Source organism: Homarus americanus, unplaced genomic scaffold (assembly GCF_018991925.1).
Source record: "Homarus americanus isolate GMGI-L3 unplaced genomic scaffold, GMGI_Hamer_2.0 scaffold8392, whole genome shotgun sequence".
Taxonomy (NCBI): Eukaryota; Metazoa; Arthropoda; class Malacostraca; order Decapoda; family Nephropidae; genus Homarus; species Homarus americanus.
The window spans coordinates 1,295,001-1,535,000 of record NW_024740655.1 but is presented as its reverse complement, the minus strand read 5'-3'; the positions used below and the strand labels follow the sequence as shown (position 1 = coordinate 1,535,000).

At 44.5% G+C, this 240,000-nt stretch overlaps 1 protein-coding gene across 5 annotated transcripts; it reads right to left on the bottom strand.

Moving 5' to 3' along the window:
* Nucleotides 1-22,206: 22,206 nt before the first annotated feature.
* LOC121875493 (latrophilin Cirl-like) lies at nucleotides 22,207-214,267 on the bottom strand. Of its 5 annotated transcripts, none has more exons than XM_042380059.1 (11): nucleotides 213,919-214,267; nucleotides 147,826-147,951; nucleotides 109,391-109,471; nucleotides 43,282-43,471; nucleotides 35,944-36,050; nucleotides 31,942-33,687; nucleotides 31,475-31,793; nucleotides 31,068-31,112; nucleotides 25,857-26,025; nucleotides 25,364-25,537; nucleotides 22,207-24,613 (listed from the first exon to the last, which is right to left on the bottom strand). In XM_042380059.1, exons 1-11 carry the CDS (start codon nucleotides 213,923-213,925, stop codon nucleotides 23,429-23,431), a joined length of 4,149 nt encoding a protein of 1,382 aa, XP_042235993.1. In that variant the 5' UTR covers nucleotides 213,926-214,267; the 3' UTR covers nucleotides 22,207-23,428. The 5 variants fall into 5 exon arrangements, with proteins under 5 accessions (XP_042235993.1, XP_042235995.1, XP_042235994.1 ...); XM_042380063.1 differs by having other exon boundaries at nucleotides 24,232-24,613; nucleotides 25,102-25,537; XM_042380061.1 differs by lacking the exon at nucleotides 25,364-25,537.
* Nucleotides 214,268-240,000: the final 25,733 nt, after the last annotated feature.

Below are 240,000 nucleotides of genomic sequence, written 5' to 3'. Positions count from 1 at the left end.
AAGAAACAACACAAATATAAAACACTGATAAAATATACAACATTCAACTCATGTTACATCAATAAGTTAAATTGTCAAAAACTGACGTCAACTGAGAACTGAAACTTTCTATCTAATTCACAACAACAAATAAATCAACTAAATGGTACTAGCACACATAAAGCGTCAAGTTACGTAATTTTTGTACCGTATGTACTGTACAAGTGAACCACTTTCCACAACACTCCTAATACAGCAGAAGTTCACTGCCAACTCAAAGTCTGTAAATAATAATGATATTACCACAGTAGTCAAAATAATTGCTATGGGCTCAATGTAAGAATGCACAAAATAAAAATTACACTGGTATACAATTACAACTTGCCTGAAATCTCAAAAAAGAATAAAAAAAATATATGTTAGGTAGGTTAATTAAAAAAAATGCATTTCCTAACTCTTGTGATCAAAAAATTTATCAACTTCACATTTTGGGGGGGGGGGGGCGAGTAAACTGAAGCAACTGTTAATTCCTACCAAACTCTTAAAAAAAATATTTGCACTTTCAAATACAGTATACTGAAACAACAACTTCCTTAGATACTAAATACCGAAAACAAAGACCCCCTTGGATATTAAATACCGAAAACAACGACCCCTTGTATGAGGAGAAAACTTGACCACTTCTCCAACCTAACCGAGGACGCACGCACGCACACGCGCGCGCGCACACACACACACACACACACACACACACACACACACACTCAAAGAAAAAGGGGAAGTGCGGTTGACGACAAAAAGGTATTATGAGAGGAAAGGAATAAGACTAGCTGTCGTGCTCATCTCTACTCAGCCAAGGTCGATCCCCCTCCATCCACACTGCCATATTTAAATTACATTAGATTATTATAATATTTTACACTTCCGCTAAATGTTAACAGAATCAATACAGCAGTCAATACACAGACATCGTTTATGGTTTATGGAAATTATAGTGCAAGATGGACGCCACGATAAGCTTTAATAACCCCGTATCACGAAAATCAAAAGGCAAGGTTCCACCAATTATGATTTGATCTAAATTCGGTGCAGCAGCATCCAACGTTTGAACTGTTGTAAAGTGAATAAGATGGAAGACAGACAGACAGACAACCTGCCTCCACGTAAAAATTTAGAGCAGCTAAATGAATGATTGGGATAAAAACTAAATTGGCTGACATTAAAAAAAACTATTGCATTTATACACACAGTAACAACAAAAAGATTCGGACAAAGAACCAAACTGGAAAGGAAACAAACTTGCAGTCACGAAAATGAGACGAAAAAAAACCTTGTGTAGCAAAAAGCCTGTGGGAGGCAGGAAGGCAGGCAGACAGTACATACAAAAGCTGACGTAATGGTCGTGGAGGCGCCCATCCATCAACCCCCGCGACCAACACAATTCTCACCCCACCCCCGGATACCATCTATATCTTTAAACTCAATAACAGATGTCCTTATACCCAAAACCACTCACTGTCTATTAAATATTTTAGACCAAGTCCCGGGGGTCGTTTAACTTCTGGGGATGTCTATTTTAGAGTACTTTTGAGGGGCACGAGGACCACTCATCAGGGCTGTAAGCTACACCATGATTACCGAGGGGTCAGGCTGGGTCCATACACCCTGGCACAGGAGTTGTGGGGCCTCGTAAAATGTGTAATGGACCGATCCTTCGATACAGATAAGGGTTATTGTCGCCGGTTATATGGAGACAGTAGAGGAGGGCGGGGCAACAAAGTGCTCCAAGATACTGTACATCAGCTCTCCCAAAACTGAGGCCTTAAACGTCAACTCGCCCTTACAGACGACGCCCCTTGACCTTGTGTATTGCGACGCTCGGGCTCGTCAAGATGAATCGATCGTTATTTGTGGAGGTATGTGTCAGTTGAAGCCTCCAGTGATGAAAGCTTGTTCCACCGCCTCCGGGTGCCAGCTGTTACTCTCAGAAAAGTTTTGACCCCGACAATACTCAGTAAACACTAGTGTACATCTTATGGGCAAAGTATTTATGAATGGCGAGAAGAATGTGTGAAAATAAAACATGGAAGAGGACGTAGGCCCTGATGTGGACGGTGTTTAAGACTTTACTTTTAGGGTGGCGTGGGCAATGGAACAGTCTTCGGTCTCATACACCACTCATTATGACACTGTTATTGCATGTTTTTTCCCCAAATTACTCCACGGCGAAACTGGTTACCTGAACTTGGAACTTTTAATAACATGAGCCCTGTAATCATCGTGAGCAAACAATTACAGCAAGATTGCACTGCCATGTCGGCCCCACCCACACCCGGGCAGCACAGCGTCGCTCCCCGTGTTTACAAGTCCGCCAACATGCCAAGTGGCTACTGGACTGGCGGTAATTTCAAGCTTGGCAGAGCATCGTTCCTGACCACTCTCGGTGTATCTAACTTCATTTATTTCTGTGTCAACTGTACATTTTACAGCAACGTAATTAAATATAGCTGCCACTTGGCCAGTCGCCTATTAACTTATCGGGAAGAAAAAAAATAATAGTACAATCGCTTTTCATTAACAAATAAGTGACGTGGACGAACCTCTTCCCTTTATATTTACTAGTTGGCACACCTGAAGTCAGTTTTCCATGCGGGACACAGGTGACGCTGGTGATGATATTCATCCCAATCAGAGAGGAGTTTTGTAATAATATTTTCAAGTTTGTGCAATCACATAAGCCCTATCTAATTGGAGTAGAGTTTTTTCTACTGTCGTCCACTGAACATCATAAATACTAAAGCCATAATTAACTAGGATTAGACTTAAGTTTTGGGGCATCGTACACAAGACAGCTGAGCCGAGACGACATTATCACATGTTTATTATACACATGTAATATTGTATCCTGGACAGGCAACATCAAACCTGTTACTAATGCAGCTGCATCCTAAACTTGTTACTGTTACAACTGTATCTCGACTGACATAACACCTAAGTATAGTTCTATCCCAAATTGACAATATCACACGTTACTAGTAAACCTATACCCAAGATGGACATCACACGTGTTACTAGTACAGCTGTAACGAAAATAACATTACAAGTCATTAGTACAGCTGTACCCTTAAATAAAATCACACCCATTGCCAGTACAGTTGTAGTGTAGTGAGAGTATCACAGCTATTGCAAATACGGCTGTATTCTAATACGTAAAAAAATACCTCGTCTACTCCTGCCACTGCTGAACCACACTGATAACACACGTGTTACTAATACAGCTGTACACTAATAACATCACAAGTTACCAGTGCAGCTGTATCTTATTGAGAACATTACACCTGTTATTGGTGACAACATCACACCTATTTGGAAACACAACTTTACCACGACTGTCATGAATAATAAATATTTTAACCCAAGAAATTCTACAAAATCATTTCGCTAGACATGTCTTTGAATGAATTAAAAAGACAAGGGATACAAAATAAAGCCACTAAATTTACTACTGCATGTTTTACTTGAGCTGCTGAGAGAACACATCACACATAACTCGTATACATCTGGATATGCAGAATAGTATATTTCTGCTTTTTCCTTAAGTTCTTCTTTCTTTCCCTCTCCCTCCTGTACACCCATACCTCCCCCCCCCCTTCCATCATCATACAATAAACCCTTCCATCCTCCTCCTTCTCTCTCTCACACTTTCAACTACCCCTAATTTTCCTCTTCCTCCCTCACACCACATTTCCTCTCCCCTTTTATAAAGGGGTAATAAAAATAATAATAACAATAATGACGATGATGACACTTTAACAATAAAAAAAATAATTAGGTAATTTTTCACTCCAATGTTTCACCTCCCAATATCATTCATCAGGTGCATTAAAATATAATACAATTACAGAGTTATCATATGGAATGCCATCAAGGATCCATCACCGCAGTTTACCTCAACATCAACCCATGAACACTTTAAGTTAACTCGATCTAATTGAGAGGAAGTAAGTACTTTGCAGGTAGTTAATAAAGTTGTTAGTTACGCTGGGTGACGATGCTGGCGCGGGTCGTTGCATGAGCCACGCCCCATGTAAAATGCTTCTATCAGGCAAGCTTACAGCCACGTGTTAAATCATTATAAAGTTGTGTAGTTTTGCTGCGACTTTTCTCTCTCCACAAAGTACCTTGACCTGACTGGGTTAACGCACACTGTACCTTACTGAAACCTATTACAAAAAATGTTTTAGTTATCGCGACCAACATTATTTAAATACTTTACAGTAGCGTATTTTTTGTGGGGGGGGGTTAATGTCTCAACAAGAAACTTGAAGCTGTACCGTACTGTAACATGTTATATAGGTTAATATGATTAGTTACAGCATCACCTACAATACTCTAACCAGTACCGCACTCAACCAATCATAAGAGAAAATTTTATGCACTATATATCCCAAGAGGACGTGTACGCAGGCTATCATAGGAGGCGCTGAGCAGGAGGTAACTAACGGGTTCATCTTGCTAATCACTCTGGCGAAATCCTTAACCCAGTGAAGACCGAACTTACACATACAGATTTCATTACATTTTTTAAATACGTAAACAAAAAATACATACACAGATTGGTTTATATTCAGTGTAAACTACTGTATGTTTATTTCTGTACACATTAATAAACTTTTACATTATTATTACATAATCAATATACTTCTATAGACTGAAATGAAGGGATGGTTAAGCATATAGCTACTGTATGTATACTCTTCTAAACTATTTGAGGCAGTCATGTAAACGAGCTCGGGAGTGGTAATGCTGCATAATTATTTATTATATTTATACCTGTGCAAACATACACGCTGTTAACTTCATTTATGTACTTGCAACATACAGTAGAATTAATACTACAGTACGTGCGACATATTCTAAACTCGACAAACTTACGTACATGCAACATGTCCTACACTTGACAGTACTTAAATACGTGCAGCATACCCTAAATTTGACACGACTTAAGAACGTGCAACATATCACAAATGGGAACTGACGATCATAACTCCACACCCTTCCAACCCCCGACCTCTCATCCCCCAACACTCACCGACATTTAAAGTTAACGCAGGAGGCTCTTTGTTCTTAAAGGTCGGTACGTATAAATCGATATATTTTTCCTTTACTTTTCAACATATTTTTTTTAGGGAGCTGTTAAAAGGTGGGGGTTTATCTTCCAGTGAATCGCCTCGTGATTCATGGACTGAGACTAAGATATATATATATATATATATATATATATATATATATATATATATATATATTGATACAAAATCGAGTTCTATTTGGATGTCATCATTTACTTAGGCTTTGAGATATGGTTTATCGTCATGCTCATTGCCTCAGCAAGGAAAGGCAGAAACGACAACTGGGAGGAACGTGTGATAAGAAGGGGCGTGGTAGGGAGGCGTTAACATATTTTGCACTAGGGCGCCGGATATTCTGGGTATACTACGGGTGCGTTGGAGACTGCACACGATCGCCTTTACTTCCTAAATTGTAAAGTTATGTACCCTTTCACAGCTGGGTGGAGAGGGCGGGGAGCCCTAGGCGCTGGGGCAGAGACGAATGCTGTATCCACTAAGCCACCGTAACCAATATAGAAGAGGAAGAAAACAAGATTTTTATGCTTCTCAAAACCTTTTGTGTTGTTATTGTTGAAAGGTGGCGAGGGTTTATCCAGTCCCCACAAATCGCATCAGGAATTACGGATGAGCACAAAAAAGGCGCTATTTTGTACCAAAGGAAAAAATTTTAATCATAATACTAATTAAAAAAAATTGCCGTTAAAAGGTAAAGGTTTATCATCCAGCAAATCGCCTCTGGAGCTACGGCTGGCTAGTGAAGATAAACACATTTTCTGACACATTTAGTTTCACCTGCGTGGAAAACAAAGGGTCTAACCTTCACTTCCTATAGAGCGCATCTCTTCGCCTCTTCACAGGCATAATACAGTAACGGCATATATTATAAAAACCCGATGTAACACCTCCACCTACTTACACTTATCACCACCTACACCTCCCAACACCTACATCTGCGCCCCAAGAATTATTACCTGCATCATCCGACAGCTAGTAATGAAATTTGGCAGCCAGGTGGGGTGAGAAAGTGTAAATGACATTAATTGACTGTAGTAAGGCAGCCCAAAGTTTACCTCCCATGGGATTAAACTTCCATCCCCAAAAGGTTTATTTATCGTCCTCATGCGATTAAATCATTATTTTTTAAGGTGTTACATTATCGTCCTGTTGAACACTCATCTTCAAACGGGCTACTGTAATAGCTCAAAATTAAGACAACCTTCCCAAATTACTGTGTGATTTAGCATATGCAAATGTATCACAAGAGTGGAAAGACCCCAGAAAAAAATGGCTCCCTAGTAAAATTGCGACGCACGGTTAGAAACAAAGATGAATAAAAGAATGTTGTTGCCCCCCACAAATTTCCTTTCATTTGAGAATGTTATCTGATTTTGATGCTCCAAAGAAGATTACATTGATTTGTAAATTATGGGAACTACATGATGTATTTTGTTCGAGTTTTTTTCCTTTAGGTTTTACCACTGGGACACATAGCCTAAGCCCAGTGCTACGAAAACAAAGTTCTTGTGAAAAACTATACCGAAGATATGCTAGATTCTACAGTTACCCATCGTATTTACCGACAAACACATTTATTCCATTCGGGCCAGCAGTAGCTATATAACTCTGTGTGAACAAACAAAACATACAAGCAACACGGAAAATCCTAATCAGACTCAATAAAAAAAACATCTGATGGCAAGATAGTGAAGACACAAGCGAAAAATGCACAACATCCGGCCCAGTGGGTTGTGGGAGAGGTGTAGTAGCCGCCCTATAAGGCAAGTCGAGGCCGGCGCCACTTGTACATTTTGTTTACATACATCAGTGAGCACCCGCCCAAGTAGCATCACACTATTTCACATACAAAAGAACTCGGTCATTAACTAATTCTCCTTGATGAGAAGGCTCTTAATTTTAATTGTTATAATATCAATTGTTCTAGGTGACAAAAACTGTATATATAAATATTAAAAGGATTTTCACTGGAGGTGGGTGAGGGAGATGGTGCGGCGGGTACACAGTGTCAAGGGGTATTACCTGGCCAGAACAATGCCCAGCCTAGTTTGGTGCGCCTCGCTTGGTCTCACCAGTTTCACTTCCTTCATGGCCATTGTCGCTCTGACTTATAAAGTTCATAAAATTCAGCGAGGCCAATGCAAGGTTAATATCCGAGGATTCAACGTTAGGTGTTCACGAGATATTACAGGACAACTAAGATGTGAAATAATGAGATACAAAACCGCCAAGCCTATCTGTCAGGTGATACCGCGAAATAAAACTGAACTCAATGTTATTCTTATCCTAAATTCAATATACAGTAAGCGCTGTATTACACTCCAAATACATAATTATACTAAATAGAGTGGGCCAGATGCACCAAGCCAATATGAGAACACTACCCTGGCTGACACTGCAGACGATAAAGGTGAAGAGGAGTACTGTGATTTAAAATTTACTTCGTATCATATTTGTTCTTTTGCTGTCTACTGGTGAGGGTAGAGAAGGTTCCTCAAGAGAGTTAATGTAATTCCTCGTGGGTATATCATTCACACACATAAGGTCACAGAAGTCTTTTGTTTCTACAGTTATCTGGACAAAATATAACGCACAATGTAGCTTAATACACAGTGAAAAAGTGTGAAAAGAAAGAGGAAAAATTAAACGCGAAGAAAACGTTATACAGCGAAAAGACAAATTTGTACGAATAAAAGCAAAGAAATATTTCTAATAATCACTTGCCATTAAGCTTGTGTTCGGCACTACATGTATTTAATGATAGTCATAGAAACGGAATATAATCATCCATACTGAGATGATTCAATAAATAGTATTTTTTCTGAGGCGAATTAAATTTTTTTTCGCTGCCCATACATGCATAACGCCGCTAATTGACAATTATATGAATCTGAGATGGCAACGAGACAACACGCACTATACTTACCGAACACCAAAAAGTTTTCTCCCATAGAGTTCTCACTGGGGCCAAGTTATCTGCAAATCTGCACTGTAATGTTTACTATCTCACATCTGCACGTGGAGTCAGCAACCCAAGCCTCATGATCAGGCTATAACGGAATTATGAGCATTATGAACAGGTTTCTGAATTTACCACAGTGGTGGCGGCCGCTTCACCTTCGACACCTATTAAAAGATAAATTGGCTGCCCAAACATATTTTTAGTGACCCCATAATAGGTGGGGAAGCCCTCGGACGCCACACACCAATGGAGATGAATAATCGGCGAGAGATTTTAGTCTGCCGAAAGCTTCTTTGTTTCCCGGGTGGGGGTGGGGGTGCTGATGACCCTGGTGTGTCACGAGGGAGGTCAACTCGAGGGGTTAGGTCACGCCCCGCAACACTTATTTCATCCTGAGGGATAACGGGGGACTACGGGGCTACCGTTATTATTAAATGAGGCTACTTTTATGAAATGTTGGATGGGATTAAGTAGTTATTATCATTATTAAGAGGTTGAAAGGATACTTCTGGGCTTCGTAATACTAGATGTCTGAAAGGGTTACAGGGTTAGTTATCATCAAGTAATGGAAGGGCTACGAGTCTACTGTTATCGGGTCAGCTAGGGCTGGGTTTGTTGGATTTACTCTCATATAACTAAGGTTCGTAACTGCTTTGGGGACAGTTTGTCCTGGATGACTGACTGATCGAGAGAGACTTTTGGACTCCAACCTTCCCCTGGTATTTGAGCAGCTCGAGGTCATCTTATAATAATCATATTCCTATTATTTTAACAGGAGGATTTATGGTGTTCGGAGTTATACAAGCCTATATTCCCTCACAAGAGTACTAACCGGTAGTAATTATTATCCATATTAGGTCCTTCCAAATTTAAACTTATAAAATGAATAAATAAATAAAACAAATTAATTAACCTAAAAGTTTATGTTGCCTACCAACTTGACACAGTTTATTTTGACATAAAAATCGTATTCAATCTTTTAGGTCCGTCAACAACGTAGTTAAAAGTTGTTAGAATATTTCATAGAAACACGGAGGCTAAAAAATTTATATTTCATAAACAGGGTGTCTCAAAAGTTAACCTAATGTTTCATACACAGGATGACTCGTACGTCACACGGTGGCTCAGTAGTCAACTCGACCTTTGCTACACAAGGCAGCAGTGGCCCAGCAGGCGGCCTCACTCACAGCAGTGTTTGGCCTCTTATATTTAGTCTGTGTGGCAACTTTCAAATGAGAAATCTCGGGATGCTGCAGGAAACTGCAGCGTCTCCCGATTTCTGCAATCCTCATAATGCAGACTCCCGCCACGAAGCAATCTGGAGAAGAGCCCGCGTGCACCAGACCACTCCACCCTCCCTTCCCGACTCTCACTCCCCTGCCCCGCCTGCCCACAAAAAAGGTCTCTATAACAGGAGGTCGCGATACCCAACAACCTTCAGCTGTCCTGTTTTGCTAACGATTCCACATGTTTAAGACCTTAATTATTGTAACCTTACGCAATTTCCATGTCTTTATTGAATCATATAACTGAAGGGACACGTCTCTTACTGTTACACTGTGGTCTGTTATTTACATATATTACAACAACAATAATAATAACAATAACAATGACTATAATAACAAAAGAAGCAGTATCTTGTAGTCATGATTTTCAAAATGGGTCATAATTTCTAAGTCGCAACACCTAACTCATCACCAATTGCAGAACGAGACACGAATTTATCACCTTTACATGATCTATATACTGTACTGTATGAAAGACAACGCATTACGGAAAATAAAGCATAAACGGACCTCGGATCCACTGTTGAAACTTTTAATCCTGAACATTTTAAATTGCGAGTCGAATGTGTAGCTTTTCTGAAGAGGTCGAGGACTTGCGACAAAGACTTACAATAATGAAGATGGGTCGCCCACCTCGCCAACATTTTAATTTTCCATTTATGTGGATTTTAATCTCAAGTCATTCTGGAAATGGAATTTGTCACTCACTTTTCACATTATTTCCTTTAATTATAACAGATGATTTCAATTAAAACATTTTCTCTCTTACGTCTCTGCAAATAATTATGTTGATAATTGGATACAGGAAAACATTAAAGTGATATAAATAATCACCAATAATCAATTATAACAGAGAGAGAGAGAGAGACGGTATATGCAATAATAATTTTCATCGAGTCTCTAAATTCTGAAAACAGAAAACATTTCTCTCGAGCAGATGGGCGCGACGCGTGGGACGTCCCATCTGTCTTGTAAGATAACCTTTGGAAGATTAATTTCTGCGTCGAGTAATGATGTTTTGAGCAAGAATAATGTGTCATGACCTCTGTTGCTTTTTCTTTGTTGTTAGCCATATTAACTATTGTACATTTTACTTTAGAAAATGGCAATTTTCATAAAACTATCCAATAGATATTACACAAAATTTTCTACATCCCAAGATCACACGATATAATATAATCAACTGTACCGGTATAAAAAAATGATCATGTGACTATTTTGATACTATTACTACTGCTATTACGATGTTGAAATGCTATGTACAGTAGGATCTTCACTAGCATACGGGCCAAACAAGTACAGTACAATGAGTACAGCACAGCAGCACAGGCATTTTCAGCCACCGCCAGGTTAGACGTCATTTCAAGTGTAGAGCTTCAGTTGAATGCTAAATTATACCGGCAGCAAAAAGAATGAAGGTTGTGAAGGCACTGATATAGAGAAGTTATAGAGGTAAAAAAAAACAAGTCATGGGGGTATTATCACGCAAAATTAGTCACTATACTCATCAGATGAAAGCCTTTAATTATCGGGTGTCACTCGGTAAAATCGTGTGAGTTGGCAGCTGTGATTGTGCCATGAGAAGTTAGTGGCTCACTGGTTCAGCCGGCCTCAGCGTATTTCAGTCCAACATAAGGAGCCAGTGTCGGTTGTACAAAACTACTTCCTAGCCAAGGTGTGCTTTGTGGAGTTCTTCGAGCTGTTTGACAGTAATCGTGAGGTACAATTTCAGACTGATTATTATTTAATTTTGGTTTATCTAAAACTAAACCAGAGGGCAACATATTAGTTCATAAACAACAGTGTGTTATTACCTAAAACGCAAAAAGGAAAGAACCTGTATTGCTCAGCTATCTTACTGGATCATTATCGAACTAAACATATGGAGAGAGAACTTGCATCACTAACATCAATACGTTTAAAATACAGTGGAAAAAACCGGCTGTATACCAAATAATTACTTCCCCAGTGAAAAAAATAAATGCACTGTTTAATTATACCCGAGTAAATAAATAGACAAAGTAGAAAATTATACCATGATTTTTTTTCTTCTCTAGACGCCTTCCTCTCCAAACCATAAATTTAGTTAGGTGCAAATTGATTTTACTCCAGGGACGCTTGCTTATTTATTACATACAATTTGGTTCCTGCAGTGACCATTAACACTACTTAATTCCCCCTGAAAATTTTTAGTGAATTTGTGTACTAGCAAGAGGAATTAATGACTTTGTAATCTTAAAATGGTGTTAAGTTATTGTATCTCATATATCTACAGTTACAAATGAATCCTAGTAACAATCCAACTCTGTGCAACCGTAAAAGCTATAACAGTACATGCTGTGTAGTAGCTTATACTCCATGATGTACTGTAAAAACTAAATAAACCGTGTCTTAACAGGTTTTCTTTCAAGAGAGCTATAGCTCTTGGAAGACTCATATCAGTATTATTAAACCAGTATAACTACGTTTATTGTTAGCACATTTTCAATAAGGCCTAAGCATAATTACGTCATTGAAACGAAATCCAGGGTCATTTTTGTTCCATAAGAGAGAAGTGCATGTTATTTTGTGAAAGTAAAGTTAGAGGGGCAATTTTAAAAAGCTCTGTGATCGAAGACAAAGAAACTGATAATGACAAAAGACGATCGCTTATATGAACAGAGTTTTCTGTACGGAAATCTGAGTTGAAAACTAGTTTGATTAAAAGGATACTGTGGATACGTCACCGAAAAAATGTCCCCAGGGATCAATTATTTTTTACATATCTGCATAATTAAAATTCCATATAAAAAACTATTTTTACACGGTCAAACATGTCCACTTCTGCTTTGTTATGAGTAAGTGATTACTGGTGACAGTGGACCAGACATTTTAAAACTATTCTGTTGATGAATGTAGTTTGATATCAAATAGTGAACGCAAAGGAAAACTAATGAAAGTGTCAACTAAAAAAATTCGAGTAGTAACATTGTCTAGCTCAGTGGTGTCAAACTCAAGACCTTTCGAGGGCCAATTCTTATTTTAGTTACCCTCTTCAGGGCCAACACAAGTGCTATACCTGTATCACATATTTGCAGGATTGAAGTTTACAGCTTCACACATTGCCTTACCTGGCTTACCAGGAATACCTCATTTGGGTTTGTCTGATTATATCTATTTCTTTCATAATTTTACGGGATGAAAAATTTTACCGTCACCCCACAGGCCACACCTGACCATCCCAAGGGCCACATTTGGCCCGCGGGCCATGAGTTTGACACCCCTGGCCTAGCTGGTGTTAACTTGTTTGAATAAAGCGGAAAATAAAGAAAGCATCAACATTTTTGTATATATTCCGGATTACAAATCAATACCGAAAACCATTAAAATGTTACCTATTCTGTAATAATATAACAATACATAATCTTCTTATAAGTAACATGTTCCCTCTTGTGTTGGGGGATGACTATAGGATTATGCTCCTACATTACGAACTGCCCTACAGTTTATGAGAAATAGCACTTAAATGCTTCCTTTATGTTGCAAAATATTAGTAACCAAAAAGTTTGTCTCGTTCCTCCCGAATCTCTAGTAAATATAATTATCGTCCCTTACCAAATAAACCACCAGAACAGTACATTATATCGTACCCTTATACAGTATTATGAAACCTCGGTAAACATATAGCCATTGAAACATCAGTAAAAAAAATAATAATTAACTACTATGAAGGGAAAAGGCAGTAAAATCGCATCTCTTTCATTACTACTGTACTACAGGTACTTGCATAATAAAAATGCTCACCAGAAACTTTTACCCCAGGGGCCACCTGAACAACCACCCACCTGCTTTTCACCTCCCCCTGTCTATTTTTCTTTCTCATGTTTTTGCCGTACTGCATGTTTAATTCTGAACCAACATCCTCGTTATTATCCTGTTTCACTCTCAAGTGGGTTGCTGGTTTTAACTGACAGTATTCAGAGGTGAGGTGTACAAGATGAAAAGTGAGGTGTACAGGGTGAAAGATGGGGTGTACAGGGTGAGTTGGGGTGTACAAGGTGAAAGAAGGGGTGTACAAGGTGAAAGATGGGATGTACAAGGTGAAAGAAGGGTGTACAAGGTGAAAGATGGGGTGTAAAAGGCGAAGGTGAGGTTTACATGGTGAAAGGTGAGGTGTACATGGTGAAAGGTGAGGTGTACAAGGTGAAAGGTGAGGTGTATACTGTAATGTGAAAGGTGAGGTGTGAAAGGTTAAGTGTACAAGGTGAAAGGTTAGGTGTACAAGGTGAGAGGTGAGGTGTATAAAGTGAAAAGGGAGGTGTACAAAGTGAAAGAAGGGGTGTACAAGGTGAAAGGTGAGGTGTACAAGATGTGAGGAGAAATGTACAATGTCAAAACTAAGATGAACAACTCTGTATACTGTACTGTAGTATGATATGGGAACACTTATTAAAGTCTACCTTTAAATAAAGAACAAAAATCCCAAAATCTTTTAGCTCCTGCTCACTTCAATAATGGTTACTCCTTGTGTACGAGGATGGCCGGTCTTAGGGCCACCGAGGCGTGAATGTGTTTAAGGTTGCCCCTACTCACTTTTTGAGAGGAACCTCTGAATGAATTCCTACTTTAGAGCAGACAACCGAGAGAGCGAGAGCATTTTTGTACACATTCATCAAAATCAGCTCACTATGCTTGTATAATCATGACAAATATAATTTCTATTGCTGCTGTTTTGCTACTGCTAACACTATGGTACTCCTACTACTACAACAGTACTGCTGCTCATCATATTAAGCTACTCCTACTACTGTGGCCTGTAGGAAAGTCGATATTTCTGCTGTAGCATAATAGCAAACTTTGCACATGCAAAAAAAGGACCTGAAACACAATATAAAGGTTGCATCGGAATTGACAGGCATTTATGCTACAATTGTTGTATAAGAGCAACTTAAACATCATTCTAGCTGGCATCTTTTGTGCATTTGTTTTAGCAGTTAGGGTGAACCTTATGTACTGTATTAACTTGAGTATCTGTGCTAAAGGTATTAACTCACTTTATTTATTACCTATCTTACTAACATGTGTTAATTGGTGGTGTCATGCCTAAGCTGTTGATGTCAAGTGTTACCTGGTGTTTTCTTGTGTTACCTACCATTATCATTTTAATTGGCAGTGTTGCACGTATCCTGACATTGGCATATGTTTCTTGGAGGTGTGGTAAGTTACATGAAATCGTCAAGTGTAACCTGAATTTGCCATGTGTTATCTCACCTAATAGGTTACAACAAATTTACAGACAGTCATTCAGCTTCCAGAACTATTACTACAATTGTTAATACAACACAGTTACGGACCTCAAGATGAGTCTTCAAAAGGTTGGAAATGAAACTTTGCATATTATATTCCTGGGTTAACTTCCCCGATCTGGTTTACATTTTTAATGATAACAGAAGTGACCTTGATAAGTGATAAACATTTTAGACAACTCTTTCTGTAGCGTAGATGCCACATTGGAACTCTTCTAAAGCTATTGATACTGTAATGCACTTTGATCCAATTATACCTAGTAGCAACTATAAATAAGCTTTGGGCCTGTCAACATCTTAAGATGATATTTAATGTCCCAAAGTGGAGAAGAATTTCACTGATTTTCAAAGTTAACAATGTGAAATGTATGAATGTTCTAAGGAGGCACTCAATGTTCACCTTAATGAAAAAGATGAAGTGCAATGATTTTTGCACTAAGGCAAAGTGATATATTGTTCACCATGATTTATAAAGTGGCACCGCAATTGCCATATACCCTAATGACAAATAGTTGTTGTATTTTTCACCATGTGTGGCCTGTTATCCCCAAAGGCGAACCGGTATCGGAGTTCTCAAATGTGATTACAGGAACAGTACAGTACAGGGTATTTGTAATTACCACCGCATTAGAATCTGCTCCCTTCCTGATGTTTGTTTGCTGTTGTAAATGGAGTTAATTCCAAAAATTAAGTTATTATTAGTATTATTATCACAGTAATAGTAACAGTAGTGTTACATTATTTCTATTATGAAAGTAACTGGTTTACATTTCCTTGTTGAAAAGCGTGGGGTTATATTACAATTTTAAGACACCGGAAAAAAAATTGGCACGATTTTAAATAGAGATTGTAGTGACAAACGAATAAAACCATGAAACAATAAAATTCAGTTAAACCAGGCGTGAATCTAATTAAGTTTTGATTGGTCTGTAGGTTTGTACCCAACAAACTCTACCTACCCTAACCTAGTCTATTTGGCAATACTAATTTCCATGCTATATTTTGAATGTTGTTTTATTACCAACTGCAGAGCAGATCCTGTTTTAATCTGGAATTTTTGGTGCAATTTTGAACAACAAAGTAAACTTCATCTAGTGGTTTGCATGAGTTCACATGCATCAGTTGATCTACTGGAGTATACTGTACAATGTTTACAGAAAACAATTTTCTCCTACACACATTTAGTTTTCAGGGCTTTGCATTCACCTATGAACCATTTTTCTGCAAATTACAAATGTGAATAGTACAAGGGAATGGTGTTTGAGTGAACTTTTATTTACGAAGTATAAATTGAGTACAGTACATTACCTTAAGGTAACATGGGTTTTGTATACAGTAGTGAAAAAGTGGTGTAAGAATAGAATATTTAAGTACTGTATAAGCAAATATTTAGAGGGAGAATGTTCGTTTAGCGAGGGATACTTGTATTATTATTACAGTACAGTATTATTATTAATATTATTCAAACTTGGAATAATGTAGCTTGATCTTCAAACTTTTTCCACTGTAGGAGCCTAAGCTTAAAACCTACTTTCTTAAATGATTTTTTAAAAAGATACCGTATATTTTTACGAGGTTATGTCTATTCGTTTTCTTGTACCGTGTCAAAAAAAAAAAAAAAAAAAATGTTTTTGAATGTAAGATTTTCATGTTGATTAAAAAAATGTGACCTAACCTAAGTTAGGTTACTTATCTTTTAAAAATCATTACTCAAAATTTATTTATACATTTGGGATCAGCAGGAAAATCTACATTCTAAAACACATTATACAATATATATATATATATATATATATATATATATATATATATATATATATATATATATATATATATATATATATATATATATATATATATATATATATATATATATATATATATATATATTCCCTTAAGTACTGTAAGCATATAACTATCTTTTACTGCGAAATAATCAATGTGTTGCTTTGACAAATTACCCCTAGATATCTAAAGTTTCATGTTAATACTCTGGTGTTATTGCACAATTTCATGTAAGGTGCAATGGAATTAATGTGTTAGCCACTCCACAGCCACTCAGCAATGCCACCGTCACAGAAGAAAAAAGAAATTTAACACTGAGTGGGACATCCTTTTCTAATAATAGAATCCTCGACTAAACCAACCAACCTACCTACCAATCTTGAGCTTCAGCTAAACACTATTTATATTATTTGGGTGAGGAAAGGTTAGATTCAAGAAAAAAAAAGTAAAAATGATAATACGCAAAAAATACGCCTCATCCATAAACTCTGGTATGGGGAATCACGAGAGGCTGGATTTTGGGCTCAGTTGATGTGTTCCCTTACCATATTTACATCTGCTTCGGACTACCTTACCCTAAGCTAATGAACAATAAGGTTAACTCGACAAAAGGGAATTATTATTATGATTAGTCAAATTCTATTGGTAAAAATTACTATTTTTCCCTTCTGCTATAAATAAGTACAAATCTGACTACAACAACTTTCCTGAATGTCAAGATCAGGGGTGCCACTGAACTAGCTAAATTTGGGATTTTTTTTATATAACATTTGTTATTTGACTAGTTTAAGCTCATAGATCAGAAGTCCGAGCTGGGCAATAGTTCACTTGATGGCTGCAGCTGTGAAAAAAAAAAGAGTCCATGGGCACCAAACTAACCTTTTAAAACCTTACCTAACATTACCTATCCTATAAAAATCTTAAAACGGCAGTGAATATGTTGCCATGACCGGCTAAGTTCCTACTACGGCTATTTTACTGCGAGTGCGCTCTGATTGGTTAATCATCCATTATCAGCCAACAACACGAGAACTATATTTGACTATGACGGCATTTGGCATTTATTTCACCATTGTGTAGCTATAAACATACCTAACCATATTTCTGTTGTGCATGGAAACATTATAAAAGAGGTAACATTTACTAGAACCTAATAGGACCTGAACTAACCAACCAATGAAACCTACCTAACATTACCTAACTTCCTAACCAGGGGGCTCCGACCCAGCCATATTAAACAGAAAGTACCGTACTTAGCCAATCACAGTGCTCTCAAGGTAAAATTGCGTTAGTAGGAACTTAGCCGGTCACGGCAAAATATCCATTGTGAAAACTATAAAGCACTTTTTTTAGTTTTAGGATTTTTGTAGGTTAGGTAAGGTTTTGAAAGGTTTGTTTGGTATTCATGGACTCTGTTTTTCGCAGCTGCGGCCATCAACTGAAGTATTACCCCGAGCTACAATAAACCAATGTATGGTGCAATGTATGGTGTGCCCTTCATGTCGAATCAACTAATATAACAACAATCACGACTGAACTATTTCTAATGTTAGTAAGGACAGACTGGTTAGTTCGTGCCCAATGTTCGCTGTCACTCACGTTTTGGTTCAGACTGAGCTAGATCATTTGGATGTGGAATGGTACCAGTAACATCTTGCTCAGAGCAAAGGGTCAGCTGGATTAACTATAAACAAGAACTCTTCCTCAACACACAAACTGGTACCAACTTTGAAGAACCTGACCTATGAAGAAAGAATAAGGAAGCTGAAATTACCCATGCTAGCCTACAGATGAGCAAACGGAGACATGATAGAAACATACAAGATTCTGTGTGGTGTGCGCGACCCGAAAGTGTCAGGATATTTTTATATTGCGACAGGACCAGACAACTAGAGGACATCACAAGAAAATATTTAAGGGTAGATCACGACTAAACAAGAGAAACAACTCGTTTTGTAAATGAGTAATAAATAATTGGAATGTGTTACCCCAGTATGTAATTGGATCTAAGTCAGTCTCAACTTTTGAAAAAAATTTGGACAAGGCTTAATTACAAAGCTAAAATTCAGTTAAATAAAATTATTTCGACCGCCACCACCACATACTAAGCTGTAAGTTTAGAGCTGGATACACAGACGTAGCAGCTTCTTCAATAAGGTCATCTGTATATGTAACAACCCCAAAGCAACAAGGAGGTTCTCTTACCTTCAGCTTCAGCATGTTCCGATTGGGATTCATGATGTTTACAGTCTTCATAGAATTCTTCACGTTCCTGTACATTAAAGTACCATGACACTCACACAATATATCCTCAGTGGTACATAAAGTCTTGGACCGACTGACTCACGCCGTACATGTAAACATTGCCGCCGGGGATTTAAACAGTGTTGCCATATGTAAACATTGCCGCCGGGGATTTAAACAGTGTTGCCATTTGCCAAATAGTACCCGCTAGACTAGTCTCCTAAAAGCGCTAGATTGAGGCCCAATCCCGCTTGATTTTTTCTTTTGAACGTTACTACAAACAATGATATTATTAACTTTGAATTACTACGATATAGATATGATACATATCCAAAATATTGTTTAAATGAATTACATACACATGCCATTACATGTATATATGTAAGCCATCCCACTAGAAAAGCGCTATACAAATCTCCAGTCTTACTAATTAAGATTCCTGCTAGCCCTTAGATCCAATTTTCTCCCACTAGAATAATCTAGATTAAAAACAAAATATTTTCGGGAACCACTTATGAACTCTTCGATTCAATGTAACAAACAAGTCTCCCAGTTTTCTGCTCAAAGTTCGAATAAGCAGTGTTGTACCACACAAACGTTGCCAACTCGGCGTATTCTATGGGATTTAATACCTTTTTTTAAGCACGATACCACTTTGTAAACACTGTAATGTACGGTAGTTATTACTGTTCTCTTCATTATTCCGATCTGAGACTGGTATCATATGTTTAAAAACATATTGGGGTGCATATTTAGATTTACAATGATGAATATCATCCAGGGTCCACTACTCCTTGTTGATCATTTGCGTCTCTTGAGTAACATCAAACGCATCCTTATGTTAGTTTTCTACAAGATTTTGTTTGTCTTTATTCTTTTTAGCTTTTGTCACAATGAAAGATAAATTACAGTATGACAGGGACAGTATTTTCCGGTTTAAGTGACTGAAGCACAATAGAAAATGTATAATTTTCCTCTGCTTGAAAACCGTATAATTCTTTTATTGGATAACAAGAATGGAAACATACGAATATGAATGATTAATGAATGATCACTTCTAAATCTAACTGAATTAAAACTTAAGAAAAATCTACACAACAATTTTGGTAGAGGGTAAAAGTAACTGTTCTTTAACCCTTTGTTAATACTTAATGAATAATTGGCCATAATGTTCTTTAGGAACTTGCTTTAAAAGTTTACTTTGTACGTTCCTTGAATAGTGTACTGTACTTTTACCCAAATCCAGGTCGTAAGTCAAAAATGCTTAAATAATACATAGAAAATCTAAAATGGGTGTCTCTTTTTCTTCTCAGCACTACAAAACTCTCACTTTTAAGCTTGTCAGCCATTTTAAAGTGAATTACAAACGAAAATTTTGTCAGTACACAGCGCAATCACTAACGTTGGGACTTGAAAATACGTAATTCGACAAAATTTTGCTATGACTGAGGCGGTCGTAGGTCAAGGAGTAGCTGTATATAGCATGAGAATACAATAAACACAATAAAAATACCTGCATATAAATAAAGACAAATACAGTATACCTGTAGTTGCTACATCATTGAGTGCAAGTGCTTTGTGATAACTATGAAGAGTGGGTGGTTGCCATACATGTGAGGCAGACACTAACCTCTTCTGATAGGCCAAGCTCTCTTTGTACTACATGTCCTCTGCTCTCATGCATACAAACTCTTAGTCCAGATGTAAAAAAAATAAAAGATGTACAGTGCAGCTACTGTATATCCTACAGTACAGCCTTAAAACCTGGCTCTCCTCTTCAGCAGTGTTCGTTCTATTTGGTATTTTTTTGTTCAATACAATCTAGTATCATCTACATTAAACACCAACTCTGACAAGTAACCTCCTCAATAATGATGTTTGTAATTCTGAAATTTCCCAAGTCGAATGCTCATAAGTTGAGGAGCACCTATATAATAAACATTTTTGTAATAAATATTGAAATTAAATTAAGTCATTATACAGCACTGTACAGCAAACACCCTGTACTGTACTTAAATCTAAACCTTGAGCTGTGCATTATAGGACTTTTAGTACATCACTCAGGGGTCATATCCTCAAGGTCCTTATTTCCCATTAAAGCAGCTCTTGCCAACAGCAGTTTTCCTAATCACAGAAGAATTCTAGAGCATACCACCATGGCTGGTGAGGAGCTACTATATATACTATGTGCAATTTGGATGCAACTTTAATAATTTCACATTAACTTTTGGAAATTAATTAATATTTAATTATTACAGTACAGTACTGTATATAATAATGACATTTACATTGCAAGACATAATACTGTATACTGAATGTTTGTGTTGTCAGTTACTCTATCTATATCTCTTAGTAATATGTTTATAATAGTAAATATAAAAACTTTTTACATGAATACAATTGAATTTTTTTTTAGTAACATTGTAAATACTGTACTTGTCTTGTAAGAGGAATCTCAGAGGCATTTAAATTTTTTTTTTTTTAAATAAATACTTTTACCATTGTTCTCATAAAAACATGCAACGTGTGTTCAGGGTCGGTGTTTAATTTGTAAGCGATAATCATTTGATATACAGTACATGAAAACTTCATTCCTATTACACATCATCACAGCAGACGTACAGTTGCTAAAACAACTACAGTATTTGTGCAGGTGGGGGTCGATATGCTCTGAAATTTTACGTGTGACTAGTGACAGCCCTCGTATACAAAAATTTATCGTCCATGGTTTCGTATTGTTTCCCACAAAGTATGCACAGATAGTTGTTTTAGCTACTGTATATACAGTATTCTGTAATAGCTAATATCTCTTCTACAAAACAATGTTAAAAATCTGCTTTTTATTCTATACTGTACAGTACGATTATATCCCCATGCCAATTATTACTCAAAATTGTGTGATTGTTGGTGTACCATTAATTAACATTATACGATTTATGCTATTTTACATTAGTACTTGGTAATAAATACTGATGTCTCACCTTCAAATATCACAGATCATAAGGTTTTCTACAAGTTTAATTTTTGTCAGTACAGTAGTTAACATTGTTTTCTTGAAACAATGCAATGGCAGTACAGTACTGTACTTTGTATACTGTCCTGTCTTTATGTCAGTACATGTATATCTTTGTGTTTCCAGCAGTGAGATAACCCAATTTTACAGTACCCTGTACATACTCATGTATAGTAGTGTTTATGTTTTTAAGTTTTAATGTACTATCAAATAAACAATTTTACTTTCTGCTATCACCTTGGAAAAAGAGGGGTACAGTACAGTATACAAAAGAGGAAAATAACATGCAACTTTAAAAGAATGTAAAACAGAAATGGGATATAATTAATGGTGAATTTATAGTGCAATATGATTGAGAAGGTAAGATATATCTGATATCAACCAATGTTAAAGGAAAACAAAATTATGCATTAAATTTTGAAAATAAATAAAAAAAGACAAATATGAATAAAAAAATAGTTACTTTTTTAAGAAAACTGAAAAAGAGAAGAAAATATGAATAAAACAATTTTTCCATTAAATCATTTTATTGTCATTTTTTACACTGATTATCTATTCAACGTATCACAGCTCACAAGTTGGAGAAGAGATGGTGGCAGAAGCTAGTCCCGGGGGCCGGCTAAGCTAGTGGCAATTACCTAAAGTCAACAGTGTTTGCTCATCTGGATCTATAATATTCATATATAATCAGTATAGGAGCACCCTAGACAAGACAAAACTGCCTCCTAACACAGTGGCTTCAGCCATGCTGTAATTTAGGAGTTGAGGTGAGATACTGACCTGGATGGCAGTATTTACCATGACGTCAAGAGAGGCACCAACGGGAGGGCCAAGAAGCCCAAGTGAAGTGAGTGAGGCACTGCCTGGCCTGGCACTGCCCAGAGTGGTACCTGCTGACAGCCGGTGGTGGCCCCGGAACTGCTGCCGGTGAAGTATGTAATAGGAAACATATCAGTGTTTCTCTTCCACTAAGCGAAGAAAAGGCCCGTTGGAAATGACTCTCAAAGACTCTTCTACATCTAGAAGCTTTGGCTTTTCATTAAGAAAACGTACATATAAATATATTTATTTACATCATTATATACATCCAAATATTCCTTTATACATGTACACACTCCTCTGACCGAAAAAGGCACTTCCTCTAATAGCCATTCAAGTTTATTGGTGTGATTCTGAAGCGAAGTTTAGAGCATTGTGGCACTGAGGCTTAACCAAATAATGAATAACTAAACACTCAACTCTGGAATGTACCACACTCAACAAAAAGAGAACACTTCTTACATACATAAATCACAAAGGCTTCAACACCAATTTCACAGAGCTACAACAGTTCTGTGGCACATAAACAAATGAGACCAATAAATAAAACGTACATCGACTAGTTATCATAGTTGCTAGTAGTGACGTCCATTCTTGCCACTAACACAACTGTGGGATAATGCTTTGGTAGCAGTCTTTTTCCTGCTTTTATTACACTCAAGCTTCACTTATAATGGCAATTAAGATTCACTGAAGTTTTGAACATAAGATGCAATTATATGATAAAAATGCCTTGCACCACCAAGGATTACACCAGCTGTAGATATCAGCCACACAAAAGGTGACATGGTTCAAGAAGTCACCAGCTGGTAAGAACAAGTGGAAATACAAGTCTAAAAGACACTTGCTAAGTCTGCAGTCTGGCATTAATATCCATTATAAGGATAGTCAAAATTGTTTATTTCAACTCACTAACACTCACTAAACTGCTGGGGTCTGTACTGACTGGGGCGAGACACAACAAGATGTGCAGGATAGCCATTGGTGGCAGGGGCTGCCTGGGACACAACAAGACCACGTCCACTTCCTTCATGTATTACTGGCAGACTCTGAGGAGCCTGTGGATTTGAAGGTGAAGTCAGACGGCACACAACTTGCTCACCATTCAAAACTGCCACTGTCATCAAATTCTCTCGTGAGAATTGCTGCTGCGCTTGCTGCAGCTGCTCCAAGTCTCGGCTCATCTGTGCAGCATTGAAATCCCGTAATCTTTCTTCACTAAGGGCAAACTGCTGGTCTTGTGGACTCCTGGCAAAATGATGACCTTGTGCATGATGATATGGCAGCAAGGGTCGAGCATCACCATAGCTACGTGAGGATTGTCGGCTCATATCACTAGGAGTGCCACGCTTCACATCCTCATCTGAGAGGTCAGATACTTGCATAGTCTCTTGACCTGCTGGAGTCCCAACTACACCTCCAGACCGACCTACCCAACGTTCACGTTCAATCTCCTCATACACAGGGTCAGCTTCAGTCTCAATCTCCATGTATGTATGATTCCATGGAGAATGAGAACGTGCAGTGTTGGCATTTCCTCGAAGCATTGCAGCAACAGCAGGAGGAACAGAAGCTGGAGAGAGCTGCGTTGTATAGCTGTTGGGTACAGTGATAAGCTTGTTTCCACTCTCCATGTTGGGGAATGTGAGCCCACCATCTAGTCCACCTGCGGCATTGATACTATTAAGTTTAGCAAGATAAGCATTCTTGAGGTCTGCTGTCAAGGAGTTGGAATAACGGTGGTGGTGGTTGTTCCATCCAGCACGAGGAGAATCTTCTTGCTCAGATCCACCGTGACCAGAATCGCGAGAGAAGGATTTGTATGAGGCATCTTCATCCACATGATTAAGGGTGGCGTGATGAAGGTTGGTGGTGGTGGCTGTGGTGGTGGTGGTGGTGCGCGGGAGGGTGACTGTGTGGTGGCGAGGCAGTGACTGATGAAGAGTGCCGAGGGGTAGGTGGCCCGTGACCCCCTGGCGTAGAGAGCCCCCAGACCCCATCGTGGACGTGGCCCCGGACAGAAGGGGGCCCACAGGGGGGTGTGTGGTGTCCCCTGACGCCTTCACTCCTCCGAGTTGACACAGCGTTGGAAGATACTGAAAAATAAATTTGAAATAATTAGGAGATGCACTACATAATAAAATACATAAATATTCAGGTAGGAATATAAAACTACTGTTTAGGCTTTGACAGCAATTTAAGTACTAGAGTATTGTATGTGCAATATTCATCATTTACCCAATAAAGAAAAAACTAGCTACATGTACTCATTATATAATATACAGTATATATATAGCAGCATATGTATACATAATGTATATAACAAAGCAAGCAGTAAGACAGAAGACAAATAATAAAGCCAAACTTAAAATATAAGATGTGCAAGAACTGAGCTCAAGCAACTATTGTGCTATATGTGCATTTTAAGGCAGAAAAGAAGCTCCCCACACCATCACCACACACCATCACCACAGGACACATGGCGGGACAAGCAACACTCTTCAGGTAACACCAGCATTAGCACCAGCAGGAAGAGAGGAGGAATAAGCCAGGGCGCCCGGAATCTGACAGGGTTGATGTGTACCTGACGGTGGGTCTGCGGTTGTCATAGGCGCCACGGGGGGGCCAGGGGGACGTGGCGCCACACCTCGGGAATCTCTGGGGTGGTGGTGGTGATGCTTGTGTGGGGGTGGGGGACTTGAGGGATTCAAGGGGGGTAGTCCGCCTTCCACTGGTGTTGGAGGAGAACTTCTGGAGGAGGTGGAGGAACTGGAGGATGAGGTTAAGGATGGGGAGGTGGTGAGGGATGTGGTGGTGGTCGGGTCTCGGCACGAGTTACTACCCACTTGGTTGAGGGCGGGCGAGGCGAGGGCGTGATTGAGGGCGTGAGAGATGGCGGGGTGGGGGTTGGTGTTGTTGTTATTGGGGCTGTAGGTCTGCTTCTCGGCGGAAAAGACTCCCCGCACCACTTGCGGGAGCCAAGCTTCGCGTTCCGCTGCAGACCGACACCATTCCCGCACCTACGCGCAGACAGACAGACACGACGTTACTACAGCACTCACAAGAGCACTCTGCTATGCTACTCACAAACCACATTTATTATCAACATAATTTTAAGCTGAAGCAAAACATAAAAAGCATTAAGCAGCCACACAGCAAACTTATAATAAAAGTGGTAGTCCATGAAACTTTATTATAATCTACCATGCTTTAGCTACAACATAAATGGAAAACAAAATAAAACAATACATTACAAGAAAAAAATATAGTTTGGTGTAAGGACATGGGACGGCAACATAAAACAAAACAAATTTAGCGAGCCTTGGTCACTCGTCTTACCTTCTGGTTTCTGACGCAGTAATAAATGAAGATAAAGATGCCATGTAGAGCGTTGAGCACACAGAAGGCAGCAGCTATGGGAAGAGATGGTTGGTGGAGGAACAGGAGGCCAAGCGTCCAAGTCAGAACCATTAGCAGCAACAGAGTGATAGCACTTCGAAGCCATGCCCTGGGGAGATAATAACATTATTAACTCAAAACACAAATAAGTCACACACCCTGTACTATGCACTTCATAACATTGAAGCTGGGGTTAAGAATTAGCATTTAATCTGAATGTACCAATAGCCAAAAATATTCTTGAGATTATATGAGCCCCGAAAAGAAGATAATAATAAAGTTTATGAGTGACTGAATGTTGAATGCAGTACAAATAAAAATCCTGCCAGTTACCTTGACTGTCTTAAGCCATATAAGGGATGTAATTACATTTAAGACCCCTAGATTAGAACTAGGGTATACGGGGGGGTTACCCTTCCTAACATCTAAGGAATGCAATAAATTGATGGTAAAACTTATCCTAAAATGTTTTAAAAAATTTCTGGTCTAAAATACTTCATGGTGCAAAAACCAGGACGATGAGAATTTAGTGAAATATTGTAGGCCTAAACCACTTAAAATGGCAGATGACACCAACCAACCAAGCCAAATGTAACCTGATTTAACTAAACGATAAATTAAATTTGAGTTGATCAATTAGTTATAATTAATTGGTATGTTTTACCTTCTGTCAAAAATAATTCAAGTTCGATAACTTATTTACAAAATCATTACACATTTTCTTACTTCAATTTTTATCCATATTTTCCACAAGTATTTTTCACCCAATCACCACCAAGACTGTACAGTATTTAAAACTTGATAACTTGATTTTTTTACACAATTATTTTGCAATTAGTAATGTATTTCACAGTGATATCTCTAGGTCTATTATATCATTAAGATTCCTGACTGGGAGGTCATGAAAGTTCATGCATTTACACTGTATAAACGCTATCATTAAATATATACACATTTACTTCCTCAGACCTCCTTACCTACATATACACATATAGTGATGTACTACTTCAGAGCTCCTTAACTACCTACAGTACAAAGACAGCGCTCCACATGGAATTATTTTGTTTGCTAATAAGTAACAATGTAACATTAGCTTTGGTATATATTTTGTGGCTCATTCCATGGCCCCATAATGATCTCTGTTTTGATGCTAAAGATGTTCAAATGTAAATTCTATCAAATGATTCATAAAAGAATATTACTGAGTTCACTAGCAAGTATTCTGAATTAATTTTTTTGGCAAAGTTTGGGTAATTAGGCCTGTGGATTTAAATTTTCTTAGAATCAATGCTGATATTTAATAAAATTTTGAAGATGTTACAGACTTTACATAATTATATAATAGTGTAGCCATAATATTCCATGACAAGGTCAGTTATGAAATTTGTCGCAAGTCAAGTCAAGGTGTATTTGACAATTGGCCTATTCAGAAAACTGGTTCTGATCAGTGCATCACATACTTAAAAAAAAACCAATACAGTGCAAATAAAAAATTTAAAGAAATTTATTCGCAACATAAAAAGCATCCTTTGTTACTTTCCTGAAAATCGTAAATTAAAGTTCAGATTGCACATACAAGCATTGCAATTCAATACATAACCCAAATTCGATCATTTGCAAATGTTAACTTAGGTTAGGTTAGGTAAGATTTAAAATGACCGAATATAGTCATTTACTGTAGTATCAGCGATATATCACTGAGATCAATCAGAACGAATACTGGACAAATAACTTTAGCAAATATACTGTAGGTCCGTGACCTGTCAAATAACAACTGCCTTAATTTTTTTTTTTAATATATTACTTAGTAATAATATAAATAAATATTCACCTCATTTATAAGTAGATGGGCTAAGAGTTTGGAATAAGGGTGATTTACTGTATATACGACGGTATTAATAAAACAAAAAATCGAACGAAAGGTACTGTATATTTAACACAATCTGAAGCCCACATATCTATTTATCACCAACACTAAGAATACGGGGTCACTAGCACATGTCACACTCGCATTAAATTCTTACATTTTCTGCAGCACATCAGCTTGCCGTGAACAATCTTTTGGCGCTGTGAGCATCTTTGTGTTTACGGTATATTAATAACATGGTTTTTAACCTTATGGTCAGATAACAAAGGAAAGAAAAACAAATGAAAGAAAACGAAAAGAAAGCTACCTTTATAGTCCACGGGTAGCAATCAATGTCCTAATTTTGATCAAGCAAGATGTAGCCACTTTACTGTACTAGATTGGAAACATACACTGAAAAGTTAGAGCACTTGCATTATTTTGCAATGTTACTAATTTGTTTAGCCTACCCGACAACTATTACACGCATTTACTTACACTGGTGGCCAGAACATTTTTTAATTATTCACGCTAAAATAGATATGCTGTGTACTAAGTTTAAGAATAAGCGTGGTTGTCTTAAACGTCTAGACTTTTTCAAAAGGAAAATTTCTTTGAAAGATCAGGTGTGATTCTTTAGACGCCGAGGCACGAAGTCCTATATTTGTGTTTATAATTTACAAATAAAAATAGGGTATTAACTAACAAGTTCTATGGATTAAATTAAATGAAAACAGTATATATAAAATGAGAATATTCTAAGCTCCGTTACGAATTTTCAAACAGAATCAGTGCAATTGACTTCATTAATGTATGATAGCTTTAGAACAGGTAACCGGATGGTGGCGTCTTGGAACGCCGAGTGTTCTCGATGGGAGGGTAGCCAAGGGGGCTTTCATTGGTAAGAAACAAAGAGATAATAAGCCGCCAAGACATCATACACAACAAAGCAAAATGATTGGCTATTTTTCTCTAAGTTTTCATTGGTTGGAAACCTGCTCAAGGCAAATCTTCACGAGAAAAGTGACCAACCAAGATTTATATAGAGTATAGAGTGTGTGTGTGTGTGTCTGTGTGGCAAATCAACAGCCAACTCTTTTATTTTGTTTACAAAATACTTCTTACTGGGATTCCACTGTAATGAAAAAATAAATGTTGCAAACTTGGCAGCGATCTCCTGCGGGCAACGGCTAGGCTGCGGGAAGCTAAGTACCCAGCCACTCTTGTTTAACGACGGTAATTATGGGTTATTTTTATCCTGTTACTATGCAAATCGTCCGAGTGAGGTTAATTACGGAGCACGGCTAGCGTGGTCGGCCTGGGACACCCCGGATTTACGACATGCCCAACAAAAATGACACACGTACTGACGGGAAGCAATCTTGGACACTACCCCAGAGCTTTATGGACTACAAGAAGTTCGGCGACGGCTATACAACTACCACTACTACTAATATGAGCACCTTGGCTCCTGAAAATACGTAAGTACCCTACTGCGTATAAACTGTGGGCAGTACAACAGAAGTATGAGTTGACAAAATGTGACAATTATCCATAGCACCGGTTAGCAAAAGCCATTAGGGAGGAGGAACGTTATGCATTCAAGAGTGGAGTTATGTGGGCGAGTGCCTGGAGCAGTACAAACATGCCTGGGATCCGACTACTACTGGTGCTGCTCCCGTGACTTTCCTCCACCACTGTATGACCAGTAATGATGGGAAGGCCGTGGTGGCATTATTTCAAGAGTTTGTGTACTTGCTCTCAAGCACTAATGTTTCCTGTTGCTGCTGACCAGTTAAAACGTCCAATTACACACTTATGTGTAAGAGTGTGCTGTAATTCTTACTACATATTCATTACCTTTACGCCCTTTTGCAATGAATAAAAATGATGTAAAGTTGTTCAGTGTTACTTACAGAAGCACAAGGAGGCTGGTGGGCTCTCCAGTTGAACAACAAGGGCCTCGCTGATGGCCCGGATAACCTTTCTGGTTACTTAATTTACTTGCCGATAGTAAAGTGATAATGTTTCTAGAGATTAATGCTACAAAATAACGAGAGACAAGGAGCATAAAGCAATTAAAAAAGTTTTATGACTTTTGGGATGGTGTCAACACGGTCAACCAACCCCAGTGTTGCCAGTAGATTGGCAGAAGACGGCCGAGTTGAATGTTTATTTAACATAGTCATTAAAAAAAAAGGTAATATTCACAGCCAGTGGCATAAAACTGTACGTGAATGACAGAAAAAAACAAAAGTCTGTTATACTACTAAAAAAAAATATATGCACTGATAATGAGTGAGTTCACGAGCAGCACTTTAAAACGCCTACGGAAAAGAGTGATAACCACTCATTAACGACACCAATACGAGGGTAACCTGTGATTCTTCAACGGACTACACTAATATATCTCATCCCATCATACTCCTGGTAGTTAATAAGCGGGTCCGCGTGACTGTCAATTGAACCCAACGTTACAAATTAATTTAAGGCATAAAACAGTGGATTATACTGTAATGAGGTTCAACAGCTTGTTAAGTCTTGCTTAATGTTGCTGAAAAGTGTGTGTATGTGCGTACAGTAAACTCCCCCCCCCACACACACACATATATATATATATATATATATATATATATATATATATATATATATATATATATATATATATATATATATATATATATATAATGGGAATAACAGAAGCAATCCATAGATCAACCTGATACTGCTGGCAAACTACACAAATAAATAAGTTGTATAAATCGACAATATAAACAATAATAATGCCAATAAATATTCGTGGACCTTCATGAAATATAAATTCATGAGCAGAACACATGTGGTTGCTACACTGGCGGTGATGAATATGAATATGACAAGAATGATGGATGGATGATACATACAGTAGAAGCCAAAACACGCGAGAGGTAAGAACATAACAGAGAATTAATAGCCGTGAGGGAACGAAGTCAACAATGGAGGGTTCAAATATTCGGAGCAGCTGTTTCATAGGAGTGGTAACCTACGAAGCGACAAGCAGAGGCCACAGCACAAAACATTTAACATAATATAAAGCTGAAATACAAATACAAAAACAAATATGAAATCAAGAAAAATAATAAATAGTAAATATCCCCCGAAAAGTAATGAGGTATGTACAGAATAAGGGATACATCCAATTAAAATAGAGTTGTAAAGTTTGGAAGAAAAAAATAGTTTATATCTTGTGAGGGGTGAGCTGCGCTACACAGGACGAGAAACACTTGGTAAAGTCATGCAGAGGTGGAGACCAGTGTGAGGCTTACAGGCGGGAGTAGAGCCGGTGTTGTAGAGCGTTGGTGTACACGCCGCTGCCAGTGAGGGAGAGATGGTAGAGTTAGAGAGAAAGTGAGACACGGCCATCTAGAGTCTCTACAGGAAGAGGGGCGAGTTAGTTAACTTATCTGGGTACATAAAAGTATCTCTGAATAAACAAGACGGAATTTATTCTCTAAAGCAACCAGACGGCATTTAAAGGAAATGTCAAAGTGGTCAGAAGAATCTAAACACAGCAAAATTTTAAACAGTAAGAATTATTATCTTGAACAGAAGACCAACATTCAGGTGATTGGGGACTTGTGCGAGTGACGTGAGAGACTGAGGGGTCATAAAAGGATAGGAGGAGAATCCTCACAAGTGCAGTATGTTGTGAGGGAAACTGTGCAGGACCCACCTTGTGGAGTCGAGGCGGGCCATCTCCTTGGTCTTAAGAGCGTCGTCAGGAGAGAGTCTGCAGGTGTAGATAAGAGCTGCTGCTAGCAGCGCCACGTGAGCGGCCAGCAGCAACAATGCTGGACCCACCAGTGAAAAAACAAAGTAGTTGTCTGTACGAAGCCAGCAGTACTGTGCGGTGCCGTAGCTGAAGGGGTCGATGACGGCGGCAGCGGCTACCACCAGGAGGGGAAGGCCGTAGGCGAGGGTGTAGTGCCACCAGCGCAGCCGCAGAGAGTCGCACTCCACAGCCCGTGCCACGCTCAGATACACATGTACACCTGAACCATCACACCAGGAAGAAGGCATATTACTGTTTGATAACTATGACAAAAAATTATGTTTTCCAATAACAACGTTACGTTGACAGACATTATTATGGTGTTTTCTGACTTATACCGGTGACTGATAATAAATCATATAACTTACCTTCCATGAACATCCAAGCAAAAGCTGAGAGGACTGTGTAGTGGAGGATACCAGCCACGACGCCACATAGGACGGGAGCATCAGTGCGCCAAACACCTATTATGAAGACCAGCTCGGCTGCCGTCAGACATACACACACATGGCGGTGAACAGCTGTGCGCGGGGAAGCAAGTCCGCGGAACACAGAGAACACGAAGAGTGATCCAGCGACACACACTAGGCTCACGACACAACCCACGTAGGCCAGGATGCGTAGCGCCGCCTGAGGATCCTCACCTACACCGCCCGCTGCTTCTTCCATAAGCACTGCAAAGTTCGTCAAGTGGTCACACTGACATGTCACATGGGAACGGTTGTACCGCAACACACGACAACCTTCATCACTCCAGGCAGAGGTAGTGTAGTCCCAGAAGGCACACACTGGGCGTGTTACATTTTCTTGTTTTAGAAGTGCAAAGGTGAGAGTGACAGGCTCCGGCAACTGAATGTGTCGCCCACGACCTAGAGATGCCGAAACTACTCGTGAGTTGACTAAACGTGTGATGTTAGCAGGGCTGTGGCCAAGCGGTTCTGGCCCGGGTGTCAGAAGGTCCTCCAGGTGACGATAAGTGAGAAACACAACCCTTGTGGACCCACCATCACTGTTTTCAAGGATAGCTTCAGGGGGCAGTTTGACGGTGTCAGCGTACACCCAGTTTAGGGCTTGGTCTTCAGCAGATGGGAACTCGACTGAAGAGCCGTCCGCTGTAGCAGATCTTACTGATACTAGAACATGTGGTCTGTAGTGTGCCGCCTGGGTGCCTGAGGGCAATGCATCTGCCAGGAGGAATGAGGCTTCTTCCAGAGCCACCATGAGCAGGGTGACTGCGTGGCGCCTCTCTCGGACGGCCAGGTCTCCCCAGGGTCCTGCCATACCTGCTGCCAGTAATGCAGATCCCGTAGCGAGTGCAGCTTGCAGCATTTCCGTGACAAGGGCTTGCCGCTGTCGTGGGTCTGGGAACTCGCGTACCTGTTCCGCCATGCGAGTGGCCAAAGTGGAGAGAAGTCTGGCTGTGGTGGTGAGGTCACCACCATAGAGTGCCTTACTGGCCGTCACTGTGGCCAGATCAGCGGCCACGCCCAACAATGAGTCATCAGCGTTGGCACGAGTCTTAAGAGTGGCCAGCCAAACACTGCGACATTCACTTAGGTCAGCCGGTCCCGCCCAGTCAGCAGAGCGGCAGGGCCGCCGGGCAAATCCTGAGGCACCACCAGGGCAAGGCTGCACTGCCACTTCACCACCTCGCGTCCAGTTCCAGTACAATCCGCGACCAAACGATGGGGAACACCAGGGAGAATCGTAGTCGCCGTCGAAGTGTGGGGGAGGGACGGGCGGGGCCTGAGTACTGCTGGGCGGAGTAGTGGCGGGAGAGGTGCTGGCACTCGCGGTGGAGGTGGAGGCGGTGGGAGTAGTGGACGAGGCGGGGGACGGGGTGGGGGCCTCAACCCCAGAGAGTGTAGTCAGAACCTCAATTTCTGGTCCGTCTCCTTCCTCCACTATGTGTGGTACTGTGGCAGGTGGCAATGTTGTTGTAGTGGTGGTAGTAGTGGTGGTAGTGGTGCTGGTAGTAGTGGTTGTTGTGGGTGGAGGAGTGGTGGTGGTAGTGGTGTAATTGGTATTGAGGGTGGGCAGGATCCGTATGGCCGGGCGGGTGGCGACGAACCAGGGAGGTCGTGGCCTGGATGTGGTGGTGGTCGTCGACGTGGCTACAGGAGAAATACAAACATCGTTAGTTCACCTGCACACACACACACACACACAACTCGCGTCCCTCTTAACCCACACTACATAAACTACATAACCCAACTGTTCCATACATCATGGCACTTGACTACTACAAAACTGATTAAGTGGTATCACAGTGCCCCATAATGTTACACAATACAATGGAAGTGCCACATGTAATAGACTTATTGCTCAATAACAGTAACAATCATGGAGGCAATAACATATAACACAGAACCACAACATATATAACCTGGGGCATCTAACATATGGCAAACAAAGCTGTGTGTGGCGGCCTGATAGTGTCAGCCACGGACAACACGGAGAGGAGAAGAGGGAGGGGAATGGGGGTGACATAGGAGATGCCTGGGGAGGAGAGGGGGAGTGCTATAGGCCTGGGTTATTAGGTATATTAGGGGGAATAGGAAATAGGTAAGGGGTAGGAGATGGCGAGGCAGGAATAGGCTTTCCCAGGCCTAGGTGCTCTGTGGAAGCAAGGGAGGAGTATCAATATCAGGGGAGGGAGGAAAGGAGGAGTGTCAGTCTCAGGGGATGGGGGTAAGAGGAAGGGAGGGAGGGGGACGGTGCGCGGTGCCATATTAACATGTAAATGGCACTGCGGCCTGCAAAGTTTACGTCGTGGCAGCTCCGTTTTGATGCACTCTTAATGACATTACAGTTTGCCTCTACAGCTAAATGATATAACGGGAATGTTTGAGGGAGAGAGAAACTAACACCACACTGAGACTGAATGGGGGAGGTGGGGGATGAGAGGGGAGGTGGAAGGATGAGAGGGGAGGTGGAGGGATGAGAGGGAGGTGGAAGGATGAGAGGAGGTGGAGGGATATGAGAGGGAGGTGGAAGGATGAGAGGAGGGAGTGGGGGATGAGAGGGAGGTAAAGGGAATGCGAGGGGGGAGGTGGGGGGATGAGAGGGGGAGGCCAGGGAATGCGAGGGGAGGTGGGGGATGAGGAGGGAGGTGGGATGAGAGGGGGGGTGGGGGATGAGAGGGAGGTGGGAATGCGAGGAGGTGGGGATGAGGAGGAGGTGGGGGTGCGAGGGGTGGGGGATGAGAGGGTAAGAGAATGCGAGGAGGTTGGGAGATGTGAGAGGGAGGTGGGGGGATGGGAGGGGAGGTGGGGGGATGAGAGGGAGGTAAAGGGGATGAGAGGGGAGGTAAGGGAATGCGAGGGAAGGTTGGGGGATGAGAGGGGGAGGTGGGGGATGGGAGGGAGGGGGATGAGGAGGGAGGTGGGGGATGAGAGGGGGAGGTGGGGGAATGCGAGGGAGTTTGGGGATGAGGAGGTGGGGAATGCAGGGGGAGGTGGGAGATGAGGAGGGAGGTGGGGAATGTGAGGGGAGGTGCAAGAGATGTGTGAGGAGGTGGGGTAATGTGGGGGAGGTGGGGGGAATGTGAGGGGGAGAGGTGGGGGATGAGAGAGTGGGGATGCGAGGGGAGGTGGGGATGAGAGGGAGGTGGAGGGATACTTGGGGGGAGGTGGAAGGATGAGAGGAGGTGGAAGGATGAGAGGTGGGGGGATGAGAGGGGGGAGGGTGGAGGGATATGAGGGGAGGTGGAAGGGTGGGAGGGGAAGTAGACAGAAAAGAGAGGAAAGGAATGGAAGGAAAGTCGAGGGAGTAGAGAAGTGGGGAGACGGTGGAAAGAGGAGGAGAAGGTGGAAGGAGATGAATGGAAAGTGGAAGGAGGAGAGGGGAAGTGGGGAGGTGGGGGGGAGGAGACGAGGCGGAGGAAGAAGAAATTTTAAAGGACAAGAAGGAGGGAGGGAAAAAAATCAGGAAGGCAAAGTACAAGGAAAGACAGTATGAAATGAAAGGAAAGAATGAAAAGGGAAGATAAAGATAACAGAGAAATATATGACAAAAGAGAAGAACAAACAAGACACGAGGAAGATAGGAGAGAGAAGAAAGGAGGAGCAAGAAGCCAGAGTACCGACTAGTTTATACCAAGTCTCTCCCAAGGTATTTGACGGCCAGTAGACCAATACAACCAATCAAAATAATCCCAAGGTTCATTTCTTATCCCAACTCTCCATGCTAAGTTACTATGATAAATAAATAAATAAACAACAACAAAGGTCCAGTACACAGAGATATATTAAGACCCGCATGCAGGAACAGAACGGAATACAATAATTAAGGCGAGTGTCTCCACCCAACCACAGCGGCAGGCACCACCACCTGTAGCCGCTACAGTATTAGTAAATAACTAGTTTTACCTGTCTTGCACTGGTAGTGGGCCTCCAGGTACTTGTGGGTACCATGGCAGCCGTCGCCAAACCGGGCAGTGTTGGCCTCGATGGTACATGAGGGCTTTCCAGAGCAGCTTGTGAGGGGGGAAGACACACACACCTTCAGATACTATGCTACCATCACCCGGGTTAGTCATGTTAGTTAGATTACGCTACACGTTACTTTGGTTGTTACACCTTGATACTTACCTTATATACGACAGATTCCTTACGGTCATAATTTGTATATCTCGGATTAAACCTAATCACCTCCGACAGGGATACGTATACTAAACGTGGGCGTAAACGTGTAGTGTGAGCGCGGGGCAATGCGGTCGGTAGTATCAACAGACGTGTCAGTCGCAGTAGGTAGAAGTGGTAGCTCGTCGCGTCCCAGGGTCTGGAGTGTAGGATTAAGGACAGCGAAGGATTGATAAGGATGGGGAGAGCGTGATTGTAGCGATAAGGTAGTGTTGGTCGTGGCGGGGAAGGTGCGAGGTCTGAGCTTAACATCGGGCCGGTCCTCTCCCTCATCCCCCACACCAACGTGAATGTCCAGAATTAACCTTTACTACGGCCAGTATATAAATCTGTAATGATATAGTCTCGTAAATTGTCCAGGGGGGCGATAGAGGTGGACGAAACGTTCATCTTAAATAGTGAAGTTTTAATAATGGGCCATCATCCCAGCTGGCGTCCAGGGGGCGGGGCTAGACGGCCCGCCCTGCCAGATGTACGAGACTTGCATGCAACTTAGAGGAAATAAACGGGGGGCTTATTAGATGCTGGGGCCTTGGAGAATATTAAATTAATATATGATAATCCATTATAGTTATTAAAGACTATTTACGACAAGGAACGCGATCATTTGTAGGGATATAGATGTCTAGAGTGAAGTGCTGAATGTTAAGAAAACCGCAGAGAATGAGATAAAAGAGAGAAACAGAGATAGAGATAATGAGAGGGATGGACGAGGGAGGTGAGGAGGGGCCCCATAATGGTGTCGGCTCCACACACCTTTGGCGAGACAATTAACTCGGTGGATCACCTCACGCTCTCTCCAGCCTCCTCTCCTCCTATCCCCTGTGTACTACATACCTCCTCCTCCTCCCCCACATCTTCTTCCTTTTCGCTTTTGATCAGATCAAGATCTTTATCACGATAACGTCTTCCATCACAGTCACACATTTTCCTCACCCGTCCCTGGGCCACTAAACACGCCTCACTAATATACAGCCTTCATTTTTTCTCTCTCCCTCTCCGTTTTCTCCTCCTCCTGCCATTATTATTCTCCATTTTCTCCCCTAATTTTCCTCCTGTACCCCTGTCCTCTTTCTTTTGCCTATTTTCTTATCTCCTGCTCTTCTCAACCTCTTCCATTATTCTTTTTTATTTTTACTACTTCAGCTGTTTTATAATTTCCATTGTTCCTGCTCTTCCTTATCCAGCTTATCCTTTACTTCTGTTTTCCTCAATCTTTCTCTCATCTTTCCTCTCGTTTCTCAATCTCTTCCCTTATCTGTTTCATCATCCTCTCCTGCTCCACCCCTATATGCCCTTCTGGTGGAGGAGGTGGTGGGGTGTGTGGAGGCGTCCCGGGACAATAGGGGAGAGGGCGGAGGCGTCACTATAACATTACTGCAGATTAAACCACGTACAAAACTCATCTCGTCGAAATTTACAACTCTGTAGAAGATCCTCTGGATGGGCGCCTTCATCTCCGTGTTTATGTCCCGATACCTCCACGTCCGTCGGGGGGGATTATGACGCCATAAACTATTTTAAAAGAAGATAATTGTTCGTGTAAAATGTCCAAATACCAGACTATTTTGTCGTAAATCAGCGATAGGATCGAGGGAGGCGCGGCGTCATTGTCGCAAGTCAACTCAACGCACCGTCTTTAGCTGAGAGCAACGCTACCCGCCAAAGAACACAAATAAGGAAGGAAAATAAAGTATAAATAAAGGAACAAACAAAGGGAAATGACTAATAACTAGAAAAGAAGGGGATATTACGGGTTACCAAACAAGTTAAACGGCAGTGTCCTCCATCCAATGTACACTGTATTCGAAATCTTCCGAGGGGACAAACTACTGGCGATCTGACACTGTGACACTCGGGTGATATATTATTCATCGGTGTTCAGTTAGAGGGTTAGTTTGTATCTACGCAGTCACCAGAAGAACCCATTCCATGTTTAGTGAACCCATCGGCTGCGTTAACCGATGGGCTGCTACGCTAGTGAAACAGCTATAAAGTGCTGCGTTAATGAAGCCACAGCCTGGGAATGAATGAGCCAGGGGGTGTGGTGGAGTTTACCTCGGCGACAAGTGACTCAGTACATGAGTTTGAAAGATGGCATTTAAGTCACAGAGCATATCTTATTCTACACCTGAAGTGCCTTTCTCTTTAGTAAACACTTCCTCACACTCTTACTCCCTACTTTAACACTTTGTCGTAACACTTGCTAGCACTGCTCCCCTCTTAGTAAGAACAAAATACACTCATACTTTACCTCTGACGTTTCCCTTGTTTATTTAATTCATAAAACCACTTAATTTTAACTTATGGTAAAAATAAACTCTTAAGCCACTTTGGGTTTAATACAATAATCTAGCATAAAAAATTAAGGTAAATAAGTATTTTTGTTTAAAGAAACTCAGTGTAAAGTAAATCAATAATATTAACTGTACTGTAAAAGGAAAAATTGATAACTGAAATTGACAAAATAATAAGAAAATAGGCCCAAAAAATATGCCATGTAATGAAAAAGAACTTAAACTAAAATATAACCAAGAGTGAATAAAAAAAACAGGACAAGACACAACACATGTACACTGTAAGGTGTGGGAGGAGGAGCAAGACCAATGAAAATCTTCTCATGGTCAGCAACAATAAAAGTCAACTCAGTCAATTTCAATCACATACTCCTAACGTAATGGTGATTCGTGTTAACTAGAAAGGCTCCTTCCATCATCATAACACACACACACACACACACACACACACACTACACGCTAGATGATCACTGACTGTTAATCAAAATATATCCAGCACTGATGAAACATTGACGTAGATAAACTAGACAGATAAAAGTAATATTTCTCGCGGTAAGGTTTGTGTTATTGACTTAAAGGTGTTTCTTATCACAACCAATGATACGCTGTTGTGTTTTGGTCAACTTTGTTTATTTTGTTGTTGCGGTTCAGGGGAGAGATTTTCGACAACATCAGCACATCGACGGTAGTGTCCCCCCCCCTTCCCCATCCCCCACTCTGGCCTTTGGTCAGGTGTTGTGGTCCGTCGTGAGGAAACAGTACCTCCTCCCTCGTTCTCTGGTGTGAACCTTTAACAGACCTTAACTCTCTCCCTAAACGAGCCATGTTAAGACTTTGACGTTGACCTAAATGATTCTGAAAACACCTGGGGATCTTCATCAATAGTAGATCTGACAAGGCTTAAAACGAGTCACTTTAAAAATCCAAAGTTTGGGAAAAATAAAATGTTCGGGGACGTGTGTGTGTGTGTGTGTGTGTGTGACCCGCCAGAACATGGATGTGACCCGCCAGAACATGGATGTGACCCGCGGGACCCACTAGGGACGTACAGGATGATCCAGCAAGGACGTCAGGGGGAGTGGAGAGCCGGTAAGAGGGATATCTACTTTATCTACTTAACGGCTGGGGGCGCCCCTGTGTGTGTGTGTGTGTGTGTGTGTGTGAATATCCCCTCCCTACCCACTCCTTTTACTATTAAGCCATTACCACTACCCTTACTGTACATTTTTTCACCCCGCCAATATCCCTCCACTATCCTCACCACTTCACCGCCCTAATTCCTTCGTATGTAACCATCCACTTTCGTGAAGCTAGATTTCCTCGTCACTGTCATACAACATCTGGCTACTGTCCCTCCAATACTTGCTATCCCGGAAATACCAGGACAGTAACCCTTAAATTCCCATGAAAATACTCAGTTGCTACACCTGTCTACTGTCCGCTGCCCCACTACTACCTACTCCCCCTAATACCCTAAACTGGCTATTATTGCCTTCCAATACTCCAAAACTGTCCGTCAATACCCTCATATCTCCTGCCACTGCCCCCTGCCTAGCTGCCACTACCCACTCACATCCCCTCAATTGCTACCACAGCCCGCCACTGCCCGCCCCGGACACACACCCCTGCGGGCGACAAGCATAATATTACCAATTTGAGGGGGAGTGATCCCGGCGCGTCGTGGCTCTTGCCCGGCCGATGTTTATCGTCAGTGAAGGCTCGGTGTTAACTTGATGGACTATAATTGTGCAAATAAGCATCGACGCACCGCTTCGTCAGAAATTTAAATAATGGACGGGGAAGTGAGGCACGGAAGATCAGGAGGGGGATGGTGTCTGTTCTGCTTGGTGCGCCTGAAACGTTCTCCACCTGATGCGCGGGAACGTTCTTAGCTTGATGCGCCAGGAAGACACTGCTTCGTGGCCCTGGAATGATTTTGCGTTGGATCACCATGAACACAACCCTCATTGTACCAGGAACGTTTTCTCTTTGTTATCTTCTGGACGAGAATTCAAACAATCTGGTCAGTGTTCGGTGCACCTGGACGACCTCGGCCTGGTGCTTCTGGAACACTCTTATCTGGTACACCAAAAAACTTGCTTCCTCTGCATGAGATAAATATAGTGTAGAACTGGAAAACTCTTCCTTTTACATCTAGAAGGACTTCATTTAGCATCTCAGGAACATTAAATCTATATGGTTTGGTTTGATTAAGTTAGGCATGTAGAAGATAATTGCTCCATCTTCATGCTGCATCTGTCACACTGGTGTCCACATTTCCCTTGACCAGTCAGCAACTCGGAACATTGATGCACATTTCCTTGGCTGCCAATAATGTTGTTTTATGTATTTGAAGCAGATTTTCTCGGTGCGTCAGATACACCACCGGGGGTACGTGGAACCATCTTCTTGGCGTGAATGGAACATTTTTCATTGATCAGTACCTAACCCCCACACCATCCCTCTCCTCCTTCGCGGAAAAAAACCCATTACGGCCATCATCCCTGACTGACGGTCGGGGTGTTGGACCAGTGAACACAACAAACCTTGATTTCCTTAATATAATTTGTTTTCGAAGCGCGACCAAGAGAGTGGTGCATGTGTCCCTCCCTCCCTCCCTACCACCTGCCCTCAACACCCTCCAGGAATATATGACGCATCTCGTGTTATACTGTCGACTATTGAACCTCCTCCCTCCTTCCCCCATCTACACTTCCAGGAATAAAATTATCTTTACTTCAATTCCTCCTTCCTTCTCCTCCTTGGTTCTTCTTTCTTTTTTCACTTCTTCCTTAGCCCTCTTCCCCTCCCCCACCTCGCCCAGGGAGCATCGCCCCCTACTGCTCGCCCCCGTGATAATATCCCAAGGCGGCGATAAGCCCTCAGAGCCCCTCCTGATCCTCGACCCACACTTGATCCACTTTCTGATCCACCAGGAGGAATTTATCATAATTCTCTTAAATTATATCAACGATATTGGTGGTAGTGTCTGGTCCATGTTGGTCTTTGATTGTGAGAACGATACTACCAGCTGACGAAGAGGGAGGGAGCGGTGATGGTGACGATGGTGCAACTGGTGGTGGTATAGGTGCAAGTGATGGTGGTGTAGATGGTGTTGGTGCAGGTGGTGCAGGTGTTGGTGTAAGTGGTGATGGTGCAGGTGAGTCCTCTGGGAGATGGACAGTCTCAAGGTATGCATAGGAGAGAGGAGGATGTGGTCAGAGAGGAGGAAGGGAGAGGTGTAGGTGTGTGAGAGGTGGAGACGGGGGGAGGAGAAGGAAGTCGCCACGCATTACTTTCCGGCAACAAGTGGGGGAAGCCTCTCCCTGTGAGGTTGGGAAGAGGAGGAGGAGAAAAGAGAAGGAGAAGAGGAGGAGATAGGGTGGGACGGGAGAAGCTGGACTGGGACGGGGGTGGGGTGCCATTCCCCCGAGGGTCGTGCATCTCCATCACGCCCCCCGCCCACCATAACTCACCCGCGGGAGAAGTAGGGGGGGGGGGAGCAAGGGAGGAGAAGAACTCACCCTCTAGGAGACACTTAGGAGGCTACACACCACTCCTCCGACATCCACCCAACCTCCCCAACACTACTCTGATAAACATTCTCACTCGCCCGGCATCACCACCTCCAGATTAATCTACTTTACCTCTTTTTTTTACGCCTGGAAAACTTTTACAGTCACGAAATCTGAAAAAACCCTCATCTCTTCGCAACGTTTCCATCTAGAAGGAGACTTAAGCAGCACATCCACATCCTGCCTAGTGCTTTAAGAAGCCATCACAATTTGGACGATGGGTCGGGTCTGCCTAGTGGTCCTTAAATCCAATGACGACGCCCCTGAGAGCCATAAGGGAGGCCCACGACCTCCTGACGGGAGCCCTCACGACCCTGAAACCTCCTCCTGCTCTCCCTGCACCTTCCTCCTACTCCACCTATTCTCCCTGAACCTCCCTGTCACTCCTCCTTCTCTCCCTCCATCCTGCTCTGCTTTCTGACCCACAATTCTCACCCACACAGGCAAGTCATTCTTTTAATTCCTTCATCTTATTACATCTTTATTGCAAATACTTTGTCTCACACCCTTAAAGAAAACGCTACACTCGGAATGAAACCTAACCTAACCTAGTTTTATTTCTCCTTACAGCTAAAAAAAATAAACCTACTTTTGTTAATGAATGAGTCCCAGTTGGTTAGTACGTATTTGCTATAAACCAAGTATGTTATTTAATTATTTCATGATATTCAATTATTTCAAAGTAACTTTATTTTGTCAGGTGTTTCTTCATGAGGTACGTCTATTGATAGGTTCAGACACGTTACTATTATCACTATTGCTCAATGACCATGGCTACGTTTCTGGCTAAATAAACAGTCAAAGGTCCAGTAACACTTTGCAATATCTGGCATCAACTTGAGGATCAGACATGTGAATGGTTTATAACTGGTGAAGGCTGATTAACATTATAAATTACGTCAGAATAAAGTTAAAACATTCTGTACAATACTAAGATAAATGTGAGTAACGTGTTAAAATAATACTCCCTCCCTACCTACCTATCTGCTCCTCCAATACATGCCAGATATTGTTAAAAGTGTGGAGCGAATTAAGTCTGCAACTGTACATACATAAAGAAGGCATGACACACATACACACACACACACACACACACACACACACACACACACACACACACACACACAGTATCACAAGAGGATGTGTGTCTTCGTCAGCAACACCTGCAGCAGGCAGATGAACACCCGGCTCACCTCTCAGCCAAGACTCGGTGGGTCCTGGGACTCTGGCAGTTGACAGACCACTCTGTGTTGCCGTGGGCGTTACAGATGGTGATGGAGAAGCGGCCATAGTTGGCCCTGATCACGTTGATCACGTTGCCGGGGGTGCAGTCGATGCTCAGCGTCGTCCCCTCACACGCGTACGCCGTCCTGTACGGCTGACCTGCAAACACAAGACAAGATACGTCACCAACAGTCTTATTTAATTAATCTTAAGAGTATGATTAGTTATTTATTGAACTATACATATATGTGTGTGATAAATTTGTCATTTCTTACACTCAATATTGTTAATGCATTTTTCCTTAATTTTAGAATACTATTAATCATTCCTAACAAGAAGAGCAATGAATTTTATTTCCTTGTGTTGAAAGTATATATATACATACATACATATATATATATATATATATATATATATATATATATATATATATATATATATATATATATATATATATATATATATATATATATATATATATATATACACGTAACAATATACAGTAATCCCCAAACAAAGTTCAGGTAAACAACTTAATATCAAATAAACCTCAGGTAAATTTCCAAGTAAACTCTAGTTAATGGGTGAACTTCGGCTAAACTCCAGGTAAACGCTACTTCACTATACTTAACAACACAGTATCCTGTAAGTAGCGAGCTACTCTTAAAAAGAAAAAATCCAAAAATGAAACTTAAGTAGTTCAGGTAGATGCCAATAACAAACAAGGAAATGAACCAGAAACAGGCAAGATAACTAGTGCCATGTACACACCAACGTTAACATCATCTTTAAACAGTTTTCCTCCTCACAGTGGTCAGTGACGACCTCTACACAGTTAGTCTATAGTTACTGCTGGAGGAACAACAAAACCGTGTTGACTCGGCTGAGCCTATAGCGAGACCTGAGGCACCTGGAAGAATGGAAAGAAACTTTTAAGAGTTGTATAAGTCTGGACGATAAAGAAATGTCCACGGTCTGGAAAGATAGAAATGGAAATACTGGGCCATTCTGGACCACCAGCAACAGTCCGAGAAGATGGAGGCAAAATCCAGAAGAGCTACAAAAGTCTTCAAGAATGACCAAAAAATCGAAACCTATCCTGTAAGATCAACAACATCTAGAAGAAAGGGGTCCCATGAATATTATGAACCCCAGTTTATTTCACAATGATTATACACCCTAACGCTACTCTTGGGGGTCAGCTTAGATAAAATTAGACTAGATTAGATTAGCGTAAGGATGATCAATTCAAAGGTTGAAATACGCTGGGGATTAATCTTCAGGTGATCCAAAGAAAGGTCCGAGGCTGGAAAGAGCTGCAGCAGCAGGCTGGTGGAAAAGCTTATTATAGTAAGGGAGTGAGTGGCAACATGTTGTGATGAATGGTGGCGGAGCTAGACACCATCACTCAGTGCCAGGCCGCCCTCACCACCTGACAAATGATATGGACAAGGAAATTTCAGCCAGCTATCGAAAATATTGCAAGAGACCCTTCATCTACACTGTCAAAGGCCTGGGATAAAAAAAGGAGGAGGTCGGTGTTTAGGATTTACAAGGAGAAATAGTCTTACATATTCAAGAAATTTACCATTGATGGCTAATAATTTGTCCTTGATATTGGTCTAGGGAAAGTAATGGGAAAATGGCACATCAACTAAAACCTAACAGTGTGTAGACTTACCCTGAGAGATGTGTGTGTGTGACGCACCTGCAGGAAGAGGTGGGCAGGGGAACCACACGGACAAATCCCCTTCAATTAACAAGTGGTCAGTGAAACGGGCGAGAGACAATACGTGAACGATGGCGGCGATATGTTAGCGTAATGCCTCCCAGGGGCCGACCGCCGCTACGCCCGGGAGAAGTAAACAATGGGGGACGTAGTGTTAACCCAGGAGGAACACTTAGAAAAACATGACGGGGGCGTGTTAAGGGCCGGACGGACGCTGCTCGGAGGGAGGGGAGGGCGGAGGCAGAGGGGACGATGAAGGAGGTGTGTGTGTGTGTTGGGAGGAGGGGGGGATGGGTAATGGGTAAAAGGAACGATAATGATATGTAGTAATAAAAATAATAACAGTTTGCCGAAAAGTACAGCAGCAAAGGGTGAAAATATTCAATGGATATAAATGACATGTTAGATACAGTGACAGCGGTGTGTGGGGGAGGTACGGGGGAAAGCGAGAGGAAAATATTGAGTGAAGGAATTGAATGAGACAATACTAACTGATTTAAAAGAAAGATAGATATATATATATATATATATATATATATATATATATATATATATATATATATATATATATATATATATATATAGATAGATAGACAGACAGACAGACAGACAGAGAGAGAGGTCAATTGAGGGGGAGGGAGAGAAGTACGATATAAATGGGGTGAGAGAATCGGGGGCAATCTGGTGGGAGCCATTAGCTCAATTACGCTGGTGGTGGGCGTGGGTGAGGAGGGGCAGCCTGAGATAAACCCAGCTGGCCGCTGATCAAAGCCACCAGGCCCATCCCGACCAGGCCCAGCCCCCCCCCAGAGTGTCAACAGTGCAACACTAGCCAATCCCGCTTCGAGGTGGGACTCAATTCCGCAAGCCGGCGTATCGGAAATCAAAGAGGCTTCGGCTGGCGACCGACTCAGCGAGAAAGCGGGAAGGATTAGAGTTTTTTTTTTATTATTATTACCAAGATTTTAGGGGATTTTCCCTGGGAGTTGTGGGGGTGGGAGTCTAGGCTTATTCTGGGTAAAAGGATCTATTTTGCCAATATTCTGATGCCGGCGAGCGATAGCTTAATATATCTTCTTCAACAGGGATACACACACACACACACACACACATATATACATACATACATACATACATACATACATACACAAATATAAACACTAAAAACGCTGGGTGACGGTACAATAACAAGTAGATAAGTACACTCAGGGATTCCGAGCTTGCACTAATGTCTGGTCGTGATTGATTCTAACCCTTTACTAAATTGTTGCCCGAAACACCTGGCACCCTCTACCAGTAGTGGCCCCCAGGCACGCGGGTGGCACTAGCCCCTCAGTGTCACCAAGTGGCTAGGTGGGTGGTCACACACACACACATACACACACACACACACACGACTCCGATAATGTAAACAATATCATTCACTCCTCCCATTCTCAAAGAAAAAAAAAACACATACAAAAGCTTTAAGATACCATCAGCAAAAACAAGGGATAATTATATAAACATCATTTACCCCGAGAACACTTAAAACCACGGCTAGCATCAAGGGGGGTGGGGGCAGGGTCAGGCTCTCAACGAGTAATGACAACATTATCGGGTAAAGGAGACAGGGCTGGTGAGTGCCATGCCGGGGTTGAGGCTGCCAAAACACGACCTCAGCAGCGCTTTGTTCAACACTGGTGGTGGCACTCCCCGGCGGTCAACCACGGATTCCGCAGATTGTCGTCTACTGGAGTGTGTGTGTGGGGTGGGGGGTGGGGGTGGGGTGTCTCAGGTTTGCTCCTCTAACGTGAACTGCTCTCCTTTCTGTTTTGAGATGAGGGTGTGGTGGTTGAAAAGACTGCCCAGTATGGTTGTGTGTTGATTTAGGATTAAGTTAAATTGGTGGTGGTGCTCTAAGGTGTGAGGGAGGTGGTGTATAAAGTGGTGATATGGTTGTGGTGGGGGTTGATTGTATAAGGTGGTGGTGGTGTATATGGGTGGTGGTGGTGGTGGGGGTGTGGTGTGTATAGGGTGTTGGTGGTGGTGGGGAGGTGGTGTATAAGGTGGTGGTAGTGGTGGGGAGGTGGTGTGGGTGGGTGGTGGTGGTGAGGTGGTGTATAAGGTGGTGGCAGTGGTGAAGGGAGGTGGGTGTATAAGGAGGTGGTGGTGGGGAATTGTGGTGTATAAGGAGGTAGTGGTGAAGTGGTGTATAAGGTGGTGGTAGTGATGAGGGAGGTGTGGTGTGCTCAGGTGGTGGTGGTGGGGTGGTGTATAAGGTGTGTGGTGGTGAGTGGGGTGGTGTGTATGGTGGTGGTGGTGAGGTGGTGCCTCAGGTGTGGTGGTAGTAGTGAGGGGAATTGTATGTGGTGTATAAGATTGGTGGTGGTGCAAGTTGAACAACCTCTAAGGTGGTAGTGGTGGTAGTGGGGTGTGGTGTGTACCTTAAATTAGTGATGGTGAGGAAAGTGGTGTATAAGGTGGTGGTAGTGGTGAGGAAAGTGGTGTATAAGGTGGTGGTAGTGGTGAGGGAGGTGGTGTGGGCTCTCCGTGGACTTAAACTTCACCTGCGTCAGCCCGTCCTCTCACCCGGGGGAATTTTATATCATTCCAAGGATCACGCCGGACACACAGCCCATCCTGCATGTGTTATTTCCCCCGGGACATCGCTACGTCTACTTCCTTTCATGTGTCTTCATAAGTAAGCCACAAACGTCTTCTCCCCAGCATGAGATTCCTCGAGAGAGAGAGAGTAGCCCGGTCTATGTTCTATGATAAATAAGTTACGATTTTTATTGGTGCAGTATTATATTAAGGTTCTCAAGGGGTGATGGGGAGCACATATCGTGGAGGTAATTTTCTATGGCATGTTGGGATTACTGTCGTGAGGTGAAGGTAATGACTTCCCCGGCCAGCGCCTCCTGCCTCCCTCCTCCTCACCATCCTCTCCCTGCCCCCCCCACACACACCTGGGATTTATGGCCCAGGTATAGTGTGGCGGGTGGAAGGTGCGGCGGCGCAGGTCTTGACACTAACATCCATAGTGGTGTTAGCAATGTGAAAGTGTAAGGTAAAACGAATATGAAGATAAATTAAGAATACTCGAATGTTGTTGTTTGGGGTATTTATTCATTAACAGTAAAAACTAGTAAAAAAAAACTGGAACAAGATCAGTCTAGTCAACGTAACCATCTATCAACTTTACTTCTCTACAAATTAAATCGGTCAGGCTAGGCACACACCTGACAGTACATTATTACACGATACAGCCTCAGGCGGCCACACCCATACTACTTCACGCTACAACACGGTAGTTAGATGTCTCCGTAGTGGACGGAACATGTCTGTACACTTGTATGTGTACGTACAGTACAGTCACTCATGAGAGTTCGTGGGGGTCCGTGTGTGTGTGTGTGTGTGTGTGTGTGTGTGTGTGTGTGTGTGTGTGGGCCAGTCCAGTCCCTCACCTCTTACTGGACGGCAAGTCTGTGTATAGCGATGTGACACACACACACACACACACACACACACACACACACACACACACACACACACACACACACACACACACACACACACACACACACACACACACACACACCCACGGAGACCCCCACGAACTTTTATGAGTGACTTACATGTCTGTATACTTCCCTGTGTAGACATTATTCTGTTGAAACGACACACAAATCATTCTTATATCAGTTATGTCTTCCTGTGATTAATCACAGGTGAAGTGAAAGTACATTTTGATTATTGTATAAACCTTAACTGATACACACAACGCTATACATTATATACAAACATTGTACACTGACGTACTTTTGATCTCCTCACATACAAACCGAGCTCACATAAAAATGAATCACATTCAAGGTACAAATGTACTTTAATATCTATTCCATAAAACTAACGAGAATAGTAAAGTTTTCAGTAAAAAGAAGGGGAGAAGAACGTCCGCGCTCTCACCATCCACTATAACAACCCCGTCCACAGGTCTTGCAATACTCACGGGCCAGCCATTCTGTCTTTGCAGTATCCGGAAGGAGTACCGACTGGACCGCACCTCAGAGAACAACACTCTTCACGAAAGATCCATGGAGACCACTCATCACAGACGGCCCCGGAGACCACTCATCACAGAAGGCCCCGGAGACCACTCATCACAGAAGGCCCCGGAGACCACTCATCACAGAAGGCCCCGGAGACCACTCATCACAGAAGGCCCCGGAGACCACTCATCACAGAAGGCCCCGGAGATCAAACAAGAGGACTCCAGAGACCAACCTCATCACCCCTACGGGAAACTGAATCTCCTGACTACACATTAATATTTAAATATTCGGTCGCGCGAGGAAGCCACATGTCTACTGTAAATTGAACCGGCGGAGATTGTAATGGTATTAAAATATTCTGTCGGAGACCGTTTCTCTCCCTCCAGATCCTGGGCGGACCTGACGATAAATGGTAGTGGGATATGGCCGTGGGGTGTGGGCGTGGGGTGTTGATGTGCGGTGTGGGCTGCTGGTGTGCGGTATGGGCGTAAGATATGGGGTGTGGGCATGAGATATGAACATGGGATATGGTGACGGCAAATGGGCGTGGCATGTGGGTGTGAAAGATGGGCCTGGGACATGGGCCTGGGATGTGGGCGTGCGTAGGATATGGATCGGGCACACTGGCACGGGATATGGGCGTGGGGTAAGTTTAATACCAAAGGGCGTGGTCGACATGTCAGCGCATAAAGACGTAGCAGGCATTAAGGCTTAGAGGCCCATAAAATAGTGGACCAAGAGAATAGGACTACAGAGGAGGAGGAGGAGGAGGGGGGCTATTTAAAACAGGTGTATACTCAGAGCGAGGGGGGGATAGTGTGTCAGGCGAAGTCGACGATGAGCAGATCAGCAATGTGCTTTTGGGTGGGCAGGGGGCAACTGAGAACGACAGGCAGTGATAGAAATGTGAGGAGAGAGGAAAGTATTGATTCAAAGAATCAAATATTTCTTTTACATTTATTAGACGCACGCACGCATTTTACGGACGCATTAATAACACACACACACACACACAGACACACACACACACACACACACACACACACACGTACGTACGTACGTACGTACGTTCGCTGCCCCGCCTGCCATTCCTCAAGCAAAAATGGTATGTGTACTTTATGAATAATTAAAACAATAGACCGTGTAATTACAGTGGGCGCAGTGAGTGCTTGAGGGCCTCCAGAGCGTCTACCCGCCCACCCACCGCTAAAGGACCACCACTACCCTCCCTCACTCCCTCCCCCTTTTCATACACCAAACCCCTATTTCCCATCCTCTTTTGGTTCCCTGCACCTGGGTGGAGGCGTAGGTGAGATTGTGGGCGGAGTTGTGAGAGAGGTTGTGGGTGATGTATGGGAGATTGTGGGCGGAGTTGTGAGAGAGGTTGTGGGTGAAGGACTGAATTAAGGTGTGGGTGGAAGGGCCCGAAACATGACCATCATATTGTGGTAATCCAAGCGAAACAGGTTCAAGTAATCAATACCCACACTAACAAAATCTATAAATGTGTTTTGAGATACAAGTGTTGACGCTTACAAGAATGAGCACCACACTATGAGAACATCCCTTTATCAATATCCAGCTCAGTGGGTTGGAAATCCTGCCCACTAATTAAGCAGAAATGAGGTACTGTATATGCCAGTGAGTCAGGGATATACGGCACCACTGAGGCTGGGATGTATGGTGAGTTACATTGATGTCCATGAGATAGAGAAAGGAATGTATGATGCGAGACAAGATCATGAGGGAGAAAAGTAAACAACTCAAACAGTGAGATCCACTGAATAGAAGTAGCCAGTCACTTCTTCAGTGCCTCTGGCATGAGGGATGATGTGTCGGGTGTCCTCTCCTACTTTGCTTCATGAGGTACCACAACCTTCACCTCGACACTGTAGAAGGGGACACACAACAAGGCCAGCCAGCGGGGCATTACTCACCACCAGTGGCAGCATTAGTTTCAACGGGCAAGTGTGTTATTACCCTACCTCGCACGGCACCCCGGCGTGGCTCGTTCCACCACCCAACCCTACACTCCCCTCCATAACGGGACGAGGCAGACCTTGCCCTCCTCCTTCCAACACCGGGTTTCTTACAAACTTAACTTTCTTGCCTAATTGCACTACGGGAAGAGGCAGCCCTCGCCTTCCTCCCAGCATTAGTGGCCTTCTGGCTAAATTACACTCTGGAATAATATGTAGTCTCTTCCTCTCTTTCATGCACTCAGCTTTACTGCAAGTTACATTCTTCCTCGATCATCACACTCACCACATTTCCGTCCTTCCTCGACACTCCATCTTCCTCCTACCCCCCACTACACACAGCTTGTCAGCCTGTAGGTCATAATAACATTACTTTATAAAATCTTAAGGGTTCAGGTGAGGGGCCGGCCATCAGCAGCTGAGCACTGGGGCATTTTGACACATTGAGCGCCTTCCGTGGAGCACGCCACTCCCCGCAGCGCCTCCCCGCGGCGTCAGTCAATCAAATTTCTCTCTATTTTTATTTCTTTTTTATTTCCAGCGTAGTGGTGGTGGCTGGGGGTCCTGACGCCCGGGAGCGGGGTGGTGCCCTGTCAGACGCGGCGGCTATCAGCTACCCCTGAGGAAGATATACTGCTGATATCAGGCAACATGCGGGGCCTGCTGCGCCCCCCCCCCCTCTCCCACCCTTCCGCCAACCAACACGCCTCCGCCTATTTGTCCTGACCTCCCCATTGTTACAACACCTATATTACCTTCACAACTTTGATAAAGGATAAATAACGAGTTCAGTGTTGATCTTGAACATCTGAATCGACCGTAGGAAGATGGACAAGAGAGTTGAGACACAGGAGTCAGCCTCCGTGGGGAAGAGTGTGTGGTGTGGGGGAGGCCAGACCAAGGTAGGGAAGGAGGGTCGCCGCTCTTACAACCACATACAAAACTCTGCGTCAAAGATACATGACCACAACTACCCGGTCCCTCGCCTGGGGGGAGTTTGAATATGGCGGACACACTGGATAATGGACCACCACACGGGGGGTAAAGGCGTAAGCGACGGTCCACGACCTGTGTGTCTACCTTCTGCAGGGAGGGCGTCGTGGCGGACCCTGAAGGACGTGGGTCGTGGTGGGTTGTGGGTCCTGCGCCCACTGTTTCATGTGTTGTGAGCCTCACCATCACCTTAAGTGGTCGGCGACATAATTCATAATCGTCTTAGGAGTAACATTAACTGGGGAACAGAAAAGAAATCCTTTCATTTAAAAGTAATCGTAAAATACTGATTTGGAAGCTGGCTCATAAATGTCAGCGAGACGGTAACACCCCTAAATCTCATCCAACTGGCAAAATACTCGTAAATCCTACAATGAAGATAACAAACGAGCATCAACATAAGTAAACACGGAGGACTACCCATAAAGTGGAGGAGAGACGCATCTTGTGCCCTTGTAGTAGGGAGGGTCGCACCGTGCCCAGGTCGTGTCCCAGGCAGCGGCCGCCACATTCACCACACAACCAGGCATCAAGCCCACTAATGATGGATTAACCAAGCCTTCATACAAGGCAGGTGTAATGATAAAATATGAACGCAATACCCCATGCTTAAACTGTGTGGCTACGAGTCTCCCACACGGACCTGTTCTTCTTCAGGGCTTCACACACGCATCTGGTGCCAAAGATTTGCTTGCCAGCACTGTCGACCTTCAGTTGAAATCTGTTAAAGTTTTATTCTCGACGGTTTTACAAGCAAAAGCGAAGACTTGTGAAGAGGTGTCGTACCCTTCAACATGTCTGGTGTTGGCTCACCAGGGTGCAGTCTGGCTTCAATATCGTAATGTCTTCTTCAGTAAAATGTTTTCCTGTGAGCAACAGAACGGGAGCACTAGAGGTGTGTAAATCCGTGTCTGAGATGGTGGGGACTATCAGTGAACCACATAACACCGGATATCATTTTGGATAAACTTGGGGAGGAATGTTAATGGGGGCGATGAGGGCGGCGGGGTTACGGTGCAGGGAAGTTCCAGGGCCGCATACTGCTCCTCTTGCCCTCTGACCCGCCCTTCCCCCTGAAGGGCGACCTTCGACTTGCGGCGCGGCAGGCAGGCATGCATGCATCACTAGCGGCACCAGTGGGAGGGGGGCAACCCAGGAGTACAAGGTGAGGGCGGTAGCGAATGTGTCCCGCGGCCAGGGGAGTGAAGGCCTCACCCACCACGCCGGGGAACAATACCACGCCATTACCCGCTGGTTCACACGCCCTTACAACAACACTCAAAAGCTAGTCAACTCCAAACCATAACCACCTCAATTATTCCCACCGCAAATGCGCCACCGGGCAGGGAAACTAGCGAAGCACCACACACGGATACACCGACGGTATCACAAGCCCTCTGAGCAGGGGAGTACCCCGCACCTAACACGCTGGGATATGACACAGTGTACCTAGGGTGAGGAGAGCTTGAAAGAAAATGTACTATGGGTGAGGGGCCAAAACTACAAGGTAACACTTGGCAAACGCGAATGGAGTAGAAATCGACTAGTGAGGAGAGCAAAGAAGAACCTTTCTCCTTTCTTCGGACAAAGACAGAGCCTTGGTATCGGTGACACAAGGTGACGAGTGTGAGGTAGAGATGGACAGAGTGAGTCTGGTAGGATCTTACACCAGTCTGGTCAACAGAGTTGCACCAGCGCCGCCACATACCAAGAACGACATCACCTTAAATTACAAGCGTCTGCACGCGAGCCAGCGGCCACGCGTAAAATGTCAGCGTTGCAAAGAGAGACGAGATGAACTAATGCATAATATGTTTTTTCTACTTCAAGTAGAAACAATAAATCTGGTAAAACAGGAAAGCCCAAGAGACCAGAGCGCCGCCTGCGGTTGCCACGACTGCGACCCCAAGCTACTTGAGGGAAAATGAGCGAAGAAGTGGATTGTTTGGCAGGGCGATGCGGCTCACCCCACGGCCCCGCGCATTGCCTCGCCTGCGGAAACCTGGCCGGCAACTGTGTGAAAATATGCGACCCACCGGCCATTATATCGGTACACGGAAACCCACCTGCATTGTCAACCGGAGCCGGAGGGCAGCAGGTCGTGCAAACACACACTCACTCACCGTCACCGCCACCACACCTCCCCTATGATAACGGTAACCTGCAGCCATTGTCTCTAACTCCCAATTTTCCTTCGTATCTCCCCGAGTCTAGCACGGAAGTTGTAGACCTGGAGGAGGACACCCAGGCAGCGGCGAGTTCACTAGACACATCGAAAGACTTCACTATTAACGCTTCCTGAAGGGGTGTTGCACCTGCCGCAGCACATATAGTCTGGAGGGGGTGAGCAGCGGCCTTGAGACGTCTCCCGCAGGTAGATGTAGGGTGTGAATGGTGTAGTGTGTACTGGGTGGTGGGTGTAGGAGGCTGGGTGGTGTCGTTTACACTGTAAACTTTACAGTGTGTATGTGTGTGTGTGTGTGTGTGTGTGTGTGGTGGAGGGATAGAAGGTGGTGGTGGTGGTGGATGGTGTATTGTGTTTAGGTTGCCGGGGATAAAGAGTGGTGGAGGGTATGGGGTGAACTACAGAGTGTAGGTGTACACCGTGTGTAGGGCACAGTGGGTGTCGTGTATGTATAGAAGTTCCCAGAAGAGCCGGCGGCCACACCCCCTATACTGTATACAAAGATTTTACCGTATTCAGTTCATCCGTCAATTTATTTGGTTTTATATTGCAAAACCTATCGATTAATTCATATTATATATATATATATATATATATATTAATCTATCTATCTATCAATAAATTATTCTCACTGTCTATCCTTTAGAATATCTCTCAGTGTATCAATTTCCACCTTTGAGAGGAGATATAGGTAATACACCACAAAATTCCAATAATGTTTACTGTCCCCATACAGGGCGGGAATGACGACTACCACCAATAAGTAAATTACAAACTTCTAAACAAATTATTCACTTCTATAATAGGCTATACTTTCCATGAGGACGCGATTATACAACACATTATTTATTATATTTCCTATTTCCAGGTAATGATGATGATACAAGTAAACAGACACTTTCTTTTTCCAACTGAAGGCGATTATACAACACGTAATTATTCTTGACATTTCTCTGTCTATTTTACTGTTTTTATTCCATAGTAACCAATTATACGCCGTTTATCAATTACGTGTAATAACTGACCCTCCAAATAATGGAAGAGAATGACGCCTCACAATACGCCAGACACCATTCCATTAACGTACCTTTTATCAAGACTGAGAAGAGTGGGAGTAAAAAACAAAAAAGGTCCCTAACTGTCCCTTTTATACGCCAAGTCTGTGTCTGTGTGTATTTAATAAGTCTTCATCACGGTGCTTATTAAAGTCATGTTAAACACTCCATCAGTAAACGGTTGCAGTGGATCAGGTGTGTGGATGGTTGCAGTGGATCAGGTGTGTGGATGGTTGACGGTGGAAGATGGCGACGTTGGGTTAGAATAAACAGTGATTGACGCGTGGACAACAGTAGCAGCGGCGACAACAGAAGTAGCCAGAGTAACATCAGCAACAGCAGGTGGGACAATGATAACAGTAGGACTAACAACATCGGAGGCACACCTTGCAAGAGTGACAATGAGTAGTCGCAGCAGCAGCAGACAGACGCACACACACACAGAAAGGGAACAGCGACGGCAGCAGGGAGGTATATGTACAAGCGGCAGCAGTAAAAGTTGGTAGGTGCAGGAGAGACATAAGGAAGAGGAGTGGATGTAAGCAAGGGAGAGGGGGGGAGGGGCGCAGGGCGCTGTGAGGGCCCTCAGGGGAGCACAGCTGTCGCACCCCTGGACGACCTGCCTAGGGGAGGAGGAGGAAGTGGAGGGGAGGGGGAGGAAGAGGAGGAGGTGGAAAGGGAGGAATAGGAGGAGGTGGTAGGGGAGAGGGGGGGACCTGTGAGCCAAAATTCCACTGTAGGAGAGAGCTGCCCCATACGACCATCACATCTAACTGTTCCTAGCTCATAACCTGCCTGTGGGAGGGAGAGCAGTCCCGTGTTTACATCTTGTCTCCTCCATCTCCGGCAGATTGTGGCCGCGATACAAGCTTTTTACGCCAGCCCTTCTGACATGAACTTAATTTCACTCCAAATTGCGTTGTCTGAAGATCTGGGGAAGAGTTATTCCGGTTTCTCTTTTTAGGGGGAAGGTAATCTAATTCCTTGACAATATACCTTATCCCAAACTCACAGAGGTTAATTATCAACTGGATTTATAATTCTAATTGTTTCCTAAATAGCCTTCATTATCCGCTGTCTCGGGGAAGATGGCGACCCCCCCCCTCCCAATGAAAACCAAACTTTATGCGATTCACCTATTTCCCGTGAAGCACCTTTAAGTTTGTTTTTTCTGCAGTAGGCTCGGGAGAACTGACCCTAACGTACATAACGACTCGACGAGGTCAACCCTGGACTCATTTCACACGTCCAGGTCAAAACTGAGGTCAATGGAGGGAGTCACAAAGTGTTGGCCGAGAGGTCAAGCATAAAGGATATTTTGACCCGTTTTAAAGGGTGACGGGTCACTCTGTCTCCACCATCCTGACCAAGTCCCTTGATGTTTGTAGTGTGTGTATAATGTTTATAAAGTCCCTTGATGTTTGTACTGTATAGTGTTTATAAAGTCCCTTGATGTTTGTACTGTATCTATAGTGTTTATAAAGTCCCTTGATGTTTGTACTGTATCTATAGTGTTTATAAAGTCCCTTGATGTTTGTACTGTAACTAGTGTTTATAAAGTCCCTTGATGTTTGTATTTACAGTCCCTGGGAAGAAAATTACACCTCCCAAACATGGCTCCAACCTCTTCTTCATATAATTGTTTTCCTCACCATAAAAGCTGGGAAAGTTTCATTAAGACTTGCAAGTATAACTGTAAAAGAACAACTGCTCACGATGATGAAGAACAGCTAAGAGAAATTAATAATAAAGTGCACATTGAGGTTTTGTAATGTTTAACTTTCTTCAGGAACTCTGCAAATACAAACACCAATACCCCCACCTTTTAAAGTAACTGTAAATATCAAAGGACTTTGTAAACACCCCTTGCGGTTGCTGTCGAGTAAAATAAACCAAGAAAACATTTAATGTATTCTATTTTACCATTGGGAAAAAATAATTAAAACCCCACTTGTATGTCAGTTACATTGGGGATAAAAAATATAATTAAATAATTTATGTAAAGAAATATAAATAATGAAAGTTACATCTCCTTCAGTTGCCAGACATAAGAAATAGCCTAAGATCTTCACACAACTAAACACACACACATAGACACAAAGATATAAACAATGAATTACAAGTAAGATAACAACAGCATAAACCCCTAAGCACCCCCCATTAAACCCAACTGTCGTAATAACATAAATAAAACAAGAAAACGTTATTAAAACAACAGTGGCATTAAGAAATTATAAACAAGCAAAATAATAGTGAGAACTGTATATATTGCCGAAGAGGAAACGTGAGGAAATGAAGGATAGTGATAAAGATGGAGTAAAAAGAAGAGATAAGGAAGAGGAAAAAGGGTGAGCGATAAGAGGCGAGAGGAAAGGAGAGGGAGAAGCAAAAATGTTAACGAAAATGAGAAAGATCTTTAGGGGGGTTGAATCAGGTAAGAGAAAACGATTGTTCAGAAACTTGAGGGTAGACTTATGAAATGAGGATTAGACACGCGAAGCCATGAATAATAATAGTAATAAATCACGTCTAGCCACTATAAATTACGTTAACAAAAACACGCACGTTATCTAAACTTACAAAGCAAAACAAATTAAGACTAAAAAAAAAAATAATCGACGGCAAACAATTAAAAAAAAAATCATCACGCAAATAAAAAGTAATAAAAAAAACCCGGAAAATAGTCGTCATTATTTTTAACCAATTTTTAAACGAATTGGGTTGGAATATTCTGTGAGTGAGTTAATTGATTTATTTAGCTTTTTTTCTTTTTTTAGGGGGTACATTTACAAATTTTTTTTAAAGTTTATAATTTCTTTCTTTCTTTCTTTCTTTCTTTCTCTTTCTTTCTTTCTTTCTTTCTTTCTTGTCTGGTGTATCTGTTCCAGCCTCCGTGATTGGGAGCGGAAGAGGGTTAATAGAACAGAAGAGGAGAGAAGGGAGAGGCGTGTGTGAGGTGAATTCATCTGGAGGGGTGTGATGGGAGGGAGTGAACGGTGATATAGGGAAGGGTGGGGATTGGGAGATGGGGAGGAAGAAGGGGGGGAGGTAAAAGGGGGGAAGTAGAAGGGGAGTGAAATTTGGAAAGGGGGGGAGGGGAGAATTAGGTGGAATGGCGAGGTGGTGGGAGGGGTGTGTGTGTCATCAGTCCCACGAGAGGGAGGGGGTGGGGGAAGAGGATAGTGACTCCCCGCCATGATAATGACCCGTCATCACCACGCCCCACCACCCACCCAATCAAAGCTCGTTACCGGACTAATGATGGGTTCTGATTGGTCATATGGCACCATCGGGATCGTATAAAGCGGGTGACGCCACGGAGGATTTTAACGTAGCTTTTATTAAGAGAAATAAACAAAATATATAACCCTTTCTCTGTGTAAAATTCCAGGTAAGTGAAAAAAAAAGTTGAAAATAACTCTGGCTGTCGAAGCACCCGAAACAACAACAAAAATATCTCAGGTGATATCAGAGTTAGGTTAGGTTAGGTTAGGTTAGGTTAGATTAAGGTTAGGTTAGGCCAGGTTAGGTTAGGTTAGATTAAGGTTAGGTTAGGCCAGGTTAGGTTATATCAAATTAAGGAAAATTTAGGTTAGGTGTAGTTGCGATACAGCGGGTTTTTCTCCTCCTTTTATATACAGATTTTCTCGTTACATAATACATAAATAAATCTCGGCCATCACCACGACAAACTCCAGCCAGCACTGTGACCAACAAGGTCCTGACGAAACTGAATAGACGCTGGGGGCATGAAGACAGATGAACCGTACCGTCAGAGTACACAGGGACGAGTTTCACGAAGGAGAGAGGAAGGGGTGGGAAGGTGACCGCAGGAGGGGTGGTAAGGGGAGTGTCTGGCCGCCTGTCAGAGGTCATCCCTAGAATTTTTCACTGACAATTAGGACAAAATTAAAGGAAAAAGCTGCCTTAATTGTTGGTGGCGGCGCAACAGGGGGTGTCTAGGGGAGGTCCTGTCAGGTATATGGTGGCGGTGTACTGGTAGAAGTGGAGCGGTGTAGTTGTGTGGTGGAGGGGTGTAGTGGTGTGGTAGAGGGGTGTAGTGGTGTGGTAGAGGGGTGTAGTGGTGTGGTAGAGTGTGGGTTTAAGAGCAGTGGTGTGAAGGATCAGGGTGACATAAAAGTATACGCTGACGGAGTGAGAATGTAGCTGGAAGATAAATCACACATTTTCATTTTCGTTTTACACTCGTCTTCAGAGAGTCTTTTGCCCTCCCTCCCTCCCTCCCTCCCTCCCTCCCTCCTGCTCGCCCGTAATGGAGTACAACTTGCATGCTCAGATCTCGTTTATCTCTGTTAGTAGTAGAGACAATATTAAGTATATGTGTCAAGTCTGAATGACCCAGTAAGGAGACCAGACATCACCGGGAATTACGGCCATAGTGGGGGTCGTCGACATGGCTGGACCGAGAGTGAATTAACATCAACCTCCAAGACTTCAACTTTCTGACGAGAAAATTTCCCATTCCAACACGGTTGCTGCGACTAACCCCGTGATTCCAGGGCCATTCCAGGAGCAGCATCCCCATTCAAGGTTGGAATTTTCTTAATAGGAATTCCGAGGGTCGGATAGTGTGAGGCAGGTCTTAATGAAGAGTTGGTGTCAATTAAATATCGGGAAGGGTGGGGGGGGGGGCTTTTACTTAATGCCTTCCAAGACCGACTGTAATACTACAGGTCCGACTGCCCTAGTCTTCCCCCACCACCCACGACTGCTGCAGCTCTACATGAGGATCCTTCAGGTTTACGATGCGCCCACAGCTTCCCAAAACGAACTCCCACAATCTATTAATTCATCAACAAACATCTAGTGGGGTCCATTAAGAGCAATTACCCGGGGTTGGGCGGCGGTGTAGGGAGAACCAGACGCCTCATTAACACCGGGTAAAAGGTACAGACCCCGGAGGAACACTTGTCTCTCACTCTCTCTCGCTCTTTCTTTTTTTCCCCGGCCAACCCAGAGGCCTCTTTTATCCCTCGTCCGCTTTGATACCACAATGAAACTTTTAGAAGCGCTCATCTATTTCTGGCCACGGCGCAGACCGATGAAAGCCAAGGGAAGAGCTGGGAAGGAGTATACAGGGTGAGAGAGAGAAGGTTAGGCACTGGGGAAGGGGGTGTGGAGGGTGAGAGCAGTAGTGAAAGGGAGACGGAGGAAGGGAGTGAGGGTGAAGAGAAGGATGGCGGTGAGAGTAGGAAAGGGTGAATGAATGGGAGAGGGTAAATGAGAGAGAGACAGAGAGAGAGAGGGGAGAGAAAACACGAGAGAGATAATAAAGAGACACGGTGCAGAAGGGTGGGAGAGGGATACAGATGATGATGAGAAAGGGTCAGGCAAGGGAGGGAGAGAAGAGAGACGGTAGACACGAGATAATGACGACAGCACGACCAAGAAGGGAAGAGGATAAAGTGTATGCAGGAGAGCGAGAGAGAGAAAAAAAAAGATGATGTACAAAAACGCCATTTCTCTCGTCCTTTCTGCTAATGGGAGACACGCCCACTTCCACATTACCAGCTGACGGGTCTTACCTCTCCCTCCCCCAACCCTACACTGACCACTTCACATTTTTTACCTCTTCCCTCTCCCCATTCCCTTCTTCCTTCCTTCTCATACACGCTGCTCGCTCCCTCCCTCCCCCTCCTCCCCTACACCCTCTCCCTCATTCACGTTGCCCTCTCTTCCTCCTCCATGCCCCCTCCCCCCTTCACGCCGCCCCCTCTCTCCTCCTCCACGCTGCCCACCCCCTCCCCTCAGGCAAGTACTGATGCACTTCTCAACCGCTCGCAATTAGCAACATCTTGCAATGGTGCAGGGCCGTAAACCTGGAGCACCAGCCACGCACCGTCCCCGGCACAGGTCGTGACCTACACTGCTCACCATTAGACTGAGTGCATTGGCTACGACGCAGTGTACTTGTGCAGGCACACACACACACACCATACTTTCCATCACGTGTTTGTGGTTCTTCTATACAACGTGGCAGAGCTTGCAACCAGACCACTTTTGGCTGGCAACGTAATCAACCAAGATGTTGTTGCTAGCAGTAAGAAGGTCTCAGTGCAGCACAACAGCCGAGTGAATATATGAAGTTCTTGTCAACGCGACACATTCTGTAGCTAAAACCTTTGGGATGATTATATCTAATTTACCAGGCTGCTGCTGTTGTTGGCCACACACACATACACACACGACAATCAGGTTTGACCTGGTCGATACGTTTTTCGATGGTACACGTGACACAGTTATATGTTGCATTCGTAGATAGTTTCTCACTCAGGAAGAGAAGTATTTTTACATGTAGATTACGGAGCAGACTTTTGTATGTTTATTTTGAGTTTCCTTTTTTTTTACGATTATCTTTTGTGTTTACGGTCCAGTGAACAGACAGCGAATACACAAGGAAAAATGCTCGGCTGCACGACAGCGGACTAACTCACCATGCTAGCGGATGTGAGACAATTAAGTCGCAACTTTGATGTGAAAACTGGACAATTTGCCAACACGTTAAATATATTTTTCATGTGTAAACTTTACATTTCCTTTTCATACTGTCTTTCATTTTAGTTTTAAATGGGCAGAGAGAAAGAAATAACAGCGCTGGATAAAGCTGTGGAAAAACATTTTCAAATCTGCTCAAAATCATTTTCGGGAAGCTCGCGAGGAAGCAGCAACCTAGTGATGGAATTCACCAATGTCATATTTTAAGTGTTTTAATACCTTCTATGTTCTGGAGGTTCGCCTGTGATTCCTAGTGGGTGTCCAAGTCAGAAGTGCCCAAAGGCGTATTATACACCAACTAATCTCACTCACAGGACCATCACAGCGCACTAAATAATCGCAGACACACAGCATACTAAAGCTCTCCGTAGTAGCACAAGCAACACACCATCACACTAACGCAATCAACGAGGGATATCATCTTATAAGAGCACGACCAACACAGCATACTAATCACACTGGGATGAACAACGCAGCATACAAACCAACTGCAGCAGGAACACGACCCACGCACGGGCGGTACACAAGACGCTAAACATAGGTCAGTTAACTAATCACAGTAGCATAACAAAAGCCTTGAAATATCACCGTAAAGTAGTACCGTAACCTGAGTAGTAACATTACCTACCCGTGCACGTCAGCCGGAGGTGGTGGAAAATTTCAGAGAGAGAGAGAAAGAAAGAAAGAAAGAAAGGGGGAGAAGGAGAGAGATAGTGACTCCTACGCGGCGGCTGGTGAGAGAGGAGCCACAATTACGGGTACCTCACTATTACCACACATTAGGGTCTGCCTCACCGCTGGCACGGCCAACCTGACATCACTCACAACGACACACACAGTACATAATTAATAGCTCCACACTGCAGCGCCGTGATATCTCAGAGGGTGAAGCGGCTTCCTGACCCCACAGCCTCGTCATTACTAAACCATCCAACCTAATACACCATCTCCATTATGTCCCGGACTCACACACCAAAGAAATTGTAAATTAAAACGTGAGTGCATATTACCCGAGATAAAATAAATTACGATGTTAAAAGAAGGAAAAATGTCAGAAACGGATCCACAAAAAAGGTGAAATATAAAAAAAGCGCCCGTAGAAACTTTTCGAGGCAAGGAATTTAATTCAACGCGAAGTTAAAATATATGAACTGCATACATCAGAAATAAGTACAATATATAAATTAATAAAGTGCGTCGACGCTGCAAATGCCGGAATTTTGCAGTTACAAAATACCTTAAATAAATAATTTCCAAAAGGCATTAATATCCTCCCGGGTGGTGTATGCAAAACAGCTTCCAAATAGGGTTGTGAGTGACGCTGGAATCTTCATCAACAAGACAAAAATAAAGGCCAACACGCTTTAACCACCACGAGAATGAAAACTCCCAGCAGCTAGTTTAATTATTTTTTCTAATATGATTAGCAATAAAAACTTGTAAGTTATAAAATGCTCATCTCTTTCCACTTTTAATTAACCTCAAATTGATCCCCGCCGGAGCTCTCTGTTCTTTAATTTTGTGCTGGCACTCAAGGGGTACTTACCGCCTGAGTCATCACCGGGTGCAGGCAGCCGTGGATGTTTACTTGAGGAACGAGATCTGCCAGTTATGGCCCATGGCCAGGCCACAATTCTATATCCTAAAGTAGATATAACAATAACAAAGAGTTATCGTAGACAAGATTACTCCCTGTACAAATATAATCCGTGTGAAGTGATATTCGCTAAACATAGGCCCGTGGACCTTAAACCTGTACTAATTAGATAGGCTACGGCCCATGTAGAAGATACCTGTTTTAATTAACAATTTACCTGGACTTTAATCTCTTCAGAGGAGCAATGTTGCAACTGACAATTTTCTTAATCCTGGGTTATGATCGATTAGACGTTGCACTATATTAACTAATAATTTTCTTAATGCGAGGCAAAAACCGGGCCATCTGTTTTAGGTTAGCGGCGCCACTCTTGATATAATTATCTTGTAACTGTAAATCACTACTCCGGTAACTAAATAATAATACGATCTCTGCTGATAACTTAGTAGGAACAGCTTCAACGATCTTATTATAAAATCTTATACAAAGATTATGGATTTTATTCTGAATAAATAATTAGAGACTTAGAGAGAGTTCACTACATCCTTTAAGAAATTCGATCATATATTACGTGAACAACTTTGCAATATAACCACAGTAAACTAAACTAGTATAGAAGACGAATTTTGGGTGAGAGAGAGAGGCCCTGGGCTGGTGTGACTGGGTGTAAACAGGGTGTGTGCTGGACCCAGACAGGCCGGGCTAGCCAGAGCGCGAGAAAATGCTAGCCACATTAATAGCCTATTGTGAGGTCATTTTACTGGCTGTGAATTTCAAGAGACACGGTAGTTACTAGTTTCTCGTGAATCTCCGGCGAATAAACTTTACTGCATAAAAGTTAATTCATTTTGGGAACGAAGTAATGGAGCCAGGCTTTGTCATAATGGTTAGAGTATAATACAGTATAATATATTTTTATTATTTGGTTCATTAAATGAATCCAACTTCCATGAGTGTACTGGATGTGTGTATTGGGTTTGTTTGCTGGAATAAATTAGTTTCGCTATATAATTACAAGTAAACCAAATAAATAATGAGTATTTGAATACAGTATCTATAATGAAATGGTTATCACAAAAGAATTTATTTTATGCCACGGTTGAATTCCACAGGCGTATAAATGGTATTTGAGATCCTCGTTGTGTCGACAGTGTTGATGTAGGTACTGACTGGGTAGGGCAGTTTACTTATCCAAAGTTAGCTGTGTCGGTCGTGCCTCGCCTCGGTGACTCGAGGTGACGCCACAGACTGTGTTTACCTAATGCCCAACACCCCACCCCTGCCCACACACCCTACCCACCCACCCACCTCAAACACCCACGCCCACACACCCTACCCACCTACCTCAAACACCCACGCCCACACATCCTACCCACCTACCTCAAACACCCACGCCCATACACCTTGCCCGCCCACTTAAGACACCCAGACGACCTACTCTACCGATTCAAACACCTACACGCTATAAAAAAAAGGTAGACCAGATCAGTGACAAGGTTTCACCGTCCTGTGTTCACTCTATCTCTCTCCCCTCAACTTCCTCCAGCCTGTTCTCCCAACCTGTTTTCCTTGTCTTCGTCCTTCTCTTTCTCTCTCTATTCTCCCCTTTTCTCTCTATCTCTCATTTTCCCCTCCCTTATCTCTCCCGTCCTTCCATCCTTTCCTCCCTCGTAAGTCACCGATCTTAATCTGAGACGCATGAAAATTGTTCAAAATGGCATCGACATAGTGTGTGTGTGTGTGTGTGTGTGTGTGTGTGTGTGTTTGATTGACCCCGTCAGTGACCGCACCAGCCAATGCCTCCCTCACCATTATCATCACCAGCTCACAGCCCGCCTACATCCACCCACCCATCACCATCAACACCGTCATCATCTTCATCAATGGTTCATCCCTAAAGATAATATTTTCTTTGTTTATTTCTTCTTTTGTTCGCTTCTTAATTAATGCTACGATTTATATTTTATTTTGGTCTTTTTTATAGTGGAAAAATAAAAACGCAACAATACTGGTAACTTTATCTTGATTTTTTTTAATATCATCATCATCATCATCATCATCATCATCAAAAGCGACGTACAATACCTTACACACCATACCACCATCACACTCTCCCCCACATTCTCCCTTCCCATAACATTCCCTCTCCTTCCTTCCTTCCTTCCCCGTTTTCCTAACTCTTCCTCCTCGTCTCCTCGTACTTCACTTTCAATACCATAAACCTTCCTCCCTTCCCCCATGCCATCCTCCCCGCACCCCAAAAATACCTCAGGTCCCCCCTCTCTCTATTTCCTGTCTTCTCCCCCCTCCCCTATCCATCCAGTTCTTTACTTCCTCCCGGGGTCTTCCAAACAACAAGTGGAAGGCTGATAATTGGTGAAGGAGGCCGGAGTGGAGGCCGACCCTCCTACAGTGAGAACGCCACTTGGAGACGCCCTGAGGAGGAGAAGGACAGTCCCAGGGACGTCTCAGGGACCTCAGATGACACCCAAAAACAACGCCAAGAGTGTGACCTGGAGGAGGACGTGGCTAGTGGCTTCCTCCGTCTTGCAGAGTTGAGGCGTGGGTTACCGCTAACCTCACTCAATAAATAATTACAGAAATAAACAAATACAAGAAATAGGCAAATAATAACAAACTAAACTAGGAAGAAATAAAAACAATCCATAATAATAAAAGGACGTGTCTGGCCATGAGTATGTCTGTCTGTATGTCTGTGTCTGTTCCAGCCATAGCCCCAAAAAGGAAGTAGTTACAGACGTGAAACTTTGCACACATATTACATGGGGTCCTAAGGTTGTGCAGCTTGGCATTACTAGTGACCACAGACACCCAGGTGGTCCGGGCAAGAACCAAAAAGGTGAGATTAGGTTAGGTTGAGGTGGTGGTTACCCATGTCAGGAAGGACATACTGTGACATTCAAGGTTATACAGTATATACCTAACCCGTGCAAAGCCGAGTAATAAAAGTCCTGAATAAAATAAACAAATGAGGATCACATCAGTTAACTAATTAATCAACACAACGGAAGGAAATCATCATAATTCTACTCATCTAAGAATAATTAAACACCAAAAAACGATCACACGATTATATTACAAAAAGCATAAAAATGACAAGATAAACATTAACCTATAAAGTCCAGATCAATAACAACAACAACGAGTGTGTTGAGGGGGACGAGTGTGTTGTGTGTTGAAGTGTGTGAGAGGGGGCGAGTGTGTTGAGGGGGAGGCGAGTGTGTTGAGGGTGGCAGGTGTGTTGAGGGGTGGGCGAGTGTGTTGAGGGGGGCAGAGTGTGTTGAGGGTGGGCAGAGTGTGTTGAGGGGTGGGCAGTGTGTTGAGTGTGTTGAGGGGGCGAGTGTGTTGGGGCAGGTGTGTTGGGGGACAGAGTGTGCTGGGGACAGAGTGTGTTGAGGACCAGTGTGTTGAGAAACGAGCAAGTCCGTTAAAAAGAGAGGTGCGTCAGAGGAAGGCACCAGGTAAGGCCCCCAACTGTGTGTGGCTTCTGAGGGCAACACAGGGTGGGCGTGAGGCTAGATTTTGGGTGGAGGTGGTGGCGTGCGTGGGGTGTGGGTGTGGGGTAGAAGGGTGGGCGTGGGGTAAGAGGGGTGTAATGGCAGGAAGGTGGATGTGGGACAGGAGGGTGAATGTGGGGCATGAGTGTGGGAGTGGAGTTGGAGGGTGGGCGTCGGGCAGGGGGTGGTGGGAGGCGCCCACGGTGTCAGTGGAAACAATGCACACACTGTAGAGCACTTAAGGGTTACCAACCCCGGGCCACACCGCTTGCTCTTTCCTCGCTGTCTCACCCAGGTCCTGTTTGTTCCCCGTGCGCTGTCATCCTTCTGCTGCTGGAGAGGAGAAAAGGCGACGAAGAAAAAGGTAAGGTAAGAGGAAGGAGAAAAGGTGACAGACTAAGAAGAGAGGTGCTGGAGAAGATAGTTGATAAATTGTGATAATGTTGGTGCCGGCGATAACAACAGTAGTGGTGGGGTGGATAACATCAGTGGTGGTGGTCCAGGCACGAGCCAACTCTCCCTCTCTCCTCACTTACGACATCCTCACATCACTCGAGACTTATAACACTGTCAAACTCCATCATCATTTGCCTCCTTCTTAATCATCCTCAACAGTCAACCAACCAGTCGCTACAACCTGGGGTCACACATAGGTCGCCTCTCGGGGCCTGTCCCTCCCTCCCCCTACAGGTGGGTCTTGAAACTTACCTACACCGTTTATGTTTTAATCAATGATGAGATGCACCTGAGCGGAAAAATTCTTGTACGTGTTGATGTTGGTTGATAGTTTAAGTATTTAGGTGCTTTAATGACCCAGGTACTTCACTACATTATAATTCATATATGGAACAACTTAAGAAATGAAAAATGCTGTACATAACTAAATAGAGAGGAGGACTATGAACTGTGTAATTATATCTGGTACAGTAAGGTATTATGGACTCTCCTAACACCCGGGTCAACACTCATCGTCGTCTAACTCTTAAAGCTGAGACACAATCTTTCTTTTAGTGATCATTACGGCGAGTTATTATCGTCTCTTGTGTTTACCTGTATTAGTGATGTGTAGTTTCCTCGATGGTTTTGACCTTTCCATTGATTCTTGAACCGCCGGTAAATAATGACACGAAGTAATTTGTGCTGTCACTGATGAGAAAAGAGCAAGGGAGAGAGCAGAGTTAACTCGAGGAAGTGGTGGATTTGTGTGGTTCATTGTAACAGTTGGGGATCGATTTATTCTGAGACCGACGACCCATCGCCAGGACTTCCTTGTGGCTCTACGGCCACGTTTGTGAGATACTTTTGCCGAGTTGTGTTTATTACATCAGCGTTTTGTTTCACTCCAAGTGCCTCTTAAATCTTACCCTTAGTGGCCATTAAGGTTCAAGTGCCTGGGCTGTCTCACTGTGCAGGTGGTTACCGAGGACGTTCCAGGAGACATATTTAAGGAATTTGCTTCTTATTTGTCCTCCGGCGTCTTTATTTTTCACACACATTTTCCAACTTCTGTCCTGTTATATCAGAGGCGCCGGGGTCACCAGGAAACACACTCTACCTACATTGTCTTTCTTCCATTCATTCTTACCGTTGTATAATAATAATGTTCTAATCTGGAAATTAAAACTGATATTAAGATAATTATCCGTATTTTTCTCTATTTTCTCTGATTGTTGTATCGCGTCTGTCTGTGGTTGTGTTACGTGTGATGGCACTTTTCTTCTTCTTCACCCGTATCCTCCTCCTCTTCACGGGTCCTGTTGGCCATTAAATCAACATTGCCAGATCCAGCGACCATACGGCGGACTACTGAGGGGGAAGATGAGGATAGGGGAGGGAAGAGGGGAGATGAGGATAGGGGGAGGGGGAAGAGGGGGGGGCTACAACAGGTGTGTGGGACAGAGGGGGGAGGAGGGCCAAAGACGACGAGGAGTAAGAAATAGGGGGAGGGGAGGAGGTGTGTCAACAATTACCTGGTAATGTACACAGTACGTAAACAAAGATGCTCACTTCGGCTGACGACTTTTATCATTACTGGGCAAACACGGTGTCAGCTGGCCTCCTGACGTCATACATGGTGTCAGCTGTTCTCCTGACGTCATATACGGTGTCAACTGGTCTCCTGACGTCATACACGATGTCAGCTGATCTCCTGACGTCATACACGGTGTCAGCTGGCCTTATGACGTCAAAAAAACATTCATAACCGAAGCCCCCTTGACGTCATAAAACAGTCATCACAGAAGCCTCATGGCATCATGATCTCCCCACCAATCCCCAGACAAGCAAGAGGGCGAGACAGGGCGGGCGGGCGAGGCTTCTCCCTCAGAAAGCAGCGGGAAGAAGGATAAAGGCACCCACGACTCCATATCCTCCCGCCTTTTGTTGGACTCCCCGCCATTTTTCCCGGTTCAAATTGGTGTATTATGTCTCGTGTTTACCTAGGAGGCCCTCCACCACCACCTCCACCACTACTGCTGTTATTACCTCCCCCCCTCTCTGTTCCTCCCTCTCACCAGCGATCCCTCTCCTCTCTCAATCTTGTGTTGTGCCCCCCCCCCCTACGGTGCCTCTAACTTCTCCTCTCTTCACTAATCCCTCTTAGTATCCCCCACTCTACCTCCTACTTCAGCTCCCCGTGGGTGCAGGTCGTGAGATATTCTAACCAGGATAATTGTTTCCTGGTAACATGGGGAGGGGGGGGGGGTCATGCTCGGGCCGGGTCAAACAAGGCCAGGTCAGGACGGCTAAGGTGGGCCAAAGAAGGTTAACATACGCTAAGACAGACACAGACAGACAGACAGACAGAGACACGAACTCCACATATCAATAATCTAAATCACTATGTAAAAGCAAAATCACAGATAATAATTAATGTCGAGGTTAGGGTCAAACACGGTGCGGGTAGGTAGGTAGGTAGGTAGGTAGGTAGGCAACGACAGGACGCAGCTGACAAGAGGTACAATAACTATACAGGGACCTCGTGCATGTCAATACCGTAGTGTGGTGAGGCTACGAGCAGGTACAGTCGGGTTGATCCGGTCGTCACCCGGGAAAAGAATGACGGCATGCATACTGAGCCGTGAGGTCGAGGGGGAGGGTCACAGAGCTTGCCAACAGGGAGAAGTAACAGGAGTGAACGATGTCAACAGAGAAGTAACGGGAGTGAACGATATCAACAGTGTTTCACCACCATTCATCAACCATTATTAGTGTCATAATCATCCTATCAACCACTCCTAATACAATCACCACAATCACACGTTAACTATTCACTCCAAAGCAACCACCAATCGCCACAATCAGGTACCCCATTAACTACTCAACCTAATCACGCGTCAACCAGCCAACACAATCACTACTTATTAAACTACCATCTTCAATCACTCGTCGACCATCAACCCAGCGTCAACATCCCTTCCGGCAAGTCCTGGTAGAGGTATCAAAGAGAGGAAGAGGAGGAGGAGGAAGACCGTCCTGATAACACCTTTACAAGAATCTCTGACGGAGGGAACACGGGACGCCCCAAAACACAAGACACGCTGAGACATGGGTGTTGTGGCTCGCTTTGTTCCCGCCCGCTGGAGGAATGTCGGTCCAGGCACACTCTAGGGCACGAGGAAGAGGAGGTGGAAGTGGGAGGAGGATGTAGGAAGAGGAGATGGAGGAGGGAGGATGTAGGAAGAGAAGGTGGAGGAGAGGAGGAAAGGGGGAGAGGAAGAAGGGAGAGGAGGAAAGGGAGAGGAAGAGGAGAGGAGGGAGGAAGGAGGAAGAGAGAGATGACGGAGGAGGAAGAGAAGAAGGAGAAGAAGGGAAGGGGAAGAGGGAGAGTAGGAGGGAGGGGAGATGAACATACTAAAACAGGTTTTTTCGTGGATTCCCAGAGATTCCCAAGTTAAATTCTTCCTTAAGAGTCGTGATTTAATGTATCGTTGTAACTGTCGGTGTTTCTGCGTAACTGGTCATGTGAAATTGTATCTATCTTGTTCACTTCAAGAGCTTTTATTAAATATACTCTCATAACTCCTCATTAAATGTTGAAGTGAGAAAATAAAACCTACTGTAACTGGTCTATTTTAAAGAGTCACCTAACTGGCTCACTTAAACACTGACAAAAAAATCGGTGACTTAAATCATGTGGACACTAACCCTCGAGTCAAGTGGAGTTCTCGTACCTCAATTCAGGGGAAAAGTTTGTGACGTAAGGCTCTTTGAGAATCTGAGCTCAGGTTCGTGGTACCCTCGCTGGGACAGAGGGATGGAAGGGTAGGATGGAGGGAGGGTAGGATGGAGGGAGGGTATGTGGGAGGGAAGAATGGAGATTAGCAGGAAGGAAAGGACGGGAGGGAATTCTGAATACGTGGTTACAATACCAATATGGCCGAAAATGACCCTTATTCTTCATTAAACGAGAGAGGATTTATTACATTCCGATCACAGAGGTAAGATACAATGTGGCCGTGGCCAGAATTACACCACGCAGCACATCCGATCCCAGCCAATGAGGGATTACCTCTCACCCCGCTAATGCAATTAAGGGAATGTTGCGAGCCAGTTTATTGGATTGAGGTTAATGAGGAAGTGAATCACGATAATGTACACAAGAGTAGCCGGGAAGAACCATCTTTTTTCCTCGGTGGCTGATCTTGGCTGTGTCTACCTTGATGCCCCCAACACGACTGGTGTGAGACGAGGGCTACTAACACCTTTCGCCTCTCACCTTCAGTCAACACACCGCCGATATCACTCTACTGACATCCTCACTATGCAATCAAGGTCATCTGAGTCAAAATCAAGGTTACCGTAACCATACCGTGACTCTCATTCAATAACTTGCTACGTAGTTAAGTGAGGGACATTTCCACTTCTGCTCCTCCAGTAGGTGCTACTGCCGCGCCAGGTACCGTCGTCCGCTAGTTTGGAGCCCCTCGGCGACGTCCCTGCGTAGGTCAGTGTTCCGTCACCAGCATGATATGACCCGAAACTTGTAGCAGCTATTCACAGCATTTCCGGCCTATATTATAGGTGTAGGACGGTTCCCTCAGGCCACCGCCGCCATCCTACCCTGGGCACCTGACTACTAGACCCACCGGTTCACCCAAGCTTCAACGTTACACACTCATGCGGTCCACAAAAACTGTTATCTCGGAATGTGATTTTATGATGAACAGAACTGTGCATCCCTGAGTGTGTTACATGGAAACAAGGAGAGTCACACTGGTCAAAATCACAAGCAAACAATTACCCACTGGTATAAATCTTGCCACCAACATGATAAAAATAAACAAAATTCCACAACTCAACACTGCTGACTTGCGAAGGTGGGATTTCGTTCTACAATGTATTACTTGGACAAGACAGATAGTGTCACACCTTCGACAGGATAACGTGCAGAGTCCACAGGGCAAGGGCGAGGCTGGGCCGAGGCTGGGGTGGGCAGGGACCAGCAGCAGCGCCGCCTGCTACAGATCACTATCTGACTCACCTCCGTGCCGCACCGTCCACCTCCCTCACTGACCACACACACACACACACACACTGTCACTCTCTATACTCGGCAGAATGAGAAAGTGTTAAGAGTACAGGGATGTCCCATAGCGACCCAGAATTACATCAAAACTCAAAGTTCAAGTTTGTACAACTGGCGACTCATCCAGCTGATGAACAAGGTGACTACCATAGTGCTGGTCTGTAAACTGAACACTCGGTGACGAAACTCTCTGAACATAGTTTCAAACTTTACCACAAAAAATCGACGTAAAGAGAACTAGAAGTTTATTTACACGTTGATGACACACCAGCTGCAAATAAAACAGACAGTTATGACGAAGCTTCCACTCCCCAAACGATAACACGGAGAAACTAACACCAGATGGCAGTGATACATGGCGTCTCATAATAACCACCTTTACAATACATCCACAGGTAAAGAAAAACGAATCATTTTGTAATTGAAGCTAAAAAAAATAAACAAAAAACAAGACCAATAAATACAAAAATCCCCGACAAATTTTTATATAAAACAATTTTCTCGCATGATTTTCTTTTGCATGACACTGATACCAGATTCATGGCACCTGCTGGCACACGTCTGCTAGCCGTGAGGGGGTAATTAAGGCGAGGTGAGAGCAGGTGGGCGAGGAGCGGTGGGTGGCGGAGGAGGAGGAGGAGGTCACAGTAAAACACAGTAACGTTGCCTCAACCTTATTACTGTGACGACGTCTTCTTTGTTCCTCCGTCTGACCCTCATGACCGTCCCTGGCTCCTCCTCCTCCTGCTGTTGGTAGCGGTGCTGTTCTTCCCCCTCCTCCTACGACGTATTGCTGTTGGTAATACTGCCTCTTTTATGTGGTTGTGGTGGTGGTGGTGGTAAGTGTATAAGAGACGTCTACGTACAACACACTCACGGGGACCAGGTAGGAGAGTGCGTTATTAAACTCTACTGGGATAATTAGGTAGAAAAATGCGTCAAAAACACACTCCATCGGTATAACCAAGGAAAGGAGTGCGTTTTTCCTCACAAACAAACCCTCAAACAAGTACTACCCTCTCTCTCTATTGTCTGTCTGTCTGTCTATCTGTCTCACGATAAATACACGTCTACTCCAATTGCTCTCTTTTTGTTGTATCGCCAAATAAACTTCTTTATGCTTACAATAAACTAATTTCCAGATCTATAATTCTCACACAATCATGGCTTTGTATACACTCCTTCTCCCCCCTCATGCAGTGAATTTCTTAACACTTGCATTTCACAGGGAGGGGAGGGGAGGTAGGTAAGGGATGTGGGGAGGGGAGGGGAGGTGGGGAGGGGAGGTGGAGAGGGGAAGGGAGGTGTGGGAGAGGGGGAGAGAGAAAGATGGTGTGGAAGAGGTATAAGAAGGAAATAGGGTGGAGGAAAACAGAGAGAGGGTGGTGTGTGGGTGGAAGGAGAAGAGGGAGGAAAGGTGGGGGGTGTACCCTCCTGCTACCAATTCTTATCATGTAGTGACACTATCAGGTAACCCGATCTCCCCGCACCGTCTGGCGGGTCAAACCGGGTTGTTAGCGGGTCACATCGGCACTGACACGGGTACAATGCACGTCACTTATCAGGCGCTCCAAGCAGGCAGGTGATGAATCGGATATCGGGTGCATCTGTAGGTTGACGGGCGGGTAGCTAACAGGTCGGGTCTTCGCGGAATCCGACCTGGTGGAGGGGTGGGATGGAGGGGTGATGGGCGGGGAGGGAGGAGAGGGAGGAGGGCAGGTAATGTCTGTAATTTACTACAGTGGCATTGTTGGCCGGACGCACTGAACACGCCCACCTCCTCTCTTGTGTGTGTGTGTGTGTGTGTGTGTGTGTGTGTGTGTGTGTGTGTGTGTGTGTGTGTGTACAGTGTGTACAGAGTGTGTGTGTGTGTGTGTGTGTGTGTGTGTGGCAGTGACACATTCAAGTCATAAGAAAAAAAAACTACCTTTCCATAAACGGGAAGCCACCCCCCAGCCCCGGTCCAAGCCGCCCACATACACACACCCCCGAAGCCATAGTCCAAGCCGCCCACACCAACACCACCCACATACGCACACCCCACCAAGCCATAGTCCAAGCCGCCCACACCAACACCACCCACATACGCACACCCCACCAAGCCATAGTCCAAGCCGCCCACACCAACACCACCCACCAATCCAACCTTACCACCAGGGGAGGCCCCAGCCAGCACTCCTCCCCCACACACACCAGCTAGGAATCTCCTGCCTCACGTTCCTAACATTCTCTCTCTACCATGGCTAAGAAATCCTGACTCCACCCTCCATAAATGGCCCATTTCTCACCCTTACTCTGACAACACCTTAAAATTAACCCTTACCCTGAACAACCCCTTAAAGTTAACCCTTACTCTGACAACCCTCTAAAGTTAACCCTTACTCTGACAACCCCTTAAAGTTAACCCTTACTCTGACAACCCCTTAAAACCCGTACTGACAACCCCCTTCAACCCTTACACTGACAACCCTTTAAACCCTTACTCTAACAACCCCTTACACCCCCCCTTCCTCCACTATAAATTGCCCTAATATATATTTTTTTCTAATTAGCTTTTAAGGTCAGGCAGGAGACGTGGCTGCAACACACACTCCCATAACGTGTTCACTAGGATCTGTTTTCTCTCGTTCGTATTACACCGTGAACACCGCGTCACTGTCCATCACCAAACTGTTATTATGTGGCCAGGAGGATGGTGGCCAGGGGGAGGAGAAGGATGGCCAGGAGGAAGAGGATGGTCAGAAGTAGGAGGTTGGTGGTGGCCAGGAGGAGGAGGATGGTGGCCACATCTGAGAAGGAAGCCAAAAAGATGTCGATTATTTATTTATTAAGGAATGATTAAAATTTATAATACAGGTTGTACGATTATGATCAGCCTTATTATTTCTATTATCATTATTATCATCCTTATCACCATCATCATCACCATCATCATCATCATCATCATTCCAGTACCATTATCACGTTCCCGAGACAGACTGCTTAAAACAAAGGTAAACTAAGTCACTTGATCTAACAATATAATGTGACCAAAAGCAATCAGCGTGTTCTACAGTAGGTTGGGGAGGGGGGTTCAGGATTCGGGAGTCCAGGAAGCCCAACACAACGACACGACGGCAGTGGCGGCATACTAGCGGATATATCAGGTTCGAATCTTCACTCTTGATGTATCGGGTTCGGTTGATCAGTGTGGATCGGGTATCTCGTCATAACCTCAACATATATTGTACGTATCATATTCCAAGTGAATATTGTACAGAGAATATGTCGTTAAATGTGAGAAACTAATAACTTAAATAAAAAAAAATAAGATTAGCGAGCAGAGTAGTACTGACAGGGGCTGAGGCCAGATCTCACATAATCTCATAAGGAGAAACACGATACGCGCGTCACACCGGGAGCAAACAAGCCAGCAAAGCCTTACACTGAGATCTGTGAGTCACTGCCTCCCGGGACACGACGACTGAGCCGGGGTTATTCAGCAGGGAATCCGTGTGTAAACCCCGTAGTAGCTGGAGAACAACCTCTCTCCCTCTCCCTGGGGTCGCCACACGTGTAGAGGCTGCAGGGTGGTCGCGTCCGGGCAGTTCGAGACTTGAGGTTTGAAGCCGTCTCAAATCACAGCTCCTGACCCCATCTGCCTCCCCTTGTGGGGTTTCTAGTGGGGGACGGGGGCGGAAGTGCCCCAGAGTACAATGTGGCTAAGAAAGGCGCAAATCAATAGGACATTACCTTAGTCTCATCATGGTCATAATATATTATTCTCGAAAGTAAAGATAATATCGGCTGTCGTAACCTGAAGGAAACAAAACATCAAGCATCATATATAATTACAACGTCAATGAACTTGTCTCTTCCGGCTGCAAAACTTACGAGACATATGAGGCTCACTTCCTTTATTAAGGTGTCAGCTGTTAAGTGTTCTGCGTCTCAAATGATAAATAGAGGTAACAAAGAACAAGTCTTCAGTGTATCTCTCGACCTGGCCTCTCGCGGTGCTGAGAAAGAGGCGAGCATGTGCACTGTAGATAAGCAGGTAGGCCTACATATCCCCTACCGAGCTGCCTCGGAAAATTTAATATTTGTGTTTACTTTCCGTTTACAACTACCCAGACCCATTACGGGGGTGGAGGGGCGCACGCCCAATCACGCTAACCTTGTTTACTCCACCCCTCCTCCCTAACACCAGCACGCCCAATCACGCTAACCTTGTTTACTCCACCCCTCCTCCCTAACACCAGCCTCCCCTCACACACCTTCTGCTTTACTCACTGAACCTCCTCCTTAAATAATCCTCCCCAAGGTGTGTCCAGCCCGACCATCACAGGTGCACGGGACGACCAATTACCCTCAGATACCTGAGTTTACCTGACAGCCGTAATGTTTTGACACTTGGGCGCGAGCAGTGGAGTATCCTGAAGGTAGGAGGATTGTGGATTAGTTCCTTGGTGAGGAGCAGAGAGAATGTTTCAACGACGAGGCGGAACACAGGTGCGGGACTACCGCTCGTAACTCTTCCGCGATGATTTACGTTCATTAGTTGGGCTAGGTCGCTGTTCGCGGTATTACGATGGCATGAAGAAGATTCTCTCAGCCCTGGGGACCCTCCATCAATATTCTCGTCGTTGGCTGGCTGTAAATCAAGCGTGGGGTGTAATGCATAGCAATGTCGACCGCTCGCTTTTGATAGGAGCCTGGGCGGCGATAACTAACATGCATGTACATCTTTAAACACTAATACATATCTGTACACACCCAGCTGACTATGTTTAGACCCCGGCCAGGTCATATACCCAGCAAGAGTGATGGGTGTGTACGCGTGAGTGGGCCCCAGTTACCCCACGCCTACACCACCACCCCGGGGCTGGTTGGCTACAAGGTTTAAGGTGACAGTTTCACACCGCCTGCGTGTTTTCTCGCCCAGCCATAGGATCTCCCAACTCCCATTTCTGGGGGATCTTCCCAACAAGTCGGCCCAGCCCCCACAGCTTCCCAGAGGCCCTCTGATCTATCGCGTCTCGCAGCTATTTTGACTTTGAGTACCGAGCAAGGATTTGGTGCGGCGAGGCGGTGGTGGCGGCAGTGCTCTTGGGCTAGAAGACCCTCCTCGTTCCTCTTCCTTCACGCCACACTATTTCTGCTTCCAACACTCACCTTACAACTTACCGTCTTTCCTTTTATGTTATCCGGAGAAAAATGTACAACCCAAAAAACTTTATCTAAAGCTTCAGAACTTAAATATAATTTTTTACCAGTTAACACCAATTACGGGAAGATAATGACGGCAAAGGAGTAAAAATATCCGGACAATGGCAGATAATCAATCACTGGCCCGGACGCTCGCCGAGAAACCTGATCCTGGCCCCCCTCCCCCACCACCCCAGGTCTCAGTTCCCGGGGGGTGAGAAGGAAGAAGAGGGGGGGGGTGAAAGGTAAGGAGGGATGGGGAAGAGGGGAAATTGGGGAGGTGGTAGAGGGGAGGGGGGTTAGAGGGGAGGGGGTTTAGAGGGAGGGGTTAATCAACAAAGAATATGGAGTAAGAGGACAAAAGGGGTAACCATTTACGTGTGAATAAAAATGTAAAAAAAATAAATAAATAAATAAATAAAACACCAACAACCTGAAACAATTGTGAGAAGAAAACATTACTACGACTGTGGGAAGGAGCAGAGGTTAGGAAAGGCCAGGAAAACGGAGATAATGTTTAGAATGACCAGTGTGTGTGTAGGAAAGAGGAAGGAGTGGCCAAGGTGAAGAGGAGGGGAAGAAGGGAAAGGTGGGAGGGGGAGGACGAGGAATGAGGAGGAAGAGAGGTGAAGGTTGAAGAATGAATGAGGGGTCGTTTTATGTTTTTTGACCCGCTATACCGACCAGGGTCTTAACTCACCCACCGTTCACAAGTCATGGTTCTTACACTAGAGACCTTTAAAAGACCTTCCTCTAGGCACTTCAACCTGTAGTGTCTTTAAAAACTCGTTCATCTATGGATCACCCTAAAGATTAACCAACCTAACGCTATTTAGGGGGGAGCGAGAGGGCGATGAGGTTAGGTCAGTACTAGTTTGGGGTGGTTAGGTTAGGTTAGGTTAGGTTAGGTTAGGTTAGGTTAGGTTAGGTTAGTACTAGTCTGGGGTGGTTAATCTTTAGGTGAAATAAATTGGGGTGGATATTCGACACCAAACGCCACATAAACACGGAACAAGATTTAATATGTGTCTACTAATGTTATCATATATTATTACTGTGCATAATAACTAAGTCTTCGAGCGCGTGTTCTAGGTTAGTATATAAAGTAAACATCAATAACCACAATGATTTAAGGGAGTAATTCCTTCCTGGTTGAATAAAACACGTCAATAGATCCAAGTCTGTGTTAAAATGTATTACAGCGCTTCAACAACTATGTATTACCTTTAAGTGAATATTCTCGATACATACATACATACATACATACATACTTACATACACTAGTCACCAACAACTAAGATTTATGAAACTCAACACTGTAATCATTGCCATTAAACTTATCATCAGTAATGGTTGAATCAGTAATGGTTAAATCAGAGCAGCAGTGAAGACAAGGGAGGGCACCAGCCACTCAGAACCCAGGGTGACACAACTCACCGGGTGGCCATCAGAAATTTGATGCTCATGTGGGTCTTGTCTCCTGATTGGCAGCCGATAACCCAGAAAGGGTTCAGGGGCAAGGGGTAAAGGGTCTTAAATAGGACTAAAAAAGGGGGGAGTTAAAAGGAACAGGAACTGGACGTAACATAAGCTCAGGAACATAGTACAAATGCGGGTTACTTGGGTCCCTCCTGCACGGACATACTAGACTCTTGTCGTTAACCAGAGATATGAATGTCCACGTAAATCATTAATGTAAGTAATAATTAAATAATAAACTTGACAACGATAATTTAGATGTTTATGATAAATATTTCATAACATACAACTGAGTGTGTCAATAAGCTATTCATTGAAATAATTTCGATCTTACATAAAATAGACAAAGTTTGGGGAGTTCTTAAACCAGATATTTTTATATTTTTTTACTAATTTTTTTTGGGGGTACTAGGGAATTATGACAAAATGGTACCACTAACTATACACCTGCTACCACCATGAGTAACCATATACCACCATTATCATTACTATACATCATTATCACCACCACAAGAAACCATACACCACCATTATTACCACCAAACACCATCATCATCATCACCATACACCAGAGGGCACACTATACGTCACAAGCACCACACACACACCATATACCTCACTGGGCCAACCGTCTCACGAGAACAAGTTAGGTAGAACAGAAGATTAACCAGGACGGTACTGGTCTATCATTCAATACCAAACCACTACCAACCTCCTCCACCAGTCGAGCTAATAACACCTAGCTGGAGTGAATGGCGGAGGAGGAGCAAGAGGAGGAGGAGGAGATGGAAGGAGCGTCAAAAGACCGATAACGATACCACATAATACCCAGGGCAATAATGGTATCACTCCGGGTATCTGGCACGACTCACTCTCCTCCTCTGAAAAGGTCGCACAAAGGGGGAGATCTGATATCAAAATACCACAACCTCGACCATTACCAAAACCCGTAATCACTCTTCTTTTATACACACACACACACACACACATGACGTGAACCTCTCTCCTGGGGCAAGGCGAGGCGTAGTTTTAGTCCAGCAGGTTACTAACACACTGAGAGTCCCAGGGTTATGAAACGCCCCAAGTCGTATGTCTGAAACATCCTTGAATCCAATATCCGAAACCATTGAACGCTGAAACTGAACACTCACTTCCCCCCATCACGGTTCCTGTATTTGACAAACCCAATACTGTATCCGAAGCCCCCTAAATCCCGTAAATGAAACCAGTGAAAGTTGTCCTGAAAATATTGGATCGTGTGTTTGATATCCTTGATTCCTTGAACGAGTGACTTCAGGATCAACTCTCTACATTGAAAAAAAAAAAGTACATGACAGCGGACTTTACATATAACCAAAGAAGAAAATATACGTAATTTAGTAAGATGAAAGACTCTCTGTTGTTTTCCCGTGATTGGATTATAGAAAAAAAACAACAAAAACTAAAATTCATCAAATAATCTGCAGAGTAAAAAAAATTAAATAAATAAATAAATAAAAGTACAGTGGTCTCGGAACACGATAAAACGACCGTTCTTTTCTTTTCCTTACTCGAGATATGAGAAAACACTTGGCCGTTTTGTCACTCGTCATCCAGGGACGAGACCTGAAGAATGAGTGAGAAAAAAAAAAGAGGTCCCGTCACCCTTCACCCACGGACTCAAGAGCGGAGAAAAATACCTTTGTAGAGACGACCCGGACAATTATAGCAGGTCCCCGGAGGCTGCCACTCGGGCCAGGACACACAAAACCCAGTGAACAACGCCTCCAGACTGGCCCTTTGATTCCTCTTTCTCCCACGTTACCCTCGACGCCACGGCCGCAGGTGAATACAGAACGCACAGGTGTTATTGATAGTTGGCTGGGAAATATATCGGCCCAGACGTGATGGGTGAGAGGAGATATGATGACCGCTGACGGGTCCTGATCTATCACCCAACTCGTTTACATTACAAATAAGCATTCTCCTTTACACTATAATATATTCCGCTATATTCATTATTTCTCGGGTAAAAAAAATCCTTTTGGTGATCTATCTACGCCACACCCACTCCCCTGTGACGTGTTTTGTGATAAGGCCGAACTGTATTCTTGTAATGATCCAAACGTCAGATGAGTGAAACTGAACAAACCCGTGAAAAAATATATTTCTCTTTAATCGGAATATGTATTGAGTACCAGAGTATCGGAAAATTTGGGATAGCATATTTGTGTAAATATAAGTGGAAAAGTTTGGTCGTTATGAAGCCCATACATCGCCCCACCAGACCCGATGGTAAAGCGAATAATTTATGACCCAGCGCCCTACCTGACGCCCCTCTTGTTTACGACGATCCGTATGATCTATCCGTGTGCCGACCTGTCCTCCTCCCTTACTCTCAAGGCTCCCCTCAACCCTCCACCTCGACGCTGGCCGAAATAACAAAAACAGGTGGCATAACAGAATCATTAGTGTTATGACTGATAACAGAGACAGTGACGGGAGAATACTGGAGGAGCCGTGAGGTCAGGTAACGCGAGGTGGGGCAATAACAAAAACAACAATAACCCGGGCTGAGCTGAATGGCGCGGTCGCTGGTACAAGTGTTTTCTCCCCCCAGCCGCCGGGATATTGTCAATTACCTGGCCGAGTTCATGCTTGCGTGAGGTTCTTTCGGATGCAGGTAATTCGGAATAATTAGCATTGTGATCCTGAATGTCAGCAACAGATCTCCCAACAATTGTGGAACTCAACGCCATGTTCGGGAAAAATTAGACAGGCCATCTGACAGCTCATTTCAGGTCGTACCTACCACCAGGCGCATAATTTCAATTCATGATTATTCATTTCTCGTCCGTATTTTTCTTTTACTATTGGGTGGAAAAAAAGACAGGACGGAAAAATACTACTACAAACAACTGTTTTGTTTGATTTTCACAATATAGAAAACGTAGACTAAGCTAGGAGAGACTGGTGCAGGAGAGCAGATACTGACGGAGGGCATAGAGAATACCTGGTGACTACATGTTTTACGAAAGAAGCCTACTGAAGGAGGATATACTGAAGTAGACTTATGTACTTACCTATTGACACTGCTACACATTACACTCCCATATTCCGGACTGACACACACACACACACACGTACCTGAAGGAGATAAACAAACAATGTTATTATTATGAGTATTAATCAAACTCCATCAACGACATAATCACAATAAAACAATTTTAAAATCAACTAATTCCAAAACCAAACTTACACATCAAATTCAAAATCAACTCTTAGAAATAAAAATAACACAAGGCAAATTTACATAATTAAAATCAAGAAGGAGTCATAAAAAAAAATCAAAATCAAAACAAAATTAATAAATAATTATGAAAAAAACCCTTCGCCTATATTGGGTCGTAATCCAGACTGAGACTTCCTTCACGTGTATCAGAGTACCACAGAACTTAGACTAAATATGAATTAAAAAAGAAAAACAAAAATATGCTTACAGAAATACAAATAAAGTAAAATGACCCTATATCATCGTTTTTAATCGGCTAAGAAAAACTTGATCCCGAACAAAAATAATTCAGACGAGTTAAATGATGAGTTTAATTGCCATCACTAAAATCAAGTGAGTTTGTTGAAGCTTCACAGAATGATGAGGCGAGAGGAGTGGTGACGGAACCTGGCGGAGTGTAACGACGAACTCAAAATGATCACCGAATGGAGTTTATTAACCTCACAATCACCAAAATTAACTACGGTACATTCTTGATCTTCACTTACTGATAAACTGAGACATCTGGTGAAGTTATATGGTACCATCATCACGGACGGGCAGACGGAGTGAAGGATGGATAGACATATATACTGTATAAGCTCAGTGGCGAGGAGGGCAGCCGAGCTAAAAACACAATGACAATGATACATATCCAACTACAAGGTATAATATGTATGAGTGGGTCTGATACAGTCCCCAAACACCATGACCATCGTTAAAAAGGTATCACGACCCAGTCTCAATGTTTCATGACAACATGCACCAGTGTGATTTATGTATCGTCGGTAAAATATATTATCTCGGGCAAAAACATATTATATCAGGCAAAAAAAAAATATATATATATATTCCAGATAGAGACATATTAGTTCAATTATAATATACTCGATATCAAGTACCTATCTAGAAGAGTTGAGTGGAAATGGTGGAATTTTAAATATTCTGTAAGGTCTTTTATATGTCTAGTTAAATACACAGCTGATAACTGAATAGAATTTATTGAGAATATTTTGTTTTGTTTTTAAAAGTGTCGATACAAACGTGTACGTCTCGCCAAAAAAAAAAAAATGTTATCATTCCCTACATTATTTAATTAAGTTTCCGCCATAAATAATGTATTACGTCATTCCCTTTTTTCCATAAGCCTATTTTCTATGAGGGTAAAGAAAACACGGGCGTTGGAGGGCCACTATCCCCTCCCCCCTTTGTGTATAAACAACGTTACACTTGGCATACCCCGCCAGTCCTCCACCAATAGGATTACTTTATGATATTTACGTGTCGGAGAGAAATCCTCTTGCGTTAATCCCAGCCTCGGGTTCTGCGCGTTTTACTATGTCTGAAGATTTAAAGCTAAGCTACACCTTTTTTTTCCCACCCCTGTACTTACTTGTGGGAAACTAAATTCAAATCTACAAGAAAACACCTGGTTAAGTAATGTACTAGAGTTAAGAAATAAATTCGAATTTAAAAGAAAACATCCGGTTATGAAAACGCTCAACCACCTTAGAGCCTTGAGTATGCGGGAGGCGTCTGGAACAAAATTCAAAGGAAATTATAGATGTGATGAGTGTCAGGGTGGAGGGAAGGGGGAATCGGAGCCTCTGGGAATGGGATCAGGGACTCAACACATTACGCCGGGCGACGCTCCACCGTAACAGCACATGGGATTCAATCACAGAAGCTCATTTTTAACCAAGACATTACGGGATGAAATGAAGACCTCCCTCTCTAGACCGTGTTCGGAATATATAATGAACCAAACGCCATTCTCGGCTCTTTCTCCCCCTCTCTGTGTTGTGTGGAGGTATAGACAGATCTTAATACCTGAAGAGGGAACTGTGTTTACATCAAAGGTAAACAAAGCCAAGCCTGTATATGTATGGCTGTCTATTTATCCATAATTTACTTGTTTGTAGTACATGTTTTATGGCGGGGGTTGTGAGAAGGGTTGATGGATACGAGAGGAGGAAGAGGGGGGAAGGGGAGGTGGATGGATGGTTGTAGCGGCGAAGACGAGAAGCGACGCGACAAAAAATGTCTTTGTGTCGAAATTTGCATACTAATTGCCCTCATTAAGGTAGAGAGGCCGTAATTGATTGGTTGAAGAGGGTGGTTGGGGGTCTAAGCTGTGGCCAAGATGAAGGGGACACCAGTACCCAGATGTGTCCGTCAACACCCCCACCCCCCATACAAGTTACTCGACAGCAAAATGGCTCGTCTCCTTCCTACAATTACGAACGAACATTTGCATACTGTTTCTGCTCGTTTACAACCTCATCTTGTGGTCGCCTAAACACCGGGACAGATGGTGAGTGAGGATAGTCAACACACTGCCACAGCTTCCGACTAGTGAGGCTGAGAGAGAGAGAGAGAGAGAGAGAGAGAGAGAGAGAGAGAGAGAGAGAGAGAGAGAGAGAGAGAGAGAGAGAGAGAGAGAGAGAGAGAGAGAGAGAGAGAGAGAGAGAGAGAGAGAGAGAGAGAGAGAGAAAGAGAGAGTCTGTACTTAATTGTGTGTTGTCATATCATCCATATGTCTCACTTCTCTCTTGTTAGTTAAAGACGTCACATTTGTGGTCCTGTCCTCACATTTCACTTCCCAACAAGAGTGTGTGTTCGGTACTCGTGACAGCTCCCTATCTCCACCCAGTCCGTCTCTGCCACTAATAACCATTATCGTTACCACAACTGTAACCACAACCACCACTATAGCCGTTATCACCACCACCACCAAGACTACAATAATCACAGCTACAAAAAGTCCCGTAACTACAATCACAACCAAAATTATAACCACCTCCATCATCACTATAACCACTAGCACATCATAGAGGCGCCTCCACACCCCCCAGCAACACACCACACTTAAGGTAAAACTCGGAGAATTATCACGATACATGAAGTGCGTCACACACGACAAAAGGCCCCGGAAACCACAAGACGACCCTGGACAGAGAACACACCTCCCTCGAACACACTACCAGCAGGAGAAGGTCACGTCGAAGGGATAAAGAGAAAAGGTGTCGACACTTGTGATGAACTTATCGCTTATAAGAGGACAGCAGCGGAGTCGTTCAGCAGCGGGAACACCTCCACACAAGGAAGACCTGGTAGGAGAGTGCTGTGTTGTACATCCTGGCACGGCGGGGCTGCTCCTGGCCAAGCTACAGGCAGGCAGACAGGCAGGTAAGCATGCACACGGACAGGCAGGCAGGCAGGGGAAGGACAGGTACACAGGCAGGCACAGGGGAGGGGGGAAGAGGAGAGGGAGGGACCCGGGTGGGGCTGGTTGGAGAGAGGAGTAGGTAGGTAGGTAGGAAGAGAGGGGGGAGGGGGAGGGGGCTGATGAAAGATAACCCCGGCAGTGATCGAGCCGCCCCTGCAACTGACCGCCACTAGCAAGTAGTAATTGATTATCTTGACCCGCGCCACTAAACGTCCCCCGCCCACGCCCACCACGTCTTCTTCCACACCTCCTACCACCATCCCCTCCTCCTCCTCACCCACGCCACCCACAAGCTCTTTACTCATGGCAAGCGCCTCCTACTCTACGCACCACCTAGCACCACCACCACTTCATCCGTGCACATCCACCACTTCCTCTTCCCCCTCCTCACCAAAATTCATCAACACCACCTCACTCACCCCTCAGCGCCTTCACCCACCCTTACCACTCAGAAGGAATACACATCCACGTTTCAATGTCCCTGTTGACCCAAGGTTAATGTATGTATGTATGTATGTATGTATGTATGTATGTATGTATGTATGTGTCAGCCATATATTCATACAACCGGATTTGGAGTAAAATCTGTACACCAAACGCCCAATTTACTCCTAAACACACAAACGGCCACAAAAAGTAACTTACAAAACAAAGTTGAATCTTTTCTGAACACTTAAGGACTCAGAAATGACCTAAAAACGGACTGACAAATGTTAATGACACACGTGACATTTAAGGATTAAGAAATAGCCATAAAAGGGAGAAACAGGTGTGCAATTAACTCCACATACGCAACACGAGAACACGACAGTCAGGTTAGGTTAGGTCAAGATCGAGGCTATACAAATTTGTCTCCTTAACGCCAACTCCTCCACTTGGACCAAATTTAACCTAACCTAACCTAACCTAACCTAACCTTATTGAACTTGGAAAATGAAAGAGTACGAACACGTCCCTGAAATTAACATGAGGTAAACCGGTACTGATGTTAAAGTTCGAGTTTACACCATTATGACTCTGTGTAAACTACTACCTTGAACAGAGTGTCTGGGAGATGGACGGTCCAAGGCTAAGAGACAAGAGACAGGTGGAGACTAATATACCTGGAGACAAATGCGAACCAAGAGAAGAGAAGAGAAGAGAGATTTTCACCTACAAATCAATTCGAATTACTTTCCCTAATGACTAATGACCTACAGGTAATTAATTAAAAACAAATTTAATCAAAATCTTCCCTGGACTTAGGGATTCAGCTGTTTGACTTTTCTCACGAGGGAGGGGGTGGGAGGGGGATGGGAGAGAAGGGGGGAGGTAGAGGAGGGGGAAGCAGGTGAGAATGAGTGAGGGAGAGGAAAGGAAAGAGGAGGGGAAGGCAGGGGAGGGAAAGGGGGTGGCAGGGGAGATGAAAGAAGTGAGGGCAGAGGAGAGAGGGGGAGAGGAGAGGGGGGGGGAAGAGGAGAGAGGGGAGGGGGGAGGGGAGGGAAGTGGAAGGAAAGGGGAAGAAAAAGGAGAGAGAGGGTCAGGGAGACAGCTTTGAAACAACCAAGGGATTGGAAAAGAAAGAATTTGAAAAAACAAATCTGAATAGGAGGTATACAGCTGTCATCAACGCCTAGCCTACGTTACCTAGAGCAAACAAACGTGACCCAACACTAACACCTACGTCATCTAATAGCAAGCCCACGTCACCTATCACCCCCCTATCACGTCACCCAACACCACACCCCCACGTCACATTACACCACCCTACAACATATTCCACATCACTCATCCTCTTCCTTTCTCCACTTGGCCACGAAGGTAAACCAGGTCACCAGAGTTTAATATTGATTTCAACGAACTCATTAACCCGTCAAGGAAACAAATGACGCGTCAGACAAGTGGAAATTCGGTCTTGGTGGCATGTAAATTATCACCACGCTGAAGATAATGCTGGAGAGTACGATGGCCTTACTGGGTTGGTGGTGGTGGTGGTAGTGGTGGTGAGTTAAGATGCTGGTGGTGGTGGTGGTGCTAATGGTAATAAAGATAGTGACAGAAGTGGTGGTGATGCGAGTGGTGATGATGTGGATGGTGGTGGTAGTGGTGTGGTGATAGGGGTACTGTCACAAAAAACACACTGATGTACAGGGTCAGGGTGCCAGAGAATGTGGGTATAATCAGATCCTGGGTAGGGGAAGGGGGTATGGATAGTGGGGGGGAGGAGGAGGGGGGGAGGTGCAGCGTGAGAGCGGGGGTATCAATCAGAGCTGTGGTGTTGGTGATAGTGGTGCTGGTGGGGTGGTGATAGTGGTGGTGGTGTTGATAGTGGTTATGGTACATGTGGTTGTGGTGGTAGTGGTAGCGGTGGTAGTTGGGTGGACTTCACAGCGGTGCCGTGAACAACAATAACACCGACAGAATTAAAGATACATTGTGGTGAGGGGGAAGGAAGGGGGGAGAGGTGTAGTGGGGGTGAGGGAGGGATGGATGGAGATAAGAGACAGGAGGAGAGGAAGTAAGACCACAGATAGGAGGAGAGGAAGGCTGTATGGTAGGGTGGAGATTTGGAAGACAGGAGGAGGTTGCTCAGGTGACTAGGCCTCGTATATACCTGCGTCAGGAACACCTCACCACCTGGATAACGAGTTCTATAGATGCTCATAGATCCACACATACAATTTTCTACCTTATCTCAGAAAAAAATAAACTCCCTTGATTAATGAGTCCTTGTAGTATCGACGCCGCCAGCTGGGACGCCATCCTTGAAGTGTAGATTGAGAACGAGTCAGTTTGAAGTGCTCTCACATCACCAGTTCTGAAGTGACATCACCTTGCAGACCTTTAGGGAATACCTGGTCTGGTTCATCAGTGGTTCTCAAGGTATGTTTCCCCCGAAGTGGCAAGGACAGAACGCTATATAACAAGGTAAGGGAGGGGGGGGATAGTTAAAAGGTCAGAGACAGGAAGGGAGGGAGGCTGGAAGGGGTAGGGGAGTGTGAGGAGGCCAGAGACAGGAGGGGCAGGTGGTGGTCAGAGACAGGAGGGGCAGGTGGGGGTGAGAGACAGGAGGGGCAGGTGGGGTGAGAGACAGGAGGGGCAGGTGGGGGTGAGAGACAGGAGGGCAGGTGGGGGTGAGGGGAGGGCAGGTGGGGTGAGAGACAGGAGGGACAGGTGGGGGGAGAGACAGGAGGGAGGCAGGTGGGGGGTGTGAGACAGGAGGGACAGGCAGGTGGGGGGTGAGAGACAGGAGGGACAGGCAGGTGGGGGGGGAGACAGGAGGGGCAGGTGGGGGTGAGAGACAGGAGGGGCAGGTGGGGGTGAGAGTGAGGGACAGGTGGGGGTGAGAGACAGGAGGGACAGGCAGGTGGGGGTGAGAGACAGGAGGGGGCAGGTGGGGGGTGGGGTGAGAGACAGGAGGGACAGGCAGGTGGGGGTGGGGGTGGGGGGTGGGGAGAGACAGGAGGGGCAGGTGGGGGTGAGAGTCAGGAGGGGCAGGTGGGGGTGAGAGACAGGAGGGACAGGTGGGGTGAGAGACAGGAGGGGCAGGTGGACAGGCAGGTGGGGGGTGAGAGACAGGAGGGGCAGGCAGGTGGGGGAGAGACAGGAGGGACAGGCAGGTGGGGGTGAGAGACAGGAGGGGCAGGTGGGGGTGAGAGACAGGAGGGGCAGGCAGGTGGGGGGTGAGAGACAGGAGGGGCAGGTGGGGGTGGAGGTGGGGGGTGAGAGACAGGAGGGGCAGGCAGGTGGGGGTGAGAGACAGGAGGGGCAGGCAGGTGGGGTGAGAGACAGGAGGGGCAGGCAGGTGGGGTGAGACAGGAGGGGGGCAGGTGGGGGTGAGAGACAGGAGGGGCAGGTGGGGGTGAGAGACAGGAGGGGCAGGTGGGGGTCAGAGACAGGTCGCCGCCGGGTGGTCGGACATCACACAACAAGCCCAGCTCTGTAAGGTTCTAATGGATATCTCAGGGTGTGATAATCAACTCGGAACTCTGGAGTCAAGAGTCGTGTGCACGTCTCCTCCATCACACGCTGTGCACCTCCTGGCAACGTACATGACTCACGCACTCATGAACTCAGAGCTTGTACATTAGAACGATGACTACAGACAGCATAATGACGCACGCATGCACACGCGCGCACGCACACGCGCGCGCGCACACACACACACACGGAAATTTATCTAGATTCGCACGAGAGAGAGAGAGAGAGAGAGAGAGAGAGAGAGAGAGAGAGAGAGAGAGAGAGAGAGAGAGAGAGAGAGAGAGAGCCTGGGATAGGAGCGTCGCCGGTGTGTGGAGCAGAGCAGGATGTTGCGGTGAGATGCAAGAGCAGTGCCGCCATCCCCCATCCCCTCTTCACGCCACACCCGCCCTTGTGTCCTCCTGCAGGAAGACCGTGATTCCCGTGCCTTGAGGGGGTCCCCGGGCCGGCCATTGAGTAGGAACGATGCGTGGCGTTTCTCTACCCCGCTGGAGGACAAGCTGCAACCTAGAGCAGGAAATCCGAATTCTCGCTGATCCCTGGAGCATCACTAACAGCAAGAAACCAATCAACGCTCTCTCAAGGGTGTTCAGATGTTAAGCTGTGACTAAGCGTAGCTAAAGACTGGTGGGTGGAGGGGCGCGGCGTGCGATACTCCCTCCTGTCTCACTTAAAATCCTCAAGAACTTGCTTTTATCTTTCTCTCTGTTTTCTATTCACAAAGGGATATCGTCTTAAAGTTCCTGCGTCAATCCTGAGCTGTGAAGGGAAACAATGAGTGACCCGAGTGATGTTCGAGTCGATGGGTGTGACGCGAGGTCTGTGGAGACGGACGCCGGGGAGGGGGGGGGACAGGAGGAGCTCCTCGTCAGGTTGTGCATGTCCTGAACGCCTGACGTGGCCCTCCCGCGTGCAAGCTGCGGCAGTGGAGCGGAACTTGTGCCGGAATTCCGTCTCGAACGGGCGAGTGCGGCTTCCGTCCCATCTGTGTCTGCGGCTGCGACGGCGGCAGAGAGGAACGGCCGAGCATCTCTTTGTTCTCTGTAGCTTCTACAAGCTCTAGCTTACCTAAAACCTGATGGATACGTCTTTGTCTCTCCGATAACTTAGAAAACAATCTATAAACAAGTCTCTCCCTTATACAGGTTGACAAACAAGTCTTTATCCTTGCTAATCTCAGCAGCACTTCCTCTATTCTCAGTTAACAAGTCGAATCCCCCCCCCCCAACCACTGGCTAAGAAAAAGTATCCTTACAGCAAAGCTTGTTATTACCTCCTCCCTCAGTAAGGATGGTCTGAGAGCGTCAGGTAGATCTGTACTTTCTTCCTTGAGGGAAATATTGTTGCCTTTGACTTTATAATGGTAAGATGTACAACGAGACCTATGGAGTTTTCAGCATGACATAGTTTAGTGTTCTTGCTAGAGCTGTAGTTAGGGTAATGGATGTGTTATTGTGATGCTGGTGTTGATAATTACTAGTACTGCTAATTCTAGACATAGGTAACTGATGATAATACAGGTAGGGATATGAGAGATTAATTGCCGGAATTGCTACTTCTAATTATGGTGCTGCAGGTGCTACTGCTTATACTGAAGGTGGTGGTTCTTGCTACAGGTGGTGGTGCTGCTGCAGGTGTTGGTGCTGCTGCAGGTGGTGATGCTGCAGGTGGTGGTGGTGATGCTGAAGGTGGTGTAATGCTGCAGGTGGTGGTGATGCTGCAGGTGGTGGTGCAGGTGGTGGTGATGCTGCAGGTGGTGGTGATGCTGCAGATGGTGGTGATGTTGGAGGTGGTGGTGATGCTGGTGGTGATGCTGCCAGGTGGTGGTGGTGGTGGCAAGGAAGAGGACGAAGCTCCCAAGGGCAGGACTATTATGTGGTTCCTGGTGGGTGGCGGGCCGAGACGGAGCTTCTCCTCCAGCAGCGGTTGTCACGGTGAGCAACAGCATTAACACCCCTACTCCACAGTCAGCAGCAGCAGTATACACACCCTTCACCGTCAGCAGCAGTACACACCTTCACCACCGTCAGCAGCAGTATACACACACCGTTACACCCTTTTCACCACCGTCAGCAGCAGTACACACCCTTCACCACCGTCAGCAGCAGACACACCCTTCATCAGCAGCAGTATACACACCTTCACCACCGTCAGCAGCAGTACACACCCTTCACCACCGTCAGCAGCAACACCCTTCACCGTCAGCAGCAGTATACACACCTTCACCGTCAGCAGCAGCATACACACCCTTCACCACCGTCAGCAGCAGTATACACACCCTTCACCACCGTCAGCAGCAGTCAGCAGCAGTATACACACCCTTCACCACCGTCAGCAGCAGCACATCACCACCGTCAGCAGCATACACACCCTTCACCACCGTCAGCAGCAGTATACACACCTTCACCACCGTCAGCAGCAGCACCACCGTCAGCAGTACACCCTTCACCACCGTCAGCAGCAGTATACACCCTTCACCACCGTCAGCAGCAGTATACACACCCTTCACCACCGTCAGCAGCAGTATGCACACCCTTCACCACCGTCAGCAGCAGTATACACACCCTTCACCACCGTCAGCAGCAGTATGCACACCCTTCACCACCGTCAGCAGCAGTATACACACCCTTCGGTCAGGAGTCTATCAATAGGTGCTTTCTCTGTTTACTTTCACTGGGAGGAGGGGGGGGGTCACCTCTCCTCCTCATGTTTACCTAAAGCATTAAGTCCTATACGAGTTTACCGCCGTCACAAACAGATAAATAACATTGTTTACCTCTCGTCACCAACCAGCTGATCAACAACACCCTAAAACAGGAAATTATCTTCGACTTTTATTATGGCCAAAAATCAAGAGCATTAATACCTCCTGATCAGAAGCAGAACTAAAAATAATTACTGGGTAGCGAGAGGCGAGTCACAACAAACTGGTGAATTATATTGTATATATATTAGTTCTTGACGGGATGGAGTTCAAGAATCTCTCTCTCTCGTTGTTAATTGCTTTAGCATTACCACAGCTGCTGACGATAATTACTGTGTACAGAAGGGAATGTAATCATGTACGCCAACACCATAAATCCCACCACCATCATCAATAATCATCATCACTATGGTCGTCACTATCACCATTAACATCATCATCACTATGGTCGTCACTATCACCATTAACATCATCATCATCACCCCTATGGTCGTCATTATCACCATTAACATCATCATCACCCCTATGGTCGTCACTATCACCATTAACATCATCATCATCATCACTATGGTCGTCACTATCACCATTAACATCATCATCATCTATGGTCGTATCACCATTAACATCATCATCATCACCCCATGGTCGTCATTATCACCATTAACATCATCATCATCACTATGGTCGTCACTATCACCATTAACATCATCATCATCACCCCTATGGTCGTCACTATCACCATTAACATCATCATCATCACCACTATGGTCGTCACTATCACCATTAACATCATCATCATCACTATGGTCGTCACTATCACCATTAACATCATCATCATCACCCCTATGGTCGTCACTATCACCATTAACATCATCATCATCATCACTATGGTCGTCACTATCACCATTAACATCATCATCATCACCCCTGGTCGTCACTATCACCATTAACATCATCATCATCATCACTACATCATTCATCATCATATGGTCGTCACTATCACCATTAACATCATCATCATCACCACTATGGTCGTCACCATTAACATCATCATCATTATGGTCGTCACATCACCATTCATCATCACCACTATGGTCGTCACTATCACCATTAATATCATCATCATCACCCCTATGGTCGTCACTATCACCATTAACATCATCATCATCATCACTATGGTCGTCACTATCACCATTAACATCATCATCATCACCCCTATGGTCGTCACTATCACCATTAACATCATCATCATCACTATGGTCGTCACTATCACCATTAACATCATCATCATCACCCCTATGGTCGTCACTATCACCATTAACATCATCATCATCACTATGGTCGTCACTATCACCATTAACATCATCATCATCACCACGCTCCTTAACAACATCATCATCACCACATTCGCAAAGTGATCGAATAACTTTCATCTCGGGAGGAACTTGATACTAATTGGGAGGTATTTAGTAGTAATCAAGAATGTCAGTAGGTGTGGAGGATAGCAGAAGCAGGTATAGTAGCAGCAGCAGTAGTAGTAGGTGCAGCAGGAGCAGTAGGTGCAGCAGGAAACATCAGCAGCGTAACAGCAAAAAATGTATCATGAATAAAAAAAAAGAAATAGCGGCATTAGTAGGAAAATAGATCGTCAGCAGTAAGTCCAGCAGATGCAGGGAGAGCAGTAGAAGCAGGGAGAGCAGTAGGAACAGGGAGAGCAGTAGAAGCAGGGAGAGCAGTAGGAGCAGGGAAAGCAGTAGGAACAGGGAGAGCAGTAGAAGCAGGGAGAGCAGTGGGAGCAGAGAGAGCAGTAGGAGCAGAGATAAACACAGAGATACACCGCCGTGGCCACAGTCATCTGCCACGGTGGGTGACGACAGGGGGCAACAACCAGTGTCCCTCCTCCTCCTCTCTCACGATTTACACCCACTGACTGATGTCTTCACAACACTTAACAACTTTCCTTCAACCTAAAATAACAACACTGAATAGAAAAGAAACTCCCGCCATGAGAGAGAAACAAATTAACTTGTCTTCGAACTATTTTAAATTTAAACTTGAATTTCTTAAAACAAAATATATACTGTTTACTACATCATCTGACTTGGTGGTTTATCAAGTATTAACCTGAGGACCCCTGGAGTACAGAGTTAGGGAGCCAGGTGTCAGTCCGTAGATATCTCTCTCGAATGACTCCACGTATGATAAGTATAAACAACCGATTCAGACTACATCCTTAAGTAAAGTGTTTTAACCTTTATTTGAGATCTTCACAGTGAGTGCGAGGAAAACCGCTCTAAGTCTCGTCTGATAATGGTAAAAGACCAGAGTGAGAAGAGAAATATTAAATCTTACGACTTAGGCCAGCGGGGAAGCTTTTCCAGTAGCGGCCAAAACAGGGGCATTTGTCTTCTTAGTGTCGCTGCTATCAGTCGTTATCAGCAGGTGTCAGCGCCTGTGTGGACCTGAGGCCGGCCCCTGCCTCCACCATCACCAGGTCCTGAGGCCGGCCCCTGCAACCACCATCACCTGAACCTACCCTTACTTACCTCCTCTGCAGCTGACCTCTCACCAGCTGCACCAAGCCTGACCTGACCTGACCTGAACATGAGCTGCTTTTCAGTCCCAAATCTCAACCTATCTCGGCTGAGTATAATCTCTTAATACGAGTTTATTGTAGCAGCTGAAGGGCTGATCGAAGCGAGCAGCCGATAACAAATCACAGCAAAAAATCTAATACCAAATCAAAAGGAAAAACCACGATATCAAATTAGAGTCAAGATAAGATATCAAATCACAGCAAATAAACGGTATCAAATCAACAGTAACCATCCGATATTAAATACCAACGAACACTTGATAATAAATCAAAACAAAGAGGAGATACCACAGCAACACCACATAACTCCAAAACCACACACACACACAGGATTTGGAGTAAACGTATATATATATGTGATCCAAATTTACACTCCCAAATACCGCCCAGGGCCTGAAACACCATCCATTTTCTCCCCAAGACAATCTGCCAATATCAAGGGGAAACTAAAAATCCCACGAGAGTTTTATCTGTAAGTTGAGTGTATGTTTGTGGAGTCGTGCTGGCCATGACCGAGTCTGAACTGGATGCTGGCTGGAGGATACGGACACAGTCGAAGCCAGTCAGACACACACACACAGTCACACAGTCAGGGATCGGTTATATAGAAAGAGAGAGAGAGGGGGTTGGAATGTGGAGGACGCAGCCTGCAAATGGGATTGAGACATAGCCGGATAAGGAGACAACCGGAACAGGATATAGCCGGAAACGGAAAATATGACAGGAGCCGGATACTGTCTTTGTCAGTTGCATACCTCAACTGATACCAGACATAGCACTAAGCTGGAGCTAGACACATCCGGTGCCTGATTTAGTGAAAGCCGGTTAAGTGATGGCAGGTGGCAGACTTCACAACCCGGATCACCAGCCACTACTGTACACCACCATCCTGTACTGATGTTTGATTTCTTTCCGTTTCGTCTCAATTGACCGAAGGATTTGAGAGACTGGTTCATTTAAGTTAAAGCCTCAAGAAAACGTTCAAAATGGCTTCATGGTTACGCTGAGACTCTAGTTGTGATGACTTAAGCTACGGTACCAAAATCCCATTAAGAATATTAAAAAACTAACTTAATTTGGTCTGAGTGTTGAACGAGGCTTTAAATCGAGTCTCAGTGTAACTACGACGCCATGTCTTGTGATTTAACCCAAGTCAACCAAATTAGGAACATTCTTACGGTTAACGAGACATATTCACCATAAGAATGTTTTTAAAGAATCTGGTCCTTGATCCTACAAACAGTAATATTCTCGTAAGGACTCAAGAGAATCCTACATTTGAATATCCCTAATCCTGGCAGACGTCCTACCACCACTTGTACACACACGACTGCCACCCACAACTAGTATAAAAAACAGCTACGTATTTTGTCCTTATAAATAAAAAAACACAAAACATCTAACTTTCTCCAATACTGTCAACTCGGCTCATAACTTTCCAACTCAAAATTTATTCCAAGTTTTTATTTTATTGTTTTTTTCCCAGTTTAGTCGATTGGGATTAGCAAAGTGTGTGTGTACGATCTAATATTTCTTCTCCTCCCTGTCCTCTTACTTCTACCCCTCCTCCTCCTCTTCTTCTTTTGTTCCCCCATTCTTTCCTCTTTCTGCACCTTCTTCTCCTCCTCTTTTACTTCTCCTCCTTGTCCTTTTCTTACTGCCCCCTTTTCCTCTCCCACTCTTTCCTCTTTCAGCACCTCTCCTTCTCCTCTTCCTCCTTTACTTCTCCTTCCTGTCTTCTTCCTCCCCTAAACCAGTTCCTCTTTTGTGTGTATTCCTCCTTCCTCTTCCTTCTCCAGCCGTACCCATTTCCCAGCCTTATCGCGCCTTGTGGGAGACAGCGGTGACAAAATAGCTTGTGGTGGGGGAGGTATAGGAAGATCTGAGGTAAAGATCCACTGGAATGGCTGTTTGCGTATCGGCGTAGCAGTCCTGGCGTAAATCTGCGGCAGCCTCTTCCTCCACAACCTCCCAAAACATCCCTATCTGACCGCTTATCTTTGGTCCCCTCCCTCCCTGCCTCCATCTTTCCTTCCCTCCCTCCCTACCTACCTACCTCTCCCCTCCTTCCTTCCCTACCACCCCCCATCTCTCTTTCCTCCACTACCTCCTTCCTTCCTCCCTTCCTTCCTTCCTTCTCTCTCTCTCTTGTTCCTCTCTTCCACCTTCCTTCCCTCCCTCCCTCCACACCACCTGGGAGTATTAAAGGATACACGGGGAAGCCCACAGACACAAGGATACAGGATGTGGGATGCTAGAATGCTGGATTAGGATTATATATGTCACCGCGCCGTGTGAGGATGTGAGGGATGGAGAGAGGGAGTAGGAGGGGATGAGAAGGATAAAGGATATGTAACTGGGGTATGAGAGAAGACAAGAGACATCAGACACAAGAATAAGAAGTCAGAGAAAAAAAATCGTACAAAAAACAAAACGAAAGAGAATGTGAAAATAGGTAAACAAACAAACAAAAAAACACGTAAATCAAACAGAGAAATGACTAATGCAAAACAACAAGACGATAAAAGAATAAATAATAAACAATAACAACGAGAGAGAAAACAAAGGAGTGGAGACAATGTGTGGAGAAATTAGACAAAAGGATTGAAGGAATGAGACAACGAGGAGATAAGAAAACAATAATAACAGAAGAACAAGACTAACAGAATAGGGAAGCGAGACAGTGAGAGAACAGACGAGATTCAAAGACCAAGTGAACGAACCAGCGAGACCAGGTGAACGAGACAACGAGACAAGGAGCGGAACAACGAGAGACAAACGTGTGGTGGGCTATACAGGGAGACAGAAGCAGGAACACACACACACGCACGCACGCACACACACACACACACACGCACACACGCACACGCACACACCAGCAGGGCCAGGTTAGGCAGGTCGTCTCCATCACGGCAGCAGCAGTTGAGGGCCCGTATGTAAATGGGAGGTGAGAGTACAACCCGGTGCTATTGATCCGGCCCAGTCAATATGTCGGCCCCAGTGTTGTGGCTGCCAGTACTCCTTTTGTAATCTACCCGTGGCCAGGTCATGCTCCAGCTAACCGGGTCATGTTCCAGCTGGCCGGATCATGTTCCAGCTGGCCAGATCATGTTCCAGTTAACCGGGCCATGCTCCAGCAGGCCAGGTTATGCTCCAGCCGGCTGGGTCATGTTCTAGCTGGCCGGATCAAGTTCCTCCTCCTCAAACTACAACAGATCCTCTTTATGCTCCATCTGGTCTCCCTCATGCTCCAGGTGGTGGTGGAGATACAGCTGGTCGCTCCTCCAGCACTAACGTTACTGTCACTATTAATTTCCCGAGAATGAATTGACGTCAACACACCTCCATACTTCACCAGTGGTTAGTTACCTGTTATCTCAATACCTTCCTACTAATTACTGCTCGTTCACTAGTTGTCTTATAACGTTACTAGCTAGTGCTAATTCACCTCCTTTGTCCTAATACATTTCCAGTTAGTGCCGCTCAGCTCACTCTCAACACCTGCCATAATTACATTACAGTCATAAGAGGTTGCAATATTTCCTCTTTACTCAGGATATTTACCCTCGTCACACCTCAGCCGTCTGCATCTCCTCTCAACAGCATCTACCTATGTGTTTCTTCCTAAGCCACGTCCTACAAAGCACCTCGTTGATATTCCCTCCCTGTTCTTTTCTAGGTACCATCTAGTTACTTATTCCAGACCAAACACAGTCCTAATTAACTATTCCTGCATCAGGTCAGCGCCGCGCCAACACCGTATTTTTGTTTCAGCGAGTTTCTCACTTCATTGGTATTCGCACTTAATCTGTAATTTCATGGAACTCCTTTTAAGATTACCATTCCCACTACAAGAGTTTCTTAGATGAAGTCTTGATTATTAAAGTGTTTCTGTGGTATAATTGTGTTGGTTGTATCTTCTAGATCACCGGTGCCGAGGTTAACACATTCCTGGGTAGCCCCTAGATCCGTTTTAATGGTCCTTCATCAGCGTCCATCACGGCTTTCTCCTCCCCTGTCTAGCTGCCGGGTATTCAAATCGAGAGCCCTGCCCCTTCACACCCTCGACTAGACCACCAGCACTATACCCAACCCCATCATCACCCGCCCCCAGGAACAACACTCACATCTACAGGAACAACAACACGCCTCCCCCGTGGAACACACGCCCACAAGTGACACGCACGCCCCACACGGAACTATACGTGGTCAATGGATCACATAAGTTTATTGTAGCAAATACGTGCTGAGTTCAGACCCCCGAAAGTAAAATTAAAAGACACTCAAGTAGGACAAAACTACAGTTCAACACACACGTCGGGAAACAAGTCTCCTGCACAGTAAACACCTCTGTAACCCACAACTCCCGCAGCACCCCGTCATATACACACCAGCGTCCACCCACTCACTAATCTACGGATATCTTGTGTCTCAGGAACAAGAGAATGTCAACCACAGGACTATGATCGGAGGTTGGAAGCCTCGCCCTGCGGAACACCACCACACTACACCATCACCATGACCTTGGTAATTCCTGACGAGGGCAGTGTTGAGGGCCCCCTCCTCCTCCTCCTCCTCTCCTACCCTGCCCGCCGGCGTCCACAACAGTATAAGTAATGTCTATGGCGCTATGGCCAGGTCCGTACGGCGTTAAGGGGGTGTAAACCGGCCTTAACATTGCCCGGGAAGACCGTGGGTAGCACTTTCCTGCCCCGCAAGCCTCACTAACTAATGGCTCCGAACTCGTGCCCAAATGAAAGGGTTGGGTACTTTCCGACACTCGCCTGACTATCATTCTTTTTAAAAAGTTTGTAGCGGTAATAGGACTGAGGAGCCAATATCGTTAATGCGAGGCCCCACAAAGAACCCTCCGACAAATTACATTCAGAGGGATGTATACGGTATGCCAGTGTCGGGGCGGCGTACCTGCAGCCTATCTTGTGGTCCTCAGCGGTTTGGAGGAGTCAGATCGATCCTGGACTAATGTACATTCCAAGTTGGCCCAGTGTTCATGCATATGGAGAACAACTGGAAGTCATCTGTTTGAAAGCACGGACTCCCAACAATATCCGTTAACAAGAATCATGAATCAGAAGCTGAGGCGGGCAAAGAAAAAAAAATATCTGGGTTCTACAGCTGCCGATGATATCTCCGAGGCCGCCCAATATGGCCATCTTGGCGCGTAAATCCCACAGAGTTTATCCTAGTCATGACACATCACCGATACACTCACTCACTCACTCTGTCATTATTCATCATTATTCCATTAAACCACTAATATCACTTATGAAACACTGACGATACTAATGAATTAACATTTTCACAACACAACATTACCTTATTCAGTTATCATTACCAAGATACACAAAATTAAAACAACGATTTATTCCTTTTCTATTTTAAATCAATATTAAAAAATAACAATAAACCGCCCAAACACCAGACGTCTGCCCATTCCAACTAAATTCCCAGTTCCGTGTTTCTGAGGAGAAGGATCCAGCAGTGATTTGGAATTCCAGGTGGTGAGTCGTCTTCCATCCCTGGAGTCTCCCACCTTTATAAGCCTCCCTTCTTCACCTCCCCACCTCTCTAGTTACTGTTTGTCTGCTCCCTAAATCATACACTTCTGTTTTTTATTATTATTATCTTTATTATCTATTTTCATCATTTTATCTTTATTCTCTGTTAATCACTTTACTTTTCTTCACTCAACTTCCTTCTTTGTTTTCTCCCCGATTCATACACTTCTGGCCATTATTAGCTATTCTTGTTATCTGTTTTCTTCACTTTATCTTCATTCTATGTCATTCACTTTTGTTTTCTTTATTCTTCCCTCTTCTTTACACTTGCTATCGGATTTTATCATTGTCTTCATTCTCTTTTCACCTTCCATGTCCTTCCTTCACCATCTTCCATTTCTAAAAATTTTCTTCACTTGTTCTCTTCATCTTTCTTCATTTTTCCTCGTTCATTGTTTCTTCCTCTCCAATATTTCATCGTCTTTACTTATTTTTTCCTCATTTACAGACAATTTTTATTCTAATTTATATACAGGAAGCTAATATATATTTTTACTTATATTACTTTCTTAACAAATAGTAAAAAAAATAACTACCCCTGTTCTGTACTTTAACCCCCAAAATCTGTAATATTCTAAAAAAAAAAAAAAACTAATGGGATCAAATTATTTACCAATTTTTGTATCAACTTATATCACAAATTAAAAAAAAAATAAAATAAAAAAAATCTGTGATATTCTGTATTTTTTCCTTAATATTAACTAAGTAACAAAATGAAATACAGTATACTTCAACGCTAAAAAAATCTACAGTATTAAAATTTTTATCTACAGTATAATGAAAAAAAAATGAAGTTATATACAGTAGTATTAAAAAAAAATCTTACACAAATATTAACGACTATATTATCTAAAATTAACTATAGAGTCATTAAATAAAATAACCAAATATTCTCCATAATTATCAAAATAAACACTACATAGGAATTAACATTTAAAAACAAAAACACCTAAAAAAACATAAGGTACTAAATAAAATCCTACATAAACAAAACAAGAAAAACTGTAGAATAAAGTAAAATAATAAACACAAAACAATAAAATACACATCAATAAAAATTTAAATATATTATTCTTAAAAATTTCTACATCAAAAAAATTCTTACGTTACATAACAAATTTGAGGATAAAATTATGTTCCAGGTATTAAGACAAGGCTTTTAAAACCCATCCCTGTAATATACTGTAATGTTGTACTGTACTGTATTTCTTCTTCCCTCCTCCTTCTCTTCTACCTCCTCTTCTTCGTCCTACACTCCTCCTCCTCCTCCTCGTCTTTCACTACCACCACTATTCCTCTCTCCTTCTCCTCCTTCGCTTTTCCTTCTCTTCCTCCTCAGCTTTCCTTCTTCTCTTCCTTTCCCCTTATTCTTCCTTCTACTTCACATATCTTCCTCCTTTTCTCTCCTTTCACCCATTCTCCTCCTTCACCCTCACTTCCTCTTCCTCCACCACTTTCTCTCCTTCTCCACCACCACTCCCCTCTCTCCTTCACCTCACTATCCTCGCCAGCCTAATATATTCTCCCCCATTTTTTCCTACCTCTTGCATTCTGCCTCTTAACCCATTCTTGTCTCTTTACTTCTCCCAAATCTCTTTTTCATTATACCTTTTTTTTTACATTCGATTTTTTTTCCTTCTTCCTGTGACTTGAGGAATAATTTTTTTTTAGTTCATCTTTCCCTTTTTCTTCCCTTCCGAAAGCGATGAACATGGTGGTAGGAGGAGGAGGGGGAAGGGGAGGGGGAGAAGGAGGGGGAAGGGGAGGGGGAGAAGGAGGGGGAAGGGGAGGGGGAGAAGGAAGGGGAAGAGGGGAAGGATGATGATGATAAGGAGGAGGAGGACTATTGATTATTATTATTCACACCGCTGTTATCTTTTATTTTTAAACCATTCTATTTATTCTATTATGCGAATTATTCTTCTCATACTTTTACATAAATATAATCTGAAGTCATCTCGATTTACAGTATAGACCAGAATGTTTTCTGTTTTCGTTATCTTTACTTTTCGTCAATTTATTCGTATATTTTCGTTTCTAATCAAATTCATATCGTTCAAGGCAACACATAGTCGAGGGAATTATTAATGTTTTTTCTATATATTGTAACTTACTTTTTAATTTAATTTATCTTCGTCTTAATTCATCTCACTTTATCCAGTTCGTCTCTAATCCTGATCAACTTATCTCCCCCATTTACTTTATCAATCTCCCCACTTACCTCCCCACCTTCTTCCCCCATCACCAACTTCTCTATCCTCCCCTCCTCCTCCTCCCTACCTCCCCACTAACCTCCCACTCTAACCTAACAACCTCTCCACCTCTCCCAACTAACCTTCCCACCTCCTCTACTAATCTCCCCACCTCCCCAATCAACCTCCCCACCCGGTCCTCACCCTGACAGTCTTCTTCCGTGTCGTCTGGTCAAACAGGCTATTGGAATTTTTGCCAATTATCTTCAATTCCTCGGTTTGTTACTCTCTCTCTCTCTCTCTCTCTCTCTCTTTCTCTCTCTCTCTCTCTCTCTCTCTCTCTCTAAAGAACTAATTCCTTCACTCCTCCAGTATTGTTTTTTTATCTTCTTTCCCATATCTCTCCCTCTTTCTTTCGTTCATCCCTTCCTCCCCCCTTATCTCTCTGACTACCCCTTTCTTCCCGCTCTCTAACCTCTCGCTATCTCCTTTCCTCTTCTCATTTATCCTCTCGTTACCCACTTTTCTTCCCTCCCTCTCCCTCACCCTGACGTTAAGGGCGGGGTCAGGGGGTCTTTTTTCCGCCCCTCTGGTTTATTTTAGTCCATATTTGTGTTACTTGTGAGGGACGTGAGTGGCCTCCCTGCCTAGTGGTGGAGGCCAGCGTCCACCCACCACTGGTTAAGGATTCAGTCTGTGGCCTCAAAGTGAAAATTGGCCAGGGTTCTTCCAGGCCTCAGGAGTCCTACGACCCCGAGGGATATATATATATATATATGGTGACCAGGGTTCTAACAGGCCTCAGGGGTTCTACGGGCCAGGGTTCTAACAGGCCTCAGGGGTTCTACGGGCCAGGGTTCTAACAGGCCTCAGGGGTTCTACTTTCCTAGTGGTTCTACAGGGGCGAGGGTTCAGCACCGTACGTACAGTGTCGATCTCTGGGAGGTGACGGTAGTGGTTCCAGCCAAGGAGATAATAATGGCGCCAGAATTATCAGTAACGAAACTATTGGCCTCTTAACCATGAAGAACAAATAAATAAATAAAAAAGTATCGAGATAATTTTTTTTTTTGGCGTCACGTTTAGCATTCGAGTTTCCAATATTTTAGTGCATATATATAATGAAAGAAGGATTCTATACTTTGTTTATTTTTCTCCTCATTACGTTCTGCAGTTGTGCATTCGAGTTTAGGTGTATAATGTATTTTTTTTTGTTTTTTCTTTTGCCGTAGGAACGTTTGTATTTTCGTATGAAAAAGTACATGTTTTTTTTTTAGCATAAGTGATTACATTTAAAATATTATTGTCCTTCTTATATTTGTTGCTATTATTATTATTATTATTATTATTATTATTATTATTATTATTATTATTATTATTATTATTATTATTATTATTATTATTATTATCATTATTCCAGTGTCAAAATAAAATCACTTAGTATTACTTTTTATCTCCCGTCGTAATAATTCCCTCAAGATTCAGTGAAGTGAATTTTCTCCCTAAGTCGAGGAGGAAAAAGACAAGTTCCTCCAGGCAGTGGTGAGGGTGTGTGAGTGTCCTGCTTAACATTCCTCCTCCCCGGTTGATCCTTCAATTTATTCCCATCTTCATCTTCTTTACTTATCCCTGCACCGTAATTTCTCGTGAATAATCTTAGCCCCTCTGCCAGTCCCCGAGTAGTGCTGGACGTTTTGACCTTATGGCGGCGCCGTCCTCCTCCTGCTGTCCGTTACCTTCCCTTCTTCTCCCTCCCTCCTACACCGACCTGCCTGCCTGCCTGCTTTGCTTGTCTGCTTGCTTATTTGCCTGTCTGCCTGCTTAACTCTGTACATCTGTTGTTTGTGCCGACCTGCTTCGTCTGTTGATGTTGTTGCCTCCTTCCCCCCCCCCAACACCTGCTGTTCGTCTCGACCTGCCTCCTCGCCACACCTGCTGTCTGTCTTGATCTACCCACAGCAGGTGATTTTCTTAACCTGCTTCCACGCCATAATGGTGTGTCTCAACTCTCGACCTGCCGATATCATGTGCTTGACTACTGTAGACCTACCCATACCATGTGTCTCGACCTACCATCTGTCTCGACCTACCCACGCCAGGTGTCTGTCTCGACCTACCCACGCCAGGTGTCTGTCTCGACCTACCCACAGCAGGTGTTTTATCTCGATCTGCCCAAACCTGCTGCTTGTCTTTCCATACCAGCTACTATCGTCACCTGACCATACCTGATGCCCCCAACGTGTCCACAATAACCATAACCTGTCTGGCTACTCCACTCCCCCCCCACCTACCTACCTACCTAACAACGACCCTTAACAACACGCCACATTTGCCACACGCCCCCTGTCCTAACACGCCCTCTCTACCACACGCCCCCTTCATCACTCGAATATATACTTACGCCTATATATATATATATATATATATATATATATATATATATATATATATATATATATATACCCCCCACCCACCCCAACAAACGCCTATTCACGCCCTGGGGTCCTGTGTGTCCCACGCCAGGCCACAGCCACCTCACGGCCGTCCCTGCCTAAGTGCACCGTCCTGTTCTTCATTAGAGCTTCGTGCGAAATGCTGATTAAATCTCCAAGGTCGCTAGTAGGTGCAGGCGAGTGTAAACCCAGGGAGCGAGGGAGGGAGGGCGAGGGATAGGGCCCCTTCTGTTCCATTGGATAGGAAAGGGTGACACTTCTGTTTTACTGTGGGGTGAGGGGTGCCAGCACATCTTCGAGAGAGAGAGAGAGAGAGAGAGAGATTTCTCCTATTTTTATGATGGACCTATTAAGGGTTAAGTAGCTCTGCACAACGAGCTACGTGTTCCCGGATAAACTAAGGCTATATTTTGTGTCAGTGTATGGGTGGATGGTGCAGCATCGTGCATAGTTCCGGCCGCCCTGCGCTGATGATTTTCGTGGGAATCCTTAGGCAGATAACGAGCGTGGACACAGGAAGTTGCCGAAAACTTGCCCCCATAAACCTCTCCCGGGAGGAGCATCAGCTGGAGCTACACTGATTAACATAACCGAGAACCAGCCCTTATGACGCCCGCTGGGATATTTAGGGTCAAACTTCAACAGTAAATGGGATTATCTTACAGTAGGCTGGCAGTTTAGCGCCAGGCATTACTAAGGGCAGAAGCCCCGGGTTTACCCAGGAGTTAAAGACTCCCAAGTCCTTCTGGGGGAATGTCTCAGCCACAGCACCAGCAGCAGGGGCTTGAAAGTCTCCGAAAACGATATCTTAAGATCTCAAGCAGTGTCTTGGAGGTATACGGTTACAACTTCCTGGATTGCTTGGACACTAACAAGTTAAGTCCTTGTGAAGCAACATCTCGAGCCTCCTGTAGCAATATCTTAACTCTCCTGTAGCATTATCTAGAGTTTCTTAAGAGCAATATAATGAAGGCCTCTTGAAGCAACATCTTCAAATTTCCTGAAGCAGTATCTTGACAGCCTTCAGGAGTAATATCTTTAAGGCCTCTAGAAGCAAGATCTTCAAAGTCATTGGCAGTGAGATCATGAGGTTCTCGAATACCAACATCTTCAAGGTCTCAGGAAGCCTCTCCAAAAACCGCCGGCGCAGATAATACCAATCTTCGCCGGGACTACCTACTGCTCAAGCCTCGGCCTCTCGGCTAATCAGACTGACTGGTGGCCCGCCTGACTGCCTCGGCTAACTGGTTGCAGAAGGAGCCCGACCACATGAGACTGCCGGCCCCATTTATTGATAAGTGTATTAAGTTCGCAGGCGCATGAAATACTGAGATAAATTGAGAAGGATACATTAGCCTTATAGATCAGTACTATGTGTGACCTCAGCTATGATGCCCCGGCGTCCATCGGTCCCCGTGCATGACTCCCCCTCGTCGCTACTATTAATCCATAATCATCGTGATTTCGTCTTATCATCGAGGCTCAGGTGGGTTCAAGTACACGACTAGTAGACAAGACTCTTGGCGAGGGGCTGATGCCGCCGTGGACACCGAGTAGCAGTCCAGCCTCAACCAGGGCCAGGGATTATTAAGACGACGTCTCCTTACCCTGAAGACTCCCTCTTATCTTGGCCCATCTACCAGTTCCAGTCAAAAGCGTGGTGGTCTTGAGACCTGGGCGTGGCCACCACACAACCTGCCCAGAACCTGTCACCTCCCCTCTACTCCCAGGACCTGGTGATCTACAACACTTCCTCACCTGCCGCCAGCCCATTCCTTATAACCCCCCATGATTAATAGACATACCTTCTGCCTCCTGCTCCTCTTATTCCTATTCTGATACCGGTACACGAACCTGCCATCTACCTCCCCATCTCTCCAAGTCTGCCATCCATTTAGCCACACCTTCGCAAGACCCTTCCCACCTCCACGTTACTGTCGGCTACGCAAGCCTCTCTTTCAACACCCTCAGTGAATAGGGGTCGAACATGTAACACTCCCACGCCCACATGCCCACCCTCCCAGACAGCACCTCATGGCCTCAGCACCGCATCAACCCTCCCCGCCCCTACAACCCCCGTCTCACCCTCCCTCTCCCTTCTCTCCATCCCGATAGGTTTACTTTCGTGTTTCACCACCACGCCCATACACCTCTTTATTCACCCCCGCAGCGGCTCTCCCTCTCCCGTCACGCCCGCACCATTCTCCCTATCTGCTGTGGTCATCAACCTGCCCCAGCCTCACCTGCCAAGCGCCGGCCCCGTCCTGCCATGAGTGTTCACTTATTGGATTTGGATTCACCTGGCATTAACCTAACCTAACCTAAGCTTCACTCATGGACGGTGATTCAGTGTGATGCTGCGGGTGTTTTTGTCCAAGTGATATAACGGTGATATAAAACCAACACTTAAACCAAGGTTATTTATGTTATTTCACTATATTCTAAACATCTGTATCACCATTAGTTACACGCCACTGTCACTATTATCACAATTTTAATTTCTTCCCCACCATTTTTGAACGTCAATCTCACCATCATTTTCATTTCACCATTACTAAATAACATAATTATCACCATTGTTACTTTCACTTCACTATTATTGAACGTCATTATCACCATCACCACTATCGTTTTCAATTCACTCTTCTTGAACGTCATTGCCATTTCACCATTTCGTCGCGTCATTATCAGCCTCACCATCAAACAGCGGAGTGGTGATAGCCGAGTGTTGCACCATCCAGCCCCCACAACACCATAACCACCTTTCTATTTACCTGTTGATAAAATCCAGTGAGTCTGTCAATTACCTCCACCCACCAATCATCAATTTCCCCAGGTACCACAGCCACGCACCCACGCCCATGCGACCTCCACGCCCACACGACCTCCACGCCCACACAACCTCTAATGCTCACATGACCTCTACGCTCACACGACCCTATGCTCAAACGAAAAAAATTTCTTGAGTGACCCTCGTTTTATTGACGGATATATTTAACGTGTGGGGTTGTAAGTCTTCAACACAAACATATAATAGAAATATCAATTTAAAAAAAAAACAAACATTACAGTAAACATTGATAAGCATAAGTTATAAGTGACACAAAGATACACGTCAATAAACATAAAATGGTGAATTAAATCACTGTTTAAAATTCGTTTACTCCAACACACAGTAATAAAAACAAACGTCAGAGTTGAGCAAAGCGTAAATGACAATGGAAGTTTAAATCGCTGACAGAGAGAGACGTTTACAGAGCCGGGAATTACAGTTTGTGTGAAAGTTGGATCTGTTTCAACACTCCCCTAAAGGCTCTATCACGGGGCCATAAAGCTCCTCTCCCTCCCACACAACCTCTCATTTTTTTTTCGTCTCATGAACTTTAGAGGACTCCTGACCTGTCAAGCTCCCTGGTCTCCCGACCTGTCAAACTCCTTGGCCTCTTGACCTGTCAAGCTCCCTGATTTCCTGACCTGTCAAATTCCTTGGCCTCCTGACCTGTCAGACTCCTTGGCCTCCTGAGCTGTCAAACTCCTTGGCCTCCTGACCTGTCAAATTCCCTGATCTCCTGACCTGTCAAACTCCTTAGCCTCCTGACATGTCAAGATTCCTGGCCTCTTGGCCTCTTGTCAAGGCCCTGACCTTCTGACCTCGTTCGGTGTCTTTGAGCAAGGAAAGGGGGGGGAGTATTTGTTCCCTCCCAGAGGAGAGGACCTCTCCTCCACCCACACACACACCGCCACCAAAGGCGACTCCTGCCTCGAGTGCGTCACAAGCTCTGGTCGTAGGCTGAGGGGGAGAAGAGGGGGGAGGAGGAGTGAGAAGGAAAGAAATAAGTTGAAGAGGGCAAGGAAAGAGAAGTGACGGAGAAGAGGAAGAGGAAGTGATGGAGGAGGACGAAAAGCACTAGGAACAAGAAACCGAAGAGGAGGAAATGGGAAATGAAAGTATTTTACAAAGGAGGAGGAAGAGAAGGAACCCCCTCCCCCCACACACACACGATATCAAGAATCATACTCACACCATCTGTCCAATGACAATAAAACAAGAGACAAACTTCACCACCACCACCATACCACCACCACCACCACCACCACCACCACCACCATACCAACACCACCACCACCACCACCACCACACCACCACCACACCACAACCACTACCAGACCACAACCACTGCCAGACCACCAAACAACCAACGCCTTAAGAGAGACAACTTACCGTTGCTAACTTTGAAGACCCTAACGTCCCTCACCTTGGATGACAACAAATCAATCTTACAGGTAAAAACATTCTCAGGTGCCATAATTACCTAGGTGTTCAGCAGTGGAGGCGAGACCCATTCCTAGAGAAGATGGTGATAGTGGCTCCACCTGACGTCTCGACAACGTACCTGGAGAAATAAACACAAACACACGTCAGTCTTTACATGTTAAGAAATATACACGTCAGTCCCCAGCACGTCAAAAAACAAGTCAGTCCCCAACACGTCAAAAAACACGTCAGTCCCCTACACGTGTCCCCAACACGTCAAAAAACACGTCAGTCCCCAACACGTACACGTCAGCCCCCTACACGTCAACAACATCAGTCAGTCCCCTACACGTCAGCCCCTACACAGTCAGTCCCCTGCACGTCAGCCCCTACACATCAGTCCCTCACGTCAGTCCCCTGCACGTCAGCCCCTACACATCAGTCCCCTGCACGTCAGCCCCTACACGTCAGCCCCCTACACGTCAGCCCCCTACACGTCAGCCCCCTACACCATCTGCATCGAGGTACTTTGACACAGGTGAGTGATCTCTGTCTAGTATGTATTTATAGTGTGGTAAATCACTTTATGGTAATGTACAATATATGTTGTATAATATGTTGTGATATATCTATAGTATAATATAGCATCATAACAATATATCTATAAAGTAGTATAGCATTGTGACAATATATCCGAAGTATAGTCTTTTGGTAATATATATAAATACAATATAACTCACGGTAAAATATATATAGTGTAACACAGTAATATATCACAGTATAGCATTATAATAAATGATTTTCCTAACTCCAAGATCAAGAAGAAATAACACTAAAGTGATTATTCCGTTCTACTGGTGACTAAAACTTTCCCAACCACTCATTCTAACTGTGACACGGCCCAACTTGGCACGGAAGAAGCACGGAAAGACTCTTGAACCGTGTCGACGTGTCCTGACCTCCAAGACGTACGGAAAGACTCCACCTCCCCCCCCCCCTCCCACTCCTACACATGTACCCCCTCCTCGAGTCAATCGCCGTTTTCTGTTCGTCGTGGTGGTGGGTGATAAAGAGTGGCACAGTTAGTATGAGTTTTATGAAAAGTTCAAAACACACTGGTGCATCATTTTACAAGCGTTGCCAGTACGCATGTGTCTTTGAGTAAGCCAATACAGTTATCAATTTACATCCACGATATATAAATATAAATAAAAGGTAAAGCAAATATAAACACGAAATAACAACGAAAGATAAAAAAATAATCCGTAAATAAAAGGTATGGCAGAAAAAGGTAAAATAAAATAAAATAATAAGTGATATTAACAAAAACAGATTCCTTCAGAGAGAGAGAGAGAGAGAGAGAGAGAGAGAGACCGGATGGTGAGGTGTGACGGCTGGACCAGTGGATGAGAGGCCACGGAGAAGGGAGGGAGGGTAACGGTGTGGTAGCAGGAAGGGAGGGAAGAGGAGTAAGGAGGGAGAGGGATGACTGGAAGGGCAGGAATGAGAGGTGGCAGGTAGGGTAGAAGGGAGTGAAGAAACTGGGAAGGTAGAGCGGAGGAAAGGAGGATGACAGGAAGAGTAGAAAGCAGGGAGGGCGAGAGACACAGAGGGCAGGAGGTAGGGAGGGCAGGAGCCAGGGAGGGCAAGCGGCAGGGAGGAGGGAGGGCAGGAGTAGCCACTCTGGGCAGGCCACCACAGCGTCACGGTCCAGTTAGCAGGTCTGCCAGTACCTGCTCACCACCACGTGATTACCTGCTGAGGAGCCTCCGTCAACAGCAGCAGGAGCAGGACGGTCAGCAGGAGGAGGAGGAGGATAGTGATGATAATGTTTATGAAGGGGATGATGGTTATTATCATGTTCACAAGGATGATGAAAATAATAATAACTAAACGGGGGAATAGTAACAGAAAACAAGAAAGAGATAGTTAAGATGTAAGAGGGAAAAAAGAGAAGAAGTAACCAAAGCAAACAGCAAGAGAAAGACGAATGATAAGAGAAAACAAACACAGGAGTAACTTTCTATAAACACACACACACACACACACACACACACACACACACACACACACACACACACACACACACACACACACACACACACACACACACACACACACACACACACACACACACACACACACGAAAAACGAGATAAATCTGACTACACAAGCAACGAAGGATTAGCCCCGGTGAGTCCAAGGAGATGGAGTGGGGGAAGAAGGAGGGCCTTTGGTGAGGGAGGGAAGGAGGGAAGGTAGGGAGAAGGATGAAGGGGTGGAGAGGGGAAGGGAAGACATTATGGGCGGGGTCGACCCAATAATATCAGGCCTGGATGTTCACCCTCCCAGGACGATGGTTTAACAATTTGGAAGAGAAGGAAACATTATTGAGAAGAAGCCCCTACAGTCATTTGTATTTTGATAACTTATATACAGAACTATTCTTATGTAGTGGAATATAAGAATACAATATAAAAATAATCTTAAAAATAAGTCCTTAAACTCTCAACAATAAGAGACCAAAATACTGAAACAAGATATCCCTTGATCGCGTTTAACTGTGGGAGGAACAAGGTAAGAGGCCGGGCCGCTGGATCTCCTTCAATACAAGTTCCAATCACTTATATCCCCCTCTTTTCTCGCAAGAGAGAATTGGATCCGACAGTGTGTGGGTTCTAATAGCTTCCCCAACCCTCTGCCAAGGGGATCCACACCGGCCTCTCGCCCGTGATAAGAGATTTGTTTCACGTTCATCCTGAGGGAGAAGTAGAGTGGGTGCTTTTTGCAGAGTGCAACACTGCGTCACTATCATATTGCTATCGAAGGGGTAGACGTCAGAGAGGGAAAAGACCCCAGAGCTACGTCTTCAACCCCCCCCCCTCTGCGTCTCCCCGCTCACCACCACCACACGACCTCCCCAGAAAAGATTAACAAGGCATAAAACTCGTTATCCATCACGGCCGAGATTGAAGACGACAAATCTGACTGAGCTTAAGCTCGTCACTCGTCAGGGAATTAATTGTTCCCATCAATCTCCACGACGGACAATAGGGGGGGGTTCCCCCCCTCCTCCCTCCGTCACCCACGTCTCAATTACCATCTTTCTCCACCACAGGTAAACACGCCGCACCACAGTGTTAAGACAATAGGTGTATGAGTGTATGTCGCGGTGGCTAGTATTACCCGCCAGCAGTTGTATACACGCCCGTAGAGCTAAACAAATGTGGGTTACCTGTACAAAGGGTTAAGCTAAAGGGGCTGGGGCAAGATAATGGCAACCGACCTACCCACCTGAGTTGTCGTTGGTTGCCCCTTCACAGGTTAATCGCCAAGATTAACAAAACAAAAACTTAAAACATCAAACAAGACGGAGATGTGACGAGTGATGATGGTAGAAGACGGTGAACGCGAGAGGGTAGCATCAAGCGTCCTGGTTATCAATGGCACTGAACAAGTTCCCTTCTGTCTTTCACGGAGCTCAAGGCTTTCACGCCGGTGGTGGAAGAGGTGGAGAGACTAGGGGGCAGGTAAGGCACGTCTGGAGGAGGACTGTGAGGCCTTTGTTGCCCACCTGCACGCTCCGATTTAATGACTGGCCCAAGCTGAAGGACTACACAGTCTTCAGATGCCCCTACACCCCCGCCCCTCCCACATCATAGTCGTTAGGGTTGATGAGCTGGTAGTTGGTCGACTATTGTTCTCTTAAACCCTTCCTCACCCTCCCCCTTACTCACACTGGCCGTCACACACAACACAACACAACACAACACAACACAACACACAGTTTTGTCTCCTCGCCTGTCAAGTGTTTATCATCGAGCTGATCATCTGTGTCACATCTATACGAACATAAAGTCTTTCTCGTCCAGGGATTTTAAACGACGTCGAAGTCTTCATCAATTAAAACTGCCAAGTGCTAACAAAAAATCCCTTACTTCCCGAGCTGCACAGATTTTTTTTTAACATGACACAGCTTAGTCCAGGAGCAGCGCATGTTAGTATGACTGTGTACACGTCTCCATGACAACCCTTTATTATTCCAACCATCTTTGTTCAACACACTGTACGTCATCTCGTTCCTGTGAAGAGACAAGGAAGGTAGTTGGTGGAGGGAGGGAGGGAGAGAAGGTGGGTGGGAGGGAGGGAGGGAGGGAATGAAGGATAGGAAGGGAAGGAGGGAGGGAGTGTGTGGAGGACACAAGAGGATCAGATAACAGGAGATAAACGAACACCAAGGGGGCTGGACCAAGGGGGGCTACCCAGACGTGTGAGGGCGGGCGGGGCCACCTCCCTGTCTCGCCCCGGACACTTAGCCCCACTCACCACATCTTAAGTGTTTTAAGTGCACTGGTAAGGCGTGGGTGAGCCTTGCTAACTTTCTTGAGAGTCTCTCCTGCTACATGAGTCTTTAACTTCCACCTCAACATGAAATCTCCACCTCGCAAAAAAAGGAGGAGGAGGAGGAAGATGATGCAGAAAAGGAGAAGAAAAGGAAGACAGAGAAGCAGAAAAGGAAGAAGAAAGGAAGGAGAATGCGAAAGGGAAGAAACAAAAGATGGAAAAGATGACAAAGATGAACAACAACAAGAGAATAAAAAGAAGAAAATTAATTAATATATCACGTACTTTAACCCGAAGAAAATACCTCATTCTAGGGTCTTGCTGAGAGCCGGAGAGTTCCAAAACTAAAGTGATCGACGGTGAAGTAAAGTGATCAATGCTTCATTAAAAAACCCCTTTTATGTTTACCACAACTTCTCCACCAGCGAACACAAACATCAAAGCCACTAAATTATGCTGAATAAACTTTGGGTCAGAGTTCTAATTTTTCTCAGGCTAGCTTCCATCTCCCTCTTTCCCTCACTCCTTTCTTTCTTCGTCCCTCCTTCCCTCCTCTATTTACTCCCCGGTTTCCAAGACTTCGTTAAAAAGGAACTTAGCGCCATTAACAGTCTCCGAATTATGGTTCTGAGGAATATACTGGATGGGTTTCTGTATCTCACTTTTACTATTGCAATTCTACATCGGTCACATTAGGATATCTCTCCCCCCTCCCCCCCTCCTTCGCTGTGTCAGAAAACTGTTGAGTCTCTTGTTGCTTCAGATGTCACAAGAGTCTCTTTTGTTCTCGTTGGTGTCAGGAGCGGGGTTTTATGTTTACTGTCTCGCAACTCTGAAACTGATTCTTCTTCAGTGTATCATCGTGTAGACAAAAAACTGTCAGTCACTCGTGTTTTATCCTCTCACTTTTATCTGATCGCGTCTTATGTGTTTTTACATCTGTCAGAGAGAGATAATGGGTGTACTGTTTCCGCCTCTCTCTGTGTTTCTTCTCTTTCAATAATAATTTCCAACAAGTTTTAAAACCAATTGAATCAAATTTGGTACACGTGTTAAGAGCCAAGTAACACGTGTCGATATTGTTGTTGTCCACTTTGTGTTTCTGGCCAAAAAAAAAAAAGGTTTACGTTTTCAATAAGTTTTCTTATGTTCTTTGTTGGCAGAAACTGGAGCTAAAAGGGCGGAGCGAACAAGTCAGTGAGGGTGAAGTTTAAAAGAAAGACCGTGTTAGGATGGCGGCTGACCTGCCCGAGATCAATATGACCTCACCGCCTCCCTCTTTCACCAGGTCACACTACACAAATTTTTATGGGGCCCTTCAAGCGCCGAGGCTGTTGGCCCAGACCCCCGCCACCTCCAACAAGCAGCGAGCGGCAATGTTCTCCTCCTACACACGGAAACTAGACACAGAACGACGCGATACTGTCCTTGTGGTACCTGACGCTCCTGGCCCCGAGATATATTACCTGGCGTTTACCTGGAGTCGGTTCAGAGAGATCTTCTTTACTCCTGAGACTCTTACTGAACAACCAGGCTGTTTCTGTCAGCAGCTCACGAGCACTCTATCCACCGCAGGACGGGACGGGGCCGAGCAGGGTACATTCTGAGGAAACTCGTCAAGTTCTCTTGTGTTGAAACTTAATTATCATCCCATTTCAACTTAACCAGTAGAAGCCTTGCAAAAACCGTTCTTTGTTTTTCTTCAGCTGCCCACAGTTCGCCGCGGGACTAAAAATTAAAACAAAATAACTCGAGAAGTCATCGGAAGAAAGTTCTTCGTCAAACTTGAGAGCCTTTGAAGTGCACAAAGCCTTCAATCTTCGACCAAACTCCTACTTGTTATTTAAGACATCAAAGTGTATGAACTTAAGCAGAATAATAGAACAAACTTGACTTGGGCTTCAGATCATGACCCCCCCCCTTGGGTCCTGGCCCCCTAACCACCCTCTACCTTTAGTTTCTCACCCCTAAGGACCCTCTCCTCTGAGATTCTGACCCACTAAGCATCCTTATATTCTGACCCCTTAAGTACCCCTCCCTTTAGATCCAGTGAACGCCCCCAGGTGTTCTCGTAGGACCAGGACGACCACGTGAGATATACACACAGGTATACGATATCTGTTGTATCTTCCTCGCATGACAGGAACGACACGATACAGAAAATATGCAAAGACTACCAACTCCCGCAGGAACAGAGGAACGAGATGGTGTAGTGTGTGAGTGAGTTAAGGATCACCATCTCCAACAGGTGAATGCTAACATACTATGAGCGTTGTGGCTGCGGTCAGAGAGAGACTAGAATCGTCCGTCCCGGGCGGACGGGCGAGCAGACGGACGGACGAAAGAGACGGGCAACCATCCAGACTCCCCGGGATTCCGTGGGCAGCGGTCCGTGAGCTCCTTGGCGGAGGCAGCGGTGGTGAAGGAGTAGGAAGATGCTGAGGGTTCCGGCAGGAGGTGGACTAGTCCCCTTTCCACATTTGCCTTGGTGTAGACTACCAGGAGTGTGCTACTAGGTGTGTGCTACCTGGTGCAGGCTACCAGGTGTGTGCTACCTGGTATAAGCTACCAGGTGTGTGCTACCTGGTATAGGCTACCAGGTGTGTGCTACCTGGTATAGGCTACCAGGTGTGTGCTACCTGGTATAGGCTACCAGGTGTGTGCTACCTGGTATAGGCTACCAGGTGTGTGCTACCTGGTATAAGCTACCAGGTGTGTGCTACCTGGTATAAGCTACCAGGTGTGTGCTACCTGGTATAGGCCACCAGGTGTGTGCTACCTGGTATAGGCTACCAGGTGTGTGCTACCTGGTATAGGCTACCAGGTGTATGCTACCTGGTGTACGGTACCAGATATGTGCTACCTGGTGTCGGCCACCAAGTATGCTCTATCAGATACAGGCGATTAGATATACGTTATCTGGCTTGTGTTAATATACTGTATACTTTATGCTACATAAAATGGGGTAATACTACGGGTGTATTATTAGGTATATGCTAGCAGTGTGTGTGTGTGTGTGTGTGTGTGTGTGTGTGTGTCCCCCGGCCACGAGACACGTACCGCCACGTACGCACGGTTTATGTCCATAAAAAACACAAGATACCACCACCCCCTCCTCCTCCTCCTTCTCCATCACCACTACTACCACCACCACCACCACCACCACCACCACCACCACACACTCGTCCACTTCTTGTTAACCTCAACTTCCGGGATGAAGAACTAGACGGACGACTCAGGTCACATACCTTCAGCTCTTATCCTCACCACAGCTTCTCAACACTACACCCTGACTCAAGTTCCACCTCAATATACCCCCTCCCCCCTCAACCTCGACCAGTCCTTACTCGACCTCGACAAAACCCTAAACCTCGACCCACGTACTCGTCCTAGACCCGAGCAAACACCAGTACAGTACACACCTCATACTCTACTTATAAAAGAGTATAAGTATACCTGCTAGTCATAATCTACTTATAAAATGCTTAACTGATCCATTGGTCTGCCTGTCTGTGTGTTCATCTTTCTGTCTCTCGTAAGGATGTGTTCCAGCGTAAGGACTCTAGTAGCAGACAATCCTTCTATTTGTTTCACTCCTTCAGCCACACTGGAGGTGATCCTCGAAGATTCTTCATCAAGACTCAAGTGTTAAAGTGTACATCTTAAACAATGAATACTATAATAAGGTTGAGTGATGCTGACCCACCAAGATGAAGATGAAAAAAAAAATTAAGAGTGGCGAATCATCTCCGGAATCTTAATCCAATCAGTGGATGGTCTCCTCAGTGTCTTCCGCTTATCATCTTTATCGGGTTTCATCAGCCCCCCGCGTTCTTCCCTCCGCCCCTCTCCTCCTCCTCCTCCTCCTCCACCGCAAGAGCAGATACCTTAAAAACTGTCCAAATACCAAGGAGTCCGGAGGAGGAGGAGAGGTGGGAGGAGGAAATAGTGAAGATAAAAGAGAGGTGGGTGGGAGATAAGAGATAAAGAGGAGCAATAACAGTCTGGTGGGATGCGGCCGCCACACCACGCTTGGCTAGTCTCGATGAAATATCACAAATAAACGCCCCGACTCTCGCGTCCTCCCGCAATACTCCCTCACTCCCTACCTCTCTCTCCCCTAAAAAAATCAACATAACCCATGGTCTTGTTTGTCTCCCGAGATCAGACATTTAAAGGGCTTTTAAGTTGCCGAGACAACCACATTCCATTTTAAATATATAGGAGGATATTTTAGGTCAGCGATGGGACAAGAGGAGGCAGCGGAGGATGTGGAAGAGTAAGGCGCTGACAGCAGAAACCCTCCAGTCTGTGTGTGTGTATTGGGGCGGTGGTCGGGGCGCCCAGTCAGCCAGCCAGCATCTTGGTGGTCTTTCGGAGCAGCCAGATCTAAAAATCTATTACAGGTGTATTAATCAGGTGGGGTTGGCCAGAGGTGCGGCGAGGGAGGAGGAGGGGAGGGAGTAGGGAAGAACGAACAAGGAGGAGGGTTAAATGAGGAAGAGGAGGGAGGAGGACGGAGGAGGAAGGAGGGGCGAAGGAGGAATGGCACCGGAGATAAAGAGGCTAAAGAATGAGGAGGATATCCTAGCCACAAGGACCTGCCCGTCCTCGTCCTTGTCTTCCTCCTCCACTCCACCAGGTTCCTCCCTCCCTCCCTCCACAGCTGTGGGGGTAGAGAGAGACCTGGCGCCCCTCCAGTCCCGCCTTGATTGGATATCCTCCACGGTGTATCGCAGATATTAAGAGGTTTAATCTTCATTCTGAACACAATTTAGAAGAAAAACCCATAACGAGGTAACTAGCCACTTGACCAAAAAAGGATTACGAGATAAAAAAAAAAACTAGTCCGTCTTCCAGTATTTTTATTTTTTTATTTTTCTTCCCTTTCTCCTTCAGCCGTAGCAGAGAGGCCGAAAGAGACTGAAGGATGAAGATGGATGCTGCGAGGAGGAGAAAAACCTGGCGAAGGGGACACACGGGGATGATGACCGCCACACAGAGATGAAGAGGAGGAGGTAGGGGGGGGGGAAGAAGAGGGGTAAGGAGGGGGTGTCGTGGTGAGGATGTAAGGGTCATGTAGGAATGGAGGAAAGGCTGGTGAAGGAGTGAGAGGGGTCGTCATGCTGGGTCTTCTGTAGGGGTTATGGTGGAGGTCGGGTCGTGCAGGGGTTAAGGTGGTCGTGGTGGAGTTAGGATTTTAAAAAGAGGGAGAGGTCGTAAAGGAGTATCAAGTCGTGATAGAGAGTCGTAGGAGAAGCTGTAATGGAGATCATTTAAAAAAAATAACAATGACTCGTGAGGGTGTAGGACAAAAGGTCGTGCGTGAGGACTAGGAGGAGGGGAAGGGGGTCGTGTCCAGGTGGTGTGTGTCGTGGCGGCGGCGGAGGAGGGGTGTGGTGGGGGGGTCATCAAGGCGACGAGATGCAGCTGCAGGGATGAGGGTTGTCGAGGGAGGCTTGAGGGTCGTATGGGGTTACCACGTCGTCATCGTCGTCAAGAAGTGGGGTTAGAGAGAGAGAGGGGGTTGGTTGGAAAGGTCGCCAAGCATGGGTGAGGGTCGTCAAGGATGGGTTAGGGTCGTCGTAGGAGGGATAGGAATCGTTGCAGGAGGGAAGAGAATATGTCATGTGCGAGCTATGTGGTCGTCATCACCAAGAAGACGTGAGGTGGTGAGGGTCGTCATGGTAAGGATTAAGCACATCAGGGGAGGGGCCAGGAGTTATTCCAAGGGGAGGTCCTGTGAGGGGTTGGGGTCATCATGAGTAAGATACGGGTCATCGTCATGAGCGAGGGAGGTTGGGGGGCAGAGGCCGTGGAGGTGAGGTAGAGGGGGGGGGGCATCTACCTCTCCCCCTGTGTCGTTAACATGGCAGCCAAGTTCACTGGATTCGCCTTGCCCACGCCGCCCAGCCCTCATCACCACACTCTCGCTCACTATCACAATGTATCGCGCCTCATGCCAATTAAACCCCTTGTGGCGGCGAGCGAACGTTTATGGTAATGAGCAGAGTGTAGGGGGTCGACCACACATGAAGATGCGGCGGTGCGAGTCCACTGAGAAGGCCTGAGACAGTTTTACCAAGATAAAGGATTTTGCCGCATTGAAGGATGAAGGATATTTCCCTCCACCCTCCTCCTGCCGATGACGCTGACGGGACTCGACACAGATGCCCTGATAATATTCCATCCATCCCTTTTAGTTAACAATCAATAACCACTATCAACATCACGCCTTCCTACGCTAAGATCTGGGGTCCCTCCTGAGAGTGAAATTGATAAAGGAGGGAAAAAATACAGGTGGTGTTAGCGTTGAGGGACTGGCAACGCTACGGTTCTTCCTCTCCCCTCCCTCCACTCCTTTTTCCTGGTTCTCCCTTCCCTTCCTCTACCACAACACCCCCTACTGACCTACCTCAGCCCTCCCGCCAGCCACCCCCTGTAACCTATGGCTGGTGTACCAATTAGATAGGCCCCAGGTCTTTTTTCTTCACAACACGGCGGCCACTAGAGCTCCCGTGACCTTCTGCAATTAATCCTCATTACTGGACGTTCATAGGTTCCAGGAGGCCTAGGGAAGGAGGGGGAAGGGAAGGGAAGAGAAGGAAGGATGGAAAGGTAAAGACAAAGTGGAAAGAAGGAATAAATGAAGAAAACGAAAGGAATGAATTATATAATGAATGAATGAATGAATGAAGGAAGGAAGGAAAGATCACCGTGCCACCAATAAAGTCAACAATAACCGAAATACAAGCCCGGAGAATCAGTTTGAAATAGCCCGGCAGGAGACGTTCGGGGGATGACAGTGATATATGCACTACAGGTATGGTGAGGCGATATGGAGAACATGACTGATGGTGATGAATGACGGCATGATGATAATGATAATGGGGGAATTAGAAGATGAATCAAGATGATGATGATGATGATGATAGTGATGAAGGTAAATGATCGTGATTAGGGGGAATTAAAACGTAAATGAATGATGATGATGATGATGATGAAATTATAAAGATGATAATGATGATGAACTGAAAAAAATAATGAAGACGGGAAACAGGACGACAATGATGATGATAAGGAGGACCTTAAGATGAAAACTAAGATTAAAAGATGAGGAAGAGAGAGGAGGATAATGATGATGGAGGCACGAAAGAGAGAGCAATAAAGACGGGAAGATAAAGATACGAAAGATAATGAGGGAAATTAACTAGAGATACGAAGACTTGATGGAGAGAGAGAGAGAGAGAGAGAGAGAGAGAGACTGAAGGTAAACCCAGCTAGGGAAGTATACTTAGACAAACAGACAGACAGACAGACAGCAAAGACATCCACGTGCAAACATAACCACACACACACCAACATATGTAATTAACTCAACTTGATATCAACACACACACACACACACACACACACACACACACACACAGAACAAGAGGAAACGGACAATTAGCCATAAGAGGGCAAAAACAAACGAGGTCTCTCCAGCCCCTCCTTCCCTTCTGTGGCTCTCTCTCACCTCTTCCTTCTCTTCTTCCTCTTCCTACTTCCTCCTTCGTGGGTCAAGGCATCTTTAGCATTTACTGTATACTCATTGTGGTTATTTTCATTTACACGTCTTCTCTCTCTCTCTCTCTCTCTCTCTCTCTCTCTCTCTCTCTCAAATAATCTGTAAATTATTATTATTATTATTATTATTATTTTCAGTTTCATCGAGTATTTCCTTTCTTCCTACCTTCCATCTTCATCAAGCATTTCCTCTCTTCTGCCTCTTCTTCTCCCCTTCACCCTACTCTTCCTATAGTCCATCTTCATCAAGGAGACCTTTTCTTCTTCTTCGTTTGAATTTTCTTTCTCTCTACTTTATCATTCTCTTTTCACTCATTACTTCCAGTCGTTTATCTTTAATTATTTCCTCTTTTCTCTTTTGCTTTCTTTCCTCCTTCCTCTTTTCTTGATTCTTCTTCCATTTTCATTCACCTCTTCCCATCTTCATCCACCTCTCCCTATCTTCCTCCTTCATCCCTCCCTTCCTATCTTCCGTCTTCATCAAGTAACCTCTTCTTTTCTCTCTCCTTCCTCTTTCATCACTTGTTTCTCCTTCCCTCTTCCTCTCTTCCATCTTCATCATAATTTTCTTCTTCTTGTTCAGAGTTTCTTGTACGTCGTGTTTTTCTCTCTGGAAGAGTCTGCCCAACCGCCCACCAGCCCTGCCACCCAGCCGCCCATCAGCCACTCACCCCGCTACTGAGCCACCAAGACAAGTAAGCCGTCACGCCAACAAGCCATCCCGCCCAGCCATCCCACCCCACCACCCAGCCATCCTACCCGGCCACCCAGTCATCCCGCCCCGCCCCGCCACCCAGCCATCCCACACGGCCACCCAGCCATCCTACACGGCCACCCAGCCATCCCACCCCGCCACCCCACCTCGCTTAACCTAACCTTAGACAAAAATAATAATGTCTGATGGGACTTCTTAATGGTTTGAAGATAATTGTTTTTCTTCTCACAAGAACGTATTCAACATGTGACGAGGGGAAGGGGACAGTGGGGATGGGGGAGAGAGGGGGGAGAGGAAGGGGGAGAGGAAAGAGGGGAGGGGAGAGAGGAAGGGGGAGGGGGAAAGAAGAGGGAAAGAGAGGGGGAGAGAGGGGGGGGTGTATATTTCTCTCTTATACTGAACACGTCAAGGCATAGTTGATGATTTCGCTTTAGCTGGTCTGAGTGTATGTTAGATGTATGTGTTTATGTCACCAACCTTCCTAGCCACTGTCAATACTTGTGTACCGAGGAGCAGGTCTTTACAATACCTCCCTCGTCTGTGTGTGTGTGTGTGTTTATCAAGAGTCAGTTCCTCCCGAGCCATGAGCAGCAGTCTTATTATCTCTCTCTGTCTCTCATGACAAGAACCTTTAGTTTTTGCCTCTTGTGGTCCTCAGAGTGGAGCATCAACTGCAGTTTGACTCAGCAAGTGTGCTCTGAAGATGCCTACCCCCAAGTCCTTGTTTATTTACCCTCACTGTGGAGCCAACGGGACGTCCGAGCTGAGGTAGTGTTTACCTTGTTGTGTGGTGGTGGTTGGTGATAGTGGTTGATGGTGGTGGGTGATGGTAGGTTGGGGTGGTTGGTGATGGTGGGGAGTGTGGTAGTGAGGGAGCCAGTGTTTCCCTCCGTCCACCGTCGAGGCAACACATCCTAAACAAGGCCCTTCACTGTTTCTCAAGGTTTAAATTATGACATCTCTTTCGCCTGTATGTTCCAGCCAGCTGAGGTTAAGACGTTCCCAATAATTTAGAGCGTGGAAGAGCAGCTGTGGCGGCCAACGATCACGGCACGTCTCCCACCACTGCTATTTAACCTTTTATACGAGGAGGTTAGTTCACAGCACGCGTTAAAAAAAAATCTATTGCTTTTGTTTCCTTTTCCCGGAATGGCTGAAAGGATGTATCCCATTGTGTATCTTGTTATGGAGACATCTGCAGTGTGGGGAGTGCGACGGGTGTGATCACTCACCTCAAACTGCCAACACTAGTTTTCTGGTTTGAGCTGAACAAAAATAAAAAGATATACGAATGTCGACTAAACACGAGGTTCTATAAGGACTTCAGCTTCAGACATCACCCAAGTTCAGAGCTGTTCACTAGAGGGACTGATCACTGTGTCTGCCAAGTGGAGTCCGGGATTTATTCTCTACTGTAATTTTGTATTTTTGTTTCATCTCATTGTTTCACTAAAAAAAATTCACTGTATTTTTTCCACGGGCTGTTCACCTTACTGTGTGTAGTTTGGCCCTCATCCTGTACTCGGGTCACGTCGACCTGTCCTTCACCTTACCCACGCCACGCCAATGACCTACTTGCTGCAGGTTAGCCACTTCTCTCTTAACCCTCACCTATAAGCAGGCCACATTAATGACTCACTTACTGAACCTTGGCCATGTCTCTTTCAGATCTGGCCTACTGCCTCTCCTTGATGCCCTTTTCCGTATCCTGGCCACGTCCCTCTCTATGGCCTACTTGCACCTGGCCTACTGCCTCCTCCCCCCCCCCCTCCTCCTTTGGTTCTCCTCCTGCACCCTGGCCACGTCCTGGGCCGCAGTATCCTGAGCGATAAACTGAGCTACTCCACACCTGAGACGCGACCGACGATCCATCACCTGACTCCAGCGTCCCCCCAACCTACCACCTCCTCCTCCTCCTCAGGTATTTTCCTTTCAAGTTCAACCTGGCGGCGACCTGAAGACGGGGCGGGGCGCTGGAGGATACCCTTGACTTCTTTCCATATATATATTTAAATAGAGGACCGTAGAGAGAGAGAATGGTTACACAGGGAGTTGACGGTCTACTACCTGTAGATGACACAGAGACTATTTCATCGCCAACACAGTGGGGGGGCAAAGGGGGGTAGAGGGGAGTTAGTTAGGATAAAAGAAAAAAAGTCTGCGGCAGATCACATTGATGTCAGGGAGTCTTGTGTCAAACTCATCAAAGCGAGAGATGGATGAGGAGGGAGGCGGCGGCTACATAGAGAAGAGCCATTGGAAGTGGAATGGCAGGGAGATGATGAAGTGGGACACAGTGGTAGGCAAGTGCAGAGGATAGAGGAATAAGGAAGAAAGGAGGAGTAGAGGATAGAGGAATAAGGAATAAAGGAAAAGAAGGAACAGGGGATGGATGGGTCCGAGGGAAGGAGTATAGAAAACAGGTCATTGTGAAGGAAGGGAGGAAATGGAACAAAAAACTTTTTTATTAATGCATAAAGAAGGAGGAGAAGGAGAAGTAAGGAGACTTAGAAGGAGTGGAAGTGGGGAAGTAGGTGTTGAGTGAAGTAGACTTAGAAAGAAGTAGGAACAGGAGGGGGAGGGAGGGAGGGAGGGGGGATCTACCACAATGTGTTCAGTTCAGCGCAAGTAACGCGTCACGACGACCTCCTCCGCCAGCCGCCCATCCTACGTCAGAATCAAGTCCCAAACCGTCCCAGCCTGCTCACTAACGGCCCTTCCTTCAGTCCGTCACTACTCGCACCACCACGGTCACTCACTACGACTTAATACGACTATCTTTGACCCACTCCTTACAGCTCAACCAACTGATGGTAAATAATCTCAATGCATCTTCGGGATCTCCCAGTAAAGCCCAAATGATATCATAAATCTGCAAAATACCAGAAAGATAAAATTAAACTGGAGTGAGTGGGAAGCCTCACCCGGGGAGGAAGGGAGGAGGCAGTGTGAGGTATCGTGAGGGATTCAGGTAGTGGAGCTATTGTTCGCTGAACACAGTGGACAATACCATGAATAATGGCCGGATGGGTCAGCCGAAATCACCAAGTGGTAATGGTGTCCGGAGTGCCAGCGACTCTTGCACTGGTCTTAGTGCCTCGCGCGCCCCTCCTACGGACCCGCCACCACACAATGAGATTAACTAACAATTTCCTCTTTAAAGTTTCTATTCACTTCGTCATTTCCCAGCAAGGTAGGGCGATGTCTTTCTCATAGTACGTGGGGAAGACTGACAGGCGAGGCGGTGTGACCTGCGTCACGAGTCATGTCCCATGTGAAAGGATCCTATAGTGAGCGAAGGGCCCTTGGCGCGAAGAATAATTTACCGGGATGGGCTTTGACGAGGTGGCACCAAGGCTTTGGCAGTGACAGGCATGCAGGATCGCTTAGTACCGGCGTGGCGGGTCGTGGATGGTCGTCTGAGCCGTCTGGGGCGGGCGTCCCTACCGCCTGTCGCACGTCATCGCCGTCAAGCCCCGCGGGAGGTGGCCCAGGAATCCAGCGAGCTCACCACGACTCCCTCCCAGGCCGTGACCCTTCAGCCTGGCTAACACACTGACCTGTACTTGAACATCTGCTACCGTCATCAACACATTCACAATGATCAATCAGACCTTGTTGAGGCACAATGAACTAAATATGACAGTTTAAACCAACTATAGTCAAATCGGCCGGGCCATGACATCTGGCATGCCACCTAGTCTGACAGCGTACACATTGAAACTGCTATGACCACCCCGCCATGACACGAAAAGCTGGATAAAAGTGACCAGGTTCACTCAGCCACCATAAGGCATCTCCAACAATGATCTAGAGACGTTCAGTGTTGATACTAGAAAACACAACACAACCACACGGAGCGTCCTGGTGGTTGAAGGGATCGTCAGAATATTGCGCTGCATTCCTGCCACCACTCCGTCTTCCCTGTTTACAAAATATATCCCGAAATTATAGAGGGAGGCCCCGGGGAGTGTAGGTAAGGTGAGAGGTTTATCAGCGGCGGCGAGCCTTCTGCATCCCTTGGCTCCCGGCCCCGCCACACCCCCACGTAACAGTGGTAGCAGCGACGTGAACATAACCAGCAACCAGAAAACAGTATTCGACGGTGCAGGAAGCAACAAAAGCAACGACATCAACACAACAGTAATAAACAGGAGCGGGAGCAGCAGCCCACTCTGGCAGTACAAGCCCTATTGTTTTCGCACGCTCTAAATCATGAGGCGGGGTACTCGCAGGCATAATCATACAGCAACTTACAGTGATGTGGGGGCTGGTTATCCGCCCGTGGGCAGTGCGGGGCCGACCGTGGTCCCCATACCTGCTGCAGGTGTCCTCCTTCCCACCAGTGACCACGTCCTACCAGACTGCTGGTCTTGCCTTCGTGAGGTTTATATTGAGACGTGCGGCAGGACCTCTTCACCATCACCAATATTAAGTATCATTACAGTGTACTTTCTTACACAACACTTATTTACAACCATAATATAAATTCCTACCAGAGGAATCATTAACTCTGTCGGCTCTCCGTCTTTTTTCTTCGTCTATTATTCTATTCTCAAACCTCCTCCTCCTCCTCCTCCTCCTCCTGTATGTCTCCTTCCTCCTCCCTCACTTCTTCTCTACCATGAACACCCTGGGAGGCTGTCAGACTCTGCGGCGTATTTCTTCATTTCTTACTTTTATGATATTATTAAACGCGGCCGCAGCCTTAATCGAGGCATCTTATCAAGGCGACCCCATGGTGGTTCCTCGCAACAAACGTTTAGCTATTTTCCCAATGATCTTCGTGCCTCCTATCATCAGTTTGGCGTCATCAATTACCGAAGTCTCGACACGGGTACTCGGGGGTGGACGTGGACACAAACAAAAGTCACATACCGAGGACTAACAAACGCCGCCATCCTTGGAGAAACGGGAACAGGTTAAGCGGACATAACCTCTGCTGGAGGCACATAAAATTCAACGCTAGTGCATCTTGGAGTTTCTCTCTGTTGACCATTCTCAGCTCTTCTCGCATGCTTTTGTTTCGTCCATTAGTGCTGTAGGTCTTTTGTTTTCACTCGGAGAGCCGCAGCACTCGACCAGGGGAGGTTAGCCGCGCTCTTCCAGGACGAAGCAAACTTGTAAGGAGTGTACCACAACGAGACGGCCGGGAGCCCCGCTGCGCCGCATGAGTTCCTCGCAGTTGTCTTCTGGACGGGCATTTTCACTCACAAGTTTTGCATTATCGTACGATTTTTTTACGTGGCGCACATGAGAAACTGTTAAACAAGGGAATTGACAGAGTTTAGATTGATGAGGGGACGGCGTGAGAAACTTGGGAGGTGTATAACAAGAAGGCTGTGGTGGCGTCGTGTCCAGGGCGAGTGTGGCAGCCGACAGGGCGAGACCCCTGGTGAGTGGTGAGCGTACTACACCGCCCGTCCCACTCCTAGACGTTTACAGAAATTAATAGCCCATGCGATTCACAAATCATTAAGCGTCCTGTCCTCTCTATCTACCTTTGCACTTTACTAACACGTAGTAGTGAGACTTGCAGGGTATCCCATTGGACGCCCGACAACAAGATATCAGCACTGAGCGTCTCCACTATCGGGTGGTCATCGCAACACTGGCATACAAGCAGGAGGTGAGCCAGCCCAGATGAAAGCCTTCCCTGCTGTTTTATTTTGCCTATTGTAGGATCAGATCCGCTTGGTGTGGGATTCTGACACGTGAGGGATTCTCTGTTGAAGGAAACAATGTTCATTATTTCAACACTGTACAGTATACTGGCCACAACGCCTGTAGAAAAACTGGAGAGATACACTGAACATGGAGGAATACTGAGTTACATAACCTTGGGAATGAAATCAAAGTTGGGAGGAGAATATTAATAAAAAAAATCTCATAGTACACGGGCAGAAAACCCCCATAAAAATCTATAAAGAAAATCAGAAAGCCAGCAAGGAACCTGGCTGCCACCCTGCGCTCCCTAGACAAAAACTGGCCGAGGATCACGAAGTACTAGTGTTTAGCGCTAATGAACGCCACCCCAATATGAGCCTTGTGCGGCCATCATCAAGGAACCCACAGATGAATGGTCAGGGAATGGTATTTTCGTCCTTAACACCGGTGTCTACACGGCCACGGACCACCGGGAGGAGGAGGAGGAGGAGGAGGAGGAGGAGGAGGAGGTAGCAGTACGCACTCACTCCCCCAGCCACGGGTTTGGGGAAGAGGAGGAGGAGGCAGCAGTAGGCATGGTCACTCGTAAGAACAGTAGTAGTTTGAGTGTGTGTGTGTGTGTGTGTGTGTGTGTGTGTGTGTGTTGAACAGCGAGATATATGGTTTGCTAACGCCCTGCTACCCACTTGTCCCTTAACCACACCTGGAGGACGATACTGTACGGTAAGCTGCGGCACCACGCCCGCAACACTCACCTGGACTACACACCTACGACACTACGCCCACACAGACGTCTCCTAAATCTACAGCCCTTGAGGTGAACACGGAGCAAATACAGCCCTTAGCGAGACCAAAGAGCGAGTAGAGCCCTTAGCGAGACCAAAGAGCGAGTAGAGCCCTTAGCGAGACCAAAGAGCGAGTAGAGCCCTTAGCGAGGAGGGCAACACACCCCAACAAGGGCCCCCTATGACGTATCACGTCGCAACAAACTAAAAACAGTAAACGAATAACAAAAACATCGGTCTAGTAAACAAACTCACAATGGCTGCTAGAAACACGACTATTATGAACAAAATAACAAATACCAGACATAACAGAAAACTAAAACAAAAGAAAGAAAAAAAAAATTACATATCTAGTGAGCAGATAAAATATAATTAACATGTATAATGATGGAAAAAAAATTACCTAAATGTTATATACGACTGGTCACTACTAGCCCCTTCAAGTGCACTGGCTTCCTCCTCCTCCTCCCTCCCTTGAAACTACTACTACTACTACTACTACTACTACTACTACTACTACTACTACTACTAATTACAATCTCTAGAGGTATCTTAAGAAGTGAATGTAGGAGAATGTAAATAATCGCCAGCAGCAGGAGGAGGAGGAGGAGGAGAGGGATTAAACGGTGGAAGAAGGAGGAGTCGGGAGGGAGCGGAAGGGTCCAGTGTCACGATAGAAAAACAAGGAAAGGAGTCAGGCTAGAGGGAGTCAGGCTAGAGGGAGTCAGGCTCAAGAGGAGTCAGGCTAGAGGGAGTCAGGCTAGAGGGAGTCAGGCTAGAGGGAGTCAGGCTAGAGGGGTAAAATAATCCCTATAAATAGCATCCTGAGAGAGAGAGAGAGAGAGAGAGAGAGAGAGAGAGAGAGAGAGAGAGAGAGAGAGAGAGAGAGAGAGAGAGTGTGTGTGTTAATGGGACAATCCTGACACTACTAGAGGTCAAGGGGGTCAATGGCAGTAATCAAGAGGAGACGGAAGTAAAGTAGGTGTGGACAGTGACGAGGGAAGTACTGTAAGTATGGGCAGTGACGAGGGAAGTACTGTAAGTGTGGGCAGTGACGAGGGAAGTACTGTAAGTGTGGGCAGTGACGAGGGGAGTACTGAAAGTGCAGTGGAAGTACTGTGTGGTGACGAGGAAGTACTGTAAGTGTGGGCAGTGACGAGGGAAGTACTGTAAGTGCGTGGGCAGTGACGAGTACTGTAGGTGTGGACAGTGACGAGGGAAGTACTGGAAGTGTGGGCAATGACGAGGGAAGTACTGTAAGTGTGGGCAGTGACGAGGGAAGTACTGTAAGTGTGGGCAATGACGAGGGAAGTACTGTAAGTGTGGGCAGTGACGAGGGAAGTACTGTAAGTATGGGCAGTGACGAGGGAAGTACTGTAAGTGTGGGCAATGACGAGGCAGGAATAAATAAGAGAAAAGAATACAGTTAAGAATAGAGGTTTGGACTTGAAGCGATACAAGGGGAGAATTAATGACTCGTGACTGAGACACACACTAGGTGGAGACAACTGACTGAGACACACACTAGGTGGAGACAACTGAGACACACACTAGGTGGAGACAACTGACTGAGACACACACACTAGGTGGAGACAACTGACTGAGACACACACACTGGGTGGAGACAACTGACTGAGACACACACTAGGTGGAGACAACTGACTGAGACACACACACACAGGGTGGAGACAACTGACTGAGACACACACTAGGTGGAGACAACTGAGACAAAAGGGGAAGAGAAGAAGGAAAAGGTAAAGCTCTTATAATGGCCGATTTATTTAATGGCAACAAAATGAGATATGAGGAGGAGGAGGACATACCCCCCAAAGAGAGGCACTTACGTTAAAAGAGGAAACACATGTAGACAGTAGTAGCAACACAAGAGAACTATAAAGGACACACCAGCAGTACAATGAGAAACAGTTCCAACACCATTCACACCATTAAGTAAGTAACTAACTGACTGACTGACTGACTGACTGACAAACAACAGCAGCACCAGGAGAGCAACACAGCCACAGGGAGAACAGAAGGCGGACCACAACCTAAACCCTGGCGACCGTGTATACAAGAGGTCCTCCCTCCAGCTGTTACTCCTCTGTGATGCACTGGTGACCGTCTCGGGAGAATATTGATCCTAGGATTGATGGAATGGTCGCCGATATTGCTATGGGCCACCACAACCCCGCTGATATATAGTCACCACACGGACCAGAAATTTATATATATATTATCAGATTTCAGATGACGAGTGTTGCTTGTGGTGGTGGTGGTGGGTTTGAGGTGCTCTGTAGGAGGAGGAGGAAGAAGTGTTGCCAACCACACACACACACACACACACACACACAAAAAAAACACAAACACAAAATTCACCTGAGGATTTTCAAGCCTTCGTTGCTTCAATCTGACGAACACGACGCCGAAAACGCTTTAAAATCTAACCCACCAAATACGTGTCTCAATTCTCCCGAGTTCACTTAACGCTTTTTAATTCTCTATCCATTAAAAAAAATAAACAATAAGAAAATGGAGAGTTGTGATGAGCGTGTGATCGAAGCCTTCTATACACGGGGGCATGATTCTCTCGGTGATATACCAATATGAAAATATCCAGATGCCTTGACGAACCCTTAGAAACTCGCTGACGGTGAAATCGATCTGAGGTCCTTCTGGTGTTAATTACGACCCCGAGGAGGAGGAGATATCAGGGATTACGGGAAACCAAGAGATGAAGGACGAGGAGGAGGAAAATGGATAATGAGGAGAAGAAGGAGAGGAGAAGGAAGGAAAAGAAGGAGGGGAGGAAAAGGAGGTTGGGAGAGGATGGAATAGGGGTGGGGGGGAGCAGAAGCAGCGTTAGATGAAGAGGTGCAAGAGGAACAATAGGAAACGAAGAAAGGGAAGGTGTTGAAAAAAGAAGGGGGCGACTCAAGAGAGGGAGAAGGAGGAGGAGGAGGAGAAATAGTCGTAGGGAGGAGGAGGAGGAGGAAGAGGAGGAGAAAAGAGACGTAGGGAGAAAGAGGAGGAGGAGGAGGAGAAATAGTAGACGTAGGAGAAAGAGGGAGAAGGAGGAGGAGGAGGAGGAGGAGGAGGAGGAGAAATAGTAGAAGTAGCAGAAGAGGAGGAGGAGGAGAAAGAGGAGGAGGAGGAAGAGGAGGAGAAAGAGGAGGAAGAGGAGGAGGAGGAGACTATAGAGAACGTCCCAAGAAGTTATTTTCAAGTCTTAGAAAATAATTAAGGAACCTGATAGCGCGATCCGGCGGGACGTGTCGGGAGAGGCGGAAGTGGATAGAGGAGGGCTGGAGGGAAGGGGGGATGGAGGGATGTTGGGATGGAGGAAGATATGGTGGGGTGGACGGAGGAATATTGGGATGGATGCTGGGATGCGGGTGGGAGGGATGCTGAGAGGCATGCTGGGATGGAGGACTGAATGTTTGAATATCAATAGAAGATGAATGCTAGGGTACAGGGTTAGATGCGGTAGTTGTGATGGCGGTGGCAGTCGCACTGGTGGTAATGGTGGTAGTAGTAGTTATAATAGTGGTGGGAATGGTGATAGTGATGACCATAGTGGAAGTGGTGTTAATAGCGGTGGTGAAGTCTTCTTCCTCAATGGGATTATTGTTATTAATATTTAACCTGTGGGTTCACCTGAGGGACTGTGAGCTCACCTGAATGACTGTGGGTTCACCTAAATGACCCCTGAAGTATAATGACAGGTCCAGCGACTGAACCTCACCCCCCACAGTGCAATGACTGAACTCTTTCCCTCTGTGGTATTAACTCCAAGAGTACGATGACTCACACCCGAGTTTAATAACGACTTCTCACCTGGAATTTACCTGCATAAAGCATCAAAGGGACTTTTTTTTTAAGTCCTGACTCTGTTTTGTTGTGTGAACTATCCGCTTATGTACGTTAATTTACACCAGAGTACAACAACAATAACTTGAGTACAATTACCTAACTCGTTATGTACGGTGATATGACTTCCCTGTTTACTGTGATTTACACCTTAAGAATATAACATCCCGAGTACGATGACTAAACTCCCTTGCGTGTGATGATGTAAACAGTGGTGTACAATGGTTGGCGTGCGATAAATCATGTCATCGCTCTGGTAAGATTAATGTAAGCACAGCCCGACGCATTTTAAATAATGTTGTCCCGAGTCACTTCAGTAAGACCTATGACATTTTCCTCTCCTCTACACAAGGCGAGTCTGTGTAGCAGCCAACATGTCGTCTTGTCTCTTCTTGTGTCCAACTCGAGAAATTTAAGATTTTAGTTCAGCAACAATGGCTGGTATTGTCGTCGAGTATTACAAAGGCGGTTGAGAGTTCACCAGTAGAAGGTCTTACACCTGGAGTTGGTTTAAGGGGAAACTGGTCTCAACTCTCCCAGTCCTCGGTGAAGTTCTCTAAAAGGCTTGTCTTCATTGTTGTCTGACCAACTGGCTGTTATGAGTTTACAGAGTTTAAAGGGTGTAAACCTGGGAAACTATATTGAAATACACTACACAGACCAGCCAGGTACAACACACTACCCGGGCGGGGTGGCGGTGACCGGCATGGAGCGTCGTATGCGGGACAGGAAATGGAGTTGGCACCTTTGTGTGTGGCTGTCAGTTGTGGGCGAGAGCAACAAGTCTCGCGGCTGTCACACTGCTGCAGTGACGGTGACGTGACACCTGTGACGGGGGGTGTAGGGAGGGGCAGAGGTGACATTGGTGTCCCTGTGTTACCTGTGACGGGTGGGGGGAGGGGGGATGGGGCTGCCTGGATGGCGCCTGAGAGAGAGAGAGAGAGAGAGAGAGAGAGAGAGAGAGAGAGAGAGAGAGAGAGAGAGAGAGAGAGAGAGAGAGAGAGAGAGAGAGAGAGAGAGTGTGTGTGTGTGTGTGTGTGTGTGTGTGTGTGTGTGTGTGTGTGTGTGTGTGTGTGTGTGTGTGTTTTGGGGGTCCTGGCTCTCGTGATTACATCCTCCTGACGAAGCGACACCTGAGAGTAATGTGGTCGCCCCCCACAACCACACATGAACCCCTACTAAGCCTCCGACAGCTTGTAGACGGTGATGGGGGCCACCACCCCTCTGATGTGCAACCGCTGAGACACCACCTTACCTCTAATCCCTTCACCGTCTCCGCCGCCCTGGGGAGGTGGTGTTGCAGGAGGGGGCAGAAGGAACACTATGAGACCGCAGCTCAACAGCTGGTGGGCGTTATATCCCTTACAACCATACGATACCCCCTCACCCCTATCCCAGAACCTGGTTAAGTCAGTAAGACGCCCACAAAGCCGCCCACACCCGACGCCCACGCTCAGAGGATTAGCGGGGAGCGAGCAATGTGACACCGGGTAGGTGAGGGCGGGCCTGGGTGCCCCACACACAGCGGGGACAGGTCAGCCAACACGCCACAAAGGCTTCGTTTACCTATGCATACCGACACTTTCCCCGACATCTGATGCAAAAGCTAGAATAAGATTTATGATCCAGCCTTTTGTGCTGCGCAAACAGGAAAAATGATAAATATAATACTGTCACATCCCGGGCACTAATCCTTACAACGAGCTAAAGAATCGTTTTCATTTTCATATATCAAGAAACTCGAGTCTTGAAGAGACGCACAAGAAAAAAACCCAGCGAAGCAACAGCCAGGAGTCATACGTTGACCCGCATGGTGCTCTTACTGGGTAGTGAGGGCGCTGCTGGGGGGAGGCAGGGAGGGGGCATCAGGTTTCCCGTTCTTTTCAAATCACAATGAACAGGGCGCGTTTTCTTTTGAGACGCCACCAGGGGTAACTTGATCGTTTTCTCAAGTGAATGGGTTTCAGGTGGTCGGTATACATGTCATATGAATTTAATATCTGTCTTGCATCAGAGACCCATTTTTAAGCATGGGATTTTATGTCGTGTCTGGCTCGGGCGGCTGGCGTCAAGATTAAGATGCTCAAAATAAGATAAATGTTTTATTGCCGCTGACACTAAGTTATGTGCCTACCAATACCTGTTTTCTCAGCATATAAAAGACGCGTGATCCTGTGCGATATACGACCCCCCCTTCCTTATCTCGCCTCTTCTACTCCACTACCGTCTCCGAGATGAAGAATAAAACAGCAGCATCATAAAAATGCCATCACACAAACACATCAGATGGTTAGGAATTATATCGATTTTCATATTCTTACTCCCTCGATAATCGCTTCGTAACGACAGCGTCTAATACAGGCGGGAGTGATGGGTCTATTAGCCTAATACTTGGCCGCTGTAGAAACACAATATTGGCCCAGGAGAGGCGCCCCCCCCCCGTCCCATTAAAACCATATTATTCGCTTTACCTCACAATTCGTCAATGCAAATCGTATTAGCTATATGAATTCATATTCCGCCGGTGGTGCCCCCGTGTGGAACAACCTGCAACTGACTGTGGACTATACCTTCACAGTGAGGACGACGCTGGCATCTACGGCTTGCAAGTTACAGACGCCCTAACATAACTTACGTCATACTTTGAGAAACAATAACTAAAACAAATAGAACTGAGACCAAATATATAGTGAAAAACATCAAGGAAAATCAAAGAGGATTTTACGTAACCATTATCAAATTTCCTACACGAAAACAAAAAATCAATACCAAAATAGGATTCGAAATAGGGAGTCCCTGAAGGATGTAAAGTAGCTAGGTGGACCCTATCTGGGGAATATGGGGGCTGCCCACGCCAATTTTTCAATTTAGGGGCGGCGCGGGAAACAAAAGGGCGGGAAGGAGAGATGGGGGAAATGCGTCATGGCGGGCTCTTACGGCTGGGGTCTACTGTGATTTCCGCTGAGCCACGATGATGTGTAGAGCTCCCTGGCCTGGCCTTATGGCGCGACGGTATGTATGTATGTATGTATGTATGTATGTATGTATGCTTAAACGATCATATACGAATCAAATTCAATCCAGAGTGGAGGCTTCTGGCTGATGCAGTTGCGGTACCTCATTTGGGTTACCAGCCGTAGATAGGTGGGAGTAACACACCCACTGTTACTATCACGCCCGTGCCTACAACCTCTTCCTCCGCCTATTCCTTGCTACAACCACGCCCATTGCTCCACCCACATCCACGCGCCCCCTTGTTACACCCACCACCACCATCAAAGTCCGCTACACCCTCGCTTTGGCTATCCTCCTCTACGCTCACCCCTACTCCACGCCCACAAACACGCCCATGACGCGAACAGGCCCGTGTGATAAATCATGTAGGGCCTCGTGCGTACCCACTTTCTATTGCTGTTGACTCAAGTATGCAAATGGAGAAGTCTTCAGTGGAGGGGTCGAGGTGTTGCTGCTAGCTGCTGTTGTGCTGGTTGTCGATGCTGGTTGTTGGGGGTAGTAGTTGTGGTGGATTAATTGTAGTGGGGGTTAGATTTGTTGTCGGACTAGTAGTAGTTGTTGTTGTTGTTGAGGTTGTTGTTGTAGCTGTACTTAACGTGAAGGAGGAGGATGAAGGAGAAGGAGGAAAGAGAAGGAAGAAGGAAGAAGGAGGAGGAAGAGGGAAGGAGAGGGTGGTAGTCATCCTATAACCATCTGTGTTGTCTAAAGCTGGTGTTGATTGTCTTGTGTCACTGTTATCATCAGCGGCGGTGACAGGGACGAGAGTGAGGCAGGACCCAAGGATATAATGCAGCTAATTCGACCACACAAAGAGGTCAGGAGTCGCTAAATGGAGAGACGGATTAAAACTGACATGGGGCGATTTAATTCAGCAATGGGACAAATAACGAGAGAGAGAGAGAGAGAGAGAGAGAGAGAGAGAGAGAGAGAGAGAGAGAGAGAGAGAGAGAGAGAGAGAGAGAGAGAGAGAGAGAGAGAGAGAGAGAGAGATATATTAGTGTTCTCCATCAACCTCCTCTTCTCTTTCTCAACATTTTTCCTTCCTCTCTCTTCTCACCTCCCTTTCCTTACCTCTCTCATTGTTTCCCCTCTCCTCGCACCCCTCCCCCTCCTGCCTCCGTGTCCTAATAGCCAACCAACAACCCGGCTCTTATTCCCATTCCAGGATCCAGGGGGCAGGACCATTGGGAATTTAACAAGTTATGTGGACTCCAAGCGGCTGGGTCATCTCCGGAGTGGTGTGGGTGGGGGAGGAGGAGGAGGAGGAGGTTGGAGAGGAAGAAGAGGAGAGAGAGAGAGAGAGAGAGAGAGAGAGAGAGAGAGAGAGAGAGAGAGAGAGAGAGAGAGAGAGAGAGAGAGAGAGAGAGAGAGAGAGAGAGAGAGAGAGAGAGAGAGAGAGAGAGCTGCTGTCCTTGATCCTGGGTCGAGAGAGGAAGAGGAATACTCGGCCTAGTATGGGAGATGACCACACATAGAGGAGAGGGAAGAGAAGGAGGAGGAGGAGGAGGAAGACCTCGCCTTCCAGAGTGCTCCATCACCTAGCCTGACGGGTGTGCATTCTAAATCATAAAATTATGACGTCAGGTCAGACATAATCCGTAGCGAGGAATTAAACCTTCAAGGGAAATGGTGGTAAGGGGAGGGGGTGGGGTAAGGGAGGGGGGGAGTAAGGAGGAGGGGTGGGGGTAAGGAGAGAGGGGTGGGGGTAAGGGAGATGGGGGTGGTGTAAGAAAGAAGGATGATGGAATAGGGGAGGAAGGGAAAGTTTGAGAAGGAGGAGGAGGGATGGGAAAAGGAGTGGTACTATAGGAGAGCGAGAAAAAACAAAACACACACACACACACACACACACACACACACACACACACACACACACACACACACACACACACACACACTAGTAGCTAGCACTACCAAACACAACACAACAACCACAGAAGAACAAGAAAATCCAGGGCTTAAAACAGCTGGACAACTGTAAACAGACAAGATAATACGCTTAGATGATACACCCCCTCACGCCCCTGGCTGGCCGAGGGTGGGGGGTGAGGGAGGGGGTGAGGGAGGGGGTGGCAGGGGTGGGGAGGGGAGGGAGGGGGTGCAGGGGGCAGGTGGAGTGGGAGGGGTGTGGGGGAGGTGAGGAGGGGGGGTGGCAGGGGTGAGGGGAGGAGGGGGGGGGGGGGGTGAGGGAGGGGGTGGAGGGAGGGGGGGTGGCAGGGGTGAGGGAGGGAGCAGGTGAGGGAGGGAGGGGGGGGTGAGGGGGGGTGAGGGATGGAGGGGGTGGCAGGGGGCAGGTGAGGGAGGGGTGAGGGAGGGGGTGAGGGGGTGAGGGGGCAGGTGATGGAGGGGTGGCAGGGGGGCAGGTGGAGGGGTGAGGGGGGGCAGGTGAGGAGGGGGGGGTGGCAGGGGTGAGGGGAGGGGGGGTGGGGGGTAAGGGAGGGGTGGCAGGGGGTGAGGGGGGGGTGTTGTGTTCCGGCGATTAAAGTTGCACATTTCGAGGACAGTTTAAAGTGTTATAGTTCCAGTAACTTAAATAAGTAACACGATTTAAGAGTGCAGGGAGAAGGTTTATTTATGATTCGTAGACTCAAGTAGCAAAGGAACTTCAAAAAACTAGACGCCCGTGTGTGTGTGTGTGTGTGTGTGTCCCAGAGACTCAAGTAGCAGCAGCCAATCAATCCAGGGAAGACATGACGTATCACTGTTCCTGCCACTGAAGTAACAAGTTCCGGGAAAAGCTCCGTAGCGGTGATTAGTGAATTTCTTGGTAATTTACGGCTCATTCGCCCATGAACAGTCCAATTTGGCGCGCGCTGATACTGATACCAGGCTGTAACAATCTTATTAGGGGGGGGGGGTTAGTGGGGTTGGGAGGGGGTAGAGGGATAGAGTGAAGAGATAAATAAGAAGAAATGACAGGAGAAAGAAGAACATTCGTGTTAAAGGGAGAGGAAAACAGAGAAAGGAACAGAAAGATGGGAGAAGGAAGAATAAGAAAGAGCGAGAAAGAGAATGATTTACTTATCTTACGAATACAGACATACACCAGAACAATAATAATAACAATAACATCAACAATAATAAACAATACTAATAATACCACCACCACTACGATCAAACTTCCCTTCAATCAAACAAATAAAAAAATAAAGTAAATATGAAAAAGATAACCATGACGACGCTTCTTCCAACACACTCCCTTCAACTCATTATCACCATAGGGTCTCTACCTCGCTTCCTCCAAACACCCGTCACTATAATACCCCCCTCCCTCCCCCTCCTCCTACCCCCCTCTCACCCCCCGACGTCTTAAAAACTCGCCTCGGTGCATTTCGTAACAGTTATCGCCGCGGCACTTATCAGGGAGGGCCAGCTGTAGGTGTCGAGCGTTGAGGTGCCACGGGGAGGTTGGTGTCGAGCGTTGAGGCTACTGATGCGTTGTGCGTGAAATAGGCTCAGTGCCGTAGGAGGGGAGGGAGGAGGAGGGGGGAGAAGGATGTAAGGTGTTCTTGGAGGTGTTGCTGGGGAGGGGTATAGGGTGGATATTCTAGGGGGTGTTGCTGGGGAGGGAGGATTTTTCTGAGATGTTGCTGGGGAGGTAGTTGGGGGAAGTGGTTTCCTAGCTGTTTGGGATCTTCCTGGTCTCTAGTGATGTCTTCTCGCTGGTCCCTGTTTAAGAGTCTTCCCGGCCCCAGCTGAAGTCTTCCCGGCCCCTACTGAAGTTTTCCCGGCCCCTACTGAAGTCTTCCCGGTCTCATCCCCCCTCCCCCTTCCCTCCCACTCCTCGCCCTGGCCTGGTCTGTTCCGCTCTCTTACAAGATAGAGTTACCCCTCATCTGATTACCGTCACCCATTTTCTACGGACCGGACGACTGATTAGGCAGTTCTGGAAGCTGGAATTGGGTAACTTTTCTCTTGATTCCATAACATAAGGGGGGGAGGGGGGGGAGTGCCGGCCCCATAAAACCGGCTCTGGCCACGATGAATGACATGATAATCCCTCCCTCCCTCACCCTGGCGGACCGTAGTGGTGGCGGGGTCATCTGGTCAGGGTGAAGGTAGGGGGTGAGGGAAAGGGAGGGAAGATAGAGAAGGGAAGGTGAAAGGGGGAGACGAGGGAAGACGGCGACCCCTCTACCACCCTAACTCATCCCAAGTAATATTTGATTGTCTCTCCTCCTTCCCCTATCTTCTGCGAGTCACTGCTATACGAGGGTATAATTTTAGCCTAATGTTCCTTTTTATTGTTCGTAAATATGTCCGCTGGAGACGTTTCCATCCGGTAGATGTTGGTGTATGAGACAAGGGATATTTCACGAGTCTTCTATCAAGTCGTGTAAATTTTCAAATATCACATTTTCCGTTTACACTTAGGAAATAAACGTAATTTCCGGCCTTCCGAGAACCGTAAAATATGTTTCGCCACCTTCACCGTTTTCTCTCTAAGATATCAATATACAGGTTGAAGAGACAGTAAGAGACTAAACGAAAATAAAACATTTGTTGACGGTAGTGAAGAGAGAATTTTGTATGGGTCAATAGCGTGTGGGTGAGTCGCCTCCCGCTCACTGATCTCCACAAATAGTGGTTATCGGGCGACAGTGGCAACTGGGCTGGACGTGTCACCGTGTTTACACCGACTACGAACATGAAGCTGCACTGAATAATGCAGGGACAAGAGTCGAACACTGGTCCACCAGAGAAAGAGTGGACCTCACGCCGGAACAGTAGAAATATTTTCAAAAAGGGAGGAGAAATCTTAAAGGTGACCCAGAGGCAACCTTCACATACTAGGTAGGAAATGTACAAAGTGCAAAGACGTTTTACAACCTACATAAAGCCTGCTGGAAGGCTGGCAGGAGATATAACCCGTAGATAGTAACACTGGGAGGAGTGGCACCTGAACTACACGCTGTAATAACTCCGGGCTGGAATAAGAGGCACAGTGAAAAATACAAAAGTAACTCCAGTGAGAAGTAAGACGAAGTAATGTTGTGTGTTGACTTGAGGGAGCCAAGACAGACGCTATCGAGACACCAGCGGGTATAACCAAACATTAGACAAGTTTCTCCCAGGCATAGTAAATCAACCAGGTTATAATGACTATGCATGCTTGTGGGCAACACACAGCAACAGCCTGGTTAACCGAAGGCAGTGAAGAGCCTCCGGGATCATTTTCAGGCATATAAAAGATAAAGACAAGGAGACAGACTTTGATCAGTGACGTTTATGCACGGTGACGCTGCTGCCTGAGTAGGACACACCCGCCTCAGAGATGGATGAGAACTACTGTTGGTATTTCAAAAGTTCAACAATTCCTTATTCCTGCTCTCACAGACCTACTTGAGAGACAAAGGTTCAGTATATCTAAATCATCACTTGTGTTCCTGACGCGTAATCTAACAGCACATTTAAAGGTTTTACTTACTGACTGATTCCTTTGTTTAGATGAAGGTGATCCACTCTCCTCCACAGCCTCCTCACCGCCACCCTAAACTACAGAACTCCATAAATCAAACTTATTACCCACAAATTGCATGATTACACGATATTAATCTATAAATATATATATATAATACCGCGTCCTAAAGTGATAAAATAGCGGAGTGAAGATCGTCTTTCAGGGGAATATAATATATAAATGAGGGAAGGTAACCCGACAACCCCTCACTCACCCGACACCCGCGCCTCCTACCCGGGTTAACTCATTTACAAGGAAATAATAAATACACCGTGGATCCCTAGTAACTTAAAGTCTAAATAATTCATAAAGTGGCATACCGGGTGCTCGAGTCGGGCAGAAGCCGGGTACCGACGGACAAAAGCCGGGCATGGCCGGGTTTTCAGAGGCCGCGACCTGAAGGCGGGGTGCTCAGTCAACCTAGTCATTTGCTGACTTAATGTATTGTAATTGGTGGTGGTTAAAAGTGCAGCTGCCAGCCGCTCCTCCTCCCGTCATTACTTCTGCTCCCCATGCTTGTGTCCGGTCTCGTGAGGACACCCCTGGCCGCTGAGTACGGGGAGTGAGGGCACTTCTGGTCACTGAGGACACTTCTGGTCACTGAACGTCTGAGTAGTGAGGACAATGTTGGCCACTAAAGACAACGAGTCGGAAGGAAAATGGCATTAAGGGGTGGTACTCTCTCTCTCTCTCTCTCTCTCTCTCTCTCTCTCTCTCTCTCTCTCTCTCTCTCTCTCTCTCTCTCCACACCTCAGGGAAATCACACAGACTGTAGGGTGAGGTGAGCGATGATTATTTCAAAACGTACAACACCACAGCACCGAGTGAGGTCAGTGGCACGTTAACGCTGAGTAACGATGGGAGTTACACTAAGTAACGATGAGTAATGATGAGTAACCATGAGAGTAACACTGAGGAAGTGAGTAACAGTGAGTGGATATCAAGGTGGGGGAATCTTTCGTTACAGGTGGTCACGTTCTTTCACCTGTGTCACGCGGTAATTAGGGCCCCCGAGGCACACACACACACAAGCATGACATAACGCACCTGTCGTAATTAATAACAGCCCAGGTAGTCATTAATACCAAATAACAACTGATGTGTTGACCTTAACTACTACAACTGACTCCTTTGTAATCCTTCGCTGGTAGGTAATTAAAGCGGTTGGTGGGTGGGTGGGTGTAGTGGTGGGTGGGTGGTTGATGGTACAGGTAGCTAAGGTATTGTGGTGGGTGGCTGGTAGTATGGTAGGTTGATGGATGGAGTAGTGGTAGTGGTGGTGGGTAGTTGATTAATACAAGTAGTTAAGAATTTTGTTGGGAAGGGGGAAGGGGTGGTTGTTAGTTACTGAGTGGTAGATGATGATGGGTGGTTGATGGGGTGGTTGGAGGCTAATTGTGGTTGTTGGTGCTTTTAGTTGTAGGTGGATACTGGTAGTGGCGATGGTGGTTGGCCATAGTAAATAGTTAGAAAATGACGGTGGTTGGAGATGATAGTGGTTAAGGATGATAGTGGTTGAAAATGATAGTGGTTAAAGATGATGGTGAATGGTGGTAGGTACAAGTAGCCCCGTCTCAACCAGCTAACTAACTCCCCTACCTACCAGACCTATGGTAATGCCTGTCAGGTCTCCGTTGTAAGTGTATATTAAACTACTTAACTACCCCCCCCCCTACCCATCTCCCCTCCCCCCTCCTTCCATAATGTACACAGGACCACCCACTTCCCCCTATGTCGGGTGTAGGGGAGGGGGGGGGGTGAAGAGGTGAGGAGGGGTGAGAGATGGGATGATGTGAGAGAGGATGAGGGAAGAAAGAAGAGGAGGAGGGTGGAGGAAGGAAGAGGAATGGAGATAGGGAGAAAGAGGAGACAGGGAGGGGCAGGATATGTATTTCCACTAACTGCGAACAATAAAAACCTTGGTACAATCTCCCTGTATACTCTCTTGGTACACTCCCTTGGTACACTCCCCGTATCCTCCCTTGGTACACTCCCTGTATCCTCTCTTGGTACACTCCCTGTATCCTCCCTTGGTACACTCCCTGTATCCTCCCTTGGTACACTCCCTGTATCCTCCCTTGGTACACTGTCCCTGTATGCTCCCTTGGTACACTCCCTTGGTACACTCCCCGTATTCTCCCTTGGTACACTCCCCGTATTCTTCCTTGGTACACTCCCCGTATCCTCCCTTGGTCCACTCTAGGTCTCATCCCCGTGTAAATGACTATAATGAGGGAGAGAGAGAGTGAGAAAGGAAATGGAACAAGGCGTAATGAATCACCCGGTCCTCACGCACGACTTCAACGTTCAGCCAATGAGAGTTCAGGTGGATGCTTTCGGCCTGTTGGGATTGGTAGAGGACTCCAACTCCTCACAACTCACGTCGTCTCAGTAGTGGTCATGGGGAGCAAAACAATGGTCAACATCACAGCTGATTAGGAACAATACCTGGCAATTATATTATAAATGTTCCAGATTATAATTAAACAACCACTAACCACCCAATTACTTGCAACCCGGTAAGGTAAGAGTGAGAGCGAAACAAAGCAACGTTGAACAAGCAGACGCCGATATTTTCTGCCAATTAACTACGATTTTTCTCAAATTACAATAAATAATAATACTTAGGTAACCCAATTACCTGTGGGCTAATCATCCAGTTTCTTGGGAATGGTAAAGCAGGAGTTCCTACAGGTGAGACGCCAGTGACCAGAGTTCAGACTTACATCATCAAGACATACCTACGGCGGCTAGCAAGGTGAGGTAGAGCGCCATAACAGCTTTACCCGCGTTACTGTTGTGGCAATGTGGGTTCCCAGGCAGCAGACTTATCTTAACTTAGTGACCAACTATGAGTAACATCCTAAGTTATACAAGGAAAACAGAGCCCTTGGTACTTAGTTCGGGCAGGCTACAGATAACTCTACCAGTATGCTAGTAGTCGCTCTCCTCTTCACCTGTAAACCTGTATAAGTCAAAGGTTTCTCAAGTTACCCGCATCGGTCTTCCTTCAGCTCTTCAGTACCTCCTCATCTCAAGAGCATCACAACACTTTAAAAGCCAACAATTTCCCCAAAACTTCTCATCGACCTTCCGTAACCCCATAAGACCTTTCCAGCTCCTCCTAGCACCTCAAGAGGTCCTCAACCTCCAACAACCTCACAATCCTCCACCACCCCCCGACGAGGACCCCAGCCTGGTACATGTGGTGGAGCGCGACGAGCCCATCCTGCCGCCTGGCCCGGGCGTATTACACCCCACCGTCCGTGTTCTATTATGAAAAACACACATAAAGCCTCGGCTACACCCGCGGCCAGCGACAAAACTTTATCAAGGACTCCTCTTCGGGAGCCTCTTAATACCCCCGGACCTTACGTCTTCCCGAGGACCACAACCATTCTCCTAAGACTACCACACCACTTACAGGACCCTCTTACTGTGCCATTCAAGTCCTACATCTTCCCCAAAGAGCCTCATAACTCCCCACGACCACGGGATCTTCCCCTCTTGAGGATCACTACTATTGTCGTCTACTATTCTCCAGGACTTCTGACCTATCCCCAGACCACTCGTTGTTTCCAAACACCCTTCCATCAATCAGAGTCCTATCTTAACCCCTTCAACTCCGTCAAGATCCCCCCCCCCTCCTCCACCAACCACCATCTCCTTCCCCCAGCCAGCGCCTGAGGACCTCTCGGGACAACCACCGTAAGATTATTGATGCAGGATCCTCCCGCCTGGGCCGCCCGCCCATTGAGGAGAACGGCAGTCCATCGTCGTGAATGATGTTTGGATCACCACCCACCCCGTGGCCGTCCTCTGGTGCTGTCCCACACACACACGCGCGCACACACACACACACACACACACATACACCCTGTACTATCTAACCATCTCAGAGACAAGCACAGGCAGACACACGCAGTAAAGCAGGCAGGGACAGATAGCGATGGCAAGCAGTCTGATGCAGAGCGTGATATACAGGCGGGCGAATACAAGACAGAATGACTGACACACACACACACACACAGATATGTCCATCCTTTCCCCTACCTTATCCCCTACACCCCCCCTCAACAACACACACACACATCTACCACCCCCCACACTTACACTTACACAGGAATAACACAATAATAAATCGGGCAAAGCAGTGTAACAAATCTGGGTGTGTGAGGGCGCGCATACATTACTAGATAATACTGAGGTAAATTGGCGGGTGTGTTAAACGAGGGGCAGCCTCTCCCTCGCTCCACACACTCAACAATTTGCATTTTTTTTGGGGGGGGACGACTTCGGACGTAACCCACACCTCCTTCCCTCTCTCTCCTTTCCTTCCTTCTTCACCTTCCCTCTCTCTCTCTCGCCTTTCCTTCCTCATCCTCCTCCTTCTCTCTCTTCCCCTTTATCTTGTCTTCATTCCTTCCTCCTTCTCTTGCCTTCCACTTTTTCTTCTATTTTCTTCCTCCCTTCATCTTCTTACTCTTCCAACTCACTTACTATTATCACTACTTAATCTTCTCCATGTTTACTAATTACCCTTCTCTTCTCCTTTACTCTCTCTCTCTCTCTTATTCTCTCCTTGTCCATCTTCTTCCAGCTGCCTCGTTACCCCCTGTGCCTCTAACCTTCCTCTCCTCCTTCCATTTGTAATTTACATTCGTTCCCATCATTATCATCATCATCATCATCTTACGTCTTCTCTTCACTACTCTTTCTCTCTCTCTCTCTCTCCTTTTCCTGTTCCGTCTGCTATTTCTCTTCTCTATTTTTCCTTGTGTGTCTATTAGGGGTTTTTAATACTGGTTAATGACTCCTCTCCTCCTCCTCTTCTTCTTCTCATCAGCATGAAATAATCATTTTAATTTCAGGTCGTCATTTAAGTAAAGACTTATATTAAGCTTAGTAAACAAACAACAAAGAAAAAAATATAGTTAATGATTCTGTTCAGGTACACGTACACACACACACACACACACACACACACACACACACACACACCGCTAGTTATTACAAAATTGTATATAAGAAGTTGTAAATAAAAAATAACTGTCTTTTCCTACACAATAATATAAATTAAAAAACTGAGAAGAAAATAACGAAGACGAAAATAAGAAAAATTATGATAGTTTTAACTCTCTTAAGATGAGAAGGATATTTACACCCTTTCCACCCACTCACCCACTCACCCACCCATTCACCCACTCATCCACCCATCCACTCGCCCACCCACCCACCCACTCACCCACCCACTCACCCACCCACAGGAGTCACCACCTCACCGCTCACATCAACTCCACACTGAATATTCATCCCTTTTTGTTTTTCTTTTACTACGCACTGGAGTTGTTTGTGTGTGGTTGTGCACGTGTGTTTGTTTGTGGTGTGTGGTTGTATACGTGGTTGTGCACGTGTATTGTTTGTGGTGTGTGGTTGTGCACGTGTGTTTGTTTGTGGTGTGTGGTTGTACACGTGTGTTTGTTTGTGGTGTGTAGTGAGAATCTTGCGGTTGGTTCTGGTTATAGAGTAAAACTTCAGCCCAAGTGGAAGACAAAACAGCCCCGGAGGAAGACAAAAGCCGAGGTGACATGTCGAGTGTTTGTTGTCATCTGGTGGAGGAAGACAAGACTCCTTACTGCTGGATCAACCCAAACAGACTGTACCCACGACCAGCCTCAAGGTTCACCCACACATTAAAGCGGAACAAGGAACAGTGAGGAATGAACCAGAGGAGTGATACAGGGAACTATGGAAATAAACGAAAATAAAAATGAAAAGAAAAAGATGAGAGGAAATAAAAGTCTTTTAAAAGAAATTTCCAGGGATTTTTCTTCGTCTGGATATATATATAGAGTTTCAGTGGAGACATTCCCTGAAGACTGCCGCGGTCAGCTGATCGTATGTAAACATCCTGTCGTGCAATGTAGGTTCCCTTCTATTCATTCTTGAAGAGTATACTGTGAATAGTCTCTCTCTCTCTCTCTCTCTCTACAGGAACGACCCCCCCCCCCTTTAGAGGTTCACACTGTTAACCAAGGCGCGTGGTTCATTTCTTATCTTGGTGGTTCAAGCGCATCAGTTACGCCCCACTGCACATTAGGTCTAACTGGCTAATTACCCCCCCCCCTGGACCTTAAGTTTCAATTTAGCCCGTGTCTAGGGAAGGGAGGAAGGAAGGGGGAGGAAGGGAAGGGGAGAGGTTTGTGGAGGGGAAAGAGAGAGAGCTTGTTCCTTGGGCCATTGTCAGCGGTTTAAGGCTGCAATGAAAGTAACACAGGAGCTTTGTGTCAAGGGTGGGAGAGGAGGGGTGGAGTGATGACAGGGCGGGAGAGGTGTGGGAGATGACAGGGTGGGGAGAGGTGGGGAGATGACAGGGAGAGGAGGGGTGGGAAGATGACAGGGTGGGGAGATAAGGATGTGGGAAGAGGAGGGGTTAGGAGAGGAGGGGTGGGAAGATGACAGGGTGGGGAGATAAGGATGTGGGAAGAGGAGGGGTTGGGAGATGAGGGGTTGGGGATGAGGGTGTGGGGAGATAAAGGGTGGGAATTGGAAGAGTGAGTAGAGGGAGGTGGGAAGTTTATAACAAAGGCGACGTGGGGAAATTGCATAGTTCTCAGTAATGTTCAGTAAGATGGTGAACAACAAAGACAAAATTGTTGAACGTCATGCTTGAGGGTGACACTTGATGATGATCGCCATGAGTCACCCAAGGTAAGACTCCAAGCCTCACTCACCCATGTCTTTAACCCAGGTACAACTAGTGTGTGAGTTTGAAGGTGTTAACTCAAAGGTTTCCATAACAGAGCTAACACATGTAAACACAAACACACGGAACAACAAAATTAATGCCGCCGACAAATAAACATCTTTAATAAGTAAAAATAATACAGTAATAAAAAAAATATTAATCTATGAAATCGTTTGGTAATAATATCATAGTGACACCTGTCGTCTTGTCTGCCCACTCACTGCATAAACCAGTGTGCGTGCGGGTGTGTGTCAGGGGGGGGGGGGTAAATAACCGTGGAAGCGGAAGTGAAAAATAAGAGAAGGTCAAGGCGTGATCTTACCTGCACGGGTTCTGACGGTGGAGATGACCAGCAGGAGGAGCGGCAACAGCAGTAGCAGGTTGGCAGGCCGCCGGCAGCAGGCCCGGGACCCCGCCACCCTGGCTACACCCATCCTGCTCAACACCTCTGTGGGAGAGAAACAAACACCCATTAAAACACAGCCAATCAAACATACACATATTAGAACACATGCAAACACACACAACTATAACATTTAGAGATAACTATTAATTTTCGTCCAGTCTGGGGTCACTGGTCATCATAGGTCACCCCAGGTACCGCCTGTAGGTGTGGGAATCGGGATCATGACTACAGGGACGACATTACAAGATTTACCAAAGCTGCGGAAATATTTACAGCGGCGGAACATTCCCACAATCTGGTTTAATCACAGTACATAGATTAACTCCTAACATCTGACTTATTCCAGGTATGTGGAATATTCCAGGTATGTGGCGTATTGGCGGGCTACAGCAGGTGGGCGGTGAGGGTCGCTCCATTATATAAATGGTTCACATTCAGCTCCACTAAAGACAACCCATCAGGGTGGTACTGATGGGCTGAGACAACCATCAGGGCGTAGCGGGAGGCCAGGGATGGGGAAGGGGACAGGAGGAATGGGACGGGGAAGGATGAGTGAGGGGAAGGGAGAGAGAAAGGAGAGAAACACAAAAACAAATGCTCTCTCTCTCTCTCTCTCTCTCTCTCTCTTTTAACTCATTGTGTGGTGTAGTTACGAAGTGCGACAATTAACCACGCAGGTGCGATAAATGACCACGTAAGTACGATACACAGCGATGACATGGTCACGATATACGGCCTTATAACTATACAATCAGTGTCTAAATACCTTAACCTAACCACGTACCTACGATAAATGGCCACAAATAATAACACGGCAACAATAAATGGCCCAAAATAACCACGCAGGAACGAGTACTTCTAGTAATCATATATCTACGAGTACTCTTCGAAACCACACAGCTAAGAGTACTATTAGTAACCACACATCTACGAGTACTAGTAGAAACCACACAGCTAAGAGTACTATTAGTAACCACACATCTACGAGTACTAGTAGAAACCACACAGCTACGAGTACTCTTCGAAACCACACAGCTAAGAGTACTATTAGTAACCACACATCTACGAGTACTAGTAGAAACCACACAGCTAAGAGTACTATTAGTAACCACACATCTACGAGTACTAGTAGAAACCACACAGCTACGAGTACTAGTAGAAACCACACAGCTAAGAGTACTATTAGTAACCACACATCTAAGAGTACTAGTAGAAACCACACAGCTAAGAGTACTAGTAGAAACCACACAGCTAAGAGTACTAGTAGAAACCACATATCTACGAGTACTAGTAGAAACCACACAGCTAAGAGTACTATTAGTAACCACGCAGGCACGAGTAATGTCCATCAACAACTACGCCATCAGATTCCCAATACTAGAGAGCATACATCGTCAACATGTGAGACACGCATCAACAAATAAAATATACCTTCCTTGCTCTTACATCTACTTAAGGCGACTATAAACGCTAATTACATTAAAGCGGTCTGGGGCGATTTAATTAAGGTCGTATTTAGGATCTTAATGGGTGATTTACCAGGTAATTACCATTGTTGCCAGACAGGGATATTGACCTCGTTAGCTATAGTTGAAGGATAAATATTTCATCAACATTCCCGCGTGTGGTGACGTCACTGAGATGTATGGCGTTAAATGATGACGAAGAGGCAATCAGCTATGGGACCCTAAGTTGATAATACGATAAGGGCTTTTAAGAGTTAATTGTGACAGTCCCGATTTTATTATTATTTCAATGACTGTTTTTAAAATATAAGAATTACTGATGGTTGAAATGAGATATATTTATTGTCCTCAGAGTATATTAAAATCAACAGGTAATTAAACTTGATGGAAGCTAACTGTAACTGAATACCTGGCCTAGGTTACCAATTGATATTTTTGTTGTGTTATTATATATAGACCCCCCAGAGGCCCTCTAGGCGGTCCCTGTCGTGGCTTTATCGTATATCTATGTTACTGCATCAATCTCCCTCTTATTACTATCATTATAATCATTCACTGGCAGAGGAGGTCATTCGTTGTTCATGGTGACACTCCCAGGGGCCTCTCCAACTGTTTGTCTGTTTGTGAATCTATTTACCCTTTTCTACATCTAGAGAGAGAGAGAGAGAGAGAGAGAGTAGGTGTCGCCCCTCAGACAAGGCAGAGACAGGAACATGAATTATCAATGTGCGAGTTTCCTCCTGCAGCCGATGGGGGAGAGGTGATCCGGCTCTCCCACCTTCCCTTCTTTCCTCCATCATCACCATCATCTCCCTTAATCCCTCCTCCTCCTCCTCCTCTCCCCTTTTCTCTCCTTCTTTGTCTCTCCTCTTTGTCCCGTCATCTTGTTTAACGCCTCCTCTGCTAGATAACTTTATCCAAATGACTTAAGCCCGATCATTCTTTGACTTTAACCAGATGACTTTGACCTCTTAACATTCATACAATAGCGGTGACCCGAAAGCGTTGACCAATAGAGTTGACCCGATAGTGTTGACCTGATATCATTAACCCGATAAGCGTTCATTGGACAGCATTAACCCGACAGAATTGACCCGATAGCGTTCGATTTTGCCATTCTGATATCTAATGAGTTTTAGATCGCCAGAGCCACAAGTCACAGTCACCATATATAGCTCTCACCGTCAACCCAACCCGGAACACACCCCTTCCACACCACACGAACCTTGCTAGACCAGTGTGAGGCCAGAGAGAGGTAAATATGAGGAATGAGAGGTAACTGAGAGGCCAGGGTGAGATAAAACATGAAGAATGGGATTAATTGAGAGGCCAAGGTGAGGTAAAACATGAAGAATGAGAGGTAATTGTGAGAGGTCACAGTGGGGTAAAATATGAGGAAAGGGTGAGGTAAATATGAGGCCAGCGTGAGGTAAATGAGGCCAATAAAGGATTTAAGGGGCAGTGAAGGTTGAGTAGGAAAGAGGGGGGGGGGTGGCAAGAGGTAAAGGTTGCAGACTGAGGAGGTCGTGGAGGTCGGAGGTCATGGAGGTCAGAGGGCGCGGATGTAGTAAGGAGAGCAGCGGCGTGGATGTTGGTCTCTTATCATGGACGTCGCCAGTGGGGGGGAGACATTAAGAGCTCATGAACCCAGAGACAGGGGAAGGAAGGAAGGAAGGGGAGGAAGGAAGGAAGGAAGGAAGGAAGGAAGGAAGGAAGGAAGGAAGGAAGGAAGGAAGGAAGGAAGGAAGGAAGGAAGGAAGGAAGGAAGGAAGGAAGGAAGGAAGGAAGGAAGGAAGGAAGGAAGGAAGGAAGGAAGGAAGGAAGGAAGGAAGGGAAGGAAGGAAGGAGGGAAGGAAGGAAGGAAAGTGTGGAGGAGGATAAAGAAAAAGAGGTAAAGAGAAGTCAACATAAGGAGGCCAAAACTAGGAAGAGGAAAAAAAGAGGAGGAAGATAAGGTTAGTAAAAGGAAGAGGGACAAGGAATAAGAAGTAAAGAGGAGGAGGAGGAAGAGTTAGCGTACAAGATGCGTGTAGTGTCATGCCAGCCTAATGTTTCCTGAGCGTGGAAAATGATACGTGGGCGTAAAGAAAACGGCGAGGGCGTGGAGAACACACCATAAAAAAGCGTGCGGGCGTGTAAAATATGGCGGGGGCGTGAACGTGGAAAATTTCTCGAGAGAGGGAGGGGGGAAAAAAGGGGGGAAGGGGGGAAATATAGTCGATGAATGGGGGAAAAATTTTAAGGTGGTACAGCGTCGTGGACAGTGGCGGGGAAACACCTGATTAATGTATCAAATATCTAATCGTACCTAATCCATATATGTATTATGTAATTAGTGTTTAAATATCTAATGGATGTGGTCTATGTATTGTATTATCTTATTGGTGTATTATTAATGTATGAAATATCTATACAAATGATGTACAGATATTGCACTGCTGTACGGACTTTTGCAGCAATGTGTGAAATGTTGCAAAACTGCATGAAAATTGTTTGAGTGGTTTAAATATTGCATAGCTATGAAATATTGCATCACTGTATCAAATGTTGCAAAACAAAAAAATATTGGATACCTGTTACGGAGTGGTATGGCCTCAAACTGGAGGTGTGGTAGGTGTGGTATCGCAGGTGTGTGGGTGCTGAAACGTGTGCTGGGAGGAGGTGTCTGGTGGAGGTAGAAGGGGTTGGTGAACAGGTGTGTGTGTGTGTGTGTGTGTGTGGGCGGGGTGGTAATTAGCAAAGGTAGGACAGGTGTATGGACGTGGGCGGTGTGATGTGGTGGTAATGGGTGGGGTGGTGGTGGTGTATGGGTGGGGGTGGTGATGGGAGTGTGTAGTTGTGGGCGGTGGGATGGGAAAGGTGTGTTGACATAGAGTGGTGTGGTGATGTCGGTAGGGTGGTGGTGGTGGTAGTGGGTTGGTGGTGGTGGTGGTGGGGTTGGAGGCGGGCGGCGGGCCAGAGTGGGTGGGACTGGGCGGGCGTTTATTGCTCACGTTGGCGCTATATAAAGAATACATAGCGGCCAGGCAAGGAATTGTTTAAGTCCTGCGGGGAAACTTGATACTCCCGAAAACTCTGTGAAATGTTTTTGCCTGGAGGTGCGAGGAGGAAACGGGCGGTGGAGGTGAGTGGGTGTGGAACAGTAGATGGGTGGGTGTTGGAGAGGGTAGGTAGGGTGGTGGTGGGGTGGATGGTTGCTTGGTTGGGATATCCAGGAGGGAGGGAAGGAGTGTGAAGGTGGAGGGCAAGAAGTGCAAGAGTGGAGGGAGAATGACCGGAGTTAATGAGTCCCCTTTACACCTCAGACTCCAGGAGAAGTCTCACCTCTTTCACTTCTCACTCTGAGGAGGACGTATGAGAAGGTCCTGGAGGCAAGGGCAACAGAAATATTGACACGTGCAGCCAGCAGACGGCGAGAACTTGTCCCAGATCGCCGTCCAACAAAGCCTCCTGCCCCACGACGTGACTTCGAAAACTATCACAATTTCACGCCTGCGGGGAATTCGCCCTTTTTAATGCCTAATCGTGACTTGAAGCCCGACCGTGAGTCGCTGGTCTCGGCTGCATGGTAGAGTCGGGCTTCATGGTAGGTTGAACACATCTTTGAACCCGAGCACCAGTGTTCAAGATCAAGGCTCAGCTGCGACTCTTGGCGTTAGCACGAGGTGAAAAAACCCACCAGGTTCAAATTTTACATCCAGGGTACATGGTATAAGAGAAATTCGGCTTTGAGTTTCAGGCTTGGATGCATGACAGATAAGGCCTGGTCATGACCGGCGGGTCCTGTCGTCTGACGGGGAGCCGTGACAGGCGGGGCCGGGTCGTCTTACCCGTGAAGGACACTCGGACGGGTCATCAATTGTATACCCGGCAGTAAACGTCTGGGCCCGTCCTGTCGCGGGTCTTGGCCGGGCCGGGTCCGTCCAACCCTCGCCTGCACCACCGTGTTTTTGTACATACGTACGTACGTACACACACACGAGCGACTCCTCACAGCAACAACGCCCACAGCGATATTTACCTCCAGTTTACCTGGGAGAGGTGCCCAGTGTCACCTTCACACCTTGAGCTGTGAGACAAAGCTGCCACGGTGATCACTATCACTATCAACCCAGGCAGCTGCTGCTGCTCCTCGGATATCTTAACAGCACACCACACCACCTCTACTCCTCCAAAATCCACACTCAACCGCCATCACATCGTCCACTTACATCCACATAGAAGCTCCACCTAGATCACATCCACAAACTCCATCCATCCACGTCACCCAACACATTTCTTCCATCAAGTTTAACATTACTGTATATTCAAAGGGAAATTAAGTTACTCAGTACATCAAGTGTGGAAATAATTTATCCTCGGCAGGATATACAACTCTTGGCGCCTCTTTGTATCGGGTCTGGAATATACACCTCCGGCCCACATTCCTGGAATCAGAACTTCCTGGCTTGCTACGATTCCCGATTCCAAATTCCCGCCTCTCTGGAATACTTTAATTTATCGTTTGGGAATAGAATAGTAACAACATTCCTGACGCACCGAGTCACATAGGTGTTGACTGCAGAAGAACCAGAGAAAGGGGAGGCGAAAGAGAAGAGAGAGATAGAAAGAGAAGAGAGAGAAAAAAGAGGAGAAAGATAATAATTGCTCAGCAGCGACAAAGGAAAAAGTCATATTCTTGTTTTATTCATTACAAACAACATGTCCTTTGTGTTTGGCGTTCTTAACATTGACGATGTTTTAGCCCCGAAGAGTTCGTTGTCAGACACAAACAAATGAACCCACAGACAAACAAAAACATACCCAAACGAACTCCAAGGACACACCAAATGTACCCATGGACACCCGGGCCACGTAAATTGGGACCCGAAAATGTCCCCGAGATCAAACGCAAGTTTATAATAAACCAGAAATCATCTCAGATTGCAAATTACAGCTGTTTCCTGCAACTCACGAGAAAATTAGGTCATAGTGTGTGTGTGTGTGTGTGTGTGTGTGTGTAATGAAAGGCGGGGGAACAGAATAGACGGCGCGAGATGGTGATAAACTCTACGACACCATAACAAGGATTAGATGGTAGACGAAATGGACGACGCGACGACAGGAAATTGATGACAAGAGGGCACGAAATAGACGACAAGGTGACAGGAAATAAGACAGGTAAGGAGGTCACAAAATGGACGAAACGACAACAGGAATTAGGTGACACGAAGATGATGAAGGGGCAAAGGAATTAGACGGGCTAGACGACGGTAAACAAAACGACAGGAGGACAAGAAATGGACGACACTTCAGGGAGACGAGGGACATGGATGACAATACGACGCCACGACACAAGGTGGACGACAGGACGGAACGATAAGATGGTATTCTCAAGGTACAGCCGCATGACTCCCCACTAACGTGATTCTCTACGGCTCTCAAGTTCAGTTTATGCAGCTTTGAATCCTTCCCATCCCTCCCTCCCTCCCTCCACTACCCGTCCCACCTCTCTCAGTTCGTACCTCCCTCACCCCCTATCTTTCTCCCCTACTTCTTATCTCCACTCCTCCCCCTTCTATCTTCCATCCCCAATCCTATCCCCCCTCATATTTCACTCCTTCTCCTCTCCTCTCACCTACTATTTTCTTCCCCCTCTTCCCCCTCCCTCCCCCAGCAGGCATTGTTTTCTTCCCAACTTGTGACCCAAATCCCCATCTTCCCCACAAAAAGGTCTTACCTCCCCATGGAACCTTTTTATCACTCTCCTTCCTACTTGCGACTAGTTAAGAGAGAGAGAGAGAGAGAGATTGAACCCCGCCAATAAAGAAACAAATTGGGAGAAAAAAAATAGGGGAGGGAGGAGGGGGGTGGAGAGGGGGGAGGGAGGGGGGAGGGACGGAGGTTACTGGTGAATTTCATAATCTTGATGTTAGATATTGCGGCGGTGTTCAAGACGAGAGATAAATGCCTGGTGACACACACTTATTCCGTCTCATTTAAGCCTTTAACACCGGCCTCATTTCAGCCTTAACACCCCCCTCCTCCTCCTCCTGCACCCCCCTTTGGTTTACAAGTCTTTCATCCAACTTGCATAACCTATTTAAGTATTATTTTTAGCCTTTACAAAACCACTATAAGTCCTTCGCCAACTTCTTTATTCTTTCCTCGCATTATTTTAGCTTCAACAAATCTTTATAAGATCTTCCGCAAAACCAGGAAGAACATACAACTGAGGATTTAAATCATAATAAAGATTCTATGTGAGTTTTGCTTCAGCCATAAAACTTTTCCTCGCTCGATTTAAATCCTTTACCACCTTTTGATATCATTTCTCTACATCAATACACATAAGACGGACGCACACCACACCTCTTCCTTCTTGGTGTGAGAGAGAGAGAGAGAGAGAGAGAGAGAGAGAGAGAGAGAGAGAGGTGTCCCAAAAAACACTACTGTTGCATTCTGGGACGCATTTGGTTCAGTGGCCCGTCGTTATGTGCGGTTCGCCTGGCCTGGTAGATGGTCAGAAAGATCTTGTCGGCTCTCATTGTAGGGGCAAAATGATAACCAGTTTTAACACACGCCATCAGTTCCCAGTCTACCACGGTACACCTCACCCCACTTTATACCTCCCGGCTTGACCCTACCCCCAGCTCCTGCCAGGAACTTAAGATGGCAGTAGGATAGTTATTTCACCCAGGGATTTACGGGTGTTGGCTCAGGAGGTTTTTCGTATACAACCTCCAACCTCGTCCTCCAACTGTTGTAGTCTGAATTAATGAGGCACTTGTAGAACGTCAGCCATATTGTCGATGTTATTTGTTTCTGATTGAATTTTACGTTTGTTTATTCTCTGCTTCTTTATATCTTTCGTTCTCCTTACTGCTGTTGTTCTTCCTCTTCCTCCTCCTTTCTGTCCCCTGCTGCTGTTGTTGGAACACTTTGCAGCAGCTACTTTCCCTGAGGGTCTTAATGACAAAGTGGAGGAGGCGGGCACTAACGGGGCCACGTCCAGAGTTTTGCACGACTGGGTGAAGACGCAAAGAGCACCGATCACCCCTTGTTCCCTCGCACTCACCTGTCGCCTTTGCCTAGGTGGATGCTGGCTGGCTGGGTGTTTGGTGGGTGGGTGGGTGGGTGTTTGGTAGCTGGGTGGGTGTTTGGTAGCCGGGTGGGTGCTGGGTGGTAGGTGGGCTGGTCGAGAGTGAATGGAATGTCGTCTACTACCAGGAAAGACAGGTGGAGAAAAAAGATCACTGATGAATATCCTCCGAAAAAGAAGACAATTCAAGGGTGTCTAATTGAATGAGCAATGATTGAGTATGTCTTTTTGGGTCCCTTTGATGGTGGTGAGTGGTGGTGATGATGGTGGTGAGTGGTGGTGATTGGTGATGGTGAGTGGTGACGATGGTGGTGGTGATGATGGTGGTGAGTGGTGGTGATGATGGTGATGAGTGAGGTGGTGATGAGTGGTGGTGATTGGTGATGGTGAGTGGTGACGATGGTGGTGGTGAGTGATGGTGAGGTGGTGATGGGTGATATGGTAATATGTGACCAAAACAAATAAACGAAATAAAATAATATAGAGGGGGCAGGCGACACACACACACACACACACACACACACACACACACTCTCTTAAACCTCCATATTTAAAAAATAATAATCCTGGACTGAAGATGTAAACAGACCCTTCTTACCTGTCAACCCAAACCAATCCAAGACCAAGACAAAAAAATCTCACGTCGACAAACTGTGTGAGACAACCTGATCCTGATACATGTTCTCATATCTCCAATTGGTGAGAGATAATGCCGTATGAATCTCTTGAGAACTGGTAGGTAGGAGACACCCCCTTACTTCACTAAAGGAGCCGGTCAGATTATCTCAACCTATCTTGTCCGTCTTGTGTGTCCAGCTGAAGGATACTAAAACAGACTCCAGGTAACCCTTTAGGTACTCCCAGGTAACCCTTTAGGTACTCCCAGGTAACCCTTCAGGTACTCCCAGGTAACCCTTCAGGTACTCCCAGGTAACCATTCAGGTACTCCCAGGTAACCATTCAGATACTCCCAGGTAACCCTTCAGGTACTCCCAGCAATCCTAACTAAGCATATTTCAATGTGTCTGATTCTCACCCCCCTTCCCCTCACCCCCCCATTGGTGAGAGGAGGAAGAACAAAGGAGAGGAATACAAATAGAAACAGGTCTGGTTAAGTGAGGCTAATGTAGGTAAATATTATATTATAGATTTTATATAATTTATGTACACATGACTGTTCTTGACACACACACACGCACACACACACACACACACACAGGTGTAAGGCTCACACCGGCACCAGCAGACGCCAGAGTAGACAGATCGCTCTGGGATCCCACATTCAAAACAAAATCTCCAGAAAAATAATCTAATACGTTTTTGCTGATTCCCCGTGGTGCAAGTCCGGGGGTGGAGGGTGAGGGGGGGAGGGAATGGAGGGGAGAGAGAGAGAATGGAGGGAGGAGAGAAGAAAGTGGGAGGATGAGGGAGGAAAGGAAGAAGAGGAGGAGGGAGGAGGAAGAGGGGAGGCAGGATATGGAGGAGGAGGAGGAGCAGGATATGGAGGAGGAGGGAGGAAGGGGAGCGGGATATGGAGGAGGAGGAGGAGGAGGGGGCAGGATATGGAGGAGGAGGAGGAGGAAGGGGAGCCAGGATATGGGAGGGAGGAGGAGGAGGAGGAAGGGGAGCAGGATATGGAGGAGGGAGAAGAGGAAGAGGAGGAGAAAAGAGAAAGAAGGAGAAGGGGTGGAGGTGGAAGACTCCTTAAAGCCTCGCCAGATCCTCCCTGGATCCTGGGGCTCCCATATACGTTCACTTCAAAAGCTTATCGGGGGGGGGGGAGGACTAGAGGAAGGAGGAAATAGGGAGGAAAGAAGGAAGTAGTATGAAGGAAGGAAAGGAGGAAAGAGAATGAAGGAGAAGAAAGTAGTATGAAGGAATCAGGGAGGGAAGAAGGAAAAATGGAAGTATAATGAAGAGAAAAGAAAGGGAAGAGGGAAGAGGGAAAGAAGGAATAGAATGAAGGAAAATGAGAGAAAACAAGAAAAACGATGTAGAATGGAGGGAAGAGGGAAAGCAGCAGAATGAAGGAAAGAAGGGTTGAAGGAAAATATAAGGAAGATAGGAGGGAGGGGGAGGGAGAATAGATAAAAGAATAAAAGTGTAAAACGTAAGAGAAAAAAAACGGGGGAAAAAAGTGAACTAATAAAAATAAGTTTATAAAAAAAATCTGAAAAGTCCAGATTCTAAATTTCCCGGAGAAAATTACCTTAAAAACAAGACCTTTAACCTGAGACTTTACTTCCAGGTGTGTGTGTGTGGTGTGTGTGTGTGTGTGTGTGTGTGTGTTTAAGACCTCAGCAATATGGACCAGGCCTTTCTGAAGTTGGTCTAGGACTAGGTGAATAGACCCCTCCCCCCACGCAGGACCCCACCCTGGCTGCCTCGCCTTCAGGATAACCTAACAGAGTCGCCACACACCTCCCCCAGGTACTGTGGCAACGTACTGGAGGAGGGAGGTGTTGTGAAGGGAGGGATGGGGAGTAGATAGGAGGAGGGAAGATGGAGTGTGTTACTAGGGGAGGGAGTATGTAAAGAGGGAAGGGAGGGGGAGGGAAATTTAGTCACACTTCTGGGAAGGAGGGAAGGGAAATGGGGGGGAGGGAGGGAGGGGGGAGGGCGCTACAGTAGGAGGGAAGAAGCTGATAAAGAAAAGAATAGTAAGAACAGAAAGTAAATGAAAATAGGCGTAGGGAAGAAAATTTAATAACAGAATGAGAGGGTGAAGTTGAGAAGAGGAGTGGAAGAGTGGAAATGGAACGGGCAGAAAGAGAGGGAGGGTGAGGAGAGGAGTGAAAGAGGGGAAACAGAATTATGAAATAGATGGGTATGTGAAGGATGGGAGGAGAGAGAGAGAGAGAGAGAAGTATAGTGTGAAGGGGGAAGGGGGAAAGAGAAAAAAAATGAAGCAAAGAAGGAAAAGAGGGAGGAAGGAAAAGAAAGAGAGTAAGGAAGAAAGGAGAAAGGGTGAGGGAGAGGGAATCGGAGGAAGAACGGCAAGATACAGGGAGTAAAGTAGAAAAGGGAAGGGGAGGGAGGGGGAAGGGGAGGGAGGGAGAGCTGGTACCTACACAACCCATGTACCAGGGCCTGGCCCGCGCACCTCCACCAAGGCGAAAATGAGCCGGGAATAAGAAGAAAAAAAACTCAACCTGATTCACTCAAAACTGGGAATTGTTTCTATGCGTCTTACACTGAACCGTAGTAAGGCAAGGGCGGCGGCGGTGCTTACATACCCCCGCCCGCACCGTCCACACGCCCTCGCCCACCTCTCATAACCCCTTCAGGAGGCTCTAGGGGATCCCAAGGCCCCGTCATCCCAGGAAAGCGTAATATAAGCTCCGCGAAAAAGGCGAGAGGCTGGTAATAATCCTTTGCCTGGCGTCCATTCCTCCAGAGCGAACGATCCTCAGCGAAACAACCGCAGCGAGAGGTTCCCTTAATTCTTCGTTCACTCCACCCGAAAGTCTCTCTCTCTCTCTCTCTCTCTCTCTCTCTCTCTCTCTCAAATAATTATACTTCATCGACGTCTCTCAACATAATACATCTCGAGGTTTAATGTTGGTCGCCCTCAGAGAGCCACCAACACCGGCGCCGTGCTGCTGAGGTAGAGGGAGGCAGACGCACCCACACTCACTCACGGGAAGACCAACGCCACCGCCGCGTACACCTCTTTGGCCACGTGATCTCGAAGTTGTAAGGGACATACCCGAGGTACCGTAGTTGTTTAATTAACAACTGGACAGAAAAGACAATTATTCCACCTAGTCCGGACAAAAACAATTAACTCCATCTGGTCCGGACAAAATACAATTAATTCACCATAGTATAATCGGGACAAAAACGCGTCATCAGGTCACAATAAGAAGACAATAAATCCCCGTTACTTAATATGACAAATTACCTCGTGAATCCTGGGTGATTTATCATGGTACTCCTATGGTGCCTCCTTCCTTCCCTACTTCCAACATCCTCTCTCTCTCTTTCTCTCCATCACTCTCTTCCTTCACCATCAGCCTGCTTCATCACTCCCCCCCCTTCCTCTTCCCTTACCATCTCCTTCCTCCATCACTACCCTTCCTCTTTTCTCCTCCTCCCTCCTATCTCCCGCGTGACCATCCTCCCCTTCTTTTATAGTCTGAGAGAGAGAGAGAGTCTTGTTGTGTATCAAAAGCAGGAGGCAATGGGTACAGCCCCCCAAGAGGTCGGGCTAAGCAAGGGAGGACTATGGGTACTTAATAGTCATTCTGTTTGTGTTGATTAGGTTAGGTCAGGTTGGGTAGGGTAGGGTAGAGAGGGGGTAGGAGTAGGGTGGGGTTAGTGGGTAGGTTAAGGTTGGGGGTAAGGTTGGGTAGGGTAGGGTTGGGTATGGATGGGGTTGGGTTGGGTTGGGTTGGGTTGGGCTAGAGGGTTGGGTTGGGTAGGGTTGGATACTCTTTCGTTTTATAATAGTACATTTATTCTTTTAAAAGGATAGATTTTTAAAAAGAATATGGTCTACACACAACTCCCTCACCAATGGTTCCAATAATACAACAGATCTGGAGAAAAAAAACAACAAAATAAATTGTTCGAATGTTTCCCACAGCTGACACGTATAAAAAATGACCTACTCGAAAGATACAATTCGGTCGTGTTTCGCTAAGATGCAGTCACAGAACCTGCTAGGACGCACCTCAGCTCACGGTCGTCGTCAACACAGAGGGTAACACACAAAACATTGTCACTACGTTCTCGGCAATAAAAATACTCAACCATACAAAATCTGGTGGAAAATTCTACATTCTCAATCAATTTCGACCTCAAATGAAGTTAACAACACGGATTTAGCCACATCTGTCCACCCCCTTCTCCACCTACCGACAAACCCGTATTTTAACTCGCCATAAGGACGATGATCACCCCCCCTCCCGTGACCTGACCTCATTAGGCTTTTGAGTAGCCATTCCGTGTGACCTGACCTGACCCTTAAACTCCCCAATCAAGCAGTCAGTGGGTCATACGCTTAGTCGGGAGGGAGGCTGCAGTGGAAAGTCCCCAAAATATATCAATAAAGTAATAGAAAATGAAAAAACAAAAAAAATAAATATATATATAAACACGTAAATGAAAGTGAAAACAAATAAAATAAATAAAAACATAAAAAATGCCTAAAATATACAGAATAATGTTGTTTGTTCTTATAATACATTCAATATTTCCCGACAAATTTCCCTTGTTGGCCGGTAATAAAGTCACAGGAAAAAAGTAAGTCACAATTTTGGCATAGGAAAAAAAGTCACAATTAATTTATGGTGGCCCTGACTGATTGACATATTAACCTTAAAAAATGTGAGAATTCGATAGTTAAACTTTTTTCCTGTGAACTGAGCTTCCCCCCAACACAGCACAAGGGCAACATCATCTGCGGGAATAAAGTCTGATGGTCAGGGAAAAAAAATAAAACACACACATGATCCATTAAACAACACGACGAGGCAGGAGAGAAGAAAAATCGAAACAGCGTAGAAATACATAAGGAATAAATACTAATACGTAAAAGCCAAAGGATAAATAGAGATAACGTAAAACTAAAGATATATATTTACATAAGACCGGCGCGAGAATTCACTTGTAAGGTATTAAATATATACACAGGTAAAGCTAAATAAACACAATAAACTAAACTGAAAAGATATATAAAACTAAATCCAAAATAATTTCAGGATACTTTACAGTGAAAATAAAAATCATAAAAATTGAAATTTTAATAATGGTAAAAATCATTGTTTATTTTTAACATTAAAAGCCCGGTCCACCAACTATCACCACAAGTATCACCACCACCACTATCACCACAAGTATCACCACCACCACCACCATCACCAACGCCATTATCACCACCACCATCGCTAACACCAAAATCACCTTCCCAATCTATACACAGTTGTTGACACGAATAAGGTAAATAATGCAAGTGGGGAGGGAGTCACAAAACACCTCCACCCTCACCAACCACACACCACCACCACCACCCTCAACAACCACCACCACCAATCACAAACTACCACCCTCAACAATCACAAACCACCACCACCACCACCTATTCTCCCACACACACAAAACATCTTCTGCAACGTCATTAAATCTAGTTATTCCGACACAAACACAAAAAAGTAAAATCTTTTCCGCTGAAATATTCACGAGGGAGTATGGGCCTAACGGGGACATGGTAGGGACACCACTAAACCCTTGGACACGCGGCTACACCCTCGGGCAGGACACGCCAGCACGGTGTAAAGGACACGTACTGGAGTTGAGAGAGAGGGGGAGGAAAAGCCTAATAGGGATGGTGGACAGGTGACAAAAGGATAATAAAGAAGTAGAACAAAGGAAGGCTGAGATAAACGAAAGACACAACGAAGAAAAAAGAGAAGCCAAGACGAGAGGCGAGACAAGAATAAATACAACAACTGGAAAGATTAATTACGTGACAAATACAGGCGGAAAGATAGTAGGGTAGACGTCAGTAAAGGGCTGAACATGGTAGGGGCGGGTAACCTTTACCGATAAGGCCTGTGTCCAGGGCCGACCTTACTTGGCTGTGTCCACCCCCTGCATACCAAATCACTCAGGAGGGGATTAAAACTTTTAAGGGACATTTCTACCCGGACGGGGAGGCTATAACGCAGGATTTTCTCCCCTAAAAAATGGATATATTCAATTACGTGAGGTTCCCTTTTTCTTCCGGCCACACTTTCATGGCCGCATAAAACAAGCAGGGACTCCAGGAAGTCATGAATACAGCTACTAAATTCAGAAAATGAAGAGAGCCGACAGTTTGGCACTGGTCGTTGATCTTACAGAGTGGAGATATGGACCCAAGGGGTGACACTCTTATCGACCGCTGCTGCTTCACGACACACTGAAGCACCACCCGAGCCAATGACGCTCACACTGGAGGTCGATGGCTCTTTCACACACTAATTTGTACTGGAGTTTGAGGAAGCATGTAAGGTGATACCAGGTGACGAGGTGACACCAGGTGACGGGGTGACACCAGGTGACGGGGAGCTCAACTAAAACGACGTGGGAATAGTTGAAAATATTACCACTGGATTTGACGAAATATAAAACATATTTATTTTCAATATTACTCGTATATCTACACCTTAAATTAATCGTTACCATCAGTTGTTAGGCATTATCGTTTATTTTAACACAGATACACTACAACACAACCTCACGTGGCAAACTACATAACCATAAAACAAATACATAAAAAATCGAGCATCAAAGGTTTGGGATTGAGGAAACATCTCTTGGGAATACGGCACAAAAACAGCGGAGGAAGAAGAGAATAAACACAAGCGAGTTTGATCACTTCCTGCCTGGTGTATCAAGGAGCGGGTCCGCTGGGAGGGGGGGGGAGGGACTTACAGACTTACATACAGCAAGTTGCAACAGTCAAGAGCAGTGATTCTTAACATTTTTGGAGCTGCGTCTCCCCATGATCAAACTTGAATCCATGGCGCCCCCCTCCCCCCAACCTGATCCCCAAAGGGCCTAAGAACACGTTTTTTTCAAGTTCTAGTTTCACCGCCTTTGTTGCCTCTCAAGGCCCAAAGAAAAAGACAAGGGTTGATTGACCAAGAGGTTGAATTGGCCGACCACCATATGTATCTGTAGCTCTTCCGGAAGTGTTTAAAATAAATTGCCCCCCCCCCCACTACGTTAACGCTGTCCCAGTTCAGTCAAGCACAACTGAGGCTCTGTCGCTCTGATTGGCGTTCAATCACCGGCCTTGTTTTTGCAACTTGTTTGTCATTTTTATGATAATCTTTCCATCACTTCTTCGTTATTTCTGAAAAAAATCATATTACCCTGGTGGGGGAGCCTTGGTGGGGGAGCCTTGGTGGGGGAGCCTTGGTGGGGGAGCCTTGGTGGGAGAGCCTTGGTGGGGGAGCCCTGGTGGTACAGAGGTGACGTCTGTATCTCTCACCACCATTAGGGTTCCAGTCCTGCTTGGCTCGGACACACGTGACCGGACCAAACATCACAAGTTTCCCGGACTCCAGTTTCCTTTTGTATTAACACTGGACAAATAAAGTCAAGATTCAGATTAATGAATGACAAGTTTCCCTGTCCTACGTTACACCAGTTTTTAAATTAACAATTTATTTCAGTGGGAATATATATACTGAGCCAGAAATATGTTCAATCCTTTGCAACCCGCCCCCCCCCCTGAAAGATGCGCCCCCGGGTTAAGAACCACTGGTCTAGAGTATCAGAAAATATACGTGGGAGATGGAGGCTTCTTCACCCTACAATTACTCTCGGGTTACCAAGAACTGCCTAAACCTTCTGGAGGACGACTACAGGTAGAGGGTCGCTAGCCAGGTGCTGCACCTCTCCCAATATTAGTTAAACCAGTTACCAATCCTCAAGTCAAGGTCCAGGTCAATTTACAGCTGCTGCAAGTGTTAGGAAGAGTAGCCGGCAGACGGTGGTTAGCCTTGCTTCAACTACTGGTATTGGCAGAGATAATTGGTCAATTACCGGACAAGTGTGAGTTGGTGTTCCATACTGGCTATTACCACCATCATAGTGCGGCCCACGACTTAATTATTGAGGCTGAACAGCGCCCTACCAAGACCCTGGCAGCATCATGGAGGAGCACCCGAAGACCCCATGTAACTGTAGTGCTGCTGCCCGGCCGCCAGAGACCAGTGTGTCCAGGTAGACCACACTCCACGATCCACCTTCAAGGAACGTGGCTTTAATTCTCTCTGATGTGTCTAACAAGTGTGTGGTTTACATTGTCTAAATAACAGACTAAAGAATAAAACTATTACTCGATCAAACACTAAGTTACAACCTTCCTCTGAGTGGCTGGGTAAACTATGTGTTGTGTTTATATTCGCCTGACGTAAGGTTTGCACAGCAACTCTGCAGGAAGACGGAGGGGCGCTGCCGCTCCTCCGTCGACGCGGCTCATGTGGTCATTCCAGGGGGCAGTGACTGACCTCTCGGGTCGACCTGTGGTGTGGGAGAGTGACCACCCCTGACACGGTCAACGGGCCACCCTCGGTTACTTCCTAACTAGCGTGACGAAGCCAATTAGCAGCGTGTTCATGTTACAAGACCTACAGGCAAGTTCTCTGACCACCACCATTCCACTACCACCACCACTACCACCACTCCACCACCACCACTCCACTACCACCACTCCACTACCACCACCACCACTCCACCCTAACGGTCACCTCACCACACCATATTAACAACACAACTTAAAAACAACCAGTCTACCACACCTCACTATTTTCAACCACTACCACCAAGAATATTGCTCAAACAAAACAGGAAAAAACCCAAGGACACACACGCTCTAACAATATGGAACACAACCAGGGACACACACACACACACACGCAAGAAAATTCCCACCAAACATGCAACATTCCGTAACAGGCCAATTGATCTTTCAAGCATAACGCCCACTGCCTTATTCCCTCTTCATTCATATTCCTTTTCCATCTTACCTCTTTTATTTTGACTTACACTTTTGTTTGTTCTTCTCATATTTCTCTCTATCTTAATCTTCATTCAATTCCTCATTCAACCTCAATCACCCAACCAACTGTTTATTCCTTCAATCCTTTTTCATTCTCCTTTCCATTGTCATTTTTCCTCTCTTCCACATTTTCTTTTCCCACTGACTCTTCTTTCTTCCTCTTTCTTTACTCTCGTTCCTTACCACTATCGTCTTCTATTCACCAGCTACCCTTCCGCCTCTTCCTTCTCCTCGACAACCTTCTGTGGGAACTTTATTCGTTTACCGGGTCTCCTCCCCTTCCTCACTTCCAAACTTTCTGCGTCTCAGCCTAGAACAGTAGAAGGGGCTCTCTCTCTCTCTCTCTCTCTCTCTCTCTCTCTCTCTCTCTCTCTCTCTCTTGATTGCCCCCCAATAAAGAGGACACAGCTCGTCCTTTCCTCCTTGCATGACTCATGATTCAAACTCAAACACGCGAAAGAAAGGTGTGTGTGTGTGTGTGTGTGTGTGTGTGTGTTTCTAGCTTGCAGCACAGATCGAGTGTCCGGCAAGAGATTACAGTGTGGTCGTGAGCACAGCTATAACCATTTATTACACACACACACACACACACACACACACACTCACTTCGCCCCTCTCTTCTCTCTCCACATATACTAGTTTAAGGGCATTATATATTTTTTGGGGGAGAGAGAGAGGGAGGGGGAGAGAGAGAGGGAGGGGGAGCGACAGAGAGGGAGGGGGGAGACAGAGAGGGAGGGAGGGGAGAGAGGGGGGAGACTACTAAATCACGACACACCTGCTAAAGTTTTCAAGGAGGAAGAGTGAAGAGGGAAGGAAGAGTGAAGGGGGAAGGAAGAGTGTTCAGGAGGAGTGGGGGAGAGGAAGGATAAGAGAAGAGGGGAACAGCTGATGGGTTATGAAGAAGGTGATAGAGAAAGTTGAAGAAGATTCCTCTCAGTTTCCCCTTTTCTTACCTCCCTCTCAACCTCCTTGCTGCTCCTCATCTATCTCCCATCTTCTTCTTTATCCCACTTCCTTAGTTCCTCTCTTACCTTCAATCCCCTTCCCTCCTCTCACCTGCCCCCTCCCATTCCCCTTCTCACCTGCCCCGTCACGTCCCCCTCTCACCTGCCCCCTCCCATTCCCCCTCTCACCTGCACCTTCCACCTGTGCCCCTCCTCCCTAAGAGCCAGGTGAGTCCTACAGGTCATCTGAGGGCCTCATCGTCCCTCCTGCAGTGGCTGATGAAAACTCTTAGAGAACTTGTACTTGGAATTTCCCTGGAGTTAGCTTGTGAGTGGGGATTTTGGCAGAGGTGAGGAGTTGGCTCTCTCTCTCTCTCTCTCTCTCTCTCTCTCTCTCTCTCTCTCTCTCTCCACACCCCAGGGGAATTTGGTTGACACAGGCTGGTGACCGGGAAGACCACCTCGTTGCCGCCACACGAAGAACAACCCAAAGCAGGAAGAGTTTACATGACTCTATGGTGTGGTGTAGTGGCTCGGTATCTACACCACTACATCATACTTCAGGAGCTTTAGTGTTTACAGAGCTTCACCTTCACTGTGGCCGGGGGGGGGTGAGGGAGGTACAGTGCGCTCCTACAGTTTATCTCATTATTTCTGTTCTAGTATTTACCGTTTATAACAGAGCGTTAATGAACCTCGGTCCGTTGCCACGCCAAGAGGGTGTAATAACAAGCAAGCAGCCGTTCATAACAACAGTTCATGGTGGGGGGAGGGGTGGGTGATGGGGGCACCTGGCACTATGATGGCACTAGTGACTCCTCTTACCTTTGACCTTCAGTGTTTAAATCGTGACCTTGGCCCTCACTGTGGCCCAGTGTAAGACTTAAATCACCCGTGATCCCGCTCTCCCCCTCCCCGGAGTTGGTAGCAGTGGTAGTAGTGGTACAGTTAGTGGTGGTAGTGGTGGAGTTAGTGGTGGTAGTGGTGGTGGAGACAGTGGAGTTAGTGGTGGTGGAGACAGTGGTGATGATAATGATCTCTTCTTTAGACAGCCCCCCCCCCCCTCCTCAAAATAATGGATCCCTAAAGTCCCTCTAAATAAAACCCAACGACATATTTTAATCCAGACTCACAAAAGACCTTTAACTTGATGTTTCATATAATCGGTCAGGCAACTTTGACTGTACACGACGTAGGGGTTGTGTGACACGCTCTCCACCGCCACTGGTTGGTTGGTTGGTTTGCTAATCACCACCAGTGTCAATCACCTATACTCCCCCCTTCCATTACCCAAACAAGGAAGGGGGGGAGGAGGGGGGAGGGAAAGACACCGCCGGTACCAACACCAAATTGTCGCTAAGTGGCTCTGATGTACGTGATTCACCGCTGTTGTGTTACCTTCCTAGAGTGGCCGACCCAGCGCAACACAACACAGCACCAACTTTATTGTCTGGGTCAATAACAAAACCAAATATAGCTGTTGTTATATTATTACCTGAAGCCGTTCGACATCACTTAACCTACCTGTGTTTAGTTTTCTTGGATTGTCTTAACATAGCGGTTATTTTCCTTGAAGCGGTTCTCCATAACAGTACCTTAAGTAGTAGTAAGAGGGTGTACTCTAGGGTGATGTACTTGTGCCAGCCGCCGCTATGGTAAGTGGTGCAGGGCCAGAGTTTAGCATATAGACTGAGGGCTGTAACCTGACCCCTGTAGTGATGTATGTACTCAACCTCACCCCTCCTCCCCCACCACCACCCTTCCTCCCTTCAAGGTTCCCCTACCAAACACCTCCTCCCTTATCTTGTTCCTCCGTCTCCCTTAAATTACTACCCAACAAAATCCTCTCACCCTGTCGTCACTGTGTTTCCCTAAATCCCTTACCTAACACAATCCTATTTCACTTGTCTCGTTCCCCCCACCAGGGACGTGTATTGCTCCACTCTCTTTATAACACAAGCAGTAGTCAACATGTACCCGGGTGCAGACGATGCATGGCGACCGCGACATGCAAAAAACCCAATGATGATCTAGAATGTCAATAATTCGGTGGACACAGTTCACCACCTACTAAAGTCCTCATTAGCCATCCTGAAGTACCCAGCTGCGGCCACAATAAGAATAATCTCCTCTTATAATTGACTGTACTCGACTATCTCACACATTCAGCCATTTAATCAAGCAATTTTCCGCCTCTAGATGAGCAAAAAAAGAAAAAACCGTACTGTCATCTCTGGCCAGAGGAGAGTCCGAGCTCGGCGGACCACACCATTGTATGTCTTTACTGATTGCTGGTCAATGTCGCGGTCGCTGCCAGGACCCGCACACACACACTCTGTTTGGCCACCACTAATGCCACCCAGGTGTATATTCATGCTGCAAATGCAAAGGCACAAGGAAGTGTTTCTAATATGGTACGCTGAGGCGACAGTGTGTGTGTGGAGGAGGGTCGTGGCTGGTGGACACCGCCTCCCAATGGTGCTGGCTGCCGCCTCCCACACCCGCTACAACACACATAAATATCATTATCGGCAGGTGCTGAAAGTGGCTCGTCCCACTAGCTTAGCGAGGCTCAGCCACACTGGTAAACAATAGCCACCAGGACTTGAGAAACAGCCCCGAGGAGCACGCCTGGGGCCGCGTGTTCGCTCTCCCAGAGTGAGAAAACTGGGTTTAATAAAGGAAAAACTAGGGTGGAGGTGACAAACGCAGCGTGGTCACGCGAGCAGCGGCCGCCACCCTCCCGTCCGATACTCCGGCTGTTCCATCCAATATGCAAACTGCCCGTCGCCATGTTTATGGCCGGGGACTTTGTGATTATAGGCAGACCCCGCTAGCTCGGGCCCACCTCACCTCAGCCACCACTCTACTCATCTTTGCCGCTATCTCCTTCAATTTTATTAACTGGCGTGATGGTGATGGTGATTGGGAGAGGCTGGTTGTGAGGATGAGGGACGAGAGTCTCCTGCAGGACGCTAAGTGCGCCACACTCACTTTCGCAGGAGATTCGACAAGGCGGCACTGGCACTGGTCCCCCTGTGACAATATTCACAAATTCGAACCTTATTTAACATATAAATAAGAACAAATAAGCCACTATCACCCACGTGGGGGAAGCAGGAGATTTCTTACAACTATAAATATGATTCTCGATAGCAAAAAAGGCACAGCTGATGTTTTATTCCAACCCGGGGAAAGTCGCCCTTACACGGGTGCCACAGAGCTGTGTTCACTGTCAACACGGTGATACCGGCCAGTGGGATATCGAAAATTTGTAAATAGTAAGATAAAGGTGTTAGGTGAATATTTACGGCCTGGGGAAAGCTGGTGGAGGAGGCAGCAGGCGGGTGAAGGGAGGAGGACGACAGCAGGTCACGGCCACCACCACTCACTAACTCACTCGCATACCTGCAGGAAAGAAAGTGTGGGTTAAACACATTATTTACCAACAACGATGCATTATACCTTTAAATATACATAAACAGACGCATATTGCCTCTCTTGGCTACACACACACACGACTACCTGTACCAGAACCTTCCTGTTGTTGCTAAGTCTTACAGTAGAGAATTAATGAAGGAAATATGATAAGAAAAGGATAATTTTTGCCTTTTCATCACCGGTCACACTCTTAACGCAAAATTCACAGCAAAATAAAACTTCAATGTGAACTTACAGGCTATTGAAAGCGAGTGAATAACTAGATTACATTCATATTAGGCCAATCATATTTCACCTTAAGTTAAACTACCCTAACACCCCCCCTCCCCCTACATAGTGTTGAGGTAATCACGAGGTAGAACTAAAAGATAATTGAAATAAATATAAAGACAAAAGTATAATTTTATTTCCCGTCACCTCACAGTCTTACGTGAATAACAAAGGCGAAAAAAAAACATCAATAAGAACTTACGAGTTAGTGAAAGTGATTAAATAAACTTGATTGTATGTTTTATTACCAATACCACATAACTCAAGTCTGGTTCTTTCTGGTCCGGTTCACAAACTTTCAAGCATACACAAAAGGTGATCAAGAGTTGGTCATTGACTGCTGTTAATTCTTGTTATAAAAACTTGAACTCATGGGAGAGAAACCTGATCAGTCATGTCAGGAGGTAAGGTGAGCTGAAGGAGAAGGTTAGTTGCCATTATATTGACGCCTTTGGTGGTGACTTATTTGTGACAAGAATTCTTATTACAGTTAAAGTACAATATAGCGTTAACAGCAGAGGCTCCATACTTTACAGCTTAGTAACAGCAAATACAACACTCATGCGCGCAACAGCAACACACAGCATACAACAGCAACACACAGCATACAACAGCAACACACAGCATACAACAGCAACACACAGCATACAACAGCAACACACAGCATACAACAGCAACACACAGCATACAACAGCAACACACAGCATAGCCCAGCACAACACACAACAGTACCCTCAACTGCTCAACATCAAGTAGTCATTAGTTTGTATTGTACTGTACCTGTATGCAGTTAATCTTGTATTCTTTTCTGTATTCATCAGAGGAAAATAAACAAAAATAAATTAAATTCTGTTTGTAATAAAAAAAGTACAGCGTATAATTTATTCATCGGCCGACTAGATAGGTTTAATTAAATAACATCATACATACAGGTACATCCATGTAACCACCCACATACACCCACACACATACAGGAAAAAAGAAAAATAAGAGACAATCATGAAACCTGACAACTCACCCCCCCCCCAAGATGGCTGGCTGAGGCGACAATCGAACGCAAATCAACAAATTATTAAAAAAAAATCCTACTTGGCATAACAAGACAGTTAAATATTATCAAGTTCACGTAATAAATGAACGAACGTCAACTAGCCTTCCCTTACACTAGCGGGTCGCCTCAGGAAACCAGGCTACTGCGTTCTTAAATATTGCTATTTTGCACCGAGTTCTCTTTTTGCTCGGCTATTTATTCCCCTCCAACATTGAGCCTGAGCGCGCGAGACCTGCTCCCATGTAAACAAGACACTCGTACCCATTACCAAAAATAACGTACTCTAACTCGAGCCAAAACCGAGCGAGTATTACAGCCGCTGGATGTTGAGGGTGTGGTAACAGTAATCGAGAGGTGTCCCAACGGCATGGCGGCATTACTGCACCTCGTCATGCAATCTGTGTGTCCGTCTCTCTCTCTCTCTCTCTCTCACTCACTCCTTTTCCCTGCTCCTCTTCCTCCCTCCTCCACCATCCACCCACCATCACCCCTGCATCCCCTCCCCTGTCGCCCAACACCCACGCACCACCCCCCCGCAGCCTGGGGTACACGCAGACATGTCACACTCCAGGAGGGGTAGTATTAAGGCACTCCTCACCCCTCCACCCCTTCCTCCATACTGTTTTTCCCACCCTCTCTGGCGTGGAGAGTTTAAGTGGGGTATTTACCAATGTCATGCAATCTGGACTCCTTCACCTTACTCTATCCTGAACTATAATGGCGAGAGTCTGGTTGTAATTAAGGGTACAGCGGCGTAGTTACAGGCTCTATGTATGTAAAGGGCTACAGCGTAATGAGTACAGCTTGGCCTGGCTAGTAGACACACGGTGATGGTACAGCTGCCTGACATGTACTGTAACTATGGTACATAATACACTCCTCAGTAACGTCACTTCCTCAGACAAGATGGTACAGAGATGTGGCAGGTACAAAAGGTGTGTGTGTGTGCCAGGTAGAGAAGGCGGGGTTCTACTGCGTACCGTCACCTGCAGGAGGGGGTGAGGGTGCAGGCGGTGGTAGCATGCCGGGCGGCAGTATCAGGAGCGACACCCAGTAATGACAAGGGAACCACAACCCCCCCGCCGCCGCACTTTCCTCAACCTAACCCAAATGTTCCTATTTTCGCAGTGTTACCTTGGACCTCCAGCACTCCCATTACTAATACCACCAGGTACCAATAGCACCACTATTACTACCATCAGTACCACCACCACTATCAATGCCACCACTACGACCATCACCATCAGCAGCTAAGCCTGTACCAATGTTGTCAACTAACAACACACATGTGACCTCTGCTGTTACCAGTATCCCCATGTATAGCAACACTCGTGGTGGGAGTTTACAACACGCAAACACCGGCCTCTGCTATTATTAATATCACCATCTAAACCATCGTGGTGTGAGATTCCAACACGACAAGGTTGGGGCTTCTGTTGTTACCATACAGAAGCAACAGTGTGCTATACTTGACCTAAACTGTGTACTAACACCTGACAACAAAACTGACACTTTGTACCTGGGACTTTAAATACACTCACTAGTAGGGAGATTTACTGGCATATGTATTCAATAATTAAGATTTATCTACATATCGAGTATAAATATAAAGAAAAAACATAAAAACAAACGTGTGGAGTGATGATCAAGACGCCAGTAGTACAGCCAATCACGGTGTTGTGCCAAGATCTGAGTCACCAGGAGGAACTTACAGACACAAACATCAACAAAAGCACCAATTTAAGCTTAAGTGTCGACGGCTGCGGTGTGGACCAACCTAGTGACCCGCATCATAGGGCCGCATCCTCACCGCCACCGCCGCACGCGTCACCACACACTGACCACTACTGCAATCCCCGTGCTGACCACTGTTCTGAGATTACGCTCTGCAAATCACCACAACCCTTCCCCTTCCTCCCCCCCTCCCTAAGCGCCAGGTTGCACACAGTGGACGTAAGGGACTGTCTGGACTGCGGAAGTAGAGCAGGCGGTCACTAGCGGCAGTAGGTGGGCTAGTGGAGCACTGCTGGTCACGGGCGATGATGAGGCCAAGGAGGGAAACACAATATGGGGGAGCAAGGTGACACAGCATGTAGGTATGTGTGGAAGAAGGAAGAAGAAGAAGGAAGAAGAAGGAGGAGGAAGAAGAAGAAGGAAGGGGGAAGGAGGAAGGAGAAGGATATAAATGTCTGCCACGAGTACACACACACGATATATAAAACACTGTGATACTTAATGATACAGATATTATTACATTATCACACACACACACACGAAACCAACATCTGCATGCATCAACTTTCAATAACCTATCGTCCTATTCAATAAGTATCTGTAAGTCACTCCCTCGTATAACTTAACATACAATAACAAAAATAAATAAATCTTACAATAACTTTGATCTTATAGCCAGACTGTAAGACACACGTAAGAGAATTCAACAGTAAAACAAAACCAAGATAAAGATTTGTATTTTCTGTACCGAGGCGAGGGACACTAGAGGTTGTTGTTGTTGTTGGTCTGGTCCCCGACACACAATGGTCTTGGTTGGTGGAGGACTGACTGGCTTCAATCATTGTCTAAATACACAAAACACTGCCTGAGCCTTGTCCTCCTCCTCTCCCCTCCTCCTTCTTCAACACGCAATAACTCAAACATCTTTACTTCATTTTCTTCGTCATTGCGTCATATTACAAACGTTTCTATCTTTTTCATCACGACACACCACAATCGTTCTAATACTATCAGAACTATTATTACACATAAACGTTCCTCTACCACAACCTTCACCACACATTCCACCAAAATACACCACAAACGTTTCACCATCACCAGTAACCACACCACCACCTTCAGACAAACGTTTCTCGTGTCCTAAGTATCGACATGCTGGCCAATACAATATGTAGGAGAGTCTCGGCTAACGATGGCCCCCCAAACCCCCATTACATTCTAACATCATCCACAAATTATTAACACTGAGTACGTAAAGCTTTGTCATCACTCTCTCTCTCTCTCTCTCTCTCTCTCTCTCTCCTAATTATATTACTTTACAATAAGAAACCAAACAACAAGAATAAAACAAAAACAAAAAACAAATACCATCTCACAAACAAACAAACACAGCTGACCTCAAAACATCTCACGACACCAGACAATGATCAAATGGGACTTCTTCTTTCCCCCTATTTACCCATCACCTATTTCCCCTTACCCATCACCTATTTCCCCCATTCCCCAACTCACCCAAGAACATAACCCTTTCCTTTACTGTAACCCTTTGATCAATTACCTCTTTTATTTATTCTGCATTGACAACAGTCTTTTGTTTATCTTTTTTTCAGGGTAGATCTGCAGTGGGTGGGTGGGGGGTTGTTATCAAGGGAAGGGGGTTGTCAAGGGGAAAGGGGATTGTCAAGGGGAAAGGGGGTTGTCAAGGGGAAGAAGGGTGATTGTTAAGGGGATAGGTTATCAGACGCGGATCACCTTGAGATTAACTACCCTAACTCCAAACTATACTCTAAATCACAGGTAGAGTTAGGGGGGTTAATCTCCAGGTGGGATATGCTGGTGATTAGTGTTCAGGTGATCTCTCAGGTGTGCTATGCGGTCAATTCTGGGGGTTCAGAATGCGTAGAGTTTGTTATGTATGTGTGTGTGTGTGTGTGAGAGAGAGAGAGAGAGAGAGAGAGAGAGAGAGAGACTGACTGACTGACTTATGGGAAAACGATATCCTGAGGCTAAAAGCAAAAGAAGAAAAGGTATCTTCTATACTTACCAATGTACAGGAAAAACTAAGACCCAAATATTTTTTTTTGAAAGCCAAATGAAAAAAAAAATCACCTCTATGATAATAACTTAGGCAGACAACAGACGTAACGGAGGTAAAGGATATGATTAAAATTCCCAGAAACCTCGTAAGATAAAAAAAAAATTGTCAATCGTGCAATACAATCGTAATTATATTTAAGTTGACAAGCTAGTGGGAGAAAAAAAATCAGATGGGAAATATATTTGATAATTGTATGCAAATAAACATAGGTAGATAAGTGAACAAAATACAAGATAATCCAGAGTTTTCAGAAAACTAAACTAAATAAAATGAAAAAAAAAAGTTTCTTTCGTTAGTCTTAAGAAAACAGTGAGAGAAGCTCGACAAAGCAAAGCAAGTCAATGGCGCGCGTCGCCACCGTTCCCTCCACGACGCCGGGAATCCAATTGAAGCGGAGGGGAAGAAACCTCAGCAAATGGAGAAATGTTTATTAATCATGGCCAAATGGGCTCCCAGGACCCTGCTCCTCTACGGCACGATTTTCATTTTCTTCGAGGAGTGACTTTTCTCTGGCTGGTGGGACGAGGGGAGAGAAAATGGAAGGATAAAACTTGTAGTTGAGTTTTTAAAGATGTTACTAACTAAATAAATAAAAACTGGGGATACAATTCTTCTTGAACAGGTTACAGTTCCTTTCTGTAATCCTCCTTTGGTTTTTACATCTTGCAACTTTTTAATACATTTTTTTCATTCTTCCTCAGAAATCAGTTTACCTCGAGTGTACTGCCTGTAAACCCATGACTCTACACTGTAAATAAACTTGTATTTAGTTTTGGTTTATCCATCAAGTGATCTGAACACACAGAAAAATCACACCGGACAAGGTACAGAGGGGGAGGAGGAGAGGACGGAGGGGAAGGTGGGGGAGGAGGGGATGGAGGGGAAGGTGGGGGTTGGGAGGGGGAAGGTGGAGGATGGGGGTAGAAGAAAGGAGAGGGAAATGGTTGTGACACTGGACCTTTAAGTCAGCCTCAGGTAAATGAAGCTAACAGGACACAACAAATAAACACAAATATAAAAAAAAGAATAAATACAAGCAAACTTACACAAATAAAACAGACACACACACACACACACACACACACACACACACACACTATTGCCACCTCCGCCACCCATTCCAAAAACGACTCTCTCGCCCCTTTATTTACTCGATACCCCCAAAAAATTTCTCAATTGTGAAAATAGCAGTAAATGTTGAGCAATAAATCAACTACATACTGAGACAAACCAGAGGAGGATGGGTGAGGTGGGTGGGTGAAGGTGGGTGGGTGAGGTGGGTGGGTGAAAGTGGGTGAGTGAGGATGGGGGAGTGAGGAGAGAAAAGAGGAAAGGAAAAGGAGATAGTACAGACAGGATGTGGGTTGTAAATGGTTAAGTGGGAGGGGAGGAGAGGATGTGTGAGGAAATGAGTGAAAATCTTGATAAAATAGAGAAACAAGGGAGAAGGGAGAGATAAACAGGTGAGGAAGACCCACCTACCATAAGCGTCTCTGACCACAGACCTACTGCTGCCTCCCCAACCAAGACCTCCCTTCGACTATAGACATCGCTACAGACGCCATTTTTTATAGTCGTCACCTACCATAAACGAAACCCTCCCCCCTCAACCTCACCACAAGTACACAATGTTCCTCACTATGGGCGGACTTTTCCATAAGCAGTATCGCCTGCAATAGATGTCCCTCACTACATATGTCCCTCACCACAACCCCCCCACCTAGGTAAACATCCAGCTCTGGGGAACACAAGTTAACCATCGCCAACACCTGGGACACCGACACGACAAAAATACTTCGCCGTCTCTCGTCGTCCCTTACAATTTAGCAGATGATGTGAAGACGTGGGGGTGGCGTGGCGGGGCTGGCGATCCTCACTCCTCCAGGTGTGAGAAGCCTGACTGAGTGGAGGTCATCTGGATTATCAGACTGACCCTCGACACCCGTCACCTGATCTCTTCCTACATCCCACTTCTCCTTTTGTCTGCAATTTATTCCACCTTTACTGTGAGCAGAGTTTAAGCCATCGTGTTTTGGTTAAAGTTACCTGGTGAATTTCTTTGTCGATTTTAAAGACTTCTGTTTACAGGTTAACTTGTATTCAGTCTCATGGCTGTTGAGCAAAATAACAGGTAAAGGTAACGGAGACAAACAGACAATCGTCACGATCTCTAGATCTCCAGGTTTGTTTAGCGTCTGGGGAGGCAACACACCTGTTCGTACCAAAGCCTCCTTCCACCTCTTCGATATTAACCAACCTCGCCCGGTACTGAGCCAAGGATCCTCCGACAGATCCATTCGTCTTTACAACAGCGGCGGAAGACACGGGCGATCTACAGGTGTCGACGCTTCCTGCCATAAGATAAGCTTAACCAGTGTAGCAACACCTCGAGATTCAGTGGCAGATGTCACTCGAAATTGAAACAACAAGTCGCTCACGCATGGCCGAGCCTCGTCGGGACAACAAAGCGAGCGTCTCCTGAGGGATGGGAGAGGAACCTCCGGGATCTTGAGTGACCCTAAGACATCTTAATCGTCATAGGGCGGCATCAAAACCTTAGTGCGCCCTGTGTAATGGGCGGGGCTGCCAGGCGCCCTTTGTGAAGGAGGCTCCGGTGACGACGACGCTGGCTATTGTCTTTACTTAATTGCTCGTCATCATGCGGACCTTCTGACAACTCGCAACACTAAACACGCCGAGGAGCTTCAAAGGCCGCGGAGGCCGGGACGGTTGGTACCCCTGAGAGCGCTCAACACAAGCTCTTTTATTTTTTACTCCATCTCGTAAATACAAAAGAGGCAAAAGCGAGGTTTGTTTGATATGAGGGAAACAGTGAAGTGAGGACTCTAGAAAGATGATTGTCTTCAGCGGGTCATACTACCAAAAATTCCTTCATAGTGTTACTAGAGTAGACGGCCCAAAGTAACAGATGTATACAGTACACAGTGTCTCTCACCCGTTGATAAACAATTCATCCTGGAACACAAATATTACGAAGCGGTTGAGGAGTTACAACACACCAGGCCGAGGCAACACGGTCTGAACTGGCCACATTAACCCCAACAAAGCTCTCGTCCACCTGATTAGATATCAATTGTGTACCTTAAACCCTGAGAGAGCGGAGTGTCCTCACAAAAGGTCTTTATTAATATATCACTTGTCTGGTGCAGGCGAGAAGTGGATGACGTGGTGTCAGACGCATTGGGTATAATCCTTCATAAGAGGTGTGACGTCAATGGACACTTAGGTCTATAGAGGCACTCACTACTGCAGACACCGTGTGAATAGCACCAGCAGACTTCTTAACTTAAATCAAAGAGAAGGCTATCAGGTGACTGTCACAAGTGGTGGACACGTGCAGAGGACTCCCGACCCTTGAGGCAGATCAATCCTACTACACACACACACACACTTCATCTGTCTTCACTAAACTATAAATACACCTCCATAATACCCGAGTCTAACCGTATTAAATCTGTCGCGATATTTAAATAAAATATAATAAATAAATAAATAAATAAATAAGTTAAATAATTTACACTTGGGAAGGAACTCTATGATCTGTCAGTAACTAAATAATTAAGAAAAGCCAAACTTGGACCAATTTTAAGACAAACTTTACAAAAAATCTAAACACGAAACATATTCTCACAGCCAAAGAAAAAACTAGTTCCCTTTCGCTATATTATTCTATCAGAGACGAAGAAATAAGTACTACTGATTTTTTTCTCACATTTAACGGCTTAAAATTCCATTGAAACAGATATGCTTCGAGCTGTCAGTCAGTGAGAGTTCCTGAGGAGAAGCTAACTTAAGACGTCTGTTAGGGGCTGTCGTGAAACCCAGCTACACTTTAGTCCACTTTGACCACCTGAAGATTAGACACCCACGCTTCCTTCACCTTGCACATTAAACCTACTAACACTAACCTAATACAACCTAAATTAACTTAACAAAAACTAAACCTAACCTGGACAAAACCTAGTCGCCCCCACCCTCACCGGGCTACTGGACAAAACCTGGTAGCCCCCAAGTCTCGAAGGCCAGAGAGAGGGAGAGGCGAGAGACCCTGGTAAACGGACAACAGGGAAGGAAACTTGTGAAGGAGGGATTAGCGCGCGTCATCCCGGACTGTAAACTTGTCTAGGTGCCCCCCGGCCACGGCGAAGATGGAGAGGAAGAAGGGAGGATAAACGATACTTAAGGAGGACGAGGAAGGAAGGGAGGATAAAGGGTAAATGAGGAAGATGAAGGAAACAAGGATTAAGGATACACAAGGTGGAGGAAGGAAGGGATGATAATGGCAATAGGAGCAGAAACAAGAAGTAAAAATAAACAAGAAAGAGGAAGAAGAGGAGTAAGATAAACAAGAGGTAGCTAAAAGAGAAGAAGAAAACCCTCCAGGGGGGGGGGGGGTTAGGGGAATCAAAACAAAACACCTTCGCCAGTAAACAAAAGACGGATATAATTGACCTCCATAAAACTGCGTCTACAAAAAAGGCCTCAAAAGCCTCACCATCGACGGAATATGAAGGATCCCGACGCCATTGATGCTGTTTTAACATCAATGGCGTCGGGATTACACACCTTTGTTGATGTTCTCAAAGTTTCTTTTTTGAAGGAGGAGCGAGCTATCAGGTACTTCATTAAAAGCTATTTGCTCGCGGTGAAAGGCGGTACAGAGGCAGGTAGACGCCACATATTCATCACCCAAGGAACGGTACCAAGAGGAACCTGGAGCCTTTTCAGGGTCCCAAAGGAAAGACTGACACCTACCCGGCGACCCTTAGGTGAACCACGACACAAGTTAAAAGTTTTTTAAATTAAATAAAAAAAATATAAAATTAAGATATATTTATTCAACAGCTAGAGGTGAGAGTAGTTAAAATAGTAAACATCTTTTTATATATTCATAACGAGATAAACTGGATCTGTGCAATAGAGGTTCAGCGTGAGGGAGAGAGGGAGGGAGAGGACTGAAGAAGGAGTGTGAGGCACGGCAGGAGCGTGCGGGGGGAGGGGTGAGTTCTGGGGAGATTGGGTGGGTGTGGATCGGTGAAGAGATGGGGTGGGTGAGTAGGGTAGGCCTGCGGAGGTTGAGGGGGGGGCAAGAGGAGAAAGGTTTGTCCCCTACACAAAGGCCGCCCCCCACCACCACCACCACCTCCAGCCTGCTCCCTCCCTACTCTGATAACCAGGAATTACCTATTGACCGGCGTGTTGTACCCACCACCACCCAGTTTCACCCCCACACCTCACCACCTGGTACCACGACGGTGAGAGCCCCCAGACCAGAGGCCTAACACATCACCAGTAGGACCTAGCAGATCACCAGGAGGGCCTAACACATCACCAGTAGGACCTAGCAGATCACCAGAGGGCCCTAGCACACCAAAGAAGGCTCCAGCATACATCACCTGGGGGGGGGAGGGGAAGGGGGGGTGGGGAAGCAGTGGTAGGGGCCTGTGGGAGGAGGGGGTTGGGGAGAGATTTGCTGGGGGTGTGGCGGGGGTATTTGTGGGGGGGTTGAAGGAGGAATGATGGGTGGGAGGTAAGGGAGGGGGGGGTTCTCTACGATTCAAGGCAATTGCAAAGCTACAAGGGGAGTCCAAGTACTCAATACACTGATGAAAGACTTTTTGTTCTCCCAAGTTCATTCACTCTAATGTCAGTTATTTGAAGTTGCAGGCCAAGAAGGTACACAGACTGAGATGAGCTGACTGCCATGACTGTTTTAGCTTTGTTTCGCGTTTTTCGGTTCATTTACAGGGCAAGAGATACGGCCACAGATGAAGCGGATCTCAGATTTCAGTTCTAGCCTTGTTATTTCCCTGGCACTGATTATAGAGGGGCTGGAGCCACGGGGTTAACAAGAAGAAATTTCAGTCCCCTCGAAGAAACAAGTGCCTTACAGTCCCCTTCAATACCACAGCTAAAGGCTGAAGCAAGAGTAACAATAAAAAATTTCAGGCACCTCCTAAGACACCATAACAGCAGCCGTCAGCCACCACAACACAGTCATGGACACGGGAGAAGCAGCTAACCTAACCTAACCTAACCGCAGGTACAGTTGGAAAAAAGTTCTCGAACGCTCTAAGTGCCAAACAATATGACAAAACGAACGAGAAATTTTAACATTGCTCTCTCAGGAAGTTTTATTACAAATTAAATTACTTCTTTTCACCTGTAAATACAATAAAGGCGAGCAATATATATAATTACGATATATTGAGTCACTTGTCAACCAGGCATACCAACCATTCTGAGATGACATGAGCCTTAGTGCTTTTCTGAAATATATTGTGTCCAGCTGTTTCAGAACTTTTTTCATTGACTGTACCTCCTACACTAAGACCAACAGGATTAACAACAGCAGACTCGACTTCTATTTAATACTTGGGGCACAGCAGCAATACCAGGTAGGGAGGGAAGGAAGTGGCACTTGGTATCGTAAAACTTGACCACACCTGAAGGGGGAGCCGAGCCTCTGCCCCCCCCCCCTCACACACACACACACAATCGCACTTAATACTTCGACTTTTGTAAGGAAATATAATGTAAAAAGTTCAGAAAAAATAAAGTATATATATATATATATATATATATATATATATATATATATATATATATATATATATATATATATATATATAAACAAAACGCTGCAACGTAAATAAAAAGACAACGATAAAGGAATAAGACAATAATATTGTACTACAGAATAAATTATATCGCACACCAAAAACTAAAGTAACAAAAAAAAACTCATTGGTAATCTCCAGTACTGTAGTAGGAGGTGCGCCTCGTGACGGGTTGGCGGTAGTAGCGTGAGAGAAGGCTAGACGTCCCCCTCCTCCTGAGTTTCATCTTGACGGAGTCTGGAGGATCCTGCCAGATCACAGCTGGGATTACCCGCCCAGAGACCCTTCTAGCGGCCCCTCTTCTACTCCTCCACGACTGATTATTCCATTTAACCGACACTTAGCTCTTCTACCAGGCCCGGCCGAGCAGTTTCTACTGTATCCAGAGGTGATTCTTGTACCAGGATCACGATTCTCCTACCCAAGCCTATGACTGTTTCACCACACTCAAAATCAATTTACAATGTGAATGGTTTATTTATCACGTCCACGACCCTACCAGGGTTCCCTCTGCCTAATTCAGTATTGCTGTATCCGACCCTGAACATTCCTGTCCTTCCTTAAGCACCTTTTATCCGGGTCCAAGTCCCCACGTTCCGGGCCGCACGCGACACCAACGCTCTTGGGGATTGTTGATTACAGCAGGGTCAGAGTGGTCTATTTCCCTGATTAATATCTCCTGGCTACTGTGTTTGTTCCCTCCAACACCGCCATCACCAGGAGAAAGACACCGTCACTACGCTCCACCACCACCAGGAGGTGCCATCACTACACCTTCGCCACAAACAATAAAAATAACCTTAAACATTTCCTTAAAAGGTTCCTGTTAGAGTCATGGTCACCTTTGGAATTTAACGAAAAACTGAAGGTATAAATAAATTGAAGCAGTAGCGTCTTTCTCCTCTTTCCTGCCCAGGTCGACCACCCTCGCCCATTTTCCCTCGATATTTCCCCCTAAATCCCGGGGAAAACTCCCAGAAAACTCGGCCCCCATCGCAGGGTTTTGGCCGGGCTGACGATGGACTTAAAGCGTGGCAGCTTCATCCATTGGGATTAAGGAGGTAATGGAGAAAGATGGTAAAATCGTTAGCGTCGCCATCTCCTCCGCCGCCGCCGAATAGGAGAAGCAGGATCTGCGAACCTTCCCTGGACGACGCCAGCCAGCCTCTGCTGACACCCTGAGGAGACTGCCGACCTGCTGGGGGACTACACCACCTATACTACGGCTCCTAGGTGAGTGTGTGACCTGCTGGGGGAACTACAACATCTTAGTCGAAGAGGAATGGATGTTTTAATACACACACAAACACCCACCCATCCATCCATCCAGAGACACCCTATCTATCCATACCTAAAAATACTCTTTCACCCATACCCACCCACAAATACTAATCCATTCCATACACAACAAGCTCAAAATAAGCACATATCCATCTACCCACATACAAACACCTATCCACACCACCCACACACCCATCCTCACCATAGGCCACCTACCTCCCTCTGTTTCCCCCATGATGGCCAAAGTCCTCGACACTCCTCACCTCCCCCATTCCCCTCGTGTGACAAGAAGGAAAACCCACTGCTTATTCATGGGTGCCCCACGCCAACAGGGACCACACCACCACTCCCCATGAATCTTACATCAGCTGACTCCACAATTTTTACCTTAGAATTTGACACTTAGAAATTGGATTTGATATGGGCACACCGTCGAAGGGGGGACGATAAAGGTGTTTTTCGTCCAGTGATTCGACATTTGAAAGCAATGACGTTGGATATTTTTTTATAAGGAGGGGGACACATTACCATACATTGAGGGGAGGAGGAAAGGAAGAGGGAAGGAAGGGAAAAGGGAAACGAAGAAAAGAGGAGGGAAGGAAGGGAAAGAGGAAAGGAAGAGAAGAAAGGAAAGGAGGGGTGATATATGTGAAAGGGTTGGGGAAAGAAGGAAAAAATGTACAGTGTATCACCTATAAATAGAGAGAAAGACAGAATAGACGCACACACAGACGGATAAAGGAACTAAACTTACGGACGTGCGCATAAACGGACGTATAGATGTACCAAACTTACTTACGGACGCAGAAACGGACGTATAGATGCACCAAACTTACTTACGGACGCAGAAACGGACGTATAGATGCACCAAACTTACTTACGGACGCAGAAACGGACGTATAGATGCACCAAACTTACTTACGGACGTAGAAACGGACGTATAAATAGACTAGACTTTAAGGAATGACCCAAAAACAAGTACTGTACACCTAAATAGCTAAAAGGTCGTTAATTATATGCAGGATTAAATAGGATAAGAAAATAGGATTAAATAGGACAAAAGAGCGAATATTTGTGGAATAAAATAGGATTATAACAACGTATATGAAGGATACATAGGATTAATTAGGAGAATGTGTTGTGTGGGATTAAATAGGATAGAGGCAAGAGAAGACAGGATTGTAAAATATAAGTTGCAAAGGTTTAGGATAAAATACTAAAAAGAAGGGAGTATAAGTAGGATTAAAGGAACTAGCGTAGAGTAAATGTTGGATAAAAATGATAAAGTAAATGGATAAAAATAATAAAGCAGATGGATAAAATAGATGGATAAAAAAGTAGATGGATAAAAATAATAAAGTAGATGGATAAAAATAATAAAGTAGATGGATAAAAATAATAAAGTAGATGGATAAAAATAATAAAGTTGGATAAAAATAATAAAATGGATAAAAATAATAAAGTAGATGGCATAAAATACATGGACAAAAATAATAAAATATATGGATAAAAGTAATAAAGTAGATGGATAAAAATAATAAAGTAGATGGATAAAAATAATAAAGTAAATGGATAAAAATAATAAAGTAGGTGGACAAAAATAATAAAGTTGATGGATAAAATAATAAAGTAGAAGGATAAAAATAATAAAGTAGATGGATAAAAGGATAAAGATGAGCAAAAGCAGAATTAAAGAACACAGAATTAAGTAAATGGAAGAAAGTGTGTGAACATGTTGAGGTCAGGTGTATGAATGAGGGGGCCAGGTGTGTGAACATGTGAGGGCCAGGTGTGTGAATATGTTGAGGCCAGGTGTGTAAATGAGGGGACCAGGTGTATGAACATGTTGAGGCCAGGTGTGTGAATGAGACGGCCAGGTGTATGAACATGTGGAGGGCCAGGTATGTGACTATGTGAGGGCCAGGTATAGCATAGTACAGGTAACCACATCACCCTGTATAACTCAAATGACCTTAAATGACCTTAAATGACTATAGAACAGGTTAAGACACACCCTAGCTTATTTTACCTGATGATTAAACACCCTAGAGCTACCTGTATGGGGGGGGGGTAAGGTACAGTCAGGTGGTCAATCTTAAAAGGTGAAATAAGTTGGGGGTGGTTAATCTTCATGTGATTTGGAGATACGCCATAAGACAGACCAAAGACCTACAGAGAATAAGGAGCGTCCCAGAGCATAGGTAGAGCGTCCGGGAGAGCATAATATAAACAGGGTCTAGAGCATAAACCCCCCCCTGAATAGAGCATTTAGGAGCAGGTAGAGCATTGAGGGGCATCAAGAGGTAGGTAGGTAGGGTGGAGGAGTGCAGCGCGGGGTGTGGATGCCGGTGAGGCGGGCAGGTGTGTGTGTGTGTGTGTGTGTGTTGACAGTGGTACCCAGCTCCACTACCACCACCATCACATACACCCTCCACCACTCCCCCCCGTCACTACCACACTCAAGAGGGGGAGGAGGAAAGGGGGGTGGGGGAGAATAGCACCTGGAGGAGTATAAGCCAGGAGGAACTACGCCCTCAGCACCGGATAAATAAAACTAAAACAAAAATCCCCCAACTGACAACGCGCAGGGGCGGATGAAAACAAGATGGCGGTCGGGTGGGCAGGTTGAGTACTGTCCCACACCGAGAGACCAGGCCACAGCTCAGCGTACATCCAGCCCGGCGAGAGTAATCCACAAGCCTACTGGATGCTGCTGACCTATCTGTCTCACTCTCTCCCTCACACACACAACTTTACATTCCTCAATTATAAACTAATAGACAGACAGACAGAGGAGGGAGGGATAAGGTAGGGGAAGGTTAAACAAATTCAATAAGACGCAACGCAACAGCCAAGTGCGTAGTTGGTTAGTTCCTGAAAGTCGTCGTCGTCTCCTCCACACCCCCTCCCTACTACCGCCTTCATTCATTTTATATCAACACGGAAGACCAACACGACACTACGTCTGGGTCATCAATGAGTATGCGTAGTTTATTATGTATCAGTGATCTTTATACAGGTACTAACACAAAGTTCACATACATATATACACGACGAAATGGATATACCTGAACTACTATAAAGGTAGGTTGTGTGTTTAAGACGAGAAATAATTAATATAAAGTTGTTTTGGGTTGATGTTGGAGATGGAGGTATTTTGACAACAGCTTCATCACCACCACTACTATCACCCTACCCTTACATCTCCACCACTATCTCCGTCACCACCTCCCTCCTCCCCACCATCACTACCCCCCCCTCACCCCCACCAGCAACTCCCCCAACCATCACAAGATTTATCAATTTCATTTTTCCTTCAAATAATCCCTCGTAATACCCTCACCTCTTTCTCCCTCAGTCACTCCCTACACCTCTCTCTCTCTCTCTCTCTCTTACCTGTCCCTACTCCCTCCTCCTCGCCTCAGGGCCACTACCACCACTACCTCCACCTCCACACCCTCCGGCCACCCTCATTTTAACACCTCCTCCCAACTCTTACTAACACCTCTTTTTTATCCCACACGTTTCTATCTCCTCTTATCTCCCTCCTCCTCCTCCTTCGTCTTTCCCTTCCCCCCTTTCTTCCTCTTATCATTCTCTTTCTTACCCCCCCTAGGATCTCTGGAGATTGGCCCCACCATTCCAAAAACCCTTACAGACTGGCCCTACAACCCTAAAACCCCTAAATTGACCATACAACACCCTTAGACTGGCCCTAAAACACCCTTAGACTGGCCCTATACCACCTGGAGACGTGAACTGGCCCAGCACAAAACAGTAATAATGGGAGATGGTCCACATAACACGGTGAGGAGGCTGACCCACGGCCTTGTACAAAACCTCCCAAACATTCACAATTTTTCAACACACAGTGGCTCCTTACGTAACTCTTGTATTTAGTTTTATATCCAAAAATTAAAAGAAGATTAATTAACTTTTGGTGGTATTCTGTGTGTGGTCTAAATTAATGTTACTTAAAGGAGAAAAATATAAAGGTCTGGTTTCTTTATTGTTTCATGGCGATTGATGAAATTTTCTAAGATCAAGTTTTCATACGAATCACCTATACCAAATCAGTGAACTAAATGTTGCCGAATATCTTATTTCCAACGTCTATTGTAATTATTCACTGTATTAATAATCCCCAGACACGATAGTATAATGTGTAGATGAGATTAAACATCAACTGAATTGCCTATTAAGAAGTTACCAGAAATATAATTAAATCACAAAGGAATTATTCAAAAAAATACATAAAAATAAGAAAATAACAATACATGGCAACTGAAGGTAATAATAACCTATGATATGGCCTCTGGGTGTTTAAGTGACGTTGACATAACACGATCACACTATTACCAGGCGACAAGTCTCTCTACCGTACAGAACCCACCCACACGATAACGCCAACCGAACGAACTCTTGACCGATGAAAATGCACGGCGAGGTTGTTTGTTGCATTCTGTTGCAAGTCACCGCTTCACAGTCAACATACCAACCACTGGAGAGAAAATCCCCGCGAAAAACACCTACTCCCCTACAACCAAAGTCATGGCTAGAGTAATCGAACATCACCTCTCTCTCTCTCTCTCGAATTTATGACGTTCGCTGGGCACCTACAGGATATTAGGCCGTGGGCACCCCTTAGTTTATTCCCCATTACACCTTACAAGCCCTGTAGAAAGAAGGGGGAGGGAGGGGGGTCTATGGGGGAAGTGGTCCATTGTCTATAGTCACCTTATAAGGGCGGTGTTTATCTGGTGGCAGCGTCGTATAGGAGGAGGGGGGGGAGGGAGGGGGTTACTCTCGCCCACTGGACTCTATAACCGGGATTTAATTTATCCCTGTCATTTATTATCCACGGGTCGATTTAGTATCATTATTACCATTATTATTACAACTACATCGGGAGGTCGACGCTTGTATTGTCTTGTAGTAATAAGTCTTAAAAGTATAATGAGTCTTAAACTTGTCGTAAGTCTTAAATTCAGGTCTTAAACTAGTAATAAGTCTTTAACACAGCCTTATGAGAAGATTTACGTCCAGTTCTATAATTTCATACCGAGTCTAATAAAAAATAGCAATATATAATCCTATTGAATCTTACATATGCTATATAATTCATAACTAATCCATATAAACTAAATTCCTGAACAGACAAACACACCTACAATTACCATTTATCAGATTTTAATAAACAACAATGGTAAAATGGCGAGCAATAATAAAAACGATAAGAAGACACAATAATTATCTCCTAAACAAAGAAACACAATATATTTCACAAGCAATAAAGATAAAAATAAAACCAAAATAAAATACCCAGAGAAATAAAATAAAATTGAACACACACGATATATATTTTTCCACAATGACTTATAATTAAAACAAACTTCGTCCATCTCTACACCCTCACTCTCTCCCTCCCCTTCCCCTCTAAAACCAAACAAACTAAAGAAATATAAAACTCTAAGCCTCTCCTCACCCCCTCCTCCCCTCACCCACTCCTAAAAAAAAAATGAAGATCAAATTATAACACTAAAATGAACAAATGAGAACAAGAACCAATAAAACCCAACATAACAATATCAAGAAGAACTTAAAAATACGAATAAATTAAAATAAAATACAGGAATCCCACCTTAAAAAATAAAAAAAATCAGAGGTTGTAAAAAAAAAATGCGTTTAAAATAAGGACAGGTCGTTCCCAACTATACGAGGGACGGGCAGACGAGGACACACACACACACACACACACACTCACACACCAGGTAGCGTTAGTACAAGGTTTACACAAGACGTCTTTCCCCGTAACGTGCCAATACTGAAAGACTTTAGGGATGGTCCGAGTTATTAGTGTTAATTAAGATGGTGATGGATAAGGCGGGACAAAGCGCTCATTACGGAGATAAAAACTAAAATCCTTCAAAGTTATCAGATAAAAAAATTATTATTATTATTATCTTTTCCAGAAGACAAAGATCAACAGGTCCTACAGAGAGAGAGAGAGAGAGAGAGAGAGAGAGAGAGAGAGAGAGAGAGAGAGAGAGTTAATTGCCAGCATTAGCTTACCTGAAGGGGCGGACACCTGACCTGAGGGACACTAAGATAACTCCTAATCATTTGTGTCGTAAAGCAGACACATAGACCAAGTAAAAATACATTACTCTATATTAAAGGAGACGAACCATTATGATATACAGTATAAGTAAGGGTGTGTTACGTCAGACAGTTCAGAATTATTTACCAGTTATCTAGGAGAATAAATGATTGTTTTCTACGACATCTCGATAAATACTTCACCATACACAGCTTTCGAGAAGGTATGCCCGTTATGCCCAGGTGTAAATACAACAAAATCTATAAATCTGGGTATTATTTTTCCATGACTGTATGAGTCTTGAATACACTAACAGCGATATACCACTATTACACCAAACAGATCATACAGTAACGATATATAACACAATTATGGAGAAGACTTGATATAGAGACCCTTTGGCTTATACTATTATTATAGGGAGAAACGAAAGTGATTTGTTTTTCTCATTCTTTCGTCCTCAAAACACTATTCTCTCTCTCTCTCTCTCTCCCTCCTCCATGAAAATTCCAAATTTCCATTTTGATTACTTTCATCTACAATTGAAAAAAAGAAAAAAAAGAAAGAAATGGTTTCTCTATGGCGGCAGGTGTTGTCGTCGCCGCCTTAATAAAAAGACGACAAAAAAATAAGGAAGAAATTTCTTCCAGAGACGAAGTTTTCATCAGGTCATAATAAAACCATTGTTTGATTCCCTTCACAGCTGAACCCGGCCGTGCATTGTTAAAGGGGGAGGGGGAGATTGAAGGGAGGGGAAGGGAGGATAGTGATCGTGAAGGAAGGGGGAAGGGGGTGGTAGTGGTCGTGTAGTGAGGGAGGGAGGGTAGGGGGTACTATGGTGGGGGTAACGTGTTAAGAGTCATAAGGAGGGAGGGAGGTGGTACCACGGGCGGCAGAAGGTCGAATAACAGGAGGAAGGGGCGGGGTATAACTGGAGAGACAGAGTATACTGTATAGGGAGGGATGGGGGCCAGTTATAACTGAAGGTGGGGCAGGATATAACCGGTAGGGGGATGAAAACGGTGGGGAAGGGGAGGGGGTATTATCTGGCCTGGCGTGAGTAGGAGGGAAGGTACAACCCAGAATGGCTTTGATCCTGGGGATAAACAAAGTCTCAATGACGTCACGAGTTGTCCAGGTCGTGTCTCTACAGGTGTGTGTGTGTGTGTAGGTGTGTGTGTGTGTGTGTGTGTGTGTGTGTGTGTGAACTGTTATACTTAAAATAGTCAATTCAGGGATTCAAAAAGGTTATACAGTACTAATTTTTCTACCTTATGTGAGAACAAGAACACAGAGGCCATTATATTGGCGCGTCTTCAGGGCAAAAAAAAAATCATATTATATACATACAGTACATGAAACCCAGATGATTTTTATAGCGTTTGAGAGTCACCATAATGGTTTACGGCTGACGTGACACCATTAACGTCTCCGGCACATAAACGAGGGTAAAAAAAAGTATAATGACCCCCATGAACCCCCGAGATGATTTAGTAACAAAACAAGTCGATGACAGTGACTGGTTCTCCCAGGTGCTGTAGGAAGGATTGTAAACATAAGTTATATTCATATCGCGTCGCCCTTAACGTTAGTATGCCACATGTCCTCTAACTGAGTCACACTGAGTGCAAATGTTCATTGAATTTCCTTCAATTGTCGAGAAATTATCGACTGGACATGCACCACAGGACAGACAACGGGAGAAGCCTTCACTATATACATCCCCCGCCATCACTTATAAATTATATATAAATTTAATGCTTATTTTACTTCCCTAAAACAAAACAAAGCAACAAAGTCCTTCGATATTCACACCTCGGTTTTCTCCAAGGTGTGAATATTACGTGCTTAAAATACCAGATAGTTTATGATGCTCTTCTTGTACTTCACATGGCTCTACAGGACGTCTGAATCACAATGACTCTACTCTCACCAAGGGGCGGCTCCAGGAAACTCTCCACAAAACATTAAGGCTTGAAATATTGACTTCATTGCATATATCTTTGGATCGACGTAAATGGTCACATTTCCAATTTTAAATTTCACTTCTGCTGAATTATGAAATTGACACCGATATGCCCCGAGACTTTATTTCTATATCAATACAAGCTTACTGACTGGGTCTTATAAGGCAATTCACTTGTGAATCATTGCGGCATTTTGAATAACTTTTCATGTTTATCGCTGACAGGTAAACGATGTGATCGAACCCATTTTCTCATGTAGATTATCGGAGAAAACGGAGAACCATTCTTCGTTTTCTCACAACATACTTTTTACCAACAGGTTTACTATCGCCTCAATAAACAACGCTGGTGATCACTATAGTAACAACTATCACTACCAGCGTTCACTATAGCGACAAAATACGGAGGCGGCGTTCTTTACTGCGACAGTGAACAAGGCCAACGTTCACTGTCACAACAACAAACAAACCCAACAGCAGAGGGCAGGTAAGCGACCAGAGCTCATGCCAGAGTTATGGTCGAATGTTGCTTGTGGGTCTGTTGCAATGACGCTTTCATGAGTGCCTGAGGATCCCGCAACACCCCTGACCTGGCGGCGTCTCAACACTAGGAGAACTTGCGCAACACTTGATCCACATGTTTGGAACACATGAAAGCTAAAGACACTGGAAAATGAGAAGGTCTTAGGGACTCGGAACCGTTAAAGAGACATGAGTGTATCCTAATTCACGACCATAAACTGGAACACTAAAATAACTCTGAAATGCTGAAGAAAATGTTACCAATGGAGGGAAGTAAGAACTGGAATGGACTTAGACTCAGTAAGCAAATCCTTAAGTTCTGTAAACCGCAATAACGCTGAATGACTTTAGGTGGGTACTGAAACTCTGTTGTCTCTTAAGTAACTACTGAAGGATGCTGGAACACTGAAAGATCCTACGAGAACTGGAAGAAGAAGATTCTGAAGGAAGGATGGATCCCAGAAACATGGAAGGATCCCGGAACACCCTAGATCCATGTAATATTGAAAGTATCCTGGAACGTTAGGATCTTTGGAACACTGGACGATACTGGTACACAAAAGGAACAGTTTGAAGCATCGTCGGTTTCTAGAACGTCTGGGGACCTTGGAACACTGTAGGAACCAGGAGAGCTCAGGTAAACTAGGGGTAATTGGTCTCTGGCTTGGTCCCTACCTGTTCATTATGGCGAGATGCCTTTAATTTCACTTTCACGACTCCTTTATTAATTATGCTTTTGGCGATGGTATTATACGCGAGTTGTGGTGGTGGTTGTGGTGGTGAAGGTGTAACGGGTTGCGGTGGTGGTTGATGACTCGTAGTGGGTGATGATGTATGGTGTTGACCATGGGAAGGGGAGGGTGGTGATGAGGGCGCCTGGTGCTTGTAGATGGAATGGTTCTATTGTTAATGAGTCGAATGGTGAGAACAACATCACAATCAGCATCACCTCCATAATCCACCTTTATCACCACCATCAATGCACTACAACCACCCACAACCACACTCCAATTAGCCACCGACCTTAACAACAAACCAACAAGACAACACAAGTACCCTCTCGACCAGCTCTCCTTCCCTACCCCCAAAAGTAACCAGCTCGTCCAATATAATCAATAAAGACAGAGGGCGCGCCAAAAAAGATTTAATAAGAACATAAACTATGCCTTATCCTGGGTATGGCCTCCTGCCGGGCCTCGCGTGCCGACCCCGTCCTCCCTCCCACCAACCACAGCTAAAAATTTCTTGTTTTCTCCCTATTGATTGTGTGTGTGTGTGTGTGTGTGGCCACCATGCCTCCTGTAAATTAATCCTCGAGAGAGAGAGAGGACAAGGTGAAAGAAAATTGCAGGAAAAGTGGATGGGTGAGAGAGAGAGAGAGAGAGAGAGAGAGAGAATAGCCTGGAGCTGTGGCCAGATCAGTATGACATTTTCCGCTTCCACAAGAGAGACGATGATGTTGACAAAACGGCCGCCTGTAGAAGTGCGACGTTCACAACAGGTTGGAGACGATCGACTTTGAATATTCCTCACATTAAAGTGACCTTGACGAGTGCCTGGTCTATGGCAGAATCAACGAGGAAGTGAACCATTACACACAACACAACTACAGTACATGACACCACCACCACACCATCACCAACACCACTGACAGTACGACCACCATCACCAACCTTTCCCACGCACCAACACCACCACTACTCTCACGCTCATTACCACCATCACCAGCCTCACCATATAGCTACCACCACTACCACACAACTACAGCCTACAACAACAACAACCACCACCACATCAGCGTGACAGGAGAAAAGATTTGGGGTGTACAGTGGCCGTCTCTATATACGTGATTAAGAGACGAAAGAGAGCACGATATCATCCAATCTAAAGTCACTCACTACACCCCCCTCACCCACCACGGCCCTGTCAATCTAGTCATCCTCTCGTCATCCATTGTCAATGTGTTTGTTCCTCTGTCTTTGTTGCTTTTGTTTCTTTTTCCCCTCATTAGTTCCTTGCTCATTCATCTGGCTCTCTTGTTGCTGTGTTCCCCTCGTTTCTCTTGTTCCTTCATATAGCTTTCTTTGTTGCTTGTGTTCCTTGTTCCTTCGTCTGGTTCTCTTGTTACTTCTATTCCTTGTTCTTTCATTTGGTCCTTGGGTTCCCTGTTCCTTCATCTGGCTCTCTTGTTGCTTGCGTTCCTTGTTCCACCACTTGTTCCTTCCTCTGGTCCTCTTTTGTTGTCATCGTCTACTGTCAGAAGTCTGGTCTGGTCTCTCTCTTGTTTGTGACAGTCTTGACAATCCTCCCTCAGTTAACTTCAATGGGGGGGGGGGTGTTTCGTCTCTTTAATGAGGTCAACCAAAGTTTTATATCACAAGTTAAAATAAATCCCTTTTGTTTTATTCATACATGTTAGCTAAGTCTTACGGGTTTAACTTTTCTCTCTTACGTTTTCTCTTTTCCTTTTTTTTCATTTTCTTTGTTCTAATCTTCTTTTCTTTTAATTCCTTTCTCTATTATTTTCTTCACCTTTTTTTTGGGGGGGGGGAAGGGGTCTGTATTCCTTCTCTTCTTTTCCTTCCATCCTTTTTTATTCATTTTTCTTTCCCTTCTTCCTTCCTTTCTTCTCCCCTTCCTTTATTCCCCCATTTCGCCTATTCTCTTACCTTTGTTTCCTCTTCTTCCCAGCCACTTAATTATTTATGTACCTGCTATGGAGAGCTGTACATAAAGGGCACCGAGCCTAGGGCAATGGAGGACTGGAGGAAGAGGAAGAGGAGGAGGAAGAGGAAGAGGAGGAAGAAGGAGAGGAGGAGGAGTGAGATAAAAAGAAGGTCAGGAGTATATGGGATTACGATGGATAGAATAAAGGATAGAACGGAAGAAACATGGAGAAAGAAGAGGAGTGAGGAGAGGAGAAAGATGGAGAGAAGTTCAGCCAAGGTCAACTCAGTCAGGTCAGATATAGAAGCCACGCCAACAAGTCAGGACAGGTCAGCTAGCCAGGTCAATATTAGGGTAGATAACTAAAGATCCCTCTCCTCCCCCCCCCCAGGTCAGACAAACCAAGGACACCCAGGTCAACATAGGTCATTCGGGGTCAACGTAGGTCACCCGGTCTAAAGGGTGTGTGTAAACAAGTCATAAGACACTCGGGGCTAAACACTTGGACCGCCCTGAGGGAAGCTTAAGTTACCTCCCCACTGTAAACAATAAACACATCTGTCTGTCTACCTCCTCCCCTTCTCTCTCCCCATCCCCCCACCCCCTCTTCGGTCAAGGTGTTCGGCCTGGCTCAGTCTTCCTATAATATTAATTTTTCCTTGTCTTTTATTTTCCGTTATTTCTATTTATTATTATATATCAATTTCTTTGTTTGGGTTTATTCCCTTTATGTTTGTTTGTTTTTGTTTTTCTCATTGGTTTGATATTATTGTTCTTATATTTTTTCTTTGTGTCTGTTCCATAATTCTTACTAATTCCCTTATCCTCTCTCTCTCTCTCTCTCTCACCATCACCCTATTCAAGTCGGGCGTCGGTAAGGCCAGGCGCAATAAGTCGGGTGTCGGACGGCGCTTATATCGGGGTTTTGATCCATAATGGTTTATAGCATGAAATTAATAATAATAATAATAATCCACAAAAACAACAACAATAATACAACTAACAACAATAATATGATGAAGGAACAAAATTAAAATAAAAACGAAGAAGAATAAGAAGTGGAGAAGGTGGATGAAGCAAATACAATAAATAAGAGAGAAGAATAATAAAGAAAATACGGAGATCGTAATTATCGTGTATTGAATATTCATATCCACAAGTTGCCTTAGACAAGATAACGTTAAGTAGTGTTCAAGATGGGTTTTTTTTTCAACTCTTAAATTTAAATCCACTAGAATATATATATTACTCTCAAGGCCAAAAAAAAATATGGAGAATTATGACCACCAAGCACATCCACGCAAACATCTGGGCTGACGTTAAATTTTGGTGGTGGTGTTAATAGTTCGAGTTTTTTAAGTAACTAGAAAACTAAAAGTCACAACACATAATATATAAATCTGTCTGTCTCTCTCGCTCTAAGGTCAAGCAAAAATCTGTGAGGACTGAGAAAAGCAAATCATTAGAGGGAGTGGAGGCCGCCAGGGAACACACTGCTGGTAACCCGACCTACAATGCCATCCACGTCCCCGGATTTTCTCCCCAGGATACACAAAAGACGAGGTGAGGACGTCTAACACAAAATAACAACTAACTTTTACTAAATCTGATCTAACAAAAAGAAATCTTGCTAATTAACTCGTATGTGGTAAAGAAAATAAATAAAAGATCATAAATCGTTAAATAAATTCTTAAATAAAGTTAGTATCTGTCATTTAAATACAGGTTGGTCCAGACTACTAGACAAGATCTTCTTCCACCCTGTGAAAAAAAATCTCCAGCTGGTTCGGAACAATAATCTATTATTAACCAAAACAACAAGGTCATTTACTTCACCGGTTGTTAGGAGTTTGAATTTCGGATCACCTGACGATTACTCCCCTACGTTTAACCACCCAAACGCTAACCTAACCCCTTAACTTATTTCACCTAAAGATTAAACTAACCTAACCGAGTATAACCCAAATTAATCCCCTTGTAGCGTTAAGATGTTGAATTATCATGAGAAATAATTTAACTTCAGGTGAGCCAACATTTCACAAGGGCCCATTAGGACTGGACCCCCCCCCCCCCTACCAATCCTACTGGTTAGATAAGACAAGGACTTAGTAGGAACAGGTAAGTGCCCAGATGACGAGTTACCTTCTTAAACAAACTTTATATACCAAACAATAGTAGACTTGGATCACCTGAAGATTAGACACCCAAACGCTATCTGGGGAGGAGCTTAATAATAAATAAAACGACAAAACTATGACTAAAATTACAAATCATTAAAAAAAATATAGTTTTAAAATTCCATCACGAGAAAAAATAATAATTATAAACATACGCGGGAGTAAACAGTCCCCCCTAACACACACACACGTGAGATAAGGACGAGTTTCAACACCTGAGAAGTCGTCTGTCGTCTCAGAACTTGTCTATTCTGTAAATCCTCTGATGGGATCAATTGTCGTGTACTGTTCTGGCTTCCCTTCCTCCTCTTCCTCCCTGAACTTCATTCCCTCCCCCTCTTCCTCCCTGGGTTCCATTCACCCTCCTGTCCTCCCCCTCTGCCAAACTTTTCCTTCCCCTTTACTCTCTTCCTTCTGCTCTTTCTATATACTTCTCTCCCTTCTATTCCATTATCCTAATCCTCACCACACCCTCCCTCCACTCCCGTCCTCCTATCTTGTCCTCTTCTCTCCCTTCTTTATCGTTTGTCCTCTTGCCTCACCTTCCTCCCCCCCCCCCAAGATTGGCTTCGTATATTGAGTCAACAACTGGGGCATCATCAGCCAGCCAGTCGACCATATCCTCAGCTATTTTTCGAATTAGATACAAACCATTACATCGCCTGGGACGCCGTCATTCAAACGACACATGTGACATTTTGCAACCCACGGCTTCCTGCTCCAAACAATGCGAGGAGCGTCCTGGCTGGCGGGGAGGGGAGTGTTTGTTGGGTCATGGGAGCAAAGTGTGGAAGGGTCAACAGAGTGGGGGTAAGGGGGGGAGGGGATGAAGAGGAGGAAGAATAGAGTGAGGAATAGAAGGGAGGGAGAAGTGGAGCGGAGAGGAATGAGAGGTGCAGTGAAGGGGGTAAATTAGGAAAGAGAGAGAGAGAGAGAGATATCAACAAAGTGTAGGGGGAGACTAAAGTAGTAGTACTCAACACTGACTCTCACAATGCAGCGAGTAAAGGGTTCTCTCAGCACCAACTTTTACCCAGCAGAGTGTCCTTCTCAACTAATTTGGGCAGCAACTTTGTGACAGGCCAGAGGTCGAGGGTTGTGCGGTGGGGGAAGGGGGAGGGGTGAAGGGGGGTGAAGGAGGAGGAGGTGGTAGAGCGGGAAGGGGGTTAAATAGGAGGTGGTGGGGAAGGGGTGAAGGAAGAGGTGGAGGGAAAGAGAAGGACAAGTGAATGAGAAAGAAAGGGGGAGAGGGAGGAGGGAAGGAAGTGAAGTGAGTGTGGTAATAAGGAGTGAGGAAGAGGAGGGCCGTGTATGATTGGGCAAGAGTGTGGAGGAGGAGTCGAGAGTGGCTGTGAGACATTTGCTAGGGGCGTGTGTGATGGTAGTAGTGGTGCGGTGTGGTAGGGAGGTGGGGCGTGGTAGTGGTGTGGTAAGAAAGTGTGTGGTAGTGATGAGGTGTGGTTGGGACGTGCGTGGTTGGGGAGAAGAAGGCACTAAGTTGAAGACAATGTTACCAGCAGCACGCGATGGCTAAAGGAACTCAAGAGTCTGAACTTTCACTAACGCTCGACCTGAACTTTCCGAACTTTTAAACCTGATTTTTTTCTCAGGTTTAGCCCCTAAGAAATAAAAACACGAACTTATATATTCTAATTTTAGTTTTTCCCTTAATTCGGTACCTCAACTTTCTCCCGTTCTATATGTAAACTTTCAACCAAAATCTAAACCTTAAAATTCCCCTCAAATAAAAATTGTAAGCTTAAAATTTCCCCCAAAAATCTAAACCCAAAATTTCCAACAAAATCTGAATCTTAAATTTCCAAAAATATCTCAACCTTAAATTTCCCCAAATCTGGAGCCTTTAACTTTCCCTTAATGTGGACCTGAACTTTCCTAACACTGGACCTTAAGTTGGGGCTCTGGGGAGGTTGGGGGTTGGGGGGGGTCAAGAGGCAGCACACGAGAGGGACAACTGAGGCAGGAAGTTTCTCTCTCGTCTTTTTCCTTGTGCAGTGACGTACAGACAATCTAAACTGGTGATCGTCTGGACGAGAGGGGGAGAGAAACAGTGGGTGTGTGTGAGAAGGGGAGATAGTGAGACAAGGGGAGGGGGTGAAGTGAGAGTGTGAGGCGGTGAAGTGAGAGAGTGGGGGAGGGGGTGAAGTGAGAGAGGGGGAGGGGTGAAGTGAGGGGGTGTGGGGGGGGTGAAGGAGGAGCAACTGAGCCAAGGCCCTCCTGGATACAGCTACCAAAGGTGACTGAGAAAGTGTCTCAACGCTTACAGCTCTTCCTCCTCTTAATCCAGACTGGAAAACTTTTTAATTAGTATGCCAGACGATGCTCCAGTCTTGCAATGACAGAGACACAAACATCCCACTCCTGCTGCTGCAATAACAATAACGGAGGCGAGGGAAGGAGCGCGGCAGACTAGAAAACACACCACAGCTCCGACAACACATGGCAGACCTAAATTACAGAATACAGACCTAAAACTTTATGGCAGAACTATCTTACTATACACCAGCTGACAAGATGGCAGACCAATGTCACAGACTCAGCAACGTATGGCAGACCTTACAATACACCCGCTGACATCTGGCAACACATGGCAGACCCAACAGCACATATGGCAGACTCCAGGTCAGAGTGACAGAGGCCAAAACAAGAGCATCCGGTGGCATTATCCTGGGAACAGCGTCTCGCGACCAATGGGACTTCCAGTGGACTTGACAAATAGGCAATTCCCAGCACCTTTGGTCCCGTAAACCCCAGGGCGAGCAGACCGCAAGTCCACAAAGACCCACTCACTCCTGGGGGCTGGCGGCCACAACCCCAGGCCCTTTTCAGCCAACCTAACCTAAGACCACCCCCTCCCCCCACTCCACCCCTCCTCCTCGTCTTCCTATTCTATCCTTTTACCTCCATCCATCCACTCCACTCTTGCTCTTCTTCTCTTATCTTTCTACCCTCCTCTTATTCCCTCTCCATACACCCCTTCCATCCTCTCCCCTTGTTACTCACCACCATTCTCTAGCTTCCGTCCCTCTCCCTCCTGGCCCACCCTGACAGAAACTAAATGGTGGTGTTGGTAGAGCGTGTTTGTGTGTGTTCCCATCAATGACACCAACCACAATACTAACCTCTCCTCCCCCACCACATTGGTCACCCCAACCACCAATCAACCATGTTATTATCAAATCTTAACCACCAATCAACGTTCCAACATTGGTACAAAAACAAAATAAACAAACAAACACAAAACATAAACAAAACAAAAAAAATCTTAAAACACATTAGTTGTGATGGTAAGTCTCCCGTGCACTAGTGCCTTAAGCAACACTGGGAGGACAACACGTGAAGATAAATGGAGGACAAATTTATTGGGCGAGATTTTGGGGAGGTACAAAAGAGTTGAACATATCCTTCCTGGTCTCGTACTGTTGGGTGGGGGTGGTGGAGAGGGGGGGAAGAGGGGGAGAGAGGAGGGGGGATGGGGGGAGGGGGAGAGGAGACGAGGGGTGGGGGTGAAAATGGGTGTATAGAGTCTACTGAAATGGTGGTGTAGATGTGTGGGGGTGTAGGTGGTGTAAGGGGTGTAGGTGTGTAGTGGTGGTAGTAGTTGTGGTGTAGGTATGCGGTAATGAAATAGTTTATTTAGCCAGAATAAAAATTAAAAGTAAACAACAACAACACTAATTACAACTTAATTCAAACAAATAAAATAAATAATCCTAAATGCAAACAATAAAACAAACACACCAACAAACATTCAATAAAAGCAAAGTTCTTACAAATACACTTGTGTCTTCACGTACTACGACTAAACCTCTATTTAGTGAAGAAAAGTGACTGAACAATGGGACAACAGTAGTGGTGGTGGTAGGGTGGGGGGGGGGAGGGGCATATTACCCCCCCCCCTGGCAGTAATATGGTGGGTCCCCTTACCTGTATTACCCACCTTAAAACACACCTGCACCCTCTTGATACGGCAGGTTAACCCTCACCTCTCACTACAACCTACCTACTCCTCCTCCCTTCCTCTGCCACCTGCATCCCTTCCTCCTCTTGTATCTTCTGTTTCTTTATATTCTCTTCCTCTTTTACCTGTCGATTATCCTCCTTCTCCTCCTCAACATGCCTTCCCCACCTTCTTCCATCTCATCCACCTCTCTTCCTCCTTAAGCCTCTCCTGACGGTGTGGATCTCGTGAGCCAGACAAAACAAGGTGGGCCAACATTACATTCACTGATAACAGACCCTACTGCCGTGACCCTTAGAAGGTGAGGCTGAAAACACCGAGGGGGGAATACAAGATCCTCTGGGTAAATAAATCAAGTGGAAAGAAGCGGTGGGGAAAGCAACACAAGCAAGTAAGTAAGTAAATAAGTAGGTAAATAAGCAAAACAGAATGTGTGTGAAATATAAGAATGATGGGAGTTGTGTGGGAAAATGGTGATGAATTATCAAGGTCAATGAGAGAGAGAGCGTGAAAGAAATTTAGAAGATACGATGTAAAATTATGTTCTTTTGTTTGTTTGTTTGTTTGTGTGTGTGTGTGTGTGTGTGTGTGGTGAAGGGTAGGAGGAGGCACCGGGACCTTTGATAGCTCCAGGGCCACCACCATCTGGCACTCACCGTTTACGCTTGTTTACACACTCCTGTTTACAAGGGGCCACTTTGCTCCCTGAAGATGGTCCTCCGCGAGCCAGGTCCTGCACGATAAAGATACGTCCAAGGTACGACCCTGTTTCATTTGATGATGATGATGACGGGAGTCTGGTGTATGTTATTCATTGGATGACGAGGAGGAGGAAAAGAAGGAGAAGAAGGAGGAAGGGAAATAGGTTTTAAAGGACGAAGGAAAATAAGGTTGAGGAGGATGATATACGACAGCATGTTGATGAGCACCTTACTCCTCGTAGCCACCATCAGCAGCCCGGCGCCTCATACATTCCCCCACACGGTCCACCTCCTCCTCCACGACCAAGTGCCCACAACAAATCGCGTCCGTCTACACATTAGTTCCGATGCTATACTCTAAGGGTCCCTCTATTCTTCCTCAAGACTTGTAGCTCACAGAGACGGTCGTCCCCATCTCGCTGGTCTTGTTCACCCTAAGAAGATTACCAAAGGCCTAGGCTGAGTACATACGAAGACAGGACCGCGGGGTGGGGGTGGCAGGGCGGGGTGGGGGTGGCAGGGCAGAGAGGGGACTATACACCTGCTGCTGTACCCACCACTACACGCTTGACTTTATCACGGTTGATGTTAAATTTATAAAACGACACTATACAACACATAAGGTGTGGGCAAGACACACTAGGTGTTGCTGACGTAGGTGGCGATGGGGTACAACGCACGAGCTGGGATCAAACAAGGTAGGCAGACAGCTTTAACTAATCTAAGCTTTAACTCTGGGCTTCGGGGTGAGGATTACAGGCAGTGAAGATCGAAGCTAAGGAGATCTCATTTACAGATACCAGCAAGTTGGTTGTTATGGTGGAGGGCAGGCACGCGGGGCCTGGGGACACACCCTCGCTCTGGTGGGGGTCGTCAACACCACACCACGTCCTGCCGCTCTGTGCTCCTCGGTGGATAACAATGAACACGTGTAGTTCCCGGATGAAGAAATAAACAAAGATGCTTTATATCAACGGTGATGTTCGACTCAACACCTTTCACACCTGAAGGAAAATGAACACGATACAAAGCGTTAAGCCTCAACTAACCAAGATGACGAGCACTTCTCCCCAGGTCCCACACGCTCGTTACCTGTCGTCAGAATGCACCTGTGTCTCTGAGGTAATTCATCAAAATCATTTGAATACAATGAACTAGATCCCCCCTTCATTATCATCATCAAACTCCGGGAGACGGAAGAGTAGAAAAAAAAGGAGAACTGGATTGTAGATAAATCGTGGGGGTAAGAAAGTGATGATGTGTGGTGGTGGAGGGATGGGCCGGCCAGCTCAAGGCCCGGCCTGGGATTAGTGAGAGGGAGGGAGACGGGGGCTGGTCAACATTACATCTGTCACTGTTTGTCGAGACCTGGTCCATAAGCGGGTCCCCCCCCCCCTCACCCTACCATACATACCTCAACCACTCCACCATACATTATTCACTGCTCCCTAGTGCTATACCTTATCAATAATAACTTAAAGGGCTCTAAAGGCACACAGAGCCCTGTATTTACTAACCCTTGTTAAGTTATCCCTAATATAAAATAAATAAGAAAATAACAAATATAATTTAAAATATAACTTTAGCTACAATAAAATCTTATATGGACAATAGACTAATAAATAAACAGTGAAAAATCTGGCTGCATGTATGTATGTATGTATGTGTGTATGTATGTATGTACGGTAGAAACCCAACTGCACCGCCTCGTCTCCACGTTGACAGTTCCACACCCCAAAGAAGCAACGTGTCCTGAACAACATCTTATGAATACAAGGAGAAGAAAAGAGAGATTGAGAAAACTGTTAATCTGTTCACCGCTGTACAACCATGGTGGTCTCCCGGCTTTGTTCTCCGTGTTCTAAGCCCTTATTCAGGAGGGAGGAGGCGGGGGGTTGGGAAGAGGGAGACAGGTGGTTTGGAAGGGGGAGGACGAGGAGTGGATTGGGAGGGAACGGGGGAGTGGTGAAATGAGGGGAGAGGGAGATAAGGAGTGGTTGGGGAGGGGGTGAGGGGAGTGGTTGGGGAGGGTGAGGGGAGTGGTTGGGGAGGGGGTGAGGGGGAGTGGTGGGAACTTGATGACTTTATATAGCTGGTTGAGAGTTATTGTTCTTCACGTGGATCAGATTCAAACATATTACCAGTCAAGTCTCAGGGCAACTTCTACACCATTCCGGTACTTTTTAAGGTGTGAATCAGTTAGAATCGTTTTCAAGTCACTAATTTAGGGGGGTGGTATGGCCCGAGTGTGGGAATAAGCTTAACTAACTCAGCTTGGGTAGATAATTTTGTATGAGGATAGTTAGGTGATAAAATGGGGAGGTTGATGGCTATAAAGTATTATCATCATGTTTAGTAGTAGGAGTGGAGGTTGCGTCTACCGTTGTAGGGTTAACAGTAAGCAACAGGGCGTTCTACATTATATAATCCCGTTTTGAAACAGAAGAAAAAAATAACTTCTCAACCTGAAACTAAATCCTGCCGCCTTGTAGTGGGTAGAGCAAGGTAAATATGTTACTACTACACACAGGCACCTCTTATAATAATAATAATGAATACGATATTACTGTTACTGTACTAATAATAAAAATAGTATTAATACTAAAATTATGGTAACGATATTATCAGCCGAATATAAAAAACAATAAAATAAAAACAATTCATAAATAAAAACACGAGAAAATTTATTTAGAGTAGAAAATTAAACAAATCTGTAGGAAAAACAATAATGGCAATAAAAATTTACAAGACAAAACTCCAAAATGAACCAGAAAAAAAATTAAACCACAAAAACTAGAATAAAACAACACAAAAAACCTAAATAAAGACCCAAAATCAGAAAACAAGAACAGTAATGTCACGAGAAAACACTAATAGAACCGAGCAGCCAAATCACAAATAACTCGTATACGAAAGAAAAGAAAAGAAAAATACACAATAATAAATCACAATTTACACCCTGAAAATGCGGGAGCTCTTGGTGGGTCCAAATTTAGAGGCCAAACTCCTCCCCTGGCGGGCTGAGGCGTGGCAGCTCCTGTGGGCCAGTCAGTGTCTTCCCGGGTACTCTCAGCCGACGCCAACACCACACAGGAGACCTCACACTTACACCCATGTTAAAAAAGATTCAATTGTCTCCTTGGTGGAAGCAAGTGATCTCTCCAGGTATAACTGTAGGTTAGGTTTAATATGTACCGGAACACTTTATATCGCTACTGTAGTATAAAGGTTTATATCAACTGTACATAAAGCTAAATTTAGATAATAAATAAATGATCTGTACTTAAGGTTCTACAGCTAATAGATATACACTGTACAGCTGCACACAGGTCTAGTGCTCCACCCCCCCCCGCGGCCTTTCCGAACATGTGGTCAACAATATATTTTTTCGACAATTGTATTAGAGATTTGTGCGAAGAGATGATAGATGTAATATTTGTAATGACGGTGCGACTATGATTCCAACGAAGCCACATGTTCGGGAAGGTCACCGAGGGGGGAGGAACACTATACCTGTGGGCAGCTGTACATACTGGTTTTATGATACTGGTAAATATGCTCTAATATACAGTAGGCCTATAACATTTTATCTTTAAAGTCAGTTTTATAAATATGTTTTTTTACGTATAGTTTTACACTATGAGAGGAAGAGTCATCGTTATGGAGTTACACACAGGTCCAGTTCTCAGTAACAAAGTTAGACATTTGACGCCCTGGACCTTGTTGAAGACATTTAGAGATCCTACACGTCCAAACTAGAGGTTAGACAATAAAAAGAGTTGAACATTATATAAAGCCAGCGAGCAGTAAGAGTATTTTATGTTTAGTCTCACCAAAGACTCAAAGAGAGCGCCGATCCGCAGGGTACAGCGTTGGGCACTCTGATGTTCTTAACTCTCCTCTTAACGCCGATAAAAACAAAGCTCAACTTCATTAATGGACGAAGTTAAAACTGGTGCGAACTTCTCCTTTACGGAAGACATCAGAAGTCTACAGATATCACTGTATCTTGTGTGGGTCTGGCGTAATAGTCACTGATAAATGTTCCTCGAATTCACCTGAACTAAGAAATGGTGGGAAGACCTTGATACACAAAACACCCCCCAAAAAAAAACTTACCATATAAAGGGAAGCAACGAGAAAAATGTGGGCAGATGACCTTCACTTACGTAACCAGGAAAAAGGTCAAGACGTCAACAACAATGACATACTGGTCCTGAGAACATTATAAAACAAGAAGCATCACGCTGATATGACAAACATTATAAGCCCTTGTACCATCTCAGCTTGACTATCATCTCCTTATAAGGATGGTGGACTACCTGAGCCTGAAACTGTGCAAGGGACTAAATATGCAGCACCGCTTCATGCAAACATTTAAAATACTCGGAGTGTCTGGGGGTAATCCCTGGGCCCGGGAGAGCTGACGGGAGCGATGTGTATGTGGGGAAATGGTGCCGTGAATCTTGCCCGTAATCTGCTAACGAAAATAATTTTACTGAGAGATAATACAGTTTGATAAAAGTAATTCTGATAAATTATAGAAAGATAGAGTGTGCGAATATATAATATGTGTGAATAATACAAACATAAAAATACTCGCATGAATATATTAGACAAAGAAATCTATGGCCACGATGACAACAGGTCGAAACCCGGGGAGGCAGAGGTCAGCACGTAAGCCAGGATTGACGCCAACCCCATATAAATGAACACCACCTCCCGGGTCACTGAATCCTCGCGAGACACAACAACCGTCTCACCTCACATTACGCAAACATTTGGCTGAGAGAAGTAGCGTACACAATAATATTCAGGCTTTGTTTAAGATACACCTGAAGAGCAGAACAAACTAAGGTATATTCTACTGACTAAAGGGGGGAGCTTGTGGTAGAGGGGAGGCACCCATCTCCTCTCCTCATTCCAAATGCATGAAAAATATAATTCTTCTACCCTAGGCACACGAGACGCTAAGGATGCCGAGGGAGAATGGCCGCCTCCCCTGTCCACACTTTTAAGAGTATTCCGTACTCTTACAAGAGGCACCAGAGGGGGAAGTGAACATCAATATTTATCTGATTTTCCAAACACAACGTTTAATTCTCACATAATTTTACAAAGTTGTCGCATTATTTTTGCAGGGGGAAAAATGCGTCGTGTTTTAGCAAGAGGTGGACAGGAGGGGAGGAAAGTGGTGACAGTGGAGAGGACAGAGGGAGGCTGACACACACTAACACCAGATAATGCTGGTGTTGGTGACGGCTGCGTCCTACCACCGCAGACATCGACAAGGAAATCTACTCTCTGAGACAGCCCCAACCTCCCTGCCTATTTTTCCGGGGCCTGAGTAGGGAGACCCCGCTGAATTAATTTTTGAGTTTCGGGTGAATTGTCTACCGTTAGAGAAGACCCAGACAAGGGTGAAGTCTTCCCTGTGCCGGCGTAAAAGACCAAGAAGTTTGTTCACAACACAGCAGGAGGGTGAGCGTGACACTAAGTAACCACAGCGAGCCGGAGGAATGAGTCAACAGCAAGGTGAGGATAAACACGGAGGCGAAGGAAGCTAACGAGTGTGACGGATGCAAATGTTAATGGTTTTCCTATGTAAAGAGTAAGTGTCACTCAGTGGTAGGAGATATGCTTACTGCCCTCCTCCACTCACACCCTTCACATAACACTCAATAATTCACCTCCAACAAAGAACCTTCTTGTGCCTTCGGTTTGTTTAACTATCATCAACACTTCTTCTTCTGGTGTTGCCATAAACTTTGCTCTCTCACACACACAATCCTCTGAGAAGTTTGGCCAGGACACTCCCCCCGCTGCCGTCCGTCTATCTATTTAAAAAGTAGTTAAAATCTGCATTACCACACCAGCTGCACCCCACACTATTGTTATCTGTGTCGGTAATGCATCAAGGCGTACAATTACACATCAATTAACTTTTTGATATAATTAGTAACTTTTTTAACAAGGCCACACAGTGAATAACGATGCTAACAATGTCAACACCTATCACTGGCACGTGTGTGTGTGTGTGTGTGTGTGTGTGTGTGTGTGTGTGTCAATAAGTACAACAACCAACATCAAAAACAATTTATGTCAACAAAGGCTTGATAATTATGCACACAAAAAAACAAAAACTAAATACCAATTAAAACACCCACTTAAAATCAGTTACCATAGTTTAATTTATATACAATTAAAATGTGACATAGATAGGTCTTCATTCGTCTGTTGAGAGAGAGAGAGAGAGAGAGAGAGAGAGAGAGAGAGAGAGAGAGAGAGACGCAATAAAAAGAGAAGAGGAAGGTTAAACAAAATTAATGGACACAAGGGAGTTTAGACCTAACGCGGAGGGAGAGAACCACAAATCACTCGAGCCACCAAGTCACGAGACCTTCCGTAAACTTCACAAAATTATTCATGAAATAACGTTGGAACTCTATACCACTAACCCCCCCCTTCCCTCCCCTCTCCTGGGCACTATAGGGTAAGGGGGGGGAGGTACGTTAAGGGGCAATACAGGAGGCGGGTTTAAATGCCATATTGCCCGGCCGTGTCACCAATCTCACGTGCAGGGTATTAATATGAGAGAGCCACATGAACCAACCTCAGTATTGACCCGTTCCACCACCACCACCAACCTTCCTTCACCTCTAGGCACTACTACTACTACCACCACCACCACTATCCTCCCCCCCCCTTACCTACCTACTGCTACACTACCCTTACAGTCACTGCTTGGCACAGGCTACACTGATACACCTCAATTCTTACTACTACACCTTACAATGGTGATACCCCTATACATACACCGTGTTTGTTCCCTCGCTACCCATAGGTATACATAATACAAGTCTTCTTACCTCGGATTTACCCAGTGTGTTTGTTACTTACACGCCAGAAACTGCTTATTGACATCTTGGTTCTTAACACAGTACACTGCACCATCATTGTTGCCACACAATGTTTCTGAGTTCCATTACAACTGTGTCTCTAACTCCTCCAATACATAGCTCTCTGTTGCTACACCCTGATTTCTGATACACGCAACACCCTGCTTCCAACTACACACAACACTCCTTCTCTTACTACACACACGCGACCCAGACACTACACCCTGATACCTACACCACACCCTGATACCTACACTACCTTACACCCCTACCATATATAAACTGAAGTACAAACAGCATAAATGTTCCTTACACCATCATTAACTTTTCACTCTCTCTCTCTCAGGTGTTCTACAATGGCTATATAGTGGCTACCTGGTGTTCAATACAGTCGATAGGAACCACTTACGTTGACTTCACGCTTGTTTTGACACCCGACACTACCAGCACAAACTCTTACCATATTTCTTGTAAGTTTATAATGGTTTGACAGCCAGAACCACTAACACAAACTACATACTATATTTTTCTTCTTAGTTACGACATTTTGCTATTATTTTTTGGGGGGTCTTTTCAGCGTTCGTTTATTTCATTATTTTTACTGTACTCTTCTACCTGAAGATAAAATTGCTAGAGTTAAGTTAATTATTATACCTATTCAGTGCATCACGGTATTATGAGAATGATAGAGACATAACATTCAACATTAGCATTTGATTATAAACACTAAGAACATTCTACCATAAACACAACATTTCACAATGAATGTATAACATTCTATGAGCGTCAAGACAGAATTCGACGATAAACACATATACAACATTTTATCAAACACCCGAACCGTCAACATTTATAGTTCACGACACACACACACAAAGGCTTTACATTTGAGACAGCAGGAAGGTGGAAGTGGAAGTTGAAGTTTATTGTTATTTTTGTTTATTTTTGAGTGACAGTCTCTTGTATATCTGCTTCATCTGACAGTCTGTTTGATTTGGTTTAGCTGATTGAGTTATTAGTCACCACTCTCCAAGTTTCTATTCAAGCAACTTCAACAGTCAGGGTTAATCTTTACTGTCCCATTAAGTAAAAATTTCTGTCTGCTTCAACTGACAGGTTACAAAGCACTATTCTCATGTATGTATGTGTGTATGTATGTATGTTCACAAGCCCCTAACGACACCTGCTGTATACCAGAACAATACATCATTCATTAACTCATGTCATATGTATACTCTCATGTATCTATATGTATGTATGTATGTATATTCACTAGTCGTGTGTGTCTGTATCATCTGGATAAATAGCATCACTGTGCCTAGGGTCGAATTCTGTTGTCCCTGAATGATCACACAGTCAGGGTAAAGGTTTGTGTGTAATGGTGGTAACTTGGTGGTGGTGTTTCAGGGCTCCAGATACGTTACCATTGACTATTTTGGTGATTTTTTTTTTTAATTTTGCGAATTAGCAATACATCGATGGTAGATTCACGATACCCCAGGTACTGTCTGTGTGTGTGTGTGTGTGTGTGTACGCTAAAAAACACTTCAGGTCAATATTTTCACACTTTGTACACAAACTGTACTGGGAGTGAGACTCGGCCATGGTAACGGTGGAACAAGTTAACAACAATTACATGAATTATTCACTTATGGCTTAACTTTCCAATTTTTTATCAAACTTTACACTATACATAACCCAACTAGACGATTATTTTAGCGCTAATAACAATAGTCCTTATTTCAGATAATTATTATATTTAAAAGAATTATATATAGTCACTTAATATCTGCTGTCTATGAGAACAACTGAAACTGTAGCAGGTATAATACTTATTGTACAGTCAAGAAAAACAAATCCTACGCCCCTGAGTCTGACGACTTTCACAACGATCATATTGAATAACATCGCAAAGGTGGAGAAATTTTTATTGTTGAGTTTACACCAGACACACACCCAACCCAGGAACTTATTGACCAAGAATATATTATGTGGAGGTGAGAACGACTCGAATACATACTGAGCATCTGTGGTGGTCCTCTTGGGGCGACCCTCACTAACAGAATGGTAATGTCATTTGAGGTAACATTAATAATATCAACGTTGGTGGGTGGCCATTAATATGTAACTATTACCTCCAGTGTTTCTTACTTGAGCTACAGTATATTCCATGAACTCCTGGGATCTGTCTCTCGGGTTAAAGCTCACTTATCTCCATACACCAGGTAGGCTCAGGTCCTGTCACCCCAGAAATCTCTCCATTTTTTCTTATTATAAAAAAGACGATTTTCTACAATTTCTTAATTAGTAAACACAAGAGAGACTGCAGCCGGGTAATTCACCTCACTGTTAGGTCATCAGGAAAGAGTTCTTGTTGTAGTGGGGTCCTCTCTCCTTCTCTCTCGTTTTATCTCTCTTTAATTCGTAGAGAACAAGAGACATTACAATTGTCTTTTCATCTCACAGTGTTCTTGGAGCACGGCGGCGCGGCCTCCCCTCCTCACGTGCCTCCCCTAACATCAAACTTTTACATATATTTTGCATGTGCCTCCACCTACCTCTCTCTCTCTCTCTCCTCCGCTACTCTTTAAACCATCACTACTCTCCTCTTTTCCACTCAACGTATATTAGAACTCGTCCAACTTCAGCACTATTCACCGGGTCCACTTACCCAAAGATTTTATAAATATTACAACTTCTTTCGTATTAAAATTATACCTGTCACACGTTTATTAATTTTACCCTAAACTGTTTTGATTAATACTACCATATTTTTTTATTTTATTTATATGGTTATTAATGATCATACAAAATTGCTTTAAACGAAACAAGATTAAAAAAAGTCAAACGGTCAATATATTACACAACAGACGCTCGTTTAAAGCAAGCACTCCCACATATAGTAAACAATATCACTTCAAAATTATCACGACCCAGATCTTCGTTTAATAACAACAAGCGATGAACACCAAATCTGATTAAACTTAAGGACATCGAACCCACAACACGAGAATATATTAGGGCAGGTGTTAGACTAGGGCGACACCAACACCCTGTCCTCCACTCTGAGTCACCTCCCCTGCATGTGTCACACCTCCGCGCCCCTCCTCACCCAAAGTTCATTTCCGATCGCGATTCTAATTTACCGAACTTACTTTTTTTTAAACTGACGGCCAATGTATTTTTGAATGATTTTTATCCATTACTCTCCTCGTCATCAAAGTTCAAATCCAACCACTTGATAAACACACAGACTTCTTTCTCTCGTATTCAAGTTCGACTATGATTACTACTTCTTTAACGTACGAACACTGTGGACATAAACACAACACAACAGGATGAGGAATGATGACCCACGCCAGGCAGTCCCAACTTGAATACAAAACAATATTTTTAAAGCTGTAACCTGACCTGACCTCACTTGGTACACACAACCTGACATTTTGTTCCTGTTCAACCGTGAATGATTATTTACTAGTTGTGGTTTCTCTTATTAACATCGTCGGCTTGAGGCATTCGCAGCATTCATGAAGTCATTATTATTATTTTTCCTTCACCCAGTACAATGTCGGAGGAATTTTGATCGAATGTGGTATACGTATAACGAATATTCCATCGGTATTAGAAACCTCATAACTCTCTCTCTCTTTCTCTTGGCAGTACAACCCCCCCCCCCCTAATTACCACTTGTGTAATCTGTACAACACACATCTAATTTACTCTCACGTTTACACGAATAAATATAACCACGTGTAAATTATGTAATACAAATCTCCAACGGTAAGTATTTTTTTCCAAACTTTTCTCACGATTTTAATATAGTTTCATTAGTCCATCTCTGAAACGGGTGGGCAGTTTGGACACACCTGGGGGCATAAAGTCCGGCTAGTCATTACAAGTAGAGATACAAATATATCCCATTTTTTATATACTGTATTATATATGACGCTGTATCGGTCTATCCTCGATATTTAACCGAAACATTACATGAAGTTCAATGTTACAGGCTGAATCTGATACGACCTCGCTATTCTGAAAGTCATTCATGTACTCGTAAGCCCGATCTGATAAGTCTGAATCACAACTGTTGCCCCGAGACACATACACACGAGTCACCGATACCAAATACCCAGGTAAAACACTAAAGCAGACCTAACACACTTTTCTTCCCTTCACATAGGTCACAGAAATCGAATACAATAGAGACCAATCCTACGCGTGAATGAGATTTTCTGTAACACACAAACACACACTACGCGAGACATCACTCTTAACTACGATTACTTCTATAATGATGAGAACGAAGACCATGATTATTTTCTCCCTGACTTAGAGAGACCGTCTCTTTAAAACTTTCCGTGAGGAGAAGAGTCTCACCAACTTTTTTCTCGTCACTTTAGTGTGTGAGGGAGAACCGTGTCTCTCTCTTGTTAAATGAAGCGAGACATAAATAGCTTCTCTTGCTCGCTATCTCTCTCTCTCTCTCTCTCTCTTTTTCAGCTCGTCCAGAATTGAACTTGTCACTCACCACGGCGCCTTAAAACGAGTCTCTTGACGCACGAGAGATTTGATCTTTACACCGAGATATACTTTAAGGTCACACAGCGTCGTGTCTCAACTTGAAAAAAAATCGGAGAAACACAAAATTATACAACGCGCGAGGTTCTGAACTTACGCCACTATGCGATAATTATTTTAACTTAAATGCACGACGTTTTATATTTATACACTGCGCCTGGAATGAATAAGCGTACACACTGCGGGAATATGTATTTAAAGTGCACCCGGCGAGAACTTCCCACTGCGCGTATTTTAACTCATAGAAATCCGTAAGACTTGAACTTTCAACAGAACACAACATCAGAACTTTAAAACACTAAGCGAGACGTTTGACTTGACACGCAATCTAACCTGCGCTAAGTGTACACACGAATGAATGTAAACTTAACACCGCGCGAGACTTTAACTTTTACAACTGCGCTGCGTTAAGAGTTGGAACTTTACACTGCGCGAGAGTAAGCATGAACTCAGCGTACGGCGGCTGGGTGGTGATGGTGGCAGCCTTACACCAGACCTTGACAACGATCAACACTACAACAAAATGTTAAAAAACATAATCAAACGCACCAGCTGTAGTATTTTAAACCACGCCAAACAACCACAGCAAACCAGCAAAACATCACTCGCTATTTCTCCACTTATAGTTTACATCACTCAGCACCGAGAACCACGATCTCGTATCGAAATTCGATTCGAATGTTATAACAAAATACAAGTGTTATGTGTGGCAGGGAGGTCGAACATCCCGCGAGAGTTGTGAACACCTCACTTAGAATGCAGCGTACTTTTTCCTAAGTTGACGTGTTGTGATCACCACGTGTACTGCTGGAGAAAGTTTAAAGATATATCTGCTTTAAAAGGACACTACTTACCTTTCATTGAAGAGAAGATCTTCACTAGTTACAGTTCCGCAGTAAGAGCCATATATCCATGATCAAACACCACACACTCAATAAAGTTTCCAGAGATCCTGTTTTAGCCCGTGATAACTTTTTTCAAAGTGCTGCTGTTACCTTTTCCATTAACTAAATAAAACTCCTCAACCAGGTCTCGGTCTCACACTTTACTCTTACAGAGAATACACTCGATATATCCCTCAATTTCCTCCGTAATTCACAAAGTTGTCATCCATTTACCAAGTCGATCACACGGTACACGCTGGGATCAGTCAAGTCCCGGGAACCGAGAGAGCGAGGCAAGCACGTCCACCCGTCACCAAGTCTCACTCGACACTGAGCTCCGTGGAACCAGGGTCGCCAGGAATGTTAATGAGTTAGTTCTCCGCGCCGTCACCAGATGGAACCTTTATCGGCGGCGCGGCGTGAGGCAGCAGTGGCGGCCCACACCTGAGAGAGACGTTATCCTAGATTAATTCCTCATGAACCTCCAGCTCGGCAGACTTTAATACGACTGCCTTCATCGCTCAGTGACTGCCGAGCAAGGTCTTGGACTCCCGTGTTTTCGCGACTTAGTGGCCAACTCCCAACTTGTCGATTAAGCTGGATATAACTACGTGAAAACACAAGAAAATCTACTGCAAGACATATTAATAATCCTACTAAGAAAACGTGTGAAGGGTTCACTAAACACAGGTAATTTAAGAACGCGTAAAGACGATTGACACTGCGCGTATGACTTCCCCAACGCGATGTTGAGGACGTCGGGGGAACCACCATCAGTAGTCAGTGTTCTACCTCACCACCGCCCGTCAACATCACCTGTGTGTGTGTGTGTCCAACAAGAGGAACACCGCGCGGAAGATCTTACCTCTGATACACGAGAATTGGAAAGATATTTTTACATCATGTTATAGGAGTTGTTGTTACCTGTACATCTACGTGAATGGGTGGGTAGTGTGTGAACATCCCAGGTGACGTGACAGTATATATATATATATATATATATATATATATATATATATATATATATATATATATATATATATATATATATATATATATATATATTTCAGATTTATCGACTACAGTAAGTGATGATAGTAAATATACATGTATAATTGATCGCTTCAAAGACGAATTAATACTCAAGTCACCGTAATCTAATCTTCAGGTAAGGTCGACAGATATCAATAACTTTCTATATATATATATATATATATATATATATATATATATATATATATATATATATATATATATATATATATATATATATATATATATATATATGAGGGTGTTATTAACACACGACCTTAGTACAGACATTACCACATTTATTCGCTATTAAAAAGGAAAACACAAATAAAATTACATTTAATTACATCAAAATAAACCAACACACACGAGAGCTGCACCAGTACACTACCTGGAGTTTATCACCAAAAATACTAATATTCAAAACTGCAGGTATAAATATGACGCATCTATTTTCCGGAACAGAATTAAATAAAATGAACCATTTACGTAAAGCCATAGCGTTGTTATATAGTTGTCCCCAACACACACATACTGCCACTAACTGCCTGGTCCTGTGGGAGGTGTTAATTACCCATAAGGCAGTACAGCTCGTGTAAGTTTTATTATACTAACATTTATCACACACTATTGTATATAACTCTCGACCACTTATGGAATTATGAGTTAAGTTTTGATTAGGTCAGGTTGTACTAGTTTAGGTTAGTTCGTTTCAGGTTAGGTTTGGTCAGGTTAGGTTGTTTCAGGTTAGGTTAGGTCAGGTTAGAGCCAATTAACGCAGGATATAATGGAAACAATCTCAAATTAATGGCTTCTGACCTTTATCATATTTGACCACATTTACCTCAAGATTATTTTTAACTAAATTAATACAAACATCTAAGTTACTGTATTGTGTGTGGAGTAAACAGTTGTATTATATGAGGGTGAGATGTAGTGAACCTGTGAGAAATTATTTGATAATTTTGGGTAAAGAACAAAACTTATCAAATCACTACATACTCTGTAGACCATCACGGATATCAACATTAATTACTCGTTATAGTTTATAAATAAAATGATATCCGACAAAAAACAAAACATGAATTATTCGTTCCTTTGAAAAATGGAATTATCAATATAAGAAAACAGGCACAATAATCTTCGATAATCCGACTAATCATCTCTAGTGAATTAATTACGATTTAAAACATCAAAATAATACATCTAAAAAACTCCGTCTTGATTCTGAAAACAATTATTTTTTTTATTATTTCTTCGAGTAAATAAAGAAGACTTACTTATGATCCTTCACAAAAGACTAATAACTCTACCCCCGAAAGACAGACAAAACGATAATAAAAAAAAATATATAAAAAACCCGAACTACTGTATTTTACCTTATTAACACACACACACACACACACACACACACGTATATCCATCAACCATCCTTTCTTAATACTGATTTATTGAATAATTTATCTACGTATATTGTGAGATGAAACCCTATGGCGATCCTTTCCTGAATAGGATAAGTTGCCAACCTCCTGTAGCTCGTAGGAGGGAAGGTGAGAGGCAGGAATGTAGGTAGGACTCCCTCGTTGGTTAGGTTAGGTTGAGGTGTTGATATATGAATAATGATAGTAGTAGTAATAACAATAGTAGTACTTGTAGTAGTAATTGTAATGGTAATAATACTAATAATAATAATAATATCGTAATAATGATATATATTAATAACCAGACAATAATAATAATAATAATAATTCGGTAAGGTTACATTCTATATACTGTACTATTATAAACTAATCGATCTTCCTTTACAATATATATATGGTAATGTAGAAACGTTTAACACTCGTAAATTCATCTTTTAGACCAGCCATCCAGACAGCCAGACACTCAGACATATTACCACAAGACATAATATGGCTTTAACTAAATAATATAATAACTATAATCAACTCCAGTGTATAAAAATAACTCAAGTACATACATCATTAACAAAAACAAAAAAATAAAAAAATATATATCTGTATCACATTGCGTCTACTGTAGATGTATTCAAATTTATTTTCAAGTTTATTGCGAAAAAAAAAGAAAAATCAATAAAATTACATTGTCAAAAAGCATTGCCAGATGAATGATATTAAAAAAATAATAATAAAAATACAGACAGAATAGAACAGTGTCTAGTAAATACTGAAAAGAAAATTGTATCAGTACGAAAATAAAAAAATTCGTATAAAAGTAAATCTATAAAATTTATTCAGAAGAAATCTCTCCTTTTAATCAGCTTTATTGCTAGAGTGATTTACACAGTATATTGTATTTTAGTCGCTTTAATTTATTGTGTAATACTATAGGAATAACTTTACATAACAGCGTAAAAGTAAAGTCATTTAAGTAACAGTGTGAAGGAGCGAGATGATTTAAGTAACACTATAAAAGTAAGAATCATTATTAAGTAACATTATTAAAGTCTCAGTCACTCTAAGTAACTATATGAAATTAAGAATCACCATAAGTAAACATGCAACACTGAGATTCGCTAAAGTAACAATATTAAACTGCGACTCGCTTTAAGTAACAACATGAAGCTACGTGTCAGTTTAAGTAATAATACCGAACACAATTAATATACTATAACAAACACTTTAAGTAACAGAAATGCAGTAATACTTCTGTTCTTAAAAAAAAACCATTCCGTTCTTATTATTTGGTTGATTTTAAGTCAATTAAGAAAAATATGCAGAACAAAATAATAATAATAATAATAATAATAATAATAATAATAATAATAATAAAACAAATACAAATAATAATACAAAAATAAAATAATAATAATCAACAACAACAACAATTAACAAATGAAATACAAAACAACAAAATACAGTGGTAGCAATAATAAAAAACTAAACCTGTACAAATTTTAACAGCTGATGTGAGCTCCCAGGGCGGCCCTACATAACACTGTAATGCCCCCGGTGGTCACTCGTCTCTAAATGAACGTTATCTTTTCCCTTTATGTTTCGTTCAGGGGGTCACGGAAATGAGTCGCCTGTCTATAGTATTTACCTGTTTATAGCGTTTACCTTTCTATAATATGTACCTGTCTATTTTTTTACCTGTGTGTGTATTTTATAGCCTGTGTGTATTGTTTACCTGTGTATAGTGTTTACGTGTCTATTGTTTACGCATCTATTGCCACTCCATAGCCTTTAATTGTCTTGTGTTTACCTGTCTATGGCTTAGCTTTTACCTGTCTACAGCTTTTATCTGTCTATTGTTTACCAGTCCATTGTCTTACCTGTCTATTTTACTCGTCTAGTGTTTACCTTTCTACGGCATAGCTTTTATCTGTCTACAGCCTTTTTACCTGTCTATACCCTTTACCTGTCCCCCTTGCCCCTTGACAGAAGTTATTTGAAGCAGGATGTACTGATCTGACGGAAAAAAACCAGTGAAACATACAGGGCGTTCCAGTGAGTGGTAGTTGGCGGTATAAATGAGTTTTGATATAGACAGAGGTTCTATAAAATGGTGTTTCCTGTCTGTAGTGGAGTGGGCTTATCTGTCTATAGTGGAATGGTGTTTATAGTGGAATGATCTTATCTGTCTATAGTAGAATGGTCTTACCTGTCTATAATGAATTCGTCTTACCTGTCTATAGCAAAATTATCTTACCTGTCTATTCGAAAAAATATAATAATTCTATTTTTTTTCCTATTTAACTCATTAACAAATACATATTCCTCTCCTATAGTATCGTATCCTGAGCGTCCGTCTAAACGCCCGTCTAAACGTCCGTCTGTCTATATGCCATCAAGTGAAAGTCCTATTGACAGCCATAAGCTATAGTACTCTAAATAACACCTAACCATCGGAGTATCGGTCAGGTTAAGTGCGTAAATATCGGGAGGGTAAGACTGATAATACTATGAATAAAACGAGGAATATCGGAAGTATTTACTACATATTAAAGCCCATTAACTTATATTATTGTTAAGTAATGATGGTAAGTAAGTTAAGTTAATAAGGTTATTCTTAACACCAGGATATTTAACTTATTATTAATCTGTTAAGTGAAAGTATTGATATGTGACGTCATTGGGAAAATGATATATAAAAATCGATATACAAATTTACAAAGAATTTATATAAAAATCTGAAAAAAAATCAATTGCAGAAATGTTATGAAAAATTAATCTTTCAAAGGAATTATCAAGAATTTTGTTTTGATTTGACTATTAATATAATGATAATTTTACTACAGACTTCGACACCTCTTTCGTGTATGTGAGTTTATCTGAAAAAAATTAACCCAGTATTTCGAAATTCTGATGGAAAGAAAATTAACTAGTAAAATTTGATAAGCGAAAACTATTTACTATATCAAAGTCTACTTCCTGTAAATGTTCTTTTAATTAATAAAGGCTATTTTTTTAATAAATATAACAATCACGGAAGTCGAAATAAAAAGTTTAAAGGAGTAAATTAAAATGTAAATTAAAACAAATATTAAAATTGTCTTATATTACATCCAAAATTTAAAATCACCTTAGTTACTGCAAAAGTTAAAATTGTCTTAAAACAAAACAAAAATATCTAAAATACACTAGTCGTGATTAAAGCAAAACTATTAAAAGAATTCAAATAACAAAGCCACACACAAAAAGAAATTGAAAATGCAACAAAAGTAATATAAAAAAACAAAAAAAAAACAGAAAAATGTAAAAAAAAAAAACACATTTACAAAATACCTTCTTAAGATATTCACAAACACTCAGATAGGTATTGGCCAAATATCTGATCAATGGGTCTACCTAACCTAACCAAACCTAACCTAACCTAACCAAACCAAACCAACTCTCTGGTCCACTGACTAGCAGCTACACTTAACACTATATAATAAACTCACTCCCCCTCTCCTCTCGCCCCCAGCATAACGAACAGTACCGCCCCGCCACCACTCCCAGGAACCATTCTCCCGAAGCCGCCGCCGCCACACCATCACCATCACCACTACCACCACCGCCGATACCGCCACCGATATCGGGAGACAAGAGACTCTCATTCCTTTGAAGTAATTATCGGTAAACGCTTCAATAAAGGCTACATTTAAACCATTGATATTCGAAGTTCTATATCTCGTAAATGTTTCACCACCTTGTACCTACTGGGAATTGTTCTTGAGATTGTCTTTGAGTTTAATGGTTTAATTCTATATGTACTGTGAGGATTTTATTTTTAAATTTTATTGTAGAGTGGAGTAAATATTCCAATTGTACAGGGTGTATCAGAAATAGGCATACACATTGTCAAACTGATTTTTCGTGGTGAGTGACATATAGATTGATAGAACTTAGATGGACAGACAAACAGACTTAAAAGCAAGTGGATGAAAAGACTCTCTCTCTCTCTCTCTCTCTCTCTCTCTCTCTCTCTCTCTCTCTCTCTAAGACTGTAACAGCCTGGTGGAGGTTGGTGGAGGACAGACTGAACCACGATTCATTACATAATCCTAAACTGTAACGCCACCTGTAATCACCATGAGATACAGTCACCGCTACATGTGATGAGGTTTACACCACACTCACTTACACTCATCACCCAATGTCAGAGTGTGAGATCGAGCCAACTAGTAATTTGGCCAAGGTAATTATAATTAGGTTCTTGGCGAGGGTAATTACTCGGGAGACAATGTCTCTATGCCTTCTTTCACAAGCTGTGAGGGTACCATCTATCTATCTATCTATCTATCTAAAATACTGTATATGTATCTAACTGTTTTGCCTTTGTATGTATGTATGTATGTATGTATGTGTCATTAAACAGACTTCACTGCATTGTGTGGATGCAGTTTATAATAACAACAACAATAATAATAATAATAATAATAATACTAATAATAATAATAATAAATTAACAACGGTCAATGCTAACGGGCTACAACGGTCAACTCCCTGTAACGGCTACAACGGTCAACTCCCTGTAACGGCTACAACGGTCAACTCCCTTAACTCAACTCCTGTAACGCATAACGGTCAACTCCCTGTAACGGCTACAACGGTCAACTCCCTGTAACGGCTACAACGGTCAACTCCCTGTAACGGCTACAACGGTCAACTCCCTGTAACGGCTACAACGGTCAACTCCCTGTAACGGCTACAACGGTCACCTCCCTGTAACGGCTTCAACGGTTACCTCCCTGTAACGGCTACCATCCTATACGGCTTATAAACAGTAAATACTATATTTTTTTGTATAATATAATTTTCTGTAATTTCAATTTACTTTATTATCATTTTAAATTATTTGTGTATAATTTTTTTTGTATAATTTCGTAGTTTTCAATAAGTTCATAATATTTTGTGTAATTTTACATATTTTTTTATCATTTCACATAATATTTGTATTTCATATAATTTATTTTTATAATCTCATATAATTCGTTTCCCAAGAGGAGACAATCGGAGCGTCACATCCGCCCTACGAAACGAAACTTTCACCAACACACACACACACACACACACACTACATTATTTCTCTTCCGGGGAAAAATAAACACCAAGATTTTCAGAGCCGCTAACACAGCCAAGGAAGTTGGAGAATACATTATATGTTAAAAATACAACTCCAGAGATATTTTGCATTTCATTTTCATAATACAAGACCAGACGAAAGACTCCCCCCCCCCTTGCCCCTCCCCACAAAAAAAAAATACAGACCAAAAAAATTCCAAGTTGGCATCGCCGAGTTGAGTTTAAGTTGCCATGTCGTGATAATATTTTCTTTTTCTGGATGGTAAAACGCGTTCATAATTAGTTCTTGCGAGGTGACGTTCACAAGGTTACGAGAGTTCACTCAGGTAAGATAAAAAAGAGCCGCTCACGCTCCGTAAATGTAGACTTAATTCTGAGTTAAGAACATCGAGTAGACCTGTGGGTTGAGTTTACGTAGACGTGATAATTAAGACACCTTTAGTTTATTTCACCTGTTGATTAAACATTAACCTAACTTACTTACCCGAAACCTTATTTAATCTAATAACTTCTAAAGTACTTAAAGACTCTATCATACTCGTACTTATGGTAATTTCTGTCGTGCCGAGATGCAGCCAGGCAGGTTAGGTTAGGTTAATAAGTTCCCAGAATGGCCAAACAAGACGAGTATGTCATAGCTCCGTAATGCTCCCAGAGACGTATTAATAACGCATTACACACAACCTTATATTAGGTGTGAGATGAGACATGATAGATTGTACAAAATAATTCCAGTGAGAGACCAGGTGTGGTGATTACTATCAAGGTAACTGTATTATAGTCACACCTGCGTCGTGTAAATATCACCTGATTTAAGTTTATACAGAATTGTCTTTCTTTGTTGTCTTTGTATTCTTATGTGTATGGATGTATTTGTTTGAGATATTATTACTATTATTTGATTTATTAGTATTAATTTCATATGGGGGTCAACTTGGCGCCACAAGATTTCTCAATAACGTCGGTGAGATGATACGAAAGAAACTTCCTATTAAGACCAGCAGCAAATATTTTGAAGAGAGAACTTGACATATTTCCTCTGGGTAAAAATTATGTATCATTAACTAGGTTGTTCCGGATATGGAAGGCGACAGGCTGCAGGACACGACAGACTGCAGGATGCGGCAAGCTGTACGACGCGACAGGCTGCACGACGCGACAGGCTGCACGACGCGACAGGCTGCACGACGCGACAGGTTGTAACTCCGGGAATTCAGGATTTCTCGTTACATGATACAACCTTCAGGATCTTCAGTAACCTCTAGCTGAATCCTACGAGCCTCTGAAGGACCTCTAGTGACGTCTAGGCGAGTCCATGAAGGCCTCTAGCTAGAATCCTACAGTCCCTCAGGTTGAAAGAGAAGAAAAGGAAGAAGAAAAGTTACAACTCTCCTTCACCATCAGAGATATCTCCTCTCCTCTCCTCTCCTCTCCTCTTCTCTCCTCTCCAACCCCCAACCTCAACACTTCCTCAAACTCCTCCCTTCCCCACCTCACCCCCTAAATACCCCCCCAAGCCCCCTACCCCCCTCAGCAACAGGTGCCAATTAAAAACCCCAATTAAAATTTCACTCTTGGTGGCGTATAATCGATTCGTCACAAGGCTTCCTAAGGCTCGTCCATCCCCTATGTCGATCCCCCGTGCCCTGTGTCCGTCTTAAGGTTAGGAAATAAAAAAAAAAAACTCCGGAAATGTAAAAAATAAATAAATATGTAAAAACAATATGGAAAGGGATTATAAAATATCCATCTCCTGCAAACACACACACACATATATACACGCAAACACAGACACACATTCATACATATAAAACACACAAACACACACACATATAAATACATACACAAACACACATACATACTGTACACACATGCATACATTTATTTTTCTCTTGTCAATACTTTATTCACCTCCCTTACATAACAACACACGTCTTTTGCCATTATTTTCAATTTTCTTTTGGTTTCTATGTCTTTCTCTCTGACTTTCTCTTTCTATTTCTCTCCTTCTGTCTCTCTTTCTCCCTCTAGCTCTCTTTCTTCTTTCCTCTTTTATTTTCTTCTCTAATAACAAGTGCACTTAAAATATCACAATATCTCACTATCTCTACCCCCAACAAAACCTTTATATAACGTGAAAATGAAAGAAATGAAAGAAGAAGAAAAAACTTATCCATTACATCATCTGTCTTCAAGAAAATCCTCGGAGTCAATTTTCTTCACTTCATCTCACCCAGCCATCTGCTTCCCTCCCTCATCCTATGGCGGATTATATCTTCGGCTATTCCTTCATTCACTCATCCTTCATTCTCTCTCTCTCAGCTACACTCTCTATCATCCTTCTTCCCACCGTAATCCTCTTTCTGTCTTTCCTCCCTCTTTCCCTTCGTCATTTCCTTTCTCCCTCTATCTCTCCTTCCATTCATCCCTCCCTCATACCTTCCTTTCCTCCCCCTTTCCTTCCCTCACACCTTCCCTCCCTTACACCTTCCCTCCCCGCCCTCACACCTTTCCTCCCCTCCCTTCTTTCCCTACCCAATCTTCCTCCTTCGACTTCCCTCCCTCACCACCCACACCTTCCCTCCCACGTCATACCTTTCCAATTAAGGCGGCCAAAATTTCATGATATTTTCTATTCCTTTACCTTTCTAATCTATCAGCTCCGAGACGCATCACATGGAAAATCACACTTATTGAACAGAGCTTAATAACATACATTTACTATTTCTTTTTTTATTATGTTGCACCTTCCTCCTCCTCCTCTCCCCCCAACCCCCTCTTTCCCCTCCTCCTCCTCCTCCTCTCCCCCCAACCCCCTCTTTCCCCTCCTCCTCCTCCTAACCCCCCTCCCTCCCCCTCTTCCGTGTGCCAATCTCATGTTGAATACCTCCGGCTCAACTAACATGCATATCTTACCTTGCTTTTGGACCAATTTACTCACATTCTTGGTCCAGGGAGCCTCTAGGTACACATACACACACACACACACACACACACACACACACACACACACACACACACACACACACATTTCCCCTCCACGTAACCACTATCACTACTACCACTCCAACGATCACCACCACAACCACCATCCTAATCATCACCACAATCACATTCTCTAACACAACAACAATCAGTCACCGTCACAGCCACCACTCCACCACAATCATAAGACAAAAGACAACGCCACAAACTGCTTTACTAAACTCAACGCAGATTAGAATAGCGTTGAATTCCCAATAACAAAGACCTATTTTTTTCAGTTGGCTTGTACCCACGCGGCTGTATGGTTCCCGTCAGCGCCTTCAGGGACTTCAGACAGCATTTCAGCTTCAGGGAGGCGTTATTACTCTGTGGTAGTCAAGGAGATAAGGTTGGCTGTCAACCACCACGACAAGTTGTCTCCTTTTATGACTAAATGTGTGTCTTCAGTTGACAGGTGGTACCATGACATATAAGTCGTATGCAACTTATTGAATACAATTATTATTATTATTATCACTATTATTATTGCCAGTAATAATAGTAATAATAATAATGGTAGTAGTAGTAGCAGTAGTAAATAATAATAATAATAATAATAATAATAATAATAATAATAATAATAATAATAATAATAATAATAATAATAATAATGCAATGTTCTTATTAGCTATTTTTATTATTAATCATTTTGTCGTCAAATCTACATTTTTCTCTCTACATAACCTAACCTAACCCAACCCAGCACAAGACGTCGTTACCACAGACTAAACAACAAGGCACCACAGTTTCCACCAGTTACCCCAAGCGGTGAAGTGTGATAACAGTTGACAAAATATATCCTCGACTTTTCATCTTTTCAAGGAGGCGACAACACTCCAAAACAACATGGTGCACCGAGGCTTGTGTTGTCAAGATCTTAGAGGAGGAGGAGTGGTGTTGTGGCGATGTTGACAGGTTACCCGGACACCAAGATCCCCTTACAGCTCCCCAGACAATCACCAGGGGGCTACAAAGACCCTTGGTAGGATTCGCATAAAAATTCCTAAAAAATAAATATTCCTCGTAAGTAAATTTAGATAAAATATATACCTGTTTAAGTAGTAAAATGAGTCATATATAGGAAAATATCCTCAATATTACAATGGGAGTCTTTATCTTAACTAGATCTTACCCAAAATATGTATATATTTTTTTTCGAACTCTTGCCAAGGTAGAATCTCAATGGAAGTATATACAATATTGCTTTAATTTACCTCTTACCGTAAATAAAAATGAGAATAAATATAATAAATTAGTTAGTAGTGTAATATTAAACAATCAATTTAATAAACTATTAATCAATGAAAACAAAACAAAAACAAGTAAAAATACTTTGTCCTATCTCGTGAATACTTTTTTTTTGCAAATCATCACTGGGTAGCTAGTCACTCCCCCCCGAGCTAGTTACTCCCCCCTGAGTTAGTTACTTTCCCCCGGGCTGGTCACTTTCCCCCGGGCTGGTCATGCAGTGGTTAGGAAATTCCCACGTATGATTAAGTTAGGGGAGGTGGAGGAGAAGTCATTATTGAGGTCTAAATAACCGCCTTGTGAAATACCTGTCTGGAAGTATGAAATAAACTCCCTATTTATTCCAGGTTAGGTTACAGTTTACACGTGAAAAAATTAACCAATTTCCTGGGACGAAAAGTAGTAGTAGTAGTAGTAGTAGTAGTAGTAGTAGTAGTAATAATAAAGATAATAGTAGTGACATTAATATCATCAATAAATAAAACAAAAAACAAAACGAAGACAATGAAAAAAAAACAAAAACAGTACAAACAACAACAACAACAAAAGGAAAACAAATGAACTAAGAACAAACATACAAACAAAAAAACAAAGAAAGAGAGGAAGAGGAGGAGGAAGACAACCAAACAACAACAACAGGACCGTCACCACGCAACTGTCTCACAATATAATCACCTAACCTAACCTAACCTAACCTAACACAGTAGAGTCTATGGGCGGTATGGTGTTGAGTCAGCGTGGGCGTGAGGTTATTTTTTGGGGGGCGTGTGAATCTAAATGAATCAGAGTGAGCGTAGATTGTTATGGAGTGAATCAAGATGACTCATGTGGGATGATTCACTGACTAGACTTCATTGTTATTAATATTATAACCAACAACCACAACTACTATCAACATTACCGACGCCTTCAGAATGAACAAAAAAAAAACAACAATAATACTATCACCACTACAACTACTACCACCACCAAGAACAAAAACAATAATCACATTAAGACTATAACAATCACTAACACAACCACCACAAATACCATCACCCTCAACCACAACACAACCACCACCACGGGACGACCTTGCGAGCCTCAGGTAATAGAGGGAGTGATGAGGTCGTGTTGATTTCACCAGATTACGATCCACCAGGTGTTAATAAGGTGTTTCTGATCCTCTACCAGGTATTTCCGACGATGTGTAGGGCGTCCGTGGCATGTCCCGAGCCTGGATAATTTATAACTGCTCTGTCCGTGGTATGTCCGTATGTCCGTAGAGAGAGAGAGAGAGAGAGAGAGAGAGAGAGAGAGAGAGAGAGAGATAATAATAATAAACTTCTCAAAACCACCTTCTGTAACACGTGACCCACTGTGACCTATGACCCTTCCACTACACCTGACCCTCCTTGCCTCCTGACCTGTAATCTATGTATATAAGTGATCACCTGCGCCACATAAAAGCTTGACCCCCTAAAATATTACCTCCAGCTTTTCCAGCGCTTAGAAAAATAGACTTTATTTAATCGCTCTGACAATCGAGAACTTTTCCTAAATAACAGCTTAAAAAAATCGCAATTTCAATCATTTACAATAATAAAATAGAATAATAAAATACAATAGTAAAATTTGTATATGTTATCTCAGGGTTAATTTAAGTTAATAATAGTCTACGTGCGTCAATAATAGTCTATTTATTTACATTTCGCACTTAGAAACAAAAGTAGTTCCGGGAGTTGAGAAAATCGTTCATAATTTTCGAACAATCACAAGCAATAAAACAGAGTAATAGCAGTCTTGAATCACCATCATTATCCCTCTTGAGTTCAGGTTTCATTTCAACTTCCAGCTTAAGTGTTTTAGGTGCTTTAAAGTAAGCTGATGATGATTCAATGGCGTGGTGTTCGAACCAGTACAATAGGGGTTCGAAGCGTTGTGTCCGAATCATCAGACCGAAACGCTACGAACACTGAGTCACTTTTTCCGTAACATCAACTCAAATAGCATTAAAGTTGGACACACACACACACACGGATGGATGTATGGATGGATGGATGACATTTTTTTATCACATTTGGGTTGAAGGAACAGGTGGGGAGGGAAATAAGGAAATCATTAACTTCTCTTTGTGGTATTTCCTGCGAAAGCCATAACTCAGTGTGTGTGTGTGTGTGTGTGTGTGTGTGTACATATTCCTCCGTCTTTGAGCCTTAATAACAATAAACAAATAAGGAATAATAATAGTAAAAATAATTGATGATTGATGAATAAGAATATTGATTGATAACGATAATTGATGATGATGATTATGATGATAACTGATGCCTGATGATTGTTATTGTAAACACTACCAACACCAGTGACCAATAACTACTCATAAACCACGTCAGCGCGGGCAGGGTCAATAGAATGTTCTCTCAGTCAGTCAGTCAGTCAGTCAATTTAAAAGTCACTCACTCTCATAGAAACAAACAAACAAACACCACAACTAAAATATTCACACCATTTAATATATATACACAAAAACATGTAAGAACTTCCTCGTATATTCAACTATACCCGCGCCGCCAATTCACCCGCTAAAGTTTTTGGCGCGAGCAAACAGAATAAATTCTCGTCCACACACCGTTTGTCTCTCAGTATTCGCCAATTTTAACTTCCCCACTTCAGCTTAGGCGGCCATTTTCCCCACTTGGCTCTATGTAAACAACTTGGCCCGCGCTATTTTCCTGATTTTCACGAGGGGAGAGAGTATGTGTGAGGTGAGGAGAGGAGTAGGAGGTGAGGGGTGGTGAGGGGAGGGGGATGAGGGGAGAAGATGTTAAGTATAACACACACACACACACACACACACACACACACACACACACACACACACACACACACACACACACACACACACACACACACACACCTCCGGGTATCTGGCTCTGCTTGTGCCTACAAATTCTCTTATTAGAAATGCAATTAAATCTCATGACCTGAGGAGGGGGGGGAGAGGGAGCAAAAGAGAAGAGGAAGGGAGAATTAGGGAAAAGGGGGGAAGAGAAGATGGAGGGAGGAAGAATAAAAGAGGAGGGGTAGGGAATAGGAGAGGGAGGGATAAGAGGGAAGAGGGGAAGGAAGGAAGAGGAAGGAAGGTGAAGAAGAGAAACACAGAGGAGTGAAGCTGGCCAAAGAAGAAAAAAGAGGAGGGAACAGAGGGGAGAAGAGGGAGATGAGATAGAGGTGGAGGGAAACACAGGAGACGAGGGAGAAAGGGGTGGATATGTAAGAGGAAGGAATAGGAAAGAAAGGAGAGGGAGGAATGGAAAGAACAGAGTGAGGATAAGGAGGGTGGCATGGGAGAGGAAGAGAGGAAAGGAAGAGGACTAAGAAGATAATAATAAAAAAATAGGAAACATGGAAAAGGATGAGAAGGAAAAAAATAAGGATAGACGGAAATAAAGTGATGGTAACAGGAAGGAAGGAATGAAGGAAGGAAGGAGGACAGAAGAGAACAAGGGAATATGTAGAGAGAGAGAGAGAGAGAGAGAGAGAGAGAGAGAGAGAGAGAGAGAGAGAGAGAGAGACCCATATTTCTAAAGGGTGACCCAAGGGTTTAATTTCAACCCAGATAATTAATTCGCCATGAAAGCCAGGGGAAACCTAACATGTTTCCCTCCTAGCCCTTAGCTTTTCGGGGGCAAGGGGTTTGGGAGGGGGGAGGGGGATTGGGGCTGTAGGAGGAAGGGGGATGGAAAGGAGGTGGGGTGGGGAAGAAAGGAGGGTTCTTTTTTTTACGTTTATGTATATTTTTTTTCACTTTATCATCAACTTTTTTCATAATTATCTTATTATTTTTTCATATTCCCATCATTTTTTGTTTAATTTTCATTCATTATACAAAAAAAAATCGTCATGTATATTTTTTTTTCAGTCAGTTTGTTCAGATTTTTGTTCTATCGTCAAGATGTTGGGGGAAGTCTAGGAGGAAGAGGAAGAAGAGGAAGAGGAGGAAGAGAGGAAGAAAGGAGGAAGAGGGAAAGAAGAAGAAAGGAAGAACAAAAAAGGAAATATTTGCTCAAGGTGAAAGAGGGGAACAGAGGAAGAGGAAGAAGAACAATAAGAAGAAAAAGAAGACGGAGGAAACATAATAATAATAATAAGTTTAATAAGAATAACAATAAGAAGAAGAAGAAGGGAAAAGAATATACTGCATAAGTAGGTTAGGTCAGGTCAGGTCAGGTCAGGTCAGGTCAGGTATACAACCAAAAGTATAGTTACTGCCACAGGAAGTAATTATGTTTGTTCTGGGACGAAAGAAGGTCATAGACTCAGGTAGGAAAATAACAAACGATTTTCTACCTCCCGGGAACATAAAATATGAAGTGACACCTCGCTTTTCCACCCACCGAGAGAGAGAGAGAAGAAGAGAGAGAGAGAGAGAGAGAGAGAGAGAGAGAGGCCTTATATACAAGACACTATACGGCAATATTCAACCCGGTTTTTGAATCACTAACGAAACAAAAAAATCAAGTTAAAAAAAATTGGGAAGGTTAGTTTGAGAACGAAAAGGGAGATAAACATACAAAGGGAGAATAAAAATGGAAGGGAGAGAGGCGTAGCGGAGGAGGAAATGATGGAGGAAGAGGAAATAGGGAAATGAGTGGGAAATGAGAGACTGGAAAAGCGGCAGGAAATGTGATTACCAGAATGTATGTTGGGGCGAGTCAGGAAGGGGGAGAAGGGAGGAGAGGGGGAAAGAAAGGAGGGGGGAGGGGGAAGGAAGAGAATGAGGAAGCAGGAATAGAGGGAGGAAGGGAAGTGAAGGGAAGGAGGAAAGTAGGAAAGAGGAGAGGAAGAGGAAGGTAAGGAAGAGAAGGGGAGAGGGAGGAAGAAAGGGGAGGGAGAAGAAAGAGGGGAAATAAGGGAAGGAGATGGAGGGGGAGAGAGGGAAAGAAGGAAGGGAAGAGTGAGGGAAGGAAGAAAAGAAGGAGGTGGAAAGAGGAGAGAGGATGAGAGAGGGAAGAAGGCAGGGAGATAGAGTGGAGAGAAAGGAAGAGGAGAAGAAGTAAAAGGAAGGGAGATTGAAGGATGGATAAGGAGGGCGAAGAAGGGAGAAAGGATGAAAATGACGATAAAACGTAACCCATATGAGGAATTCGATTGATAATGATGATGATGATGATGGTGATGATGGTGACGATGATGATGAATGTGATGATGATGATAATGCATACACATCCATAACTTACATCATACAGTCTCTCTCTCTGTAAGCGGATACAACAGAAGAACACGGACGGACGGACATTAGTGAAGGGGAAATACAAATATCATTATTTCCGTAAAATTTTTGTCAAGTTCTGTATTAATTTAAATCATTTGTTTTACATTCCTCTATCTATTCAACAATTTACAACACCTATTTATTTTCTCTATATTTCTTTCCTTACGTTTTTAAACTATTGAAAAAACTCTAACATTACTTTTTTCCTTCACTTCAAATATGTGTGTGTGTGTGTGTGTGTGTGTGTGTGTGTGTGTATGTGTGTGTGTAAAAACTTTTCCTAGTGGATTTTTCTTATGTGGAAACGTTTTCTTCATATAAAATACCCACTAGCTTTTTCAATATGTGTTCACTCTTTCATACTGTTTTTTTTTGTGTGATATTCTAATGTTGAAACGATTGAGATAGATTTTTTACAATACATTTACAGGGTGGCAACGATTGGTATATATTTACAATGTATTTACACGGTGGTTATACGACTGAGGGCAGAGGGAGAGGAATAGGAGGGTGTGGTGGAGAAGAAGGAGGGGGATGAGGAGGAGGACGTAGGAGAGTGTGGAGGAGGAGAGGCTGGAGTTTGTGTTTCCCAGGACGATAGTAGTCATGGTTACCAGAAAGTGAGAGAGAGAGAGAGAGAGAGAGAGAGAGAGAGAGAGAGAGAGAGAGAGAGAGAGAGAGAGAGAGAGAGAGAGAGAGAGAGAGAGAGGGCAAGAGAAGGAGGGAGGGCGTCAGCAGAGAAGAAAGACGATAGTAGCCATGACTACCAGCAGGTGTGGGGGAGAGGGGGGAAGAGGGAAGGGAGGGAGAACAGAGGATGTGGAACCAGGGTAAAGGAAAGCGAGGATAGAAGGGGGGGGGGATATATAAACAATACAACCACATACACCTGAATATATACACCTTAAAGTCTTAATTAAACAGGTGATATTAATTAAGTCAACCTTCAACCTTAATAAAACAAAAAAAACGTAAAATAAATAGATATAAAAAATTAAAATAACTTACAAAGAAAAACAAAAATAACAAAACTGAAAAACATGGACAGGGGAAAAAACATCGCTAATAGGATTGTAAAAATATTGATAAAAACAAAAGAGGAGGAAGAAGAGGATTAGAAAAGTGATTTAATTTTGAGTAATGTACAAAATATTAAAGAATAAAACAGAGCAGGGAATAGATGTATAACGCTAACAAAGACACAAAGACAAAGAATAAAGCTTGGGTGTAAGAAAGACTAAACGTTAACAAACACAGGTATATAAAGATGATAAAATTAATGAGGAATAAGATATATTTTATTGCTTATTTTTTTTTCTTATTTTTTTTGGTATCTCTCTCTCTCTCTCTCTCTCTCTCTCTCTCTCTCTCTCTCTCTCTCTCTCTCTCACTCTCTCACCTTACTTTTCATACGCATAATACGTGTCCCAGTTGCGTACAGTCACTTCCCTATGCCAACTGATCCCCACAAAACTACCGGACAGAGATATGCGTATTTCTACACAATTCAGCGTATTTTAGAAGGGGTTTGACTGTTCCTTAAGCGTATAATCGATTGCGTTATCGACTCTTACTAAAATTACACGAAGCTTTACCTATTTGAAAAGCGTAATGTCCACGTTCATGATATTTATATGATGATGCTAACCTAACGTAACCTAACCTCCCTACTATAATGACCTACCAATACTAGTATAGTGTACTCACTCACTTCTTTAGGTTGGAACACGTGGACGACCTCTAAAACGACGACAATCCTGGGGGAAAAAAATCGCCATCATTAACACTTGAAAACATATTAACACACACACACACACACACACACACACACACACACACACACACACACACACACACACACACACACACGTCATTTACTCCTATGTACTGCAAACATTGCCAGCCATAGTACTTGCAACTTTAATAAGGATGAGAATGAAACAAATTCACCTTTAAGCTCGGTCTTCTTGTCACTTGTGAATCATAACTAAACACCATTTTTAATAAATTTTACGACAGAACTAATTATATCAATATACGTGATTAATATTTTGACTAGATGGAAAGGTAAGAATACTCAATACTTTCTGTGGATAAAATTAGGGATATAAAAAGTTATCCTATACCCCCAGCCAGCTCACGTCCTGGGCTCCTCACTGCACCCCCAGCCAGCGAGATCTTCCACTTGTCGTTATTACAGCTATTGGCCAATTCTTGTTAGTTTGCTTCTCTTTCAACATCCTCCCCTCTTTATTATCACTTCATTCATCCTCTACTTTCAGTGCTATCCTTCCCCTTTCACCTATCACCTTACCTCCCTCCTTCTCACCACAATCATCATCTTCCTCTCCTCTCTTTCCTATCTCATTCTATCCGTACCTTACTCTCTTCCCCACTCCTTCTTTCCATCTCCTCCCTCCCACTACTATTCTTAGCGGCGCCTCGTAACTTCCTCAGCTTTCCTTCCTTTGTCTCCATGGTAGCGGAGGCGTCACAACCTCGTCTTACCATTGTTTAACTCTCCATAACTTGACGCCGCAAAAGTCTCCCCCACACGCGCAAAGTTACGCACCAATTATATGTAGTTACGCAAGAAAACTGGGCCACGGTATTGAGAAGTGTGTGTGTGTGGGGAGGTTGTGCTTTCAATCGGTATGTCTGTGTGCCTGCCTGCCTGCCTGCCTGCCTGCCTTTTCTGTCTATGTGCCGTTGTCTGTCTGTCTGTCTGTCTGTCTTACTGAGCTTTCATGGTTGACAGTGGATAAAGTCTAAGCAGGAATTCGTGAGCTGAGAGAGAGAGAGAGAGAGAGAGAGAGAGAGAGAGAGAGAGATACAGAACTGTGGCGCCAGACTAGGGAGATGTACTGAGCTGAGGAAATATTTAACACTTTATCCTACCATGCACCTAACCTAACCTAACCTAACCTAACCTAACCTAACCTAACCTAACCTAGCCTACACCGTCCCCAAACCACCACCACACCCTATAACCACAATCCCCTACTGCAATCACACCTCCTTCCTTTCTCCCATGTCTCACCTTTCTTCTCCCTCCTCTTTCCTCCTACCCTTCCGTCCCACCACCTCCTCCCCAACCTCATCAACAACACCCTCCTCCTCCCCCTACAACCCTCACTAAATGCTCCCAATATAACGTCCTTCTTGCCACACAACTATACCACTAGTGAAAAAATTGACAAATTACATTATCAGGTCAGAGGTTTTATTAACGACCTCTCTCTCTCTCTCTCTCTCTCTCTCTCTCTCTCTCTCTCTCTCTCTCTCTCTTCATAAAAACCATCATTATTACCCAACATTTTTTCTAAAACCATTACTGCTTTTCGTATGTGTAAAAAAAATAAATAAATAAATAAAAAAGAGAAGAAGCACTCGACGTACTATAGAAATGAGAAAAAAATAGAAGAAACAAAATGTAATGGTCAAACACACACACACACACACACACACACACACACACACACACACACACACACACATACACACACAGAACAATTATCAACTTGGAAAAATATTGAGGAACTTTATCATGGCCGTAATGTAACCCAGACCCGTTAAAACAATAGTACAGTAGTAGTAATGATTGAAATTACTGTAATGCTGAAATAGTAAAATAATAGTAATAACGATACTACTACCCCTAATAATAATAATAATAATAATAATAATAATAATAATAATAATAATAATAATAACAATAATAATATTAATAATAATAATAATAATAATAATAATAATAATAAATAAATAAATAAAACAAAAACGATAACCCCAAAATAATAACTAAAATATCAAAACAAAACAAGAATAATACACCAATAAAACATCAAAAAAACACACAATTAAATTATTACACTAAACATTACAAACTAAATTTAACAAACAGACCTGAACCTGTACACTACCCAGGCCCGCCTCCCTAATCTACCCGGCTTTTCAATTTCCAACAGTTGCAAAATTTTGTGGCTGCGTTGTGGAGGGTGATCGAGTTAGCTTAGGGGAGGAGGGATGTTAGGGAGTGTGTGGGGAGAGGAGGGATGGTAGGGGAGAGGAGGATGGTGTGGGGAGGAAGGAAGTGTAGGGGTGGGGGAGGAATGGAGGGGGGGGGGCGATGGAGGGTGAGGGAGAAACGGGAGAGGATGGGAGAATAGAGGAGAGAAAAGGGATTTGAACCTAACCTAAACCGCAGTGTTTTAAGCGACTGTTTGGATGGGAAGGAGGAGCTACGTAGGTGAGGGCGTGTTTTATGGGGGGCGTGTGTAGGGGGCGTGTGTGAGGGGTGTGGTTGATGGTGGGTGTGTCACAGAGGACGTCCTTCTGCCTACACTGGCGCTCGTCTTCAATAGAGGCGTCACCTGGCTCGTCGGGCGCAGGTGGAAGGTGAGGCGACCCTATTCATTAAGGTGCTAATGACTCAGTTGAAGGTGGAGAATAACACATGACAGGTGATGCATCCGAGAGGTGAGGGAAGGGGGAGGAGGAGGAGAGGGGAAAAGGAGTGGAAGGGGGGAGGGGAAATGAGAAAAGTGCTGGAGGGAAGGGGAAAGGAGGGGAGAGGGAGGTAAGGGGAAGAATGATGTCATAGCCTAATGGACCTCAAGGTAAATTGTTCTCCCCTTTTCCCCTAACCTTCCCTTATCCTACCCTCACTTACCCCTCTTTCACCTCCCCCCACTTCCTCTTTCCTTCATCCCTAACCTCCCTTCTCCCCTCATCTTATCTTCGTCTATGTGTTTATTTCTCCTACCTCATCTCCTCTCATCTTACCTCACCTACCCTCATCTTGTCTCCCCTCTTCAGTTTCACCTCCTCTCCCCTCTCCCCTTCTTACCTTTGTTCTCTTCCCTCTGTCCCCTTGTTTATCATCTTCGTTTCTCACCTCATTACTGTCAACCTTTTTTCACCCTTGTTCGCTTACTTCTTGTTCTTGTTGCTGTTTTCTTCATCATCATCATCTCTCTCTCTCTTTCTCTCTCTCTCCCTTATGTTCCTCTCTTAGTCCTTCCTATACCCTCTACTTCCTCTTCTCCTTCCTATTGCTCCCTATACCGTATTTCCTTCCTCTCCTCCTTATTCGTCAACTTTTTATCCTAATCATCGTTATTCCATCTATCTACTTTATTTTGTACAATAAAAAACAAAACAGTGTAAAACAAAAGACAAACACTGTCCCTCAAAAACAAAAGAAAACATAAAAGATATCGTCTAGAGTATAAAGACCACAAAACACGACTCAATCACACGGTATAAAAAAAAAAAGAAAAAAACAAGTGAGGATCTCGGGTGAGCGGTGACCGGAACCTGGAGGCGAGGTTTCGATCCTCTTAGTGTGTCACAGATCCGCTTTGGTGCTCTCTCCTGTCCCTCCCAAGACCACCACCTCCTCCTCCTCCTCCTCCTCCTCCTCCTTCATTTCTTCTTCCTCACTCACCATTCTTAGTTATTTGTTACCTGCGATTTCTGGGTACGGGAAAGAAAGGGGAGAGGGGGAGGGTTAAATTGAGTTGGTTTAAGTTAGGTTAGGTTAGGTTATAGTTTAGTTAGGCCATATTGAAATAGATCAGGTCAGGTCAGAATACGTTAGGATGTGGAGGAAGCAACCAATCAGCGCAAGCCGTGCCCGAATACGCGTGGAATCAGCTAAACCGTGAAGTGTGATGATGGTAGAGAGGAGAAGAGGAGGAGGAGGACGAGGTACAATACAGTGTTGTGGAGGTCAATCAGGCGGTCAGGGAAGGCGGGATATTTTTTCACAGTTTATATAAGCGGAAAAATAGGATTACTTCTTAGTGGTCAGTGGTCGGGAGTCGGGGGTTGAGAGTCGGTGGTCGGGAGTTGGGGATCAGGGGTTGGGGGCTGCATTTAGATCTGTAGGGGTGACTTGGGAGAAGATGTAGGGGGGGAGGGAAGATTCTGTGGATTGGGGGTGGGTGGGGGGTGGGGGGTGGGGGGTGGAGGTTACTGCTTCTAAGACCAAATATTTTTTTATGTCTCCAGTAACTAAGTTTATTATTGTTATTATTATCAACAACGGTAGAGAATCACCAACACATTCCCAGAAAAATCACAAAACCACCTAACCAAAAACCCCAAATGAATCACAAAATGTAATAAAAATAACAAATGAAATCACAAAAAATACCTAAAAAACAACAAAAAATAACAAAAAAAACGGGGTCAGCCTAACCTAACCTAACCTAACCTAACCTAACCTAACCCATGTTATATTATTAGTATGTAGTGGTATCTATACATAACAAAATACGCGTGGTGTCTGTCTATCTGTCTGTCAAATAAACAGTAAGTTTAGCCAACCAACCACAGAAAGCCTGCCTACCTGTCTATTCACCTATTGTTTACCTGTCCACTAGATAGATGGGTGAACTCGGCCATACAGCCTCAGTAGCTTTACCTGTCTACCTGTCTGTCAGTCTAACCTTCCTGAGTGTGTTTGTCTGTCAGCCTGTCAGTCTGTATTTTCTGTTGTTGTATGTCTGGTGCCACATTGTATATTGGTACCACATAATGTTGGTACCACATAATATTGGTACCACATAATATTGGTACCACATAATATTGGTACCACATAATATTGGTACCACATAATATTGGTACCACATAGTATCTGGTACCACATAGTATCTGGTACCACATAATATCTGGTACCACATACATGACTTGCCTCAATAAACGTGTCTTGAAGGCCAGAACGCTCGTGATTGCTTGTGCTGGCGTTGCGTTATTTTAATGGGTAGGATGTGAGACAGTGGGTTGGAGGAGTGCAAGATTTTACAGTAACAGGGGGTGGGGGGCTAAAATGGGTGGGAGAGTGGGTGGGAGTATGCGGGTGAACAGAGGGTGGTGGAAGTGGGTGGAGTGGGCAGGTGGAATGGTGGGTGAAATGGGTCCCCATCCCCCTCCAGCAGGGTCAACCGTCTGCAACTCCAGGACTCTGACAGTCATAAAAACTCACTATGAGGGGTGACGCAGAAGAAACTTGGCTGTCTTTGCTTGTTTTGTGGGTGATGAGTGGGTCTTGGGTACTAGGCAGCCAGCAACACTGACGGGTGATGGAGTGGGTCTTGGAGTACTAGGCATTAGCAACACTGACGGGTGATGAGTGGGTCTTGGGTACTAGGCATTGGGAACACTGACGGGTGATGAGTGGGTCTTGGGTACTAGGCATTGGCAACACTGACGGGTGATGAGTGGGTCTTGGGTACTAGGCATTGGCAACACTGACGGGAAATCTTGAAAATTAAATACTAATTACTCTATTTCTCATCATATTATCGTATTTTCTAATTAACTCTATCACTATACCAATTTTTTTTACCAGGTAACCAATTAATTGACTTGTCAGATGTATACACCAGGTGTTTTATTTACTAATTAGTCCTAATTAATAAGTTGTCTATTAGTCGTAAGATTAGTTATACATTGAAATACTGGGAATTATTATCAGTTAATTCGTTTATCTATTTACTGTATAACTAATTTATTTACCTGTTTATACATCCAGGAATGTATTAGTTTATCAAGATACAGCTGAATTTATTTACCATTTCTTCTACTACAGGGATTTACATATTCTATTTAATTCGTCTATATAATTACTTGTTCATTTACATAATATCTTAAAGGCTGATATAGGAGTTTGTTAATTTACTGATATAATAACTTATTCTTATGTGTTTATATATTTAATTATTTATGCAGTATATAAATTAACATAAGGGGTGAGAGTCAAAGGGGTAAGAGGTGAGGATAGGCGTGGGTAGTGATGAGGGGGTGAAGTGAGGGAGGGGAGGGTAGGAAGAGGGGAGAGTTGAGATGAGGGGGGAGGAGGAGGGGGGGGCGGTACCTTTGATAACACTACCATCATTAACTTGTTAGCTCACCCGAATAAAATCTGGATGTCAGGATTTATTAATAGGATTATTAAAAGTTGATTAAATGTTAACGATGCCATTAAATACCTGGTTATGACGTCACCAGCCCATGAAATTAGTGTGGTGGGGCCAAACACTCCAGCCAGCCCACAGTAAACCCCCGCCAGCCCACAGTAAACACTCCAGCCAGCCCACAGTAAACACTCCAGCCAGCCCACAGTAAACACTCCAGCCAGCCCACAGTAAACAACACTCCCGCCAGCCCACAGTAATGTTATGTTATCTCACCCACGGTCACCACACACACACACACACACACACACACAGGTAGTGAGGTAGATGGACAACAGTTTATGGCATCAAGTAAAGGCCAACACGGTTGTCTAATATGATGTTATCTTGCCTAGTGGGGTGATAAGTCTGCCCCAGGCCTCCCCACAGCTCCCCACCCCTCCCGGCCTCTCTCCTCCCCTCCCCACACCCTCTCTCCCCCAGCACCTGATTCACTTCTCACATCAGGGCTCCTACATCCTTCCTCCCCACCACCACTCATCTCCCCAACACATCAGGACATTCCCCTTCCATGAATCCCCCCTTCCCATCCACCCCCCCTTACACACAACATGTCCCCCTTCCACTAATCCACCCTCTCCTTCTATCTCCCATTTACAAGAGATTTTTCACTTTTCCTTCTCCTCCTCCTTATCTGCTTCATGTTCCTTCCTGTTATTGTGTATTATTTCCTCTCACTTCGTTGTGTTTCTCTCGCCCTTCCTCCTCTTCCTCTTTCTTCTTTATCCTATACTTGCTTCTCGTTGGTCTATCGTCTCTAAAACATTCACTCTCTGTCCTGTCTACTCTCATCATCTCTTTCTCTTCTAGTTCTTGGCTAATTATCCCATCGTCCCCCCCCCCTCTCCTTCATCCTCCCCTCTCTCTCTCTCTCTCTCTTTCTCTCTCTCCCTCTCTTTCTCTCTGTCTGTCTATCTTTCTCACTTAAAAACTGATTTAATCACAGCAATGAAGTCACTAATTTTACTGGAGATTTTTACTG

Coding starts and splice junctions, on each gene's coding strand:
- LOC121875493 (XM_042380059.1), bottom strand. Junction 31,113..31,474: donor GCCCGCCTCGACTCCACAAG/GTGGGTCCTGCA, acceptor CCTCACTGGCAG/CGGCGTGTACACCAACGCTC. Junction 26,026..31,067: donor CACCGGCTCTACTCCCGCCT/GTAAGCCTCACA, acceptor TTATCTCCCCAG/GGCATGGCTTCGAAGTGCTA.